The sequence below is a fragment of the Hypanus sabinus genome, chromosome 8 (assembly GCF_030144855.1).
Source record: "Hypanus sabinus isolate sHypSab1 chromosome 8, sHypSab1.hap1, whole genome shotgun sequence".
Classification (NCBI taxonomy): domain Eukaryota; kingdom Metazoa; phylum Chordata; class Chondrichthyes; order Myliobatiformes; family Dasyatidae; genus Hypanus; species Hypanus sabinus.
This window is the reverse complement of record NC_082713.1, coordinates 19,983,782-20,272,139: the sequence shown is the minus strand read 5'-3', so window position 1 is coordinate 20,272,139 and position 288,358 is coordinate 19,983,782. Positions and strand designations below refer to the sequence as shown.

Sequence of the window (288,358 nt, the reverse complement as noted above, 5' to 3'; positions counted from 1 at the left end):
AGTTTGAATTTTTACTTTGAATGTTTGAATGTTTAAGGGGATGTGGGTGGTTTTCCAATTCCTTTCAATTCAGTTCAGAGCTGGCAAAGTAAGATTCATCTGCAGAGTACTGGAACAGATTTTTCTTTTAGAGAAAACTTGCCCCAAGACTGCACACAGTGACTTCACTAGAGTGAAGTTCACTACATGTTGTAGCCTTTCTTACAGACCTTGGAGGAGCTGTACTCAGTAACTCAGGCTCCAAGTTTCCAGCCTTTTCCTCAATTACATCAGACCCTTGGGGACCTACTCACAGCTGCAGGCTGGATTACGGCCCATCAGTGCAACATCTTGCAATGTTTAACCCTCCAGCAGCAACTCTCTGCGGGACAGAGTTGCTGTTCTCTCCAGCAGAGTAGGGGAAAAGTGATAAAAGCAGCTAATCCCTGATTCATAACAATTTCATTACACCAACAATGTCACCAACTGCACCACACCCGTAATTTATCTGCAAGCTTCGAAAGCGCCAGTGTAGCAGGTTCAATTCTCGCCAGTCTGTAAGGAGTTTGCACACTCTCCCTATGACCATGTGTGCTTCCTGCAGGTGCTCCGGACTTCTCGCACATTTCAAAGACGTACAGGTTTGCATCTTAATTGGTCACAAGGGGGGGAAAGGCAGCGTGGACGCAATGGGCTGGAATGGCTCTCTCTCAATAAAATAAACTTGAAGTAAACTAATATACACAAAATTCTGGAGGAAAGGAATAAAGAGTTAACATTTCAGGCCAGGATTTCCAACATCAGCAGAACCTCTCCTGTTCTGGTTTAAGATGTCACTGGTGAAGCACAGAGACAACTTGCTGGATGCAAACAAAACTATTAATTACTTCATTAATCACACTTCCACTGCAATCAATTGGCTGCAACTTCCCTTTTAGAGTCAAGCCTTTGAACCGCCTGTGTGAACTAGCATTTTCACGGTGTGAACTGAAGTCTCGAAGGTACAGTACGGCTGCAGTGTGGATGTGTATGAGCCGAATTGAGGCAGCAGGGCCCGAGCCCCAAGAGTGAGGAAAAATCCGAGGTTTGACCGATTTAAGCGCCAGGCTGAATTGGAAAGGTTGAATACACAATTATGGGTTGAATCGGTTGAATTGGGTCCCAGGCCCAAGAGCGAGGAACAATCCACTGTTTGGCTGATTTAAGCAATGAACCAGATTGAAAAGGTCAGGGTGTCAAGGCCAGGGGTGAGGGACTGGACAATATTCAGCCGTTGCTTACGAGATCTACTGATCCCTGCGTTGAATTGAGGCTGCAGCCTGCAGCTAATGGGCTCCTGGATCGGCTACCAGGACGACTGGCTTCGTAGCCGCAGACTCACTTTTGTGAACTTCAGTTCTGAATGTTACCTGCTTACTTTTATTGTTTGCACAATTTGTCTTCTCAATGCTCATCGGGTGCTTGACGGACTCCTTTTTAAAATGGGTTCTGTTGGATTGCTGTGTTCTGTGGCTGCCTGTAAGGAGACAAATCTCAGGGCTCTATATAGCATACATACCTTTATAATAAGTGTACACTGAACTTTGTTAAAATAAGTAAACAATCTGATTCAATTATAATCCCACCATCATCAAAAAGGAGAATCCGATTTACTATCATTGACTTGGATGATGCGGAACTTGACGTTTTGCTGTATGACTACAGTGAAAATACACTAAAATTGTTATTTCAAAAGTAAATGAAAGAAATAGAAATAAAGAGGTGGTGCCCAGCAGGTGATGGAGCAAACACAAAGTGCACTGCAGATGCTGTGGTCAAATCAAGACGTACAAACAAGCTAGATGAACTCAGCAGGTTGAGCAGCATTCGTTGAAAGAAGCCGTCAACGCTGTGGGTCAGAAGTCTCGTGGAGGAGGAGGCCACTGCTGAATTGTTGAGTGTGGGTCCCCTACTTCATCCCCAATGGGAGTAAGAAGAGGGCGCGTCCCAGAGGAGGGTCGTTAATGATGGACGCTTCCTTCTTGAGGCACTGCCTCTTACTGACGGTGCAAAGGTGACAGACTGTGCGAGGTACGGTGGGCAGGCGAGAGCGGGTGGGCGCGAGGAAGGGCTGGCGCAAGGGAAGGAGGAAGGGAGGGTGCGAGCGGCTGGGGGCGAGGGAGGGCATGCGCGGGACATATTTTTGTCCTCTCTTTGGCAAACAAGTCAGAAGCCTAATTAAGGTTCAGATTCATTTATTTATCACATGTACATCAAAACACAGAGCGAAACCTTAAGGTGACTGACAGGAAGTATAGAGGGCATGCCAGAGGCAAGTTTATGTTGACACATAGAGGGGTGGCTGCATAGAACATGGTACAGTAATAGAGGCAGACACATTAGCGGCATTTAAGAAACCTTCAGACAGCCACATGGATAATTGACAAAATGGAGGGCTAGGTGGGAAAGAAGGATAAATTGAACTTAGAGCAGGTTCAAAGGTCAGCACAACACTGTGGACCAAAGGGCCTGTCCTGTACTGTAGTGTTCTATGTTCTGTGAACTCAATGTATCATTTGCATTAATAACCAACACAATCTCAGGATGCAGCCTGCAAGAATCCCAATTACTCAACACAAGACTAGGAGAAATTCCCTGGGCACGTTGCACTCCAAGGACATCAGCGAAAAGCATGCATGCATGCACACCAAAAATCCAACTCTTCTTACAAAGCATCACTGAGCCGGAATATTAACTCTGTATCCTTTCCCACACGTGCTGTCCCACCTGCTGTGCATATCCACCAGTTTCCAATTCAGTTGCAAAAACAAAAAGCAGAGGGTCAAGGTAGGAAGTGCAAGACGGTGATGATGAATCCCATTAGCTCAAGGGACGGTTGATATCCCTACAAACAGCATAGAAAAATTACCGAACTGTGCAAAAGTCCTCCAGAAGAAGATGGCAGAACCGAACAACGCAACCAATAGTAATGTCTTTCAGACAGTTGTCGAAAGTTACTCCTTCTCTTTCAAATGCGGTTCTGCTATTGCTGGACACTGAGATCTACATTTTGGTGGTGCGTTTTCGAAGTGATTGAACTACTTGGTGCTTTGCTGTCTCCAACTGTTCTCTATGAAGTTTCAAGCCAAGTGCGGGGCCTCAAAGCCGAGAAACCTGGAGATGGGGTGCGAGCCCATGATCGACTCCTTTTCTCGTCGAGGAGGACTGAAGTCATTGAGGCAAGTTCAGAAGACGAGCGGGTGGTCAGCACTGCCCACCAGCCTCGCGCTCACTGCTGCCGGAGGGAGGTGTCTGCACGTAATGGTCTTTTTCTCCCCCACGATACCCGAGGTTCTGGGTCTTGGGCGAGGCTGAATCGATGCAGTTTGTGGATTGGGCTCTGTAGTTCATGTGATGATGTATTTCTGCTTTTCAGTCCCTCCTTTTTTTCTGTTGCAGTTTTGGGCGATTTTGAAACAGGGCAGCCTGCAGACAACGAACACTGAACTGAATGTCCCTGGACTTTTCATTTTTGTGCATCATATTCTGTGTTTTCACTTGTTATTTTTGCTACCGTTTATGTAACTTGTTTTGCTTTTGGTTCACGAGGGTGGGGTTAATGTTTTTCTTTGAATGGGTTCATGGTTTTCTTTGTTTCGTGACTGTCTGTGAGGAATATGAATCTCAGGATTGTATACTTCCATAATAAATCCACTCTGAATCTTTGAAAAGTCTTAGCCACACGTACCCTGTATAGAACTAGGGTGCCGAAGACACTTGAGCTGTTCTACATTTGTCAATGTGGAGTGGAGAGCGAGTTTGTAAACCTAGCACGAGTAAAGGATGCCGGGAACGGCGAGGGTGAGGCACCATGTGAGGGGTGCCATGGGGCGCCAGGGGCAGGGGTGTGCGCAGATACAGACACACCCAGCCTGGAGACCAGGCAAGGGCATTCAATTCCAAATCATTCATTTATTGATCATTACAGAATGTCTCTCTGGTGCTTCCCACTCCCTCCCCTCTCCCTTCCCCTTTTCCCAACTATGATTCCACATGCAAGATTTCTGCAGTACTGTACAACTGAACTTGGCTTATTCGTTTGAGATCAGAAGTGAAACTTGGTGACTGTGCATACCACAAACACTAGCACTGCACAGTGCAACTAAGGCCAGTGCTTTCTTTTAAACCCAGAGGAGAGGGCTACTTAAACCAAAGGTTCACTGTATTGTCAAAGTATGCATGTACAATACAACTCTGACATTTGTCTTCTCCAGAGAGCCATGAAGTGCAGAAAAAGCATGGGAGTTCTTGAAAAGAAAAGCCATCACTCCCCCCCCCCCCCAACACAGAAAAAAAGAAACAAAACTGGCAAACTCCAAAACCCCCACCCCCTCCCTCGCAAAAAAAAACAGAGACAATTACATCAAATCCCAACCCCCCCCTCCCTTGCAGAAAAGAGCAGCAACAATAGCTTTAAAACTTCTTAATCCTCTCACACTCACAAAAGCTAAGATTCACCCACACAGAAAAACAACAGAAACGTCAAGCCACAGATCCCAAATCCCCAACTTCTCCTCACATGAAGTAACTTACCACCCACTAACCAATAAGAAAAAAAAACACCAAAAACTGAAAGAGACAAATAGAAAGCACAGTCCAGTAATCACATAAATCTCAGAATACCAATGGTATTCTTCCGTCAGCTTGATTTGGGAACCAAATTGGGTTATTTTCTTACCTCCCTGTAACAGTTCCACTGAAAATTAATAATCATGTTGCAGTGAGTAATTCAATAGGCATCCAAACCTATGAGGATAGACTACTTAAACAGCACAAATAACCAGCAAATGAGTTGCATGGTCAGATTGGGGAAGATATTTATTTTGTATTCAGAGCCATAATCACAGTAACAGGCCCTTCTGGCCAAATGTATTTCACCCATGTGACCAATTAACAACACAAAGTGCTGGAGGAGCCCAGTAAGTCTGCATCTACAGAGGGGACTAACCTATTAACCCCTACGACTCTGGAATGCAGGAGGAATCCAGGGCAGCCGGAGGAAACTCGCACGGTCATGGGGCGACAGCAGCGGAGGGCGCCGTGACAGCGTTACGCTAACTGCTACATTACCATGCCCACTTATAGTAATATCACCGTGCCAACACCAATAAACAGCGGCCTGGAACAGCTTCCTTGAAATAAAATAGCCTTGCCCATATACACAAGAGATTCCGCACGTGCTGGAAATCCAGAGCAATAGACAAAATGCGGGAGAAACTCAGCAGGCCAGGAGCACCCATGAAGGAGAATAAACAGTCGATGATTTGGGCCGAGACGCCTTTGAAACGTTGACTGCTTATTCCCCTGCTTAGACGTTGCCTGACCTGCTGAGCTCATTCAGCATTTTATTTGTTGCTCAATCTTCCGGCAAGACTAAAACATACACTCAATGGCCACGTTACTGGGTACAGCCATACACCTGCTCGATAATGCAAATATCTGATCAGCCAATCACGTGGCAGCAACTCGATGCATAAAAGAAGCATACCGACTTGGTCAAGAGGTTCCGTTGTTGTTCAGACCAAACAAAAGAATGGGGAAGCAATGTGATCCAAGAATTTAAATAAGACCTAATTATTTGACCATGCATGATTGTTCAGGCCAGATTGTGTATTTTCAGCATCTCAGAAACTGCTGATCTCCTGGGATTTTCACACACAACAATCTCCAGAATTTACAGAGAACAACAAAAGAAAAAAAATCAGTGAGTGGCAATTTTGTCACAAAAACACCTTGTTAATGAGAGAGATGAGGGGAAACTAGCCAGACTGGCTCAAACTATCCATAAGGTGGCAGCAACTCAAATGACCACATATTACAACAGTGGTGTGCAGAAGAGCACTCAAAGCTTGAAATGGATTGATTACAGCAACAGAAGACCATGAACATAATGGTCACTTAGGAGGTCCCTGAACATAGAACATAGAACATTGAACAGTACAGCATATTACAGGCCCTTTGGCCCACAATGTTGTGCCGACCCTTAAACCCTGCCTCCCATATAACCCCCCACCTTAAATTTCTCCATATACCTGTCTAGTAGTCTCTTAAACTTCACTAGTGTATCTGCCTCCACCACTGACTCAGGCAATGCATTCCACACATCAACCACTCTCTGAGTGAAAAACCTTCCTCTAATATCCCCCTTGAACTTCCCTCCCCTTACCTTAAAGCCATGTCCTCTTGTACTGAGCAGTGGTGCCCTGGGGAAGAGATGCTGGCTATCCACTCTATCTATTCATCTTAATATCTTGTACACCTCTATCATGTCTCCTCTCATCCTCCTTCTCTCCAGAGAGTAAAGCCCTAGCTCCCTTAATCTCTGATCATAATCCATACTCTCTAAACCAGGCAGCATCCTGGTAAATCTCCTCTGCACCCTTTCCAATGCTTCCACATCCTTCCTATAGTGAGGCAACCAGAACTGGACACAGTACTCCAAGTGTGGCCTAACTAGAGTTCTAAACAGCTGCATTATTACCCCACGACTCTTAAACTCTATCCCTCGACTTATGAAAGCTAACACCCCATAAGCTTTCTTAACTACCCTATCTACCTGTGAGGCAACTTTCAGAGATCTGTGGACATGTACCCCCAGATCCCTCTGCTCCTCCACACTTCCAACTATCCTGCCATTTACCTTGTACTCTGCCTTGGAGTTTGTCCTTCCAAAGTGTACTATCTCACACTTCTCCGGGTTGAACTCCATCTGCCACTTCTCAGCCCACTTCTGCATCCTATCAATGTCTCTCTGCAATCTTCGACAATCCACTACACTATCTACAATACCACCAACCTTTGTGTCATCTGCAACTTGCCAACCAACCCTTCTACCCCCACATCCAAGTTATTAATAAAAATCACAAAAAGTAGAGGTCCCAGAACAGATCCTTGTGGGACACCACTAGTCACAGCCCTCCAATCTGAATGTACTCCCTCCACCGTGACCCTCTGCCTTCTGCAGGCAAGCCAATTCTGAATCCACCTGGCCAAACTTCCCTGGATCACATGCCTTCTGACATTCTGAATAAGCCTACCATGTGGAACCTTGTCAAATGCCTTACTAAAATCCATGTAGATCACATCCACTGCACTACCCTCATCTATATGTCTGGTCACCTCCTCAAAGAACTCTATCAGGCTTGTTAGGCACGATCTACCCTTCGCAAAGCCATGCTGACTGTCCCTGATCAGACCATGATTCCCTAAATGCCCATAGATCCTATGGGCACTTGACCACATTTAGAGAACTGGGTACAAACAGGTTAAGGCCTGCATCAGTATATCTACTGTGATTTTACTGCGATAACTACAAGCCTCCTATTACTTTGGCACCTCCTTTCTCCTCCAAATGGCCTGTGATTTAATTGATCAAGTCCAGCATCAAGGTAAAGTTAGTGCAGAGGCCAAGCACTCATGAACAGCTATCGGGAAAGGTACTCCTAAATTTGCTGATGAAAATTGGCCCTTTATCTAACAAAGGATGTGTTGCCATTGGAAAAGGTTAGGGTTAGGAGGCAAACCAGGGAAGAGGTTGGATGTAGCTGTGGGGGTGTTTCCTATAGTGGGGGAATATAGAACCAGAGGGTACAACCTCAGCATACAAGGACAGATATGAGGATTTCTTTAGCGAGAGGGTGGTGAACCTGATATTCAGTGCCACAGATGGCTATGGAGGCCAAGTCATTAGTATAATTAAAACAGGGGCAGATAGGTTCTTGATTAGTCAGGGTGTCAAAGTTTACAGGGAGAAGGCAGGAAAATGGGGTTGAGAGAGGGATAATAAATCAGCCATCATGGAATGGCAGAGCAGACTCAATGGGCTGAATGGCCTATTGTGCTCTCAAGACTTATGCCTTGAAATGATGTGGCAGGACACATGCGACTGGTCACAGCTCTTGAGCAGCTACATCCTGTCCTCATTAGCACCTCATGCTACATTAGCAGATAGGCAAGTGCAGCTTCCATGAAGGACCCAGTGGTGGGGGGGGGGGGGGGGGTCATCAATTCAACATTATGTCCAACTGAGAGGACATAGCCCTAACAGCTTCTCTCTCTCCTCTTCGACAGGCCCTTGTACATTTCTGTAATGAAACAGAACTTTAAGAAGAGATGCTGGCTGTGGAGCTACAGTTCTGGATGAGCATCGCAGAAATGTTAGCATCAACAAGAGTGTTCATATTGAACTGCAACACTGGTGGCTGTGGTTGACAGCACATTCGACAGCAACTTGGGCACAACACCAACATATTATACAGCAGAACCTGGAACAGCCTCCTTGAAATAAAACTATCCTTCCCAGTGATTTGGCTCTGATGCCTCCCCGTATTCAAATAACTTACTCATTAGGAATGTGTAATTGGAGAAAGTCAGACAGAGCAGAGATGGGGGGGGGGGGGGGGAAGAACAGCCCAAGGGGAATCTTTACCCTTACCGACGGGACGTATGGGGAAGAAGGGTGGTCAAGTTCAGTCTATTTGGTGGCCCTGCAGCTGAAACAGAACCGGACTACAGCAAACTGCTGTGACACGACTGATTACAGCCAAAGGTCTTGGTGGGGTCTGCTGTCTACAAAGTATGTCCCACACCAGAGTCGTCTTAGAGAACTGCAATGCTATGTTTAACTGCAAAGGGACAAACAAAGCAAGACTCTTTTTGAACACTCCCAGTGAAAGTGTTGGCTGGGAACAGAGCAAGGACTTAATTCAGGGGCCAGTATCCCCTTGCTTTCAGAGAGCAGCCACTCCCAGACTCCGTAGGTTGAAGGGAAAGGCTGGGTGGGGTGCGTACAGCCAGCTCACTGCCTCAATGACTGTGGTAGACTTGGGGATTCAATGGAGAGTGCTGCAACTCATCAAAGCAAGTGGATTTGTAGGGTGCCAAACATTCCAGTATTCTGAGAAAGCAGCACAATCTGAAGAGATCAAAAAGCCATTTTTATTTAAATCTGACTCAGTCCATCTAGAGTCTTGAACAGCAGCCAGAAGACTTTCATTTCAGAAACACAGCAGCTAGACAACAGACAACACCAACAACCAGCGATGGCCTGCGGCATCCAACTTCATCGAGGTCAGGATACAACTCAATGGATTGTTGTCAGTCCTTGCCTGTATGGCACCATACAGATAATCACTCAACTTATCCATCACAGTCCATTTCAATGCCAAAAACTCCCAATTTGTGTGTGGGGTAGTTCCGCCCAGAGGATGACAGACTCCTGCTGACAAAAACAACAGCTTTCAACCCAGTGCCCTGATCCTGATATAGAATGCACCCCAAGCCCTCTCGGCTGGTGTCTGTATGCAATACATATGGCAATTGGGGGGTTGCAAAAGGCAATACGGGCACTTTCATCAGCAGCTCCCTCAGCAACTGAAAGGCCTCTTCACATTTTGCACCCCTTCTTGCTCCAAAAGACTCCAAAGGGCTCAGATAAACTTTATCATCTTCTCCTTTCGTCCTCCTGCCTTTCATCCCCAAGGAAGGGTAACCACGCAGGAGCTGATTCAAAGGGTGGCTTACCTTGGAACAGTCCTTCACAAGACTCCGGTAGTACCCACAGAATCCAAGGAATGAGCATAGGACACTCACGTTCTTGGGCCTTGGTCGCGTGGTCACCATCTCTATCTTGGACAAATTCGTAGCTACTCCTCCATGAGACAACGTGCACAACATAGTTGGCGTGACAGTTTTAACACTTCAGCTTTCAGACAATCTAACACCTTCAGTAGCCTCATCTCATGCTCTTCCTCACCACTGCTATGGGTGACACATAGGGGATCTGTGATAATCCCAAATCCCTTCAGATTCAGCAGATACCGATGAACCTCCTCAACCTCTGCTACTGCTGATCATTGAGACCTTTCTCTGAAAGGGGTGTCCTCTGTCACTCAGATAGTGTGGCGTGTACCCTTGGAGCTACCCACATCAAACTCGTCGGTAGATAGGACATCTTTGAACGTTAACATCTTCCCTGCAAGTCTCCTTTTCCAACTCTTGGGTGCTAAGTGAATGACTTGACCGTCAACCTTCCTGATCCAGGAGATTGGTTCTTTCCTGGTTTTCTCACAGGAAAGCTAGACATTACGGTCGCTGGGAAAAGATGTGCCACTGGCATTCCCCACCCCCCCGCCCCCCCAAGGGTGACCCTTCTCTCTGAGGTGTTCCTGACAATCACTGTCACCCTGTATACAGCTGAGGGCTTCTGCAGTTCAGGCCTCACCAGTACCCCAGCAGGTCTTTGTGATCTTACAGAGCATTCATCAGGAAGGTCTTGGCATCAGGCATTCCCGGAAATCTGTAGTTTCCCATCACTCCAACTACCTCCCCAGGCTGTAACACAACGGGTTTGGACGGGTGTAGCACACAGTTCCTCACTAGTGCTCGTCACTTGGTTTAGAATGGGCTTGCACTTTCTCAGAAACAGTTCTGAACACCAGGTAAACGCACAAGGCTTTCAGAAAGCCCTCTCCAATTCTCTCCTTGCAGGCTCACACTAGCCTCCTCACAACAGGAGTTACTCCCAACATCTGCTTCCAAAAACCCCAGCTTCAATGACAAGTAACCGTCATATGAGTAGTCATCTGTTCAAACGCCCCAAAGCTCGAGGGCGCCGAGTGACCACAATGGTAAATGCATCAAATACCAGTTGTAAAAGGATCTGCACAGCTGATTAACCCGAGAACCTGTGTCAAGTACGGCTCTAGCACAAATACCCTCAATCCTGGAATTTAGTGGAATTTACTGGAATACCCTGGAATTTTTTGAGGTAATCTCAAATAAAATTGACAAGGGAGAGGCTGTGGATGTTGTGTATATGGATTTCCAAAAGGCCTTTGATAAGGTGCTGCATAAGAGGCTGCTCAATAAGATGAGGGGAATGGAACTACAGGAAGGATATTGGAATGGGTGGAGCATTGGCTGATAGGCAGAAAGCAAAGAGTGGGAATACAGGGATCCTATTCTGGTTGGTTGCTGGTTACTAGTCGGTGTTGGGGCCTCTTCTTTTTACACTGTATATCAATGATTTAGATTATGGATTAAATGGTTTTATGGCCAAGTTTGCAGATGACACCAAGATAGGTGGAGGAGCAGGAAGTGTTGAGGAAATGGAAAGGTTGCAGAGAGACTTGGTCAGTTTAGCAGAGTGGGCAAAGAAATGGTAGATGAGATACAATGCTGAGAAATGTACAGTTGTACATTTTGGAAGAAGAAACAATCGGGCAGATTATTATTTAGATGGGGAGAAAATTCAAAAATCGGAAATGCAAAGGGACTTGGGGGTCCTCGTGCAGGATACCCTAAAGGTTAACCACCAGGTTGGATCGGCAGTAAGGAAAGCGAATGCTATGTTGGCATTCATTTCAAGAGGAATAGTGTACAAGAGTAAGGAGGTGTTGATGAGGCTCTATGGAGCACTGGTGAGACCTCACTTGGAATACTGTGTGCAGTTTTGGGCCCCCTATCTTGGAAAGGATGTGCTGATGTTTGAGAGAGTTCAGAGAAGATTCACGAGGATGATTCCTGGAATGCAGGGACTATCATATGAGGAGCATTTGTTGGCTCTTGGACTGTATTCGTTAGAGTATAGAAGAATGAGAGGGGATCTCATGGAAACATTTCGAATGTTGAAAGGGTTGGACAGAGTAGATGTGGAAAGATTGTTTCCCTTGGTGGGTGAGTCCAGGACAAGAGGTCACAGTCTTAGAATTAGAGGGTACCCATTTAAAACAGAGATGAGGGGAAATTTTTTTAGCCAAAGGGTCGTGGATTTATGGAATTCGTTGCCACATACAGCTGTGGAGGCCCAATCATTGAGGGTTTTTAAGGAGGAGATTGACAGGTATCTAATTAGTCAGGGTATCAAAGGATATGGGGAAAAAGCCTGAAATTGGAACTAGGTGGGAGAATAGTTTAGCTCATGATGGAGTGGCGGAGCAGACTCGATGGGCTGAATGGTCCACTTCTGCTCCTTTGTCTTGTGATCCAAAAGGATACAGTGGAGCTTGGCCCCATTAAGGTTTCAGGAATAGGGTTTCACACTGTGGAGTGTTCCTTGATACTTTGATTGGAATGTGTTCCCCCGAGACGCCAGGCCGTTCCCTTACTGGGTCTCTCCGAGGCTTCCCAACTTCCTCTTCTGTTTAACCAACCATTGGTTCACTTTCTGAAGGTCTTTCTGTCCTTCACACTCTCGTTCCCCTTTTCACAGGACCCAGTTCAGTAGCAGCCCTCTGCTTAGTATGTCCCATCAGTGGGTCCAATCTTGTCAGGCTTGGTGGCGGCAGCAGCAGTCAATATGAACTGAGATATCTCAGCTTTCAATTCTTTCCCAAAATCCCGCAAAACTCCTGCTTCAGCAGCAGGGGCTACTACTGAGGACTGTGCCCTGCTGATAGAGGCCTCCTGCTCCTCCACTGCATTTTCCTCCTCTTACTTCTCTGATCAGCTCAACAAATGAGGGTGGGGGGGGGGTCATTCTAGACATTCAGAGGCTTAAAGCAATCACGTCACGCCCTTCACCACCTGGTCCATCCTTAATTGATTCATATCAGCCTATGGAATGGCCCCTCTACGCCACAAACAAAGCAGCTGTCTCTCTAGCCAAAAAATAGCTGGAAGTTTCTCCCCTTTCTCCTGAAACATGCGCCTGAACCTCATTATAACCTCATTGGGCTTCCCATCGCGCTAACAATATTTTCTAACGCTTGCATGTAGCCTGCAGAAGAGGCAAATGGGCTCTCTGCCTTTGCGGACCTCAACACCTCAACAGCAGGACCTTTTAGACTCTCTACCAGTCGCTGTCCTTTCACATCATCAGAGCACTGCCACTCATCCAGCAACTGAGATGGCTGAAGTCTCATATTCCTCCTCTCCCCATCAGGGGTGGGCTTCACTCCCGGCTCTACGCTGGTGCACCTTGGCATTTATCCACCAGGGAGGTAATTGCCAAAACCAGCTCAGAATTTTCACCCCTCACTGAAGGACTCATTAGATCCTCCACGTCAGGCAACTCCATCGCCTCACTCTGCGGTAACAAGCGCAACTTCTCTTTAAAGTCTCCGTCCTCAGCTACAGGAGACTTGTCTTACAATTCAGCACCCTCGCCTAAACTCCCCTCTTCTCTGAAAGTATGGACGGCCCATGGCCCCGCCCTTCCAGGTACCCCAAGCGTTACGGGCAGATCCACTCCCGTCACTGATCTGAACTAAAACCACATCTTTGCCTGACGTTTGGTCAAATTGCCGTTCCATGATCAGAACTTTCCCAACTACTGGAACTGAACTTAAAACTCTAATCAGCAATTTTTCTGAGCTGCAGATAGCTACCCCACTCAGAACACAAGCTTTAGTTACAAGTAATCTCTTTGAATCACACCAACACTTAATCCCTGCAGTGTCCATAATCACATATCTTAATCATTTTCCTGGACACTAGTTTACTACAGGCTTAAACACACAAACTACTTAATCAATTCTTAGAGCAATTACACAGCACTCAGACAAGCCCCCACAATGAAACCCCCACTTACCAGGTATCTCTAGAAACACAGCTAGTTAGCCCCTTACTAACAAGTCATTGGACCTTTCTCAAACTCTGTATGTCTAGGGTGGATATGACCAGGAGTGCTGGGATGTTTTGACCCCAATCTGAGTGAATATTGTATAATTGCTGCCAATTACCCACCAGCAAGAAATAACAGATCAGACGCTGCATACATTAAGAAAGGTGCATTTATGAATATGAACCTAATCAAATAGTTGTTAAAGAAAGAAAAAAAAACAGAAAAAAAAAATAAATAAAACCCATCATAATTAAAACTGCCAAATCTGCACAAAGTTGCAGCTCAAATCTTACAAAAGCTGGAGTTGTCCTTGTTTGCACAGCACCAGCATCTATTCTCTGATCATCAATTTGAGCTTTCCATCTTGGACTCCATCGAATCACTGGTTGATTAGGTCAAATCCTACCACCGGTTCTCTCAATCTTCTTCTCTCTCCATCTCCCACCGAGAAAGGACCTCAACCCATTTAGTGTCCATCACAAAACCTCTCCACCCAGCTTCCTCTAGAACCTTCTCCCAATTCCACCAACCATGACTGGCTGATCTGATATTCCCAAGCTGAACATCACAATCTCTCACCTCAGATGGTAACCCAAACAATACCAGCAGAACAAACCGCTTCCACAGAAAACTGTCAAATGAAACGTTAGCAGTAAAAACTTAACTAGGGTATTATACATTATATCTAATGGCTCTGGGCCTGTACTCAATGAAAAATGTACTAAGAATGGCAGGGAGAGGGGGAGAATTTCACTGAAAGGCCTAGATAGAATGGACATGGAAAGGTTACCTGTGGTGGAATAGTCTAGGACCAGAGGGCAGAGGCCTAATTCTGCTCCTCTGTCTTATGGTCTCAGCTTGGTGCTCTTACCTGTATCATTGTTTGAAGCTACTAAAACACAAGGAAAAGCAAAAAAAAATGTTATAGTTAAAGTGTAGTGCAGAGACAGGAAGGTGCAAGGGACACTGACAAGGGAGATGGCAAAGTCAGCAGTTCTTCTTTAATGTACAAGGGATCCATTCAATTTCTTGAGAAGACAGTACCACAATTCATATGGTTTCCATGGTATTCTCTGCAAAGGGAGGCACAACTTCAGCAGACAAAAATATGCTTACATCAGCAAGGTCAGTACAGTTACCCTGGTTAGTATTTCAAGCTTTTCCTGTTTTAGTTCCCACTGAGATAGGGTGAGACTGGAAGTAGAGGTCATGGATTAAAGGTGCAAGGTGAAACATGGGGGTGGGGGAAGCTTCTTCGTTCAGAGGGTGGTGAGAGTGTGGAGCGAGCTGCCACATTTAAGAGAAATTTGGACTGGTACAAGGATGGGAGAATTGTGGAGAGCTATGGTCTAGGTACAGGTCGATGGGACGACAGATTAACAGTTTGATACAGACTAGTTAGGCTGAAAAGCTCGTTTCTGTGTCGCGTGCTCTATGACTATTTCAGACTTACAGGAAATACACTCTGTTTCTATGAACCCTAGCAAACATTTGTTGGCCATGGTTTCACAAATGCTGGTGAGTCAGAACGCTTTCGGCTCAAAACCTCAAGTACCGAGAACAAATCTCCAGGTCAGAACTGCAGTGGAGCGTAACCTTATTTGAGGTATTAAATCAAAGTACAATCCGCCCCACGCCACCACTCCCCTTCTCACCCAAGGCCCACCTTGGCTGAGGAAAAGCAGATTTGTGCGTCAATTAACGTTTTTAAAAGCAAAAGTGATTATTTTCACTCTGAATTTTGTGGGATCTTGCTCTGCACAAATTAGCTACCATATTGCTGTACTCAAAATGTAACCACACTTTCGTGTTTTTTTTTGGAAAAGGTGGGGGCGGGGGTCAGTCATTTTGAAACAAATTAGGATTGTTTCTATTTCAAAATTGTTTAAGCATCGTGAAAACGAAAGCCCTTTCTAAAATCATAATTTATACCCAGTGGCTGCTCTATAAGGTGCATTTGTACACCTGCTCGTTAATGCAAATATATAATCAGCCAATCATGTGGCAGTAACTCATACACACAAGGTCAATTGGTTCAGACTAAGTATCAATATGGGAAAGTAACGTGATCTGAGTGACTTTGACTGTGGAATGATCGTTGGTGCCAGACAGGGTGGTTTGAGTATCTCAGAAATTGCTGATCTCCTGGGATTTTCACACACAACACTCTCTGGAGTTTAAAGAGAATGATGCGGAAAAACCCAAAAAGATCCAGTAAGCGGAGTTCTGTGGGTGAAAATGCCTTTTTAATGAGAGAGTCGGAGGAGAATGGCTCAAACCGACAGTCAGTCAAATGTTTCAAGGTTGGTGTGCAGAAGAGCATCACTGAACACACAAAACATCAAACCTTGAATTGGATGGGCTACAGTTGCAGACGACCACAAACATTCACTCAGTGGCCATTTTATTGGGTACAGAAGTTACCGAATAAAGTGACCACTGAGTACTGTATGTCTTAATTTATTCTCAGTCAAACGCCTTTAAAGATTAGATTTACTTGTCACATGTACATCAAACACACGCAGTGAAAGTCCTCTCAATTCCATCAAATCAAAGTAGCGAGGATTGTGGTGGGGGCAGCCCAACGTAGCATGCTCATAACTAACTCTAACTGCATGCCCGTGGGAGGAAACCGGAGCACCCAAAGGAAACCCACCCAGCCATGGGGAGAACATACAAGCTCCTTACAGACGATGGCAGGAACCGAACCCCGACCTTGCAGCTGGTCAGCCAGGTATTAAAAAGAAACCTCTTCTCCTTCTATCAGGATAACAATCCTTGAACAACCTCCCTGTGGATTATTACATGATCCACCACCCACTCCTAGCAAAATACAAATACTCGGACATTCCCAAGGAGGAACTCACACAGAGGGTGATGCACATAAGGAACAAGCTGCTAGAAGTGGTAAAGGTGCAAATTTTAAAAAGACATTCGGACAGATAAACGGATAGGAAAGGTTTGGGATGTGGTTCAAATACAGGCATGGCATAAGCTCAGGGAGGCAACCTAGATGAGTCGAGTTGAATGGTCATTCCTGATGGTAACCATGACTAGGTGTTCACTTGTAATTTTATCAATATGAATCTTCAGGAAACAACCAAGGATATTGCATTCTAGTTGTCCACATAATACACAAGCCAGGGCAGTACGATATGGAGAGCAAGCTGTTGCCCATGTAGCAGGCTTCCCCTATCCATGCTGCTGATAAATCCAAAGGAAAATCAGAGACCAAAACAGTTTGGACCCAGTGGCATCACAGAAGTTGCAAGTCAGCGTTGAACTCAACTTAGGGACTCCAGCTCTGGATTTTTTCTCAGGGTTTACTCCCAAAGTCTTCCCCACGAGTGGGTGTGGCTGCAAGACAGTAGAGGTTTGAGATCAGAGTTTTCCTTCTCCTTGATGAGCTGCCAACCACAGCCGACGAGTCCCATCTGCCCGAAGTGACTAGCTTTAAACGTGCCAGTAACCCACCCTTGCTCCTTCTCCTGTTAGCTTAACAGCTGAAATTAGCTGTCAGAGGCTATTCGAGGCGCACGGCATTGGGAGCTTTTAATTGGTAGTGGTAGCTCATCCCTTTTACTTCCCCCCGGCTATAAAAACCTTAAGGAACCTGAATGAAAGTAGAAGTATTGAAATCTCACGAGCTTTTTGTCCTTAGACTGGGGACAACAACCAGGATGAAGTCTGGCTTTCTCTGTAACAACTGCTTCCTGCAGTGCTTTTCTCAGTTCCCCATTTCCTTCCTCCCTAGGGGCTCATGAGAATTACCTAACACATTGTACAGCACAGCTGTGGATCGGCGTTAAAAACCAAAAATGGAATAGGCTTTGTTGGGTCCATTTGTAATTTCCCTGTGTAGGCAGACCCCCCCAAATCCCTGTTGGACTATATCAAGTTTATGTTCAAGTGCGTATCAAGTTTTAGGTATATAAAACTTTTTTTTAAAATTTCTCTCACCTCCTTGTGGGTGGTGTGTGTGTATTTTTCCTTCAATTTTAGGTCCTCTACCTGGGTGTTTGAGGATTTGGCGCAGTATCCTTGCTGTTCCTAGTAGTACACTCTTCTGGACCAAGATCTCAGATATTGTTCCGGGGATTTGTTGGATCCACTCTCCCAGACCAGGTGTCACAGCTCCAAGTGCTCCTATCAAACTGGGATTACTCTGGCTTTAACCTTCCACATCCTTTCTATCTGCTCTTTCAAGCCCTGGTGTTTATCCATCTTCTCGTATTCTCTCTTCCCGATTTTACCGTCATTCAGGGCTGCATGTTTATCACTATTGCTTTCTTCCGTTCCTTGTCCAGTATTACTCTGCCTGGTTGTTTGGCCAGTACCTGCTTACCAGTCTGTATTTGGAAGTCCCACAGGATCTTAGCTCGGTCATTCCCACTACCGTCTCGGGTGTTTCCCATTTGGACTGGGGAGTGTCCAATCCATACTCAGCACAGATGTTCCTGGACACTATTCCTGCAACTTGGTTGTGCCATTCAGTGTACGCTGTCCCTGCCTGCATCTCGCACCCTGTTCCTGTGTGCTGGATGGTTTCTGTGGATTCCCTGCACAGTCTGCATCTTGGGTCTTGTCTGGTGTGAGAGATTCCTGCTTCTATTGCTCCTGTGCTCAGCCACTGTTCTCGTGCAGCCATGAGCAGTGCCTCCATGCTGTCCCTCAGCCCCGCCATACACATACAGACACACACACACGCACATGTGTGTGTATCTAGAGTCACTCAGACTTTTGCACAGCACTCTAATGATTTCATGTATTGCACTATACTGCTGCCACAACAACAAAAATATGACAGTTGTGCATGATAAACCTGATTCTGATATGGGTCTCTATTGTGGACTGAGATTGGGAGAGGGGAATCATGGTTGGGAAAAGGGGAAGGGACAGGGGTGGGAGCAGGAAACACTGGAGAAACATTCCATAATGATCAATAAACCAATGGTTTGGAATCAAATTACCTACCTTGCACTCTTCCTCCACCAGCTGTCCCACACCCCTCCTACGGCATTCCACCCTCACCATTCCTAACATTATTTCCTCCCGCCAGATTTACAAACTCGCTCTCTGCTCCATGTTGGCAACATGGTACTGTGCAAAAGTCTTAGGCACCCTGGCTATCTACATGTGCCCAAGACTTTTGCACAGTACCTTATATCAAAGTGTATAACCTTCTGCACGTTGATTGCTAGTCTGTGTAGATCTTCATTGCTTCTATATATACACACACACACACACACACACACACACTCACACGCGCAGATAATAAATTTACTTTGAACTTTTATTACTTGTGGTTAAGTAACCATCTTCCAATATATCAAATTTAACCAATGATATTTGGTGATCAACACTCTGAAATTGCCCATGTTTTAAATATGAAGAACAAGTGTTGCACAGGGGATGTGGCGGGTGGGGGGTGGTGGACTCATGCCTGTTGTGTTCCATATTGTCTGATTACCTGCCCCACTGGGAGCATTAGGGTGGAGAGCAAATAATGTGGAAAACACATACTCCTTATCCCCTCGAGAATTCTCAAATTAAATTCTTCGCACGAATGAAGCCTCTGACTTCACAGGATTGGACCATATGGCAGAAAGTGATACCCTTATTATGACTGTCCTCTGCTATAATATAGAAAGAAACCACACTATTTAACGAGAATGTGGGCTGTTACAAGCACATCAGCTGAGAGACCATTGAAAAGGGAATGACTTCCATGCCAAAAGAGATATGTGATCTGCAAAAAGGCCTAGGTTAGTACTGCTTAAAACTGGCTTGGTTAAGTACTTGGTTAAAAGTACTTACTTTTCTACCTTCTTTTGGTAAATGTCTCAATACATTACAACAGCCGCTGACAAACAGCCTTTGGCCTAAGGCCTACTTGAACATGGTTTCACAGTTAAACCATGATTGAACTGTGATTTCAAGATAGTTTTTCAAAAGAAAACTAAAAACATTCCACGTGACAAACGGCATGACAAAGATACAATAAACATCTAGGTAATGAAACTCATTAATTATGGGCCCAATATTCAATAATTAACAGCTGCAAACCAGTGTGCAATTCTGAAATCAAGCCCTGTCAACTTCATTGCCACACCACCCAAGAGTGCAACGCCCTTTTGGTACGGTAGCATAAGTGCACAAAGAACCAACTACCTCTTTCCAATTGCCATTAAATTTGCATCAAGGAAACTGCATATTATCTGAAGCAATAAATCAAAGAACAAAATAACAGAAGGGCTTTAAGTGCAAAATGTTTTCCATCTAGTTGAAACGAGTTGCAATTTGCACAACTGGAACCAAGACGACCCATGCAGTAACAAGCTCATGCATGCAATATGAAGATTTAAGGCTTGTAAAGGCTTGAAAGATAAAGATTTAAAGATTGGCTTTAATTGTCACACTTCCATCAAAACACTGAGTAAAATGCATCATTTGCATCAAATCAAATCACTGAAAATCATGCTGTGCAGCCTACAAGTGTCACCATAGCATGCCCACAACTCCGTAGGGTGTTGGAATGTGGGAAGTAACTGGAGCACCTAGAGGAAGCCCCCTATGTAAATTATACAGGTTCTGTTTGGTAGGAAATTCAAACCCCATGTAAGCACTCGAAAATGATACAGGAGTTTTACTGGACAGCAATGAACACACTCCAGATCCACCTCCAAGGTTTAATGATTCAACAGGTTTCTTCCGCAGCGTTCTTCCCTTTAGATCACAACTTATGTCAGCAGATCATAAACATTCAAACAAAATATGGATACTTGCACATTAGGCACACTTGCTCATTAATCAGCAGAGAAACTCAGTGTATAAGAGCATGCAGGTATGGGCATGAGGTTCAGTTGTTGTTCAAACCAAACACAGAATGGAGAAGAAATGTGATCTAAGTGACTTTGACCTTTGGTGCCAGATGGGTCATCTCAGAAACTGCCGATCTGCTGGGGTTTTCATGCACTACCGTCTACAGAGAGTTTACAGAGAACGGTGCAAACAACAAATCATTCAGTGAGCAGCAGGTGAAAATGCCTTGTCAATGAGAGAGGTCAGAGGAGAATGGGCAGACTTATTCAAACAGACAGGAAGGAACAGTAACTCAAATAGCCACGCATTACCACAGTGGTGTGCGGACGAGCATCTCTGAACGTACAACCTTGAAGTGGATGGGCTACAGCAGCCGGCCACAAACATACATTTAGTGGCCACTTTACTTGGAACAGGAGGTAACAAAAGAAATGGGCAGTGAGTGCATTTTAAACACCACTTCAACAAACCTAACCAATGCATAGAGCTTTTGCATTTAATCGCATCCAAGATGAATGTTCTTCACAGGAGGTGTTGAGTAACTTAATCCCCGAGTAGAAATTACATTAGTACTTTCGATCAGGTGAACAATGTCACACCCATAAGGACTTCAATTAATTTTAATTGTTATTCTATTAACCTGATCTGTTCTAATTAGGTTTTACACCGACAGCAATTTAGCATTAAAATGTAAAACTTGAACACAAGTATCCTCTGTTTATATTGCTTATGATAGGGTATAAAAATAAATCTCTAACAGGTTAAGGCATGAACAACAATAGTCTCAGGGAATCCATCTTGTGGTCCTTCAGACCATGATGTGCCTAACTTTTAACCTACTCCAAAATCAATCTAACCCTTCCCTCCTACATAAACCTCTATTTGTCTATTGTCCATATACCCTTAATGTCCTTGTTGTATCTGCCTCTATCACCATCCCTGGTTAGGTGTTCCTGGAAGGCAGATAACAATGAGATGGTCATGGATTCACTTTCTGCTCAAATCTGGAGGAAATCCAAGTTTCAAACCTCTACTCTCCCAGCTAGTAATTTTTACATTCACCACAGCCACAATCTTACAAATTTACATCCCTCAAATTTGCCAGTAATTGAGTGTGGGCCACAGCTAATCTGCACTGAAAATGCAGCTATAATCACACTCTCCCTGTCCAATCGGAATCAGGCTTATTATCACTGACGCATGTCGTGAAATTTGTTGCAGCAGTACAATGTAAGACAAAAGAAATTACTAAAAGCTGCAATGAAAATAAATTGTACAAAAGGGAAATAGCGAGATAGCGGCTGCTTCCTTTTGACAAATGTGTCGTGCTTTTGCAGCCAATACTTTAACACATTATATACCAAGATGAAAAAAATAAAAAGAATACCTTGGACACCTCAGGGTTTTTATTGAAAATATACTCAGGAAAACAATTCAAAGACAAAGAAAGTTGGGGCACATTCAGGGCAGGTGACATTGCACCAGGCTACATGATAAGAGGCATAGATCGAGTGGAGAGCCAGTGCCCCTTTCCCATGGAACAGAAAAATAGAGGGCTATGTGGCAGGGAAATTCTAGGCAGTTTCTAGAGTAGGTTACATAGTCCGCACAACATTGTGGGCTGAAGGGCCTGTAATGTGCTGTAAATTTCTATGTTCAATGGGTGATACCAGGCATACCTTTAAGGTGATGGGAAGGGGAATGTTAAAGGTAGGTATTTTACACAGAGAGTGGCAAGTATATGATCTACACTGCTGGGGTGGTGGCGTGTCAGAGATATTAGGGACATTTAAGAAACTGACTGGCAAATGGGTGAAAGAAAAATGGAGGCCCATGTGGGAGGGAAGGGTTGGAGTTGGTTAAAAGGTCAGCACAAGATCATGGGCTGAAGGGCCTGTACAGGACTTTGCAAAAGTCTGAGGCACAAAGATGCAGCTAGGACGCCCAATACATTTGCACAGTACTGTATTAACTTAATGTATCGCTCTGTACTGATGCCACAAAGAAAAACTTTCAGTACGTACGTGAGTGATGATATACCCAATTCTGATACAGCTCTCTATTGTGGACTGAGAGTGGGAAGGGGGCAGGGGGAGGGGAATCATGGTTGGGAAGATGAGAGGGAGTGGGAAGCACCAGATAGATATTCTGTAATGACCAATAAACCAGTTGTTGGGAATCAAATGACCTTGCCTGCTATCTCAGTGCCGGGTGCGTCTGCACCCAATTCACCCCTGCCCCGGCACCTGTCTCACATCCCCTCCGCGGCACCCCACCTCCACCATTCCCAACATCCTTTGCTCTCGCCAGATTTACAAACTCACTCTCTACTCCACATTGACAAATACAGTACTGTGTAAAAAAAACTTGGGCATCCCAGCTATGTATATGTGCCAAAGACTATTGCACAGGACTGTAAAGTGTTGTCGCATTCTATGCTCCAGGCTGATATCTGAACTACATCACAGTTCTACTCAGGTTCAACTTGGGTTATCATGAGAAGCTGACAAAACGGGAGAAAGATATCAGCTGAAAATTAAAACATGACCATCGCTGACAGTTTACACTTGGTACTCCTGTCTCTGGTTTGCCCTCAAGGATTATCTTCTGCTTCTGGTTAGGAGCTTGAAATCTTAAACTGAATCTTTTCCAGATGGGTCGAGGATGCTGGAGCGGAGACTTACAAAACACTAAATGTAGCAATGAAAATCAACAAGGTCATGGAAAAAAAACAGCAAGCAAAGCACTGAGACTGAGCTCTACAAAGGATGACATTGATGGCAACAGCAGGAAGCTGATAAATGGTGGGTAGGAGCAAAACCAGGATGAAACTTGGCTTGAAAGGCAAGGACAGGAAATACTTAATCTTAGTGACATTTCACACTTGAATGGCTGCAGATGCGGTGGCTGATGATTTAATATCTGATTTTCTATTTTTAAAACTATATTTTTGAGCATATGACCCTTAGGACAGAGGAGCATAATAGGTCATTCAGCCCATCGAGTCTGCTCTGCTATTCCATCATGGCTGATTTATTATCCCTCTCAACCTCAATCTCCTGCTTCCTTTTACTCTTACTCATAACATTGCTCATCGTGCTGACTAAGAAAGCACACTGTGCCACCATACACCAGTCCACCGAAAATTGGAGATTTGGGCAGAACAGATTAAAAGCACAGGGAAAAGACAAGGTTTGAGACGTATAATAAATCAGCCACAATGGAATGGCAGAGCAGATTCAACAGGCCAGACAGTCTAATTCTGCTCCTATGTCTTATGGTCTTCCACTCAATTTATCTCCCTATTGAATAATCTTAACTTTATTATCACAACCCAATCTGTCAACAATCCTTATATTTTCAATGACCTCCCTATTTTGGCATGTCACTCTGAAAACTTACTACAGGAGCAGTTTGTATCTTGCATAAATAACTAAACCTCTGTCAAAACATATCCTGCCACTAGGCCTCTGGCCTAAAATTGAATGCAACAGAGCATTCTTTCTTACAAGAGTCGGTTAGTCAAACAAGAAAATGGGCATGAGATGATTTGTATTTTTAAATGCCTTTATTCATAGAATTTAGATGACCCTAGCAATGTATGTTTTAATGTCCACACCTAATCGCCCTGATCTGAGGAGGCGGAAGAGATCCAACCACATTGGTAGGTCCGTAGTCACATGTGAACCAGATCCAATTAGCCTTTCCTGAAGGACAACTTTGTCATCTAAAAGGAGGCTCAATCTAAAATTCACCATCAAGGGTAGCTTGAAACTCAAATCTCAAACATACTGTACTTAACTGCTTCATTTTAACAGTTGCCAGCCAACATGGTGGGATTTGAATTTGTTCCTGGATTAATGACCTAGGCTTCTGGGTTTGAAGCTTAACCACTATATAACAGTGCCCCCCCCCCCCAACATCCTTACAGCTACCTCTGCCATCAATTACCTTTATCACGTTGAAAATACTGGCCTTGCCCAGACTAAAACCACTCAATTTATGGACATCCCCAATTTGTGAAAGGAATGAAAGGGTTAATGTGTGAAGAGTTTTTGATGGCTCTGGGCCTGTACTCGCTGGAGGTTAGAAGAATGATGGAAGGGGGGATAATAGGGAAACCTATTGAATATTGAAAGGCATAAATAGAGTGGATGTGGAGAGGATGTTTCCCATCATGGGTGAGTCTAAGACCAGAGGGCACACCCTCAGAACTGAAGGACATCCCTCTAGAACAGGGTGGGGAGGAGTTTATTTAGCCAGTATGGTGAATCTGTGTAACTTGTTGTTACAGACAGCTGTAGAGGCCAAGTCATTGGGTATATTTAAAGTGGAGGTTGAAGGGTTGTTGATTAGTAAAGATGTCAAGGGTTACAAGGAGAAGGCAAGAGATTGGGGTTTGGGAGGGAACAAGTCTGCCATGACCAAACAGCAAAGCAGACTTGATGGGCCAAATGGTCTAATACACAGAACGGGCCTTTCCAGCCCTGCCACCCAGAAACTCCCTATTTAACCCTAGCCAAAGCATGGAACAAATTACAATGACCAATTAACTTACCAACCAGTAGGTCTTTGGGCTGTGGAACGAAACTGGAAAACCTGGAAGAAACCCTTGCGGTCACAGGGAGAATGTACAAGTCCCTTGCAGACAGTGGTAGGAATTGAGTCCATCCCACTGGTTCTGTAAAACACTGTGCTAGTCACTATGCTACCCTGTCACCTCAAATCCTGCTCCCATGACTTGTGGTCTCACAGGAGATCGAGAGGGGATCTGATTGAAACGTTTAAGATAATTAAAGGATTTGATAGGATTGAGGCAGGAAATATGTTCCAGATGTTGGGAGAGTCCAGTACCAGAGGGCATGGATTGAGAATAAGAGGTCAGTTATTTAAAACAGAGTTGAGGAAGAGCTTCTTCTCCCAGAGAGTTGTGGAGGTGTGGAATGCACTGCCTCGGAAGACGGTGGAGGCCAATTCTCCGGATGCTTTCAAGAAGGAGCTGGATAGATATCTGATGGATAGGGGAATCAAGGGATATGGGGACAAGGCAGGGACTGGGTATTGATAGTGAATGATCAGCCATGATCTCAGAACGGTGGTGCAGACTCGAGGGGCCGAATGGTCTACTTCTGCACCTATTGTCTATTGTCTATTGTCTATGAACAAGCTAGTATTATTAAATTTCGAAGTCGAATGTACATACAATGTTTTTTCCTTCCTACAAATAGATTCGACCCAGTTCTCTCACATCCATTTTAGTGATTGTATCCCATCAGTTTCATCTGCTTTTGACGTCACCTGTCACAACAACGAGGAGGTACAGGCACCATTTTGAATGATTTATGTGCATTTTTCAAGTAGAAATAGAGCTGAGTTATGGGTTGTGTGTTTTTTTCCTTTAGACACCTATCTTTTAACCAGCCTTGGCCTATAAATCCCATGCATTTATTTTAAAATTAAGGTTAAATGCCTTATTTGCTATGTCCATGCTGATTATCTTAAGATAGTCATCCAGTCCCTCTGACATCAGATTTGTTAACAGACAATGAACCCAACATTACCTCAATAATTTTGCTCTCTTTTTGCATAACTTATTGAATTTTTCTATGCATTTCTTAATTCACAGTATATTTTATGCTACAACGTGTAGTTATTTTGCATGCCTTGCTCTGTACTGCTGCCGCAAGACAACAAATTTCACCACGTACATCAGTGATGATAAACCTGATTCAGTTCTTGTTGAGTGTCAAAGCCCAAAACTTCCTTTCACCACATTGCCAGGTTTTATTTCCTGCTCCACAGTGATGAACAACCACCCTGCTAGATTTGGCATATCGTGCTTCAAATTACATCATTCAGGCAACAACTCAGCCGTGTAATAGTGAAACAACCACAATCTTGTGACTCTAACGAACGTGTGCTGTCTCTTGTCACCAAGGTTCTGTATCACTGAGAACAGCTTTATTTCCATCAGGTTAAAGTCAGGTGATAAAAGCTCTGCCAGAGGTTAAAGGTTAGCTCCCAGCTTCTCTCGCTCAGTCACTTCCCACACGTCCTTCCCCCAACAGATTGCAAACTGTCAAGATTAGCATAAGGATTGGAAGAACTCTAGTGCTCAGAGCAAATGCATGCACAATCCATTATTTAGATGGAAATGAGAAACAAAAAGAATTTGAAGAGGAATTTTAATTGTGTGAAAAGATGGGGAACTGGGTTCTGCACAGAGGTGAAGTAAAGAGCTGGGAAGTTGATTTGAGAAAGAGATACAGGGCTGGAGAAGGGGGTATCTGACACGAGAGGACAAAAGGCCACGGAAGAACGGGGGGAGGAGCAGCAGAGATGGGCCAGCAAGGAGATAAGTTGAGAGAGGGGGAAAGGGGATGGGGGATGGTAAAAAGGGGCGGGGGGGCATTACCAGAACTGGGGTGGTACCATTCACCTGCCACCCCACCAGCTTCCACGTCCAGCACACAATTCTCCGCAACCACTATCTCCAATAGGATTTCACCACCGAGCACACCTTTCCCTTCCCACCACTACCCAACCCCACTTTCTGCTCTCCACAGGGATCGCTCCCTACGCGACCCCCTTGTCCATTTGTCACTCCCCACTGATCTCCCTCCTGGCGCTTATCCTTGCGAGCGGAACAAATGCCACACCTGCCCCTACACTTTCTCCCTCACTACCATTCAGGGCCCCAAACAGTCCTTCCAGGCGAGGCGACACTTCACCTGTTGGGAGTCATCTACTGTCCGGAGTGCTCTCAGCGTAGCCTGCTGTATATCGGTGAGACCCGACGTAGATTGGGAGACTGCTTCACCGAGCACCTACACATAATCCACCAGAAAAAAGTGGGATCTCCCAGTGGCCACCCATTTTAAATCCCCTTCCCATTCCGATATGTCAATCTGTGCGTGACCTCCTCTACTGTCGCGATGAAGCCACACTCAGATTGGAAGAATAATACTTTGTATTCCATCTGGGTAGCCTCCAACCTGATGGCATGAACATCAATTTCTTGAACTTCAATGCCCCTCCCTCCCTCCCTCACCATCCCCTTTTGTCTCTCTCACTTCATCTCCTTGTCTTCCCATTTGTGGTGCTCCTCTCCACTTTTCTTTCTTCCAGGGCCTTCTGTCCTCTCCTATTAGACTTCCCCTTCTCTAGCCTTCTGTCTCTTTCACCAATCAACTTCTCGGCTCTTTACCTCCCCTCTCCCCCTCCCGGTTTCACGTATCATCTTCAGTTTCTCCCTCCCTCCCCCACCTTTTATTTCTACTCATTTTTTTCCTCCTCCAGTCCTGCCAAGGGGTCTCGGCTTGAAACATTGACTGTACTCTTTTCCTTAGATGCTGCCTGGCCTGCTGAGTTCCTCCAGCATTTTGTGTGTGTTGCTATGAGTTACAGTCTTTTTTAGGATTGGTTAATTACTAAAACAAGTTCCTGCCAAACCTGTCTACAGAAACTCCACCCTTGAACTCATTACTACAGATCAGGAAGAAATGGCAATGGACAAAGCAGTGTGAGGTAGCTTTCCAAAGGGAAAAGGAAATGGTGACATCAGACACTCACACATTACGATCCACATCATCTAATAAAGCTTACTTTGCACTGTTTGTATGTCAACTCAGAACTGCGCAGAAGTCTTGGGCACATATACGCAAGACTTTTGGACAAGTACCGTATTTGCCAATGTGGAAGGGAGAGCGAGTTTTTAATTAACAAGAGCAGGAGATGTAGGGAATGGCAAGGGTGGAGTGCTGCGGGAGGGGTATGAGACACACCCAGACACCAGATGATGTTTGGAATCAAATGACAATTGGTTTTTTGATCATCACTCTCTGGTGCTTCCTTTTCCCAACCATGATACCCCTCTCCCTGTCCCCTTCCCACTCTCAGTCCACAAAAAAAAAGACCCACATCAGAATCAGGTTTATCACCACTCACATGTCATGAAATTTGTTTCTTGCTCTAGCAGTACAGTACAATACATAAAATTACTACAGTACTGTGCAAGAGTCTTAGGCACCCTGGTTATACAGTACTGTACATTCAAAGCTGTAAGAACCACTTCCTGCAGTCCCACAGTCAACTCCCACAACCACCAGAGGAAGCCCCAGAACCCAAGGTTGTTTCACAGCCACAAATCTACCTGCAAGCAGAATCAAGAAAAGTGTTACCCCACAAGTGTTACCCCCTTATCAAGAAAAGTGTTACCCCACAAGAGTAAAAGATCCTCCACAGATTAAACCTTTAGGACTGGACGGGACAATTTAAATTTTACTACGCTATGCCTGTATATAGTAGCTGTCTACTATGTCTACTGTTCAGATGCTTTCTATATTGAGTTGGAGTTTATAGCTAAGCAGGGAGGAATGTTGTGTATACAATATTTCAGTAATATTGTAAATATGGTGTCTGAGGAGGCAATTTTCATTTAAATAATTCATTATGGCCAATGTGTAAAAATACATGAATTGCATTCACCACGACACCACCACGTGATATGCGCCTGCTTTGCTGAGAGTAAAACTTAACAAGCACCAGTTATCCCTGGCCATGTGTATTCATTTCAATTATTTCAATGTTTCCGAGCTGCAAAATATAACAGATTGGGCACAGGGCTAGCAAACCCAAACCATTAAAGCACAGAGCCACGGCAAAATGCCAACAGAAGCTCCAGAGACCTTATGCCTGGGGGAAGAAAAATCAGCTGTCTGCATAAGGACAAGGATGAGTACATAAAGGTGTATTTCTTAATCTCAAACGTTGGCAGCCATTTATAGTTTTGTTAGAGTACATGATTTTCTTTTCCTTCCCCTGATAATCTGACTGACAGCATAAGAATATATTTCATAATTTCACTCTTGCATAGGATTACATTAAACAGACAGATGAGGAGATTGCTTCAAACAACAATGTAACCTCTGCAGCAGCCGAGATAGGGCCATGGCTTGCAGAGGCACCACACTTTGTACATCTGCGAATGGCAGGTAACTGTGCACAACAAAGAGATACAGCTAGATCCTATCCACACACGGACATCATATTAAAACCACTGGATCATCATCGAGCAATTATAGCTAGTGGCATATGAGATTTATAAAGTACACTCAAATCACTGTGAGTTCATCAGTCTGATGGCCTGGTGGAAGCAGCTGTCCCGGAGCCTGTTGGTCCTGGCTTTTATGCTTCGGTACCGCTTCCCCGATGATAGCAGCTGGAATAGATTGTGGTTGGGGTGGCTCGGGTCCCCAGTGATCCTATGAGCCCTTTTTACATACCTGTCCTTGTAAATGTCCTGAATCATGGGAAGTTCACAACTACAGATACGCTGGCCTGTCCACATCGCTCTCTGAAGAGTCCTGTACCAGGCAGAGATGCAGCCAGTCAGGATGCTCTCAATTGTGCCCTTGTGGGGGCCCATAGCAAACTTCCTCAACCGTCTGAGGTGAAAGAGGCGCTGTTGTGCCTTTTTCACCACACAGCTGGTGTGTACAGACCACGTGAGATCCTCGGTGATGTGGATGCTGAGGAACTTAAAGCTGTTCACCCTCTCAACCCCAGATCCATTGATGTCAATAGAGGTTAGACCATCTCCATTCCTCCTGTAGTCCACAACCAGCTCCTTTGCTTTTGCAACATTGAGGAAAAGGTTGTTAGCTTGACACCACGGTGTCAGAGAGATGACTTCTTCCCTGTAGGCCACCTCATTATTTTTTGAGATTAGGCCAATCAATGTAGTGATGTCGGCAAATTTAATTAGCAGATTAGGGCTGTCGGTGGCGACAGTCATGGGTATACAGGAAGTAAAGGAGGGGACTTAGTACACAGCCCTGAGGGGCTCCTGCATTGAGAGTTTAAGGTTGGAGGTGAGGGAGCCCACTCTTACAATCTGCTGGTGGTCTGACAAGAAGTCCAGGATCCAGCTGCACAAGGCAGAGGTCTCTGAGCCTCTTGTCAAGCCTGGATGGAACTATGGCGTTGAATGTGGAACTGTAGTCCAAACAGCATTCTCACATAAGAGCAAACACGAGGAAATCTGCAGATGCTGGAAATTCAAACAACACACACAAAATGCTGGTGGGACACAGCAGGCTAGGCAGCATCTATAGGAAGAAGCGCTGTCGACGTTTCGGGCCAAGACCTTTCGTCCTGACGAATGTTATTCTCACATAAGCATCCTTCTTCTCCAGATGTGTAAGGACGGTGTGTAGAGCTGTGGCTATTGCGTCATCTGTCGGTAGGCGAATTGTAGAGAGTTCAGTTTGGGTGGTAGCAAGCTGCAGATATAATCCTTGACCAGCCTCTCAAAGCATTTGCTTATTATTAAGGTGAGTGCAACAGGACACCAGTCATTCAGGCATGTTACCGTGGTCTTTTTTGGTACAGGGACAATAGTGGATGTTTTGAAGCAGGCAGGAGCTCTACACTGAGAGAAGGATTAAAAATGTCAGTAAACACACCTGCCAGTTGTGCTGTGCACATCCTGAGTACTCATCCTGGGATACTGTCCGGTCCCGCAGCCTTGCGACTGTCCACTCGTTGGAAACATCTGCGTACCTCAGCCTCAGAGATGACCAGGTTGCAGATTGTAGTGGTGGCTTTCCTTGGAGTCTCAAAGTTAGCAATATCAAACCGAGCGTAAAAGCGATTGAGCTCATCTGGAAGAGAGGCCGCGATGCTGGTGGCATCACAACGTTTGGCTTTGAAGTCTGCGATGGTATGCTGTCCTTGCCACAAGTCACGTGTGCTAATGTATATTAAAGCAAATTAACATCAGATACTCAAAAATCTGAGGTAAAATCAAACGTCAGTCATTATTGACAAGTTTATTTCTTGCCCGATAGGCAAGTTTCAGACTGTAAATATTTTAATAAGTTTGGAATATTGGCTTGAGAGTTGAGATATAGATTTGCCTATCCTCTGCATGAAAGAAGATATTGTCTGGAAATTTGAACACCACTGGATCAGCAAAATTAACAGGATGTTTGACTTAAAGTAACTAATGTTTTTCTAAAAGTACAATGAATCTTGTTAACTTACTCCATGAACTCCCACGGAAATCGCAGGGTAATACAAAGTGCTGACATCCTTTCCAATTCCCTGGAAGGATTCCATCTCTTCAATTCTGGCTGTGGCAACTTTCTCACTTGCTCAGTTTTCAGACTATTTACTGTAAACACTAGCCCATGGCAGACTATATCTAAACCTGAGAGGGAACTTCTTCACTCAGGAGAGTGGTGCGAGTGTGGAATGAGCTGCCAGCAGAGGTGGTAGATGTGGAACTGATTGCAACACTGAAGCGAAGAATGGGAAGGGTATTGAGGGCTGTGGTCTGCGGGCAGATTGACAGGACGAGGCAGAATAATAAATTGGAATTGACTAAATGAGCTGAAGGATCTGCTTCTGTGTTCTAGTGCCTTATGACTAGGTGAAAGCTACAATACTCTACACAAATCCACTGGCACCGAAAACACCGCCCATTGTGAATACAAGCAAATGTCAAATCATTATCAAGTTAATAATCCAATTTAGTTTGAGCCAGAAGCAGCAAGAGGGCACCCCAGCACCTGAAAGGAGGAATGAGAAAAGTTGCTGTTTCTGACCCACAGGGATTTGATAACTTAAGCTCAGCCACCAATGATTGAATGAGGCCGTGTGGTAATGCTAACCAATAATGCTAATCAATAAGCTCCTTGGGCACCTCAATCCTCGATTTCCTCACTTGCAGACCTCAGTCAATTCTCATTGGCAACAACATCTCCTGCACCACCACCGTCAGCACGGTTGCATCACAAGGCCGCCCCCGCTCTACTGGCTTTCCACTTATGACGATGAGGCAACTCCAATGCCACATTCAAGTTTGCTGATGAAATCAAAGCTGCTGATAGCTTTAGGAGCTGTCAGCGTATAGGAGAGCTTTAGGAGCTGTCAGCATATAGGAGAGCTTTAGGATCAGTATATAGGAGAGCTTTAGGATCAGTATATAGGAGAGCTTTAGGATCAGCATATAGGAGAGCTTTAGGATCAGCATATAGGAGAGCTTTAGGATCAGCATATGGGAGAGCTTTAGGAGCTGTCAGCGTATAGGAGAGCTTTAGGAGCTGTCAGCATATAGGAGAGCTTTAGGATCAGCATATAGGAGAGCTTTAGGAGCTGTCAGCGTATAGGAGAGCTTTAGGATCAGTATATAGGAGAGCTTTAGGATCAGTATATAGGAGAGCTTTAGGATCAGTATATAGGAGAGCTTTAGGATCAGCATATAGGAGGGAAATTGAAAATCTGGTTGAGTGGTGCCTCAGCGACACCCTCTCCCTCAAGGTCTGTTGTTCCTCTCGCCAATGCTGCCGCCTGATGCACATTGCCTTTTGCGTTTGTCTGTTTTTCTTAAACAAGGTTCAACATGCTCGATGCCCAACCCAGCCAGCACAGATGGAAAGCATGCAAGGAGCCGGCCGGATTCCAACCCAGGACCACTCACTTCCGGCCGGCTTCGTTCAAAGTCAGCAAAACCAAAAACCTGATTATTGACTACAGGAGGAAGAAATTGGAGATTGATGAGCCAGTTCTGGTCAGGAGATCAGAGGTACAGAAGGTCAGTAACCTTACATTCCTTGGCATTAACTTTCCAATGAATCTGTCCTGGGACTAGCATGCAAGTAGCATTACAAAGAAGGTACGGCAGCACCTCTACTTTCTGAGAAGCTGGCGCAGTTTTGGCATGTCATCTAAAACTTTGACAAACTTGAACTGAATTGACTTTATTTCTTACATGCTTTACATGTTACATGCAACAAGAGCATCTTGGACCTCCAGGTGGTCCACAGCAAGGGTGATTGATAAGTTTGTGGCCTAAGGTAGAAGGAGATGAGTTATACAGCTCTCATTACATGCACTTGCAGTTCAACCCTTTCAGTGAAAATACAGAAAGTTTGAAGTTAATAACTCATCTCCTTCTACCTTAGGCCATGAACTTATCAATCACCCCTGTTGTGGACTCTTTCTGGAGGTCCAAGATGCCGACTTCTACAAAGAAGGGATCCGTATGCTCCACAACCGCTGGACTAAGTGTGTAAATGTAGGAAAAATAAATGTGCGAGGTTTTCTAAAATTGACTCCTTCTACATTAGGCCACAAACTTATCAATCACCCCTCGTACTTGGATAATAGATTTACTTTGAACTTTTGAATGAGGGATTTTCAAACAAAAGTGAGAACATTGGGCAGCACATCTACAAGGAGCATAGCCACAATAGATAGAGCATAGACTGGAAAATTGGATGAAGCACAAGATACAGAGACTTTAGCCTGGGACAAGAACACCTGCATCAGAATGTGATACAGAAAGAGTTAGTAGTTAACTCAGAAACAGATCACCATTCACCTAGATAGGCAGGAGGATGTTAAAGGAACCTCTACAACCTTGTTGTAGGGTTTGGAGGCTTGCATGCCTCAATGACCAGGAGAGCTATGTTGGCTGGAGTCAGGGCTTTATGCTTTGGCTCTTGGTAAGGTCACACATGACAAACAGGTCAAAGGATAGAAGACAGACTGAGAGTGGTCCACCTGTCCTCCAGGTTCAGGAGTTCTGCTCAGATTCTGTAACAGAAACTGCAATCAGGAATCCTCCTCCATCTGAGTATGATGGGATTCCTGAATCCCCACCTGACTGCAAGACTGACAGTACTGAAAACCGAGCGACTGACACGAAGGAACCCTAAACACCAGTGGAGATGGAGGACCTTCATTGCTGCCATAAATGCCAAAGGCAAAACGGGCAGTAGAGAGCGATGGTAAAGGAAAACAATTCAGGAACAAGGGCATTTAAGTTACTTGCTCACTTAAAGAGTTAAGCAACCTATTTCTGTACTGCAACTTCCACATCCATCATTGATCTATTCGTACCATTAACACACTGATCCGGCATGGAAACTTGGACTGAACTGAGCTTTATTCAAATATTAATGAAGTTACATAATTAAAGTGCACTTTTTAAGTGAGAGGACAGATTCTCCAAAGAGTCACAGCCTCTGGCAGTTTTTCTTGTTCAACCCCAGAACTTAATAAAAGGTCCCAGCAAAGTTCCTCTTTACCAACCTGAGATAACTCAATGTTTTGTTGGGAAGAAAACTTGCCTCCACACTAAATCAATTTATACTTCAGTCCACATGACTGCTGATATAATGGACTGTCTGATACAGTAGTTGCCATGGGCTTCTGAAACGAGTGCTAAGAATGTGGAAGTCTGTGTGCCTTTATCTCAGCCCACCCCCATCTCATCTAGGTTCATTGTGCTTCTAATCATCGCTGGTACAGAACATCTTTGTAGAGCACTTATGTGGGAGGTTTCAGGCATGCTCCCAGGTCACCAGCCCGTCAATGTCTATTAAAGGGGCATTGTCTTTGTGGAAAAGTATTTAGTCAAATACTTCATATGAAGAGAAAGAAGGGCCAGAGGATTAGATGGCATTCTGATTATGTGACAAGTATCCACTGACTGTGACACCAACTACATTTTGTGTTCAGTTTCTTTACCCTGCTTTCAGAAAGTAACAATGGATCAGAGCCAGGGGTGGGAGCCATGACTTACCAGCTTCGCTCTCTAACCCCAGACATGCTAATGTCAACAGCAACATCCTGCCTCTTGTACAGCTGATGCCTGCGATTATTGGAAAGATATTGTTCCGACCAAATAGCTCAACTGGATCAACGACACACATCATACAGCAAAGAAATGCCCTCTGGACATCTCAAGCCTTCAATATCTGAGAGACACGCTTCAGGAATGGCTTGGAACATTCCCCACTTGTTAGAGTGCAGATCCAACGACCCTTGAAGCTTTACCTCAGAATCAGCTTATTATCACTGACATACATCATGAAATTTGTTGTCCAGGGGGAGCCCTTTCCTGTAAGATGTATGTTGTTGATCCAGTTGAACTATTTGGTCAGTACAATATTTTTCCAATAATCACAGGCGTCAGCTGTACAAGTGGCAGGATGTTGCTGTTGCTGCTGCTACAAAACATTAAAAGAGTACTGTAGAACTAAAACTAGAGTGCGTAGGATTAAGGTGCGATGCGTAGGATTAAGGTGCGATGTGGATGATTTAAAAGAGACTTGAAAAGCAACATGCTGCCACTTCCTCTGTGACATTGGCTACCTCAGTAAATAAATATAAGACAAGGTTGGATAGATTTTTGCATAGTAGGGGAATTAAGGGTTATGGGGAAAAGGCAGGCAGGTAGAGATAAGCCCATGCCCGGATCAGCAATGATCTTATTGAATGATGGAACAGACTTGATGGGCCAGGTGGCCTACTCCTGCTCCTATTTCTTATGTTCTTATGTAATTGTACTGACCAAGTAACTCAACTGATCAACCAGATTGTCACTCTGTCCTTGTCCCACAGAAAATTCTTCCTATATTAATTCAATTCTCTCTCCCTTGTACCCATTTCTTCCCCACTTGCCCTACATCTATTTACACCTCCAACAGCCTCACTATCTTGTTTTCTGATTCAAAACTGGCTTACTTTCATGATGGACATCCAGTCCCTGTACACCTCCAGCCACACCAGGATGGACTGAAGGCACTCCTTCCTTGAATACGGGAAGAGAGGCCAAGCAAGCCTCCCTCCCTCATCCACTGCACTTCCCTATTTCACTCCTACATTGAACACTCACCCTCCATCACCCTGTCAATCAATCTCTCCAGCCAATCACATTCCTCTGTGCTGTCCATCCTTGAAACTTTTCTTCAACCTCAAAACATGTTCAACTACAGATCAGGGACATGTCGGAAAGATCATTAACCTGAAATCTTCTCAGCTTCTCTCCTTCTACTGAAACTGATCTGCTGATAATTCTCTGTACTTATCTTTGTAAATAATGCAATTAGTCATAAGATAATCTTATAACATTGATTACATACTTGAGTTATTCCCTCAGTAAAACACCAAAAGAGATATACCAAAATAACAAAAAAAGAAAAATTCTTTCCTAAAGTTTTTTTAAATCAGCATCAGGTTTGTTGTTACTGACATACGTGTTAAACTCTGCTGCTTTGTAGCACAGTACAAAACATAAAAATACAAGCTACAGTAAAAAATAAAATAACACAGAAGAGGAATAATGAAGCAGTGTTCACGGGCCATTCTGAAAGCTGATGGCAGCAGGGAAGAAGCTGTTCCAAAAATACAGTGTGGGTCTTCACTCCTGTACCTCCTCCATGATGGTAGTAATGGAAGATGGCATGTCCAAGGTGCAGAAGCTTGTGTGCATGTGGAAGCTGACTGAATCGACAATTCACTGCAGCCTTGTTTGATCCTGGCAGTGTTGCAACCATTCAGAATGCTCTTCACCGCACATCTGAGAAACTTGCTAGAGTCCTTGGTGGCATGCAAGATAGCCTCAAACTCCCATGAAATATAACCACTGGCATGCTTTCTTTGTGATTGCATCAATATATTGAACCCAGGATAGATCCTCTGAGATGCTTGCTTCCTAGTACAGCACAAAATGGGCTCAAGGACGTAGCTGACTTCTACTTGTATCCACTTTCTGTCTGATGCAAGGGAACTTCCCTTGTTGCTGGGTAGGAAATTGCATTTTTGAGACTCAGTGAAAACAAGAGCAAGGCAACTTATTTCTGGTCAGGATAGCGTACAACTTCTAGCTCTTGTCAAGTTGATATTCTCACGTACCCACGTCTCTTCTGCCTCCTTGAAAAAAAGATGAGTTCAGCAATTTTACTGTGTAACGTCAGTGAGTCTTGTAAATGGAACACAGACTGAAACCACGGCACACCAATACAGAGGAAGTGAAAATTCAGGTGGTTAGCAAGCAGGCTTTAACTAAGATGAGACATTTCTTCAACTACTCCGTGGAGAACCTTCTGACTGGTTGCATCACTGTCCGGAATAGACCAATGCACAAGATCAAAAGAGGCTGCAGAGGGTTGTCAACACCATCACAGACACTAGCTTCCCCACCATTGAGGACATCTTTAAAAGGCAATGCCTGAAGAAGGTAGCATTTGTCATTAATGACCCTCACCATCCAGGGCATGCCCTTTTCCCATTATTACCATCAGGAGGTGATAAAGAGGCTAAAGACCCAAACTCAAAGCTTTTGGAACAGCTTCTGCCATCCAATTTCTGAAGTGTTCATGAACTCCTAACACAACCTCACTACTCTTCTTTTGGACCATTTATTTATTTTAATTTTTCATAGAATAATACAGGTGGAGCTGTACCAGAGTTGTGTTCTGTCCACACTCTTGTACAGGTCAGAATATTGGCAAATTGATGGCAGCGACCTTGCCAAACTGTTATCATTCCACACTATGAACCTCCAGAAGATCCTGTGCATTTTCTGGTCAAGAAAGATCTCCAACCTCGCCCTATTTCTTTCAATGCCATCAAGAGGACAAGGCTATAATCATCATGAGGAAATGCTGGAGATGCATTGGGCATGTGATGAGAAGAGAGGCCAACTCCGTCATCACCGATCCCCTGAAGGGCAGAGGAAACCCTGGAGACCAAAGACAACGTGGTGCTGTAACGTAGAGGCAGAAATGAGGACCCTGAACCAGCACCTGGGGCACAGTAGGGAAGATGGACAAAGAAAGACAGGTGGAGGACCCTCATTGCTGCCCTAAGCACCAGCAGTGTAACGGGCAGATGGATAGAGAATACAGCAGAAGAACAGGCTCTTCAAGCCAGCTTGTCCATGCCAACCATGGTACAGGTCTCAATCTAGTCCCATTTGCCCATGTTTGGCCCAAATCCCTTCAAGTCCCCTTCTATCCACATACTTGCCCAAATATCTTCTAAATGTTTTTAGTGTACCTGCCTCAACCACCTTCTCTGTCAGCTCATGCATCACTCTCTGCATGAGGAAGTCACCCCCTCAGGTCCCTTTCAAATCATTCACATCTCACCTTAAATCTATGCCCTCTAGTTTTTAGTTCTACAGTTTTTTTTTAAATGTATTGCTCTGTACTGCTGATCCAGAACTACAAATTTCACAACATATTTCAGTGATAATAAACTTCATTCTGACAGAAAGCTTCAAGGATCATTTGATCTGCATTCAAGCAGACAAGTAGAGAATGTTCCATGCCATTCCTGAAGCATGTGTCGCAACTGGCTGAAGGGTGGAGATGTCCAGATGGGAGCCACTTGCTGCAAGATGTCTGTATGGCTCATCCAGTTGAGTTATTTGGTCAGAAAAAGCTGCAGAGGATTGTAAACTCAGCCAGCTCCATCATTGGTATTATCCTCCCTACTATCGAGCACATCTTCAAAGGGCAATGCCTCAAGGACACAGCATCCATCATCAAGGACCTTCGCCACCCAGGACGTGCAAAGTACAGTTATTATCAGAGTCCATGTACTGTATGTTGCCATACACTACAGTGAGGTTCATTTTCTTCACAGTATAAATAACCACAACTGAATCAATGAAAAACTGCAAAGACACAGAAATAACCAGTGTGCAAAAGACAACAAATTGTGCAAGTACAAAAAGTAAAAACAGAATTATAATGATAATAAATATTGAGAACGCGAGTTGTGGAGTCCTTGAAAATGAGTCCATAGTTTGTAGAATCAGTTCGGTGCTGGGATGGGTGAAGTTAGCCAATCTGGCTCAGGAGACTAATGGTTAAGGGATAATAATCGTTTCTGAACCTGATGATATACAGATACAAGGCTCCCGTTCTCCTGCCTGATCGCAGCAATGAGAAGAAAGCATGGCCTGAATGGAGAGGGCACTTGATGATGGAGATTGCTTTTCTGCGACAGTGCTTGTTGCTACCTTCAGGGAGGAGGTACAGTAACTTGAAGATGCACAATCAATATTTAAGAAACAGCTTCTTCCCTTCACCATCAGAATTCTATCTCATTATTTTGATCTCTTTTTGCACTATTTATTTTTATATTTTATTTCTTAGTGATTTTTAATGTATTGCACTGTACTGCTACCACATAACACATTTCATGACATGTGTTAATGATAATAAACCTGATTCAATGGTATCTCCAAGGGTATTAATGACCAAAAAAAAGGAAGAATTGTGGTGGAAACACAATGATATTGGTGGCATTGAAAAGATAAGCAGCTAGACACTCTTCATTAGGAGGTGGTCATTCTTTGGCACTCATGTTAATAGACATTTATCAGTTGTTAAGCATTTCACTTTCTGAGCAGTTGTAAGCAGAACTTAACAATCATCAATCACCTCCACTTTTAATTCTTACAATGCAAGCAAGGCCACTAGAAGCAATAATTAAAGATAGCCAACCTACACTAGTGCCCCTAGAAACTGTTGCCTGGGGGCTTGAGCCAAATTACTTTTAACAATCACAACCATCTTCCTTTTTGCAAGATATAATGCCAACCGGTGGAGAGGTTTCCCTTCAATTCCTGCTGGCACCAATTTCACCAAGGATCCTTGATGCCAAACATTGTCAACTATTGCCCCAATGTCAAATACATTCATTGTTAATTACAGAACTATAGTGAGTCCTAGAGCAAGTAGCTCCCAGCACTGCCAAGTGGCCAGAACTTAATTTGAACAAGTAGATAACTGGTGACTAAGAGCTGCTTCACAGCACTGCCAGAGCCACCTTCCATTATTTTGAATACATCAGAACAGTTATTAACTGCTTTGGATTTGTCCTTTTGGCAGATAATGTCCCACATTGTTAGATTATTGGTACTGGTTCTCTACTTCTGAAGCTAATTCAGTTTGACAGCTGGTATTGGAAAGGTAAACAGATTGATCACAATCATAGTCAATGATCAAACAAATTCAACAGGTCATTTAGCCGATTCCTATTCCTTCTTTATCAAAATCAAAACATAACCAATGTCAAAAAACAATTTCTATTTATTTTCATAGGTCAGCTGATTGCAACCCCAACTTTTGAATCACCAGCTTCCAACTGAGACTCGAGCACTAAGATTTACCCCAACACACTGGCATAGTACTGATGGGCTGCTTCTCTGTAGGGTTGCCAACTTTCAGATGAGATTCCTCAAAACTACTCTTGGATGAATACAAAGATCCCATAGAACTATTTTTAAAAGAAAGAGAAGGAAGACCCACCAACCCCACCCAACTTTCTAATACTTAACCCTTTGTCAACATTGCTAAAAACTGATTTTCCCATTATTTCCACACCATCGTCTGTACAAACTGGTTGCAACATCAACCCCATTTTGTAGCACTGCCACAAGAAAGCAGCATTCATCATTGAGGACCTCCACTATCCAGGACATGGTCTCTTCTCACTGCTACCATCAGGAAGGAGGTACAGAAGCCTTAGGTCCCACATCACTAGGTTCAGGAACAATTATTACCCTTTAACCATCAAGCATGGTTAAGTGGCAATAAGGGGTAATCCTGAACCAGTATGGATAACTTCACTCACCTCAGGGACCTTACCACCCATGTTCTCAGTATTTATTTATTTGCAAAATGTGTCTTCTTTTGCATTTTGGTGGTCTGTCAATCTTTGTAGATTTTCACTGATTCTTTGTTCAACAGTGAATGCCTGCAAGGAAGTGTGTGTGTGTGTGGCGCGTGCACTATATTTTTTCTTGCCCCTTACGGGTGGTTGGGGACAGGTCACTATACAAATGCAAGCCTTTAAGCCTTTCATTCTCAAGTTAACTCTGTTCACACACATCATTTGCAACACCTGATATTCTTCCTCCTCAGGAGAGAAGCAGTTACAACAAAATGTCTAATTTGAAGAACTTTTGCCTTGCTGCATTGGAAACCAACAGTTCTGGAGTCATAAAGCATCATCTGCAAATCAGGAAGCAACTGGTTATTGTCTACAATGTTAGCTTGGAGATTAGTTTAGAGATAATCTTACAAGAATCTTATGAGTGTTGGAACAATTCAATCATTTCAAAGTACTTCAGAACGAGTAAACAAACTATTCTGATTTAATGTGCAAAACCTCAATCTTTTTCAACAGGATAAAAGCCATTTCAACTCAATGAGAAATAACTGGTCCAGAGATGATCAAAGGAGATCCACTGGCTAAAGCAGAATGAGAAGCAATGTATGGAATTCTGAAATAACAAGGGGAAAGATTGTTTTAAAAATTCCCTTTCTTATATTCACATGTTGAGAATAAGTTTAGCAGATGCTGGAGCACAAACCTAAACCAGCAAAAAGGTCGCATCACAAAGAACATTTAGATAGACAGGCAGCTTCATCATGGGCACTTAGCCTCCCTAGCATTGAAGACATCTTCAAAAGGCGACACCTCAAGAAAGGAACATCATTAAGTACCCCTTTTACCAGGGCCAGTTACCCTGTTACCTCTTCTCATTAATACCATCAGGCAATAGGTAAAGGATTCTGAAAACACACACTCAAAAGTTTTAGGAACTTTATTACTTGGATAATTTGTGGGTTTTTTTTTTCCTTTTGCTGTCCATTGGGTGTTGGTCTTTCTTTTTCTTTAAATTCAGTTATTTCAGGTTTCTTGCTTTGTGACTGCTTGCAAGCAAACAAATCTCAAGACTGTATATTTTATACATTTGTTGAATATAAATGTACTTTGAATCTTCCCTCTGCCTTCAGATTTCTGAATGGTCCGTGAACCTATTACAACTACCTCACTATTTTTGCTCTTAGTACACCACTTATATATTTCTTGTAATTTAAAGTATATTTTATGCCTTGCACTGTAATGCTGCCATAAAACTACACCGATGCTGCCATGTTATCATGACATATGTCACTGATAATAAACCTAATTCTGATATTTCCAGAGTAGAGATTAAGCTACCACGAGGAAATTTGCAGATGCTGGAAATTCAAACAACACACACAAAATGCTGGTGGAACACAGCAGGCCAGGCAGCATCTATAGGGAGAAGCACTGTCGACGTTTCGGGCCGAGACCCTTTGTAACTTTCTGTTAGTCCTGACAAAGGGTCTCGGCCCGAAATATTGACAGTGCTTCTCCCTATAGATGCTGCCTGGCCTGCTGTATTCCACCAGCATTTTGTGTGTGTTGTTAGAGATTAAGCTAGGCTCTTTGCCCTCACTGGAAACAGGAGTGAACATTTACTTATCACAAAAAATCTGTCATTTGTGGATGGATGGAATGAGAGACAAACAGAAACAAGTTATACTGGGTTTTAAGATACTAGCTGGAGATACCAGAAATCTGAAGGATAAGGTAAATACTGAGCAGATCAAGCTGTATTTGTAAAAAGAGACACACTTAATGCTCTAGATTGTTACGCTTTCAAAAGAACAGGCCCATTTTGAAATAGGTCAGCTGAGAATGTCACTGAACTCAATGAAATCTTGGAGGTTAGAAATATGGATCTGAATGAACAAGGTGCAAGGCAAACTTTTCATGGTATTGTACGTGACAATAACAATACACCAACATAAATGTGATATGACACTGTTCACTCCTGAGTCAATACCTGAGTCAGACTGCAAAGTGTTCGGTTTCTTCACTATGGAGCAGACTAAAAACTAAACTCTTATCATCTGATCTAGCAAATGAAAGGATGACAGACAGATCAACTATTACTTTCTTTGCACATGCCATCAGATTTAATATCACTGACGTGTCGTGAAATATTTGTTTTGCAGCAGTTCATTGCAATACGTAAACTTAGAAATATATATACACATATACAAATTAAACGAGTAGTGCAAATAGAGAGCAAAGCGGTGAGATAGCATTCATTATTCAGTCAGAAATCTGATGGCAGAGAGGAAAAAGCTGTTCTTAAAACATTGAGTGAGAGTTTTCAGGCTCCTATACCTCCTCCCTGCTGGTAGCAATGAAAAGAGGGCATGTCGTGGCGATGAAGGTCCTTAGTGCCATTTGATTTTACTCAAGGACCGGCAATACAATGAAGAGGAGTGCACAGCAAAAAGGATTAAAGACTTCCACCATCTATAACTGCAGCAACCAATGAACTTTGACCAGCACCGACAGGCTGCACAAACTCCTTTCGAGCAGTGGGCAACATGATGCAACTTAAAAAAAGCTGCAAGCCAATTTTCACATCCTGTGGATGACTAGCAACTTCTGGTAACCCCACCAACAAGCAGCAAAAAAAAACCCCAAGGTAACAATAGATTCAAGATGTAAACAAAAGAGGGGCAGAGAGGAAATCAATAACGAAAGCAGAATTGTGCAGAGTACCTTCCAAATGAGAATCATAGAACACTGCAGCACTGTGCAGGCCATTCGGCCCACACTGTTGTACTGACCTTTTAATCTACTCCAAGAATCATCTACAACTTGAATATTTTTGCTTAAAGAAAATACTGCAGGGCAAACAAGGAAATTTATCTCCCAGAGGGCTGGGGATTCCAAGTCATTAAAAATAATTTATTTTAGTTTTGAAAAGTGGGTGTGCAAATTAGGCAGGAAAAGAAATAAGTGCAGATACCACAAATCAGAGAAAGAGACATTTGCAACTTCCAATAGGTCTGACAGCAAAATGCAAAATGCAGGGTAACAAATATCCACAAGTCAAAAATGTGCCTCCATTATTGATGTTTGAAGCACATCTATAACAAGGATTGCTTTATGCTAAAGCATGTGTCAACATTTCTAGTAAAGTTGGATGTGTGGTTTATGATTTCAGGATGCATATTTACAAATGAAGAGTACCATATACAGGGTATCCAGTATAATTCATCCTCCTACCTCCTGATACCTTTTTTTTGTTTGAAAGTCTATGATTCCTAACTGGGATGTCAAAATACAATTGAAAATCTTGTTTCCATAATTAACTCAGATTCTACAGATACTGGAAGCTTCCCTTTCCCTACTGGACGTCCTTTCCTAACTGGGTAAGTTTGCCATACGGAAAAAAAAACTGTTCTACAAACGCGCCGTTACTGACGAAAAGCAAAAAGGTTGTCGAATAGGTGCAAAACTGGCCGCAAAACCTAGCAAACGAATCACAAGCCCATTCACTCAGCGATGTGACGAGAATTCAGTGAACAATTCCCACGGCACCAGCTCCATCCCAGTTGCTGCTGGCACCTATGAGTGGCATCTAGCGCCAGAGACACGATCGGGCACAGACAACCTTCACAGGGTTAGTGTCACTTGGACAAGACAATCCTGCCCACTCAGACACAAAACGAGATTCAAATAAGCTTGGAGCGGCAGATGCATTTGCAGTATTGAATCTGGCCGAATAGATTTCAACCTACTTACTAGCCTCGCATTATTTTTTGCTCTCTTTTTGCACTCTTCATTTAATTCTTAATATACATTTCTTAATGGTAATTTATAACATTTTATGACAGTATTATTATGCATTGCAATGCACTGCTGCCGCAAAACAACAAACTTCACGGCATGTCATTGATATTAAACCTGATTCTGATTCTATAGGACTTCTTTAACATAATTGCAAGAAAGAAATCCAATTTCACACTATCGCTGCTTGGTCCAGAAAGGTTTACCCCCCCCCCCACCCCCCCAGTCACGGAAAATAAAATTAGTTCCAAGGCTGCCCACCCTGCCTTAAAGGCGGTCTGTCGTAAAGTACTCACTTCGGATGGCATTGATTAGCGAGTTCCCGTCTTTGATCACTTCCTTAATGAATTTATTCGTCCTCTCCAGCTCCTGCTCGTAAGACTTGAGGCGCTCCCTGAAATCCGGGCTGTCCAGGGAGCAGTCGCTGAATTCCAGCGGCGGGTGCCCCATGATGAATCGGCGGTGCAAACCACGGCTTCTCCCCCGCCTCCGACCCGTCGGTGCTCGCAGCCTCCGGCGCCGTGTGCCTTGCCCGCTCCGCTCAGGTCGCTGCGCCTCTGTCACCCGGGAATCCGGCTGCTGTGAACAATGGTTTTGTCACAAAACGTTGCCAGCTGTGTCTTCTCCCCCTTGCCCCGGGATGCAGCCGGCTTGTCGCTGCCTTCCTCTTAGCGCCACCTCTCCGGCAGCTCGTTGTCTCGAGTGCCGGGGAGCTGATCAGTCGCTGTCTCCCGTGGACGGTGCAGCCACGGTACTGCCCTCCCGTCCCCGCTCCGCCTGCGTTCGCGATCGCTGGGCACCGTCACAGCCAGAGGGAGGGGCAGAGAGAGGAAAGGGAGGGCGCTGGCGCAGGCTGTTCAACGCCATCAGATGCTCCTTTTCGCATCGGTGCCTTCTGGCAGACTGTCTGAATTTGTAAAACCGTTTTAATACAACTCCCAACAACCCTGGGGAAAATACAACCCATCCTTCTCAATTCCCGAATATGGAGCCAAAAGATTCGCAGTGACTTCCTCAACTGGCGTTGCAGATCCAATTAACAAACCGGGCGCCCTGTCAGAATGAATTGAGTCAAACAGTATTTTAAAGGAACAGGCCTCCTTGAGTGAATACCGTTGCGGGTTCAGATCAAAGGATTTCGAGCTGTGTCATTCCATTTTTCTCAACTGACAGATATTGGTGTTGTCAGAATGTGTCTTTGAGGAATAATGGACACTCACCAATATGCTTACCAACAGAGGAGCTCCAGGACAGGTGCCACAGCCTCTGTCATGCTCCTGGCCCTGACACACCTAGAAAACAAGGACACATGTCAGAATGCTGTTTCTGGAATTCATTTCGGCATTCAACACTATTGTCCCACAGACCTTGTGAAGAAACGCCTTACTCCTCGCTCTAAGTGTAGCACAGGGCAACTGGGTATTAGACTTCCTAAACAACAGACCTCAGATAGTGAGGATGCACAACAGATCCTCCCTCCCCATCACTCTCAACACGGGTGCTCCCCAGGGCTGTGTGCTAAGCCCACTGCCGTACGCTCTGCTGACGGCCCAACGTTTGAGTAGTCACGTTGTCAAGTTCATCGATGACGTGACAGCGGTGGGGCTCATCACCAACACTGATCAGACGGCCTGCAGAGAGGAGATGGAAGAGCTCGAGGCCTGGTGCCAGGCAAGTTACCTCTTCCTCAACGCCAACAAGACAAAGATGGTAATCAACTTGAGGGGAACTCACAGCACTCACGCCCCTTCTTGCATCGACGGCACAACCGCGGAAACCGTAAGCAGTTTCCAATCTGGGAAGGCACGTCTCTCACAAACTCTCATGGTCCTGGAACACAATGAGGAAAGCTCGCCAATATCTGAGGAGGCTGAAGAGAGAATATCCATGCTCACATCTTTCTGCAGGTGTGCAGTGGAGAGCATCCTAACATGCTGCACCGCTGCATGGTACGGAAACTGCATTTGGCAGACAGGAAGGCTCGATAGCAGATCCTCAAAACTGCCCAACGTGTCACTGAAACCAGATTGCCACATAAAGGACGTATATAGAGAAAGGTGCCGGAAAAGGGCCGATAACATCATAAAGGGTCCCACCCACCCACCTCATGGATGGTTGTCCCACTCCCATGAAGGAGGAGGCTTCCTGTCAGATCGCCGGCAGGTGGTAAGAGTGGGCTCCCTCACCTCCACCCCTCTGACTCTCAATACAAGTGTCCCACAGGGCTGTGTACTGAGTCCCCTCCTTTACTCCCTGTATACCCATGACTGTGTCGCCACCCACAGCTCCAATCTGCTAATTAAATTTGCCAATGACACTACATTGATTGGCCTTATCTCAAACAATAATGAGGTGGCCTACAGGGAAGAAGTCATCTCTCTGACACAGCGGTGTCAAGAAAACAACCTCTCCCTCACTGTCACAAAAATAAAGGAGCTGGTTGTGGACTACAGGAGGAATGGAGATGGGTAACCCCCATTGACATCAATGGATCTGGGGTTGAGAGGGTAAACAGCTTTATATTCCTCAGCATCCACATCATCAAGGATCTCACGTGGTCTGTACACACCAGCTGTGTGGTGAAAAAGACACAACAGCGCCTCTTTCTCCTCAGACGGTTGAGGAAGTTTGTGATGGGCCCCCAAACCCTAAGACCTTTCTACAGCAGCACAATTGAGAGCATCCTGACTAGATTGATCCTGAACACATCACTGCCTGGTATGGGAACTGTACCTTCCTTAATCACAGGATTCTGCAGAGAGTGGTGTGGACAGCCCAGCTCATCTGTAGTTGTGAGCTTCCTGTGATTCAGGACACTTACAAGGACAGGTGTGTAAAAAGGGCCCATAGGATCATTGGGGACCCGAGTCACCCCAACCACAATCTATTCCACCTGCTACCATCCAGGAAGCAGTACCACAGCGTAAAAGCCAGGACTAACAGGCTCCAGGACAGCTTCTTCCACCAGACTGATGCACTCACACTGATTTTGAGTGTACTCTATATTACACTGACTGTTCTATTTATTATAAATTACTATGATTGCACATTGCACATTTTGATGCAAATGTAATGTAAAGATTTTTACTCCTCACATATGTGAAGAAAGAAAGTCAATTCAATGCAATACATAGCATCAACTCCAGGATCACCAGACTCTCCCAAGCAGTAAGACTGATCAACACCTCCACCCACTAACCTGTCCCTCCACCACTACTTTATCATTTCCTGTCAGAGCCACACGACGTACAGAACCTCCCGTGCCAATTGTCACTTTATTGACATACAATATGTATATAAGTTATGTATTTATATTTACTATGTTTTTTATTATTGTGTTCTTTTTGTGCCTCATTGGGTCAGGAGTAACAATTATTTCATTCTACTTTACACTTGTATACTGTTATTGTTGCAAATTTTAAAATCATACAATCATCGATCAGCATTGAGGTCATCATCAAAAGGCGTTGCTTCAGAAAATGTCATCCATCAGTAAGGACCCCCATCCGCAGGACATGCTCTCTTACTGCCATCAGAGAGGAGCACCTGAAGCTTGATGACACACACACAATGTTTCAGGAACAGCTTCTTCCTCTGCCATTAGAATTCTAAACAAACCATGAACACTACCTCAATAGTTTTGCTCTCTTTTTGCACTACTTAATTAATTTGTTGATACTGCTAAATAAGGGGTGGTCAACCTTTTACATTCCATGCGCCAATTTTTTCACGCACGAGTTCAGACAACTCTTGTACTCCCATGCAATTCTTGTAAAAATATGTTAATACAGACATATTTAGCATTTTTACATATTGATTTAATATAAAAACAAGATAAACATTACTTACCTTAATGAGACTTTTAACAAATATATTTTGTCTTCTTTTGATTTCTTCATTTGTCTTAATCACATATTCTTTCCGTAACTCAGACCCAAGCACTAGCTTCAGTTTTCCTTCCATTTCACTCTGATGTTGTGTTTTATAGTGTCTATTAAGAATATGTCTTCTGTTATGTGAGAAAGTGTTTTCACAAACAATGCATAACGGTTTTCCTGACAGACCTGCTATAAATAAGAACTCATTTTCCCACTGTTCATTGAATTCAGTTCCTGATTTTCTTTTGCACTGTGATGGGTAACTGAATGTAAAAACAAGGCTTGATTTCTGAAAAAGTACAAAACTGCAAATGTTCACAAAGGACGAACAAAGCACAACTCCGAAGCGCACGAGTGTCAATTGTAAACTGACTGGCAAAAATCCTGTGACACACCGCTGGTGCAGACGCCTGGCACCTCAGGATCAAACAAGTACCAAACGTGTATTGAACAGTTATGGAACTACTGCAGAACAAAAGTCCTTCTTTCCTAGTTTGACTCATTGAACATTTTTTTAAAATTGAAAACAGATTAATGTGAAAGAAGATAATATTTGCCAAAAGATGTGCACGAAATTATAAAATGGTAAAAAATAATTGCCAAGTTTTAGATTTATTCTTGGTAAAACCCATTTCTAGCTCTAAGCTACTTGAATTCCTGTTTTGTTTTTTTTCTACAAATTGGTTTTTGGTTAATACTTTTTACATGAATAAGCATACTTTTTTATTATTATCACTGGGGTGCAACGCGGCACTTCTGGCGCATGCACCATAGGTTGGCCATCCCTGTGCTAAATAAACAAAGTCAGCGCAGACACCTAGTACAATGCTTTCAACAATTGCATCCTCCAAATCTTCATTGTCGTTGTAGCATTCAAGATGATCGTTGATACCTTCAAATTTTTCATAGATCTTAACTTAGAGTCATAGAGAAATACAACACAGAATCAGGCCTTTTGGTCCAGCTGGACAATGCCAAAACCATTTAAACTGCACCAGGACTATAGACTTCCATTGCCCTACTATCCATATACCTATCCAAACTTCTCTTAAAATTAATCTCACATGCACCACTTGTGCCAGCAGCTCATTCCACACTCTCACAATCCTCTGAATACAAGGTACAGTGATTCACAGCAGTATGTTGTGCTGAAAATTGAGATGAGTCACACACTAGTTTTATTCAGTTCAGGATATCTTATTTCTGAAACTTGTTTCCAGAACTCAATTGTAGATTGGGATTTATGAATCATCTTTAGACCCAGGTCCTCCTGTAATTCCATTAGTTCCATTTCCACAGCAGATAATTCTGCAACCAGAGGTTCGAGAATTGGACAACCATCATTGACCACATCAACCATGAATGGATTTACATGAAAGGCGAAGCAGGGCTTCAACTTCTGCAAGTCATCAAGCCTGGCTAGGAAATTATCAAGCAGTCCTTGTAATTTATCTTTGTATTCTTCCAGTTTGTGATCTTTCATTTCAATATCAGGGAATGCATTTACTCTCCTACTGAGATTGGGAAAGTGTATGAAGTTTCTTGACAATATGTCTCTTCGAAAAATTCTTATTTTATTCTGAAAGCTGAAAATGGTCAGAGTAAGATCAGAAACAGTCTTATCCTTCCCTGGTGTGCCAAGTTGAGAGTTTTTAGAAGAATCATTATATCAGTAAGGAACATCAGATCTTGCATCCATTCATCATTTTCCAGTTGAGGATAGGATCTTTTCTTTAAGTAATAATAGGCTCCAACAGATCCACAAACCAACTCAAGACATTGCTGGTTGACAGCCACCTCACAATGCAGTAGAAGGAGACATCACTGGGTTTATCTTCAAGCTCCAGTTCTTCAATAAAATTTTTGAACTGGCGGTGGGTCGTCCCATTTAAACGTATGAAATTGACAATTTCAAGGACAGATTTCAAAACGTCTTCATACTTGTATCTGACTGCCAGGTGTTCACGATGAATAATGCAATGAACAGGGAGAAACTCTGGAAAGATGGGATCACTTACCATAAGTGCAATTAATCCTGCATTTTTCCCCACCATTGCAGGTGCTCCATCTGTTGCAACACTGACGAGTTTATTCAGTAGAACATCAGCATTTGTTAAGGCTCTGTCAAGCGCATTTTTAATGTCAACACCATGAGTTGTTTCTTTTAATGCCACCAAGTCCAACATCTCTTCTTTCACAGTTATATCAGAGGAAACATAACAAATAAATACCGCCAGTTGTGGGTTGTCTTGTATGTCTGTAGATTCATCAAGAGCTAAGCTGAATGCAAGGGAATCCTTTACATCGTTTTGCATTTTGCCTGCAACATCAGCACTGATCTGGGAGACACGCCTCTCTGCAGTGTGGCATGAAACTGGTGGTTGTGATATTAGTCACTCAAGTTTTGTGTTATTTGGATCTAACACTGCAACAACTTCAGCTTTCTTCTTCTTATGAAATTCTCCATCAGAATATGGGCATTTAGCGTGAGCAATATTCCATAACGTAACAAAACTAGTTCCGGTTGTTTTATTGGCTTCCTTACTGAACATTGTCAACAGTGTCTGCTGGCTATTCAGAGATGGTTTTAACACAGTTAATTTGTTTTTCTGTAATTCAGATTTATGTGGATAATCAGCCAAAAAGTTTTTGTGATTTGTTTCATAGTGGCGTTTCAAATTACTGGCTTTGTAATGACTGAGTGACACATTGCAGATAAGACACAAAGGTTTACTTCCTTTAACAGTGAATGCAAAATCTTCCTCCCACTGTGGCTTAAAATGTCTGTTTTCATCTTCACATTTTCGTTTCTTACAATTTGATGACACCATCTTCCTTTACAAAATTTTCTCAGACACTTGTAAACAAAACTTGTATCCACAGTGTACCAACTAGGTCTGCACGATTCAGCGTCCTGTGTTACACTGCGTTAATGTACATGACGCGAGTGAGGTTGGGCCTAGACTAACTAACACATTGAGCGCCAAACGACGTAGACCTACGTCTGCGCTACTTTTGCCTTCAGCACCCAACAACGTAGATCTACGCCGTGTATTTTGAAACTCGCGCCTCTGTCTTCAAGCTGCCTTCAGCACCACGTAGTGATTCTTGAGCAAAGGAATTAAGTCTCAAGGGATTTCCCATGGTTCTATTTATCGCCAAAATGCTTTCCCATTCATTTCTATGCAATGGCAGCATGTGGTAAAAAGGAGGTCAACCAACATATTTCCATGAGCCGCACATTGAATGCCAAAGAGCTGCATGTGGCTATTGAGCTGCTGTTTGGCCACCCCTGGTGTATTTGGTAGGGCACAGAAAATCTCCTCGCTGACACTGCTGTGAGTGTTCAAGGACATCTTCATCAATCATTGTTAAAGTTGGAGGTTGCTGTTAGAGCAATTTTTGGGTTTAGCACAAGTAGCAAATGACTTCTGCCACCAACCTTCAAATCTGAATATAGATTGTAGATTAAATTTAACACGTAACTCTGAAGGTTCCTAAAAGCCTTGAATCACAGACCAGGTAAAACTCTTTTAGATGCTTGTGGTGTGGGTGCACATCGGGAGATGTGAAGTTTGTGTGCAGATTCAAAGAAAGCATTGTGGATGCAATGTAAATATAGAACTGTCCTTTGATGTTTAGCACATAAAACGTTGGGTAGCATTGGGCCAGCCAGACCTTTTTCCAGCTGAAAGGGTTCCATATAATGCCTGGTGTATCTTGTTTTGTCGAATAAGAGGCTGCTTCATATCTACCAGTACTTTTCTCCAGTGACTTCATCCGTACAACAATTCCCAGCTGCTTCAAAAAGGTGAAAATGCTCAAGGAAAGCAGGGTGAGAAGGTGAGCTGCCTTAACAACTATCATGCCGTTGCACTCATAACTACTGCCATGAAGTACTTTGAGAGGTTGGTCATGGCTAGTTTCAATTCTACCTAACAAGAACCTGGAATCACTGTAATTTGCCCATTCCACAACTGGTCTATAGTGGCCCTCCGCTCGCTTTGCAACGCATTGGGCTATTGTTTATTGACTACACCTCAGCATTCAACACAATCATAACCTCAGTACTAATCAGTAAGCTCCAAAACTTGGGCTTCTGTACCTTCCTCTGCAACTGGATCCTTGTCTCCCTCATTGGGAGACCACTGTCAGTGCGTATCAGGAAAAAAAATCTCCTCCTCACTGACGATCAACTCTGGCACACCTCAAGAAGCCCACTGCTCTGCTCTCTCTACATCCATGACCACGTGGCTACGCAAAGCTCCTGGGAGTCAGCAACTCTGAAGATCCATCCTGGGCTCAACATATTGATGCAAATACAAAGGCTCAACAGCAGATCAATTTCGTTAAGAATTTGAGGTGACTTGGTAGGTCACCAAAAACTCTCACAAATTACTCCAGATGCACTGCGAACATTCTAAAGGTTGCATCTCTGTCTGGTATGAAGGGGCCATGGAGCAGAATCAGAAAAGGCTGCAGAAAGTTCATTGGTCACACGGGTGTAGTCGGACAGTGCAGCTGGGATATAGGTATATTTCTAAATAAAATTAAATACGGAGAGGAGAGAGGTGGTTGTCTAGAGAGAGATGGTAGAGGGATAAAGAAATGTGCTGAAGGGGAAAAGGTGAATTTAGGGAAGAGGTGACGAGGATGACAGAGAGACATAGCTGGTTATCTTTAGACCCTGATGCTATTCTTTGGAAAAGGACACAGAGGTGCAGCAATCTAATACTCAAGTTCTCCCAAGGAGGCTCCAATGCACAGTTCCAGCAGAAGGCCTTATGTCAGATTTGAGATATTAGCCAGCTGTCCTAGGTTTGGTCTAAAAGCAAAAGGAAAATGAGCCTTGTAGGTCTGAAAAATGAAATAGAAAGGCTACACAGCATTTTGTGTGATTGGAGGCACTTCCAGGAATTATTCTGGTGACCTAATATTTCCTGGAGTTCCTTTATGCAGCTCTCAGTTACCCAGTTATTTTACTCGGAAATGTATCTATATCTCACGGGTTTAGTTTTTTACATTCTTTCTCCTGTATGTTAATTAATTATTTTCACACACTAGTTATTAATTTAATGTGACTCCAGTCTCTTTCACCATTTAGTTAATTTAAAATTTTGTCTCCTACCAGGTAACCTGAGAAAGGGTTGATGTACGAGCAGTGTTTGATGGCTCTGGGCCTCTATTTGCTGAAGTTTAGAAAAATAAGGGGAGATCTCATTGCAACCCCTCGAAAGAACTAGATAGAGTGGACATGGAGAGGATGTTTCCAGTGGTGAGAGAATCTGGTATCAGAGGGCACAGCCTCAGAATAGAAGAACGTCCCTTCATAACAGAGATTATGAAACATTTCTTTAGCCAAATGGAGGTGAAACTGTGGAATGCATTGCCATAGACAGCAGTGGAGAGCAAGTCATTTAAAGTGAAGGTGGATAAATTCTTAATTAGTAAGGGTGTCAAGGGTTATGGGGAAAGTTAGGAGTAAGGGGTTGAGAGGGAAAATAAATCAGCCATTGAATGGAGGAACAGACTCAATGGGCCAAATGGCCTAATTCTGCTCCTATGTCTTAAGGTCTTCAACTACTGTACTCTGATTATTTATCTGAATACTGCTGCTCTATAGTTTATTTAACACCTCTTCCCCCTTGCACTGCATACCTATACTTACTAAATTGTTCTTAACACTTTGTTTAGTTAGCTTCCATAAAACTCTCTTTGTGTCTTCAACAACTTTTGCCTTCATAACTCTTTAATCAAACAGCCTTGAGATTTCAGAGAAGTAACTTCTGTCAGATAACTAGGAATGCAGAAATAGTTCCATTTCAGAGCTGACTAGCATAAACTGAATAAAATGATTGTCTTTCAAAATAGGCCCACATTTGATATTTCCGGTTAATATATTCAACTAGCTTTGTTTTACAACGTCACCATGATGGAAGAAAAAAAGGACACGCATTCCTATAGAGCCTTGACAGTTTCAAGCAGTCTCAAAAGATTTTTCAGACAATAAAGTACTTTTGCTGGTGTAGTTACTGTTGCAATACTTGAACCATGGCAAACACTGTGTGCACAGTAAGTTCCAACAGAGATAACGATGTGTGATGTGTTACGGTGATATTGAGGACTAAGTATTGACCAAGAGGCTACGAAGAACATTTCTGAAACTGTACCATGGACCTTTGCATCCATCTGATATCAAAGAGAGTGTTTCGGTTTAACTTCTTATCTAAAACACAGTTCCATGATAGTGCGGCATTTCCTCATGTTGCCTACTGACTGGAGGAGGTTTTATTTATTTTATTCAGAGATACAGCACAAAACAGGCCCTTCCAGACAAAAGAGCCACACAGCAACCCACCTATTTAACACTTGCTTAATCACAAGACAATTTACAAAGACCAATTAGCCCACTAACTGGTACAGTTTTGGACTGTTGGAAGAAACTGGAGCCGTTGGAGAGAACCCACGCGGTCACAGGGAGAACATACAAACTCCTTAGATGGTTCCAAACTCTGGCACCCTGAGCCATAATAGTATTGTGCTAACTGCTATGGTACCATGGTGCCCTAAACTCACGTGGTCATGGGGAGAATGTACAAACTTTATACAGGCAATCGTAAGTCAAGGAGAAGTGTTGAAGCTTCAACATATAATCCAGGATGATACTCAGATTTATTATTGATGAGGTGTATGGGGTGTCCAGGGAAGGGCAGCACCTCTGGTGAGGGGGCTTGCTGTCTCCATTCTGGGGCAGCTCACTCAATTTTGGTCCCCACTGGACACTCAGCTCTCGAGTGTGACTCCAAGTAGCTGTTAGCACATGAGAGCGGCCACGTCCCTGTAGATCACTTCAACATATGGGCTAAGCCGGTTGAGGGCAGCCAACGGGTCTCACCCAGTGAGATAAGGGCAAGTGAAATCCGCTCTGGCAGATCAAGAGTGAGATCCAATGGTCAGGAAGTCCGTTCTGCAGTGCTTTGTGGAGGGCAAAGAACATGACGAGACACAGAAGTCATGGTCAGTCACTGCAACCAAGGAAGACCCCAGTTTGTACCACTGGATCCAGATTTCCAAGATCAAGGGTTTACTATTTTAAAAACTCTCCCACACAGGTTTACCATCATCATCAGATATGATAGACAACCACCATACTATTGTATTGTCCAGGGTGTCATTAAAAATATGAAGTTCAACCTTATCTGGTGACTCAGAACAGTGTAAAATACCCAGGGTACAATTGTAAGTATACATAGAAATAATGTGTTCCCAAAGAAATCATCAACTTTGTCGCACAGAAGTGAAGAAAGGGCAGATTGCAGCATGGAACCATCGGCAATGTCCAGCATGGAACCAACGGCAATGTCCAGCATGGAACCAACGGCAATGTCCAGCATGGAACCATCGGCAATGTCCAGCATGGAACCATCGGCAATGTCCAGCATGGAACCAACGGCAACATCCAGCAATGTCCAGCATGGAACCATCGGCAATGTCCAGCATGGAACCATCGGCAACGTCCAGCAATGTCCAGCGTGGAACCATCGGCAATGTCCAGCATGGAACCATCGGCAACGTCCAGCAATGTCCAGCATGGAACCATCGGCAATGTCCAGCAATGTCCAGCATGGAACCATCGGCAATGTCCAGCAATGTCCAGCATGGAACCATCGGCAACGTCCAGCAATGTCCAGCATGGAACCATCGGCAATGTCCAGCAATGTCCAGCATGGAACCATCGGCAATGTCCAGCAATGTCCAGCGTGGAACCATCGGCAATGTCCAGCATGGAACCATCGGCAACGTCCAGCAATGTCCAGCATGGAACCATCGGCAACGTCCAGCAATGTCCAGCATGGAACCATCGGCAACGTCCAGCAATGTCCAGCATGGAACCATCGGCAACGTCCAGCAATGTCCAGCATGGAACCATCGGCAACGTCCAGCAATGTCCAGCATGGAACCATTGGCAATGTCCAGCAATGTCCAGCATGGAACCATCGGCAACGTCCAGCAATGTCCAGCATGGAACCATCGGCAATGTCCAGCAATGTCCAGCATGGAACCATCGGCAATGTCCAGCAATGTCCAGCGTGGAACCGTCGGCAATGTCCAGCATGGAACCATCGGCAATGTCCAGCAATGTCCAGCATGGAACCATCGGCAATGTCCAGCAATGTCCAGCATGGAACCATCGGCAACGTCCAGCAATGTCCAGCATGGAACCATCGGCAATGTCCAGCAATGTCCAGCATGGAACCATCGGCAATGTCCAGCAATGTCCAGCATGGAACCATCGGCAATGTCCAGCAATGTCCAGCGTGGAACCATCGGCAATGTCCAGCATGGAACCATCGGCAACGTCCAGCAATGTCCAGCATGGAACCATCGGCAACGTCCAGCAATGTCCAGCATGGAACCATCGGCAATGTCCAGCATGGAACCAACGGCAATGTCCAGCATGGAACCATCGGCAATGTCCAGCATGGAACCAACGGCAATGTCCAGCATGGAACCATCAGCAATGTCCAGCATGGAACCAACGGCAATGTCCAGCATGGAACCATCAGCAATGTCCAGCATGGAACCAACGGCAACGTCTAGCAATATCCAGCATGGAACCATCGGCAATGTCCAGCCAGATATTGCTTGTGGGAATTTACTGTGTACTCGTTAGTTATCAAATTTCCACCAATAAGACTTTGAACTCAGGGCACAAGAAAATATTCTCTTGACTGTTAAACCTCTTGGAGTTGTACAAGGTGTAATAGAAAGCAAAAGACACAATCTCCCAGTGACTGCCGATTTTTATTCAACTTCACATTCCCTTTCTAACATGTCTGTTCATCGCCTCTACTGCCACGTGAGGTCAAACTCTGACTGCAGGAGCAACATCTCATATTCCATAGCCTCCAGCCTGATGGCATGAATATAAATTTCTATAACTTGTGGGAACTCCTCCCCGAACCCACTGCCTTCTCTTTTTTTCTCCAGTCCGCATTTTTTCTACCTCTTCTCTTTTCACTTTCCCATCACCCCCCCCCCCCCAGTAGCAGTCTCCTTCCCTTTCTTCAATGTCCACTACCCTCTCACATTGGATTTCTTCTTTTCTGGCCCTTTGTCTCTTCCAACTGTCCCTTCCCAGCTTCTTACTTCAAGCCCTCCATTTCCCACCTACCCATCTTGCCCCTTACCTAGTGCCACTTATCACCTACCAACGTACTCCTTCCCCTCCCCCTTCTTATTTTGCCTTCTGTACTCTTTCTTTCCAGCCCTGATGAAGACTCCTGGTTCAAAACATCGACTGTTTATTCCCTACCATAGATGCTGCCTGACTTGTTGAATTTCACCAGAATTTTGTGTGTGTTGTGTAATATAAAGTTCCTTCTTTTACCTGTGTACAAGTTCCCAAAAATTAGACCAGATATTTTCACTTCTTCACTGCAAATACTGTATGCTTCAACTTTCTACTATTGTGATGAATGAAAGTAGTTTTGAAAGCATTCATAGACAATTACATAATTACTCTATTGCTTGAAGTTTTTGAAAGCTACTTATGAAGCTCATAATGGCATATATTGCATATCATTTTGCGCATCAACTCCCTTGCTAGCTCTGAAGCTGTGTTGAAAGAAATAATTAGCCTCCTAGACTGCACCTTGAAATGAATTCATGTGTAATCAGATTATAACATCATGTATAATCATAACCCCAAGTGGTTTCTCTCTTTCGCATTTTATTATTAGGAGTTTTGTGCAGCTTAGCAACAAATGCTTAGAGCAATATACAATTGGGAGGTATCTAATAAAATGGCCACTGAGTGTATGTTCATGGTCTTCTGCTGCTGTAAGCTATCCACTTCAAGGTTTGACATGTTGTGCATTCAGAGATGCTCTTCTGCACACCACTGTTGTACCAAGTGGTTAATTGAGTTACTATCACATTCCAGCCAGCTTGGAAAAATCTATGACTGCTCTCATTCACAAGGTAGGGGAGTGGGGTGGGAGAGTCGGTAGAGGCAAAGGGCCTGAAAAAAGGAAATTCAATATGAGAGGGTAGTGGACCATGGAAGAAAGGCAAGGTGAGGACTAGCAGAGGGAGTTGATGGGCAGGTACAAAGAGAAGGGGGTAACAAAAATGGGGAAAGGAAAAGAGAGAAGGCAGAAGGGGAAGAGAAGTTACTAGAAGTTATAGAAATTGATGTTCATGCCATCAGAGTGGGGGCTACCCAAATAGAATATGAGATGTTGCTCCTTGAGCCTGAGTTTGTCCTCACCGAGTCATTAACAAATTGTTTTCACCCAGAGAACCGCCGCTCACTGGATTTTTTTTTCTTGTTTTGCACCATTCTCTGTAAACTCTAGAGACTGTTGTGCATGGAAATATCCAGAGTTAAGCAGCTTTTGTGATACTCAAGCCACCCCATCTGACACCAACAATCAATCCACAATCAAAGTCACTTAGATCACATTCCTTCCCCATTCTGATGTTTGATCTGAACAGCAACTGAACTTCGTGAAACTTGTAACCATGTCTGCATGCTTTCCTGCATTGAGTTGTTGCCAGGTGATTGGCTGGTTAGATATTTGCATTAATGAGCAGGTGTACCTAATGAAGTGTCCACTCGGTGTATATCCTTCGATGAAACAAGTGATTGTGGCTGGTACTATCTTTTTGTTTAAGCTATTGCTATTTGTTTCTTAGTGGCAAAAATTATATATTTATTAACTAGGGTATCCAATGAGAGAAATTTGTATTAATTTACAATGCCTCATGGTGGATCAAGTTCAGATCCGTTTGTTTGATAAATGGAGGTGGAATGCTTGTTGTGCTTGTCCCCCCATTTTACATGCCCTTATAATCTATTCCTGGAAAACCAGTCCATTTTAAATCATGGACTTATTCAATGAAGCAATGCAAAATTTGAGGTGGGAAGTGGGTGATAGCACTTCAATGGAACATCAAGGATTTAACTGGTTTTATTTGCCACATGTACATCAAAACATCAAAACACACAGTGAAACACATCGTTTGTGTCAACGACCAGCACAGTCTGAGGGTGTGCTGGTGGCAGCCCACAAGTGTCGCCATGCTTCCAAAGCCAACATAGAACGGCCATAATTCACTAACCCTTTGGAATGTGGGAGGAAACTGGAGCTCCCAGAGGAAACGTGTACACAGGGAGCATTTACAAATTGTGTAATAGGCTTCAGGAATTCAGTAACACCGCAGTTAATGCAATGTTGTTACAGCAGCCCAGGTTCAATTATCTAAAAGGAGTTTATACCGTATGTTCTCTCTGTGACTGTGTGGGTTTCATCCCACATTCTAAAGTCATACAGGTTAATAAGTTAATTGGTCACATGGGTGTAATCATGGTCTCATTGGCCTAGAAGGACCTGTGCACATGCTGTATCTTGAAATAAAATAACTAAAGCTCAATTCTCTTTACTACTTATCATCATTGTGAACCCGCCTCTTCCCTGTGAGATGACTTTACTGCATGTAATTGCTTCTCACATTTCTAGTTGTCCCTCCACAATGTATCTGAAAATAATTCAGCGGGAGCTGTTCAATAGGGAATTTTTTTTATTGTTTAATTTGCAATTGGGAAACCAGCAACCTCAATTTGATTCAATTTAAATTGAAAATTGGCTCCAACATTGACCTGGAATTCCCCACACTTCCCTACACATTTTCACAAGCCTCCAACATAGGGAGAGAGGCAGAAGAAAGAAAACTATAGGCCTGTGGGAAGATGTTACAGTCGATATTTAAGAAAGGAGTCTCAGGATACTTGGAGGCAAATGATAAAATAGGCCGGAGTTGGTGGGGTTTCCTTCAGAGAAAATCTTGCCTGACGAATCTATTGGAATTCTTTGAAGAAATAACAAGCAGGATAGACAAAGGAGAATCGGCAGATGTTGTGTACTTAGATTTTCAGAGGACATTGGCAAGGTGCCTCACATGAGGCTGCTTAACAAGGTAAGAGCCATCGTATCACAGGAGAGATATGAGCATGGATGTAGCATTAGCTGATTAGCAGGAGGCAGAGGATGGGAATAAAGGCAGCGTTTTCAGTAAAGGCTGCCGGTGACCAGTGGTGTTGGGACTGCTTCTTTTCACGTTATATGGCAGTGATTTGGATGACGGAATTGATGGCTTTATGAAGATTAGTGGAGGGGCAGGTAGTCCTGAGGAAGCATTGAGACTACAAAAGAACTTGGACTGATTAGGAGAATGGGCAAAGAAGTGGCAGATAGTATGCAGAGTCAGGAAGTGTATGGTCATGCATTTTGGCAGAAGAAATAATAATGTAGACTATTCAAAATTCAAAAATCTGAGGTACAACGGGACTTGGGGGTCCTTGCGCGGGATTCCCTAAAAGTTAATTTGCAGGTTGAGTCAATGATGAGGAAGGCAAATACGATGTTAGCACTCATTTTGAGAGGACAAGAATAGAAACTCGAGGATGTAATGTTGCAGCTTTATAAGGCACTGCTGAGGCCTCGCTTGGAGTATTGAGAGCAGTTTTAGGCCCTTTAGAAAGGATGAGCTGACACTGGAGAGGGTTCAAAGGAGGTTCATGAAAATGATTCTAGGATTGAAAGGCTTGTCATTGAAGAGTTTGATGGCTCTGGGCCTGTACTGACTGGAATTCAGAAGAATGAGGAGCGCCATTGAAACCTAACAAATGCTGAAAGGCCTTGATAGAGTGGATGTGGAGAGGATGGTTCCTATGGTGGGGGAGTCTAAGACCAGAGGACTCAGCCTCAAACTAAAGGGACATCCATTCTGAACGGAGATGAGAAGGAATTTCTTTAGCTGCAGAGTGGTGAATCTGTGGAATTTGTTGCCACAGGTGGCTGGGATACCAAACACAAAATACTCTGCAGATGCTGGGGTCAAAGTGACACACGCAACACACTGGGGGAACTCAGCAGGTTGGGCAGCATCCATGGAAACGAAGTCAATATTTCGGGCCGAGACCTTTCATTAGGACCGTCGAACGTTGAATGTATCAGTATTATAGCTGAGTAAAGGAAATTACAGAGGCATGAGAGAGGAGTTGGCCAGAATTGATTGCAAAAGAACACTGGCAGGGATGACAGCAGAGCAGCTATAGCTGAAATATCTGGAAGCAATTCAGAAGGCACTGGATATATACATCCCAAAGAGGAAGAAGGAAAGATGACACAACCGTGGTTAATAAGAGAAATCAAAACCACCATAAAAGCCAAAGAGAGGGTATATAATAGAGCAAAAATCAGTGGGAAGTTGGAGGTTTGGGAAGCTTTTAAAAACCAACTGAAAGCAAAGAACCAAGGCATTAAGAAGGTAAAGATGGAATACGAAAGTAAGCTAACCAATAATATTAAAGAGGATATCAAAATTTTCTTCAGACACATAAAGTGTAAAAGAGAGGTGAAAGTAGATACCGGACCACTGGAAAATGATGCTGGAGAGGTAGTAATGGGAACAATGAAATAGTGGACAAACTGAGTAAGTGTTTTGCATCAGTCATCACTGTGGAAGGCGCAAGGAGTGTGGTGGAAGTTCCAGGTATCGGGGGGCATGAAATGATTGAAGTTACCATAACTAGAGAGAAGGTTCTTAGGAAACTGAAAGGTCTGAAGTTGGACCAGGTGGTGTACACCCCAGGGTTCTGAAGGTGGTAGCTGTAGAAATTGTGGAGGCATTGGTAATGATCTTTCCAGAATCACTAGCTTCTGGAATGGTTCCAGAAGACTGGAAAATTGCAAATGTCACTCCACCTTTCAAGAAGGGAGAGAAGCAGAAGAAAGTAAACTATAGTCTTTCTTCAGTGGTTGGGAAGATGTTAGAGTCGATTATTAACATAAGAAATAGGAACAGGCGTGGGCCATCTGGTCCATCGATTCTACCCCGCCATTCAATAAGATCATGGCTGATCTGTCCATAAACTCAGCTCCATCTACCTGTCTTTTCCCCATAATCCTTATTTCCCCTACGATGTAAAAATCTATCTAACTGTATCTTAAATATATTTAGTGAAGAAACCTCAAATGCTTCCCTGGGCAGAGAATTCCACCACTCTCTGGGAAAAACAGTTTCTCCTCCTCTCCATCCTAAATCTTCTCCCCTGTTGGAATTCTTTGAAGAAATAATAAGCTGGATAGACAAAGGGGAATCAACTGATGTTGTGTACTTGGATTTTCAGGAGGCCTTTGACAAGATGCCACTCATCAAGCTGCTTAACAAGCTATGAGCCAATGGTATTCCAGTAAAGACTCTAGCATGGATAAAGCAGTGGCTGATTGGCAAGAGGTAAAGAGTGGGAATAAAGAGAGCCTTTTTCTGGCTGGCTACCAGTGACTAGTGTTGTTCCACAGGGGTCTGTATTGGGACCAACTCTTTTTACATTATATGTCAATGATTTGGATGATGGAATTGATGGCTTTCTTGCAAAGTTTGCAGGCGATATGAAGATAGGTGGAGGGACAGGTAGTTTAGAGGAAGTAGAGAGGCTAAAGAAGGACCTAAACAGATTAGAAGAATGGGAAAAGAAATGGCAGATGGAATACAGTGTCAGGAAGTGTATGGTCGCACTTTGGTAGAAGAAATGAAAGGGTTGACTATTTTCTAAATGGAAAGAAAGTACAAAAATCTGAGATACAAAGGGACTTGGAGGGCCTTGTGCAGGATTCCCTAAAGGTTAATTTGCAGGTTGAGTCTGTGGTGAGGAAGACAAATGTAACGTTAGCATTCATTTCAAGAGAACTAGAACAGAATATAAGAGCAAGGATGTAACGTTGAAACTTTATAAAGCACTGGTGAGGCCTCACTTGGAGTATTGTGAACAGTTTTGGCCCCTTATCTTAGAAAGGATGTGCTGAAACTGGAGAGGGTTCAAAGGAGGTTTATGAAAATGATTCCAGGATTGAAAGCCTTGTCAATGAAGAGCATCTGATGGCTCTAGGCCTGTATTCACTGGAATTCAGAAGATTGAGAGGTGACCTCATTGAAATCTGCTGATTGGTGAAAGGCCTTGATAAAGTGAATGTGGAGAGGATGTTTCCTATGGTGGGAGAGTCTAAGACCAGAGGACACAGCCTTGGAATAGAGTGGTGTTCTTTTAGAAATGAGATGAGGAGGCATTTCTTTAGCCAGAGAATAGTGAATCTATGGAATTCTTTGCCAGGTGGCTGCGGAGGACAAGTCAGTACATATATTTAAGGTAGAGGTTGATAGGTTCTTGACTGGTCAGGGCATGAAGGGATACGGGGCAAAGTCATGAGATTGGGGCTGAGAGGAAAATTGGATCAACCATGATGAAATGGTGAAGCAGACTTGATGGGCCAAATGGCCTAATTCTGCTCCTATACTTACAGTCTTATGGTCTTAAAACAAAACAATAAGAAAAAGACACCATTATAACAAAGGAACACATTAAATATAAATACATAAGATAGTTCATACACATAGATTGATTTTATGTCCATAAAGTGACACTAGGATAAATTAGTGGTGATGGGGTGTGGTGGGTTAGTGGATGGTGGTGTTGATCAGCTTTATTGCTTAGGGAAAGTAACTGTTTTTGAGCTTGGTGGTCCTGTGTGGTTGCTATGGACCCTCCTGTCTGATGGGAGCTGGACAAACAGCCCAAGAGTAGGGTGGCTGGGATCCTTCATGATATTGCCTGTAGCTGTATATTATTTAGCTTATCCATCTCCCATGGTCGTCAACATGCCACTGAAACTTTGATCAATGAGCTTCCCTTTCAGGCGCCCAACACTGTCTTTTCCAAGTTCTGTTAGTATTGGCAATGAAACGTCTAAATAACAACCTGATGTTTGACAACTTGGAATGTGGAATTTCCTCCTATTCAGAACTAACCTTTGTTATACCTGTACTAAACAAAATACTCACTTTCAAATTGGCACAGAACATAGAGCATACACACAGCAGCCACTTTATTAGGTACCTTCATGGTCTTCTGCTGCTGTAGCCCATCCACTTCAAGGTTCAACATGTTCTTTTGCTTACTACTGCTGGGTTATCTGAGTTTCTGTCACCTTCTGGTCAGCTTGAACCAGTCTGGCCATTCTCCTCTGATCACTCTCATTAAAAAAGCATTTTTGCACTCAGCACTGCCACTCTCTAGGAGTCTTCTTGCTTCTCCAACCATTCTCTGTAAACACCAGAGACAGTTGTGCGTGAAATTCCCAGGAGATCAGCAGCTTCGGAGAAACTCAAACCACCCTGCCTGGCACCAACAATCATTTCACAGTCAAAGTGACATTTATTCCCCACTCTGATGTTTGGCCTGAACTTCTTGATGCTCTGCATTGAGTTGCCATCACATGATTAGCCGATTAGATATTTGCATTAACAAGGAAGTCTGCGGGTATACCTATTAAAGTGATCATTGAGTGTAGAACATAGAATATTACAGTGCAGTACAGGCCCTGCAGCCCACAATGCCATGGTGACCCTTAACCTACTCCAAGCTCATTCTCATGCTTCCCTCCAACACAGCACTCCACTTTCTGATCATCCTTGTACCTATTTAAGAGTTCCCTTGGTGTCCCCAATGTGTCTGCCTCTACCACCACCCTGGCAAAATGTTGCATGTACCCACCACTCTCTGTGTAAAATAATTACCTTTGACATTCCCTCTGTACTTTCATCCAATCACCTTAAAATTATGCCCCTCATATTGGCAATTTCACCCTGAGAAAATGTCCATAGGACGATGACATACTGTAGGAGCACATATAGGCCATTTGGCCCATTGAGTCTGCTACTATATTCCATCATGGCTGAGTTATTATCCCTCTCAATCCTATTCTCTGGCCTTCAGAGAAACTTTGACACCCTGACTAATCAAGACACTATCAACCTCAGTGGCTTGGCCTCTACAGCCATTGGTGGTAATGACTTCTCCACAGATTCACCACCTTCTGGCTGAAGAAATTCCTCCTTAACTCCACTCCAAATGGACATCCCACTATTCAGATTCTGTGCCTTCTAGTCCTAGACTCACCCATTATAGGAAACATGCTTTCCACACCTACTCTATCTCGGCCTTTCAATGTTCAATAGGTTTCAAAGAGGATCTCCCTCTCATTCTTCTAACCACCAGCGAGTACAGGCCTTGAGCTCGAAAGAGTGCCTCATATGTTAACCCTTTCATTACCAGGATCATTCTCATGAGCCTCCTCTGGACCGTCTCCAATGCCAGCATTTATTTTCTTAGATAAGGGTCCAACATGGCTCAAAATACTCCAAGTGCACTGCCAACGCCTTATAAAGCCTCACCATTACATCCTTGCCCTTATATTCTGATTCTCTCGAAATGAATGTTCGCATTGCATTTGACTTATTCACCATCAACTTAACCTTTAGGGAATCTGGCACAAGGACTCCCAAATCTCCTTGCACCGCAGATTTTAAAAATGTTTTCTCTGTTTAAAAAATATTCTACACATTTATCCTTTGCACCGAAGTGCAGGACCACACGCTTCCCTACACTGTATCCATCTGCCACTTCTTTGCCCATTCTCCCAATCTGTCCCAGTCCTTCTGCAGACTTCCTGCATCCTCAACACTGCCTACCCCGCCACCTATCTTTGTTTTGTCTGCAAACTTGGCCAAAAAGGCATCAATTCCATTAGCCAAATCATTGACATGTAACGTAAAAAGAATCAGTCCCAATACTGGCCCCTGTAGAACATTACTAATCACCAGCAGCCAAACAGAAAGGGCTGCCTTTATTCCCATGCTTTGCCTCCTAGGGCCGCCACTACAGTGTAATGATTAGTGCAACGCTTTTCAGTACAGACGATCTGGGGGTCAATTCCTGCTGTTGTTTGTAAGCAGTTTGTATGTTTTCCCCATGTCTTTGCAGGTTTCCTCCTTGTGCTCTGGTTTACTCCCACATTCCAAAGACCTACTGATTGGTAGATTAACTGGTCATTATAAATTATCCCACCATTAAACTCTGGAGTGTCAAAGCCAAAGTTAAGTTCATTATCACGTGCACAAACACATGCATGCACGGGTGCGGTGAAAAACTTATTTGCAACAGGTACATAAAATCATTTAAGCACCATTCACAAGAAAAACATAAATTAAACATAAATTATACACAACTTTTACAAGAAAGAATTAAAACAAAATAACTCTGTTTTAGACATCTGTAAGAATATGAGAGCAACAAGGCTGTCCTCTTAGTCCATTATTATTTGATATTGCTTTAGAATCCTTGGCAACTGCTATCAGAGAATCACAGAACATTTTTGACATTACTCGTGGGACGGATATCCATAAGCTATCATTATATGCAGATGATTTATTATTATTTATTTCTGATCCTGAGAAATCCATTCCTGCAATTATATCATTGTTGGCTCAATTTAGTAATTTTTCCAGGTATAAATTAAATCTTAATAAGAGTGAATTGTTTCCTTTAAATAGACAGGTTCCAATTTATGGAAATTTACCTTTTAAATTAGTTAATGACTCTTATTTATTTAGGGATTAAAATCACAAAAAATTATAAGGACATTTAAGGTTAATTTTTTTACCCCTAATTGATCAGATTAAATGTTTGTTTACTAAATGGTCCCCAGTATCTTTATCTCTGATAGGTCGGATTAATGCTATTAAGATGGTTATTTTACCCAAGTTTTTATATATATTTCAAGCGGTACAAGTTTTTATTCCGAAATCCTTTTTTTGCTAATGTTGATTCAAAAATTTCCTCATATATTTGGCAGAATAAAAATCCTAGATTAGGTAAATATATTTACAGAAGGCAAGGAAGGAAGGTGGATTGGCATTGCCTAATTTTAGATTTTATTATTGGGCAGTTAATATCCAATATTTGATATGTTGGTTAAAGGATTGGGATGGATCTTTTAGCCCTCATTGGGTGAACCTGGAAATTAAATCTGTACATGGATTTTCATTGGGTTCTACTTTAGGGTCTTCTCTTCCCTTTGCTCTTTCCAAATTGCAGAAACGAATTAACAATCCGATAGTTAAACATATTTTACGTATATGGTTTCAATTTCAGAAATTTTTTGGGTTGACTCAGTTTGTTTTAAACATTCCTGTTGCATCCAATTGCTTTTTTATCCTTCTATTATAGACCAAGCTTATTCAGCTTGGAAGACTAAAGGATTACTACGATTTTCCAATTTATTTTTGGATAATTGTTTTATGTCTTTTGAACATTTATTTAATAAATATAATTTGCCTAGATTTCATTTTTTTAGATATTTACAGATTAGGAATTTCTTAAATACTGTACTTCCTACCTTTCCAAATCTTGTGTCTTCAGGTATTTTGGAGAATTTGTTTGAACTAAATCCTTCTCAGAAAGGGCTAATATCAAAACTCTACGATATAATTATGAAGCTACGTTCAGAGCCCTTCTATAAGATTAAAAATGATTGGGAAAGAGAATTTAACCTTACTATCCCTATTGAGAATTGGGATAAAATTCTTCAATTAGTTAATTCATCATCTATATGTGCTAAACATTCATTAATACAGTTTAAAGTTGTGCTCATATGTCCAAGGATAAATTGGCTCATTTTTATTCCTATATAAATCCTATTTGTGACAGATGTCATTCTGAGATAGCATCTTTAACTCATATGTTTTGGTCTTGTCCGCTTTTGAAAAAATATTGGAAAGACATTTTTGATATTATTTCCACGGTATTGAACATTGATTTACAACCTCATCCTATTACTGCAATTTTTGGTTTACCAATGATGGACTCACTCCATTTATCCTCTTCTGCTTGTCGAATGATTGCATTTCTTACATTAATGGCTAGAAGATCTATTTTGTTGAATTGGAAAGAAATTAATCCTCCTACCGTATTTCATTGGTTTTCTCAAACTATGTTATGTCTAAATTTAGAAAAAAATTAGAAGTGTTGTATTTGATACTTCGATTAAATTTGAAAAGATATTGTGGTGAACTATGTGCCTGTCTGGACACGCCCCCTGCTGACTGCTCCTGTGGCTCCTCCCACAGGCCCCTGTATAAAGGCGATCTGAGGCCTGACGCTCGGCCTCAGTCTCCAGGACATAGTATGATAGACACTCACTCCTGGTTCCTTCTTCCAGTCAATAAAAGCCGATATCTCGCCTTACGTCTCAGTGTGAGTTATTGATGGTGCATCAGATATGGAGACCATTTATTCAATATTTTCATATGATATAATGTGACCCTGTTCCAAGCCTATTTGTTTTTCCAGTTTTGATTTTACATATGTTGAGAGGATCAGAGTTGATGACACTGATGATTTTGTATTTTTGTTAGATATTATAAACAGCCTTTTTTTAATTTTTTCCCTTTTTTTCTTTTTTCGTTTTTTTCCTTATTAGTTATTAGATTGTTAGATTTCTTGCATAATTTTTTTTTCTTTTTCTCTTTTTTTTAATATATATTATGATATACCTAGGTTTGCTTTGTTTATATGTTACTTGTATCATCCATGATTTGGGAAGACTCATTTATATTGTAACTATTGCTTATGTATTCTTTCATATTCAGTTGAAATGTGTATGTTTGTAATCCCATTATCTATGTATTAATCTTATTATGTTGATATTAATAATAATAATAATAAAAAGATTGAAAAAGAAAGAATATGAGAGCATAGGAATGGTTGACAGCCAGAATCTTCGTCCCTCAGAAGAAATATCAAATACTGGAAGGCGTAGCTTTAAGGTGAGAGAGGAAAAACTTAAGAGAGTGTGCAGATTATTTTTTTATGCAGAGTGGTAGGAGCCTGGAACGAGTTGCCGGGGTGGGAGCAGAAGCAGATAGATTATTCTGCCTGAAACTTGCTGGTGTGCAGACCAATGAGATTGAGATATCTGTAGAGGAACGCTGCTGATGGCCCAGTCCAGGTGGGTTATGTCTTAAGGTATGCACTGAAGCTTGGTACAGGCACCGTAAGGGCTCAGTGGGGAAGGACTACAGTGCAGGGTTGTTCTGCTACTGGAGAGTATGGAGCCAGATTGGGTGAGGAAGTCCCTCAATTATTGTACCACCTCCGGGGCCACATGAGTGGCAACAGTACTATTGGTTTTAAGGAATGCAATAGAACATAGCTTAACGCATTTACTATGAATGTAAGAATGGAAGAGCATTGCACTGTTTATTTTTGTAAATATTTTTTATTATGTATAAAGTTTAATTTGACATAAAAGAGCAGATTTGATGGTCGTGTTTAAGAGGCTTTTAGAAAGGAAAATGGACATGCTGTTATGGTACACACCTGACCCATCAGCCTTCCGGGTTTAGACGTTTCTACTCTCTCGAGTATGAATAACTGGTGCGGTCCCTTTAACAATTCAGGCCTGCTCCGCAAATTGGTAGTGATGTTTTACTGCCAAAATTTGGATATTTAAAGAGCACCTGAACCTAAGTTTGGTGCTCAAGACATTCCACTTTGCAAATCAGAAGCTAAAGGGTTGGTGGGGCTAAAAATTAGGGGGTTATGGCAAGTCTTGTGGGTTAATGGGCATAAGGGGAAACACCTTTACAGATTACACAAATCTGTTGGTTTGATGGGAGAAGGGAGTAAGACAAGAGGGGAAGGAATTACTGTATATTGACTTGACTTAGAATTGGGCATACAATGCTTAATTATTCCTTATATCTTGTTGGAAAACATCTGCCTGGGGTGTGTAGGTTTTGTCATCATTATGAAACAGTTGAACACATTATTTTACAATGTGAAGAAAAAAGAGCGACCAGACTATGTAACAGTTTCTCCCCCCAAGCCATCAGACTCCTCAATACCCAGAGTCTGGACTGACACCAATTTACTGCCCTCTACTGTGCCTATTTTCTTGTTTTGTTCACTGTTTTGTGCACTTTGTGCAGTCCTGGGTAGGTCTGTAGTCTCGTGTAGTTTTTGTGTTGTTTTACGTAGTTTTTGTATTGTTTCATGTAGAACCATGGTCCTGAAAAACATCTCGTTTTTACTGTGTACCGTACCAGCAGTTACGGTCGAAATGACAATAAAAAGTGACTTGACTTGAAGATTGAAGAAAGCAAATGCAAGTGGCACTATTAGCTTTGGGGGTTGATAGTTCTAATATAAAAACTTTACTAAATTATGGAAGTGATTTTAATTTAATTCACAATATTGTCATTCATTATTTACAATCTATAGGGCGCCTTGGGGTAATTTGATTTTCATTTGATGAAGAACTAGTAGGGTTTTATTTCCCAACTCTCTACACCACACTCCACTCCAGTTGGTGGCAGTAATGCAACCTTAAGATTGACTGCCAACCGCCATTTAAAGTCAGAAGAAGAAGAGGGTTTGGTCACCAACTCAACTTTGGCTCAGTCTGTGATTGTGTTTAAGATTTCTATCTCGTTTGGATTCTCGTCTAGTCTTGTCAGGTTCTTGTCTAGTCACTCATCTCAGTCTCAAAATCGTGTCTCATTTCTAGTTTAGGATACTCCAACACGTGGGTCCTTACCATCCTTGCTTAGGCCTCACATCTCACGCAGAGGGATAGGGATCATGTGCAGGTGATGCACCATCAATAACTCTAGGAGACTGGAAGTGAACGATAGGCTTTTATTAACAGCGAAAAGGGAACACGATATATTGGAGACTGAGGGAGGAGCAGTGCCCCAATCGCCTTTATACAGGGGTCTGTGGGAGGAGCCACAGGAGCAGTCAGCAGAGGGGTGTGTCCAGACGGGTATATGTAGTTTACCACAGCAGGCCAAAGGGATTAGTTAAATTTGGCATCATGCTCGGCACAGATGTTGCGGGCCAAATGAAGGGACGTGTACCAAATCAATAAAAAAGAAAAGTTCTGCAGATGCTGGAAATCCAGAGCAACACACACAAAATGCTGGAGGAACTCAGCAAGCCAGGCAGTGTCCATGGAAGGGAACAGTCTACCTTTCGGGCCAAGACCCTTCTTCAAGCAAGCCAAGTACCTTCTTTACCACTCTGTGTTTCATTGCCACTCTCAAGGAGGAATGGCCTCTGTACATCAATGCCATTATGAATCCTGACATTAACTGTATACTTCCCCATCACACTTGACCTGCCAAAAGTACAATGCCTCACACTTTCTCAGGCTGAACTTCATCATTTCTCTGCCCATAACGTTAAACTTGATCCATTGTCCTGCAGCATTCTCTGATGACCTTCACCACTTTCTGCAACCCCACCAATTTCCTCCATGGCATTGCTCCACACTAACCATATAACTGAAACAACAACAACACACACAAAATGCTGGTGGAACACAGCTGGCCAGGCAGCATCTATAGGGGAAGCACAGGACAAAGGGTCTCAGCCGGAAACATCGACAGTGCTTCTCCTATAGATGCTGCCTGGCCTGCTGTGTTCCACCGGCATTTTGTGTGTGTTGTTGTTTGAATGTCCAGCATCTGCAGATTTCCTGGTGTTAACCATATAACTGAATCCAGTTCCTTAGCACTATTCTGAAATTGCTGCACCATTATTCTGAGATCAACACGCACAAAACGCTGCAGGGACTAAGCAGGTCAGGCTGCGTTTATGGAGGGAATGACCAGCAGAGGTTTTGGCAGAGACCCTTCATCTGGACTGCATCACCTTCTCCAGGAAGGGTCTCAGCCCAAAACATCGACTGTTTATTTCCTTCCATAAATACCGCCCGACCTGCTGAGTTTCTCCAGATTTTATGTGCGTTGATCCAGATTCCAGCAGTCTCTCTGGTGTCTACATTATTCTGTGAGGCACAACCGCCCTCTGTCCCGTTTGTGTGGTGCAAGGGCTTTCAGTCAATGCACAGTGTGCTTGATGGCTGAGGTGCCGATTTTCTTATAAACGTCAATGAAACAAACCCTTAAGGGGTTATATTGCCATCTTGTGGCTCAAATTAAAAACATTTCTTTACGCTTAATTAAATTAACATGCACCGACCGAGTGGAGGGATGCAGATTTCTTCTTTCACATGACTAATATGCAACCTGCGTCTCCGTGGTAACAGTGTTCTTGTTTATAGGAAACAGTGCAGTTACAGGCTGGGTGTAACGTTCACTCGGGACGGAATTTATCCCTTGCGCTGTGTTGCCAGAGGGGGGAAAAACATAAAACTACGTGGAAATAAGAGTGAGATTTGCTGCTGGAAGTCATACTGACGTCTCATGCACACTCATTGGCTTTAAAAATATTCACGTAAAACTTTTGCCAGCTCAGCAGCAGATCTGTGTAAACAAAGATTACAGTTAGGCTTATAAAGTTATCCTTCAACCCAACTCATCCGTGCTGAGAAAGATGCCTAACTGAGCTAACTGTGACAATACCAGTTGCTTGTGTTTGAGCTGGGACCCTCCAAAGTTCTTCTAAGTTAATGGAATCTGGGGCAGGTTCTTGACTATGCTGAAAATAGTAATTACTTTCTCCTTGTAGAATAAATACTGGTTATAGTCACAGAGTCATAGAACAATAATACATCTCAAAAACCTGCCCTTCAGCCCATCTAGTCCATGCCAAAAACTAGTCCCATCTGGACCCTCCATACCTGTCCAATCCATCTACCTCTCCAAACTTCTCTTAGGTGTTGAAATTGATCTTGCATCTACCACTTGTTCTGCCAGCTCATTTCACCCTCAAGTTCCCCTTAAATATTTCACCTTTCACCCTTAACTTGTCTTATGGTCTTAACTTATGACCTCCAGGTTCTAGTTTCACCCAACCTCAGTTGAAAGAGGCTGCATTAACCCTCTCTCTACCCTTCATAAGTTTGTTGACAGCTATCAAATCTCCCCTCGTTCTCCTACACTCCAGGAGAATAAAGTCCCAACCTATTCAACCTTTTCCCATACTAAAGTTCTGGCAATATCCTTGTAAATTTCCTCTGTACTCTTTCAGTCCTATTGATATCTTGCCTGTAGGTAGGTGACCAGAAATGCACGCAATGTGCCATATTAGACCTCACCAACATGTTATACAATTTCAACATAACATTGCAACTCCTGTACTCAGTACAATGATTTATGAAAACCAATGTGCCAAAAGCTATCTTTATGACTCCATCCATCTGTGCACCATGTTCAAAGAATTATGGACCTCCATTCCCAGATCCCTCTGTTCTACTTGACTATTAGCTCTGTAAGTCCTACCCTAGTTTGTCTTCCCAAAGTTCAACACCTCACACTTGTCTGTATTAAGTTCCATCTGCCATTTTTCAGCCCATTTTTCCAGTGTCAGGCTCTTCAGCCCAACTTCCCCACGCTGAGAAAGTTGCCTAACTGAACCAGTCCCATTTGCTTCCATTTGGCCACAGGATCTGGAAAAGTTGCAGAAAGTTGCGAACTCAGGCAGCTCCATCGTGGGGATTAGCCTCCCCAGCAACAAGGCCATCACCAAAAGGTGATGCCTCAAAAAAGCAGCATCCAGCGTTAAGGACCCCATCACCCAGGACATGCTCTCTTCATATTGCTGCCATCAAGTAGGAGGTACAGAAGCCTGAAAACACACCCTCAATAATTTAGGAACAGTTTCTTCTCCTCTGCCATCAGATTCCTGAATGGACAATCAGACAAATGAACATTACCTCTATATATTTTTTTCTCTTTTGCTCTACTTATTTAATTTAATTTTAATATATTTCTTGGAATTGAAGTAGGGAAAATGAAGGAGAATCCCAAGGGTTTCTATCAATATATTAAGAACAAAGGACAGCAAGGTACAAAATTTCCCCTCAGAAAATCCGAGTGGTCGTCTATGAAAGGAGCCGAAAGCGATGGGGGAAAGCAATCTCTTCCTCTCCCCCATCAGATTTCTGAATGGATAATGAACCCATGAACACAAGCTCACTATCTTTTTCCCCGTTTTGCCACTATTTATTTAATTTAATTTTTTATATATACTTGTTGTAATTCACAGTAGACTTTTTATTATGTTTTACAATGTACAGCAGCCACAAAACAACTAATTTCACAACGAATGCCAGTGATAATAAACCTGATTCTGGTTCTGTATTCCACCAAACCTTTCCTAAATTTAGGGAGTCTTGGGCAGATGCATCACTACACCAAATTAGTTTCTATTTTTAGAATAAATATTGAAGTTGTCCAACTGAGTTACAAAACCAGCCGGCACTGTTTAAGAAACAATCTCAAACATTCCACATCTTTGAGCTGTGAAAAAGGAACTTGGATTCCCAAAACCTTCTTGTTGCTCAGAGGCCCATGGCAGAGTCAGAGTTGAGTCACCAACTGCCCTCATCCTGGTCAATCACAGTTCAGTCAGGGAGGTGCTGCTTCCAAGTCAACCCAGGCTGAGTTTGTTATTATGTGCACGGCTATAGTGAGGTACACTGAGAAATTTCCACACAGAAGTATCACAGACATGTAGGTTCAGTCGACACACAGACCATAAATTACACAATACAGTGACTGTGCAAGACAGAGTATTGGGTATGTAGGATACTGCAAGTCCAGTCACTGTCCCGTTGGCAAGACAGACAGCAGGGAACAGCATGGGCTCAGATGTAGCATGGACCGGGCTCTCATGCCTACTGTCGCTGCCCAAGGGAGGAGATGCTGGAGGTGTAGTCACAGAGTGCTGCTCCGTGCTAAGTCGGGTGCTGCTCTCCAGGGTTCGCTCGGTGCAAAGCAAGCTGGATTACGTTCATCTGCGCCTGCACAAGTATGCGATGATCGGACTGCTGACAACATCCCATACATTATCAATCTACATCAGGGACTTGGGCTATTTATTTATATATGTGTGACTGAATGCTTACTGCTATTGTAATTATATGTGCTATATGTGCCTTGTGCTGTGTATGACTGTTGGTACTGTGTTTTGCATCTTGGCCCAGGAGAAAAGCTGTTTCATTTGGCTGAAATGTGTTTGAATGACAACAAAACTTGAACTTGATGGTTGCAAAAAAAAATTTGCTTTATTTCACATGTACTGTTATGTGCAAAGACCTTAGGTACACACACACACACACACACACACACACACACACACACACACACACACACCCTAGTGCCCTTCCCTAGCACCGGTGTCGTCGCAGAGCAATGTGTGGTTAAGTGCTTTGCTCAAGGACGCACAGGCAGCCTCAGCCAAGGCTCGAACTAGCGACCTTCAGATCACTAGATGAATGCCTTAACCACTTGGCCACGCGCCAACACGCTTCTTGAAAAACTATACATAAACACTGACAAACAACCAATGTGCAAAAGAAGACAAACTGTGCGAGTAAAAAGTAAATAAATAATACTAAAAGCATGAGTTGTCGACTCCTTGACAGTGAGTCTGTAAGTTGTGGAATCAGTACAAAATGGAGGTGAGTGAAGTTATCCACACTAGTTCTGAGCTTGATCTTCTGAGTAATAACTGTTCCTGAACCTGGTGGTGTGGGGCCTAAGGTTTCTGCACCTCCTGCTTGATGACAGTAGCGAGAAGAGAGCTTAGCCTCGATGCTGTAGGTGTCTGTGATGTTGAATGCTGCTTTATTTTGGCAGCATTTCTTGTAGATGTGCTCAATGGTGGGAAGGCCTTTGGCTGTGATGTACTGGGATATATCCACCACTTTCTGTAGACTATTCTGTTCCTGGGCATTGGTGTTTCCATACCGGACCACGATGCAGGTCTCCAGATAGCTTGGGCAGGCCCTCAGATTACTTGACTGATTAATTAGTCACTGAACTCATGTTCTAGGTTACAAGTAAATCCAGTCACAAGTAATCCTGCCACACTCTTAGTTTAAAAACTATAAATGTCTATGGTTCAAAGGAACAAGTCAGTTAATCCTATTACAGCCACACTTTACCAGAATCTCTTTCCATTTTGGATAAAGATCTAACTTGCCACCCGAAGTTACAAGTAAAACTGCTTCCAACACCTTTTCACAATGCTAGCTCCACATAACACTTACTGCCTAAAAATAACATTGCTATTTACTCCCCTGCTTGCTGCTGGTATTCAAATATTGATTTAATCTTAATGTGTGAAGTGTTCTTAGCATAAGTGGAAGGGTCCTGGCCCGAAACGTCGACAGCGCTTCTCCCTATAGATGCTGCCTCGCCTGCTGTGTTCCACCAGCATTTTGTGTGAGTTATTGTTCCCTTCTAATTTAAGTAGTTGAAGTTCAGCAATTAGCAGGAAACTGTTCAAAATGACTTCCTGTTGAAGGTAGCTCTTATAATCTATTACAAATATAATTTGAAATTATCTCCTGCTATTTATATAACAAGATGCTTTAATGAGGCCAGATCTGGATCATTCTATCAGAAGTTACACAAAAAAGAAGAGATGAATTCATGACAGAGATTATTTATAATGATAATGAATTGTGACTCAAAAATCAGTGGGGGGGGGATAATGTTCAGTAGAGATGATTCTTGGAAGCAAAGTTCTCAATTAACCTTCATTTAAGGTGAAGAAACCATTTTGGAGAATAATGAACTAGTTGAATCCAGAAACAATGAAAGCACAAATAAGACATTCAGCTGCAGGTAGACAGGTTGGCATTATTTGTCACACATACGTTGAAACATACAGAGAAATGTGTAATTTACACCAAATCAATTACAAGTTCCTGGGTGTCAAGATCTCTGAGGATCCAACCTGGTCCCAACATATCCATGCAGTTATAAAGGAGGCAAGACAGGAGCTATATCTCTTTTCTCTCTGAGGAGATTTGCTTTGTCACCTAAGAGACTCGAATACTTCTACAGGTGAACTGTGGAGAGTATTCTGGTAGGGTGCATCACTGTCTGGTATTGGAGTGGGGGGCACGGAAGTGAATGGGCCTACTGCATAGGATCAAAAGAAACTACAGAAAGTTGTAAAATTAGTTAGCTCCATTTTGGATAGCAGGTAAAATATCTTCAAGGAGCAGTGCCTCAGTAAGGCAGTGTCCATCATTAAGACCATAAAACATAGCAGACACCCCACCCTGCAAAAACTCACTTCAGGAAGGTAGCACCACCACTTCCGCCCCCACAATCCCATATCCACCCCCACTCCATCGACCTCCAAGGGTATATGTATACATGACATTTGGTAATTTGATTATAAAAGAACACTTTATTTGATCACATATTGAAACTATATACACCCACACACACACATTCCTTGTTGAGTATTTTGTTGGCAGTCTCAATGTTAATAGCTAAATGCTAATGCAAATAGCTTTTCTATTTCTTTTGTAAACTTTCCTTGTACCGTGATGTGGCTTGCTTGGCAGATTTGAGCATTTTGCCGGAAGTCTCAACCTCATAGCAGTCTGTGTCAATGAATTTGTTAATTTTGCAATAGAAAAGTCACTGGTGCAAACAGTGCAGTGAGAAACACTGAACACTGTCATTATTTTTGACCCCTATTAGGCAGGGGTACACTTTAGTGTAGTCTGGGGTGAAGTACGTTATATAATTTCTTTTTTTGGAACACTCTGCCATGGCGCTGCAGGACACTAAACTGAACTGATGGACAATGAAAGAGAGAGAGAGAGAGAGAACGACTGTAAAGCCCGCCCACAGAGAAAACTGATAGGTCTACTTAGCACGAAGAGCAACCAATCAGGATTCATTCTCATTCTCTCTCTCTCGCTCTCATTCCCTCTCACTCTCTATGATCCTGGAATCATTCTTGTGAACCTCTGGACCCTCTCCAATGTCAGCAGGTCTTTTCTAAGATGAGGGGCCAAAACAGTTCACAATACTCAAGGTGAGGTCTCTCCAGTGCCTTATAAAGCCTCAGCATCACATCCCTGCTCTTGTATTCTAGACTTGAAATTAATACTAACATTGCATTTGCCTTCCTCACCACAGACTCAACCTGCAGGTGAACCTTCAGAGTCTTCTGCACAAAGACTACCAAGTACCTCGGCATCTCAGATTCCTCGATTTTCTCCCCATTTAGAGATTAGTCTGCACATTTATTTCTGCTACCAAAGTGTATGACCATGCATTTTCCAACATTGCATTCCATTTGCCACTTTCTTGCCCATTCTCCTTCAAGTCCTTCTGCATCCTACCTGTTTCCTCAACACTAACTGCTCCTCCACCAATCTGCAAACTTGGCAACAAAGCCATCTATTCCATCATCTAAATCATTGATATACAGCATAAAAAGAAGTGGTCCCAACACTGACCCCTGCGGAACTAGTCACTGACAGCCAACCAGAATAGGATCCTTTTATTCCCATTTGCTACCTCCTACCAATTGGCCGATGCTCTAATCATGTTAGTAAATTTCCTCTAATACCATTGGGCTCTTAACTTGGTAAGCAAAGGCCTTCTGAAAGTCCAAATATACAACATCTGTTACAACCGCTTTATCTATTCTACCTGTAATCTCCCCGAAGAATTCCAACAGGTTCATCGGAGAAGATTTTCCCTGAAGGAAACCATTTGACTTTGTACTATATTGCCCTGTGTCACCAAGTACTCCATCACCTCACCCTTAACAATTGACTCTAACATCTTCCGAACCACTGAGGTCAGACTAACTGGTCTATAACTTCCTTTCTGCTGCCTTCCTCCTTTCTTAAAGAGTGGAGTAATGTTTGCAATTTTCCAGTCCTCTGGGACCATCCCAGAGTCCAATGATTTTTGAAATATCATTTCTAATGCCACCACAATCCCTAACGCTACCTCTTTTAGAACCCTAGAGTGCAGTTCCTCTGGTCCGGGTGATTTATGTACCTTTTGGTCTTTCAGCTTTTTGAGCACCTTCTCTCTTGTAATAGTAACTGCATCCACTTCTCTTCCTTCACACACTACAACATCAGGCAGACTGCTAGTGTCTTCCACAGTGAAGGCTGACAGAAAATACTCATTTAGTTCATCAGCCATCTCCTTGTCCCCTGTTAATATTTCTCCTGCCCCTCATTTTCTAGTCGTCCCATATCCACTCTCACTTCTCTTTTATTTTTAACATAATTGAAAAAACGTTTACTAACCACTTTGATACTATTTGCTAGCTTGAAGGAACTCCATCACCCAGGACATGCCCTCTTCTCATTGCTACCATCAGGAAGGAGGAACAGTCCCTGATCAAGGCCAGGCGCACCTCAAGAATGTGCACTTAGCCCATTGCTCTACTTTTTCTGCACCCAATGACTGTATGGCTAGGCACAGCTTGAATGCCATCTGTAAATTCACTGATGGCACAACTGTTGTTGGCAGAATCTCATTCGGTGATGAGGAAGCATGCAGGAGTGAGTAGATCGGCTGGTTGAGTGGTGTTACAACAACAGCCTTGCACTCAGCATCAGTAAGACTAAGGAATTGATTGTGATGTCAGAAAAGGGAATTAGGGAGATCTCACACCCATCTTCATCAAAGGATCAGCAGAGGAAAGTGTGAGCTGCTTCAGGTTCCTGGGTGTCAGCATCTCTGATGATCTATCCTGGGCCCAACATAATGCTGCAATTACGAAGAAAGCACACCAGCAGCTAGACTTTATTAGGTGATTAAGGAGATCTGGTGTATCACCAAAGACTCCAGCAAATTTCTGCAGAAGTACCATGGAGAGCATCCCAACTGATTGCATCACCATTTGGTATAGAGGCATCAATGCACAGGATCGGAAAAAGCCGCAGAGGGTTGTAAACTCACACAGCTCCATCATGGCCACTAGCCTCCCCACCAACAAGCACATATTCAAACGGCAATGTCTCAGTAAGATGGTATCCATCATTAAAGACCTTCACTATTCAGGACATGCCCTCTTCTCATTACTACCATCAGGGAAGAGGTACAGGAGCCTGAGAACACACATTCAATGTTTTAGGAACAGTTTCTTCCCCTCTGCCATCAAATATCTAAATTTCCAGTGAACCCATGAACACTACCTCACTATTTCACTGAAATTTTGCACTACCTTTTTATTTTTTATATTTCTTAAGTTCTTATTGTAACTTTTTGGGTATTGCACTGTACTGCTGACACAAAACAACAATTTCATGACATACGATAATAAACCTGATTCTTATTGGTTGGATGCTAAGATTGTGTAGGATTGCTTCAGTCTCAAACCCTGGCTATAGACAGCTTTGGAATTAATGGGAAGATGGAAGTAAAACCAGGGAAACAAGAGCAGTCATACTGCTCTTTAGCTGGAGACAGTAGCAAACAGTGGTTAGGTTGCAAACGAGCTGCCAGTGTACCAACCCAAAGATATGAAGTGAATACTGTCTTCTCACCTCCGAAGTGATGGAGTGTTGTAAAAACTCATCTGATTTGTTCATGTCCTTCGTGGAATGAAAATCTACCATCCTTACCCCACTGGGCCTACTTGTGACTCCAGAACCATTAACGTGCCTGATTCTTAAGTGTCTCCTCAGTCAGGACCATTTGGGGACAGACAATAACTAATTGTTTTATCAACAAACATTCATATCCTGTGAACAAATTGAAAAAAGAACATGAGCTGGATGTCACCAGAAGCAGTTTTATACTACAATAGTGATGTGGAGACTACAGTGGAACTAGAGTGAGAGAGAGGCAGAGATAGAGAGAAATAGAAAGAGATAGAGATAAAGATAGAGATGGATAGAGAGAGAGAAAAGAAGAAATGGTAGAGTAGTTAACATAACCAGGGGTCAACATACACCAGGGGTCCGGGGTCAGGGTCCAATTCCCACCAATCTCTGTAAGGAGATTCTACACCCTCACCATGTCCACAAGCGTTTTCTCTGGGTGCTCCATTTTCCTAAAGGTTTACAGGTCAGGGTTAGTACGTTGCGGGCGTGCTATGCTGGCACTGAAAGCATGGCAACACTTGAGGGCAGTCTCCAGCACAATCCTCAGACTGTGTTGGTCATAGACATAAAAGACACATTCACTGAATGTTTCCACGTACATTTGACAAACCAAGCTTATCTTTAATCTCTTTAACACCACATATAAAGGAAAAAATAAAACCAGGGAAGTACAGAGCTGTGGGAAAAGTTCCGGAGGTCAGGACATGCCAGTGGAGGAAAAGTGAGCCACTGTTATAAACGGATTCCTTACAGCAGAAGGAGCGAGATCTTCTTCTGGTTAGTAGCTCGATTGGGCAGGGCATGAAGGGATACAGGGAGAAGGCAAGAGATTGAGGTTGAGAAGGATAATGGATCAGCCATGACAAAATTGCAGAGCAGACTCAATAGGCTAATTGGCCTAATTTTGCTCCTATATCTTATGGTCTTATCTTGTACAGACAGAAGATGTGAATTACCCAAAAAGGATCTGTTGAAACTGATTCAAAGGAGGTTCATGAAAATGATTCTAGGTTTGAATGACTCGTCATATGAAGAGTGTTTGATGGCTCTGGGCCTGTATTCACTGGAATTCAGAAGAATGAGGGGTGACCTCATTGAATGGTGAAAAACCTTGATTGAGTGGATGTGGAGAGGATATTTCCAATGGTGGGAGTGTCACAGCCTCAGAATAGAGGGGCATTCTTTTAGAATGGAGGAGAAGGGGAATTTCTTGAGCCAGAAAGTGGTGAATCGGTGGAATTCTTTGCCACACGCAGCTGTGAAGGCCAAGTCTGTATCTGTATTTAAGGCAGAGGTTGATTGATTCTAGATTGGTCAGGGCACAAAGGGATACGGGGAAGAGGCAGGAGATAGGGGCTGAGAGGAAAAGCGGATCAGCTATGATGAAATGGTGGAGTAGATTTGATGGGCCTAATGGCCTAATTCTGCTCCTGTGTCTTATTGTCTTACGAAATGATTGAATTCATTATTAAGTCCAGAATGCTGCAACAAGCCAAAGAAGATGAGCTGCTTTTCTTCAGAGTTTATGTTGAGGCTTGCTATTACCACAGACAGATAGGTCAGAGTGGGAGCGGGATGGGAAATTAAAGTCTGAGGCAGCTTTTTCGGTCCTGTGCCTGCCGTGGTTTCTCGTGCCCCACAAAGGACCAGGAGACGCAGAAGATTCTTCAAGAAGTATTAAACTTTAATTTGCAAATCAAAGCTGAGACAGTCATTGAGCTAGTCGCTGATTGCCCACCAATCCTTGTACATAGCATTTTTTATAACAATCTCCTGGTTTAGTTGTATTAGCATATCCAATCGGTCTACAGTTGCGTATCACAAGTACATCCGCCACTATTGTTTCTACCCATTGACTTAATCATGTTCTAATCTACATCTCTTAGCTACCTCTCACTAACACACCATTATAATCTACAACTTTTAGCCACCTCTCATTAACACACCATTATCTTCTACATTCTTAAGATTTCATTCTCCTACTAAATTGGATACATGCCTAGCAAATAGCAAGCTCAAAGCTGACTAAATAGTTTTGGTTACACAGCAAACAATGCAACTTTTATACTCCAATATGCCCCACCCCTCGTACCAGTGATGCAGCCTGTCAGAATGCCCACTGACTCAAATATGATGTCTATATTTGACCACAGCATATTCTATGGCAAACTTAAAACATTTAATAAAAAACACAAAATGCTGGCAGAACTCAGCAGGCCAGACAGCATCTATGGGAGGAGGTATTAACGACATTTCGGGCCGAAATCCTTCATCAAGAGGGTTGAAGGGTACCTGAAGAAGGGTTTCGGCCCGAAATGTCGTTATTACCGCCTCCCACAGATGCTGTCTGGCCTGCTGAGTTCTGCCAGCATTTTGTGTTTTTTATTTATTTCCAGCATCTGCAGATTCACTTGTGTTGCCTTTAAAGCATTTAATGTGTTTTATCTATCTACCTATCTATTTACCTCAACTTTTGAAACATTTTCAAGAAATAAAAGTTAGTTTGTTAGAGATACAACATCGAATAGATCCTTCCAGCCCAACGAGCCAAACCACCCTGCAATCTGCGATTTACCCCCAAACTAACGGGACAATCTATAATGACCAATTGCCCTCCAAACCAGTGTGTCTTTGGACTGGGAGGATACCAGAGAAAATCCATGCATTACGTGGGAGGGATGTATAGATCCCTTACAGGTGGTGACGGAATTGAACCAAACCCGAGCAATACCATGGTGCCCAAAAATAGATAATCATTGGGGAGGAAAAACTTCTTTTCCAAATATCAGAAATTTCATTAAATTTGTTGCCAAAGTCTAACCTATCCTCATTTTTACTTGACCATCTTTCTTTCACTTTTTTTGGATTTCTGTGCCTCTGCGGCAGGGGAAAGGCTGGTGATAAACCTCCCTATAAGTCCACAGACTCCAAATGTGAGGACTCCCATCTATTCTCTCATTTCCCCTTCTCTGACATGTCTGTGATGTTTTCCTTCTCACTGAGCCATAACTTCCCCTCTATTGTATTCGACCAACCCTTTCTGTCCCCATTCTTATCTATCTCCTTTACTTCTGTTCTCACCTACACTCCTCCTGGACGGAGGAAGTTGAAGTCACCCTACCATCCTTCAATATTGTCATTGTCAACAAGATTTCATTGTCAATCCCTTCTTTCCTCTGTTCCCTTCACAATTTCCATCTCTACTCTTCCATCTTGATCAGCTCTTCTCACAGAACATTTCTGAACAACCATAGGGTTTACACTACCAGTCCTTTCATTTCTTTTCCATGATCCATGTCCCAGGAGCAGAATTAGGCCAGTTGGCCCATCGAATCTGCTCGGCCATTTTATCATGGCTGATCCATTTTTCCTCTCAGACCTAGTCTCCTGCCTTCTCCCCATATCCCTTCGTGCCCTGACCCGAATCAACCTCTGCCTTAAATATAGATACAGACTTGGCCTCCACAGCTGCCTGTAGCAAAGAATTCCGCAGATTCACCACTCTGTCAGCACTCAACTTCATTAAGATGAAAGAGCTGATTGTGGACTTCAGGAGGGGTAAGACGAAAGAACACATACCAATCCTCATAGAGGGATCAGAAGTGGAGAGAGTGAGCAGTTTCAGGTTCCTGGGTGTCAAGATCTCTGAGGATCTGGTCCCAACATATCGATGTAGTTATAAAGAAGGCAAGACAGTGGCTATACTTTATTAGGAGTTTGAAGAGATTTGGCATGTCAACAAATACACTCAAAAACTTCTATAGTTGTACCGTGGAGAGCATTCTGACAGGCTGCATCACTGGTATGGAGGGGCTACTGCACAGGACCAAAAGAAGCTGCAGAAAGTTGTAAACCTGGTCAGCTCCATCTTGGGCACTAGCTTACAAAGCACCCAGGACATCTTTAGGGAGTGGTGTCTCAGAAACGCAGCATCCATTATTAAGGACTTCCAACACCCAGGGCGTGCCCTTTTCTCACTGTTACCACCAGGCAGGAGGCACAGAAGACTGAAGGCACTCACTCAGCGATTCAGGAACAGCTTCTTCTCTTCTGCCATCCGATTCCTTTGAACCCTTGAACACTACCTCACTTTTTTAATACGGTATTCAGTATTTCTGTATTTACACGATTTTAATACATTCAATGTACGTATTCTGTAATCGTTTTACTTATTTATTATTTCTTTCATATTATGTATTGCATTGAACTGCTGCTGCTGCTAAGTTAACAAATGTCACGGCGCATGCCGATAATAATATTACCTGATTCTGATTCTGATTCTGATTTATTACAGAATTTAGACAATTTAAAAGGCCGCTGCAATTAGATACCATGGCGACGAAGCGTGTGGGGAGGCTCGCCCTGTACTGCGAATACATCATGTGCGCCCGCTTGTAATAGACGACCGTCGTTCGATCATGCTTGTTGAGGGCCTCACATCGATTACTTGATTGGACAATGGGTAATGTCTACCAACCAATGACAAGAGTGTGCGGAGTTTATAAACTGAAACGCTCTATTTGTATGCAGAAACAGCTTTAATAAATGGTGAGTTAGTTCATATGTGGGAAAGAGGTTGTAAGTTTCAGTTCGCAGTTTGTTTAGTCTACGCCATTCATGCTAAATTTTCCCAGCAGTTTCTGTTTTAATTTAAGTCAGTAAATGCAGTTTGAAATTGCTAGCTGGCTCTCGCTGGAATAATTTCTTCGTCACAGTAAGGGAACAGGGTGAATTACTGTGACTGGGGTAATTGAGTTGGAGTCGCGGTTATTCAATCAACTGGTTTTAAAGCAAATCGAGAGTAGACAATAGGAAGTACACTCAATTTGTCTTCCCATTGGATTTGAGCATAACCAATCGCGGCGCACTATTCGCGCGTTGATTTGACGGATAATGCAGGCGTGAAGTAAATTGACCAATGGGGAGTGATAGTGTATTATTTGAATGTTCTGTTTCTTAAATTCCTCACGTAAGAGATATTCGTACGCTTTTAATTCAGTTTACCGTACAAGTCAGTTTTATCAATTTGCATTGAGCCGATGTTTCCTCGCCACCACGAAGATCAGTGGACGAGCGTCGAAATGCACTGTATTGTAAATTTGCACTTTAAAAGATTCCGGCTTTGACTTGTGGAGAAACAGTACAGGACAGGAACAGACACGTGTACTGTATTAAGAAGGCAGAAGTTGTTCGGCTCATTTCCTTATTAAGTGAGTTAAAGCATATACTTTTTGGAAATCAAAGTTGTGTTTATGACTCTGAGTCTTTTGGTTTAAAATGTCTTTGTCGGCAGAGTTACAGTATTATTACTGTTAATCTTCCGTTCTTTTTCTGTTTGAAAAAGGGTGGTGATAAATCTTGGTGGTAGAGTTGGAGAGATGGTTGATAGCTAATAGTTCCCTGTCCGTAACCGTTGAAGAACAAATCTTTTTGTATATAGGCAAGAGCTCTGTGGATTTTAAGGAATGGAGTCTACAGTTGATGTGGTTTATATATATAAAAAAAGTTTTTTTTCCTGCTGCCTGGAGGAATGTATTTGTTTAATCAGTTCCTTTTAAAGCTTGGGTTTCTTTCTGGCATGTTACATTAGTATAAGAATGAACTAAACATCTGGCTAGATGGGGAGGGTGGGGGGTTGTGTAGCAGGGTTGTTATAATAATTTAACCACCATGATTGCATTTTTAAAAAATCTAATAATTTAAAATGACAATCTGATGTTGATGGCGTAATTTGGGTTTTAAAGGGGTCTCTTCTTTGCAAAGCCCCAAAATCCTAGTGATGCACCACCACCACAGTTTTGCCACTTGTACCCTGCAGGCTTTTGTGGGTGACGAGGACTGATAAATGGGGGAAATAGTAAAGTTAGCACAAAAAAAACTTTGTTAGAAGCCTGAATGATGTGGAGAGGCCTCTTAGTTGATTTGCTTAATATTTTAATGAGTCTCGATCAGTTCATGGCTTTTAGAGAGATTGCAGTAAATCATTGCTAATTTAATTACATAGTAATAATTTAATTAGAAACATGAGATGCAGGAAATCCAGACGGAATGCAGGAAGAACTCAGCAGGTCAGGCAGCATCTATGGAGAGGAATAAGCAGTTGACATTTTGGACTGAGGCGTCCTGATGAAGGGTCTTGGCCTGAAAAATCAACAGTTTGTATTTTGGTGTGTGTGCATCACTCCACATTCGAATCTCCAGTTTGAAGAAGCATTGTTGAGCAAGGCTTTCAAATATGATAGGCAGGGCAGACTTAAATAGACAGTTTGTTACGTGTAACGACCTCGCATACAGTAAGAAGCCTTGTTGCTTATTTTCAGGTTTGGCACCCCCTTCACTGCCACCCCCCCCCCCCCCAATCCACTAAAATGTCATGGAATTAATTCCTTATTGCCGTTTGTTTTCCCCCTGAGCACCTTCAAATTTTGGCCATTTCCCATTATCAGTAACGGGGTATGTTTGGTTATACATGTTCTTGTTGTGATTTGTTTCCACCTTATTTTTACTAACTCCATTCCTAATTAGATCTTTCCCATTTTAAACTGAAGACATCTCCTAACCTTTGCCTTCAATAAATGAATTCCTCTCCCTCTACTCCTCCCGTGCCCAAATCCAGTAACTTTTTAGACTTGGTTGAATGTTGTATTGTCACTGGTTTAAGTCTGTTAAATGTTTGATACAACAACTGCATTGTCATAGATCAATTGGCTTTTCATAGTCATCATTCTACAGGATGGTAACAAGCCCTTGAGTGAAACTTCTTTCTACTGTTTTGCCTGGCAAGCTGCCCACTGCTCTCCTGGCATATCTTATCCATCTATTTATATGGCTTTTATTATTTTATTTAGAGATCCAATACTGTAACCAGATCATCCGGCCAACCAAGCTTGCATCATTCAATTACGCCCATGTGACCAATTAACCCACTGACCCCTACTTCTTCAGAAGGTGGGAGGAAGTCCACGTGGTCACAGAAAGAATAGACGGTGGTGGGAATTGAACCTTCGCCACCAACACTGTAGTGGCATGATGCTGTTATGTGACCATGATACCCCTCATCTATTTCTCATTCTGCTTCACCTCTGGCAGTGTTACATTCACTGTGGTAGGACTTGAACCTATGACCTTCTGCACAGAGGTAGATTAGCAATTAACGTGTCAAGCTCAACCACCGTTTCCTGCAGTTCATTCCACATGTGCACTATCACTTCCATATAATATAGAACACTTAACCCTTCAACATGGTATAGGCCTTTGGCTGAAAATGTTTATGCCTACCCTTTAACCCAGTCTAGCCCTTCCTTCATACATAGAATTAGAATCGGGTTTATTATCACTGGCATGTGTTGTGAAGTTTGTTAACTCAGCAGCAGTTCAATGCAATACATAATATAAAAGATAGTAATGAATAAATAAGCAAATCAATTGCAGTATACATATTGAATAGATTAAAAATCATGCAAAAAAAGAAAATAATATATATTTTAAAAAAGTGAGGTAGAGTTTAATGTCCATTTAGGAATCAGATGGCAAATGGGAAGAAGCTGTTTCTGAATCGCTGAGTGCCTCCTACCTGATGGTAACAGTGAGAAAAGGGCATGCCCTGGGTGCTGGAGGTCCTTAATAATGGACGCTGCCTTTCTGAGACACCGCTCCTTGAAAGTGTCCTGGGTACTTTGTAGGCTAGTACCCAAGATGGAGCTGACTAAATTTACTGTCCTCTGCAGCTTCTTTCGGTCCTATGCAGTAGCCCCCTGCCCCCATACTAGACAGTGAAGCAGCCTGTCAGAATGCTCTCAATGGTGCATCTATAGAAGTTTATAGCACCTATAGTCCTCCATTTTTCTATGATCCATGTGTCGATCTAAAAGTTTCTTAAATGTCCCTAATATTTGAAGAAGTTGACCTGCTGTCCCTTTAAATCTTTTTCCCTCTGATTCACAACTAGGCTTTTTTTAAAAGCACCCATCCCTGAAAAAGTTTTTTTTTCCCACTGACCTTGCCCCTCATGAGCTTGTACACCTCTGAAGGTTACCCCCTCAATCTAGGGATAAAGTCCTAGCCTATGCGAGTAATTCAGGTCCCCCAAGCTCAAACAATATTTTCCTGTTTTAAATGCTAGTGTATGGCTTACTGTGCCTTGTAAAAGTATTCAGATCCTGACCCCTTGCTCACATAAATGAGTACTTCCAATCAGGGATTTTGATCAATTTAACTGAGAATTTTTATTTGTGAATCACATACTCCTTTCTCCCCCCCCCCCCCCCACACCCCTCACTTCCCCAACAGTAGAGCCTAAAAAAACTAAAGCATGAAAAACTAATTATGAACAAATGTTAGAAGTTCAAAAATGTGCATCCACTTTTGCTCAGTACCCAGTTGAACCACTTCTTGCAGCTATTACAACCAGTAGTCTTTTGGGATAAGTCTCTATTAGCTTTACGCAATGTGATGGAGCAAGATTTGCCTATTCCTGCGCCTCAAGCTGTGCCAGGTTAGTTGGGGAATGGCAGTGGACAGCAATCTTGTGGTCTTGCCAGAGCAAGTTCAATCAGGTTAAGGTCAGACTCTGAGTGGGCCTTTCAAGCACATCAGTTATCTTCATCTGAAGCCACTCCGTGGTTGCTCTGGCAGTGTGCTGTGGATCATTCTTTCTGCTGAAAGATGAACTTTCTCCCCGGTTTCTGGTTTCTGGCAGAAGCTTGTAATTAAAAAAAAAAGTTTAGGATCTCTCTGTATTTAGAAGTGTTCATCTTCTCATGAACCCTGACCAGATTTGCAGTCCCTGCTGCTGAAAAGCATCCCCATAGCATGATGCTACCTCCACCATGCATTACAGTGGGGATGGTGTAACCTGGCTGATGCACTGTATTAGATTTATGCTTCACATTTAGAGTTGAGAACAAAACGTTCCACTTTAGTCTCATCTGACCACAAGGTTGTCTTCTACCACCGGATCTTTTCCATTTCATGCACATCTGCTCTCAGCCCATCCTCCCACCACCCTACCAGGAATAGGGTTCCTCTTGTCCTCACCAATCACCTCACCAGCGCACAATTCTCCGCAACTTCTGCCATCTCCAAAGGGATCCCACTACGGAGCACAATGCACATCTTTCCCTCACCCAATTTTAATTCTACTTCCCATTTCAACATGTCTATCCATATCCTCCTCCACTGTCGTGATGAGGCCATGCTTGGGTTGGAGGAACAACACCATATCTCGTCTGGATGGCCTCCAACCTGATGGCATGAACATTGATTTCTCTAACCTCTGGTAATGACCTCCCCCAACCCCATTCACCATTTCCCATCCCCTTTTTCTTCTCTCTCCTTGTCTCCTTGCCTGCCCATCGCCCCCCTTTTGTGCTCCTCCCCCTTTTCTTTCTTCCATGGCCTTCTGTCCTCCAATCAGACCTCTCCTCTCTGTCTGCAGCCTTGTACGTCTTTCACCAGTCAACTTTCCAGCTCTTTATTTCATCTGTGTTTCTCTCTCCCCTCCCCCCGCCTTTTAAACCTACTCCTCAGCTTTTCCTCCAGTCTTCAGCTTCACAATTTTGGTTTATAATTATCTGGTAAAAGGACAGGCCTTGGAATTTTCCTTTTGATAATAAGTTGCACAATGTTTTATAGATTAGCTCACAAAATCCTACTTCAATATATTTTAACTTTGGAAAATGAGAAGGTAACGTAAAAATTGTTGGGGATAAAGTTTTTCAAGGCACTGTATATAAAAATGCTGTTCCTATCAGTTAATGTTCTATTTTCCTTTTTTAACCCCAAACTCCACAAATGATCATCCTTACCAGATTGACCTCAATGAAGTCCTCACTACCTGCACCAAGACGCAGTGCTTCAACTAGCGATGTTTCCAGGACTCTGACTGCTGCTAAAGAGAATTTTAAGAAGGGAGCACAAGCTAGGCTTCCACTGCAGAGCAGAAAAAATGTAATTCCTAACTGGCCAGAGAAACCTCTGAATAGACTGCGTAAAAGCACAATTGATACCAGTAACTTGAAGCCTTTGGAGAATCAGTTGCCCGGGTCAAGTGTTTCAAAGGTCAAAAGCAGAAGGTTCACCACTGGCTCCTTCACTCCGAATTCAATCCGGAAGTTGGATAGGAAGATGGAACCCAAGTTCAAAAAGGCCGCACAAACAGAAGGAAGTCCACTCAATTCAACGTTTTGTCTCCCGTGTCCTGATGGCAAACCGGCAAAGACCAAGAGTTCAGATGTGGTTATGGTGCAGAACCGCTTGCCCGGCGCTGATGCCACTTGCAGTGTACCTGAATCCAAGTTGGTGCCCTCGGCCAACTTACCACTTACACCAGTAGAACCTGGTGACTTTACAAGTTTATTAACCACCCCTATCATGCAAGAGTGTTTAGAGATAGCTGCCCAGTTAAGCGATGAAGACAAAACTTGTCCTGTTAACACACTAAGTCAGTGGCCCATGAGCAATGTTTCTGTAATAACTGAAGAGCCCATGCCACTTGACTGCTCATCTTCCTTCTTCTCAGACATCTCCCTAGTAAAATCTCCACGTGTTGGCTGTACTCTGGAATTGCCCAGAAACAGTTTAATGGACACCAGTTGTCAACAAATCTACACAGAAATAAATTGTATTGAGCTGCCCTCAAGTGACACGTTAGAAAATGGATACTCTGACTGTGATTCTGAGACTCTGTCATTTTCAGGAAACTTGATTCAGTTTGATACTGAGGTGCCGAGTGACCCCAAGGATCTTGTGGGCATTGCTCCTTATGTGCCAGAGGCAAAAGGTCATTCCAAAAATGTGAACCGGTCACCCGCCGTAACCAACTGCCGTCCTTCGGAGGGTGTAGAAGATTTAATGACATTAGATGGCACCATGGCGCACGCTGATACTTCAGATATGCCATCAAAGAATGAATTCCCTGATAAAAGAGCCATACAAACAAAGCCCTCATCAGCCTCAAAGTTGCCTCTGTCTCAGGCAGACTTGCTGTTGTGTGAAGGGCCCACGGTAAGTGATGAAATTCTGGTCGTGCCTCAACAGAATGTGTGCTTTGGGAATGAGGTTGAGAAGCCAGCTACACTGACTAATTTTCCGCAAAGTCTCACTCCAGGGAACTTGATCCAATTGAACGAAACAATGACATTGAAAGGTAATAGAACATTTGATGCGTCAAAGCCTGAATGCAGCTTTAGGAATGATTCCAACAGGCTTCCATCGACAGGAAATAAAGTGCAATTGAATGATACCATGACAGTGGACCATAAAAATACAACCTTTGAAGCATCGAAGCATGAATGCATTTTGGGAAGTGACCCCAAGGTCACTGGCATGTTACTTCCAGTTATAGATGATAAAGTGCAGTTAAATGATACCATGACAATGGACCATAAAAATGCAACCTTTGAAGCATCGAAGCATGAATGCAATTTGGGAAGTGACTCCAATGCGGCTGCTGGCATCTTACCTCCAAGTATAGACAATCAAATGCAATTAATTAATACCATGAATGTAGACCAAAGAAATGCAACCTTTGAAGCATTGAAACATGAAGAGTGCTTTGGAGGTGATGTTAGCAAAGTGACTACCTTGTCACTCTGCAAGTTCACAAGTGAGGCAGTGCAGCTAAATGGAACTATGCCGGACCTCAAAGATGCAAGGTTTGAGCCAACGGAAGTTGGCAACAGCTTGGAAATGGTAGAAGATGGCAGAAGTAAAGAGCTGCCCAGTTGTGAGCCACATCTGTCTTCAGAAGGTTTAAATGATCTTGAACAACTCAATTCTGAAAGCCTTACGCTTGTGAGAAAACGGGATGGCAGTGCGTTAATTTCTGTCTCAGAACAGCAGGGAATAAAGCAAAATGGTGAGAGTAGCCACTCAAAAGATTCAAATGCCACCCCAAATTTTAGAAAAGATGATTCCAAATCTTCTGCCAGAAGTGAACTACATCAAGACAATGATGGCAACATCAGTTCTGCAGAACTTGAGAAAGATCCTCCTGACTTAATAAAAAGTATACATTTAAGAGATTCTATGCAAAACGAAGAACTTAATGTTTGTGAAAGTGCTGATTTAGTCCACGATGCAGTGAGTTCAGAATGGGCTCCGCACTTCATGTCTACTCCAAATGTTGCTATGAGAATGAGTTTTCTGGAATATATGCCATTTGATCATTCCTTCCAGAGCTCTTCCTCCACCCTTCAGGATGATGCTGATTCTCTTGATAAACAAGTTCCCAAAGCTGACTTGAGCTATGGATCTACCAAAAGTGACACCAAGCGCGCCAGTGGAAGGGTCGTAAATGCACCAAGAATTGAGCAGAAAGCCAAAGTGTTTATGACAAGCTCCTTGAAACCCACTTCCTCCCTTCTTGCAACCAGAAGGAAAACTCTCAATCTGGCAGCTGGGTCTCAGGAAGATAAATGCAGTGCAGAAAAGAAGTCTATACCTTTGTCTAGAAGAACCACTAGGCTGAGTTCTTCTTCAACGGGAAGAGGGGGAAAGCCTCCAATACAACCATCCACTCTTTCCAAGATGTGCCCTCCAAAACCTCGCCTAATCCTAGGGAAGCCAAGCAGTGTTGGAACTGGGCAGAGTGAGGCCAGTAATCAGCTTTCGTCTGGCCGGACTGGGGCTAGTACCAAAGTAAGTGGATTTTTTTGCTGTTTGCACACTATCCTGTATTTCTAGAGCATAAAAAACCAAACTGATGGAGGAACTTTGCAGGTTGGGCAGACGGATGAGTCTCAACCTGAAACAACCTCTCCTGAGTTCCTCCAGATCCCAGCATCTGCAGTCTCCTGTGTCTGAGTTAGTCACCTCATACAGCAGCACCTTATGGAGGCAGTAACTATAATGCCCAAATAAAATCTGTTTACTAGTCTGAGCAAGGGTTTTGATTTATTAAAAACTTTAATTGGAAGAGGGGCTTGGAAGGGTGGATAGATGGGGAAAGAAGTTCTCCAACTAAACTTGACTAGAGTTAGATGCATTTGTTTAAAACTTGCGTTTAAAATTGGCCATTAAATGAGAAATATGTTTATTAATATTGAACAGACCAAGTAGCACCTGAAGAAAATGTTTATATTTAGCTTAACAGATGAACAACTGTCACATGTGCTGCCTGATGTTTTCCAACTTTGGGTCTGCAGTATTACCTTGTGCAGGGTATCTACATGGTGGAGGTGGTTAGCACAAAGCTAAACAGTACCAGCGACGACCCCCCCCCCCCCACCTGTAAGGAGACTGTATGTTCCTCCCGTTACTGAGGGGGTTTCTTCCTTCCGCAGTCCGAAGACCTACCAGTTGGTAGGTTCATTGATCATTGTGAATTGCCCTGTGATTGGTGATAGCTGGTTCTTCAATTGCGAAGATCAAGAAGGAAGAAGTCCTTGAGCGATGGTGCGATTGTTGGTGACTTCTGAGCCACCTACGTGCAGAGTTGAGACTGTGACTTTCAGTGTCATCTAAAACTTGTCATTTCACCCCTTCTCCATTGCTATAGGACTTTTCTTCCGGCCTGCACTGCATAGGTTTATAGTGAGGGTCGGCTCCACTGTTTAGGCTGAGGGGATGTTCCACAATGGCACGGCAAGCTGCAGGGCTGTAGGTTGAGTACCAGAGCTTTCCTTCTCCAAGACAGACTGCCTGGCAAGGCTAACGAGTCCCATCTACCTGGGTTTGGAATCAGAGTTTTCCTTCTCCTAGGCTGGCTGCAAACCAAGGCTGATAAACCCAGCCCACCCTCCCAATTATACGGCTGGACACTCAGTCGTGCCATGACAGGGCAAGCTCAGTAGATAGTGGAGGTGTTGCTATGGACACAGTAGTGTAGGAGAGGCCTTCTGTGAGGCAAGCCAAATAGTTGTCCTGTGGCGATCACTACACCTGGAAAGGAGAGGCTATGGGAGACTCTTCACCTTCCTTAAGTGAAGAGTCCAGCCCAGGACTCGGCTATTCTCTCCTCCCCACCCTGCTGTGATTAGGCTATGATTAATCTGGGGTTTTGCTGGGCGGTGCGGCTCAAAGCGCCAGAAGGCCCTGTTCTGTACTGTATCTCAATAATAAGTAAATATTTGCTCTAAATCAAGTATGTTTAAAATGGCAGAATCAAACTTAAGGCCACATATCCAAGAATAATATACTGGAGTGACACTTGATTAGTACAGTTTCACAGCAACATTTATAACAGAGAAACCTTTGTGGTTGTAAATGCCATTCTCTTTCAGATGCTCGCTAAAGCAGAATCTCAAGTTACTTCAAGGATACCTGGGATAAAACGAAGATCTCCACAGGTAGCCTCAAAGGATCCTGCCCAGGAGCTGGAAAGACCAGGCTCCAAACCAGTTCAGCTCTTCACTATGGGTAAGTACTGGGTGCTATAAATAGGCATTTGTGCACTGAAGAATTAACAATCTATAAAAACGTCCTTGGTAATTTTAAATAAACATTATTGTAGAGTTAAGTGCTGATCTGAGAACGTTCTTTGTTCTGGGATGTTTCCCAGCGATACTAATTTAGATAGCATGGAGTAGAATGTAGTTCTGGGCAAGAACAATGTGCTTTAATTTAGAATTGAATTGCAACTTTTTTTGTTTAAATTATATTGAAATCTTGTCCAACTAAATGGGCGAAGTAATTATATCTTGATCAAGCAAGGTAATTTTCAAAGTCAAGTAAATTTATTATTGAAGTAATTGTGTAGATATGTGTGTATATATATTATATACATACTATGTACATACACTGGTGTGGGATCTAAGGCTTGTAATTGGCAAGGTGCCAATGGTTCATTATTGGTATTAATCATTATGAAAATAATTGACTCTTTTGGCAAATCCAAAAGGATTGTGTTCATGCCAAATGTTTCAAAGAAAATTCTCTCCTATTTAATTGATCATCATCTCCAAGTTCACAGCTGAAGCATTTGAATAGGGTTGTGAACTTGTAGCTTGAATCCAGTTTAAGTTAATCTTACACCTTTTTATGCAGAGGATATTAAATGTCTCTTTGGGACTTGGCTTCACTTGCCATCAAGCCTGATTTAGTGTTGCTAAGGGGGGGTGTGGGTGAGGTAAAACTTGCCTCAGTCTGTTTCTGAAGTGCTTTCAGTGTTTGAATGTGCTCTTTGTTTCTTTAACAAGAATAAAAAAACATGGTTTGGCAGATTTCTCTTCTGGCTTGTACTCTATTGTAATTTTTGAAGCTGGTTGCCATGCGGTGATAACTACCTTCTAAGATTAAGTTTTGCAGGAAACTAGTATTGTCTTGCTAATCTGGCCAGTTTATAATTTGAAATGTAATAAATAAAACAATTGTTAGAATACTTCTGCGTATGTATCCTTGAGCTCTTCTGTGGAGAATGATTCGCAAGCATTTTAATAGCAAATTATAGAGCAGCTTAACATGTGCCCTTCAACCCATGATGCTGTACCAATCTGTATAAATCTACTCTGATCAGTCTAACCCCCTTCCTCCTACATAGCCTATAACATTTCATTTTCCTTTTATCCATCCTCTGAATATCTTAAAATGTTCCTAAATCCTCGACCACCAAGCCCTTGCCATTCCGTGTATCAAATAAAACTTCCCTCCACACACTTCAAGGACATCATCTGGAAGTAAACATTGATGTCCTATTGAATAAACTATTTCTGCTCTGGGGAAAAAGTCTGTCCTGTACACCTCTATAAAGTTGCCTCTCATCCTCCTGTGTTCCAAAGAGAAATGCCCTAGTTCACTTATCCTTTCCACATAAAACATTGCTTTCTAGTCATTCCAGCACCCTGGTAGATCTCCTCTGCACCCCCTCTGTTCCAATATCCCAAGTGTCTAGCCAGGGTTTTATAGAGCTGCAACATTACCTCACAACTCATGAACTCAGTCCTCAGTCCTCAGGCCAATACACCCTATTGACTTGTGCAGCAACTTCAAGGGATTAATGAACTTGAATCCCATGATCCCTCTGTTCCTCCACACTGTAACTTCCGGTTTGACATTTCAAAGTGTATCACTTCTCACTTTTCTGGATTGAATTCCATTTTATATTGTCTTGTGGTCTTTTGTTTACGGAGAAACTGGGCAAGGTTTTGTTGCTGAGGACCATTTGTCAACTTTACTGTGTACGTTGGTAGTTGTGCACAGCTCTCCCTAGTCTGGCGTGGTTATTGTACAGAAGAGTTGTGCAGGCAGATGGAATTTCAATGGTGCCACATACACAATTTACTTTGACATTGAGATGGTGGACAAGCCTGTGGGAAGTTGAGATGTGAGTTACCGTCTGCAAGATTCTCAGCCTTTCCAACTCCTGTAGCCACGGTATTTGTGCTGGTGCCCCAATTTGGCTGTGGGCGGTAGTGAACACCAAGATGATGACTGTGTCTCACACCCTTTTTAAAGGCATTATCAGTTTACTTCATTGTTAGAGAGGCATTGCATGGCTCAGTGAGGCAGAATAGCTGCTTGCTACCTCCCCATCTCTCTTTTGTGTCGTCCATCTTGGTGCGTACATGCATGGATTGTTTCATTGCCCGAGGAGTTGTGAATGGAATTGAATATCATGTGGTCAACAAGCAACTAGACGTCTGAGCTTGGAAAGAGTGCACTTGAAGAGTTGGTCTCATTTTGACAGAAGGGATTCCTGCACCAGTGGCCTAGAATTGAAGTGACTGGCAATGGATTTTTCCTAAGTCATGAATCCATCATTGGGGTCATCTCTCCTCCCACCCCCACCACTCCTGTTGCCCATTTTTAGCTGGGGTCTCTGATGTTTCACTTGGTTAAATGTAGATTTGATGTCCAGAGTAATCACTCCCTACATGTAGAATTCACTTTCTTTAGGGATGATTAGTTGGAGTTTAAACGAATGGGACGAGGAATCTTTGAAACTTATTGAATATAGAGTGGACGTGGAGAGGATGCTCCCTATAGTGGGGGAGCCTGAGATCAGAGAGCGCAGCCTCAGATTAGGAAGACGTCACTTCAGAAAAGAGATGAGGAATTTCTTTAGCCAGAGGGTGGTGAATCTGTGAAACTCATTGTCCCAGATAGCATTGAAGGCCAAGTCATTGGGTATATTTAATGTGGAGGCTGATAACTTGATTAGTAAAAGTCGGACAATCCACGCCTGGGGTGTGTGAAAAGAGCTACTCTTTGATCAGGGCGGCAGTCAAGCCTTCAATCAGTTTCAAAGGCAGAGTTCTGCGGCAGATTCTGAGTGAGGGGTGACCAATCGGTAAGAGGGATTCAATAGAAAAGGCCAATAAAAAGCGCAGGTTCAAGTGGAGCAGCGATTGCCTTTGAGTTGCACTCCTGTCCTTAATTTGTTTGTTCCTGGTCTATTGGTGCATAGCTCCAGGCTGAGATTAGCTCCAGGGACAGTGGTTTGTAAAGTGTGTGGGCTGTGGGAAGTCTGAGAAAATGCCAGTCTCCCGGATAAACACATCCACACCAGGTGCAGCTCCTGGGAGAGCGTATCAAGGAACTGGAGCTGCAGTTTGACCTTCGACTCGTATGGGAGAATGAGGGGGAGATGGATAAGAGCTACAGGGCAGTAGTCACCCCAAGGTTGCAGAGACAGATAACTGGGTGACTGTCGGGAGGAGGAGGGGGGAATGCTCAGCCAGTGCGGAGTACACCTGTGGCTGTTCCCCTCCAAGTATACAACTTTAGATACTGAGGAGGGGAAGGGGGCTGGTGGAAGATCCAGTGACCAGTCTCTAGCATTGAGTCAGGTGCTGTGGCCCAAGAGCCGAGAGGTGAAAGAGCACTGCAGTCTTGGCAAGTCAGAGGAGCAGGCGAGGTTCGATGGGTGTGTCAGATACCCGGATGATATGCTGCCAGGGTCAGGGATGTCTTGGATTGTGCCCGTGGCTTTCAAGGGCGAGGGTGAGCAGCTGGAAGTCTTGGTACATTTTGGCACCAATGACATGGGTAGACAAGGTGAGGAGGACGTGAAGAGAGACTTTGGGGAGCTAGATGGAAAGCTGAGAACAGGACCTCTGGGCTATAATCTCAAGATTGACACCTGTGCCACGTGCCAGTGAGGGCAAGAATAGGATGACTTGGTGTGTGAATGTGTGGCTGAGGAACAGCCAGCTACATAATGGTCGACGCTCAGCTGGAGGGCCGAACAAGCACTATAAGCGTCAGATGAAGAATGCATTAAGGAAGTGCAAGATCAGACCTGAGGACCTGGAGGATGTTGCTGCTGACCGTAACACTTGGCGACAGCTGTGTAGGGACGGGGTTCGTATTCTGGAGATGGAAAGAACAACCAGAAGACAGCAGAAGAGCCAAGAGAAATGCAGCCATGGCTGCCATCACTACCACATATACATGTCCCACCGGCAATAGAGCTTGTGGGTCCAGGATAGGACTGTATAGTCGTCAAAGATCTCACCGTTAAAGGAGTGGGCTTCGTCATCGGATTTCGATGGACAACCGAAGAAGAGGAGGAACTGGTGCAGGGCACGGGTCAGATTTGTAACCCGAACTCGTGGGGGGGGGGGGTGCCAATAACCTTGCGGTCAGGTTAGTTACAGTTGTTCTGATGGGGGGGGGGGGTTGTAGTTTAAACTAATTTAGCAGATTGATGGTGCTGAGGATGAGGTAATTGGTTTACAAACAGATAAGGAGGATAAATTTGTAGCACAGTTGCAGGTTGGCAGGTATGATGTGGGCATCACTGAATCATGGCTGAAAGATTATATCTGGGAGCTTAATGTCCAAGGATACACATTGTATCAAAAGGATTCCAGGAGGGGGAGTTTCTAGAGTGCCCAAGAGATGGCTTGTTAGAGCAGCTCGTGGTTGAGCCCACTCGGGGATCAGCTATTCTGCAATGGGTGTTGTGCAATGAACCGGAACTGATTAGAGAGATTAAGGTAAAAGAACCCTGAGGGGGAAAGTGATCATTATGATTGATTTCACCCTGAAATTTGAGAGGCTGATGTATCAGAGTTGCAGTGAAGCAAAGGGAATTACAGCGGCATGAGAGGAGCCGGCTGGAACTGGTCGGAAAAGAACTCTGGTTGGGATGACGCAGTGCAGCAGTGGCCGGGATTTCTGTAAACAGTTCGGAAGGTACAGGAGGCTTTTAAATACCACCCTGAATGCAACTAAGGTCATTAAGAAAGTAAAGATGGAATGTGAAAGTAAGCTATCCAATAATATCTAAAACTTTTGGTATCCTCTTTAATATGTAAAGTATAAAAGAGAGTGTGGATATCGGACTGCAGGGAAATGACGCTGGAGATGTAATGGGGGGCAAGGAAATGGCGAACTGAATTACCCGCTTGTCAAATTGTATCTTCCTGATTAACTGTTGTCCTGACAGAATTTTTGCTTGAGAGAAACCTTCATTTATAAAGGAAGCAAAGCTATTGCAATTGGCCTGTTTAGGCCCTACTGATTGCCACATCTCAGCTGCTTGTCTTCAATTTTGCACACTCATTGACTTCCCTACTGAGTTTGAGTTCAAGGTTATTGTCATTCAACCATACACATGTATGCAACCAAATGGAATCTTGTTCCTTTGGGGCCAATGTGCAAAAACACAATGGATAGTCTCTTACAACATAGTTATGATCCAGCATATACAGTCACAACATAATTGAGTGGCATAGCCTAAAGGTAGACAAGCTGACAACGTTCAAGCTGCATAAGACAGTAATATTGCTGGCACTAATATCTTAAAACGAGCAGTAGTATGTGTGGAAACAGCAGCAATAAAGGATGAAAAGTGACCTGTGCAGGATGGAAGTGTCCAAGTTCGGGAGTGGAGGGAGGAGGCAGGGCATTCAGACCTGTGCACTGGGTGACAGGGTGTCATGTCTGCAATTGTCACATTTTATGCTGGCTGAATTTTTTTACTTTAAGAATGTGCTTTAAATTGCAAGTAATTTGCATTGTTTCATTTAATTCAGCACATTTGTAATGCTCTAAATGCTTGTAAATGCAGTGATAATTTCTGCTTTAAAGGAGGAAATGGATTAAGGACTGTCATCCAGGTTATACATACACAATGCTGGAAGAACTCAGCAGGTCAGGCAGCATCCATGAGAAAAGAGTAGCCAATGTTTCTGGCCGAGACCCTTCATCAGGAATGGGGGAGGAAGAGAGGACCAAAGCCCAGTAATAGAGATAGGGGAGGGGGTTAGGGCCTAGAGGCGCCAGGTGGAGAACCAATCAGAGGAAAGATAAAGGGGGGAGGGGGAGGGGATAAGCATGAACAAACTGTAGAGATAAAGAAGCAGAAAGTTGAAAGGGGAGAGAGGCGGAGAGGGACCTCGGATAGGGGAAGGGGGGGGGGGGGGAGGGAATTACCAGAAATTGGAGAATTCAATGTTCATACCACCAGGCTGGAGACTACCCAGACGGTAGATGAGGTGTTGCTCCTCCAACCTGAGTTTGGCCTCATCATGGCAGTAGAGGAGGCCATGTATGGACATATCTGGATGGGAATGAGAGGCAGAGTTGAAGTGGGTGGCAACCGGGAGGTCCTGTCTATTGTGACGGACGGAGCGTAGGTGCTCGACGAAGCGATCCCCCAATCTGCGTCGGGTCTCGCCGATGCAGAGGAGGCCGCACCAGGAGCACCGGATGCAATAGATGACTCCAGCAGACTCGCAGGTGAAGTGTTGCCTCACCTGGAAGGACTGTCTGGGGCCCGGAATGGTGGTAAGGGGGAAGGGGTGGGGACAGGTGTAGCATTTGTGCTTGCAGGGGATAAGTGCTAGTTGGGAGTTCTGTGGGGGAGGGACGTGTGGACCGGGTAGTCGTGGAGGGAACGATCCCTGCGAAAAACTGAGAGGGCAGGGAGGGAAAGATGTGCTTGGTGGTGGGGTCCTGTTGAAGGTGGTGGAAGTTGTGGAGGATAATGTGTTGGATCCGGAGGCTGGTGGGGTGGTAGGTGAGGACAAGGGGAACCCTGTCCCTGTTGTGGTGACAGGAGGATGGGTTGAGGGCTGAAGTGTGGGAAGTGGAGGAGATGTGGGTGAGGACATCTTTGATGATGCCAAAAGGGAAACCACAATCCTGAAAGAAAGAGGACATTTGAGAAGTCCTGGAATGGAAAGCTTCATCCTGGGAGCAGATTCGGCAGAGACGGAGGAACTGGGAATAGGGAATGGCATTTTTGCATTGGGCAGGGTGGGAAGAGGTACAGTCAAGGTAGTTAAGGGAGTTGGTGGGTTTGTCGAAGATGTCAGTGGATGGTCTGTCTCCAGAGATGGAGACAGAGATCAAGGGGAGAGAAGTGTCCGAGATGGACCCAAGTGAATTTAAGGGCTGGGTGAAAGTTAGAGGCAAAGTTGATGAAATTGACGAGCTCAGCATTGGTGCAGGAAACAGCACCAATGTAGTCGTCAGTGTAGCGGAGGAGAAGTTGGGGAGTGGTGCCAGTATAGATTTGGAGCATAACCCACAAAGAGGCAGGCATAGCTGGGGGCCCATGCGAGTGCCCATGGTTATGCCCTTGATCTGGAGAAAGTGGGAAGAACCAAAGGAGAAGTTATTGAGAGTTAGAACAAGCTCTGCCAACCGGAGGAGTGTGGTGGTGCTGGGGAACTGGTGGGGTCTGTTATCCAAAAAGTAGCGGAGGGCTTTGAGGCCTCCTTGATGTGGGATGGAGGTGTATAAGGATTGAACACCCATGGTAAAAATGAAACGGTCGGGGCTGGGGAATTGGAAGTTATTGAAGAGGTGAAGGGCATGGGATGTATCCTGGGTGTAGGTGGGGAGAGACTGAACTATGGGGGATAAAATGGAGTCCAGGTAGGCAGACACGAGTTCGGTGGGGCAGGAGCAGGCTGAAACTATGGGTCTGCCGGGACAGTCAGGCTTGTGGATCTTGGGGAGGAGGTAAAACCAAGCTGTGCGGGGTGTGGGAATTGAGTTTTTTGGCTGAGGGAGGAAGGTGTCCGGAGTTGATGAGGGTGGAGATGGTGTAGGAGACAGTGGCTGGATGTTTTTTGCTGGGGTCCTGTTGCAGGGGTAAATACGAGGAGGTGTCGGAGAGCTGCCGTTTGGCCTCAGTGAGGTAGAGGTCCGTCTGCCAGACTACTACGGCACACCCCTGTCTGCAGGTTTGATGGTGAGGTTGCTGCCTGACCTGCTGAGTTCTTCCAGCGTTATGTACGAATTCTTTGATCCACAGCATCTGCAGTTGTATCTTTGTGTTTTGTCATCCAAGTTATTAGTCACACCTCCTCTCTGCTTTCTGTAGGTGTTGCTCCCACTTCCTTTTTCCATTTGTCCTTCTTCACTAATCTCCATCCCTGCACTTTTCCCTTCAAGTGGCCCAAATACTGTACCTGCACGTTCACCTCCGCCCTTGTCTCCATTCAGAGCTTCAAACAGTCCTGCCAGGTGAGGCAACACTTCACCTGCGAATCTGCGGGGATCAACTGTTATGTCCGGTGCTCCTGATGTGACCTCCTCTACGTTGGTGAGACCCGTCATTAACTGGATGACCACTTCATCGAGCGCCTCCGCTCCATCCGCCAAAAGCGGAACTTTCGGTGGCCAGGCAGTTCTCCAGCCATTTACCTTTCCTACTCAACTGGCTTCACCTCTTCATCTATTGCCTTCTAGCAATCTTTCCCCTACTCTCCTCCTCCATCTCCCTGTCATCCACCTTTTTATTCTGGTATTTCACCCCTTCCTTTCCAGTCCTAAAGAAGTGTATTGGTCTGAAACTTCAATGGTTTATTCATTTCCATGAACGCTTCCTGCCTGACCTACTGAGTTCCTTGGGCATTTTGAGCGTGCATATGTGTTGCTCTGGATTTGCAGCATCTGCAGAATTTCTCCCTGTCGTTATTAGTCAATACCTTCCTGTCTCATTTTAAATACTCCTTTGATCAACTGTGCTGCCCTCAAATGTTTTGATGTTCATCCTGTGCTTCAACTCTGTTTTGTTATTTGGCTCCAGGAACATTATGACCATCCTTTCCAAACAAATTCTTCGCAAGTGATGAATTTGATATTTTTTTTTCTGTTCTTGCTGTGCTGATTTGTCTATAATATACAAAACTATAAGACACCAAAAAGCAGAATACAGCCCATTGCGTCAGTTCCACTATTTCATCATGGCTGATTTATTAACCCTCTTAACCCCATTTTCCTGTCTTCTGCCCATAACCTTTGACACCTTTGCGAATCAAGAATCTATCAACCTCTGTAAATATGCCCAATGTCTTGGCCTCCACAGCCATCTGTGGCAATGAATTCCACAGATTCACCACTCTCTGGTTGAAGAAAGCCCTCATCATCTCTGTTCTAAAGAAATGTGCCCTCTGAGGGTATTGGCCATGTCCTCAGTCCAAGATTTGCCCACTATTAGAAACCTCCTCTCCACATCCATTCTATCTCGACCAAGAACCAGGAGGACAGCCTCGCTATACGAGGGGAGGGATGATATATCGGCCAACATCGACTGGTGGAGCAGACAAGATGGACTGAAATATTTAATTCTGCTCCTATATAATGGTCTTGTACAATAAGCAGAGCAAGAGCAGAACAGATTAAGTCAAATATTTGAAGTATTTCTGACTAATATTGTACTAGGAGCCTATTTGTTCTCAGTGAGGTTAACGTGTTTCATTGTATGCTTACTCTTAAGCAGATGACATGCACCATCTGGTGTTGGGTTTTGAAATTACATCTAGATTAAAGTCCAAATGACCTGGAGATTTGCTTTGGTTTCACTTATTCCGTTTAATGGTTGTAGAAGTGTGAGAATGTGCCATGTAATAATGCAAAATGTACACGATTTGTATTCAGAGGAGCAAACATGAATCAGAGATCCAGATGTTCAGCCAACATTTCACATGCTTGATGGTTCTGGAGCAGAATGTCTGGGAATACTGGTGTTCTTTGAACAATTTTAAGGATTTAATTAACTTTGCATGGTTACACAGAAAATTTGATCAAGAGATAATCATATCTGAAGATTGCATTGATATCTCAGTCAACATGGTTGAGTTGGGCCGAAGGGCCTGTGTCTGTGCTGCATGGTTATGGCTTAATATGGCCTTCTCAAGAGGGTAATAGTTTGCAACCATTGACTGTCACCTTTCTCAAAGAATTAGTTATATACCTTCCGAGTTGATTTGTATTCAATTTTCTATCCTTCCACCATTTTTTTTTCATCTGTTACTGATTTTGGTAGCTTGCTGGGAAGATGGAACTATTTTTAATTCATTGAAGGCTAAGAACTAACTACTTACTCAAAGATGACAAGGTAGGGGATTAGTCATGGCTGTGGTCAGAGCTACTGCATCTCAGTCCCAGGATCAAGTCAGTCCTGACCTGGAACTGTCCACATCAGGGATTCACAAACTTTTTTTGTGGCATGTACCAATATCATTAAGCAGGTGGTACCTGGACCCCAGGCTGGGAACACCAGTCTGTGTGTTTTTTGTGATCATGTGGGTTTTCCCCTAGAATGCTTTAGCGTTTATCCACATCTAAAGGGTATGCTGATCTGTTAAATGGCTCTTGTAAATATTCCCCTTGTGTGAATGGTCAGAGAATGGGCTATCAGAAGTTGAATGGAATTATTCGGAGCTACCATGGATTCAAAGGGCTGAGTAGTCTCATGTTATCTTGATAAATGACAGCAGGCTTAAGCAGCCTTGTAATCTCTTCTGTCTGCTTTGATGTTTTTGATTATTTTACACAGGTGTGTCTGATCCTCCACGGAGTAACAGAAGTGCCCACAAACCTTCTGTTTTGCCATCCAAAAGTATTGTAACAGGCATGAAGCGTCCGGGCAGTGCAGTGGGGCCGAAAAGGCAGTGCCATCCCCAAAGAGACCCAAGGCAGTTGGTATGTTATAAATAACTTTTTAATGCTTATGGTTACCAGCTTCATCTTTTCTAGGTTCACAACAAAAGAATATCTGATAAAGGCATTTGTTATGAGAAGGCGAGAATATAAGGGCAAGGATGTGATGCTGAGGCATTGATCAGCCCACATGGAGTATTGTGAGCAGTTTTAGGCCCTTATCTAAGAAAAGATTTGCTGGAATTAGAGGGTCCAGAGGAGGTTCATGAAATTGATTCTGGGATTGCAAGAGTTTGTGTGGAACATTTAATGGCTCAGAGCCTGTACCTGGATCAGTGGTTTGAACTGCATGTGGTGGAATTGATGCTCAAATATACATGTGATGATTTTAGTTTCGTATTGGTTCTTAGAATGGGGTTAGATCTCTTCCCTCCCAAGCATACACTTTTCACAGCTGTTTTAAATCCATCTTGTTCCTTATTTTTGCAGTTTTATCTCAAAGGCAGAAGTACAGAGTTTAATATTTCCCATTCTGATTCATTTATCACACGTTCATCGAAATGCTGAGTAAAATGTGTTGTTTGTGTTATCAACCGGCACAACCTGGGGATGTCAAGTTTTGCTGCACATTCTGGTACCAACGCAGCCTGCCAGCAATACTTGGCAGAACTACACCAAGAACAAAACAAAACACCAAGCAGCAAAATGAGTCTCTATCTCTCCCCCCCTCCCTCTCCCCCCCTCCCTCTCCCCCCCTCCCTCTCCCCCCCTCCCTCTCCCCCCTCCCTCTCCCCCCTCCCTCTCCCCCCTCCCTCTCCCCCCTCCCTCTCCCCCCTCCCTCTCCCCCCTCCCTCTCCCCCCTCCCTCTCCCCCCTCCCTCTCCCCCCTCCCTCTCCCCCCCTCCCTCTCCCCCCCTCCCTCTCCCCCCTCCCTCTCCCCCCTCCCTCTCCCCCCCTCCCTCTCCCCCCCTCCCTCTCCCCCCTCCCTCTCCCCCCTCCCTCTCCCCCCTCCCTCTCCCCCCCTCCCTCTCCCCCCCTCCCTCTCCCCCCCTCCCTCTCCCCCCCTCCCTCTCCCCCCCTCCCTCTCCCCCCCTCCCTCTCCCCCCTCCCTCTCCCCCCCTCCCTCTCCCCCCCTCCCTCTCCCCCCCTCCCTCTCCCCCCCTCCCTCTCCCCCCTCCCTCTCCCCCCCTCCCTCTCCCCCCTCCCTCTCCCCCCTCCCTCTCCCCCCCTCCCTCTCCCCCCCTCCCTCTCCCCCCTTCCCTCTCCCCCCTTCCCTCTCCCCCCTTCCCTCTCCCCCCTTCCCTCTCCCCCCTTCCCTCTCCCCCTTCCCTCTCCCCCTTCCCTCTCCCCCCTTCCCTCTCCCCCCTTCCCTCTCCCCCCTTCCCTCTCCCCCTTCCCTCTCCCCCTTCCCTCTCCCCCCTTCCCTCTCCCCCCTTCCCTCTCCCCCTTCCCTCTCCCCCCTTCCCTCTCCCCCTTCCCTCTCCCCCTCCCCCCCCCGTACACTTGCAAAGACTTCAGCGACTGAAATATTCTACTTGCTGTTTAACTCGATGTGCGATTTGTTAAGATCTTCTATTTTATTTTTCAAGGAGAGGTGACTGCCAAGGTGTCTAAGAAAGGTGCAACAAAATTATTATTGCTGACAGAATCAAAACAGAAGGGAGTGGAGAAACCAGTCTCTGAATCAAAGGTCAATATGGTATGAACTTTCACTCTTCTCCACCCGAAAACCCCTCGAATGCACAAAATTTTAGCTGGTAGTTCTATTCAGAACAGTTTCTTTCCAAGTTGTATTTTTACTCATTGTAACACAGGACAGGAATGAGTTTGAGATCATAGGGCAGTGCATCACCGTGGTTCTACTGTCTTCTGAGGGGGGGCCTGGGGCCTGAAACTTCTCATCTGGCTCCTCAATGTTACAATGTCTGCAATTGGCATACATCACCTGACTTCCTCTGAGTGAAATATGCAGATAAAGATAACCGCTGAAAGGCTAAATCACTTACTTTTGTTTTACCCAATTTTAATTCAGAAATCTCTAAGTAATTTTGGAATTTCCCAAGTTATCCAAGGCACTATTCAAGACCTTGCACAGCAGCAAGCCTTCAAAAGTCCCCAGGCAACAGGTGCAGCCCAGCTTTGCAAACGTGGTTCCCTTGGGTCTGGAAAAACGTGGCCACAGGATAAAGCACGGTTGGTACACAATGCAGGCTGGGTCGGCGTGATGTTGGCCCATGGCAGTCACAGGGTGACTTGAGATTGGCACTGCTGCTTCTGCAGGTTTTAACACTAATCTACCCAAAAAATGCCCTCATTGCATTTGATCCTGCTGAGTCTGGTCAATCATACTCGGAACTAGTTGCTGAAACTTGTCAATGTATTGTCTCCAATCTCTTGTTCAGCACCCAGTTAACATGCCACTTAATGATACACTTTGGTGCAGGTTAACACAAACAATCACATTTGTATATTTCTGTTCATCGATTTAGTTTTATAATACTTCATAAACTATTTCAATTTCATTGAGTGTTGCAGTTAATTTGTATGTGGCATGTTGCAAAGTTATCAAATGGGGAGAGAAATCTAATTTTACTTGAAGTTGTATTTAATTTCACATTATTTACCACTTTTTTTTCCTGAGCATATAAATCTAATGTCAGCAATATCTAGGCTTGGCATGGCACTTCAAATACTAAACCTAATTGGGGCTGCTTTTCCAAGGGGCATCTGCCAATATTTTCTGTAACACCAGTGATATTGTATATTTTATTGAGATACAGCACAGTAGGCTCTTCAAGACCAGCATCTGGATGAAATCCACCTGGTCATGGGGAGAACATACAAACTCCTTACAGACAGTGGCAGGAATTGAACCTGAGTCACTGATACTATAAAAGCATAGTGCTAACCACTACATTATCGTGCCGCCCCAGTGATGCCCTTTTGACATACTTAAAATCTGAAATGCTGTTGATCAGAATATTCTATCTTTGTAGAATAAAAGTTCCAGTGTGGAGTCTGAATCCAGCCAGCAACAAGGCATGGGTAAGATTTTCTTATCACTTTTCCCAAATGTTTTTATCGAGCAAAAAACAACCCAATCTGCAATATTTCTTAAAGTTGTACATTAAAATTCTGATGAAACCATATTGGTCAACGCGAGTAGAGGTTTCAGTACAGTTTCACTTTGACATGATTAATATCAATTTGTGACTGGCTGAAAAAGTTTTCAATCAGTTTAACAACTGTTTTGGGTAAATCTTTTTTTGCTATTTAACCTCGAATTAAAAATGTACTACAGAAACTGTTCTAATTAGCTACCCCTTAAAAATTACAGGACTACTTTATTCATCTGTTATGTGAATTAAAGCTGTAAAAGAAGCCTCAAAGGGCCTATAGACAAATAAGTGCTTTGTAGAAAAATTTATCATATGGCTGTTGAAAAACAGTACCCGGTTTTGACCACATGCATCTGTTGTCGCTGATTAACTGGAGTCACTCACTAATTCCTCAATTGAACTTTACTTTGTGCACAAGGAGAACAGCATAGGCTCTGTCACCACATTGTTATAGTCATAGGAAAGTACAACTCACAAACAGGCCTTTTGGCCCATCTGTTCTGTGCCAAACCATTAATCTGCCTAGTCCCACTAACCTGTATCTGTCCAGTAGCCCTCTGTACCCCTACCATCCATGTACCCATCAAACTTCTCTTAAGCATTGAAATCGAACTCCCATGCACCATTTGTGCTGGTAGCTTGTTCCACACTCTTGTGACCCTCTGAAGTAGGTTTTCCCCTTAGTTTTCACCTTTAACCCATGACCTCTAGTTGTTGTCCCAAGTTCCTTTATCTTATCTATAGCCCTCATAATTTTGTAAAGCTCCATCAAATCTCCCTCAATCTTCTACATTCCAAGGAATAAACAAGCTGTAAACATAAGCCAGGAAATCAGCCCAGTGGGTCTGACATCGGTTGTGGGAAAGTTTATTGGAAGATATTCTAAGGGATTGGAGAGATATACATATAGATAGACCTGGACTGATTAAGGATGGTCAGTATGGCTTTGTGCATGGTAGGCCATGTTTAACAAATCTTAGTTAAGGAAAGTAGATGAAGGCAAGGCAGTAGATGTCGTCTACATGGACTTCAGCATGGCATTTGACAAGGTCCCACATGGGAGGTTGGTCATAAAGGGTCAGTTGCTCGGCATTCAGGATATGGTTGTAAATTGGACAATTTGGAAGAAGCTAGATTGTGGTGGTAGATGGTTGCCTCTCTGACTGGAGGCCTGTGACTAGTGGAGTGCCACAGGGATCGGAGTGGGGCCCTTCGTTGTTATCAATGATCTGGATGATAATGTGGTCAACTGGGTCAGCAAACTTGAAGATGACACCAAGTGGACAGTGAGGAAGACTGTGATGGCTTGTAGAGGAATCTGCATCAGCTGGCAAAATGGGCTGAAAAATGGCTGATGGAATTTAATGCAGACGTGTGAGGTTTTGGACTTCAGTAAGACTAACCTGGGTAGGTCTTGCGTTAGTGAATGGTAGGACACTGCGGAGTGTAGTGGGTCAAAGGTCCATAATTTGTTGAAAATGGCTTCATGGGTAGATAGGGTCTTAAAGTTTTTGGCATATTGGCCTTCATAGATTGAGTACAAGAGATGGGATGTTATGTTGAACTTGACAGGATATTGAGGCCTAATTTGGAGTATTGTGTGCGGTGGGGGGGGGGGGAGGGGGGAGGGAGAGGAAGAGTTGAAAGAGTACAGAAAAGATTTACAAGGATGTTGCTGGGTCCCAAATTAGTGCGTATCTATTGAAATGTTCATGTATCCAATACCTTGTCCTCTACTGATGTCAGGTTCACTGGCCTAAAATTTCGTGGATTAGTTGTAGAGCCTTAAACAGTGGAAAATATAGCTATCCTCCAGTACCTCACCAGTCACTAAGGATAATTTAAATATCTCTGCTAGGGCCCCAGCAACTGCTGCATTTGCCTCCCACAGGATCTGAGGGAACACCTTCTCAGGCCCTAGGGACTTATCCACCCTAATTTACCTCCAGACAGAAAATACAAACACCTCCATAACCTATTTTGGACCTTGTTGCCAATTTGACTCACATCTATAGACTTTGTCCACGTCCTAAGTACAGCAAAAAATCCATTAAGATCTCCCCCATCTCTTGGTTCTACACATGGATTACCATTCTTTTCTTCCAGTGGACTAATTTTGTCCCTTGCAATCATTTTACTCTTTTGCTCTCTACATATCTGTAGAATCCCTTGTGATTCTCCTTCACCTTGTCTGCTAGAGCAACCTCAGCCTCCCTTTGACTCTCCTGGTTTCTTAAGTGTTCTCTAATCCAAAAGTATGTCCTTTTGTAACCTGGGTCTCAATATCTTGAAAACCAAGGTTCCCTAAACCTGTACTTTTTTTATTCAGGCAGGCACATAAATGTGCCTTTGAACCTTAATGTCACATCTATACAATATACATCCTGAAATGCTTTTTCTCAACCATCCACCAAAACAGGAGTGCCCAAAAAAAAGAACAACAATTAAATGTTAGAACCCCAAAGTTGCCCCCAGCTCCCCTCTCTCCTGTGTGTAAGCAAGCAACATTCCACCTTTCTTCCCCCACCACCCCCAGCAAATAAAACATCGGCACCCGCCACCAAGCACTCACTCAAGTGTGAGCAAGGCAAAAACACAGACACAGACTTGCAATACTCCAAAGACTGCATTGTTCACCCAGTATTCGACATGCCACAGGCTCGCTCTCTCCCTAATAAGGGAGAAAAGTGTCTCCATTACAGAGGGGAGACATAACAAACAACTTGCTGGTTTAAGGTGTTGGAGGTTTGTTGCGTCGCTATTTCTGAGCTCTGTGCCCAAAGATCTCGAGTCTCTGGGCACACAGTCGTGGATCTTCCGACTCCCCCGACAACATGCCGATCTCCAGCCATGATACCGATCATCAATTTGCCTGTCTCCGGAGCCACGAGATCTCGACCATCCAAAGGCCGAGCCCTTGGCGTGCCGAATAACGGCCAGTCGTGAAACCCCAAGAGCAGGCCCCATTCCTGCAAAGAACCATAGTCAGCGCGTAACTCCAGGTCAGGGTCTTCAAAAGAACCCTGAAATGGAAAATAGAGATATTAAGGATGGAAATCGCAGTTAGATTTGTACCCAATTTCACTTTTGAAGGACTCCCACTTAACAAGTACACTTTTGCCAGAAAATAGCCTGTCCTCCAATCCAGACTTGCCAGATCCTTTCTGATGCCATCAAAATTGGTCTTTCTCCAATTTAGAATCTCATATCATGGACTCGTATAATTTTCCTAGTTCTGGCCTCAGTAGCATGGGTAGTAATCTGGAGGTCCTAACACCCTGAGCTCACTTTGCAGAACCTCATCAACCGTCCTACCCATGTCATTGGTACCTATATCAACCACTACCTCTGGCTGTTCACCCTCCCACTTAAGAATGCTGAGGACTCGATCAAAGATATCCGGGACCCTGGCACTGGGGGGGGGTGGGGGCAACGTACCATTTGGGAATCTCATTCTTGCCCGCCAAAACACCTGTCCATTTTCCTAACTAACAAATCCCCTATTGCCTCCCCTTCTGAGTCGGAGGTAGATTCAGTGCCAGAGACTCGACCACTGACTTTCCCCTGGTCATCCCCCTCAACAACAGGTATATCACTTCAGATTCTGTCGGGATGGGAAATAACACAGGGGTATTTTGCACTGGCTCCCTAACTCTTTCCCCTTCCTGACCGTTGCCCAGTTTCCCGTGTCCTGCATCTTAATTGTAACTACCTCTGTCTTTTGTGTCAACTCCTCAGCCTCCTGAATGATCAGGAGTTCATGCACTTCCAGCTCCAACTCCTTAAGGATGATTGTTAGACGCTGCAGCTAGATGCGCTTGCAGTTGTAATCGTCGGAGACACTGGAGGTCTCCCTTTCTTCCCACATCCTGCAAGAGCATTCCACTACCCAGTCTGGCATCGCCAAATATAAAGAAATATATATAAAGAAACAAATATAAAGAAGGAAAACAATAAATTGGGGGGAGGGGTAAAGTCTTGCTGGTTCAAATCCCTCATTTGCATGATCAATCACCATACACAATACAGGTGCTAAATTAAATGGAAACATCAAACTAATGATGCTGTCAAGTTAGCAAAGTAATGGCCCCTTTGTGTGCTTTGCACCCTTCCACGATATCCTTGTCTCTGTATACTAACTGGCTCAGTCATGTGCTGTGCAAAGGGAAGCTATACTCCAACTTTTATCCTCACTTGTCTGACGGGACTATACCCTGTCTGCAGCTTTCCTGACGAAGGGTCTCGGCCCGAAACGTTGACTGTTCATTTCAACAGATGCTGCCCAACCTGCTGAGTTCATCCCGCTTGTTTGTATGTCTGCAGCTTTCCTTGCCTGGACGTTCTCTTTAACCCTTGCCTTGCTGCAGCTTCAACACTCCTATGTCAGCTCTGTTGAATTGCATGGTATACTGTAAATTTGTGCTCCTCTCAAAAGTGTACCTTTCTGCGAGGGGTCACTTCTGACACCTGCAGTGCCCTGAGACTAGGTGACAAACTTGTCTAGTGAGCTGATGAATAGAAGATGAGAAGCAAGTCATCTTGCCTGTCAGAGCTGCCAGGGTTTGGGAGGGAAACCTGCTCGGTTTTTTGACCGTAGTCAATAGGGGTGTGGAAACAAAACTATGTAACTTGTTCTAAATATTCAGTCCTTTCATTCCAGCAAAACTGCAGAGGAAAATCCAGGAGCTAGAGGAGAAAATTATTGCACTGGAATTGGAAAATGCTGCACTTCGTCAGAAGAAGGGTCACGAAGGGCCTTGAAGAACATTGTAATGTTTAGTACCACAATGCTGCTTCTATATCCACAAGACCTTCCCCATATTTATGTATCATTACATGACACGTTGGAGTATTTGTTTGATGTTTGAACTGTTGCCAGTGTGAGCCAGTTTGTAGTGTTGCTTAATGACTGCAGGTATTTTTGAGTGCAAATCTGTTCAGTCACAAATTCTGAATCACAGTTAAAGACTGCAATTTTGATTACAGTTGAAACCTTTTTCCCAAAGAATCGTGGAGCAAGACACTAAATTTTAATATAATGCTTGATTTAAGTATATAGATTAGGGCTTTTAAAACCTGATATAAAGAAAACAAGACATTAGTCAATGTCTTAATTTAGCTTTAACTGTAATGTGCCCTGTGGTTGTCAGAATTATTAACCAGCTGCTGCTTGCCAATGAACTTTGACTCCAAGTGACTGGTTCTCCAATCTTGCACTGTTGGCTAGTATTAAAAGCAAATGAATTGCCTTAATATGATGTCTGTCTTTGTGGTAATTGTTTGTGATTGTTCATCTGTGAGCTGTGATTGTGTCAGATTGTTACAATTTTCAAATGCTTCTATTTAACCTCGAAGTTTCTTAAGTCTGACTTAAGTGTACATGTACGTGCCTCTGATAGTTTTATAAAAGTGCTAAATAAATAATAAAAGTATATGAAGGAGACTTGCCTCACTTGGTATGCTTTGTCAGCCCCTTACCCTAGAATAGCTGGTGGAATGAGTTAAACTTTAGTATTTTCTCCCATGTCGTTTTGATCAGTACTGATCTGCTCCAACCAAATTTACAGCTATTACAACAATTATTTTGTTTAATCTTCTATGACAATCTGACTAATCAGCAAGAAGCTTGATAATTCAGTTCTCAGCATAATCCCTTGTTCTCTTTTGGCATCTCAACCCATTAATGATGGAATCTAGGTCAGCTTGAACCAAATCTAGATTCAAAAGCATTTGGAGTTGGGGTGGTGGGGGGGGATGGAAATAAGCAGGTAGGTTTTTAAAATCACATGTATAATATGTAGATGAATTCAATGTTCGATCTGGTATTGGATTCTGGGTGAGGAGTCCTGGAAGTTGGTCTGTATTTCTAGTAATTATCCCGTGAACCTTTTGATTTTTCTGTCGCATCCAGCGGTAACAGGAGACCTGTGTGGCAGAGTTTTTAAAATGGAAAAGCCATCACACTGGGACAATTTCCACTCCCTCAACCTCAAATCCGGGTCCAGTAGTATGAGTAGTCGTCACAAGCTGGAGTCTTCCTTGGATGGAAAAGGTGACCATGACTACCACTGCGCCTCGTCGTGCCTTTCACTCTTCATGAAGTGTTGCAGAACAGCCTCTCTGCTCTCCGGTTCTCATCCACCAGAGCTGCCTTAACAGGCTAGGACAGGGTATCCGTATCTCACCGTGGTCTGAGGCTCAATTGTCGAAGCGGTGAATCAAATTCACCTTGTTTCTTGCATCTTCAAATACATGAGTAAAAATCTTTCTTGCATCTGTCTAAATGTGCAATTTATAGTGATGTATAATAAATATGTGCAACAGGACAGTCAATATAACAAATATAATTGTATCAGCGTGAATTAATCAGTCTGATGGCCTGGTGGAAGAAGCTGTCCTGGAGCCTGTTGGTCCTGGCTTTTATGCTGTGGTACCATTTCCCAGATGGTAGCAGCTGGAACAGTTTGAGGTTGGAGTTACTTAGGTCTCCAATGATCTTTTTACACGCCTGTTTTTGTAGATGTCCTGAGCATCTACAGACGCACCGGACTGTTCACACCACTCTCTGCAGAGTCCTGCAATTGAGAGAAGGACAGTTCTCATACCAGGCAGTGATGCAGCCAGTCAGGATGCTCCCAATTGTACTGCTATAGAAAGTTCTTAGGATTTTTGGGGGCCCATACAAAATTTCTTCAACCATCTGAGGTGAAATGGGCACTGTTGTGCCTTTTTCACCGCAGCCAGTATGTACAGACTGCATGAGATCCTCAGTGATGTGTATACCGAAGAACTTGAAGTAGTTCACCCTCTTGACCCCATTGATGTCTATAGGGTAACTAGCCTGTCTCCATTCCTCCTGTAGTCCACAACCAGCTCCTTTGTTTTTGTGACATCGCGGGAGAGGCTGTTTTCTTGACACCACTGTGTCAGATGAATTCTCTGTAGGCTGCCTTGTTATTTGAGATTGTGCTGATCCGTGTAGGTTGTCAGCAAATTTAATTAGCAGCTTGGAGCTGTGGGTAGTGACACAGTCATAGGTGTACAGAGAGTAAAGGAGCGGGCTTAGGACACAGCCCTGAGGGGCACCTGTGTCGAGGGGCAGAGGTGAGGGAGTCCACTCTTACCACCTGCCAGTGATCTAACAAAGTCCAGGATCCAGGCAAGGTGAAGGCAGAGGTCTCTGAGATTCTTGTTAAGCCTAGAGGGAATTATGGTGTTGAATGCTGAACTGTAGTCCAAGAACAGCGTTCTCACATAAGAAACCTCCAGATGTGTAAGGACAGTGTGTAGCACTGTGGCTGTTGCATCATCTGTCGATCACTTGTGTTGGTAGGCAAATTGTAGGGGGTCCAGTGTGGGTGGTAGCAAGCTGCAGATGTAGTCCTTGACTAGCCTCTCAAAGCACTTGCTTATTATTGAGGTGAATGTGACAGGACGCCAGTCTTTCAGACATGTTATCTTGGTTTTTTAGCTACTGGAACAATGATGGATGCTTTGAAGCAGGAGGGCACTCTACACTGGGAGAGGGAGAGATTAACAAGGTGAGAGCTGTGTGTCGGATGGGGACCAAAGGTGAGTGAACTGACCTGGATGGACATGAGCCCTTTCACCAGAGGTGCTACCCATCCATGGGCACCCCTTTTTTCAGATGATGCTGACTGATCTATTTGGGTTAGTTGTTCATTGAGAATTCCAGCCTGCAATGCATATTCCAATTAGGTCCATAGAGAAAGCTATTGTTTTAGGTTGACTTGTTGCAAATACTGCAGTAAATCATCAGCAGTAAATCATATTAACTGCTGGTAGCAATCACATTCCTGTGGGGCAAAATACAGCTGCTTTGAGACTCTAGGAATATGAAAACATCTGAAGAAATGAGTGAAAACACAAAATGCTGGCAGAACTCAGCAGGCCAGACAGCATCTATGGGAGGAGGCACTCCTGATGAGGGGTTTCGGCCCGAAACGTCGTCACTACCTCCTCCCATAGATGCTGTCTGGCCTGCTGAGTTCTGCCAGCATTTTGTGTTTTTATTTATTTCCAGCATCTGCAGATTCACTCGTGTTGCCTTTGTTCTACATGGTTGGTTGTCTTCATCCGTCAATCACAATGCAGAATTTCCTTCCATTTGTGGTATATTTTTAAAGATTACACTCTAGTATAGAAGAACTGGGGTGACGATAGTTAAAGTGTGTCACAAAATTAAAGTTCTGCATATCTAACAGTAACTGGGTATCTGCAAAAGATGTGGAGGCTGCCTTGAGGCCAGTTGGGAATCAGCAACGTGCTGGCTTATCTGCAGCATCCTCATGCCATATGTTTGTTTTGTGGGAACTGATTATTTCCAAGAGGATAACTTCACTCATCCCATCACCCCATGGACTCACTTTCAATGACTCTTCATCTCGCGTTCTCTAATTATTGCTTATTTATTCTCCTGTTTTTGTATTTGCGGTTTGTTTGTGATTGCATTGTCTGTCTGTATGTGTGTGGTTTTTCATTTTTCATTGATTCTGTTGTTTCTGAGTCTACTGTGAATGCAAGTGATTATGACCATCATCTCTTGGCAAAGACCTGCTTAACCCTCAAGACCATTCTATATCCAGTATCAGATTCCACATCGGCTGATGAACAGAAGTGCACATTAAAAATACTGTGGGTTGGTTCTTTATCAACTTTCTTGACTGGGATGTGGAATTAAATGAATATTATGAAGACCTTTGTGCAAATCAGCTCTGTAGCAGCTGCCATAGGGTTAGAGCTGGGGGAATGGATGCATTGGGTTGCTTTCTCATTTCTGTAGGTCATTGGGCTATGTGGTTACCCGATGCAAATACTAATAATCCAACAGCAATGTACATGATAAGAGGTATCGGTCGAGTGAACAGCCACTGGCTTTTTCCCAGGGCAGAAATGGCTGATAAGAGGGTCATAATTTTAAGGTATCCGGCTGGTGGTGTAGTGGCATCAGTGCTGGACTTTGGGGCGAGAGGTCCCGAGTTCGAATCTGGCCGGCTCCCTTGCACGCTCTCCATCTGTGCCTGGGTTGAGTGAGCTAGCAACTCGACCTAAAAAAAAAATGCCCAAGTTTAAGTGCTCGCATGATCTTGTCAGAGATAATGCCAGAGATAATTTCCCCCCTCTCTTCCCCCCCCCCCACTCCCCCGAGAGGCGGGTGTGTTGCATGCCCTGCCAGGGTGGTGGTAGAGATAGATTTTAAAAACTCTTGAAGGTAGATGGATGATTGGAAAAGGAAAGGGTTAGATTGATCTTGGAGAAGGTTAAAAGTCAGCGCTGAAGGGCCTGTACTGTGTTGTTGTGTTCATGTTCTCTTAAATGAGCAAGTGATGGAAATACTCAGGTTGGGAAACGTTCAAAGGCAGTGAAAGGGTTAATCTTGTCATGACCTTGAATACATGGCTTGTACTCAATAGTAGTATCTTCTGAACAGAATTAGGTGTTGTACACTGACCAGGAACCATACAGATGAGATATAGAATCCTTGACCACCAACTTCCAGAGGGACGAAAAATTATTGTGATCATTTAGTTAATTAGTAACAGATGTTAAATATGAAGTTGGGTTCTGTTGATGGGCACAAGCCTGTCAGATTCTGTGGCTGATGTACTTGACTAACCTTCACCTTCGGCCTATTGTTGTGCCAGAACGGTTAACAGTAAAGAAATTTATGTGAGCCTTTCTACGTGATTTAAGGGTGTGGTTTAGAACAGTGAGCTTTTACATCTGTGACCTGGGTTTGTAATAAGTCTAAGCTAATGAAACAAATCCAAGTTACTGTTCCATACTGTCATTCTCAACCAAATTGCTACTGGACCTGAGCATAAAGCTGTGCTCACTTTAGCTGCATGGTGTTTGACAAGTACTGCATTCTTCAATTGGCTTCAGCTGCCTGATGCACAATAGGTCTCACCAGCCCACCATCCACTGGTACCAAAATAAACCCAGAGGTCAACACACGAAATGTTGGAGGAACTCAGCAGGTCAGACAGCTTCTATGGAAATGAATAAACAGTTGACGTTTTGGGCCAAGATTCATCACTGCTGACCCTACTCTAAGATCAATCTAACCCTTCCCTCTGACATAGCCCTTCATTTTTCTATCATCCATGTGCCTATCTAAGTTTCTTAAATATCCCTAATGTACCTGCATTTACTACCGCCTCTGGCAGTGCAGTCCCACTTTATAAAAAAAAACTTGCCTCTAACATCCTCCCCTATACTTTCTAGTAATCGCCTTAAAAATGATGCTCCCTCTATTAAGTATTTCCAACCCTTTCCTCTTCGCAAAGCTACTTGCATTCTCCCTTATCCTTGCCTCATTAAGGTAGACAGGGAGAAAAATTCATCATTGGTTATCAGAGCTAAATGACAGTGGATTTGTTGTTTGAATCAAGAGTGTAACCAGTGGTCAATATTGTGACCTGTAATTAATGTCAGTAACTGAAGACAAATTGCTCTTGCTTTGTTCACTGACTCTCCATTTGCACCTGTTTACATCTTTAACTATTCACAGTCTGCCTCTCCAGCAGCCAGTCCCAGTTTGTGAAATAGGCAACATTTCAAGCACCTTTTCAGGAAATCAAGACATTTCAAAGCATTTTACAACCAAAACTACATTGTAACACGAGGAATTTTCACATACCAATTTCTCAAACCCAGGAACGTGCTAACGACTAAGTCAGGATATAAGAAAGGTAGGGAACCCCTGGACTAGATGAAGAATTTTGACACAGCAATTTCCTAAAACCAGGAATAGATTAATAGCTAGATGACCAGTGTTGAAATAGCCTGGTGTGAACACACTGGTTACCTTATACCTTGCAATTATTTCAATCAGTCTGCAATGTTTCACAGTGTATGATCACAATCTGCATTATGATCTTGCACTTTATCATTTACCTGCACAGTACTTTTTCAGTAGCCTTTAAATTTTCCTCTGCACTGTTACTGTTTCATTTGTACTGTTTTGCAACTACATTGACCAAATATTTGCCACTTCTTACCCCACATAACAGTACTGGGTCCGTAGGCTTATGTATATGCCGTGACATTTCAGGTGCTTGCCCAGATCCTTAAATGCTTTCTCCACCAGTTTGTCTTACATATTGCGTATACAGAATAAATCATGACACAGTTCATTGAACTAGAATAAGGTAAAGCAATAACAAAGCAAACTAAGTGTAAATGCTACTGAAAAAAAATGCAGTACAAGTAAATGATAAAGTGAAAGATCATAAACATAAGACATAGGAACAGAATTAGGCCATTGGGCACATAGAGTCTTCTTAGCCGTTTCATCATGGCTGATCCACTTTTCCTCTCAGCCCTCACCTCCTGCATTCTCCCCATATCCTTTCATGCCCTGACCAATCAGGAATCTATGAACCTCTGCCTTAAATGTACATAAAGACCTGGCCTCCACAGGAGCCTCTGGCAATGAATTCCACAGATTCACCACTCTCTGCCTAAAGAAATTCCTCCTCCTCTCTTCTAAAATGATACCCCTCTATTCTGAGGTTGTGCCCAAAACTGCTCACAATTCTCCAAGTGAGGCCTCACCCATGCTTTATAAAGTCTCAACATTATCCACTTATCTTCACATCATCTGCAAACTTTGCAACTAAGTCATCAATTCCGTTATCCTAATCATCAACATGTAATGTAAAAAGAATCGGCCCCAACACAGACCCCTATGGAATACCTCTAGTCACTGGCAGCCAACCAGAAAAGGCTCCCTTTAATCCCACTCTTTGCCTCCTGCCAATCAGCCACTGCTTTATCCATGTTAGAATCTTCCCTGTAATACCATGGGCTCATAGCTTGTTAAGCAGCCTCATGTGTGGCACCTTGCCGAAGGACTTCTGAAAATTCAAGTACTCAACATCAATTGATTCTCCTTTGAAGAAATAACTGCTTGTTATTTCTTCAAAGAATTCTAACAGATTTGTCAGGCAGGATTTTCTCTTGAGGAAACCATGCTGACTATGGCCTATTTGAACATGTGCCTCAAGTACACTGAAACCTCATCCTTGCCAATCAACTCCGACACCTTCCCAACCACTGAGGTCAGACTAATGGCCTATAATTTCCTTCCTTCTACCTCTCTCCCTTCTTGAAAAGTGGAGTGATATTTGCAATTTTCAAGTCTTCTAGAACCTTTCCAGAATCTAGTGTGGCTTGAAATGTCACTACTAATGCCTCCACAATCTCTTCAGCTACTTCTTTCAGAACCCTGGGGTATACACCATTTAGCACAGGTGACTTATCTACCTTCAGTCCTTTCGGTTTCCCATGAAGCTTCTCTCTAGTTATGCCAAATTCACACACCTCATGACCCCTGACACCTGGAACTTCCACCATAGTGTCCTCCACAGTGAAAATGGATGCAAACTACTTAATCAATTAGTGTACAATTTTGTTGTCCCTATTACTACCTCTGCAGCATTGTTTTCCTGCGGAACAATATCCAGTCTCGCCTCTCTTTTACACTTTATGTATGTGAAGAAACTCTTGGCATCCTCTTTAATGTTATCTTATTTTCATATTCCATTTTTACCCTATGAATGACTTTTTAGTTGCTTTCTTTTGGTATTTGAAAGCTTCCTAATCTTCTAGCTTCCCACTAATTTCTCACATACCATCCGGGAGTCTCTATCACACCCACAACACCTCGTCTCTATTCCTCTGACTAAAGAATCTCCTATCAACACTGCAGTCCTTCACTTCTCTGCTCTTCTGAGCCACAGCACCAGACTCAGTGCCAGAGACCCGGCCACGTTGGCTCCCCCCGGTGGTCATCCTCTTCAATAGTATCTAAAGTTGTACACTTATTGAGAGGAGTGGCCACAGGTGTACTCTGCACAGGCTGTGCCTTTCCCCTCCTTCTCCTGACCGTCACCTGTCTTCTGCAACCTACCTCCTTGTAACTCCTATCACTTCCTCATTCTCCCGTATGAGTTGAAGGTCATCGAGCTGCAGCTCCAGTTCCTTAACATGTTCTCAGGAGCTGCAACTCAGTGCACCTGGTGCAGATGTGTTTATCTGGAGGCAGACATCTCCCAGACTTCCCATATCCCACAAGAGTACAAAACACTGACTGGAGCCAGTCTCACTAATCTCCTATGCCCCAACAGATCAGGAATCAACAAATAAGGAGGGAGGGAGGGAGAGAGGGAGAGAGAGAGAACAATGTACCTCACCCAAACCTGATTAAAAGTAGCTCTTTCTATGCAGCCCTGACATGGATTGTCCATCTCAGAGAAAACTAGCTCAAAGCTCTGCTTTTAAATCTTGAACGTGGACCTGAAAGGTAGCTCTTTTTACGCACTGCTCTTTGCCAATTGGTCTCTCCTCCACTCAGAGAAATTGCCGTGAAACTCTGCCTTTGAAATCTCGATCGCCCTCCTGATTAAAAGGTAGCTCTCTTTATGCAGCCCTGGCGTAGACTGTCCAACTCTGGCGCAGTGTCCTTTTTATCACTCAAGGTCCATTCAACAGTCTGATAACAGCGGGGTAGAAGCTGTCCTTGATCCTGGTGTGTGCTTTCAGGCTTTTGTGTCTTCCACCCAATGGGAGAGAGGAGTAGAGAGAATGTCCAGGGTGGTGGGGTCTTTAATCATGCTGGATGCTTTATTACTGAGGCAGTGAGAAGTATAGGCAGAGACCGTAGAGGGAAAACTGGTTGCTGTGATCGTATCACCATTCATTACATAAACCACTAATTTAATGCTAAAGTTAGACTGGTACATGGGTAGGAAAGGTTTTAGAGTTGTTTGTCTTTAAAAGATTAGATTAGCTTTATTTGTCACAGGTACATCAAAACATACAATGAATTGTGTCATTAGTGTCACAGTGTGAGAATGTGCTGGGGGCACCATGCTTCCACCATCATAGCATGCTCACAACTTACTAACCATAACCCACGTCTTCGGAACATGGGAGGAATCCCACACAGCCGCAGGGAGAGAGTACAAACTCCGAAAGTCAGTGGGGGCTTAGAAGGTTATGGGTCAAAAATGATGAAATGGGATTAGATTTGGATGGACATCTTAAGCGGCACAGACCAGGTGGGCTGAAGCGCCATTTTCTGTGTTGTATGATTCTACGATAGTATTTTAATCAACTAAATTTCATTTCATACGATTCCTTATAAAAATGAGAGAAACACACATAAAATGCTGGAGGAACTCCACAGGTCAGGTTGTCTTTACGGAGAGGAATGAAGAGTCAACGTTTCAAGCTGAGACTTCATCAGGACCCAAAACATCAACTCTATTCCTCTCCATAGGCACTGCCTGACCTGCTGAGATCCTCTAGCATTTTGTATATGTTAATCTGGATTTCCAGTATCTACAAAATATATTTGTTATAATTTTTTTTAGACATGCATGGCAGAACAAATACCTTGCTGAACTTCAGTGTTACACAGCTCCAGTTAGGACACCATATGTGAGATAAATTAGCACAATGATTAAACTTTCCGCATGAGCAATTCTTAAAACACATTCATGCTAGTGATGCAAAGCTAATATTAAACAGGTGTCGAGTGTTTAATTTAGTGTAACTATCTCATGTGGTCTGTACTCTAGGGTCACAGTGGCACTTAAATTAAATAAAAGGAACGCTGCCACAGTGAAGCAGCATCTGTCATCAAGATGTGCCACCATCCAGACCGTGTTCTCTTTTCACTGCTGCCATCAGGATCTAATCATCGCCCCTATACAACCTACAACAACCCTCCACGCTATCCACAACTCCACCAACTTTCATGTCATCTGAAAACTTACTAACCCACCCTTCCACCTCTTCACCCAAGTCATCGATAAAGATCACCCAGAGTAAGGGTCAGAGAGCAGATTCCTGTGGAACACCACTGGACTGGACCCTGACTGGGCAAAATAAGCTCCATCTAATACCACCCTCTGCCTTCTATTGAATCCATACTGCCACATTTCCCTGGATCCACTGCCTCCTGACTTTCTGAATGAGTCAACTATAGGAAGCACTGTTAGATATCTTTCTAACATCCATGTACACCACATCCACTGCTCTAAATTTGTTTTGTCACTTCCTCGAAGAATTCAGTCAAATTCGAGGCATGGTCTGCCCTTACAAGGCTATGCTGACTATCTCTAGTCAAACTATGCTTTTCCAGATACTCATAAATTCTGTCTCTAAGAATCTTCTCCAATAATTTGCCCACCACTGAAGTAGGACTCACTTGAGAAACCTAACTGAGTTTGGTACATGGATAAATACGGTGTTGGTTGTGAAATGGCACTGAGGTTTGAAAAAGTGTTAGATAGACAAGGTTTCAGTTTACATTGAAGATGAGGTAATGGGATGATATAAAAATCCAGTCCAGATCACAAGAAGGATCTGTTCATTGAATTGATTCAGGTTCAGGAACAGTTATTACCCTACAACCATCAGGCTCCTGAACCAGCAAGGATAACTTCACTCTCCTCAATACTGAACTGATTCCACAAACTATGGACTCACTTTCAAAGGCTCTACAACTCATAAGACATAGGAGCAGAATTAGTCCATTTGACTCATCGAGTCTGCTCCACCATTTCAATATGGCTGATCTGTTCTTCCTCTCAGCCCCAGTCTCCCACCTTCTCCCTGTATCCCTTCATGCCCTGACCAATCAAGAATCTATCAACCTCTGCCTTAAATATTCATAAAGACTTGGCCTCCACAGCTGCCTGTAGCAATGAATTCCACAGATTCACCACTCCCTGGGTAAAGAAATTCCTCCTCATCTCCATTCTAAGCAGACACTACTCTGTGCTGAGGCTGTGTTCTCTGGTCTTTGATTCTTCCACCAAAGGAAACATCCTCAAGTCAAATCAAGCCACTTTTTATTGTCATTTCGACCATAACTGCTGGTACGGTAAACGAAATGTTTTTCAGGACCATAGTGCTACATGAACAATACAAAAACTACATTGAACCACGTAAACCAACACAAAAACTACCCTAGACTACAGACCTATCCAAGACTGCATAAAGTATACAGAACAGTGCAGGCATTACAATAAATAATAAACAAGACAATATGCACAGCAGAGGGTAGTAGGTTGGTAGTCCGATGGCTTGGGGAAAAAATCTGTTACACAAATAAACAGCTGAATGGCAGCATCTGGGATTCCATCCGTTTCTGTACTCCCGCTGAGTATTTCATTGCCACAGATGTAGTCTAATTAATTTAATGTCCATTGGAGAGCAGGATGGACAGGAGAGCTGGCCAGCTACGGCTTGCTTTTTTCCTGGCACGGACTCCTGCCCACTTGCCTCACTTCCGCTTCCTCGCACACCGCTTACGACGCTCCCAACTCCGGCCACCGACATTGGGTGACTCCGAGGAATGCAGGCCCGATTCCCTCAGCAAGCCGAGGTCGCGCAATCTAACCGGCAGATTTTCATGAAGGTTTGTTTTTGGGCGATCTCTGTATTGTAGCAGTATCTGGTGATGGTAGATAGTCGCTCTGTTATCCATTGCCCTAAACCCTAATTGTGCCTTAAAATTAAATTAACTAACTAAAGTAGCACCAGATCCAAAAGGCCGCTGCTGTCATGTGCTGCACTGCCTACATGAAGGACATCCTCTCCACATTCACCCTATCCAGGCCTTTCACCATATGATAGGTTTCAATGTCACCCCTCATGCTTCTGAATTCCAGTGAATACAGGCCCAGAGACATCTAACGGTCTTCATATGACAAGCTGTTCAAACCTAGAATCATCTTCATGAACTTGCTTTGAACTCTCTCCAGTTTCAGCACATCCTTTCTAAGTTAAGGTGCCCAAAACTGCTCACAATACTCCGAGTGCCTTATAAATACTCACCAGTGCCTTATAAAGTTTCAACATTACATCCTTGCTTTTATATTCTAGTCCTCTTGAAATGAATGCTAACATTGCATTTGCCTTTTTCACCTCAGTATCAACCTGCAAATTAACCTTTAGGCAATCCTGCACAAGGACTCCCAAGTCCCTTTGCACATCAGTATTTTTGTATTTTCTCTCCATTTAGAAAATAGTCAACACTTTCATTTCTTCTATCAAAGTGCATGACCATACACTTCCTGATACTGTATTCAATCTGTCACTTCTTTGCCCATTATCCTAATCTGTCTAAGTCCTTCTGTAGCATCTTTCTCAAAACTGCCTGTTCCTCCACCTATCTTCATATCACTTGCAAACTTTGCAACAAAGCCATCAGTTCCATCATCTAAATCATTAACATATAACATAAAAAGAATCGGTTTCAGCACAGACCCTTGTGAACACCACTATTCACCAGCAGCCAACCAGAAAAGGCTCCCGTTATTCCCATTATTTGCCTCCTGCCAGTCATCTGCTGCTTTATCCATACTAGAATCTTCTAGCCCATAGCTTGTTAAGCAACCTCATATGTGGCACCTTGTCAAAGGCCTGCTGAAAATCCTAATATACAAAACTCAACTGGCTATCCTTTGTCTATCCTGCTTGTTGTATTTTCAAAGAATTCCAACAGGTTTGTCAGGCAAGATTTTCCCTAGAGGAAACCATGCTGACTATGGCCTATTTGATCATGTGCCTCAAAGAACTCTGAAACTGCATCATTCCCGATCAATTCCAACATCTTCCCAACCACTGGCCTATAATTTCCTTTCTACTGCCTCTCTCCCTTCTTGAAGAGTGGAGTGACATTTACGATATTCCAGTCTTCAGGAACCCATTCCAAAAATCTAGTACTTCCTGAAAGATTACTAATGCCTCTGCAATCTCTTTAATTACCTCTTTCAGAACCCTGGGATATACACCATCTGGTCCAGGTGACTTATCTACCTTCAGACCTTTCAGTTACCCAAGAACCTTCTCCTTACTTATAATAACTTCACACACTTCATACCATCTGACACCTAGAACTTTCACCATACTGCTAATGTCTTCCACAGTGAAGACTGATGCAAAATACTTAATCAATTTGTCCACCATTTCTTTACCCCCCCCCCCACTCCATTTTTACCACTCTAGCATCTTCTGGTGGTCCGATATCCACTCTCACCTCTCTTTTTATAATTTATGTATCTGAAGAAAATTTGGTACATCTTTAATATTATTGGCTAGCTTATTTTTATATTCCTTCTTTAACTTCTTAATGACTTTATAGTCGCCTTCTGTTGGTACTTAAAAGCTTCCCAATTCTCTAACTTCCCACTCACTTTTGCTCTATTATATGCCCTCTCTTTGGCTTCAATGTTGGTTTTGACTTCTCTTGTTAGCCACAGTTGTGTCATCTTCCTCTTTGGGATGTATATATACTGCACCTTCCAAATTGCTTCTAGAAATTCCATTGCTGCTCTGCCAACAACCCTGCCAGTGTTCTTTTCCAATTAATTCTGGTCAACTCCTTTCTCATGCCCCTGTAATTTGCTTAACTCTACTGTAATACTGATACATCTGACTTCAGCTTCTTCTCAAAATTCAAAGTGAATTTGATCATATTATGATCACTTGCCCCTGAAAGTTTTTTTTTACCTTAAACTTTCTAATCAATTCCAGTTCATTACACAACATCCAATCCAGAATAGTTAATCCCTTAGTGGGCTCAACCATGAGCTGCTCTATAAAGCAATCTCATAGTCATTCTAGAAATTCCCCTCTTGGGATCCAGTAACAACCCAATTTTCCTAATCTACCTGCATATTAAAATCCCTAATATGACTAATGTAACATGGTCCTTTTGGCATGCATTTTCTATCTCCCTTTCTAATTTGTAGACCACAACCTTACTACTGTTTGTGGCTCTGTATCTAACTTCCATCAGGGTCTTTTTACCCTTGCAGCTCCTTAGCTCTATGCACAATAATTCAACACCTTATGTCACCTCTTCCTATTGATTTCCCGCAGCTTTGCACTTGGAAACATCTGCGTGTTTCAGCCTCAGATGACCAGGCTGCAGGTCATGTCAACAACTCTCCTCAGGGGTTCAGTGTTGGCAACATCGAATCGAGCGTAAAGAAGATCTTTGCTCATTGCACTTTTTGGTAGCTTTTACACTTTATTCTGCAGTTATTGTGTTAACTTTATTCTAGTTCAATGCACTGTGTAATGATTTGATCTGTATGAAGAGTATGCAAGACAACTTTTCACTGTACATGTGACAATAACATCAATACCAATAATAACAATAATGTTGATGGCTATGGTACAGTTTTTTTTAAAGCAGAAGTATTCTATGTTAACAGTTCTGCACTCATTATGCAATGCAGTGATCAGATTAAAACATGGCAACCAATCTTAAAACAATACTGTGATATGTTGTATTTGTCAAGTCATTAATTCTCCATTGAAATTAATGAGGGTAATTGAGAACTAATTTATCTCAGTACATTGCAGTTAGTAAGCCAACAGATCCTGACCAGGTAACCATCAAAGCAATTACACTTGGCATGTACATAGCATAGTCCTAATAACACACTTCCAAAAAAAAAATCTGTATCATTAAACCAAATTAAAAAGAGGTTAATTTAATGGAATAAATTATGTTCCCAGAGCCAAGAATCAATTAATCTTTCTTCAAGATTAATTAGAGAAAGATCAAAGTTTATAGATTAATTAATAGAGCTGAAAATTGTGCGGGATGTATTTTTATTCGGACCTCTTCTTATCCTGACGATGTGTTTTATTTGCACCTTTCTCCCCTTGTACAACTTTCTCCATACAGATATCCATAGTTTCTGGGATGCAAGGCTTCAAATTTCAAAAGTTCAAAGTAAATTTATTATCAAAGTACATGTATGTCACCATATACAACCATGAGATTTGTTTTTTTGTGGGCATACACAGTAAATCCAAGAAACACGATAGAATTAATGAAAGACCGCATCCAACAGGGCAAACAATGTGCAAAGGACAACAAACTGCAAATATGATTAATAATAATAAATTATCAAAATACATAAGAGACAACAAATTCAAGATGATAAATGTAGAAAATCCCAAGAACCAGAAACAATGCATCATATTACAGGATCATCTAGCAGTTTAACTCAACCTGATTACTTACACAAAAAAACATCATTCACCAAAATCTTGCCTTAAAGTACAAATTCATAAAAAAAATCATAACTGACTATAAATACAAACCTGATCTAGTTTTAGAGTCAGAATTCCCTATTTTATATTATGACTGATCCATTATTACAGTTAGGACAATCCATGATAACCATCTGGATATGATAATGCAGGATTCACAAGCAAAAACAATTTACTTAATAGATATAGCCATTCCAAACACACATAACATACGGAAATCAATAAGTGAAAAACACCAAAAATATGCTGAATTAAAAGAGGAAATTGAAATACTTTGGAACATGAACATTAACATTGTTTAGATAGTAATATCGACAACTGGTATCATCCCAAAGTCACCACACAATAGCATAAACAAGCAGGGCCAACAGCAATATCAATGTAAATCTCCAGAAAGCCACGATACTAAACACCACTAGAGTATTCCAAATGTTCCCAGCAATTGAGAAATGAGTGTGCTTGGCTATGCCCATACCTCAGATTTTACCAGCTTGAGCTGAGAAAAAATTAATAATAATAATAAATAAGCAATAAATATTCAGAACATGAGATAAAGAGTCCATGAAAGTGAGTCCAAAGATTGTGGGAACAGTTCAGTGATGGGGTGAGTAAAGTTGAATGAAGTTATCCCCACTGGTTCAAGAGGCCAATGGTTGAAGGGTAATAACTGTTCCTGATCCAGGTAGTGAGAGTCCTAAGGCTCCTGTACCTTCTTCCTGATGGGAGTTCTGAGAAGAGAGCATTGTCTGGATGAGGAATGTCCTTGATGATGGATCCTGCTTTCCTGCAACAGCGCTCCATTAGCTGTGCTCAGTAGGGGGAAGGGATTTAACCATGGTGGACTGGGCCGCATCCGCTACTTTTTGTAGGATTTTCCAGTCCAGGGCATTGGTGTTTACATACTAGACTGTAATGCAACCAGTCAATATCCTTTCCACCATACACATATATAGAGGTTTGTCACAGCTAGATGTCATGCTGAATCTTCAGAAACTTCTAAAAAGGCAGAGGCACTGCTATACTTCCTGTGTAATTGCACTGAGGAATTTAAAGATGCTGACTCTCTCCAGCTCTGATCCCCTGACGAGGACTGGCTCAGGAACCTGCAGTTTCCTCCTCCTGATGTCAATAATCAGCTCCTTGTTCTTACTATCATTGAGTAAGAGTTCGAAGTTGTGGCACACACTCAGCCAGATTTTCAATCTCCCTCCAATATACTGATCTGTCATTTCCTTTGGTTCAGTCAATGATAGTGGTGCCGTCAGTGAACTTAAATATGGCATTGAAGCTGGGTTTAGTGGAGTTGGGATTATTTTGCAGTGTGATGTGGTTTTCTGTCTCCATCCTCGTCAGGCAGTGAACTTCCAATCCCTTCCCAACATGAGTGAAAATGTTTCATTTCAAACATCCTCCAATCCAGGAGTTTGCAACCTTCTTTTATGCCATGGACCACTACCATTAACCAAGGGGTTTGTGGACTCCAGGTTGGGAACTTCTGCTCTAATCATATCTTTTCCACTATGGTTATTAAGACTAGAAGGCCATAACACATTGGGTGCAGAATTAGGCTATTCATCCCATCAAGGCTACTCCACCATTCCATCATGGCTGATTTATTATTCCTCTCAACCTCATTCTCCTGACTTCTCCTTGTAACTTTTGATGTCCTTATTAATTAGGAACCTATCAACTTCCACTTCAAATATACCCAAGGACTTGGCCTCCAAAGCTAAATGTGGCAATGTATAAATGTTCCCTATCCCTCTTTTAAACCACCCATCTCCTCTGTTGTTTGTCTCTTAGAAACATAGAAAACCTACAGCACAATACAGGCTCTTTGGCCCACAGAACTTTGCCAAACATGTCCCTACCTTGGAAATCACCTAGGGTTACCCATAGCCCTCTATTTTTCTGAGCTCCAGGTACCTATCCAGGAGTCTCTTAAAAAAGACCCTATCATATCCGCCTACATCACTGTCACCAGTAGTCCATTCCATGCACTCAACACTCTCTGCACAAAAAACTTACCCCTGACATCACCTCTGTTCCTACTTCCAAGCACCTTAAAACTGTTATTATCTTACATACCTCTCATTATCTTATACACCTCTATCAGGTCATCTCTCATCCTCTGTCGCTCCAAGGAAAAAAGGCCGAGTTCACTCAACCTATAAGGCATCCTCCCCAATCCAGGCAATATCCTTGTAAATCTCCTCTGCACCCTTTCTATGATTTCCACAACCTTCCTGTAGTGAGGCGACCAGAACTGAGCACAGTACTTCGTGGGGTCTGACCAAGGTTCTATAGAGCTGTAACATAACCTCTCAGCTCCTAAACTCAATCCCACAATTGATGAAAGCCAAGGCACCATATGCTTTCATAACCACAGAGTCAACCTGTGCAACTTTGAAGTCCTATAGACCCCCAAGATCCGTCTGAGCCTCCACACTGCCAAGAGTCTTACGATTAATACTATAATCTGTCATCATATTTGACCTACCAAAATGAACCACCTCACACTTCTCAAGGTTGAACTCCATCTGCCACTTCCCAGCCAGTTTTGCATCCTATCAATGTCCTTCTGTAACCTCTGACAGCCCTCCACACTATCCACAACATCTTCAACCTTTGTATCATCAGCAAATTTACTAACCCATCCCTCCACTTCTTCATCCAGGTCATTTATAAAAATCACGAAGAATAAGGGTCCCAGAACAGATCCCTGAGGCACACCACTGGTCACTGACCTCAATGCAAAATATAACCACTCTTTGCCTTCTGTGGGCAAGCCAGTTCTGGATGCACAAAGCAATGCCCCCTTGGATCCCATGCCTCATTACTTTCTCAATAAACCTTGCATGGGGTACCTTGTCAAATGCCTTGCTGAAATCCATATACACTACATCTAATGCTCTTCCTTCATCAACATATTTAGTCTCATCCTCCAAAAATTCAATCAGGCTCATAAGGCACAACCTGCCCTTGACAAAGCCATGCTGACTATTCCTAATCATATTATGCCTCTCCAAATGTTCATAAATCCTGCCTCTTAGGATCTTCTCTATAAACTTACCAACCACTGAAGTAAGACTCACTAGCCTATAACTTCCTGGGCCATCTCTACTCCCTTTTTTGAATAATGGAACAACATCCACAACCCTCCAATCCTCCGGAACCTCTCCCATCCCCATTGATGATGAAAAGATTATCGCCAGAGGATCAGCAATCTTCTATTGATAATCTTTTTGTCATCACCAAAAGCCATTGGGAGATTTGGGACCAAAGCTATTTTGAACAGAAATAATAGAGGTCACCACTCTCCATGACTTCAGGGGAGACAGGAATGGCCACTGCAAGGGGAACACCCAATTTATGTGAGTGAAAGGTATCAAAGACCAGTACATCAGGGTTGAGAACTTCCTTGAGGTGGGTCTGAGTGAAGTCTCCTGAAGCGTTTGTGGTGCTGCAGTTATTGTGATCATCAAAGGAAGGAAATGGGGGGAAAAAGTATTTGAACTTACCTTCACACCACAGGAGAACCTTTACAAAGCATTTAATGCTTGTTTGATCCCACTAATACTATCATTGCCCTGAGAACATCAAATAATTAAATTCTGGTTAATGTCCTGGGAAATTTTTACACAAAGGTATAACAACAGGGATTTTAGTTGCTATGATATGTGCTAAAGGTGGTTAATGGTCTAATTTTCTAAATGCAGGATTTTCAGATTCTTAATTTATTTATAAATTGGTAGATGTGGTAGACCAGAAATTCAGGCTGCAGCTAATTCGCTTGCAAGAGATCCTAGGAATATATAGTTTGTCAGAATCTATACCTTCTAGCTTGCTCATGGTTTTCAGAGTTAAAATATCTATACCAAAGTCTTTCTCTATTTTTTTTGGAATGAATTCAAACTCATCTTACGAAAATGCTGAAGCCTTTAGAGAACTGAAGAAAGAAAGTTGGGTTAAGGTTCAAACATTCATTTTATTATCAAAGTATGTATGCAGAATACAACTCTGAGATTCGTTTTTTCCAGATAGCCATGATAGAGAAAAACTATGAAAGTCATTGAAATAAGATATCAATCCCCCCGCATGAAAAGACAACAAAACTCGCAGACCCCAACCCCCCCCATGCACAAAAACAGATTGCACACATGGACATGGCAGCTAAACCTCAAACCTCTAACTCCTAAGCCCCAGCCATGCAAAAATAAAAAGCAACAATAACATCAAACCTATTTTTTAACATCTATTTTTTTTTGCTTCATGCACGATTCTCTGTAAACTCTCCAGACAATTGTATGTAAAAATCTCAGATCAGCATTTTCTGAGATACTCAAACCAATCTGTCTGACCTCAACAATAATTCCACTAAGTCACTTAGATCATATTTCTGATGTTTGAAGAACAACTGAACCTTTTGACCATGCTTCCATGCATTGAATTGCTGGCCTGTGATTGGCTAATTAGATATTTGCATTAGCAAGGTGTACAGGCCTTCTGTAAATTGTGCTCATGGATCTTAGTGTTAAAATATCTGTACCCAGATCCTTCTCTGTCTTATTGAATAAATTCAACCTCATCTTGGGAAACCTTTAGAGAAAGTGAATGGGGAAAAGTAGGGTCAAAGGTGAGTGGGAGAGTATCTGAGAGTGAATGCTGCCTTGATAGGAAGAGACATGACCTTTACAATTCCATCCATTTGCTGGATAGACAATGGATTCAGGGATAAAAACAAATAAATTTGTAATTAGTTTATCATTAACATTTGTACCGAGATAGTGGAAAAACATTGTTTTGCATGTTTTAGAACAGAGCAGTGCAGCACAGACACAGTCGTCTGCCCATAAAGGTGTGCTGAACCAAATTAGTAACCAAATGGCCAATTAAATTTATCCCCTCTACATACACGTCATATCATTCCTTTTTTTTCCTCATTCATGTGCCAATCCAAACATCTCTTAAAACTCACTAATGTATCTGTCTCTACCACCACCCCAGGAAGTGCATTCCATGCACCCAGCACTCTTGTGGAAAAAAAAACAACCTGCCCCGTCATCTCTTTTGAAATTAGCCCCTCTCAACTTAAATGCATGCCGTCTAGTTCTAAACATTTCAACCTTGGGGAAAAAGATACTGTCTAATCTTCTCTATCTATGCCTCTCAATCTTATAAACTTCTATCAGATCTTCCTCAGCCTCTGCCACTCCAGAGAAAACAACCCAAGTTTGTCCAACCTCTCATTATAGCTCATGCCCTATCTAGGAAGCATCATCTTAAACCTCTTCTGCACCCTCTCCAAAGCCTCACCATCCTTCCTATAATGGAGCAACCAGAACACTTGAGATGCAGCCTAAGAGTTTTATAAAGCTGCAACATAACTTCCTGACTTTTGAACTCAATGCTTGGGCTAGTAAGGGCAAGCATACATCATATTCCTTTATCAACCTGTGTAGCCACTTTCAGGGAGTTATGAACTTGGATCCCAAGATCCCTTTGCTCCTCAACACTGTTAGGGGTCTTGCATTTTTTTTACATTTTTACATTTGACATTTCACATTTGGTCCGATTAACCTCTATCTGCCATTCTCCATCCATATCTGCAACTGATCTATATCTTGTTGCGCTATTTGCCAGTCTTCTATGCTATCCCAAATACATCCCACCCCCAAACTTCATATCATGTGCAAAACTTACTAATTCTACATTCTCACCACAAACAGCAGAGGTCCCAGTACAGACCCCTGCAGAAGAGATCTCCATCAAGTCCCTTCAGTCACCACCCTTTGACTTCTATGGAAAAGCATGTTCTGAATCAAAATGGCCAAATCAGAGTTGATTCCATGCATCTTAATCTCCTGGATGAGCTTCAAAACGCCTTACCAAAATCCATGTAGACAACATCCATAGTTCTACTTTTGTCAATCACTCGCATCACCTTGTCAGAAAACCTCAGGCCTCACCTCCAACCAAGTTAGTAAGACAACATGCCCCACACAAAATCATGCTGGCTCTCCCTAATTAGGCCATGGTTTTCCAATTGCTCATAAATCCTATCCCTAAGAATTTTCTTCTGTAGTAGGGTGAAGAGATGTATCTACCAAAGGCACTCTGTCCCTCTAGTAGCTTGCGTGTCACCCTTGGCCAAGGTGTAGCACCTGCTTAGCACACCCCTGATCAGGGTCACATGAAACCATGAGAGCAGTGGTAGATGGTCTTATGATCAGCTAGTGCATATCTCAAGTCTTGGTTATGTGACCACTGGCACTAGGCAGACAATCTCTGAAGAGTACGAATAATGACTAGGGTCACCTGTCTTGTAAAGACACTGCCCCGAAGGTGGCAATGAGGCAATAGCAAACCACTTCTGTAGAAAAGTTTGGCAAGAACAATCATGGTCATGGATAGGCTATAATCACCCACATCATACAACACAGCACATGATGCTGCTGCTGACGTCGAAATATTCTCTCCAGTAACTTCCCAGAAGGTTTCCTGGATTATCCATGGTTCCCTTCTTGAACAATGGAACAACATTAGCTACTCATCAGTCCTCTGGGACTGCTTTCCATACACAAGTACTCAAGGTAGTACAAAGGAAAGGCAATGGCAGAATGCAGAGTATAGAGTTACCATTACAGAGAAAGTACAATGCAAGCTCCATGATGAGGTAAATTGGGAGATCAAGAGTTCATCTTTATTCTACAAGAGGTTCATTCAAGAATGTTGTAGTAGCATGATGGAAGCTGTCCTTGAGCTTGATGGTGCCCACTTTCATCAAGCACTTGTGTTTTCTTCCTACAAGAAGTGGAGAAGGAAGAGAAAATCACCAGGGTGACAGTCTATGATATGTTAGCTTCTTCCCCAAGGCAGTAGGAAGCTAGACAGTCGATTGGGGGGTGGGGGGAAAGAAGAGATACAAGAGATTGCAAATGCTGGAAATGGGAGTGACACACAAAAAGCTGAAGGAATTCAGCAAGTGAAACAGTATATACAAGGAGAAATGGACATTGGACATTGTGTATTGAGATATTTCATGGACCTATTTTTCACGATGGACTAGGCTCCATTCACCACTCTCTTCAATTTCTTGAAAACATAGAGCAAATCCGTTAGCATCAGTGGAAAGAGTAACTGAGTTAAGGTCTAAAACTATTCATCAAATTCAGCTAGAATAGGTGAACTAGTATTTAATAAAAGGCATCTTTTATTAAATAAGAGGCCCAGAACTTCTCCCAATACTTTGTGCAGTCTGACAACACCTTATAAAGCCCCAGTATTACATCCTTGCCCTTACATTTTAGTCTACTCAAAATGAATCTTAACACCGCATTTGCCTTCCTTCTCAAACTGCATGAGGACATCTAAATCCCTTTGCATCTCTGATTTTTCTTAATTTTCTCTCCGTTTAGAAAAGTCAATGCTTTTATTCCTTCAACCAAAGTGTATGATCATACACTTCCTACACTATATTCCATCTGCCACTTCTTTGCCCATTCTCCCAATTTGTCTAAGTTCTTCGGCAAACTGCCTGATTCCTCAACACTACCAGCCCTTCCACGTTATCTTCATATCATGCACAAGCTTGGCCACAAAGCCATCAAATCAGTCATCAAAATCATTGACATATAGCATGAAAAGTTGCCACTGCAGGACACCACTAGTCAAAGGTAGCCAGCTAGAAAAGGCTACCTTTATCCTCACTCTTTGTCAGCCAATCTTCTATCCATGCTAGTGTCTTTCCTGTAATACCAAAGGCTCTTATCTTGTTAAGCAGTCTTCCGTGCAGCCCCTTGTCAATGGCCTTCTGAACTCTTCTCAAGCCAACATCCCACTGGCACTTCAACCCTAGTTATTCTCAATCCTCTTCATTGCAGTGGGCAGGTCAATCACATGAGCAGCAACAGATTCCCAAGGCCACTGCGAGTTGAAAATACTGCAACTGAAAATTTCCAGGTAGTCAGCACAAACCATTCAAAGGTATGCTTAATACTTCCTTGAATAAGTGTCACAGCCCCATGGGGGCATCTAATCGATGAATATTCAAAGTACAGAAGGAACACTCTGGATGATATAGTACTTGGTCTGAATGCAAAACAGGCAAGAAATCTTGCATCTCACCTTACATCATACATCAAAGATTCAGACGACAAATCAATTGCAACCACTCTCAACTATCTTTTGAAATCTCACTATATAGTGACAGAAGTTGCTGCAAAAAAAAATCAAACAACATTTTGTTTAACATTTCAAAAACAAAGTTCCTAAAATGGATTAAAAGGATGTATATTGCATTTTGAGGCAGCTTACTTTTAAATTAAATCAGATATGTAATAAAACTGTCATAGAAAAAGCATCACTTAGAGTGAGTGCTACTGAGCTGGGATATTGTCCAGTTAACTTTTACCCCCAAGCTTTGCTTGTTTGTTTTGGTGAACCAACAATTTCAGTTCACAAACAAGAGAAAATCTACAGATGCCAGAAATCCAAACACCACACAGAAAATGCTGGAGGAACTCAGCAGGCCAGGCAACATCTATAGAAAGTACAGTCGAAGTTTTGGGCCAAAACCCTTCGGCAGGACTGAATAGGTTAACGTAGACAAAAGCTTTTTGTCACATGTACATTGAAACATTAAGTGGAAAGCATTGTTTGCATTAACGTCCAACACACTCCAAAATATGCTGGAGGCAGCCCACAAATGTTCCCCACATAGCATACCCACAACCTACTAACCCTAACACATACAGTACTATCTTCAAAATGTGACAGGAAGCCAGAGCCCCCAACAGAAACCTCATGGAGAGAAAGTACAAATTCCTTAAAACAGCAGTGGAAATTGAACCCCACCGAATCTTAGAGCTGTAAAGTGTTATGATAACCGCTGCGCTACTGTGCCAACAGTAGAGGAAATTAAGACTGTACAAGGAAACATTTATATAATTTCCATGAATTTACCTTGAGACACAGGAGGCAACCATTTGGTGCCAGGATTTCAAGCCAAAACATTGACAATTCCTTCCCCCTTGAATGCTGCCTGACCCACTGAACTCATTCCAGAAGATTATTTCTATGATCAGACATGGACGGCAAATTTTCTTCACCGAAAGGGGATGTGTACACAAAGATTAACATAGAACAATGCAGCACAATACAGGCCCTTTGGCCTATGATATTGTGCTGATTTTTTAACCTACTCCAAAATCAACCAACCATTCCCTTCTCCATTTGTTTACTATCCACATACTTATCTAAAGGTTTCTTAAATAACCTTAATGTATCTGCCTCTACCCACCACCCCTTACAGTGCAACCCACTCTGTGTAAAGAACTTACCTTTGACATTCCCCTGTAATTTCCACCAATCTTAAATTTATGCCTTTTGTATTAGCCATGGGGAAAAAAGCACTGGGTGTCCACCCTACCTATGCTTGTCATTTTGTACACCTCTATCAGGTTAGCTCTCATCCTCCATTGGTCCCAAGAGAAAAGCCTAGCTCATTCAACCTACCTTCATTAGAAAAGCCCTCTAATCCATGCAGCACCCAACGATATAGAAATCGGAAACCCCACCCCCGAACCAATTCTCAGCCACGCATTCATCAACCAAATCATGCTGTTCTTACCCTCACAGGCACCCTCCAGAGATTACTCCTCTTCAACTCCTACCTAGCTTCCTAAACAAGGTTATGTTATAATTTAGGTTATTTTCTCACTTATTTCTAGAGTTGTTAATGAAAAGCATTAGTTGGTTTTTATTTTACATAGATTTCTCTACAAACATCAATTATGACAACAAAAAAAATCCAGTTTAGAGTCACAGAGCACTATTTGAGTGAATAACTGTAAAATATCTTTAACATTCTACTTGAGAATAAAAAAATAGTACTTCCTTTAAACACATGAACTGAACATGATCCCATCAGCTTTCAGGTGTGAACTTCAAGGCTTGGCAGATTGTTAGAACACAAGCATCACATACAACTCTAGTGATTACATGTGCCTTCTACAGGGTGACATGTAATCACTAGTGTTGAGCGTGATGCTTGTGTTCTAATAGTGCCTCCTCCTCCAGCCAGAGATTTAAAGCTCTTCACAAATCTGATTAGAAAGTAGACATAACCACTTCTTTTTATGTCTGGCTGTGTAACGCTCATTCTAAAAACACCTTAAAAGCATTGAGAAAACAAGACAGTTCTAAAGCAAAGGGGTGTGAGAAAACAGGGCCAAATTAACAGGTGAAGAAAATGAATAAAAATATCAAATATGAATGTCTTTTTATACAAGTGTATTCCTAAATAATAGATCTTACAGTAGGAATGTACAAATATGTGCAACATAATCCCTTCCTCATACACAAACTTTACATTCTCCCCACCTATTCATAGTCTCTGTATTTTACATGGAAGAAAGTACATTTAATGCTGCTCAGTTGTACTCTATGTCTTGTGTCAGGAGTCCACTTTCTTGAATTCACTGTTCACTTGAACTGATTGTCAATCAAGGTTCCTTTCATCTTGGCTTTCTTAGCCTCTAGTTCCGCCTGTGAAAAAATAAATACATTTATTACACAGGAAACCTGAACCTGGCCTACAATGAAAACACCAATAGATTAATTTGGAAGTACCAAGTTCATGTTTCTTAATTCATTATTTTTACAGATCCACAATGATTTTTTTTTGTTGATTTGCATCAAAGTAACTGCGCATTAACTTCAAGACGACCTACACAGAAACATGCAGCAAGCTCAGGACTGTGGTTTATCCTTTTCCCAGTACCAGATTGATGCAATGTCTCATGTCCTGGAAATGGTGATGGCATCAAGCTGGCTGTAAACCCAATCACATTATTTAATCATTTCTGTTGCAAAATGTACAACATTTTACAAAAAACAGAACATGTTTACACAAACATTTGGGACAGAAGCTGCAAATATATAAAGAGCTTAGCATTTCTAAAATGCTATTTATTCTGAATATCTGATAGTTCACATTTAAATTAAGTATGAAATTCACTCAACAGTATCTTAGTGACATCCAATTAAAACTCAATTACACCTCATTCTACACAGCATAATATTTTCAATGGCTTTTCAAAGTACTATACAGCATTGAAATATTGCATAATACCTCAAAACTCAAAGTTAATTGTATTTTTATTCACACACTCTGTGGAGAATGAGGGCAGCTGGTTTAGTTCAGTAAAGATGTTGAACTTTGACAGATTCTTCATTACAACTGCACATTCAAGACTATTAATTTTTCAGCCATTAAAAAAAACACAAGTTGTAGGGACTTGGCTTCATTTATTTAATATGCTGAGTTTATTTTGTTGTTGGGAATGAGAAATTAATAATTTACAAAGTTCTTCTGAACGAGATCCAGGAATAAAATCCTGTATTGTCACCTTGTGACCACATTAAACTCAACTCCCAACACCTGAACTTTCTTCATTTCACTCAGGGCTGGAATGAACTTTTTTTTTAAAAAATGCACTTGCAACCAAGTCTGAGTCACAAGTCAGATTAATAAATCAATGGCGCCTGGGCAAAAAACTGCCTGTGCAACAAGAAAATTCCGGCTGGATTAAAACTTCTTTTACAAATTAATTCTGTATTCCATATTTTCTGCAACTTCTAATTGCAGAGACAGCATGCCCTGAAATTTGGAGTATAGATCTTTCACACAATGATAATGATATAATAATGCTTCACACACCAGCTCCTGCAGTCTCTTCTTGCTCATGCCTTTCCGTTCCAGTTGCTTCTCAATAACTTTGGCATTTTGGGCGTAGGAATCAGCAATCTCCCTCTGTCCAATACACAAAATACAAACAGGCAAAAATCAGGGATGATCTCTAGTCACGTCATTCACAGTGATGACTCACTGCCAGTTCACCTGCCCAAATCCACAACAAATTTACAATACATGGAATGAAACAAAAAAAAGTACTTGAAGTTCACCCTGTTACTGGATAAGTTGTACGTTAATGCATTCTCTGGATTACTGGAGGCAAGAACAATTCTCATGCAGTGTTCTCATCTCATGCCTTGACATGTATATCACCCTTGACAGAGGTCTGGATGCAGCTATATCACAGATTAGTATTGATGAATGGTACAGGGGAACCCAAGGACACAAGTTAAGCAAAATATAGTTGTATTCTCAAACATGTATACATTTACAAGAATAAAACTACTTTAGACAATAAAGACACCCCAAAGGCGGCTAAAATTGAGTTACCCAACTTTGTTGCTTTGTACACTCATTGGGTGTTTGTTCAACTTAAATGGATTGAGTTTTGCCTCCATTAACTTGTCAAGTAGTGAACTCCAGACTGCTTCTACTTGTTAGATGAAGAAAGCTTTTTCCACAAAGCTCCTCTAATCATTCCAACCATTACCATCATCCATACAACCTTTTCTGCTACAAAACGTCATCCTGTTTCAGGAAAGATATATTATCACTGGAGGCAGCTCAGAGTTTTGCTAGGATGACAAGTATGGAGGATTATCTCATATTTAATGAGGAAAGGTTGATCTTGTTGGGAGTTTGGTAGAATGTGAGACCCATTTGAAAGATATTCTTGACACGGTGAAGTCCGGAGGATATTTCCCCTTGTGAAACAGTCTTTACACCAAAAGGCAGAACTTCAGAAGGGGGGTGGAGAGAGTTGCATGCATTCAAGATACAGATGAAAAATAATTTCTTCTCTTAGAGATAATTAGACTTTGGAACTCCTTGACCCAGAAAGCTGAGACCACCAATCATTGCACATATTAAAGATTAGATAGATTTTTAATTAGCAAGCGAGTAGCAGACAGGAAAGAGGAGGAAACAAACACTCAGTGACCACTTTGTTAGATGCCTCCTGTCCCTAAGCCAATGAGTATATGTTTCTGTTCTTTTGCTGCTGTAGCCCATCCACTTCAAGGCTTGACATGTTGTGCCTTCAGAGGTGCACTTCTGCACATAACTATTGTAATGTAGTTATTTGAGTTATTATCAACTTGCTGTCAGCTTGAACTAATCTGGCCATTCTTCTCTGACCTCCCCACCAAGCTGCTTGCTTTTTTTTGTTTTACGCATCATTCTCAAAACTCTAGAGACCATTATGCCTGAAAATCCCCTCAGGAGATCATCAGTTTCTGCCATAGTCAAACCACCCCGCCTGGCACCAACAACATTCCAGGGGGTCAAAGTCACTTAGATCACATTTCTTCCCCATAGTGATGTTTTGTTTGAACAATAACTGAACCTCTTGATCACATTTGCATGCTTTTATACGTTGAGTTGCAGTCACGATAGGCTGATTAGATATTTGCATTAACAAGCTGGTGTACAGGTGTACCTAAGTGACCACTGAGTGTATAGCAGCCAGGACCTCACTGAATTGTGGCATAGACTTAAGATAAATGGCCACATCAGCTGTTCTGTTTTGTGAAGGACTTGACCAAACTTCTTATAAATAGACAGATAATTCTCCTGTCATCCTCCACTCTACCAAAGAAAACTCTAGCATAGTCAGATATTCCACATGATTAAAATTCTCTGGCCTGACAGTAAATCCTCAGCATCCCCTCTATAATGCCACGGACAGAAAAGTAAAGGGTCTACCTCTTGGTAGGGGACTGGAGCAATTTTCAAGACAACTCTGTTACAAACTTCTCAGGTCAGAGATGTGGCAAGGGTAAACAGAGGAATTCAGGATTCATAATATGATTATTTTATCCAGCCAAAGAATTGTTTATAATTAGTGAAAGTTTTAAGCTTCACAGAATGTTATTCTATTAGACTGAAGTGTTTAAGTGTTAGGTCTGTAATTTCCTGGGTTATATTTGCATTTTACCAAATCAGTAAGGTCATTTCTGATGTTATTTACAGATGGTGCACAAGGACACTCTCAAGAAAATTGGAAACAAATTGAATGGAGATGCTTTAAAATGATACAAGTTAACATCATACTTTAACTATTCATATTGCAATCCAGGAGGCATTTTAATGAACATGTTATTATAGTTTAATATATTTAAACCCTCATGGGATGTGGCTATCACTTACAATGTCAACATTGGCATTCATCCCTAACCACCCCTTGCAACTAAATACTACCTTCATGATGTCCAACTATGCAGTACTAAAATAAACATCGCTAGATCTTACCGCTTCAATCTCCTCCTCCTCTTCATCAATGGTTGAGACAGTGACAGAGCTAAATTTGCCCATATCTTTGGTCCTCTTCGTCATCATCACCTACAGGAGCAAAAACACATAAATAAATAGTAAAGGCATATTTCTGCTTGACCATTTAAAGGAACTAAACAAAGTAAAATTCTATTTCATGAAACCATATTACTATTTTTCAAGTATATAAGACTGATCATATTTACTTGAGATTTATCTTCTAACAAAACTATACTTTTTTCTTTCTATACCATGCAATCTGTCCCAAATCTATCAAAGCTGTTATTCCACAAATAACCACCAGTATGCAAGAACAGAACTAAAACAAGACTGCCCTCAGATTTGTCCTGATGAAGGGTCTCAGCCCGAAACGTCGACAGTGCTTCTCCTTATAGATGCTGCCTGGCCTACTGAATTCCACCAGCATTTTGTGTGTGTTGCCCTCAGATTTAAATTTATTTGTGTTCAGAAAATTCCTCAGTTTTCCCCAATGGCAGAATTGTATTCTGTAAACACAGATCCATGTTTTATCACTATTGTATTGACAGAGTGATTCATTCTGTAACTGAAATATAGCGTCACACATTAAGCAGCAGGAAAACAGGCTATTTAATCCTAGCAACACACACAAAATGCTGGCGGAACACAGCAGGCCAGGCAGCATCTATAGGAAGTACAGTAGACGTTTTGGGCTGAGACCTGAAACTTCGAATTGATCAGTGAGCATCCTTCTGTGTTAATTACATCTCCCAGCACTTTTCCAATGTTCTTCTGTGCCTAAACAACTTGAGTATTTATCTAGATCCTTCTTAAATGATGTCAACAACTCTCCCTGGCAGTATATTCCAGGTACTCACAACTCCCTGGGTGAAGGTGGTCCTCCTCATATCCCTTCTAAATCTCTTCCCCCGCCCCATCCTAAATCTATATCTTCCAGCCCTGATATGGAGAAACATTTCCTGCAGTCAACCCAGTCTAACTTTACACACCTTGGCCATAGTCATAGAATGTGACAGCAAAGAAATAGCCCCTTCACCTATCTAGTCAGTAATGAACTATTACCCTGCACACAGACCACAGCCCTCCATACTCCCGCCCCCATTCATGTACTTATTCAAAGTTCTCTTAAACGTTGAAATTGAATCTGCATCCACCACACAACTGGCAGCTCATTCCATGGTCTCATCACCTGAGTGAAAAAATTCCCTCTCATGTTCCCCTTAAATATTACAACTCTTTCGCCTTTCTCCCACACCCTTTAATTCCAGTCTCACGCAAAGTCAGTGGAAAAAGCCTATTCGCATTTACCCTATTTATACCCTTCATAATTTGGTATACCTCTATTAAATCTCCCCTCATTCTTTTACGGTCTATGAAATAAAGTCTCAACATATTCAACCTTTCTCAATAACTCAAGTCCACAAATCCTGGCAATATCCTCATAAATTTTCTCTGCATTCTTTCAATCTTATTGACATCTTTCCTGTTGACCGGTGACCAAAACTGCACACAATACTCCAAATTAGGCCTCACCAACAACTTCAGCATTACAATCTAACTCATATACTCAACACTTTGATTTATGAAGGCCAATGTGCCAAAAGCTTTCTTTGCAACCCCATCTACCCGACACCAATTTCAAGGAATTATGAATCTGTATTCCCAGATCCATCTGTTCTACTGCACTCAGTCCCCTACTGCTCACTGTGCAAGTCCTACCCTGTTTTGTCCTCCCAAAGTGCAACACCTCACATTTGTTTGCATAAAATTCAATCTGCCATTTTTCCAACTGGTTCAGATCCCACTGTAAGCTTTGATATTCTTCCTTGCTGACCACTACACACCCAGTCTTGGTGTCATCTGCAAATTTGCAGATCCAGTTTACCACATCATCATCCATATCACTGATGTCCATATACCTATCCAATTTTACCTTAAATGGTTATATGGTTATGGTTATACAAATGACTAATGGGCCCCCAATCCCTGAAGCACACCACTAGTCACAGGCCTCCAGTCAGAGAACCATTATCTATCACTCTCTGAAAAAGGTGCCCAATCCAATTTACTACCACATCTTGAATGCAAAGCAACTGAACCTTCCTGATCAATCACCCTTTTGTCAATTTATGTAAACAAATTGCTAAAATTTATGTAAACAAAACCCAATGCCTTGTCTTCAACTTCCCTGTTAACTTCCTTTAACAATGCTAAGTTTGGTCAGATTCGCATAAAGGCATGTTGACCATCCCTAATCAGTCCTTGCCTCTCCAAATATTTACATATTCAGTCCCTTGGAATATGTTTCAATAACTTACCCACTACTGATGTCAGGCTCACTGGCCTATAATTCCCTGGCCAAGGATGTTTTAAATACATCTGCTCGGGCCCCTACAATTACTGCACTAGCCTCCCACATGGACAAGGGAACACCTTGTTAAGCAGTGGAATTTATCCACACTAATTTGTCGCATGACAGCAAACACCTCCTCCTCTGTAATTTGCAATATGGGCTATGACCTCACAGCTGCTTTGCCTCACTTCCATTGTCCAGTTCCTGAGTAATACAGATGCAAAAAATCCATTTAATCAGAATCAGATTTAATATCACTGGCATGTCATGAAATTTGTTGCAGCAGCACAATAAAAAAACTACCCTGTGAACTATAATAAGTATATTTACAAAATACAGTAATTTAGTTGTGCAAAAGGGGGGAAATACTGAGGTAGTGTTCATGGATTCACTGTCCATTCAGAAATCTGATAGCAGAGGGAAAGAAACTGTTCCCCACCCCCAATCACTGTCGCTCCCTTCATAAATGACCATTCAGATCTTCCAGAGAAATTTTGTACCTTACTACACTCTCGTTCTAAACATATCGATAGAAGCACTTGGGACTTTCCCTCACGTGTCTACAAGAGCAACTTCATGCTTTCTTTTAGTCCATCTGATTTCCTTCTACTGTTCTTTTGTATTTCTTGTACACTGCAAATACTTCATTTGCTTCTTCCTGCTTATACCTGTCATGCAACTCTCTTTCATTCACCAGGGTTTCAATGTCTTTAAAAAAAAAAACAAGATTTTATAAACCCATTGTTCTTGGCTTTCATTCTGACAAACTCTACTCCCAATATTCGAAGGCCTCCCACTTACCAAACACACTTTTGCCAGAAAACAACCTGTCCCAATTCATACTTGCCAGATCCTTTCTGATGCCATCAAAATTGGCCTTTCTCCAATTCAGGATCTCAAACCAAGGACCAGACCTATCTTTTTCCATAATCTTCACCTACCTTGTTTCATTCCCTGGTAGATCTAGTATCACACTCTCTCTAGTTGGGATCTCTATGTACTGTAAGGAAACTTTCCTAAACACATTTGACAAACTCTATCCCATCCAGCCCTTTTATGGTATAGAGTTCCAGTCAATATGTGGAAAGTTAAAATCATCTACTATCACAACTTTGTTTCTTGCAACATGTTCTGTTGTAACCTACTCCACTCCAACCAAGACTCTGCTTCTTCAATCGCTCTTCATCTGCTCCATCCTGGTGAATCTTCTTTGAACTCTCCAGTGCTATCACATTCTTCCTATATCTTAGTTCAGAACTGCTTGCAGTATTCCAGCTGAGCTCTGACCAATGATTTAAGAAGATGGAGCATAATCTCCTTACATCTGTATTTAGTGCCCCAACTAATGAAGACTAGAGTGCAGTATGCCTTGTAGCCTACCTCCTTTGCACCTACAAGGACTTGAAGGTGCAAAAGAGATGGACCAGAAATCACTTTCTCAATACTCCTCAAGACCCTACCATTCATTGTGAAAATCCTAGACTCATTAATCCTTTGAAAATGCATAATCTCATGTCTGTCTGGATTAAATTCTATCTACCATTTTTCAGGTCACTCAAACACACCAATATCTCTCCACAGCCTAAGACTAACTTCCACATAACCAACAACTCCATTAATCTCCAACACAAGAAATTCTGCGGATGCTGGAAACCCAAAGCAAAATACACAAAATGCCAAAGGAACTCAGCAAGTTCTAACATCACTCTCTGCCTCCTATCGTCAAGCCTATTTGGTTCCGGTTTGACAACTTGCTCTGGATACCATGGGCCCTATTTTTTGAATCAGTCTCCTATAAAGGACTTTATCAAAAGCTTTACTGAAGTCCAGCTCAACACACATACAAAATGCTGGAAGAACTCAGGAAACCAGGCAGCATCTACGGAAAAGAGTAAGCAGTCAATGTTTCAGAATTTTGTGTGTGTGTTACCCATAAATTAGTTCATTTTACTGTTTTAACTCTCATCTTGCAATGAATATATTGTTTCCTAACTCTTCCAATAAAAGTGTAAATCAAAGATGCAAAACTATTTGTTGAGTGGTGCAAACAGTTATAGTCACTGAAAGGAATTGTACATTGTAGCCTGTCAGTGTGCAAGTAATTATCCATAAAGCACCGAGATACATCATACATTGATACACATCTGGAAGAGAACAGATATTTAATGCTTTAGAACAGGGGTCGGCAACCCGCGGCTCTTTCATCTCTGTGCTGCGGCTCCCTGCGGCTTTGGAAAATAAATGATGAGTATTTAATTAAAATGTATTTTATGTTAGTTTGTTAGTTTTTGAAATGTAATTCTAAATTTGAAGATAATGGTGACCTTGTACAATCTAAATAAAACGTTATGGCGACCCATTTCCTGGCACATCCGAACCGGCTCACAATTTGCCAGCGTTCCGGCTAAGGGTGATAGCCTACGGGGGTTTGTGAGTACGTGTCTTTTGGAACATCCGCGCCCACGGGGGGCAGGTTGAGAGAGGCTTAAAAGCAAGGCTGTGTAGTTCAAATAAAGTTATCTTTGACTGCAGTTTACCCATGCCGTGTCGTTATTTTAGCGCTGCGTGTAGCACACCGCTACTTGTTTTTATCGCTATTAATATACGTCACCACTGCCAATGCCTGACACCCGCCAGTGCGCGATTTCTTTTAATTTTTCGATCCAAGCTAGGCTAATGATGTAGTAACCTTCAACCCAACGTCTTTTTTTCGGAGTTCAAAATGTTTTTGTTGCATGCAGAAATGTAATTTCGTTTACTCTGCAGGAGTTCATCGATTTCATAAATGCAACACATTATAGTTTGTTTATACATAGCATAAAGGCAAAAAAAAAACATTGTATGCAGTGTTATTTCATTTTAAATGTCAAACGGGTTTTGTGGCTCCCAGTGTTTTCTGTGGGAAGCGGGTCCATATGGTTCTTTCAGTGGTAAAGGTTGCCGACCCCTACTTTAGAATGATTCGTCATCAGATAACTTGAAAGTCAAGATTACTTAATTGATGCCATGCAAACCTAACATTTTTTGAATGTACTGTATAAAATGCATGATCTAACTAGATGCACCATTAGGTCTGATGATTATTTTGTTCCTTTGTGTCAGTGCTGCTGAACTTTGACAGGATCAATGTCGTTCAGATATCTTTTAAGGCATGATTTCAGAATTAGTTTTTGAACAGTTGTTTTCAGCAGATGCCCAGAGGTCTCTTAAAGAATGAATTTACTTCAATTGACAAGAATGGGAAAACAGAAAGCCAATCAGCAAACTATGAGCTGCTTCCACCCTAACCAAATCCCCCACTGTTCTGGCCCCCAAGAACTTACGATTACTTCATTTGAAACTGCATTATAGCAGAAAACAGCGGTAACAATTTCTTTGAACACTGATTGAAGGAAAAGGAAGAAGGGAGACATAGGGGGCAAATAATAATCTGCTCTGTTTCCTATTTACTCCTTTAGAGTATTCTGTTACCAGCAGAGAAGAACGTCAGCTACAAATTAAACATCATCCAGAATCTCTGCCACAGATAAAGACATCTTGGAAGACAAGTTCAACTTGTCCCGGGATCAAATCCCCTAGGTGGGGTAGGTCAGCCAAAATGCCTTTAACTAATTTTCCCAGACAGCATTTTGACTGGGGTCACCAGAAAGTCTTCAAACTTAAGCCTTAGAAATCCCGTATCTTCTAGTATCTGAATATTCTCAAGAATGATTGAATACACTGCAGGCGGACACAAACTGCAGCCAAGAAACACCAGCTCTCCCAAAACTTTGTAGTATTTACACAATTAAATAAATATTGCTGGAGGGTGCGTGGGTAAAGGAGGGCACTGGATGTTAGAAGGAGACAAGGGCATAATGGAGAATCAGTAAAGAGACATGGATGAGGCAACAATAAATATTCTCCAGACTATTCACAAGTATGGCTGAAACTCTCAAGAGTTGTAAAAGTCTTTCCATCACGCTTGCTCCTCATCTGATTTGCTGATGGTAAGTTTGGAAAATACCAGTGATCAGTCTTCCCATACACTGTAATCATCTAGATCACCCACTCACTCAATCTGTGCAAGATAACATTTTAATCAAAAACTGCTTCAATATACAAATGTCACCCTGTTCTTTATGGAAATAAAAATCTGTCAGATGTAATTGCTAGTTTAAATAAATCACAGAAGCTGCACTCATAACTGCACTGTACTGCTCTTTTCTAGAATGGATTTATCCATTATCACCCCAGAACATACAGAACAGTTTGTAAAGTTATGATTGTCAAAAAAACTCTTTAAAATAAAAATAATTGAGATAACGATGCAGATTAAATACAAATTTAAAAATGTAAAAGGAAAAACAAAATCCTCCTAGATCGCAACAGTCCACAACTGTTGTTACATCCACTCCACGAATACATAATCAATGAACTTCAGCAATGAACCTCCCTCAAAAATGAATGAGAACAGAAGTCTTAAACTCACTTTTTTGGATCTACAAATACCGCACATTATGGTAACGTATAGAAAGAGAGAAAGATAGAAGGGCATAAGACTAAGGCAACAACAGTGCTAGAATTGAAAAAGAAATTAAGAAAAAGAGAGGGTCATGGAGGAAAGGGAGTAGGAGAGGAAAGAGAAGTGGATAAGGATGAGTGAGAAAGTGAAAATACAGACCAGACAAAACACAGCATTTGGCAGAAATTGGTATTATAATTTTTCCATTCTTTCTAATCACTGAAGTATTTTTAATAATGTTTGAATTACAGTGTAAAACATCCCAAGTTAATATTTTTTACATAAAAAAACAATTCTGAAATATTTGACCCAGTCTAGACTCTGCCTCAAAAGGAATAATTTCAAAATACAGATAAGAATTACATCCTATGAACTGACCTGCAAGTTGATTATGAGAAGCATTTATTTTTAAGAAAGTAATAACTAAATGACTAAATAGCATCTTATATGCAATAGGTCCATAAAGATGACAAGCCCTCAAAACTTTTGAAAGTTTAAGGTTTATTCTTGGATGGGGAACTCGATAGTGAACTTTCTTGTTGTGCTTTCCCCTCTGTTCCACAATAATTTCTAGATTGCTCCTAGTTCTCAAATTTCACAGAAATATTCCAACCTGTACACCCTGTCACTCTCACCAAACTGCTTCCAAACTAACATTATCCTCTACATGGTTCCAAACTAGACTAGCTGATCTTTGATATTCCATCCTATACATGTCATCACAAGAGCTCAAAATTTAACTGTCACTTTCCTATTTTGTATTCATCCCCAAGATATCATATCCCAATAAATGTAGGCAGGCCCACATTGTATGCATACAATCACTGCATCAGACCTGATCCATTGATGCTTTTTCACTTCCACCTCTACTCCCTTCACTTCTTCCTTTACATCAATCATAGTCCCTCCTCACATCATTAACCTCACTTTATTTCTCTACACTTGGTTCTGTTGCTCTCTGCACCAACTCTTCATTACCCAACAACAATATTCCCACGCCTACAGAATGCCCTCTCACATGAGCCTCCTTTTTCAGTCTTTCAAAACATCATTATGGCCAGCTTCACTCCACATTCTTACCTTTCACCGATCTCTCTGCCAGCTCATCTGCTTTGTCAAATCATGGAATTGGCCCCTCTAACCCACTGCTTTCCTAGCATTTGGTTAGCCACCACTGCCCATATCTGACTTCTTCCAGAATGCATACGTCTATTGCACATGAAAGATCGAGGCAATAGTCTGTTCTGAAACTCGGCATTAATCACCACTCACTCCCTTCAAATGTAGGGGCAAATATCTGTAATAGCCAATCAAATTATAAACAGTGCCTTTTCAGAAGGTTGGGGGAAACATCGCATTGGACTCATAAATTAGATGCAACCAGCTCCATCACAGACACAACCCTCTCAGTCACTGAGGAGATCTTCAGGAACTGGTGTATCTACAAGGTGGCATTCATCACTAAGGACCTTACATCTGTGGTATGCCCTCATCTCATGATCAGTATCATGGACCAAGTATAGGAGCTTGAAGACCCATGCTGAACAACTAAGAAATAGCTTCTTCTCCTCTGCCATTATATCTATGGCCAGTCCCCATGAACATGATCCTGTTAATCCTTTTTATTTACTCTATGTATTTTGTAATCTGTAGCAATCTTATGTTTTGCACTGTACTACTGTTGCAAAACAACAAATTTCATCTCATATGTCAGTGGTAATAAATGATTCTGAAACCAGAGGAGCTGGGAGAAACTCAGTCACAACATGCAGACTCTGGTGCTCAGCACCTGAGGTCAGGTTCGAGCCAGGGTTGCCAGACTTGTGAAGCAGCAATGCTATCTGCTATCACTGGCTTAGGTGAACTACACCAGCTAGAGTTAAGCAACATATTAATTCTAAAATGCCAACATCATTTTCAAATCCATGTATGACAATACCCCTCTCTCTCTGTGACCTCTTCCCGTAGGGTATCAGCTTACTTTGACTATTTTGGCAACCTAGGCTCTCCAAATTTAATTATTCCAACACCAACATTAACCCATTCAATTCCAAAGCTTTCAGCTCTGAGCTTTCTGAACTGCTATGCTCCATTACCTCTCTCCTCCTTGAAGTTAGTCCTCAAAATCCATCTCTAACAAGGTGTTAAATCCATCTCTTTCCCCTTTGACACTCACTGATAAATATTCTTGTACCACAGATGACATCCTATCGGGGTGCATCATGTCTTGCTGTGGCATTTACTCTGCTCATAACTGAAAACCGCAGAGAGTGGTGTACATCACAGAAACCAATCTCCACTCTACAGACTCTTGTCTACACTGTCTCAGACAAACACCCAGCATAATCAAAGACTTCACCTGCCCCAGACGTTCTCTCCTCTCCTTCCTACCATCAGGCAGAAGGACAGTTTCTATCCTAGAGACTACTGAATGGGTCTCTAGGACAATAAGATATACTCAACCTAACAATCTACCCTGTTCTGACCTTGTACCTTACTGTCCACCTATAATGCGCTCTCTCTGGAACTATAACATTATCTACACTCTTATTGTTTTACCTTGAACTACTGCAATGCATTGCTGTAATTAATTGACCTATATGAACAATTTACCAAGATCTTGATCATCTCCACTTATACCTTTATTTAATAAAATATAAAATAGTGCTTTAAAATGTTATTGTGAACACCATGCAAAGAATTGCTACATCACAGTTGCTTTAAAAAAATCTTGGCTTGGCAGCCGTCAGAAATCTAGAACTGCATCCAGAGAACTTAAGTATCTGGGGATTGTATTACAGAATAAACAAATGATTAAAGACATCCAAACTCTTCATATTTCTGAGTTAGACATTAATTTTTCTTCTTAATCAAAATAAGTCAAATTAGATAACAAATGAAGACAACACTCTTCATTTGTCATATCGCAACAGAAACTAATTGCTCCCTTGTGGTAGTGTCTGCCTTTGGAACATAAATTCTCACAACAGGACAAGAGGTTTTGCCTTCAGTAACTAACACGAGATATGTTCTGGACTATACAACATACATTGAATGGTAATATAGCTTGGCATTTGTTGTTCCCTTTCAGTTACTAGACTTAATTCTACTATATTCTAACCGCTTTCAGATTATTCCTAACTGGTCCAACTATTAAAACTCCCCTGCAGCCAACAATTAATGATATTCTTCTCAAAATACAGGTTTGCCCAAGATTTTAATTCACCCTTGTTTGTTTCTACAGCTAGTTTGTGACTACATCGTGCAAATGCCTTGAGTAATTTTTTGTCATGACTAATTAAATGCTAAAACCACTCTATGAGATGAAGAGATCTATAAGTAACAATGAGTGTGTAATTAACAAATCTCAGTCAAATCCCCAGAACATCCTGATCGTATTTTGACAGCTCTTAATCAGTTTTAAATGTTTATGATCAGAGACTTTTGTAATCAGTTCAAAAAAAGATTAAAATAAAAATTGGAATGAATAAATTTTATAACACACTTAAGTGTTAGAAAATTAATTAAATCCGAATCAGGTTTCCTATCACTGGCATATGTCATGACATTTGTTGTTTTGTGGCAGTAGTACATTACATCATAAAAGCTATAAATTACAACAAGAATACATAAAAGAAAATCATATTAAATTAGTATAAAAGGTGAGAAGATATATGGAGATAGTGTTCATGGGGTCATTGTCCATTCAGAAATTTGATGACAGAGGGGAATATGCTGTTCCTGAAACGCTGAGTGTTTCCCTTCAGGCTCCTGTATCACCTCCTTGATGGTAGCAATGGGAAGAGGACACATTCTGGCATACTCCACCTTTTCTGCCTTTGAAAGACTCAGTTGTCATAGCTTTGCAAAGAATCATGAAGCCATCGACCTGCAGCACTGGTTAGAAATGGCGGGATAGCCATTTTGCCATGAAGCAAAGTACACAGCAGTCCCTGATGTCCTTCCAGTACAGCAACCTTGCTCTGAAGTCTTCAATTACATTTTTCAGAGATGGTACATTCGCCAGCAGGATAGTCAGGAGAGGGAATCTAAAGCCACTACATTTCAATCATACTTCCAGACCGGCACACCATCCCTGCTTCTGTTATCTTAAAGCAGAACTGCACTTGTGACCCAATTCTGCCTTCCAAGGTTCATTGATTTTGAGTATCAATTGATTTTTTTTAATGTCTTAAAATAATGATGCTTAACTATGACTGTGGAGCACACAAACAGTCGCCCCCTTAATGGTGCCATTTAAACTCTGAAAAGTCATCATAAAATCTTAAAGATTTAAAAATTATTAAGATTACCAAAATAAAAACCGACTTTGCTGATTTCATTTTATCAAGCTCATGAAGCATATTTAAATGAAGTGCTCAACTCCAGTACGCTGTACTCTACCCTGGACTTACTGAAGAGTTCAACAACGTAGCCAGAGGACAGTCATCCAATCCACAGTTTGCTCCTGATTTTCACATTCTGGCATAGGTATAGAAGTCACGAAAAAGCTAACCCGGTCACCACTGTAGCTAGCCACCAATAAGCTGGAGGAAAAAATTGGCAAGATCTGGTCTTGTGACCTGAGATGCTAACTGTTTCATTCTTCAGATCCTATTCATTGTGCATAGTAAAACAAAAAAAAAACATTTTTATCTTAACCAAGTATGCAGGAAAAATCCTCCTCAAGTCCATAAAGAGCTACATTTCCAGTTATCCGTATGTGCAGCAGGGAAATTGTTAATTTGATTATTCCCTACTTCCATTCTTTCAAAAACATCCCCAACCTGAGTAGATTACAGGAAAAATTATGAGCAAGTTAGTGGCATGTTATATTTGATAAACATACTTTAGCAAGGTCAGTCACTTAAGACATACTACAGTAAACGAAATAAACAACTATCCATGATTATTTTCTGTATGTTTCAGTTTTTCATACCAGTTTCACCTCAAAAAGAATGTTCACTGCTTAATCTAATTGCCCTGTTCACACAAACAATGATCCTTTATGCGGCCTTCATTAAGTTGTCATGTAGTGCTCAAAATATTATGAGGTGGTCTTGAACTGCTTGATAAATAAATCTGAGCAAACTGCAGGATGTACATAAATATTCAATCTCACCTTCTTTGGAGGCTCCTGTTTCTGACTATATATACTTGTGGTACCAAACCCTTGGCCAAACTTCACCAAAGCACCATCCACGATGAAAGTAACTGGAGTGTTCTTCTGTTGGTGCTGATAAAATAGGAGTAAGCCACATCTACAAAAGGTACAAAGTCAATAGACATCTTTTCCTACAAAATATACACACATCTGGATATTTTGATAAGGACAGTGGATTGGGTTTGTTAAAACACACCTTACTCCCATATAAACTGGACATACTGTATTAAGATGAATGAACACCAAAACTCAAATATTCCAAAGACTATTTGAAAATTTACATTCAAATTCTACCAGTAGCCCCAGACTATGAATGCAATAAACATAGTTTAAAGAAATGAGGTTTGCAGTGCACAAGGAAATATAAATGGGACAAGAGAATGGAAGGCAAAATACTGATAAACAAATTCAAATGCCAAAATATTTTTGAAAGTTTTACTACAAATCTAATTAACTTTTATCATTTTAGTTAAATGAAAATACAAGTAAAATTCTGAAATGTTGCATTTTGTCAATTATACAACTAGTTCTAAAATTCAAATGAAACCAAAAGATTTTACAGATTTCATATCCATGCCGTCACTTTTGATACAAGGGATAAATCCCTTCTGCATCTCCTCTAAGTTAAATAACTGGATTACACGGCAATTTGTTTGAATTATACCAGGCATTACTTTGAACAGGATATTACTTGTAGTGACATACCAAAGCAATGGGCAACACGGTTTTGGGCAATTGCTGAAATTATAATAATAAGCGGTCAGAATGCATCATAATGTACTGTGGAGAGGAGATGCTGGAGGTAGTGTAATGCAGGGTTCATGCTCAGTTGGGGGCTGACATCTCCTATTAGCGCTACTTTCTGGTGTTCGACAGGTAGATTGACAAGTTGGATTGCGTGCATGCATTCAGCTGTGAACTGCCAAGAACAGTACCATCAATTTGCAAGACATGACACTCAGAGATTTGGAAAATATATTATTTATTTGTATAGCTGTATTTTTGCTTGCTATCTTGAACATGTTGTGTATATTTCACACCTTGGCCCCAGAGGAACACTTTTGTTTGACTGTATTCACGTATGGTTGAATGACAACTAAATTTGAACTCATGTAACTTCTATAATTTACATTTTACAAAGTGAATGCTTAATTATAAGAAATGATTCCAACACCCAATTTTAACCATTATCCAACATAGGGCTGCATAGTATAATCTCTCAGACAACATTGAATGCTTCGAAATGCAATTCTCCTCCAAAGCATCTTCAGTGAACTGACAGACATTTAAATGGTCATGTTGCTCAAACATAGCTTGAGCAACATATTTCATGCACTGTTTATAAAATCCCTTCTGAATCCATAGGTCATGCTACTAATCACCAGTCTTCTCATGTGATGTTCAATTGTGTTCTTACTTGTAAAAATTATGTTCAAGATAAAAATTATTTGTTTCTCTTGTGAATACCACCTATATGTTGCTCTCTAGGTGCTCGTGCTGCTGCAAGTTTTTCAGTGTAGCTATGCAGACATGTACTTGAACATATAAAAATAAATTGAAATTTGACATGACTGTGAATTACAGTTTAAAAATAAAAAGATAAGAGGATACAATATTGGCATAGCATTAGAGTAGAGGTACCCAACATTTTTTATGCATGGACCCCTACTATTATGTGAGGGACAATGGACCCCAGGTTGGGAAACCCTGCAAACCAACAGCATTCAAAAATGAATAAAAATTACATAAGCTAGAAATAAAGTGTTATTCACTGACCACTTTTTTTTTTAAAGTCTGCATTGTTCAATCTCTCACAGTCCCTTTTGTCTTTCTGCTCATCCACTCTTTCTCTTCGACCTAAAACTTGTTTGATTTCTAACTTTTCCTGGCTTTTATGGAAGATCAATCTGAAAAATGAACTACATTCCCCCTAGATGAATGGTTGAACTGCATGAACAGTTGAGTATTTTTACAAGTTCCTAGCTCTATCTACCATGCAACTGCAGGAACACCATCACAAATGAAGCAGTAGTTAATAACAAAAGATCACATTCATTACTCTCCTGCACTTTCAGCTCAGCTTAATCTACAATTACATTTAGTCTTGACAGTCTATATGTAAAACTCCAGGAGATAAATTAATGCAGTAAAGTTATAAATGCAAGTACTTACTTTCCACATTTTTTTCTAAATTGCTTCTCGATCCCTTGCGGCCTACAAATGGGGGGGGGGGGGGCGGGGAGAAAAAATATCGATGATCATTTTAAATAATTACCATCATTGAAATGAATTTCACATGCGAATTTTTAAATTTAATCCACTCTGCTCGATGAACATAATTGATGAGGTGAACATTATTCCTGCAACTGAATTACACATTGCTATTCTTCATGGTTTTCTCTTCCTCATTCATTGTTACCCAAGAATTTTTTCTTACCATCTCCTGCCCACAATCATGCAGTTTTCATCCTTAAAACCTCTAATACAGAGGTTTCCAACCTTTTTTATGCCATGGATCAATACTATTAAGCAAAGAGTCCGTGGACCCCCCGGTTGGGAACCCCTGCTCTAATATATCAGTTCAACTTCAAAATTGGTAAGTGAAACCATCACTTTGTATATGAACTGTAATTCTGTATTTTATGAGTTAGTGAATAGATTGACTAAAAGCTGAGGCAAACAATATCGTTTGAATGCTTCTATCTTACCTTCGCAGGTAAATGCTCTCATCTTCCTCAACATTACAGAATTTATGAGCATGTTTGGATGCATCGATAACACGGGCTCTATCCTGCGGTCTCATGGGCAGCTTCTCCAAGTGGCAATCTGAACAAGCAAATGGAAGAAAATTACACAGCACAGTCAGCATGTCCTGGACTGCTCAGTGAACTGTGCCAAATTAACCCATATAGGCAAGGAATTTCCACAGGATGATCTAACTGAAAATGCATTAGATCCAATTTACCTTCGTGCCAAGCAGGTTTGAAAACTAAATTGAGTTCCTATTTTGTCCACAACCAAAAAGCCTCCCAACGTTTATCATTAAGATTTGTATCTAAAACGTAACTCAAAGGTGGTATACAGGAAACGTGAGAAAACCTGCAGATGCTGGAAATCCAGGCAACACAGACAAAATGCTTTAAAAACAAATAGGAGTACTCATAGAATTCTCACAGGTGTGTTCAAACTTCACTCAGTGCAATCAAAATGTTGCCTCTGAAAATCTTTCCAATTCATCTCAATGGTTCATACAATTTCTTTGGGGAGTAGAAAGTTACAAATAACAGTTATTGCAATAATCAGTAGCATAGTAGAGAGCATACACTTTATAGTGCCAGTGACCCTGGGTCAATTCCCACCGCTGTCTGTAAGGAGCTTGTATGTTCTCCCCGTGACCACGTGAGTTCTCTCTGGGCACTCCAGTTCCCTCCCACAGTCCAAAGATGTACTGATTGTTAGGTTAATTGGTCATCATAAATTATCTCATGATTAGGTGAGGGTTGATAGGCAGTGAGTTTGAAGGGCCAGCAGGGACTATTCCACACTGTATCTCAATAGATAATTTATCACAGTTCATCTGAGGTAATATTTAAGTTAAAAACAGTAAACACATTAGGCAGAGGTACTAACTAAGATGCGAAATAATTCAAAGTATAAAAGCAAAATTAGCACCTTAGCAACACAAATCATATTGGTGGTGGAGGGAGAAAAATCTGAGGTAACAATAGCAACATCTTCAGTAAAATTGGAGAAGCTGCATTTTCATTCCCACCCATACTGCCAAACTTACAATCTAGGCTCCCCCACCAAATAAAACACCCACTCAAAACCTGTTTCAATAAGATACCCCTCACTCTTCCAGATTTTCCAATAAGGTGGCCTTTGAACTGCTTCTCTATTTAATCCCCTTCTCATACCACTAAGACTGGCACGTATATTTGTGGAATCATTTTCATTCTGCATGCCAATCCTCTTTCCCTTCATCTAACCATCGATAGTTAATACTTTGTCATAAATGAATAAAATCACCAAACTTAACAGATCTCGTTTTGTTTTAAGGTAATGAACAGATTGCATCTCAGCAAAAAAAAACTGTAGGTCAGACAGCATCTGCAGAGGAAAATATTTCAAGTTAGGACTGCTCACTGGGACTGACCACTTTTTTACAGCATTGGTTACCTCACTGTCCTTTACCCTCTAGTTGTTACATCTTATTCTGTACTTTGTTATGGTTTTGCCTTGTCCTACTCCAATGTGGTAATTTCATCTGTATGAACCGTATGCAAGACAGGTTTTTCACGCTACCTCGGTACATGTGATAATAACAAACCACTTCCAAATCCCACAACACCCCCACACACACAACCCTAAAGGTGAGTGCGTGGAATGGGCTGCCGGCAACGGTGGTGGAGGCGGATATGAAAGGGTCCTTTAAGAGTCTTCAGGACAGGTACATGGAGCTTAGTAAAATATAGGGTTTATAGGTGAGCCTAGTAATTTCTAAGGTGGGACATGTTTGGCACAACTTTGTGGGTCGAAGGGCCTGTATTGTGCTGTAGGTTTTCTATGTTTCTAAAGAAGCTGACTGACCCTCTGAGTCCCTCCAGCAAATTGTTCGCTGCCCCAGATTCCAGCATCCACAGTCTCGTGTCTTCACTTACACGACATTTAGCGTATCATATTAACAGCAAAAGCCTCAATCTTATGAACGGTATATTCTCCTGCCCGCCACGCTCAGCCGTCCCAACGCAATACTCGAGGCCGAGGCTTCGGGGCCTACACGGACTCCAGCACATACGTACCAAGGACCAGCACCATCTGTCCACACAGACAGTAGTAAACATGTAACGGCTTCTCGCCATCGTCGTACTCCTCGCGGTCCCGGGTGTCGGAGCACACCACGCTGCGTGACACCACCTTCGGCATCCTTCCCCTTTCGCCGTCGGCCCGTTACCTGAATAGAACCTATTCTCCAGCCGCCATGTTGGACCGCGAGCCGCAGAGCATTGTGGGATCTCAACCCGTTGCTTTCTGTGAACTCTGGTATCACAGAGCCATGGTTTCTAATATCGTGTCCACAAACCTTATCTAAAGAGCGAAATTTATTTAGCATCTTTCACAACACTCAAAAAGAGTTCACACGCATAGAATTATATTAGAAGACACTACAATGCTGAACACTTGTGGAATATTTTTTTAATTGCTGGGGGATCTCAGCAGATCGAGCAGCATCTGTGATTGTCAAAGTTTTGGGTCAGAAGCCTGTATCAATACTGCAGTTACAGTATTTCATGAAATGCTTCAAGGTACGACAACATACCAGCTATCTTATACTGCTATGCTCAGTTTTTAACAGGAACTATTTGAAATTAAACATAGTTCAAAGTCCAAAGTAAACTTCTTATCAAAGTACGGATATGTCACATATACTACCCTGAGATTAATTGTATTACAAGCAATCGCAGTAGAACAAATAAATACAATAGAATTAGAGAAAATCTACACACACAAAGACTGACAACCAATGTGCAAAAGACAAAGTATGCAAATATAATAAATAAATAAATTAATTAATCAATCAACAGAACTGAAAACATGAGTTGAAGAGTTCTTGAAACTCTGTGGTCAATAGATTGTGGAATCACTTCAGAGTTGAGGTGAGTGAAGTTATCCATGCTCTGACCTGACTCAGAAGGATTAAAAGATATTGGAATAATGGTCTGGATCTGAAACAGGAAACTAAAGATGTGGATTTAAAAACGCAAACATGAGGAAATCTGCAGATGCTCAATTTCAAGCAACACACACAAAATGCTGGTGGAACACAGCAGGCCAGGCAGCATCTATAGGGAGAAGCATAGTTGACGTTTTGGGCCGAGACCCTTCGTCATTTTCAGTGGACAACACCGATGTAATGCTAAGTGGGGGCTGTATTTTAATTGCTAATTGCAGATACAGCCTTTTGGACAGAGTGTTAGTGGTATAATTGATTTGTACTTAAAAGGTCTTTTGGCATTTTGAGGTAAATATGTGGAATGGCAACATGCAAATATTGGCAGAACTCAGCAGGCCAGACAGCATCTATGGGAGGAGGTAGTGACGACGTTTCAGGCCGAAACCCTCCATCAGGAGTGAAATAACATGGGATGGTCGAGGGGGAGTGAAATAGAGAGCTGGGAAGTGATAGGCTGAAGGGAAATGGGCTAGCTGGAAGGTGGAGAATTATGGGAAATAAAAGAGAAAGGAAGGTAGGGCTGGGGGGAGATTATAGTGAAGGGTGAAAAGAAAGAGAAAGAGAGCCAGACTAAAATTATAGATAGGGATGGGGTAAGGGGGGCAGGGGTATCAACGGAGATCTGTGAGTTGAATGTTCATGCCGGCAGGTAGGAGGCTACATAGGCGGGAGATAAGGTATTGCTCCATCGACCTGCGTGTGGCCTCATCTTGACAGTAGAGGAGGCCATGGACAGACATATTGGAGTGGGAGTGGGTCTGTGGAATTGAAGTGTGTGGCCACAGAGAGATCCTGCCACTGCTGGAGGGCTGAGCGCCGGTGTTCAGCGAAACGGTCTCCCAGTCTGCGCCATTCTGCAAACGGAAGAATTCTGCAAACAAGACTGTATCCGGTGCTCCCGATGTGGCCATTTATACATTGGGGAGACCCACCACAGACTGGGAGACCGTTTCGCCAAACACCAGTGCTCAGTCCTCCACCCCCCACCTTTTAAGTCTACTTCCCAGCTTTTTTCTCCAGTCCTGCTGTAGGGTTTCAGCCCAGAACGTCAACTGTACTCTTTTCCTTAGATGCTGTCTAGCCTGCTGAGCTCCTCCAGCATTGTGTATGTGTTGCTTGGATTTCAAAAGTTCAAAGGTCAAATTTAATGTCAGAGAAGCGTTTTCAGCATCTGTAGATTTTCTCTTGTTTGTGATTGGTTCACAATCCTTTGTAGGGTCTTGTGGTCAGAAGCCTTGCAATTCCCATACAAGATGAAAAGTATAAATTGTTTAATTCATATTACTACTAAATTGCCTATCATTCACTTGAGACCCCAAGATCTTAAGGGAATCTACGAACAGAGGGCACAGCCTCAGATTAGAGGGATGTCCATTTACAAAAGAGATGACTAGGAATTTCTCTAGCTAGGGAGTGGTGTATCTGCGGAATTCGGCTGTGGAGGCTATCTTTGGGTATATTTAAGGCAGAGGTTGATAGATTCTTGATTAGTCAGGGCATGAAAGGTTATGGAGAGAAGGCAGGAGATTGGACTGAGGGAGAAATGGATCAGCCATGATGAAATGGCAGAACAGACTTGATGGGCCAAATGGCCTACTTCTGCTCCAATATCTTATGGTTTAATTCAGCAAGCCAGGCAGGCAGTTTCTATGGGAGGAATAAATAGTAAACATTTTAAGCAGAGACCCATCTTCAGGACTGGAAAGGAAAGGGGAAGAAGCTAGAATAAGAAGATGCGGGGTGTGGGTGTGGAGGGGTAGGATTACAAACTGGTAGGTGAAACCAGATGAGGGGAAGGTGGGTGGTGGGGGAAGGGGAATAAAGTGAGAAGCAGGGAGGTGATAGGTGAAAGGACTGAAGGGCTGAAGAAGCAGAAATCTGACAGGAGAGGGAAGTGAATCATCGGAGAAAAGGAAGTAAGAGTGGCAGCAGAAGGAGGTGATGGGCAGATGAGGAGAAAGAGGAGGGGGCAGAAATTACTAGAAGTTTGAGAAATCATTTATCATGCCGTCAGGTTGGTGGCTGCCCGGACAGAATATGAAGTGTTGCTGCTCTAAACTGAGAGTGGCTTCATCATGGCAGTAGTGAAGGCCCTGGTCCAACATGTTGGAATGGGAATGGGAAGTGGAATTAAAAAGAGTGCCAGGAATGGAGGACAGCTCGATAATGCTCAACATAAGTATATATTACCACATACAGTACCATCTTGGGATTCATTTTCTTGCAGGCATATAGAGGAAAACATACATAGAATTTTACAAAAAAACTATACATAGACAGGCTGCAACTAATGTGCAAAAGGAGACAAGCTGTGAAATAAAAATACTGAGAATATGAGTTGTAAGAGCCCTTCAAAGTGAGTCTCTGGGTTATAAAATACCAGCATCCGTGATAGAGGCACTTGCCTCTGCTAGCCTGCAGGTCATCCTTGGGCAAGGTGACACACCTGTTCAACCCCTGATCAGGGTCACGTGACACCACGGGAGCAGGTGGTGGATGGTCTTATGAGCAGCAGGTACACATTAAAACTCTGAGTTATTAATGGCTCAGTGACCCGATTTGTAAAGAAACTGCCCTGAAGTAGGGAATGGCAAGCCACTTCTGTAGAAAATTATCAAGACCATGATGGCCCATGTCATCCAACACGGCACACAATGATGATGATGATGTTAGACAGGGTTTTCCACTAAGGTTTGGTGAGAGCAGAACTAGAGGTAATGGGTTAAGGGTGAAAGGCTTAAAGGGAATATGAGCAGGAACTTCTTCACTCAGGGTGGTGAAAGTGCGGAACGAGCTGCCAGCAGAAGTGGTGGATGCGGGTTGGATTTCAACATTTAAGAGAAGTTTGGATTGGTCCACAGAAGGGAGGGGTACGGAGATCTATGATTCTATGAGATCCCTCAACTTAGGACCCTAACCTGTGGATCTGTTTAAAAAGACTGGGACGGCTGCCAAAACAAATCACATATTGGTAAATGAATGATAAAAATGCAATACTACAGGAGAAGCACCTTCCAATATGATAACAGTAGTAACTTTGATTTCACAAACACAAAGAGAATCTGCAGGTGCTGGAAATCCAAAGCAACGCACACACAATTTTGATTTCCTCATTTCTAATATATGCTTCTGTGAGGAGTTTCATGGAATCCCCTGGTGTCCTGCAACAATGAAGTCAGCAAACTCACTGAGCAACCAGTCGCTTTGAATAATTCACAGACAACAAATGAGGAAGTAAAAAGCACATTGTTGTTTAATCAATTGAAGAGCATTGAGTTTGGAAAGCTATCAACTAGGCTATAACAATTGTCCATTTTAAATATTTGATTGATTCTATTTCTGTTAATCAAAAATAGGTTCTAGCTCAATGTAAGTTAGTAATCTACCCCAGGGAGCTTCTTAGCTTTATGGAGACCAGCGATTTTTGGACCAATCCAAGGATTCCCTTCATTGAACCCTTTTATCTTCTGGGCTGGATTTTGACACAAGTCTTGACTAAGGGATAGAAATCTCCTATCCCTGATGATTGTTTGGTCTTACCAAGAAACTAATTTCTGCAATTTCAACATAGTTTTCCTTTGGGAATGGCCTTCGAAGTAGAACAGCGTAACACACACAAAATGCTGTGAGCTATCCAGCAGATCAAGCAGCATCTATGTTGAATTTTTATTCCTCTCCATAGATGCTGCCTGACTCTGTGGTGTGTGTGTGTGTGTGTGTGTGTTTTACTCTGGATTTCCAGCATCTGCAGAATCTTTTTTGTTTACATTAGAGGTAAAACAGGGATGAGTTGTGTGGAGGAAAACCCAAATTAATATTTTGAGAGTGTACACTGGAGTTTGGATGAAGGTTTAATCATGAAATAAGAGCTATATTGATGAAAGACAATTCAGATCAGAACACTAAATAGACGCTAAATTATAGAAATAATAGAGAATGCATTCTGGTACATTAGCAGCCGCCTTCCCCTCCATCCCCCAAAACAAATCCTCCGAGTCCTGAGATGGAAATGATTTTAATTCATATCAGCAACACCATTTGATAAATGAAGAAAAGTAATTCAGCTCCTTGAATAAATATGGAAATGTCACAGTGATTTGGCAAAGTTTCATTTTGATAGAGAAAATAATAATAATCAGCCATAAATTAACTGTACTTGCATTTAAGTCTGCTTGTGACATTTGAAGTGCTCTGTACACACTAATTTGGATTTTGTGGTTTGTGGTGAAATAATGTCCTTGAAGAAAGCTGCCTACAAAGATCCATTGATTATAATGTCCTCATTTCCAACATCTGCTCTTTTGAAGAGTTCAGGGAAAACCCTGGTGTCCAGAAATATTGAAGTTGTCTGTTATTTATTCATGCATATTTTGACCCTTATGGGTTGCTGTCAAGCTTCCCTTGTGTGTTATGTACTGAACATATTGTGAGAGGACATTCTGGGTAGATGACTTATAAGTGAAATAAAAACAGCAGAACATTGGTTCCTCACCCCTTTGTCTCTCGTGTGTGTTACTCATGGCCATTCAGCTTCCAAGTACCACAAACTTGCTGAATCGTATAGAGGCATTCTCATGGAGAACAAATAAGGAAGTAAAAAGCACAATGTCTAACAAGTTCTTTAAAAGTTAGGACTTAGCACAAGATAAAGTATGGCAAAAACTCATCATTTTAGAGGCTGAAATTTCACAGCGAGCAATAAATAATTATTGTAATATCTGTTATATTTTGAAATTATATCTGAGGAAATTACAATCCACATATATAAAATTACTTTTTTAGGGCCAGAATTGCCAAGCAAAAGTGATGGATTACTATGTTATTAAAATTCAAATCCAGCCGGGTCCCAACCTGGGCAGCAGCAGTATGTGTGCGGAAGGAAGGTCTGGTAATCTACTTCTGTATCTTGCCATGAAAACCCTATGGACCCCATGGTCCATGAGGTCACGAAGAGTCGGACTTGGCTTAACAGTTGAACAACAATGTCTTATACAACTTCAACATAACATTCCTACTCCTGTACTCAATACTTTGATTTACGAAGGCCAAAGTGCCAAAATCTCTCTTTATGACCCTATCTACCTGTGACGCCACTTTCATGGAATTATGGATCTGTATTCCCAAATTCCTCTGTTTGAACATACTCCTCAGTGCCCTACCACTCACCGTGTAAATCCTACCTTGGTTTGTCATCCCAAAGTGCAACAAAGTGGTTGCCACAGTAGCATAGCAGATAGCATGATGCTACTATAGCTCAGGGCGTTCCGGAGTTAAGGGTTCAGAGTTCAATTCTGGCGCTGTTCTCTGAGGAGTCAGTACAACCTCTCTGTGTAATGCGTTGGTTTTCCCCCGAAGCTCCAGTTTCTTCCCACAGTCCAAAGATGTACCAGGTAGGTTAAATTGTCACTGTAAATTGAAGCATGATTAAGTGAGGGTTAATCAGAGTTGACTAAGGGAGGCTTGGCTCGAAGGGCAAGGAGGGCCTAGTCTGCAGTGTATCACTAAATAAATCACTTTTAGAAGGGTCCACTTTTATTGCAACCAAAGAGGGCAAATTCATTTAAGTGTTATTTTACAAGAAATATTCAGCTGCAGCCACCTACCGCATGGTAGTGTAGCAGTTAGCATAGCACTTTGCAGCGCCAGTGACCCGGGTTCTATTCCCGCTGCTGTCTGTAAGGAGTTTGTATGTTCCCCGCATGCTGGCATGAGTTTTCTCCGGATGCCCCTGTTTTCTCCCGCATTCCAGAGATGTACAAGTTAGCATTGAGTAAGCACAGGTGTGCTATGTTGGTGTCACAAGCAAGGCGACACTGGCGGGATGCCACCCTGGCACATCTTCCAACCGTGTTGGCCATTGACACTAACGACCAACGATGCTTTGATGCATGTGCAACAAATAAAGCTAATCTTTATTATCCTTATTTTGTTAACTCCACTTTCATGCTTTTCTCTCTTCTGCCAAGCTTTCCACATTATTTATTTGTTTATCTATCTATCGATCGATTGAGATACAGCCCTTTGAGCCATGCCGCCCAGCAACCCCAAATTTAACATTAATCGCAGGTCAATTTACGATGACCAATTAATCAGACAAACGGACTGTGGGAGGAAACCGGAGCACTCGGAGGAAACCCATGAAGTCACGGGAGAATGTTGTAATTTGCCTCTCATTCAAAATCATGTTGTCTGTATCCTCACTCTTGCAAAATGTTTGATCAAAGAATCTTCTTTCCCCAGTACAAGTTGGCAATATTTTGTCCCGCTAATGCTCTCAACTCAAGCTCACATTCCCTTTACTCAGTTATGAGGGGTATAGGTAGGTTAAATGTAAACAGGCATTTTCCACTGAGATAGGGCGAGACTAGAACTAAGTTAAGGGTAAAAGGTGAAATGTTTAAGTGAAACATGAGGGGGAACTTCTTCACTCAGAGGGTGGTGAGAGTGTGTGGAACGAGCTGCCAGCAGAATTGATGAACAAGGGGACAATTTCAACATTAAAGAGAAATTTGGATAGGTATGTGGATGGGAGGGGTATGGAGGGCTATAGGTAAGTCGATGGGACTAGGCATAATAGTTTAGCATGGACTAGATGGGCTGAAGGACCTGTTTCTGTGTTGTAATGCTCTATAACTTTACGACTAATTCCCCAAACCACCTTTTTTCCCTTTCTCTCAACCAATAATGTCTCTCTCCTTTTTATCCACTTGCCTAAACTCCCAGTTGAAAGTATTGCTCTTAATATGGGTGCCACGGTAGTGTAGCAGTTAGCGCGACACTATTACAGCTCAGGGCGTTCTGAAATCATTTCCAGCGCCATTCTGTAAGGAACCTCTGTACATCCTCCCCGTGGGATTTTTCACTAATACTCTTGTTTCCTCTCACAGTCTAAAGATGAACCAGGTAGTTTAATTGGTCATTGTAAATTGTCCTGTGATTAAGTTAGGGTTCATTGGGGTTGTGGGGTTTCTGGGGCAGCTTGGCTCAAAGGGCCTTCTCCGTGTTGCATTATTAATAGAAAAAAATAATTAATTAATATTTCCTCCATCTAGCTACACTCTCTCACCTTCTTGCAAAGTTCCATCAAGATCCCATCCCCCAGGCTCAGGTTCTTTAACAATGCAGAGTTTCAACCCAAAATGTCACAACTCCTTTCCTCCCATCGATATTACTGAGTTCTTCCAGCAGATTATTGGTTGCTCAAGTTTTTCAAACTTCCTTCCTCTCCTCATGATTACTTCCACCCTCGTGCTGCTATAGGAGGAGATTCTGAGCTGGTATATATTACAAACACAAGAGAGTCTACTCATCACATTTATAGCTTCTTCAGTTTTTTTGATTTTCCTCCTTTGCAGGATTCACAGATTTTCCTTCCTACCATTAACACTAAGCAGACTGCCCATGCTGCTCCGTCCCATGATTTCCCCAATCCCTTTCTCTGCTCTGGTTCATTCACAATCTTCATAACCAGTAGCTTATCCTCCCTTGTTAGCCTCCTACATACTGGGCTATAAAGTAGTCTTTAAAGGAATTCCATCTCTTATCTCCTTGCCCTGCTTCAGGCCAGTTAATTCCTGGCTGTTTGAAATCCTCCGTGATTATTCAGTTATTTTTTTCACTCATTTGCTTAACTCTTTTGCATTTTTCTTCCTTTATCTTCCTCATACCATTAATTGGTTCATGTGCTAGCCCTACCACTGTTACTGGTTCTTTAGTAACCTCTGGCCAACAAATCCTATTTTTTTCACACCAATGTTAACAACATCCCTTTTCTATGACAAATGAATATATACTTGGGGAAAAAATATTCCGGGGCGTGGGGTAGTGAGGCTAGTAGGATTTATTACATTATTCTTCACAGGCTGAAAGACCTCCTTTTTAGTGAAAGTTTTTTTGTAATCGGTAGAAATGTTCAAAGGTTGAAAAGTTCAAAGTAAAATTATTATCAAGGTATGTCACTATCTACAACCCTGGGATTCATTTTCGTGCAGACATTCAAAATAAAACAATGAAATACAGTAGAATCTGTGACAAGCTACACACTGATATTGACAAATAACAGATATGCAAGAGGCAAAGCTGTGCAAATGTGAAAATATAATAACAATGATTAATTAATCAATCAATAAGTAAATAAATACTGTGGAACATGAGTTGTAGAGTTGTTGAAAACGAGCCCATAGGTTGTGGAACCAGATCAGTGTCAAGGTGAGTGAAGTTATCCACATTAGTTCAGGAACCTGATGGTTGAAGGGTAATAACTGTCCTTGAACCTGGTGGTGTGGGAACTGAGACTCCTGTACCTCCTTCCTGATGGCAGCAGTGAGAAGAGTGAGTAGCCTGGATGATGGGGGGGGGGGGGGGTCCTTGATGATACATTAAGCTTTCTTGGGGCAGAGCTCTTTGTAGGCGTGCTCAGTGTCGAAGAGGGCTTTCCCCGTATTGGACTGGGCTATACCCAATACTTCTTGTAGGCTTTTCCGTTATTGAACATTGGTGCTTCCATACCAGGCTTTGATGCAACCAGTCAGGATACATACGCTCCAGTGTGCCTCAACAGAAGTTGTCAAAGTTTTTGATGACATGTTAAATCTGTGCGAACTTAGAAGAAAGTAGAGGTGCTGCCGTGCCTTCTTTGTAGTGACACTTACATGCTGGTGTCAGGACAGATCCTCTAAAATAATGTAGAAATGTGAGGAAAAGATAAAATGTACACTGCACATGAAAGCACCCAGGAGACGAGAGGACATACAATGTGATGACTGCACTGCCCATACAGCTTGGAAACTGTACACTCATGCTTACTCTCATAAAAATAGAAAATGCTAGAACAACTGAGCAAGTCAGGCAGCATCTGTGAAGAAATAAACTGTGTTTACAATTCTGCTATCTTTTGTCATTTTCTGTTTTATTTCTACTTCCTGCAACTGCAGTTCCTCATTTTTGACTCACTTTCTCCTTGCCAGCATTTACCAGTATAAATAAGCTAATTGTTACCAGCTGAGTTCCAGCTTGCTAATGTTAATGCCACTACTTTGCTATTGATCGGCTTCTAACCAAAGTAATTCTGAACTGGTACATATTACAGGTGAGGATTCACAACCGCATCAGAATTCTTATCCACAGTAGGCAGCATGTTGGATTGGGATGTATAATCGTTACTTTTCTTGTAGCTTAACTCTTCTATGCGTATCTACATGTAATTATAACCATATAACAATTACAGCACGGAAACAGGCCATCTCGGCCCTTCTAGTCCGTGCCGATGCTTACACTCACCTAGTCCCACTGGCCCGCACTCAGCCCATAACCCTCCATTCCTTTCCTGTCCATATACCTATCCGATTTTACTTTAAGTGACAATACCAAACCTGCCTCTACCACTTCTACTGGAAGCTCATTCCATACAGCTACCACTCCCTGAGTGGTAATTCATTACAGACAGACAGACATACTTTATTGATCCTGAGGGAAATTGGGTTTCGTTACAGCCGCACCAACTAGAATAGTGAAGAAATATAGCAATATAAAACCATTAATAATTAAATAATAATAAGTTAATCATGCCAAGTGGAAATAAGTCCAGGACCAGCCTATTGGCTCAGGGTGGAGGGAGGAGTTGTAAAGTTTGATGGCCACAGGCAGGAATGACTTCCTATGCTGCTCAGTGTTACATCTCGGTGGAATGAGTCTCTGGCTGAACGTACTCCTGTGCCTAACCAGTACATTATGGAGTGGATGGGAGTCATTGTCCAAGATGGCATGCAACTTGGACAGCATCCTCTTTTCAGACACCACCGTCAGAGAGTCCAGTTCCACCCCCACAACATCACTGGCCTTACGAATGAGTTTGTTGATTCTGTTGGTGTCTGCTACCCTCAGCCTGCTGCCCCAGCACACAACAGCAAACATGATAGCACTGGCCACCACAGACTCGTAGAACATCCTCAGCATCGTCCGGCAGATGTTAAAGGACCTCAGTCTCCTCAGGAAATAGAGACGGCTCTGACCCTTCTTGTAGACAGCCTCAGTGTTCTTTGACCAGTCCAGTTTATTGTCAATTCGTGTCCCCAGGTATTTGTAATCCTCCACTATGTCCACACTGACCCCATGGATGGAAACAGGGGTCACCGGTGCCTTAGCCCTCTTCATGTCCGCCACCAGCTCCTTAGTCTTTTTCACATTAAGCTGCAGATGATTCTGCTTGCACCATGTGACAAAGTTTCCCACCGTAGCCCTGTACTCAGTCTCATCTCCCTTGCTGATGCATCCAACTATAGCAGAGTCGTCATAAAACTTCTGAAAATGGCAATTATGCAATGAATTAAAGTATAGTTGCTTCTGCATTTTTCTAGGTGTTTCTCAGTAGCAGATGTTCAGAATCTGGCTATTTTATAGGCTAATTATTATCAGTGGAGTTTTTGTTATATCTAGTCTGAGACGACCATGACTGTTTCCCCTTTTCTTTGTTCTCTCAGCTCCTCTTCCCTTTCTTCATTCTTTGTCATTGTAACACTCAATAAAATTTCTTAGGAACAAATTTTATGCCTCATTCTTGACTTCCAAAGAACTTTGGATCGCAAAAGCATCAGATTCAACAAGCTGCAAGAGTTACTTCCAATAGCAAATAACCTAAATAATTGCGGGCCACCAATCCACACCAATCTTTATGAATGGAAGCAATTTCTAAAACACAGACAGACAGACATACTCTATTGATCCCGAGGGAAATTGGGTTTCGTTACAGTTGCACCAACCAAAAATAGTGTAGAAATATAGCAAAATAAAACCATAAATAATTAAATAATAATGAATTAATTATGCCGTGGAAATAAGTCCAGGACCAGCCTATTGGCTCAGGGTGTCTGACACTCTGAGGGAGGAGTTGTAAAATTTGATGGCCATAGGCAGGAATGACTTCCTGCATTTGATATGCTTTCCATAGTACTTGAATTATTTTATATAACTGAGAGACTTTAGCAGAGCGGTCTAGCAGACCGCAGTAGTCTAGCAGAGCGGTCACTGTGGGAGCAGTCATTATTGGAGTAGCCCAAGTAAGAGTAGAAAGGTTCTGGCTCAACAAGGCTTCAGCAAGAACAGACAGAGGCAAGGTTAGTTGGTAAGTTCATTCCTTATTTCTTATTTAACTCCTTAGAGACTGAGTTAGGGAACTGGAGCTGCTGCTCGATGACTTTCAGCTTGTTAGAGAAAGTAAGGTAGTGATAGACAGGAGTTACAGGGAGGTAGTCACCCCAAGGCTACAGGAGACAGATAAATGTGTGAGTCAGAAGAGGGAAGGGAGAACATCAGATAGTAAAGTGCACCCCTGTTCCATCCTTCTCCACAGTAAGTACTCCATTTTGAGTACTGTTGGGGGTGGTACATGGCTGGGGGAAGCAACAGTGGCCGTGCCTCTGGTCCTGTGGCTCAGAAGGGTAGGGAATGGAAAAGGATGGCAGAAGTAATTGGGGTCTCTATAGTCGGGGGGACAGATAGGCGATTCTGTGGACACAAAAAGAAAACACGGATGGTAGTTTGCCTACCAGGTGCCAGGGTCCACAATGTTTCTGAATGCATCCACAATATTCTGAAAAGGGAGGGTGACAAGCCAGAAATCGTCGTACATATTGGTACCAACAACATAGATAGAAAAAGGGAGAAGGTCCTGAAAAAGGAATACGGGAGTTAGGAAGGAAGCTGAGGAGCAGTGCCTCAAAGGCAGTAATCTCGGGATTTCTGCCCGTGCCATGCAACAGTGAGGATAAGAATAGAATGAGGTGAAGAATAATTGCCTGGATGAAGAATTGCAGCAGGGGGCAGGGATTCAGATTTCTGGATAATTGGGACCTCTACTTGGGCAGGTGTGACCTGTTCAAAAGGGATGGGTTGCACTTGAATCCAAGGGGAACCAATATTCTTGTGGGCAAGTTTGCTAGAGCATTTGGGAATGGTTTAAACTAATATGGCAGAAAGATGGGAAACAGGATGATAGAACTGAAGATGAAACAGCAGATTTACAAATAGATGATGGATGTAACAGGGATGTAGGGAAGGACAAGCCAATGACTGGGTACAAATGTGAAACGTTAAATTGTATCATAGAGGCAAAATTCAAAAATGTGAAGAATGCAGGACTAAAGGTGCTATATTTAAATGCACATGGTATTCAGAATAAGGCGGATGATCACATGGCACAATTAGAGATTGGTCGGTATGACGTTGTGGGCATTACTGAGTAAAGGCTGAAAGAAGGCCATAGTTAGGAGTTTTCTGTGGCTCTGTTGGTTAGAGATGGAATTTCATCTTTGAAAAGAGGTGACATAGGGTCAGAGAATGTCGGATCTTTGTGGATGGAGTTAAGAAACTGTAAGGGTAAAAAAAAAGGAATCATACAGTATATAGGCTTCCAAATAGTAGGCAAGTTGTGGTTTTGAGATTGCAAAAGGAGGTGGAAAAGGTATGTAATAAGGGTAATAACTCAATTATAATGGGGGACTTCAATATTCAAGGGGATTGAGAAAACCAGGTTGGTGTCAGATGACAAGAGAGGGAGTTTGTTGAATGTCTACTAGATGGCTTTTTTGAGCAGCTTTGCTTGCGCCTACTCAGGGAAAGGTTATCCTACATTAGGTGTAGTGTAATAACGGTATTAGGAGCTTAACGTTAAGTAACCCTTTTGAGGGAGTTATTATAATATGATTAAATTCATACTGCCACTTGAGAGGGAGAAGCATAAGTCACATGTTTCAGTATCACAATGGAATAAAGGGAATTACAGAGGCATGAGAGAGGAGCTTGTTCAGGTGGATTGGAGGATACTGGCAGGGATGATAACCAAGCAGAGATGGCTGAAGTTTCTGGGAGTAGTTCACAAGGCACAGATTGATACGTCCCACAGAAGAAGTTCTCAAATGGCAAGGGTAGGCAGCCATGGTTGACAAGAGAAGTTAAGAACTACATAAAAGCCAAGTAAAGGACATAAAAGGCAAGAAAAGTGAGTAGGAAGTTAGATTGCGAAGCTTTTAAAATCCAACAAAAGGCAACTAAAAAAGCTACTAAGAAGGGAAAAGATGAAATATGAGGGCAGACAAGCCAATAATATAAAGCAGGATACTAAAAGTTTTTCAGTTACATAAAGAGTAAATGGGAGGTGAGAGTTGATATTGGATCACTGGAAAATGAAGCTGGTGAGGTATTAATGGGAGACAAAGAAATGGCGGATGAACTTAATGGGTATTTTGCATCTGTATTCACTGTGGAAGACACTAGCAGTGTGCCAGAGGTCTGTGAGTGTCTGGGAGCAGGAGTGAGTGCCATTGCTATTACAATGGAGAAAGTGCCAGGCAAACTCAAAGGTCTTAAGGTGGATAAGTCACCTGGGCCAGATGGACTATCTCCCAGAGACCTGAGAGAGGTCGCTGAAGAGACAATGGATGACTTGGTCATGATTTTTCAAGAATCACTTGATTCTGGCATGGTCCCTGAGGACTGGAAGATTGCAAATGTCACTCCACTCTTTAAGAAGGGAGGAATGCAAAAGAAAGGAAACTATAGGCCAGTTACCCTAACCTCAGTGCTTGGGAAAGTGTTGGGTCTATTATTAAGGATGAGGTTTTGGGATAATTGGAGACCAGTGATAAAATAAGTCAAAGTCAGCATGGTTTCTGTATAGGGAAATCTTGCCTGACAGATCTGTTACAGTTCTTCGAGGAAGTAATAAGCAGAGTGCACAAAGGAGAGGCAGTGGATGTCATTTACTTGGATATTCAGAAGGTTGTTGATAAGGTGCCACACATGAAGCTGCTTAACAAGATAAAATCCTATGGCATTCCAGGAAATATATTGACATGGATAGTGGAATGGTTGACAGGCAGGAGGCAGTGAGTGGGAATAAAGGGGGCCTTTTCTAGTTGGCTACCAGTGACTAGTGGTGTTCCTCAGGGGTCAGTATTGGGACTGCTACTTTTCATACTGTTTGTCAGTAATTTGGATAATGGAATTGCTGGCTTTGTGGCAAAGTTTGTTGATGATACGAAGACTGGTGGAGGAGTTGGTAGTGCTGAGGAAGTGATGCGATTGCAGCAGGAGTTAGACAAATTAGAAGAATGGGCAAAATGTAGCAGATGGAATACAGTGTTGGGAAATGTATGATGATGTATTTTGGTAAAAGGAACAAAAGTGCAGACTATTATCTAAATGGGAAGGAAGTTCAAACATTTGAGTCCTCATGCAAAACTCCCAGAAGATTAATTTATAGGTTGAGTCTGTGGAATAGAATATAAAAGCAAAGAGATAATGCTGAGGCTTTATAAGACACTAGTCCTGGTGCACTTGGAGTATTGTCAACAGTTTTGAGCCCCATATCTCAGAAAGGATGTGTTGTCACTGGAGAGAGTCCAGAGGAGGTTCATGAGGATAATTCTGGGAATGAAATGGTTAACATATGAGGAGCATTTGAGCTGGTACTGGATATCTCATTGAAACCTACCAAACGTTGAAAGAAATAGATAAGGTGGACATGGAGAGGATGTTCCTATGGCGGGGGTATCCAGAACTAGAGGGTGCAGCCTCAGAAATGAGGGGCAACTTTTAGAATAGAGTTAAGGAGGAATTTTTTTAGCCAGAGAGTAGCGAATCTTTGGAATGCTGTGTCACAGACTGCGGTGGAGGCCAAGTACAGGGGTGTAGTTTTTCATATTTATTTTTCTGTTTTTGCATGATTTTTAATCTATTCAATATACATACTATAATTGATTTACTCATTTATTTATTTTTACTTCTTTTCTCCTATATTAAGTACTGCATTGAACTGCTGCTGCTAAGTTAACAAATTTCATGACACATGCCGGTGATAATAAAACTGATTCTGAATCTGATTCTGATATTAAAGGTGGAAGTTGATAGTTTCCTGATCGGTCGGGGCATCAAAGGATATGGCGAGAAGGCAGGTGTATGGGGCTGAGTGGGATCTGGGATCAGCCATGATGGAATGGTGGAGCAGACTCAATGGGCTGAATGGCCTCATCCTGGTCTTACGGTCTTTATAGTTAGAAACTATAGCCATAAATAAAGGTCTCTAGTTAATGATAAGGAATGACAAATTTTCTCCATTCTCCCAGTCTAGGGACACCAAGAAAAACATCATTGCTTCATCTGGCAATTGACCTCCAAATAACTTAGCATGAATCAGTATTTGCAAATATAAAAACATGTAGTCACTTGAGAAACTCAACCAATTAAGAAAATGATGACTTCTTTAATTCTGGCCTCATTTTCATTTTGCTTGATCCCTATAACTCCTAGCTCCTCTGTGCTCCAAAAATCCCACTGGTCAAAGGGTTGTTCCTCCACAGTGAGCTAGGAGCAAGTTATCATATCTTTATGAAAGTTTTATAACTATAAATATAATTCCAAAGTGACAGCCAAGCATTCTTCACTCTACTTCTACTGTAATGATGGAAAAATTTATTAATTAATATATTAATAATTAAATTAATGCATTAACATATTAATGATTAAATACACCATCCACAATGTATCTGGTCAGACAGTGAGAAAGGGTCACAAACATAATGATTGATTCAGGCAAGGGTTTTGGAATTCGTACTAACTGACAGATAGAGTAGTATGGTTATTCTTAGTGACCCTAGATTGGAAGGATGAAGGAAGGTTGCAATTCCTTATCGTTAATTAGAGATATGTATTTTGGACCTGGTTTATGGATAATGGATAAAGTTAGACCTGTTTTTGCTCTCACATATAAACAATGCCTGAAGTTCTGTAAAATGCTTGCCAGCTGTCTGTGATTTGGAATTATTTTCATTTTTTGATGTTTAGAAATTTTACATTTCATTATTTTTGAAAGCATCTTCACATTACATAAAGTTTTTTCATGTGCCTCAGACATTTGCACAATAGTGTATGTGGGATTTAGAACATAGAACATCAGAGCACTGTAAAGCCCCTTGGCCCACAATGTTGCATTTAACCTAGCCTTCCCTCCTGTATAGCCCTCCATTTTTCAATTATCCATGTGCCTATCTAAGTTTCTTAAATGCCCCTCATATATTTGCCTCTACCACCACCCCTGGCCGGCATTCCATACACCCACCACTCTCTGTGTAAAAATACTAACTCTGACAATCCCCATTCCACTGCCCCCCATCCTGTTTTAGGCAGACTTTGGCTGGTCTCACTTGCTTCTGTTGCACCTGGTAACCCCGGACAGCCTCGATGATGCTGAGGTCAGGGTTCTGTGCAAGACATACAATCTGAAACCATATAAAAATCTAGAGTGCCTGAGACTTTTGGACAATACTGTACATTTTCCCTTGTTTGATAAATCATACATTGAAGTGCTCTCACAACTCTTGTGCCGGAAGTGACAGGAAGAGGAGGAGGCTGAGTACCAACTGAACGGTAGAGGTCACTGCCCATATAGTAGATCGATGGAGACGTGGAACAATGACGGTGGTGGACCAGAGGATATTTGGCCTCTCCCCCTTTCTTTCTGCTCTGAATTCTGATTGGATAAATCCTGAAAAATCTCTTGAGGTCTATATTGGCTCCCTCAACACAAATTTACACGACCAGGTCAGATGAAAAGCCACTGACGTGAAACCTTAACTGAGTGTTTTTCTAATATATTTGAGATTCCCAGCACCAGCGATGTTTTATTTCTGTTGGATTCTGTTTTCAGAAGTCAGTACGGAGGCACAAAACTTGTTGCTTCATGCCTGTTTTATTAATGTCACAATCCGGTCCATGGACTCCTCACTCCAGTTATTTCCTTTCCCCGTGTTCCATTGGGTGCCTTGATTAAGGCACCTGATTCTCATCATAAGGCACCTGCAGTATAATTGCTCTGATTTACAGCTACTCAGTGCTGGACTGTCACCTGAGCAAGAGCAGTTGTGCCCAATTCGGGTCCCCAATCAGTCGTTTTCATGTCCAGCTGTGTGCTGCCGCTCCGAGCCAAAGGTACGAATTCCGTGGCCAGCTGAGATTTGTTGGCTGATTGCCGCTTCTCTGAGCCACTACTCGAATGGACTGTCATTTTGTCATCTCTTATCCAGTTCAGTAGGCAGGCCGTTTGCTGCTACTTGAATGGACTGTTGTTGTTTTGTCGTTCAGTGTCCAAGGCCAAGTCCAAGTCCTGTCCAAGTTCCCAGTCAAGGCCATGTCCTAGCCTGTCTGCATCTCAAGTCCCCGTGCCCATGTCCTGCACTTGGGTTTGCCCCTCAGCCATTCCTGTTCTATTAATTAAGTGTTAATAGAACAAAGAAAATTGAAAATGAAACAGTAACGGGAGCAGAGGATAGTGGTGGAAGGGAGAGTAAAAGCAAAGATGGCAGGACCATGTGATCAGCTCTTTTTGTAGCCCATAGATAAGAAATAGTCCTTACAAATTCGTAGATAAGAGTCAACCCATCAGATAGCACCTATTGAAATAATGCAAGGCCAGAGACGCTTCCAGAACTTTCTAAAATCATACAACTGTAACCACAATTGGAACCACTGAACAACTGCATAAGCTCTATATACTGTGACCATCAGGAAACGACCGGACTGGTATATCAGTGGTTGTAGAAAATACAAGCGAGCAATTAATTGTTAAACTGCAAAGGAAGTAACAATTCACCAGTCTAACCCAACAACACACATTGATCGGGTCTCTGTGCCCTTCTCATCCCGGATGTTCCCAGGTATATTTGTACTCGGTCCATCGCGCTGTCATGTGAATCCGCTTGGGTCTGAGCAGTGGTAATGAAGGAACTACGCGGATGCCCACGGAGAGCGCTCGTCAAGTAAGCGCTGTTTCTTCCTCCACAGACGCCGTCTGGTCTGATTTCTTGCATGTGGTGTAGTCGTTTTAAATCTCCAAAAGCGACAGTACTTTAATCTGGTGCGAAACCTCAACTGGACGCAACTCTCCGGATTCCAGGTTTAATCGGCACTCGAATTCTTTACTCAGACCCTGCAGAGTCAGGTTTAATAGCGCCGGCACACGTAGTGAAATCTGGCTGTTTTACGCAGCAGACAGCGGTTGTCCATTGTGCCCATCGGAAACCTGTGTGGGAGAGCTTTTAAAGTGGAAAAGCTGTCACGCTGGGGCAGTTCCGCTCTCGCAACCCCAGAAATCCGGGTTCAGTGGCACGAACGAGCGTTACAAACTGGGGTCTGCCTTGGTCGCAGTGGATGACCAGGAAGTCTTCTGCGCCTTCACGAAGTGTAGCAGAACCACCTTCCTGGCCCTTGGATCTCACGGGCCCAGTACGCCGGAGGCATGTTCCTATCTCTGTCGGCTACCCTCACCTGGTTCAACCCTCTTGTCGGAGCGGTTTACTGGGGTTGGAGGTGAGAGCTGAGTGTCCGGTGGGGACCAAAGGCGAGCGAGCTGTCCTGGAATGGGCATAAACCTTTAACTGGAGTTGCTACACTTCCTTGGACAACACATACATGCGATACAAAAAAAACTATAAGTTACAACAAAAATGTATGTACAGTATATATTAAAAATAAATTAAATACATGGTGCAAAAAGGGAGTCAACATATATGGTAGCGAGGTAATGTTAACGGGTTGGTTCATTGTCCGTTCGGGAATCTGATAGAAGAGGGGAAGAAGCTATTCCTAAAAAGTTGAGTGTGTGTCTTCAGTCTCCTGTACCTCCTCTCTGACGACAGTAATGAGGTGCAATACAAATCTTGCCCCCTGCACTGAAGAACAGAATCGGGTAACCCTCGGGACCGAGGCGTAATTTTCTGTTTCGCTTTCGATTTTCTATCAGAAATGTTAAATGTCCGATTTCTGAGATAAACGTGTATATAAACTGATATGGTACGGAATTTCATATTGAAATCGGTGGGCTTGAAGTAGAGCGCCGTATAGATGTTGCAAACCCTGAACTCCGGAGGGTAAGAACGGAGTCAGATGGTGTGGCTCTCGGGGAACATTTGCTGCGTTGTAATAGTGAGGTCGGGCTGGGAATGGGTTGGTCGAGATGGGTCACTCCTGGAAGCGGGGCGGAGACTGGTCACCAGAGAATCCGATATGCACCCACACGCAAGGTAAACTCCAGACAGCACAATTGTTGGAGAGGGAATCTCCGCATTAAGAATGACATTTCTTCTTATCTCATTCATCCTTCTCATCACCATTGCCGGTGAGTCTCCCTCTATATTGTTTTCAAGCTTTAAATAAGGAAGTTTAAACATGAAAATCTGATATTTAAGTTTTATCTCGAGGGAAAGCAATCTCTTTGTTACTGGATTTAGTGTATGTGTGCTTAGTTACTGGGTTAACTAAGCATATATTTTCATATATGAATATGAAAATTATCCTCTTTTCTTTTGAAGTAAGTTCCCCCAGAACGTAAACTCAACTTACTTAAAACGAATACAAGATATTTTATCCCCCTTTCTTCCTCGCCTTCCTTTCCAGTCCTGATAAAAGATCTCAGCCGATAACGTCGACTGTTTATTCATTTCTATAGATGCTGCCTGGCACGCTGAGTTCCTCCAGTATTTAGATAATTTTATGTAGTGAATAATAATTCCAAATGCATATGTCTGGTCTGTCAGAAAGAAAGAAAAGGTGAACCTTTTTTGCAACTGCCATTGCACTAAACGTTTAACAGTTCTAGCCTTGCATTAAGATTTAAAGCCACTGATATATGAGGATTGCAAAATTGAACTTAATTTTCGTAAAACAGATAAAACCAGAGGAAGGCAAAATAATCCCTGGAGAATGACATTTCCTCTCAGTCTTAAATGCAGTTCTATATCCTGAAATTGCACCCTGTAGTTCTAAATCCTTCAAATAAAAGAAAGCTCCTTGTAATATCTAAGATGCAGGACAATGGACAGTCAATGTTTTGGGTCAAAACCCTTCATTTAGACTTGAAAAAGGCTCTTATCCGAAGATGTCATCTGTCGGTTTCCCTGCGCAGATCTTTCCTCACCCAGAGCTCTTCCAGCATCTTGTGTCGCTCCAGATTCCAACCTCAACAGTCTCTTGTGTCTTCTTGCAATAGCTATTCTGTCAAATGATCTCAGAGTTATATATGTTCAACGAGATAGTCTCTCATAACTCTAGAAAATCTAGGTCCGTTTTTAAGGACCTACCTCACCCTGTTGTCATTGTTACCGTCAGGAAGGACGTATAGAGCCTGAAGACACACACTCAGAGATTCAGAAACAGCTTTTTTCCCTTCTGCCATCTGATTCCTAAATGGACATTGACCCCATGAACACTACCTCATTTTTTTAATATTTCTGTTTTTGCAGTATTTTAAATTTAACTATTTAATAAATAAATAAATAAATAAATAAATAAATAAATAAATAAATAGATAGATAGATAGATAGATAGATATACTGCCATTGATTTATTTTTTCTATATTGTCATGTATTGCATTGTTCTGCTGCCACTAAGTTTACAAATTTCCCGACACAGGCTGGTGTTGTTAAACCTGATTCTGATTCTGATTCTTTCTTTGGTGGAAACATTCTTAACTCAGGAATTAATCTAATGATCCTTTGCCAGTTTACGTTCAAAGTAATTAAGTGAATATTCTTGACAAATTTATCTATGGAATTGGTTTGCCATTGCCTTCTTCTGGGCAGTGTCTTTACAAGATGGGTGACCCCAGCCATTACCAATACTCTTCAGAGATTGTCTGCCTGGAGTCAGTGGTCACAGAACCAGTCCTTGAGATATGACAAACACGAGGAAATCTGCAGATGCTGGAAATTCAAGCAACACACACAAAATACTGGTAGAACACAGCAGGCCTGGCAGCATCTATAGGGAGAAACACCGTCGACGTCTCGGCCTGGAATGTCGACAGTGCTTCTTACTTGAGATATGGACTGGTTGTTCATAGGGCCATCCACCACCTGCTCCCATGGTTTCACATGACCCCGATCAGGGGGCTAAGCAGCTACTGCACTTTGCCCAAGGGTGACCTGCAGGCTAGTGGAGGGAAGAAACACCTTAAACCTTCTTTGGTAGAGATACATCTTCACCCCGACACCCTAAGGTCATTAGAGGTCATTCTTAAATAATGTGGCCAAAACTGTACACACGTCTTCAGGAACAGCTTCTTCCGCTCTGCCATCTGATTTCTGAATGGATATTGAACCCATGAACACTACCTCACTACTTTTCTATTTCTACTTTTGCACTACTTATTTAACTAGACTTACTGTAATTCACTTTTTAAAATTATTATGTATTGCATTGTACTGGTGCTACAAAGATGACAAATTTCATGACATATGCTGGTGATTAAATCTGATTCTGCTGTATTCATCCTAATGGCCTGTACAGTTACAGAAATATCTCCTTACTCTTATACTTTCTTCACTCTGAAATAACAGCTAATGTTGCCTTTGGCTAATTAATCACTTGCCATGTCTGTACAATAACCTTTGCATTAAGTGCAAAGTTACATAATCCAATATTTATGACATTACAGTTTATTATTATCAATCTAAAGTTTCTTCCTATTCCACAGAGAAATACACATAAACTTACTGCTATGGAAACTTAACCTGGGACCTAGGTTGACCCAGCTTTGTATTAAGTCTATGGCTGATCCAGTATCTTTATAAAATGGCTCAATCTTTATAAAATGTTATTATCCTTTGTTATTTCTTATTAAATATTCATTCTACATGGATTTTCTTTGTAATGCACACAAATTGCTGGAAGACCTCTGTAGGTCAGACAGCATTTGCGGAAATGAATAAACAGTCAATATTTCGGGCTGAGACCCTTCTCGAGGACTGGAAAGGAAGGGGGAAGTCACCAGAATAAAAAGGTGGGGTGGAGGGGAAGGAGGGTAGCTAGAAGGTGATAGATGAAGGCAGGTGGGCTTATAATTATAAAGGAAAGGGCTCCAATTATAAAAGAAAGCTCCTTGCAATATCTAAGATGCTGGAGAAACTCAACAGGCCAGGCAGCACCTGTGGAGGGCAAAAGACAGTCAATGTTTCTTTGTGTTCACTTTGTAATCTATGCGTTAAAAGATTTTAATGGTTTCACTCATCCTGGACTGCTCAAAATGCCCAATGTCCTTGGGTGCAAGTTTTTCACTAATTGGGAAGTTCCTCGGATGGAAAGAACTGAAGCACACTGAATATATGCAGCCTCAACTGGAGCCTTGGAAACACAGATACAGTGGCGTCATTAATGGGATAATCAACTTTAAAAGATCTTAATGGTCCCACTTATTCTGGACAGAGTAACGAATCACTTTTCAACCTTATCATGTGATAAACAGTAGCAAAATGGTACAAAGTAGGCTTTGAATCATCTTCCAGACCTCTCAGTAAACTGTGTCCAGTGAGGAATGAGAACGTATACATAAAAAACATAGGATGTAGAAACTGGAGTACTCCTTTCTTGTTCCTCTACTACCATGTAATAAGATTGTAACTGACTTTATGCTAATTTTCCTGCACTAAATCTATATCCTTTAATTTTCAATGTTCAAAGTAAATTATAATATCAAACTATGTATACAGTATGTCACTATGTACAACACTATGATTCATTTTCTTGTGGGCATACTCAGCAGATCTATGAGTTAATATCTATAACAGGATCAACCAGTGTGCAGAAGGCAACAAACTGTGCAAATGCAAATATAAATAAATAGCAACAAATAACCAGAATGTGAGATAAAGTGTTCTTGAAAGTGAGATCATTGGATGTGGGAACATTTCAATGATAGGGCAAGTGTTGTTGAGTGTAGTTATATTAGTTCCCTCATATACAAACACTTTTTCTTTGTACTTAATTTACTCATGCCTGAACTCATCAACCTTCTTATTTCTTATTTATTCTAGTTATTTAGAGAAACAGAGTGGATAAGCCCTTCTAGCACTTTGAGCCAGGACACCCAGCAACCCTCCGATTTAACCCTAGCCTAATCACAGTACAATTTCCAATGGCCAATTAACCTGCTAGCTTCTACGTCTCTGTACTGTGGGAGGAATCCGGAGAACCTGGAGGAAACCCGCACGTACACTGTGAAGGAATGTACAAACTTGTGTCACCCTCGGGCTCTGCCAGCTCATGTTTGTCGAGGGGAAAACAACTTCTGACCCAGCCGAACTGACAAATCTCGTTTGCGTGGATGCTGTGTGATGTGTTGCCCAGTTACAAATCCGAACCGCAAAGTATCAGGCAGTACACCATATGCAATTAAATGATTGAACTTTGTAAATCTTAATTTAGATAGAGGGTTAGTAAAGAAAGTAAAAAGTAAAAGGAAAAAGTCTATTGCGCATTGTTGGAGCTCACTGATATGGCTATTCAACAACCATTGACCTCCTTCGAGTGTCGATGACTGTTGGACCCTTGCTCCTCAGTCCACTTCTGGCTCTCTCCATTCACATCTTCTCTCTCCATCACTTCCCAATTAAAGACCACAAAAAACCCAGCTCCCAGACACATGAGAAAGAACAACATTTCTCCCATTGGATATCATACATTTCAAAGTCCCGTTTCCCTAGCTATAACCCAAACATGGCTTCTACAGAAAAACCATCACCTTAACTGTGGAACATTACATAGAAGGCATTACATTAGCCTTTGCCTTACAGCTTGTTACACTTGCTTGCACACGATGCTGGAATTGGACGCCGAACTCCGACGCCCTGAGCTGCAATAGCGTTACGCTAACTGCTATGTTACCATGGCACCCCACGAAGGAAACCGGAATACTCATTTCTTGTTCCTTCTCTATTATGTAATAAGTTTGTAACTGACCTGATGCTCATTTTCCTGCGCTAAATCCACCCTTCACATACAAACATTTTCCTGTCTGTCCAGAATTTACTCATTAGCCTTCTTGGCTTTCGAAAGGATTTCAAAATTCACCACCCTCCACGTGAAGAAATGTTCTTTTCGTCCTTAAAATGCACAGGTGCAGCACTGGATGGCACCGTGTCGTCATGGGCAATGCCACATTTAACAGCAACCAGCTGTAAAATCAGTCGGGTTTGGATTCCCGCCGCTGTCTGTAGGAGTTTGTACATTCTCCCCATAGCCCTGTGGGTTTCCTCCCACCTTCCAAAGATGCACGGTTAGGGTTGGTTAGTTGTGGGCGCGCTACACTGGCATTGAAAACATGGCAACACTTATGGTCTGCTCAATACAAATCTCACTGATTTGGCACAAATGACGGATTTCGCTGTATGTTTTGATATACTGTACACATGACGTATAAAGCTACTCTTGTCTAATCTCTAAGTTATATAGCGTTTGAAATCCGTAACCCCTATAACTATTCTGCCAGGGACCGAATGTATCTTGCAGTGATCTCCCTTCCCACTCTTCTAAACCCAAGAGAATATTGGCCCAGCCTGCTTCATCTCTCCTTATTGAAGCAATCACTTCACTCCCACAATCAATTTGATGAACCTTTGTTGCATTGTCTGTTACAGGGAAACACTTCCATAGCTAAGAAGACCAAACCTGGACACAATATTCTAGATCCAAACTCACCGGAGTCTTGTACACACTTCACTTTTATACTCAAATCCTTCTGCAATACATGACAGCCTAGTATTTTCCTTTTGAATAAAATTTGCAATTTAACAATGTGATTCATGTACCAGGACACCCAGGTACCCAGAAGTGGCACACTTCTCCATGTCTCATCACTTAAGAAAAATACTCTGCTTTACTGACCGACACAACGGTAAGATGAAGAATTAATTGTCATATGCGCAGGTACACTAAGGTAGAGCATTATATGCGCGGGTGCAGTGAGTTAGAATGTTCCGTGCACAAGTACAGTGAGATAGTGTCTTACGTACAGATATAGTGAAGTCAAAATCAGAAACAGATTTAACTTCACTGGCATAAGTCATGAAATACGTTGTTTTGCAGCAGCAGTGCATTGCAATATACAATAAAAACTATAAATTACAATAAGAAAATTGCATAATGTACTGTGCAAAAGTCTTAGGTACATATATATAGCACAGGTGTCAAAACATTTGCACTGTACTTCATATGAAGTCTTTCACATTACCAAATAACACTTAATACAAAGCTAAGATCTCTTAACTCTGTTTTCCAAATACCATCCTATTTTACCAAATGTACAGTACTGTGCAAAACTAAATTAAGTAAGCAGTGTAACAAAAGATTAAACAAAGGGTAGAGTACATGGGTTCATTGTCCATTCCAAAATCTGATGGCAGAGAGGAAGAAGCTGTTCCTGTAATGCTGAATGGGCGTCTTCAGGTTCCTGCACCACCTCCTCGATATTAGCAATGAGAAAAGTGCTGGTCTTGGACGATGGGTGTCCTTAGTGATGGATGGTGCCTTCTTGAGGCATTGCCTTTGAAAGTGCCCTTGATGCAGGGGTGGCTCATGCCGGTGATGGAGCTGGGTGAGTTTGCAACTTTCTGCAACTTTTCCCAGAGCCGTGCAGTGGCCCTTCCATACCAGACTGTGATGCAATCAGTTAGAATGCTCTTGGTGTACCTGGAGAAATTTTCAACAGTCTTTGGTGACATGCCAAGTCTTTTTTTCATTTGCACAGATAAAGTAAGCTAGAAGGTCATATGTGCAGGTATGGTGAAATTAATGTCATTTAATGGCGATATTGGTCAGCTCCACAAACCAGCAACCTGGGTTTGTCCCTGCCTTTGGGTGCTGTTTGTGTGGAGTTTACACATTCACTCCATAACTGTGGGTCTCCACTGGATGTTCGGCTATTCTTTCATATCCTCTACATGTACTGGTGAATCAAGGCGACTGCAAATTACACCTTGGTGTAAGAAAAGAGCAAAACAAAAAAAAAAACAAGGTGGAGATTGAGGACATCTGAGGGAGAATAAGCTGCAGATCTGCACGGAAATAGAATATGGGGAATGAGATTAACGGGATTGCTCTGCTGCTAGCCTGATGGCCTGAATGGCCTCCTTCTGTCCCAGAGTAAGTACAAAAAGTAGACTTTGTTTTTCTCATTGTCTACGTCCTCTCTATATGTTTCTACATTATACACTCAGTGTATAACATTATTAGGTACACTCCTGTACCTAAGAAAGTGGCTGCAGCAGTAGAACTTGACGTGGTCTGCTGCTGCTGTAGCCCATCTATTTAAAGGTTCGAAGTACACCACTGTTGTAACACGTGGCCATTTGAGTTACTGTCGCCTTCCTGCCAGTTTGAACCAGTCTGGCATTCTCCTCTAACCTCTCTCATTAACAAGGTGATTTATCCACAGAAGTACAACTCATGTTTTTTGGTGTTTTGCACCATTTCCTGTAAACTCTAGAGACTGTTGTAAAAATCCCAGGAGATTGGCAGTTTCTCAAATCACCCCATCTGGCACCATGGTCAAAGTCACTTAAGTCACATTTCTTTCCTATTCTGATGTTTGGTCTGAACAACAACTGAACCTCTTGACCATGCCTGTATGCTTTTATGCATTGAATTGTTGCCACATGATCGGCTGATTAGATATTTGTATTAATGAACAGGTGTATGGATGTACCTAATAAAGTAGCCAAATATGTTTATTCCATCTGTCCTGTCTTCACCCAGAAACTAAGCCACATCTATCCATTTGAAGCCTCGCTGCCTCCTCCTCAACTTGCCACCACCCATCATTGCATAGCGAAAGAGTTTCTCATAATATATTGGATGGAGAGCAAGTTTTGAAAACTGAGAAGTAATAGTTATCTACATTTGTATGTGACCAAGTCAGAATGTGCACTTTTATTCAAGGTGTAGGTCTCTTCTACAATTCAGGCTTTCCATCTGGGTACAAAATGGAGATTTTTCATTTGTAAAAGGTACATTGGATTTTTTGATTCAGCCTGATTGAATTAAATTGACTTTATTTCTTACATCCTTCACATACACGAGGAGCAAAAATCTTTATGTTATGTCTCAGTCTAAATGTGCAATGTGCAATCATAGTAATTTATAATAATTTTTAATAAATAGAACAGTCAATGTAACATAGAATACACTCAAATCAGCGTGAGTTCATCAGTCTGATGGCCTGGTGGAAGAAGCTGTCCCGGAGCCTGTTGGTCCTGGCTTTTATGCTGCGGTACTGTTTCCCAGATGGTAGCAGCTGGAATAGATTATGGTAGGGGTGACCTGAGTCCCCAATTATCCTTCAGGCCCTTTTTACACACCTGTCCTTGTAAATGTCCTGAATCATGGGTAGTTCACAACTACAGATGCACTGGGCTGTCTGCACCACTCTCTGCAGAGTCCTGCAATTGAGGGAAGTACAGTTCCCATATCAGGCAGTGATGCAGCCAGTCAGGATGCTCTCAATTGTGCCCCTGTAAAAAGTTCTTAGGATTTGGGGGCCCATACCAAACTTCTTCAGATGTCTGAGGTGAAAGAGGCACTGTTGTGCCTTTTTCACCACACTGCTGGTGTGTACAGACCACGTGAGGTCCTCAGTGATGTGGATGCCGAGGAACTTGAAGCTGTTTACCCTCTCAACCCCAGATCCATTGATGTCAACAGGGGTTAGCCCATCTCCATTCCTCCTTTGTTTTTGTGACATTGAGGGAGAGGTTGTTTTCTTGACACCGCCATGTCAGAGAGATGACTTCTTCCCTGTAGGACACCTCATTATTGTTTGAGATAAGGCCAATCAATGTCGTGTTGTCGGCAAATTTAATGAGCGATCGAAACTGTGGGTGACAACACAGTCATGGGTATACAGGGAGTAAAGGAGGGGACTTAGTACACAGCCCTGAGGGGCTCCTGTTTTGAGAGCCAGAGGGGTGGAGGTGAGAGAGCCCACTCTTACCACCTGACAGGAAGCCCAGGATCCAGCTGCAAAAGGCAGGGTCAAGGCCGAGGTCTCTGAGTTTCCTGTTGACCCTGGATGGAATTATGGTGTTGAATGCTGAACTGTAGTCCAAGAACAGCATTCTCACATAAGGATCCTTCTTCTCCAGATGTGTAAGGATGGTATGTAAAGCTGTGGCTATTGCATCGTCTGCCACTTTAGGATTCTGAGTTAAGCTTAAAGGATCTATCTTAACTTAACAAGCCAACCCACTTCCAGAGCAACACATAAACTGCTGATGGAGCTCAGCAGGTCAGGTGGCATCTATGGAGGAAAATAAACAGTTGACATTTTGGGCTGACCGTTTATTCCCCTCCATAGATGCTGCCTGACCTCCTGAGTCCCTCCAGCATTTTGTGCGTTGCTCTGGATTTCCAGCATCTGCAGAATCTCTTGTGTTCATGATTTGCCAACCCACTTCCAGCTTTTTCAAACTTTCCCTCCTCTACTTTTAGCTCACTAACAGACCCCTGATATACACTTTTACAAAGGGAAGATGAGGATTTTGCAATGTTCTTATTACAGATTTCTTGTATTGAACTATTTAGCCTCCGTCCTGCATTAAATCCTCTGCCTTCTATCAGATTCACAGCAATGTTTGTTGTCTTCCTTTACCTCAAGGAGAACAAAATTCTTTCTATGGGCATCTGTGGTTATGATAGGAAATTCTGTACTTGCTGTCTTGACATCTCCATGAGTGGTACAGCTGTCAAACAGTGACCTGATTGAAAAACATAGCTATATTTGTGCATTCATGATGCTTCAGAATAACCAGATAACCATTAACTGTGTTACTGTATAACTTGGACCAAACATTAAAGAAAGAAACCCATTGAAGCAGGGAGAAGCAGCATATGCTTGCCTATCACTTTTACCTTGTTCAGAGAACAGTGGTTAGATGGTCTGCCAGAGGTCTTTTGACATTCATGTACTATGTAAAATAAGTCCAATTTTTAATTCAATTAGAATTCAGTAACTAACATCGGTGAACTATATAAACACAAGTGATTCTGTAGGTCCTGGAAATCTTGTGTATTCCCTTGTCCATTCATCCATCCAGGCACTTATTCCTGCAAGTGGCCAAAGTGCTACACCTGCCTATTCACCTCTTCCCTCACCTCCATTCAGGGCCCCAAACACTCCTTCCAGGTGAGGCAACACTTCACCTGTGAATCTTCTGGGGATTTCTCTTGTATCCAGTGCTCCCAATATGGCCTCCTCTACACTGGTGATTCCTGTTGTAAATTGGGGAACCATTTTGTCAAGCACCTCTGCTCTGTCGGTCAAAAGCAGAGCTTCCTGGTGACCAGACATTTTATTTCTGATTCCCATACCTGTTCCAACATGTTGGTCCATGGCCTCCTCTTCTGCCATGATAAGGTCACTCGCTGGGTGGAGAAGCAACACTTTATTTCATGTGGGTAGCCTCCAAACTGATGGCATGAATATCAAGTTCTCCTGATGGTAAAATAAAAATTCCCTCCGTCTCCCCTCTTCTCCAATTCCCCACTCTGGCCTCTTACCTCTTCCCACCGGCCTATCACCTCCCTGTCTCCTATGGTCCACTCTCCTATCCTATCAGATCTCTTCCTCTCCAGCCTTTTACCTTTCCCACCCACCTGGCTTCGCCTATCTCATTCTAGCTATCATCCTTCACCCTGACAGCACCTTTTACTCTGGCGTCTTTCCCTTTCCTTTCCAGTCCTGAAGAAGGGTCTGGGCCTGAAGCCTCAATTGTTTATTCACTTCCATAGATGCTGCCTGATCTGCTGAGTTCCTCCAGCATTGTGCATGTGTTGCTTTGGATTCCCAGCATCTGCAGAAGGTCTTGTACTCATGATTCTTTGCTCTCTTGGCTCCTCTTTCTTCGTTCATTCTTTGCTCTGGTACCACACTAAAAATTTCTCAGCAATAAATTTTATGCCTAATTCTTGACTTCCGAAGAACTTTCGGATTGCAAAAGCATCGGATTCAACAAACAGCAACTAAATTAAATAATTGTGAACCACCAATCCGCACATATCTTCATGAATGAAAGCTACTTCTAAAATACTAATATTTGACACGCTTTCTATAGTACTTCAATTGTTTAAAATATATCAGAACCTTTATAGTTAGAAACTATTGCCCTAAATAAAGCTCTCTAGTTAATGATAAGGAATGACAAATTTTCTCCATTCTTCCAGTCTACAGACACCAAGAAAAACATCATTGCTTCATCTGGTGACTGACGTCCAAATAACTTAGCATGAATCAACTTTTGCAGAAATAAAAACATGTCGTCATTTGAGAAACTCAGCCAATTAAGAAGATGATGACTTCTTTAATTCTGGCCTCAGTTTCATTTTGCTTGACCCCTCCCTATAGCTCCTAGCTTCTCTGTGCTCCAAAAATCCCACTGGTCAAAGGGTCGTTCCTTCACAGTGAGCTCGGAGCAATTTATCATACCTTTTTGAAAGTTTTGTAACCATAAGTATAATTCCAAAGTGACAGCTCAACGTTCTTTAATCTGTTTCTAATGTGAGGAAGGAAGAATTTATTAATGAGAGCTCCGTAAGAGAGGTCAGGGTTCAAATGGCATCTGTACTCGTCAGAGGATAACTCTTCCTTCAAAACAGATTAACCATCAGCTGGCTGCTTCTGATCAAGAGCTATGTTTTCTAAACGGAGAGACTGTTCAATACTCATATGATAGTGGGATAGAAGTTGTCTCTGAGCCTGTACCTAGTCTCCACGTTTTAAAGGTTTTTTCTCAAATTCACATTGTATCTTAAGCTCAAAGGTTACAGTTTACAATCACCAGTCCGTGAGTTGTATAATGGGGGCATCTTTCATCAACTTACTCTGTTCATTCCAAATATGAGAGAACATAATTCATGAATAATTCACCCCCCCATTCATTGAAACCTCTTAAATATTCATAATGGACAGAATGGAATTGGAGAGGATATTTCCTATAGTGGGTAAGTCCATGTCTAAAGGGCACTGCCTCAGAATACAGGGGCATCCATTTAGAACCAAGTTGAGGAGGGATTTACTTAGCCAGATGGTGGGAATCTTTGGAATTGATTGCCTTAGACAGCTGTGGAGGCCAAGCCATTGGTTATTTTTAAAGCAGGGGTAGACAGGTTTATGATTAGTCAGGTCGTCAAAAGTTGTGAGGAGAAGGCAGGAGAATGGAGTTGAGAGGGATAATAAATTAGCCATGATGGAATGGCAGAGCTGACTCAAATGTGCCAAATAGCCTAATTCTGTCTTATGGTCTTATGATCTTTACAATGCAGTCAAATCTCTTTTCCTCTAAGAATTACTCCAGTTACTCTTTTGAAATGCAAGCTCATAACATTTTCAAATGAGAGCAGTGGGACAGCTGTGAACCTTGTGTCAACTGTCCAGTTTCTGTGCTGTACTTGAATGCTGGTCTGTAGATAAGTGTTGTGGGCAAGCTAAATGGATCGTGTTATTCACTTATTTTCTCTTTGAGTCAGCAAAAGCATGTAACAGACTGTTTCTTTTGTTTGATAGTCACAGAACAAAGAAAGCATGTCAGGCTTCTAAATTTCCACATAGAAGCCAAGAAGATGCAGTCTGATAGCGCGCAATTAGAACAAAAGTCTGGAACCGGTCTCTTCATACCATAAGCAACAGAAAAACTTTCACTTCCAAACATGGTGACCCTGTGTCAATGAAGCAACTAAATGAATTGTTGCTGGTACCAAAAATATGGATCAGTATTTTCTATCCTGGTCTCATATTGATTCGAATATTTGTTTAATACAAATTTAGATTACTTTGCATTTCCTACATAAATAAGGGTCTAAATGGTGTAAAAGCCCATTGGGTTCTAAGAGTGCAAATGCATCACTGAAACTTTAACATCAGGATTTCCATGCCATTGGAAGATAACAATAATTCAAAGCCCATTTGAAAGCGATTGAATTGAAAAACGAATCCTTGTCAAGTTTAAGCTGAAGCCTAGTTAGACATACAAAATGCTGGAGGAACTCAGCAAGTCAGGCAGCATCTACGGAGAGGAATAAGCGGTTGACATTTTGAGCCGGAACCCTTCACAAGTCCTGATGAAGGGTCTCTGCACAAAATATTAACAGCTTATTCTTCTCCTTAGATGCTGCCTAACCTGCTGAGTTCCTTCAGAATTGTTTGTATGTTGCTCTGGATTTCCAGCATCTGCAGAATCTCTTGTGTTTTTGAGTACTTGCTAGGCCACATTGTATTTCAGCTCCTCATTTTGCAAACGGGATGTGGAGACCCTAGAGAAAGTGTAGTATAAATAGTCAGCCAGGGTGTTACTGTGACTGAGGGCTTGTAAAGAATTAGAAAAAGAATGAATAGTCAAACTTTAAAATTATGAAGGTGTTTGTAAAATTATGAAGAGGTTTGATAGGAAACTAGAAAAATTTGAATCCTGGACAAGAGGCCATGATCATCAGATTGTTACAAATAAACCAACAGAAATTCAGGAGAATCTTTCTTATTCATCAAGTGATCACAATGTCAAAACCTGTTACCCCTGGAAGTAGTTTTTTTTAAATGATCAAAACATACTCTATTCACAATAAAATTATTTACAAAAATCATTCAATAACTCTAAATTCTTGACAGACATTACCATTACATTCTGTGCAGTTTAAAGATTTCAGCCGCTCAGGTGGCGCTCTGCTGGTTTATATTGTACCACCATGGTTGAGGGGTACACTTCCTGCCACCCAACCCCTCCCACTCCCATGGGAGAAGAACCCTAAACCATGGTCCTTCCCCACCGGGCCCTTGCGCTGGCTGCACCAAGTTTGAGTGCGTCCCTCAGCACGTACTCCTGCAGCTGGGAATGTGCCAGTCGGCAGCCTTCTCCCACGGACATCTCCGTGTGCTGATAGACCATCAAGTTTCTGGTCGGCCGAAGAGCATCTTTCACTAGGTTGATAATCTGCCAGCAGCACCAGATGTTTGTCTCCGTGTGCGTCCCCGGGAACAGCCCGTAGATCAGAGAGTTCTCTGTTATGCAGCTGCCGGGGATGAAGTGTGACACCAGCCCTTTCATCCTCCTCCACACCTTCTCCGCGAACCCACAGTGTGAAAAGAGGTGGGTTACTGATTCCGCCCCACCGCAGTCCTCCCGTGGGCAGCGGGATGTGGAGTCGGCGTTCCAGGAGTACAGGAGGGACCTGACTGGGAGGGTCCCTCTCACCACCAGCCAGACTAGGCCTTGGTGCCAGTTGGTGAGGTCTGGCAATGAGACATTTTACCTTACCCCAGGCAGTAGGTGAGATGAATATATTGAGATGAATGTATTGGTTTCCGGTAGCTGAATAGTTATGTACTGGACTAGGGTAATATCTGTTTGGATCACACCACAGCAATCAGGAAAGAGGCACAAAACTCACAGCCGTTTTATTAAACATTGATAGAACAAAGAAAATTGAAAATGGACACTAACAGGAGTAGAGGCTAGCAGCAGGAGGAGAAGAAGCAAAGATGGTAGTTTTTAATACCCATTCAAATTCACAGATAAGAGTCAACCAATCAGATAGCCCTATTGAAATAATGCAACACTAGAGACACTTCCAGGACTTGCAAAGAATTATAACCACTAGGGGACACACTGAATAACTGCATAAACATACTGTGGCCACTAGGAAACATACTGAACAGTTACATGTATATAAGTAGAAAAAATACAGCGGGCATAAATTGCTAAACTGCAAAAGAAATAACAATTAAACATTCTATATTTAAACAGATATATATTTTTTAAAAACTAGTTTGAGTAATGATATTCATACTGGTAGGTTATTGAAAAAAGCCAACAGCTTCATAATGTCAGGCAAGAATTCTGGCCAAGATGTGATTCCAGATTAACAGCAATTAACAACCCATGGAAAATATCAAGTCACACGACAAGAAACATTTGAACATAAATGCTAGCTTGCCAACAACACTGACATCTAGTCAGTGAGCTTACAAAAGATGAATAACAGATATGCCTTTTAAGGGCAATTTGGACGTGTGCATACTGGAGAACGGAATAGTAGATTTTGCTGATCAAGGAGTAAAGCTAATCAACACCTGCATCCACTGTCAATCTATCTATATAAAGTGTCTTACGTAGTTATATTTATCATGATTTTATTATTGTGTTCTTTATCTTACTGTGTTTATTGTGCACCTCATTGGATCCAGAGTAACAATTATTTTGTTCTCCTTTACACTTGTGTACTGGAAAGGACATTAAACAATATTGAATTTTGCATCTTGAATTACTCATTTATCGAGATATAGTGCAGAACAGGCCCTTCTGCCGTTCGAGCTGTGCTGCCCAGCAATCCCCCCAATTTAATGTTAGCCTAATCACAGGAGAATTTACAGTGACCAATTAACCTACCAACTGGTCTTTGGACTGTGGGAGGAAACCTACATAGCTATGGGGAGAATGTATAAACTCCTTACAGGCAGAGGTGGGAATTATACAACTTACAGAAGATAGCAGGGCTCAATGGGCTGTTTGTCGACCATGTGTTTTAAGTTGCATCAGTTCCATAGCAAGAAAATAGGCCATTATTTTTCTAGCCAATGTTATTGTGCACTGTTTTGAAGAGATTATTCTGCTAAAGCACCTCATTAATCACAAGATGATATTACACACAGCAAATTTCAGATTCAGATGAAAACAATGAATCTAATATGAGAAATATTTTAGAAAATGTTGATGAGATAGAAGTTGAAATCTACTGAAGATCCTGAGCCTTTTACTCAAATCGCATAGGATTGTGGCTCCACGTGTTTCTCACTGCGATAAATATTGTGGAGCTGTGTCTCTGCCATGGTACAATTGACCATGAATCAACGGCTGGTTAACAGTTCTCCAGGTTTGTGCTCCAGTGTTGTATAGGGTGCTGCCTTGAAGCCAGGTCCCAGGCTTCAGACGAGATGTTAAACCAAGGCTCAGATCTCTTGGGTGGCATTTAAAAGATTCCACGGCACTAACGAAAGAAGAGTATCCAACACCAGCCCTGATTCCTTCTCCAGGCCAGAGCTGCTAATCTTTAATTATATCTATCTACTGTGCAGACTAGGCCTTTCCAGTCCTTTGAGCCACACCACCCTGCAATCCCCTGATTTAATCCTAGTCCAATCACAGGACAGTTTACAATGACCTTCTTATTTCTAATGACCTTACAATTTACAATCCTACCAACTGACATGTCTTTGGACTGTGGGAGGAAACTGGAACACATAGAACATAGAATAGTACAGCACAGTACATGCCCTTTGGCCCAAAATGTTGTGCTGACCCTTAAACCCTGCCTCCCATACAACCCCCCTCCTTAAATTCCTCCATATACCTGTCTAGTAGTCTCTTAAATTTCACTAGTGTATCTGCCTTCACCACAGACTCAGGCAGTGCATTCCACGTACCAACCACTCTCTAAGTAAAAAACCTTCCTCTAATATCCCCCTTGAACTTCCCTCCCCTTACCTTAAAGCCATGTCCTCTTGTACTGAGCAGTGGTGCCCTGGGGAAGAGGTGCTGGCTGTCCACTCTGTCTATTCCTCTTAATATCTTGTATACCTCTATCATGTCTCCTCTCATCCTCCTTCTCTCCAAAGAGTAAAGCCCTAGCTCCCTTAATCTCTGATCATAATGCATACTCTCTAAACCAGGCAGTATCCTGGTAATTCTCTTCTGTACCCTTTCCAATGCTTCCACATCCTTCCTATAGTGAGGTGATCAGAACTGGACACAGTACTCCAAGTGTGGCCTAACCAGAGTTTTACAGAGCTGCATCATTACCCCACGACTCTTAAACTCTATCCCTCGACTTATGAAAGCTAACACCCCATAAGCTTTCTTAACTACCCTATGTACCTGTGAGGCAACTTTCAGGGATCTGTGGACTTGTACCCCCAGATCCCTCTGCTCCTCCACACTACCAAGTATCCTGCCATTTACCTTGTACTCTGCCTTGGAGTTTGTCCTTCCAAAGTGTACCACCTCACACTTCTCTGGGTTGAACTCCATCTGCCATTTCTCAGCCCACTTCTGCATCCTATCAATGTCTTTCTACAATCTTCGACAATCCTCTACACTATCCACACCACCACCAGCTTTTGTGTTGTCTGCAAACTTGCCAACCCACATCCATCCCCACATCTAGGTTGTTGATAAACTGGGAGACCGTTTCACTGAACACCTACGCTCCGTCCGCCAGAGAAAGCAGGATCTCCCAGTGGCCACACATTTTAATTCCACGTCCCATTCCCATTCTGATATGTCTATCCATGGCCTCTTCTACTGTCGAGATGAAGCCACAATCAGTTGGAGGAACAACACCTTATATTCCGTCTGGGTAGCCTCCAACCTGATGGCATGAACACTGATTTCTCTAACTTCCGTTAATGCCCCTCCTCCCCTTCTTACCCCATCCCTAATTTTTAATTTTCCATTAATTTTTTTTCTCTCTTTTCCTCTCACTATCACTCTTTGCCTGTTCTCCATCTTCCTCTGGTGCTGCCCTCGCCCTTTCTTTCTTCCAAGACCTTCCATCCTATGATACTCCCCCTTCTCCAGCCTTGTATCCCGTTTGCCAATCAACTTCCCAGCTCTTAGCTTCATCCCTCCCCCTCCTGTCTAATCCTATCATTTCAGATCTCCACCTCCCCCCTCACTTTCAAATCTCTTACTGTCTCTTTTTTCCACTGGTCCTGACGAAGGGTCTCGGCCCGAAACATCGACTGTGCTTCTTCCTATAGATGCTGCCTGGCCTGCTGTGTTCCACCAGCATTTTGTGTGTGTTGCTTGAATTTCCAGCATCTGCAGATTTCCTCGAGTTTGAGGACTGTTCCATGCTATATGTCGAAATAAGCAAATAAAAATCAATCACAGAGCCTTCGGTAATTTAACAGAATGAATGAAAGGACGGTAGTTCAAATACAGAATCTTCATATTACAGAAGTGTTAATATTTAACTACAGCCATTCAGCGTTAATAAATTGGCCCTTATACAGACAAGTTTCAGTAGTGCTGATGAGGACTTTCAACTTGAGTTATTAACTCTATTCCTCTTTTTTCACAGAGGCCTCCTGGGCTGAGTAATTCCTGCTTTTATTTCAATAGTAATTCTGCTTTATTTTCTTTATAAATAAGTTTGATTTTTTTAAAAATCTGCCCAGTGAGTTTTAAACCATGGATTTGTATAAATGAGACTGAGTTATTACTGACGGGTGGCAGAGTTCAAAGTAAATTTATTATCAAGGTATGAACATATCGCCATATAGTACAGTGGATTCCGGACCATTGTTTAGTTAGGATGGTTCTTAAAGAACATAAACTAATTGAGATAATAGCAGGGATTCCTTCATTCATGTGGGACATTGTGCACTTAATTGCAACAGGAGATTTTTGTCAGACAGTTTCTAACTAGCATCAATTGTGTGCACTAGTGGGGTCATTAGACACCATATAATACTTAGAACAAACAGTCTTCTAATAGCCACAGTGTATGTGCTTGTATTCAAGGTACAGTGATTATTGTCACTGATAGTTGGCAATAAATAGGCGGTAAGCCAATTCAGAACTGTTTTGGTCACCATGGTATCAAGCATTTAGGCTGGGAGATGCTGGAAACAGCCATGAGTGAAAATGAAACTTTTGCTACCTCAACAGGGGAAGAATTACAAAGAGTTTGAAGGTATCAACAATCATCTTGAATGTTATGTAAAGGGGGTTTCTTCTTTTTTCTTTATTACTGTGTATGTAATCAAAAGGGCTTCTTTGTTTTGTTAACTAGCAGGAATGCTAATTTACTGATAATGAGAATTGTATTCCTTTGTAAACCAAATGGGGATTAATGTTCTTTCTTCTGAGTCTGTAAGCTTTTGTTGACGGGCTTTTGGGCAGATCGGCGCGAGAGGGTTGAGAGAGAGGACACAATGCTGTAAGCTGGGCGAGGAACGAACCCCAAGCGGGGGTCTGAGGCCAGGAGGTTCTCCGAGGAGGGGGGATGAAGCTAGATGTGCTTGGTTGACCACTCGGAGGGTCCTGAGCTGCGAGTCGAGGAGTTCGGAGGGGATCGAATGGTGGTCAGAAGACTTCAGTAATTGAGCTCCAACAGTTGTGCACGAAGTGGTTTGGACTTTGATAAGTTTGGCGCCTTTTCTTTATTGTTTCTCTTCATATATACTGTATTGTCATTAATCACTTAGTTATAGTAACCTTTATAAATTGTACTCATTTAATCGCTTATGGTGTACTGTCTGTTTTTGGGCGAGGCGGGGACATCCACACCAGCTGATTACCCAGTTTGGCGGGGCCGAAGGCTGCTCCCCCTAGACGAGAACGAGCTGAGCGAGCCTGAGGTGACCCAGGGGGTTACAGTTACAATGAAAATGACAATTTGGAGGCTGTTGTCATTGAAAGCATTGTATGCAGGCATTACATTATCTGCACTAGATGTCTGGGCTAATTTTGTTCATTTACAATCAAAAGAACACACATTATACACTGGATGAATTCCTCTGTTGATAATTATTAGGAACTAATACACAGTTTTGTAGTACTATGAGAATGTGAGTTGTAGAGGCCTTAAAAGTAACTCCTTAAGTTGTGAAATAATTATCGAAGTGAGTAAAGATAACCACTGATTCAGGAGCCTGATGGTTGAAGGGTAATAACTGTTCTCAGTGGTGTGGCACCTAAAACTCCTGTACCTCCTTCCTGAGGGCAACAGCAAGAAGAGAGCAGAGCTTGGATATTGGGGGTGGGGTGGGGAGGGTGGTCCTGGATGATAGATGCTGCTTTCTTGTAGCTGCTTGTAGATGTTCTCATCGGTGGGCAGGGCTTTTGCTGGGGTGGACTGGGCTGGATCTACGACCTTTTGTAGGCTCTTCCATTCATGGGCATTGGTATTTCCATACCAGGCTGTGAAGCAAACAGTCAGGATACTGCCCACTGTGCATCTGTAAAAGTTTGTCAAAGCTTTAGATGACCTGCTGAATCTGTGCTCACTATAAATAGGCATAGTGTAGAATAAAAGACATCCGTGAGCTGTCAGTGCTGTAGAGTGTGATATAAAGTTAGCTTCATGCCAATTCACTCTGACTTGAGTTTTTAGTGTGCTGTTGGAGGTTAAGAATTAATCACTTTACTCAAGTTCCAAAAGATAAGGCAAAGGCTAATTTATGGGAAACATTATTAATTATGTCAAATACTAGAGAACATGCATTTAATGTGAGAGGAGCAAGATTTAAAGGAAATGAACAGGGTAAGATTTATTACACAGGGTATGTGTCTGAAATGGAATGCCGGGGTAGTGGGAGAAGCAGATGTGATAGTGGCAATTCTCGAGGCTTTTCAATGGACACATGAATGTGCAGGGAAAAGGCATTTAATTCAAAATTGGCTCCATGTTCAGCACAGAAATCATGGGGCAAAGGGCTTGTTCCTGTGCAATGCCTACTGTGTTCTATTTCACAGACTGGAAAAAAATACTTGTGGATTTTCGTTGTGGAAATAAACGCAGTCATTCATTCTCCTTACTTTATCTGGCATCTTGTGGTGTCAACTCTATATCAGGAGTTCTGGCTCGAAGTCTCACTCCAGTGATCGGAGACAACAAATCTAGGCTGTATTCAACAATACACTGAGGTCCTCCGGGTGACCCATTAAAATAAGACTCTTCAGTTGAGATGGTTGACCACAGTTCTTGTCAGAATGTCTTAGTGCATTGTGAGTGTAGAGAATTACTTTGTGCTCCAAATGCAATAGGCCCTGTTCATTAGTGTCCCTGTAACAGTCACTGTCTTGGACTTTCCTGTGCTTTTTGAAGATTATACCAAACCACAACAAAGTTCAAGCTGAATTTATTGTCAATGTACGTATATGTTGTCACCATATACAACCTTGAGATTCATTTTCTTGCAGGCGTTCACAATGAGTGGACACTTGGACTGGAGAGGAAGGGGGAAGAAGCCGGAATAAGATGTGGGGGGGTGTTGGGGTGATAGGTGAAATCAAGTAAGGGAGAAGATGGGTGGGATAAAGCAAGAAGCTGGGAGGTGATAGGTGGAAAAGGAAAAGTGCTGAAGAAGAAGGAATCTGATAGGAGAGGAGATTGGACCATTGGAGAAAGGGAAAGAGGAGCGGTACCAGAAAGAGGTGATGGGCAGATGAGGAGAAAAGAAGGGATAGAAACAGAGTTAACAATACCACATTGCTTTCAGAATTAGCCACAACTATTTGCAAAAACCCAAGCAACTGGTAGGGCGAAGTATTTACACAGATCATGTTGATCATGCAAACACTAAGGTGTTCTTCTCGCTACAAAACCAATCGCTCGGAGTTTGGAGTTCAATTCCAGCATTCTCTGTAAGCAAGCTTGTACATTCCTTCTCACGTGCATGTGAATTTCTTCCAGGTACTTTGGTTTACTCCCACAGTCCAAAGACATACGTGTTACTAGGTTAATCGGCCATTGTAAAATTGTCCCATGATTAGGCTAGGATTAAATCGATGGGTTGCTGGGCCAGAAGGGCCTTATCCATACTAGAGCTCTAAATAAATATATAAATTGAATGAAAATTTCATTTTGTGCACGGTGGTGAAATCATTGTAACTGATTCCACATCTGGGAGATGAAACATTTCAGTGGATTAACCAGCCACTTCCATTGGTTCTGTCTTCAGACCTTCACTGTCCACAGGTATTGTCACATGGTTGCACAGTGTCCTGTATTTAGAAAGCTGATTGGATAGATCAGAAAAAAAAACAAAAGCAAGGCAAAACAACACATGCAAAATGCTAGAGGAACTCAGCAGGCCAAGCAGTATCTAGGAAAAGAGTACAGTCGATGTTTCGACCCAAAATGTCAACTGTATACTCTTTTCCTAGATGCTGCTTGACCTGCTGAGTTCCTCCAGCATTCTCTGTATGTTGATCAGATCTCCAGCATCTGCAGATTTTCTCTTGTTTGTGACAGCAAGCCAATATTAATCCTGCTTATTACTGCATAGTCAATCTCTGTTGAATCAGCTATAAATGGAACATGTTGTTGACAGCTCTACCAACTGGCATTCACTCATCAATAACGTGTTCAACAATACCTAACCACTCCAGAACTGATCACTTACATGGTACAACCAAACAGGTGAATTCTAGATGAGAGAAGGTCTATAGATGCTGAAAGTCCAAGCAACACACACAAAATGCTGGAGGACCTCAGCAGGCCAGGCAGCATCTATAGAAAAAAGTACAGTCGACATTTTGGGCCAAAACTCTTCAGCAGGTGAACTCTAGAGGTAGGGCAAGAGTGCTTATATTTGGCATCAAGGGTATATTTGACTGAGTATCAAGGAGGTCTAACACAAGTGAAAGCAATGGCTACATAAGTGAAATTATGAAGAAAGCACGGCAGCCTCTATACTTCCTTGGAGCTTGTGAAGATTTGGCAACTTCTGCCACTCTGTGTAAGGAGTTTGTATGTTCTCCCCATGACAGAGTGGGTTTCCTCTGGGTGCTCCAGTTTCCTCCCACATTGCAAATGTGTACCGGGGTTAGTAGGTTAATTGGTCACATGGGTGTAATTGGGCTTGTTGGGCTGGAGGAGCCTGTTACTCTGCTATACCTCCAATTACAAAAATATAAATATTTTATAAAAGCTCCCATTATCCTGTATTCTGAGAGTAACCACACCAGAAGGATGGCAGTGGTTCAGGAATGTGTCTTCCTAGAACCCTCCTAAGAACAAAAAGGGATGGGCATTAAATGGTCTCCTTGTCTGCGGCATCCACTTCCTGAAAAATAAACAATGAAAGAGCAGGCCTGGATGCGTTTAAAGGACTGAACTTTTCATTATCTCCATTCATAGTACTAGTTAAATTTATTATCAAATTACTCCAAGTGTCATCATGTACTACTCTGAGATTCGTTGAACTAGTCAAAGTCAACCTTTTGCTCCTCTGCTCTGTGTAGCCCCATGCTTTTAACAGAGTATTTAATACAGCAATGTCACGTGTTAGTACAAATTCTCAGACATTGTTGGGTCCTCAGCCGATGAGTTTTCACATCAGGATGGTGTGTGACTGGGAGATGAAACTAGCAATGGTGGTGTTCCCATAGGCTGCAGCGTCTGTTCATAATGGTAGGAAGGGTCAAGGGTTTGGAATTATTTTGGAGTAACCTGAGTGCACTTAGTAGATGATCATAGTTGGTCAACTAACATAGCAATTCGACTGCTGATTTAGTTAATAAGCCTTTAAATCTTTGATCTTTGTTGAGATTGGCAAGTTGTGTAATGCTTTTTATCTATCATGGATTTTAATCTCAGCTCTCATCTGTAAGTATTCTTAATAGAATTATAGAACACCAGAGCACATAAGCAGACCCCTTAGCCTATCTAGTCTACGCTGAACTGCTATTCTGCCTAGTTCTATCGACCCACAACTGAACCATTGCCCCCCCCCCATATGCCTTGCATCCATGTACTTATCCAAATTACTCTTAAATGTTGAAATCAAACCCACATCCACCACTTCTGCTGGCACAACCCTCTGAGTAAAGAAACTCTCTCTCAGGTTCCACTTAAATATTTAACCTTTCACCCTTAACCCATGACCTCTAGTTCTAGTCTCATCCAATTAATGAATTCACTTGAGTGAACAATTCTTTTGTTTTCCTTTTCGCGTTAAGTCAGAGTTCATCACCGTTCTTGCTTGGACAAGAACTTCAGGTCTGCAGAACTTCATTATGTTCTGTTCGTTGTGAGAACAAGGAGCTCTATCATTGTTTAGTATACGGTACACAGAATATGTTACAGGTTCACTGGAAAAGCATCTCAGCTTTAGCTATGCCCCATCATGTTTCTGAGGGGATTTTCCACACACTCCTCATTGAAACAGAGTCCATAAGACATAGAAGCAGAAATAGGCCATTCAGCCCATCGAGTCTGCTCTGACATTTGATTATGGCTGACTTATTTTCCCTCTCTAACGCATCAGGGTTAACATGAGGGGGCATAGTTTTAAGGTGCTTGGAAGTAGGTACAAGGGGGATGTCAGGGGTAAGTTTTTCCACACAAAGAGTGGTGGGTGCACTGACATTTGCTGTCAGTGAATGTGGTGGAAACAGATACAATAGGGTCTTTTAAGAGACCCTTAGATAGGTACGTGGAGCTGAGAAAAAAAAGAGGGCTGTGAGGTAGGGAAATTCTAGGCAAATCCTCGAGTAAGTTAGAAGGTCAGCACAACATTGTGGGCCAAAGGGCCTGTAATGTGCTGTAGATTTTCTATGTTCTCTGTTCAACCTTATTCTCCTGCCTTCCTCCCCGTAACCTTTGATGCCCCTACCTATCAACCTCCACTTTAAATGTACCCAAAGACTTGGCCTCCGCAGCTGTACAATTGACTATCTTCTAGTTAAAGAAACTCTTCCTATTCTCTGTTCTAAAGCAACGTCTTTGTATTCTGGGCCTATGTCCTCTGATCCTAGACCCCTCCACTATCAGAAACAATCTCTCAATATTCACTCTATCTAAGCCTTTCAATATTCAGTAGGTTTCAGTGAGATCCCCCCCCCCCCCCACCACCCTTTAGTTTTCTAAACTGCAGCAAGTAAGGCCCAGAGCTTTCAAATGCTCCTCATATGTTAACCCTTTCATTCCCAGGATCTTTCTTGTGCACCTCCTCTGACCTCCCTCCAATGCCAGTACATCCTTTCTGACCGGACGACAGTGGCAAATTGACAGATATGTTGGGTCATTACATTACAGATTGAGTGCTGCTTCTGATGTCCTACACACTGATGCCAGGCAGACAATCTCTGAAGAGTATTGATAATGGCTGGGCTCACCGGTCCTGTAAAGACACTGCCCAAAAGAAGGCAATGGCAAACCACTTCTGTAGAAAAGTTTTCCAAGAACAATCACAGCCATAAGGACCATGATCGCCCACATTATCTGACATAGTGATGTCCTATATCACTATTGGAGTGCAGCTTTGACCATTTCTTAAACTATCCAATATAGCATGTTCATAGAACAATACATGCCTTGATGTAAATAAAGAAGTTTGTCTTCACAGGGACAGTGCACTTCCTTACATGTTTGGAACAGTATAACCTTGTCGTGGTTTGGAGGCTTGCATGCCTCAGTGACTTGGCTGGAGTCAGTGCTTTATGCTCTAACTTTTGGTAGGGTCACCTGTGCCAAACTGGTCAAAGGGTAGAGGGCAGACTAAGAGTGGTCCACCAGTCCTCCAGGTTAGAGGGTTCAGTTCAGGCCTAACAACCCTGACTGGTAAAATAAAATTGTTACAGAAACAGCAATGAAGAATCCTTTTACATCTGACGGTATTCCTCATCCTCCACCTGGGACTTGCATGACTGACAGTAGTGAAAACCAAGAGGAGGCTACTGACGCAATGAATGAAGCCCTGAACACCGCCAGAGATGGAGGACCTTCATTACTGCCCTAAGTGCCAACGGTGTAACAGGCAGTCAGTATGGTGTCTCAGACAGGTAGATCAGTGAGGGCAGAGTCATGTGGATTCTCCCATCACACTTATTCTGTCACCAGCTGCCCTACCCATTCCGGCAGATCTATTCTTTGAGCTGTTTAGTCAGTATTAGTCTTCTGAGCCAGTCAAGTCACAGAGTAAAGTAGCATGGCCCCAAGCCCTCAGGCCCAGCAAGTCCATGCTTTTCAAGTGCCCCCCGCCGCTAGTCCCAAATCCCTGCATTTGACCCATATGGTGGTGTGAGTGTGGAACGAGCTGCCAATGGAAGTGGTGGATGCAGGTATGATTTCAACACCGAAGAGAAGTTTGAATAGGTACATGGATGAGAGGAGTACAGATGTCTATGATCCAGGTGCAGGTCGATGGGACTAGACAGAAAAGTAGTTCTGTGCTATAATGTTCTATGACTCTAGACTTATCTAAGCCTTTAGGTATTGATCCTGAAAAGGCTCCTCACACTTTATGCAAAGGAAAGTTTTTTTTTGATCCTGACGAAGGGTCTCGGCCTGAAACGTCGACAGCGCTTCTCCTTATAGATGCTGCCTGGCCTACTGAGTTCCACCAGCATTTTGTGTGTGTGGTTTTTTTTGATATTTTATATTGCGAATTATGCATTACTGATTTTATACATGTGTTACAGATTGTGACAGAATACAGTTCTGTTGTTCCTATGACTTGAAATTCATTTGGAGCTGGAAGTTTTTCTGAATCTATTTAATTTCGCAATACAGTATTACCACAACGTCGTTAATGTGCTGCAAATTGTGTAATTAATGCCCAGTAAAACCGCAGATCCAATCCCTTAACTGTTTAAAATCTCAAAACTTCAATCTCTTGTAATGTTTCTATCTCACATTATTTGTTTCCAACTTCACCAGATACATTTCCTTTTCCAATCTCTTATCATTTCAGCTTTCCAACCTGTTATTTAATAATGGTTTATTCTCAGTCAATTGACACAATTATCCGTCCATCTGCTTATGACTGCTTTTATTTATATTGTCTTTAATTTTTCTCCTTAATTTTGGAGTGCTCAACTCAAGGGGTGGCATGGTAGAGTAAAGGTTAGGACAGTGCTTTACAGTACCAGTGATCAGGGTTAAAATTCCTGCCAGTGCCCTTAGGAGCTCATACGTTCTCTCCGTGACTGCATGCGTTTCCACTGGATTTCTGGTTTCCTCCCGTAGTACAAAGGCGTACAGTTAGTTAGTGAGTTGTGGGCATGCTATATTGGTGTTGGAAATGTGGTGACCCTTGCAGACTGTTCAGCACAATTCTCACTGATTTGACATTTAAAGCAACACATTTCACTGTATGTTTTGATATTTCAATGTGACAAATAAAACTAGCCTCCCTTTATCTCTTTAATCTCAAGTTATTTTCCTGTCTAGTGGATCACAATGACCAATTGCACTGATATGATTTGGGATAATATTACTTTTGGGGTGGCGAGGCGGTGATCGGTTTCTCCCAAAGGAGGTGTAAGGCACCTGTTCCCTTCGCTCACCCGCAGGTCACCCTAGGGCGGGGGTCGGCAACCCGCGGCTCCGGAGCCACATGTTGCTGACCCCTGTCCTAGGGCAAGGTGTGTAGTGCCTGCTCAGCACCCCACCGCCCCAATCAGGGTCACGTGAAGCTAGAGCAGGTTGTGTCTGGATCTCAGGATATATGATAATAAATCTACTTTGAACTTTAAGTAAGCAAGTTATAACAGAATTATATTCGATAGAAATTTACAGGTTTTCTGATCAATCTTTAGGTTTATTTATGAGCACATTCCAGAGTGTTTTATTAGCATTAAAAGAACGGCTCGAATTGAAAATGCCATAAACACAGGAGATTGTGTAGACATTGAAAATCCAGAGTAACACACAGAAAATGCTGTTGATATACAGGGCATTTTGTTTGTGTTACTCTAGAAAAAAACCATATTTTGAATACCCCCCTCATCTTTATGACCATTTGAGTCCTGGTTCTGGTTAATCTGTTTTCGCTTTCTTACAACGACAAAGCGGTTTGCACCAATGCTTATGCCTTGCTTTTAGAATTGCCAAGTATGCTTTATTTTTAGCACATAACTAAACCAGTAATTTGGTTGCACCAGGTCACGTTCACCAATCATTGTGTATGGTTGGCTTTCCCAATTGTTCCCGTTTGGGTAAGTCACATCAAAGGAATATGGTATGAAATGATTAGTCTGGTAGAGTGCTTGTATTTCACACACATGAAGGAATCACAGTGCTTTTTACTTTAAGAGAATTTCACTGTTGGGATCCTTCAGGTCTTGATTAATCTGAAGTTCCTGGAAATTCTCTTGGAAGTTGATGTTCGATGAAGTCTGGGACTGTGCATTGCATTTTTTGTTACTTACAGGGGGAGGCTCGAATTAACTCTTCTAGGTCAAGCTTAAACATGTTAAGTTCCATAAATTTCAAGAAAAAATAAATTTGAATAACATTGTTCCTAATGCTTTTTAAACAGACATAAACTCTTCCATTTATCCAGTCTGATACTTTGAATGATGAAACATGCATCCTTCACAAATTTTGCACTTACTATGAACACCTTACAATGATCAGTCTCCTGAACCGGCTGTGGATAAGTTCACTCTGAGACTGATTCTACAACCTACAGACTCACTGTCAAGGGCTCCTTACAACTCATTTTCTCAGTATTATTTTTTATTTGCACAGTTTGTCTTCTTTGGCATGTTGGTTGTTTGTCAGTCTTCGTTTATGTGTAGTGACACACACACAATGCTGGAGGAACTCAGCAGGTCAGGCAGCATCTGTGGACAGGAACAAAGAGTCAATGTTTCAGGCTGAGACCCTTCATCGGAAGATAGACAGTAGTGTTCGTGGGTTGATGAACCATTCAGAAATCTGATGGGAGAGGATTTGGTTTTGGAAGGACATATATTAGTTGGTCAAATGTACTGGAAAATATTTAATCTTTAAACAAAGCTTCCAGAACCCATAACTAGTCAATCAGCTCAATGCTGCTTGAGAGTAACTGCTGCTCAAAACGTAGTCACTAAACTAGACCACGTAACTTCAACTGTTTCCCCAAAGGGTCTCCATGTACACAATGTGCATGCCACTCTTTTGAAAGGAGTGAGGAGTTTTCATGTTATTCTTTTCAGGAAGGAACATGTTGTGAATGTACTGCTCTCTCCCATTGGCACCATCTCTGTTATCAGAAGCTGTCATTGTATTTCACATTGTACTGTACATTGTGTGAAGGAAATGCAGGAGTTTGGTCTATTCAACCAGAAAGAATTTCTGCTTTCAACTTAAAGTTACCTCCCCTGTTCTAGCTGGACATTGTGTATTGCTGTTTCTATGGCTGCAGTAGGAACTCAAGAAGATTTGAACAGGAGCAAGTTGTTTATTCTACCTTTCACTGAGATGGTAGCTGATCAGTGACCTAACTATCTGTGATGAACTACATATAACTGTCTGGACACGCCCCCTGCTGACTGCTCCTGTGTCTCTTCCCACAGACCCCTGTATAAAGGCAATTGAGGTCTGAGCCCGGCCTCTCAGTCTCCAAGATGTAGTGTGGTGGTCACTCACTGCTGGTTCCTTCTTCCAGTCAATAAAAGCCGATACCTCGCCTTTACGTCTCAGAGTGAGTTATTGATGGTGCATCACTACCTACACAACACACACAAAATGCTGCAGGGACTCAACAGGCCAGGCAGCATCTATGGAAAGGAGTAAACAGTCGACGTTTTGGGCTGAGACCCTAGGAAGGAAGGGGAGAGGTCAGAGCAAGAAGCTTGGGGAGGGGAGGGGAGGTTGAAATACAAGGTAGTAGGTGATGGGTGAAAACAGGAGAGCAGGAAAGCATGAAGTAAAGAGCTGGGAAGTTGATTGGTGAAAGAGATAAAGGACTGGAGAAATGGGAATCAGATAGAAAAGGACAGAAGACCACAGAAGAAAGGGCAGGGGGAGAAGCAACAGAGTGAGGTGATAAGGTGAGAGAGGGAAATAGGAATGGGACATGGTACAGGAGATGGGGGGGCGGGGATTACTGGAAGTTCGAGAAATCAATGTTCATGCCATCAGGTTGGAGGCTTCCAAGATGGAATATGAGGTGTTGCTCCTCCAACCTGAGAGTGGCTTCATTGTGACAGTCGGGAAGGCCATCAGAGTGCAGGCAGCGTTGCAATGGGTGGATACTGGCAGTCCCTGCTTTTTGTAGCAGAGCAAAGGTGCCTGATGAAGCAGCCTCCCAATATACAGGCAGCCACACCTATTTACCTAATGACCTATCATGTTGCCGTTTCTGACCCACATTGCTCGATTTCTTTGATTTACAAAAATTGTCCCAGTATCTAGTATTGCTTTGGAAAGAGGAAAGAACTCCAAATTTATACTACCTCTTCCGGGTAACCATCTAACTTCAGTCCTCACAGGTTGTGGACTACTGCCAATTCTAGGTTTTACGATAAGTAGTTTTTTGCTCTACTTCATCACTTCCTCTTTAATATCTTGAAAACCTCATTTAGTCTTCAACTTACACAGAAAAAAAATAAACTTTATAGCCGTAAGACCATAGGGCCTAATTCTGGTCCTATGCCTTGTGGTGTTCTGGCTGTAGAAATCATATTTAATCCCTGGACGTCAAGCATCAGCTCTTTAGGATTCAGTAATTTGCAGAAGAAGATGAAAAGGAATTGCTTTCCTTTAAGGATTGCAAAGCTTTGTAACTTTCTACCTTGGAGAACTGTGTACGTTGAGTCTATCTAGGGCAGAGATAGATTCTTGGACAATATGGAAATAAAAGGCTATTATTCTTACATTATTCAAATAGTGCCCTGCTTTTCTGTTCCCCTGCCCAATGTAGATAACCACATTATCCCATACTCTATTCCCACTGGTATATCTCTCATTCTCTTAACCTGTCCAGATCACTTCACAAAATCCTTACCTTCTCAAAATGAATTTCCCCAATGACATTTACATTGTTAGCAAACTTAAGTGTTTGAGACATTAATACACAAGTGTGAATGGAGTCATACAGTCATAGACAAGCACAGAACAGAAACAGGCCCCTTGGCCCATCTAGTTTGTGCCAAACCATTTAAACTACCTACTCCCATTGACCTTCACAGGGACCATAACCCTCCCATCCATGTACCTATCCAAACTATACCCCTCATCATTGTGTATGCCTCTATCAAATCTCCCCTTAATCTTCTAAGTTCAAAGGAATAAAGTCCTAACCTAATTAGTCTTTCCTTGTAACTCAAGTCCTCTAGTCCTGGCAACATCCTTGTAAAATTTCTCTCTACGCTTTCATCTTTCCTGTAGGTAGGTGACCAAAGATGCACACCGTACTCCAAGTTAAGCCTCACCAATGTCTTATACAACCTGAATATAACATTCCATCTCCTGTACTCAGTACTTTGATTTATAAAGGCCAGTAGGCCAAAAGCTTCTGGTCAAGATGATGCCTGTATACAATGCTCCTTTCATCAACATCTTCTGGATAGATCATGAAACCACCTTTTTCACTTCTTTTACGTCCTTTTTATAATTTGTTTTTTGTCTTGAGTGTGATTCTGGAACTGTTGGAGCCTGTTTTTTGCTGTTTGGAGATTGTTGGGGTACTTTATCTCTCTGCTGTCTCTGAGAGGATTCCGGGAGGCAGAGGCGGTGTGAACCTTGTGGTGAGAAGCCTGCGGGATGGTGCGTGAGCCAACGTTTGACTTTATTTTGCCGGTTATGGCTTCCGTTGTTTGATTAAAGTGACGAGGGCGACTGAAACGTCAAGGCGAATGCAGAAATTTGGAGATCATTTGGGTGTTCCAGCACTCCGCAGCCTCTGAGAGGACAGGCAGCGTGCGCTCAACCTCGTAGTGAGCACGCTGCTGGACGACCCGTTTGGATCCAATTATAGCATCCATTGTTCGCCGATTAAAGCGACAAAGGTGACTGAAGCATGGAAGTGAATGCAGAGCGAGCACAGCGGCTGCTTGCCTTTTCGATCAGTTCCTCGGTACCAGAGACGGGAGAGCGTCGCTGCTGCACCCAGAGAGTGTTGCAAAGACTTTTTCTGCATTTTGGATGTGGACTTGGACTTTTCAGTCTTGTAGTTTTTATATTTGATGTTTTTTCACCTGATCTTTTTTGGTTTCTTTTTTTTTTGTGGGGAGGGTTATTTGGGGGTCAATGTGCCTGATCCATTTTATTTGTTTTTTTTTTGTGCAGGAAGGGAAATTTGGGGGTCGATGTGTCTGTTCCGGTTTTGTTGTATTTTTTTGGAAGGTAGAATTTGAGGGTTGATGATCGGGCTGCCTTTCTTTTCTTTCTTGGCTTCATGGCTGCCCGGAGAATTAAACCATTTCAGAGTTGTATACTTTGATAATAAATGAACCCTTGAAGCTCTCTTTACAACCCTATCTACTTGTGATGCCACTTTGAATGAATTATGGACCTTTATTCTCAGGGAGAGAATAGTGAGGGCAGAGCGCAAATCACTGAGAGACCACCCCACATGCAAGTTTCGTAACTGAAAATGGCCATTTACTTCTGGTCTCTCTTTTTTGAACGTTCATAAGTTTCCCTCAATCCCATACTCTGTGCAATAACCTTTTATGTGGCATCTTACGGTGATCCAGATGCATGACATCTTATGGGTTTCTAAATGTATACTGCTGGTTCCACTCTCACAGAACTCCAACAGATTTCTTAAACTTGAGTTTCCTTTCTTAAAATGTGGATGCTGCCTTTTTGACATATTCCTTTATTAAACCCATCACTTCCCTAACAAATGAATTTCATCTTTCCTGACAATTTATGACAGAACAGTGTTTCAGTGAAGGGGGTAATAAATCAAATTTGGAATAGTTTGATCCAGATGGTTTGAGTTCAAGCATATTAAAATAAGTTGGAGCTGATCTAACAGAGCATTATCACATATGTTATGTCAGGAATAGTGCTGGATAACTGATGTGAATCTACATAAGAAAAGGAAACAGAACAAGACCAAGGAATCATAGATTATTTAACAAACATAGGAGATTCTGAGGATGCTGGAGATCTAGAGTAACAAACTCAATATGCCGGAGCAACTCTACAAGTCAGGCAGCATCTATGGAGAGGAATGAACAGTTGATGTTTTGGGCTGAGACCCTTCATTGGGATGGAAAGGAAGGGGGAAGAAGCCAGAATAAGGAGGAATACAAGCTGGCAGGTGACAGGTGAAGCCAGGTGAGGGGGAAGGTGGGTGGGCTGAAGTGAGAAGCTGGGAAATGAGAGGCACCGAAGGGAGGTGAAGGGAAGGAGAGGAAAAGAGAAGGGATAAGACATGGAACAGAATGGGGAATGTCAAAAGAGAAAAGGGGGAAGAGATTGAAATTGATGTTCATGCCATCAGTTTGGAAGCTACCCGGATGGAATATGAGGTGTTGCTCCTCCAACCGGAGAGTGTCCTCATTTTGGCAGCAGAGGATTCCATGGATTGACATGTAAATGGGAATGGGAAGTAGAATTGAATTGGATGGCCACTTGGAAAACCTGGATGGATCGTTGTAGAGGAGGCCCTATTGAATGGAACATTTCATGTCATTGTAGTAAAGGCCCACCCTAAACTTCTGTCAGCAATTGCTTTCCACACGTAGAGTTATTTTATCAGATCCATGATTCGGATCCCAATTGGAGACTCGTCTGTTGTGCCTGTTCTGCGAGCAGGAGTCAGCCTTGAGTAGTGACCAGGCCTCAGACAGCAGATCCTGATGTTGTGCTCCCAGAATTCCCCAAATGGGTTTTGACTACTCACTATCTGTTTGAACTACTTTTAAAACTTTCTGATGATCAGAGACATTTAAAAGTAATTCATATTGATAGAAAATGTACATTTTTAAAAACTTACAGTACTAGGAAAGTATAATATTGGTGAGTATAATAGTTAGAATAGTGTGGCCAGTTATTGAAGATGGGGCCATTTGATTATGGAGGCACGCCACAGAGGTACTTTTGCTTTTCAAAATACGGTCATTCGTTTTGTGGAAGATTATGCCCCCCAGGTTCTGAAGATGTGTGCTGAGTTTAAAGGTGTGATGAAGGTGCTTTTTGATCGTGGATTCAGACCTTCTCTTTGAAATCCAGCCGATCTTCGAATTATGCTTACTACTGGAGAATATAAGTGGTTTAAATCAGTGAAGGAGGCTGAGTTGTTTGTTGGAAATCTTCCAGCCATCTTGTCTTCTTCGGAACCGGTCTGACCTTCTAAAATGGCTGATAAGTACTTTTCGAAGTAAAGTTCTTTTTTCTGAACTCAGACTTTACTTGAATAATTCAGACATTAACTATTGAGATTCTAAGGGCTCTAGTTAATCTCTCCCTGGACTCAGTGTGTTTTTCCTAAGTAGATGATTTAAGTTTAATGTTACCCTGCGAACTTTTAGATTTTACCCATGTAATCTATTTTACTTCTGTATAACTTTATCTATAGAGAACTACAATTGATCTTAATTTGTTTTGGAGGCCTCCCTGTTGGTTGATTTATAGTGTACGATTTGCTTTTTTTCTGTAAATGGCTGATAAGTACTCTCTTTAAATTTATAATTTCCTGCTTTCCCCCCCTTTTTTAAAAAAAAAAATTTTCTTTCAATCTTTCATAGTTTCCCGTGGGTAAGTTAGTTTTAGTTTTCTTTTCTGATTTTTTTTGTATTAAGTTTTATACCCTTTCTGTTGAAGTTGTTCCTATTTGTAATAGTGCATAAATTAGCTATTATTTGCTATATTATATAAACGGAACTTTTGTTAACGATACGGAACTGGAAGTAATTTTTGGGTTAATTTTTTTTGTAGAGCTGGCTGCTTTTTTGGGTAGCCGTCTAGTTTTGGGTTGCAAGCGTGGGGTGGGTTCTCCAGTTCCAACACTACTCACTGTTTCTTTTGTTTTTCCTTGTTATTCAGGACATGTCTCTGTTTTGATTCTACTGATTTATGTTTACATTTTTGCTCCCAGACTGTTGTTGTACTGTTTGATTTTTTATATGCCTGCTACCTTCTATGCACTAACAATTGATAATGGTTAATACACTTAAATTTGTGAGCTGGAATGTAAAGGGATTGAATCACCCTGTTAAAAGAAGGAAGGTCTTCTCTCATATTAAACAACTCAAAGCTGACATTGCTTTCCTTCAAGAAACTCATATTCGTAGTTTTGATAATTCTCGGCTTTTTTCATTCATCCTTTGCTGCCAAAGCTAGGGGGGTTTCCATCCTTATTAATTCAAATATTCCTTTTGAACTCCATAATAAGATATCTGATACAAATGGCCATTTTATTATTGTTTCTGGTAAATTATATAATACTAAAGTTGTACTAGCAAACCTGTATGCTCCCAATTTTGATGATGTTAATTTTTTTGAACGTTTTTTCTCCTCGCTACCAGATTTAAATTCATATTCTCTTATACTGGGTGGCGATTTTAATTGTTGGTTAGATCCCAATTTGGATCGATCGTCCTCTGTTACTAGATCACCTACTAAATCTGCTTTAGCTATTCACTCTTTACTTTCTAATTATGGTATCTCAGATATATGGCGTTTCCTTCACCCTACTGAGAGAAATTATTCTTTTTTTTCACATGTTCACCATACCTTTACTAGAATTGACTATTTTTTACTTGATAATCAACTTATTCCATTTGTCTATTCTTGTGATTATCAGAGTATACTGATTTCTGATCATGCCCCAATTACTTTGTCTTTAAACTTTCCTGGTCTCCCTCAGAGGAATAAACACTAGCATTTTAACTCGATTTTATTATCGGATGATGATTTTCTAAAATTTATTGAGGATCAGATAACTTTTTATTTTAACACCAATACATCATCTGAAATGTCATCCCAGGTTGGCTGGGATGCCATGAAAGCATATTTGAGGGGTCAAATAATCTCCTATACAGCAAATCTTAATAGAAAGTCCCGTATAGATCGATTAGACCTAATTAATCAGATTAAAGAATTAGATCAATTGTATGCTCAAACTATGAATCCTGAATTATACAAGAAGCGTGTAGAACTTCAAACTAAATTTAATCTTCTGTCTACTCAACCTGTTGAACGCCAGCTTCTTGAAAGTAAGAGTCGCTTTTATATTCGTGGTGACAAATCTGGTAAATTTCTAGTTAATCAGCTGAGGTGTTCTAAAGCCAAACAACATATTACAAAGATCCGGAAGGAAAATGGGGATTTTACATCGGATCACTTAGAAATCAATGAGGTATTTAAAAATTTTTACTCTCGGCTTTATTCCTCTGAATCTCTGAATGAGAATATTTCTGTTGATCTTTTCTTAAATAATCTGAATATTCCTTCGCTTTCATCTGATTTTAAAGCCAAACTTAATGAGCCTATATCATCAGAAGAAATATCTTTTGCAATTTCTGCATTGTCTTCAGGGAAATCTCCTGGACCTGATGGGTTCCCCGTAGAATTTTATAAATCATTCTCTTCACTTCTTTCTCCTCAGTTACTCTCGGTACAATCTGACTCGTTTAATTATGGTAAATTGCCACCCTCTTTTAATGAGGCATCTATTATTCTTTTATTAAAAAAGGGTAAAGACCCAACAGAGTGTTCCTCGTACAGGCCGATTTCTTTGCTTAATGTTGATGTTAAAATCTTGGCCAAAGTTTTGGCTCATAGATTAGAAACTGTTATTCCCTCTATTATTTCTGATGATCAAACTGGTTTTATTAAAAACCATCTTCCATTTTTTAACATTCAGTGTTTATTTAACATTTTATATTCACCTTCAACTGGGATTCCTGAATGCGTTATTTCTCTTGATGTGGAGAAAGCATTTGATCATATAGAGTGGAACTACCTCTTTGCAGTTTTAGAAAAATTTGGCTTAGGTCAAAGTTTTATCTCTTGGATCAAATTGCTGTATCTGTGTCCTACTGCCTCTGTTTTGACTAATTTTCAGCAATCCCAGTTATTTAACCTCAAACGTGGCACCCATCAGGGATGCCCTTTAAGTCCCTTTCTTTTTGATTTGGCTATAGAACCTCTGGCGATAGCATTCCGAAGCTGTCCTGAACTGACCGGGATCTGGAGGCGGGGTGTCGAGCATAAAGTTTCTCTTTATGCTGATGACTTATTACTTTTTCTTTCAAATCCGTCCACATCCTTACCAATGTTTTCACTTCTTGATCAGTTTAGCCAGTTTTCTGGCTATAAACTTAATTTACATAAGAGTGAACTTTTCCCTATTAATAAAAAAGCACAAGAATTAGCATTTCGTGACCTCCCTTTTAAAGTAGTTCATAATCAATTTACTTATCTTGGGATTACAGTCACAAGGAAGTTTAAAGATCTTTTTCGTGAAAATTTTGCCAATCTCTTATATACTACAAAACAGAGTCTGTCACAATGGTCACCTCTATCTATGTCTTTGGTAGGTTGTATTAATGTTGTTAAAATGTATGTTCTCCCTAAATTTTTATATTTATTTCAATCTATCCCAATTTTTATTCCTAAAACCTTTTTTGATTCCTTAGACTCTATTATTTTGTCATATCTGTGGAAGAATAAGTGTTCTAGAATTAATGAAGTTTATCTTCAAAAATCTAAAAAAGAGGGTGGCATGGCCTTACCTAACTTTCGTTTATATTATTGGGTAGCTAACATACATTGTACTACCTTTTGGTCTTTTTTTCATAGCCAACCCGAGTGCCCTAATTGGGTGGCAATGGAGTTGAGTTCCACTAAAGATTTATCTATTTCTGCACTTCTTGGCTCTGCACTCCCTAGTAGTCTGCCCAGATCAATAGCTAATCCTCTTGTTAGACACACTTTGCGTATATGGGCTCAGATCAGGAAATTTTATGGTTTTTATGGTTTTTCCCTTTCTAGTCCTATCTCACATAATCACCTTTTTGTACCTACTATATATGATTCAACATTTTATGATTGGTATAGGAAGGGAATTAGACATTTCGAAGATCTTTTTATTGATCTTTTTATTGATAATTGCTTTTCATCTTAGCTCTCTGCTAAGTTCAGTCTGCCTAATGCCCATTTTTTTAGATATCTCCAAATTAGACACTTTATTAATCCTTTAATTCCTAACTTCCCTGAAATGCCCAAGAAAAATGTTATGGATTTCTTTCTTTCTATTAATCCACTGGGTAAAGGTTTAATATCATTTATTCATGATAAATTAGCATTCTTATGGCGTGCCCCTGTGGATAAAATTAGAATGGCTTGGGAGCATGATTTAAATATCTCTTTATCTGATGAGATTTGGGACTCGATTCTCAAATCGGTTAATTCAACCTCTCTTTGTGCTTACCATTGCCTTTTACAGTTTTAGATTGTTCATATAGCCCATATGTCTAAATCTAAATTATCTCAATTTTACTCTAATATTAATCCTCTTTGTGATAAATGCAAAAGGGGCGAGGCTTCTCTTATTCATATGTACTGGTCCTGTCCTAGCTTGGAGAAATTTTGGAAAGATGTTTTTATAACTTTATCCTGTATTCTGAATCACCACTTAGAACCTAATCCTTTAATTGCTCTGTTTGGTTTTTTGGGTGAGACAGGTATACGTTTGAGTTCGACTAAGTGTCGAATATTATCTTTTGCCTCTCTCCTGGCTAGACGTTTAATCCTCCTTAGATGGAGAGATGTTGCCCCGCCCACGCATGCTCAATGGCTTAATGATATTATGTCCTGCTTAGACCTTGAAAAAATTCATTATTCAGTTCTTAATTCGGATATAAAGTTTCATAAGGTCTGGGGACCTTTTATTGAGTACTTTCATAACCTTCCTCTTAACTAAGGTTTTTTTTTCAGTCCCTTACTTTCAGCTCTTTTTTTTGGTAGTAGGCATTATTATCTTCTGTTTTCAAGTGTATTTACAGTTTTGGGGGTTTGAATGTCCTGATTTATATTCTCTATATTGTGTTGTGGTTGGTCTGGAGTTTTTTTTTGTTGTGGGGCTTGGGGAGAATACTAACTTTACATGACTTCAATTTGGGTGCTTTCTCAATTATATTTTTTGTATTATATTATTATTGTATGTTTATTTTTGCACTGTATTAATTTTTTTATTTTGGTTTGGGGTTTTTTCTTACCTGTAGTGTTGTAGAAAATGCATTAAAAAAACCAATTAAAAAAAAGATGGGGCATATTATGATAAAGCTCAGAAACATTTGCACAGTCACTAATGAATCTAATTCTGGAATTCAGCAGAAATTGGAGAATTTCCTTTTCAATTGTCAAATGTTATTTTTGTTGAAGGTTGCAATGTAATTCACACAGAAGATCAAACCACATTCTGTCCTGCTGGATACTTTCCATGTGGCAATTTCAGTGTGTGTCTGCCGCAAACTCTTCAGTGCAATGGGATCAAAGAGTGTGGAAATGGAGCAGACGAAGACCACTGTGGTAAGAGTAGTGCGGGGCAAGGCTGATTCTGGGGATTGCATGACTCGTACCTATAGCCATTTGTCAGAAACCATGTAATCAAGCTAGTGAATTTGAGATTTAAGATTAGCTTTATTTATCACATTTACATCGAAACATCAAAACATACAGTGAAATGCATGACTTGAGTTAGGGAAATGCTGCAGCAGTTTGCAAGTGTAACCACCTTTCAGGTGCTAACATAATGTGCCCACAACTTCCTAATCCTAAACATATGTCTTTGAAATGTGGGATTAAACTGGAACACCCAGAGGAAACCTATGCGGTCATGGAGAGAAGATACAAGCTCTTTAATCTGTGGCAGGAATTGAACTCCATTCTTACATCTGTAAAGCATTGCACTCACCATTATGCCACTATGCTGCCCCCACAATGATATTCTGCCACCCATAATTCCAGGACCAATTCGATTGACCTCCATCAATCGTGGGATTGAGTTTAGGAGTTGAGAGGTATATAGGTCTCTAGTCAGACCCCACTTGGAGTACTGTGCTCAGTTCTGGTCACCTCACTACAGGAAGGATGTGGAGAGGAGATTTACAAGGATGTGGCCTGGACTGGGGAGCATGCCTTATGAGAAAATGTGGAGTGAACTCGGCCTTTTCTCCTTGGAGCGATGGGGGATGAGAGGTGATCTGATAGAGCTGTATAAGATGATGAGAGGCATTGATCGTGTGGATAGTCAGAGGCTTTTTCCCAGGGCTGAAATAGCTAGCATGAGAGGGCACAGTTTTAAGGTGCTTGGAAGTAGGTACAGAGGAGACGTCAGCGTTAAGTTTTTTAGACAGGGAGTGGTGAGTGTGTGGAATGGGCTGCCGGCGACGGTGGTGGAGGCAGATACGATAGAGTCCTTTAAGAGACTCCTGGATGGATACATGGAGCTTAGAAAAATAGAGGGCAATGGGTAAGCGTAGGTAGTTCTAAGGTAAGGACATCTTCAGCACAGCTTTGTGGGCTGAAGGGCCTGTATGGTGCTGTAGGTTTTCTATGTTTCTGTGTTTCTATGATAAATGTCTATTCTGAAAAATCCACAGTGAAATGAAACTACTGCCCTCAATATATCAGCAACTATTGAGGCTAAATTTATGAGATTTCCTTGCCACCCCCTTCACCTTGAACAAGTGTACAATGACTAACATAGAGAGTCTGCAGGTGCTGGAAGTCCAAAGCAACACACACACACAATGCTGGAGGAGCTCAGCAGGTCAGGCAGCATGCATGGAAAAGAGTTTGGACTGAGACACTTCTTCAGGACTGAGGGGGAAGGGGGGGAGATGCCTGAATTAGATGATAGGGGGAGGGTAGAGAGGCTAACTGGAAGGTGGTAGGTGAAGCCAGGTGGGTGGGAAAGGTCAAGGGCTGGAGAAGAATGAATCTGTTAGGAGGGCAGAGTGGACCCATAGGGGGGCCAGAGAGGAGTATTAGGCAGGTGAGAAGAAGTAAATAGTGAGAATGGAGAATTGAGGGTGGGGGATTTGTTTACTGGAAGGAGAAATCAATATTCATGCCATAAGGTTGTACAGAACATAAGGTGTTGCTCCTATATCCTGAGGGTATTTATTCTTTTCCATAGATGCTGCCTGATCTGCTGTGTTCCTCCAGTGTTTGTGTGTGTTACATACAAGTATATTCAATTTTGGATATGTCCATATTGACAGTGATTCTTGAGTTCATCGTCAGTCTGAAGCCTTGAGATCATCTCCCCCATTTCTCATTTACTTATTTTTTTCCCATGCAGAAGACTTGAACGGCTGGCCCCACATTATGGACTGGTACATGACGCAAATTATTATTGATGTCAATAATCTGATCAATTGCTGTGAGTAAGCACTTTATATGGAGAGTAACAATCAATAATCTAGAAATTCAGGAGCACCTACATTTTGAAATACATGTGTATTTAAAATTCGGGCTTAATGATTCACAGACTCATAGAACACTACAGCAGAGTCACAGGCCCTTCAGACCAGCTAGTCTATGCCAAACTATTATTCTGCCTAGTCCCATTGACCTGCATCCAGACTCTTTTATAGCCCCCAAACCCCTCTCATCCATAAACCTATTTAAATTTCTCTTCAATGTTGAATTTGAAACCACACTCATCACTTCTATTGTTGGCTCATTCCACACTCTCGCCACCCTCTGTGAAGAAGTTCACCCTTATATTCCCCTAAACACTTCACCCTTAACCCATGACCTCTAGTTCCAGTCTCACCCAACATCAGTGGAAAAAGCCTGCTTGCATTTACCCTATTGATACCACCTCATGGTTTTGAATACCTCTGTCAAATCTCCCCTCAATCAAAAAATGTGTTTCATTTCTACCAATGTATCTTGCTTTATGTATTAATTCTCCTCAATTCTCCTCGTTATTTCCATTCCTTTGCATATAATTGGTTCAATTACTATCTTATCCTTCCTTGCAGCACTTGAGATGTATCCGGAAGGGTGCATATGTAAAGGCTGGGCAGTCAGTTGTGAAGTTGCAGGCCTTCTCACTGTTCCATGGGTCTCGTCCAATGTGCTTGTACTGTAAGTAACTCCATAGCAGTCAAAAAACATGTTGGATGGCAGAGCTACCTGTAAATTTATTTTTCACTTTATCTTTACTTTTCATAGTCCAACACTTGGGAAGGGCTGCCCCTCCCCCTTCTCTCTTTTTCCTTCCCCCATTCTGGTTCCCCCATACCACTTTCCTTCTCCTCACTTGCCCATCACCTCCTCCTTCTGTTTCTCCCATTGTCCACTCTCCTCTCCTATCAAATTACTTCTTCTTCAGCCCATTACCTTTTCCACCTATTAACACCCAGCTTCTTACTTCATCCACCTCCCCCACCCACTCATCTTCCCCCTCATCTGGTTTTACCTATCACCTGCCAGCCTTTACTCCTTGTCCTACCTCTAACTTCTTTTTCTGGCTTCTTCCTCCTTCCTTTCCAAGTCCAGATGAAGGGTCTTTGCCTGAAAATGTGACTATTTATTTCCCTCCATATCATAAATGCAGGATGACTTGCTGAGTTCCTCCATTATTTTGTATGTGTTGCCCATGATGCACCATCAATAGCTCTTGGAGACATGAGGCGAGATATAGGCTTTTATTGGCTGGAAGAAAGAACAAGCAGCAATTGACCACCACACTACATCCTGGAGACTGAGGCCGGGCTCAGGCCCCAATCGCCTTTATACTGGAGTCCGTGGGAGGAGCCACAGGAGCAGTCAGTGGGGGGGGCGTGTCCAGACAGGTATATGTAGTTCACCACATTCACCACCCCCCCTTTGTTTTAAAAGAGAGTCCCCATGGGGCGAAGTTTCTTACAAGTATATTTACAGGTTAAGTCTATCAGGTGGTTGAATCTGTTGCTGCGATCTACGTAGCACCGACTGTGATTGCACAGGTGCCTGTAGTGATTGCACCGGAGACGGTGGTTGTGCTGGTTCCGGCCTGACTGGAGGTGTCAGCCCACTAGGCATCAGTGATCCCTCATGCGTGTGCGAGGTGCCTGGTATATGCGTGTGCGAGGCGCCCGGTATGGGAGTGTCGTGAGGAGTCTGTGTAGGGCTTGGTGTGCATGGTCACCTCGGGTACAGGGTTCATAGTTACTGTGGAGTGTTTGGGGTAGTGGTCTACTGCTCCTGCTGGCGCCAGGTTGCAGACGGAGACCGCGTCCTCCCGCCCATCAGGTAAGACCACGTAGGCATACTGGGGGTTCGCATGTAGAAGGTGAACCCTCTCGACCAGCGGGAAGTATTTATTGATCCTCACATGTTTCCGGAGCAGTACTGGCCCTGGGGATGTCAGCCAAGCCGGTAGGGTGGTCCCAGTGGCAGACTTCCTGGGAAAAGAGAATAGGCGCTCATGAGGGGTGGCATTGGTAGACGTACATAACAGGGAGCGGATAGAGTGGAGTGCCTCGGGGAGGACCTCCTGCCAGCGAGAGACCGGCAACTGTTTTGACTTAAGGGCTAAAAGTGTGGCCTTCCACACTGTGGCATTCTCCCTCTCCACCTGTCCATTTCCCCGGGGATTATAGCTCATGGTCCTACTAGTAGCGATGCTCCTAGCCAGCAGGTACTGGCGCAGCTTGTCACTCATAAACGAGGACCCTCTATCACTGTGGATATAGCAGGGATATCCGAACAGAGTGAAGAGCTGGCACAGGGCTTTTATGATGGACGTGGCAGTGGTGTTGGGGCAGGGGATGGCAAAGGGGAACCGCGAGTACTCATCAATAATGTTGAGAATGTAGACATTGCGGTCGGTTTCGGGGAGTTCGTGGACTCGCGACTGGCAGTGGCAGGTGGCGGGGTCTGCAATGTCCACGGAACCGGCGGGGGATCGCGCGGCTGGACAGCATCAGCGTTGTGCAGAGCAGCCTCCAGCGTGCTGGCCGTCTCGATCGCTGAGCCTAAGGTAAGGGAGAATACTTTCAGACTTACTCTAGATAGTAGTATTTTGTACATTGTGGCAGGTTCAGTCACTGGAATCTGTTCCAAGTATGATTGGAAGCATGCAAGCCAGAGTTCAAGGGCAAGAGCTGCTTCTGAGTCTTAAGGATCAATGTCTAATTTTTCCGGACGTTAAGTGCTTTCCATGTTTTAAACTTCCAGCCAATAAAATTTATGCACCATCAATAACTCTCTGAGACGTGAGGCGAGATATAGGCTTTTATTGGCTGGAAGAAAGAACAAGCAGCAATTGACCACCACACTGCATCCTGGAGACCAGGGCGGAGTCCCCAATCACCTTTATACCGGGGTCCGTGGGAGGAGCCACAGGAGCAGTCAGCGGGGGGGGGGGGGGCGTGTCCAGACAGGTATATGTAGTTCACCACAGCCCACGATTTCCAGCACAGAATCTTTTGTGTTTAAACTAACTCATTGTGGTTTGAGCATCAAAGTACATAATTCAAGGTACACTGATTGGAAGAGTTAACATTAAAATAGAATTTGGTAAGGGGAGGAGCATTCAAAATACCAAGGTTAACTTTGCAATGCATCTGTGTAAATGCATAATATGGAGCTTATAAGGTTGGTAATGCAAAAAACAAGATAGAAATTTAGAGCCACATTGCACTACACCACAGAAACAAGCCCATTGGTCCATTTAGTGCCAAAACAAACTATTATTCTGCCTCGTCCCATCACCTCACTTGCACCATACCCCTTATACCCCTTCCATCCACGTACTTATCCAAACCTCTTCAATGTTGAAATCGATCTCATGTCAACCACTTCCTCGGGCAGCTCATTCCACACATGCACCACGCTCAGAGTGAAGTTTCCCCCTCAGGTCCCTCTTAAATATTTCACCTTTCTCTTTTAGTCTATGGCCCACAGACCTAGCTTTACCCAGCCTTAATGGAAAAAAACCTGCTTGCATTAACCCAATCTATACCTCTCAGTAGTACCCCTGGCATAGTAGTGAATTGGTTTTCATAACACGGGTTTACCTCCCACTGCTGCCTGTAAGGAGTTTATATGTTCTCCCCATAACCACATGGGTTTCTTTCGGGTGCTCCTGTTTTCGCCCACAATCCAAAGGCATACAGGTTGGTTGATTAAAATTGCTCTTTGTAAATTGTCCCAAGATTTGGCTTGGATTGAATCGGCAGGGTTGCTGAGTGGAACAGCTCAAAGGTCCAGGAGGGCCTATTCTGTGCTGAATCTCAATAAATAAATAAAGTTTGTATACAGTAGGGATAAATAACAGAGGCATGACATATATTAGTAACAGATTTTGCTCCAAGAAAAAGATTATGCTTATTCTTCCTGGCTGCTAGATATTTTTCAAATGTATATAGCAAAATAGAGGTGGCATTTGAATCTGGAAGATATTAGTGTTGAAGAGTGCCCTCAACATTGGATGATGTTGAATAATGGTAAAGGTGCGATCACGTTACTGTGGACACCACCAAATATTGGTGAGGAAATAGAGGAGCAAGTGGGGGCAAAGTTGTTACTGAGAAATGCAAGAACCCGAGGGAAGTGATAATGCAAGATTTTAGCTACTCCAAATTCAAATGGGCCAGTAATCGAGGGCATAAAAAGGAGGAGTTTCCAAATTCCGATCAGAAGAATTTACTTAATGTTTCCCGACTCAACCAGGTTGAGATGGTCTTAAGCAAAGACGTCTCTTAGGTGTTGAAATTTATAGCAAGAGAGTATCTAATAGAAGAAGTTCAGCTTATAACCATATAACAATTACAGCACGGAAACAGGCCATCTTGGCCCTTCTAGTCCATGCCGAACGCTTACTCTCACCTAGTCCCACCTACCTGCACTCAGCCCATAACCCTCCATACCTTTCCTATCCATATACCTATACAATTTTTTTTTAAATGACAAAATCGAACCTGCCTCTACCACTTCTACTGGAAGCTCGTTCCACACAGCTACCACTCCCTGAGTAAAGAAGTTCCCCCTCGTGTTAACCCTAAACTTTTGCCCCATAACTCTCAACTCATGTCCTCTTGTTTGAATCTCTCCTACTCTTAATGGAAAAAGCCTATCCACATCAACTCTATCTATCCCCCACATAATTTTAAATACCTCTATCAAGTTCCCCCTCAACCTTCTACGCTCCAAAGAATAAAGACCTAACTTGTTCAACCTTTCTCTGTAACTTAGGTAGGTGCTGAAACCCAGGTCACATCTCCTCTGTACTCTCTTTAATTTGTTGACATTTTTCCTATAATTCAGTGGCCAGAACTGTACACGATACTCCAAATTTGGCCTCACCAATGTCTTGTACAGTTTTAACATTACATCCCAACTCCTATATTCGATGTTCTGATTTATAAAGCCCAGCATACCAAAAGCTTTCTTCACCACCCTATCCACATGAGATTCCACCTTCAGGGAACTATATACCATTATTCCTAGATCACTCTGTTCTACTGCATTCCCCAATGCCCTACCATTTACCATGTATGTCCTATTTTGATTAGTGCTACCAAAATGTAGCACCTCACACTTATCAGCATTAAACTCCATCTGCCATCTTTTAGCCCACTCTTCTAACTGGCCTAAATCTCTCTGCAAGCTTTGAAAACCTACCTCATTATCCACAATGCCATCTATCTTAGTATCATCTGCATACTTACTAATCCAATTTACCACCCCATCATCCAGATCATTAATGTATATGACAAACAACACTGGACCCAGTACAGATCACCAGCCTCCAATCTGACAAACAGTTATCCACCACTACTCTCTGGCATCTCCCATCCAGCCATTGTTGAATCCATGGTGAGCTTTGGAGAGTGAAAGAAAAGCCTAGAACAAACACACCTAAATGGAGTAGTGCCAGTGGTGCCAATGTCTGCAATGTATGAACTGGATTGGGGTGTTGAAGTGAAGAACTGCCATAATGGAGGAATTGAAATGTAGGATAGGGAGGGGGAATCCTTATAAAGGAGGTGGTTCAGAAATACTTTAGCACATTCCTACAAGAGAACAATCAAAGCTGGAACATTCTGAATCTGAAGTTAGTTCAAAAAGTGGTAATGATGTCCATTAGACCATAAAACATGGCAGAATTAGCCTACTTGCCAATCCAGTCCTCACCATTCCATCATGGCTGATTTATTATCTTCCTCAATCCCACTCTGCTGTCTTCTCCGCATAATCTTTGACACACTTACTAATCAAGAACCTATCAACCTCCTCTTTAAGTATGCCCAGTCACTTGGCCTCCACAGCCATCTGTGGCAATGAATTCCACAGATTCAACACTGTCTAGCTAAAGAAATTCCACCTCATCTCTGTTCTATATATTTCTATTCTGAGATTGTGGCCTCTGGTCCTGGACTCTCCTATCATAGGAAACACCCTCTTCGCGCCTACTCAATCTAGGCCTTTCAATATTCGATAGGTTTCAATGAGATCTTCCCTCATTCTTCAAAATTCCAGTGAGTACCAGGCCAGAGCTATTAAAAACAAAACAGTCCTCATATATTAATCCCGGGATCATTCTAGTGAACATACTCTGGACTCTCCCCATTGTCCACCATGTTCTATTGAATGGTGGAGAAGGCAAGATGGTCCAAATGCACCCCCTCCTGCTTCTGTTTCTGATGTTTTTATACCTTTAAGTCTTAGTCCAGGTGTTCCCTCATCACAGTCTCAGTTCACTCCATTGCGGACATTTATAGTAGCAGGTGCAGAAAGAAGGCTGGGCAAATCATCAGGACACCAGTCACCCCGGCCACAAACCATTTCAGCTGCTTTTGTTGGGCAAACGGTGCTGCAGCGTTAAAGCCAGGACCAACAGGCTACGGGGTGGATTCTTTCTACAAGACATTAGACTTTTAAATGCACATCTGTACGTTGCAACAGAGTGACAATGCAAAGATTTTTACTCCCTGACCTTGTTGGATGTATGTAAGATTTAAATACATTTTAATGTGTAGAAAAAAAGCTTAAATGCAGAAGTGAGATGAGAGGAACTGTTCTTTGCAACACTATTGCACTTAATTATGACATCAAGCAGTGCTAACCAAATTGAAGTCGCAGAAATTCAGAATCAGAATCAGGTTTATTATCACTGGCATGCGATGTGAAATTTGTTAACTTAGCAGTAGCAGTTCAATGCAACACATAATCTAGCAGAGAGAGAAAAAATAATAATAAATAAAATAAAACATAATAAATAAACAAGCAAATCAATTATGTATATTGAATAGATTTTTTTTTAAATGGGCAAAAACAGAAATACCGTATATTTTTAAAAAATCAGGTAGTGTCCAAAGCTTCAAAGTCCATTTAGGAATTGGATGGCAGAGTGGAAGAAGCTGTTTCTGAATCGCTGAGTGTGTGTCTTCAGGCTTCTGTACCTCCTACCTGATGGTAACAGTGAGAAAAGGGCATGCCCTGGGTGCTGGAGGTCCTTAATAATGGACGCTGCCTTTCTGAGACACTGCTCCCTTAAGATGTCCTGGGTACTTTGTAGACTAGTGCCCAAGATGGAGCCGACTAGATTTACAACCTTCTGCAGCTTCTTTTGGTCCTGTGCAGTCGCCCCTCCATACCAGTGATGCAGCCTGTCAGAATGCTCTCCACTGTACAACTACAGAAGTTTTTGAGTGTATTTGTTCATACGCCAAATCTCTTCAAACTCCTAATAAAGTATAGCCACTGTCTTGCCTTAGAGGGAGCTGTCCAGTGGTTGGGGTGGGGGGCAGTCTTTACACAAGAACAACAGTGTTTGATTGTCAGAAGCCAATCATTCCAACCCTCATTTGTCATTGCAACATATCTTCAGGCCATTAAAGAACATACCATCAATTAGTATTTAAAAATAGTAAGGAATATGAATAAGGGGGAGGAAATGTGACATTGCTGAAACAATCTCTGCATTCAATTTAATGATATCTAAAAGCCAATGAACAACAGAGGAAATTGTTGTTATATGAAAAGTCAACTGATTGCTGTGACAGAAAGAATGAAAAGTCTCAACAGACACAAGGAAAGATTGAGAGAATTGGACTACAGCATGTGGAAAGCCAGCAACAGTTGATATCAAAACCTATTTATATAACCTTGCTTTAACTAACATTATATATATACCGGCTAGGTAGCCTCCAACCTGATGGCATGAACATTGACTTCTCTAACTTCTGATAATGCCCCTCCTCCCCTTACCCCACCCCTGACATATTTAGTTGTTTGCCTGTTCTCCATCTCCCTCTGGTGCTCCCCTCCCCACTCCTTTCTTTCTCCTGAGGCCTCCCGTCCCATGATCCTTTCCCTTCTCCAGCTCTGTATCACTTTCACCAATCACCTTTCCAGCTCTTAGCTTCATCCCACCCCCTCCGGTCTTCTTCTATCATTTTGCATTTCCCCCTCCCCCCACTACTTTCAAATCTCTTACTTTCTTTCCTTTCGGTTAGTCCTGACGAAGAGTCTCGGCCCGAAACGTCGACAGCGCTTCTCCCTATAGATGCTGCCTGGCCTGCTGTGTTCCACCAGCATTTTGTGTGTGTTATTATTTTGTCTTTTCATGTTTCCACTTTGAACTACATAATTTGTATTAAAGTGCTCTACAAAAAAGCTATTATTATTATTATCATGAGCCAGTTGTTTCTTCTTCTGTTGAAACGTTTATACTGATGCAGATGCTCAATCCAGTAAAACAGGAATAATTTGGAACATTTGCATTAGATAAGAGCTCGCTGTTGTTCTAAATGTTGTGGCAAATACAATGGAAAATGTGTTCAGAATGCATTTTTATGTCCCTTTCTTCATCTAGAGATCTAAATTATAACAACTTCACAACTCTCACAGATGAAATGTTCATCAGATATCAAGAACTGGATGTACTGTGAGTATTTCAAGAACAAAGAATACATTAATTAGCCATTGGAATAAAAAAGATAATCAGCAAAGATTATTATCAAGATTCACAAGTTGAAAATTGATGCACCATCAATAACTCTAGGAGACTTGAAGTGAACAATAGGCTTTTATTAACAGTGAAAAGGGAGCACGACCATGTTGAAGACTGAGGGAGGAGTAGTGCCCCAATCACCTTTATACAGGGGTCTGTGGGAGGAGCCGTCAGCAGAGGGGTGTGTCCAGAGAGGTATACATACTTTACCACAAAAATATAAGTGGGAAATATAAGTCAGTTGTCTCATTTTAAAGCAGTACAGGTCTCTCTGATTTGCAGAAATCCAACTTTACAGAAATTCTTCATTATATTTTAAAGCACTTTTCAAGGTACAATAATAATAAGTTTTGTGATTCATTGGAGACCTTCACCATCCAAGATAATGCCCTCATCTCATTACTCCCACCAGGGAGATGGTACAGAAGAGGGTAGACATGCCCTTAACATTTTAGGAACAGCTTCTTCCCCTCCATCATCAGATTTCTGAATGGTCCATGAACACTATCTCACTATTTTAATCTCTTTTTTCACTTTTTTTTTACAGTACTATGCAAAAGACTTAGGTATATATATAGTGATTTTATGTATTGCACTGTATTGCTGAAATGGGTTTCTATTATAGACTGAGTGGAAAAGGGGAAGGAAGATGGGAATTCACAGCTATGAAAAGGGGAAGGGAGAGGGGAAGGAGCAGGAAGCACCAGAGAGACATTCTGTAATGACCAATAAACCAATTGTTTGGAATCAAATGATCTTACCTGGTCTCATCCATCCTCACCATTTCCAACATTCTTTGCTCCCACCAGATTTACAAACTTGCTCTCTGCTCCATGTTGACAATACAGTACCATGCAAAAGCCTTAAGCACCCTAGCTATATACTGTATATGTATCTAAGACTTGGGCACAGCACTGTATTTCTTATTGTAACTTATAGTAATATTTTTATTTTTTGAGCTGTACTGTTACTGTAAAGTAACAAATTTCATGATGTATGTCCATGATAATTAGATTCAGGTTTAATATCACCAGCATATGTAGTAAATTTCTTGTTATGCAGCAGCAGTACATTACAATACATAATGATAAGCAGTAAATTACAGTAAAGTGTATATCGAAGCAAAGAAACATAGAAAACCTACAGCACAAACAGGCCCTTCAACCCACAAAGTTGTGCCGAACATGTCCCTACCTTAGAAATTACTAGGCTTACCCATAGTCTTCTATTTTTCTCAGCTCCATGTACCTATTCAAAAGTCTCTGATAAGACCCTATCATATCCGCCTCCACCACCATTGCCGGCAGCCCATTCCGCACAGTCACCACTCTCTGAGTAAAGAACTTACCCCTGACATCTCCTCAGTACCTAGTCCCCAGCACCTTAAACCCATGTCCTCTTGTGTCAACCATTTCAGCCCTGGGTAAAAGCCTCTAAATTAAATAACTTGTGCAAAAAGAGGAGAAAAGTAGTGAGGAGGTGTTCATGGGTTTGATGTTCATTCAGAAAATCTGATGGCAGAGGGGGAGAAGCTTTTCCAGACCTCCTCCCTGATGGTAGCAATGAGAAGAGGGCTGATAGGGGTCCTTAATGATGGATGCTGTCTTTCTGAGGCATCGCTCCTTGTAGATGTGCGATGTTGTTGTCCATGAGGGAGCTGACTGAGTTCACAACTTCCTGTAGCTAATTTCAATCCTGTGTAGTGCTCCCCCCCATACTAGATGGTGATTGAACAAATTAGAATGCTCTCCATGGTACTTCTGTAGAAATTTGTGAATGTCTTTAGTGACATACCAAATCTCTCCTCAATCTCCCAATGAAATGTAGCTGCTGCCGTGTCATCAATATGCCAGCCTAGGATAAATCCTCAGAGAGGTTGACAACCAGGAACCTGAAATTGCTCACTCTTTCCACTACTGATCCCTTGATGAGGATTGGTGTTGTGTACCCTTGTCTTACCCGTACAATAATCAATTGGTAAAGTCCACAATCAATTCTTTGGTCTCACTGAAGTTGAGTACATGGTTGTTGCTGTGACACAACTCAACCAGCTGATCTATCTCACCTCTGTACACCTCCTCATTAACATCTGAAATTCTGCCAACAATAGTTGTGTCATCAGCATCTTTACGGATGGCCTTTGAGCTGTGCCTGGTCATGGGTGTAGTGAGAGAAATAGCAGTGAGCTTAGTACACATCCTTGAGGTGTGCCAGTGTTGATATTAGTGAGGTGGAGCTGTTATTTCTCATCTGCACAGACTGTGGTCTTCCGGTGAGGAAGTTGAGGATCCAGTTGCAGAGGGAGGTACAAAAGCCCAGGTTTGGATCTTTTTGATCAGAACTGTAGTAATGATCGTGTTAAATCATTGAGCTGTAGTCAATGGACAACATTCTGATGTAAGTATTAGTATTATCCAGGTGATCGGAGGCTGTGTGAAAAGCCAATGAGATCGTATCCGCTGTAGACCAATAGGCAAATTGCAGTGGGTATAGGTGCTTGCTTAGACAGGGGTTGATTCTTGCCATAACCAACCTCTCAAAGCACTTTATCTCCATAATCAAGTCAAGTCATTTCGACCATAACTGCTGGTACAGTACACAGTAAAAATGAGACAGCATTTTTCAGGACCATGGTGCTACATGAAACAATACAAGAAACTACACTGAACTACGTAAAGCAACACAAAAAGCTACGGTAGACTACAGGCCTACCCAGGACTGCATAAAGTGCACAAAACAGTGCAGGCATTACAATAAATAATAAACAGGACAATAGGCACAGTAGAGGGCAGTAAGTTGATATCAGTCCAGACTCTGGGTATTGAGGAGTCTGATGGCTTGGGGGAAGAAACTGTTACAAAGTCTGGTCGTGAGAGCCCAAATGCTTCGGTGCCTTTTGCCAGATGGCAGGAGGGAGAAGAGTTTGTATGAGGGGTGCGTGGGGTCCTTCCTAATGCTGTTTGCTTTGCAGATGCAGCATTATGAAGATGTGAGTGCTACTGGATGATATTTGCTAAGGCAGCTCATCCTGCTCTTCTTGGGCATTGGTATGGTTGTTGCCTTTTTAAAGCAGGTGGGGACTTCTGACTGTAGCAGTGAGAGATTAAAAATTTCTTTGAACACTCCTGCCAGTTGGTTGACATAGGTTTCATAGTCCTACCAGATACATCATCAAGGCCTGTCAGCTTGCAAGGGTTCACCCTCTTGAAAGACGTTCTGACATCAGCCTTCGAGACCAAGATCAAAGGGTCACCAGATGCTGCAGGGATCCTCATAGCTATAGTTTTATTCTCCCCTTCGAAAACTGCATAAATGATGTTGGAGTGAAGGATTCATAATGTTAGGCTTCATTTTGAAAACCCTGCCAGAGCTGATGTGTATCTGATTCATCTTCTGACCACAATCGGAATTGTTCTTTTGCTCTTGAGATTGCCCTCTATAAGTTGTACCTGGCTGTTTCTAATTCTGATATTTATTAATGACTGAGCACAGTATCTATTCCATTAGTTCAAGTATGGATGGTGTTAAGGTAAAGATTTAAAGAAGTGAAATTAGATAATTATAGCAAGTACACGCAATAGTTGTAGTGTGATCAACAAAAATGAGTGTGATCTTCTCCTAAGGGGTTGTCTATTGGTGGGTCCTCTAGTGGCTGTAGACGGTGATCCAGGATGTACATATTCTGGTGCAATTGGGCAAAATACAATAGGGTTAGCTTATAATTAAAATTTCACCTTTATTTAATTGATTTAAAATACAATCCAGGTCTGTCTCCCACCCCAATCCGTATCATCCATATCTTTAAAACAAACCTCCAGTTTTTTAACATCAGTGAAGCCTTTTCTGCCTCCCATTGGAAAATGCTGCATTTTTGGTGGTTCTGCAGAAGAGTTATCAAGGTCCTTTTGCCAGCACTAATTCCACCAAAGTACAGACCACAATGGTAGCACCATCCAGAACAATGGCCAGACCAATGCTGACCATGCCATGTGCTGCTGGCTCTCAGAGTTTCAGGAATCTGATATATAAAGTATATTACAAGGAGTGCATGCATTTTTTTGTCTGTTGAAATGTGTAAATCAAACAGTGCCATAACAATGCGAAGCTGATTGTTGTCATGCAGATTCAGCCAAATAAATTGACCATAAAATTAGACCTTCCTTGAGAGGATTTAAAGGCATGTCTAACACCTATGCAATTGTCAGAGGGTATACTCCATTTGTTGCTCTGACATTGCAGACTGCAATTGGGGTACTAACTTGAAATCCTTACTGGAATAAAAAGATCAATACAATAATGTAAGAATGAATACTGGCCATTTCCAAAAGTTTGCGCTGTTTCCAGGAAAACTGCTTTTATTCAGTTAATCTACTTTAACAAATACCTTGGAAGTATTTGAAGTGTGATTATTTATTCATTTATTTAGAGATTCAGTGAAGAATATGCCCTTCCAGCCCTTTCAGTTGTGCTGCCCCGGCAACCCCCAACCACACTGATTTAGCCCTAACCTAATCAGGGGGCAATTTACAATGACCATTTAACCTATCTGGTAGATCTTTGGACTGTGGGAGGAAACCAGAGCTTCTTGGGAAAACTCACCCTTTCGACAGAGACTCCTTAAAGAGGAAGCCAGAACTGAATTTTGAAGTCTGGAAGGTTGTCAGACGTGACAGCAGGACATCGATAGTATGCAGAACTGGGCTGAGAAGTGGCCAGATAAGTGTAAAGTCTGTCATTCTGGTAGGTCAAATCTGAAGTCAGAATATAATATTAATGGGAAGACTCTTAGCAGTGTCAAGGATCAGCAAGATCTTGGGGTTCATGTCCACAGGACTCTCAAAGCTGCTGCGCAGGTTGACAGTGTTGTTAAGAAGGCGTATGGTGTGTTGGCCGTCATCAACTGTTCAAGAGCTGTGAGTTCTGGTCACCTCATTACAGGAAGGATGTGGATGCTATAGAGAGAGTGCAGAGGAAATTTACAAGGATGTTGCCTGGATTGGCAAGTGTGCCTTATGAGAATAGGTTGAGTGAACTTGGCCTTTTCTCCTTGGAGCAACGGAGGATGTGAGGTAACCTGATAGTGATGAGAGGCATTGATCGCGTGGATAGCCAGAGGCTTTTTCCCAGGGTTGAAATGGCTAACACACGGGGAGAAGGCATAGTTTTAAGGTGCTCAGAAGTAGGTACAAGGGGGATGTTAAAGGTAAGTTTTTCACACAGAGAGTGGGGGGGGGGGTGCATGGAATGGTGTCAGTCTTTTTTGACTTATTTTTGAAGTAGATTTCTGTCTTTTATTCCACAGGATGTTGCAATTTAATTCAATTAGTTCCATATCCAGCAAAGCCTTTTCAGGACTTTCCAAACTGAGAAAACTGTGAGTATTTAAAGGGTTGAGAGCTTACTTAGTGATTTCACTCCATCCTATACTATTTAGTGAAAATCATCATTATGACTGGTATATAATAACTGGACATTATGCTTTTACTTACACAAGAGATTCTGCAGATGCTGGAAATCCAGAGTAACACTGACAAAATGCTGGAGGAATTCAACAAGGTCAGGCAGCATCTATGGAGATGAATAAAGAGACAATGTTTCAAGCCGAGACCCTTCATCAGAACTAATGAAGGGTCTTGGCCCAAAACATTTTCTCTTTATTCCTCTCCAGAGATGCTGCCTGACATGCTGAATTTCTTCAGCATTTTGCTTGAGATTTTATCAGAGTATATATTATTCCACAAGATTCAATTCTCCAGAAATTTATTTCTAACTGGCTCAGATGAGACGGATAAGGAAATTCCTTGATCAGAACAGCCTATGAGATGCTTTGATTTATGAAGTCATACAGCATGCAGACAAAGAAACTACAAAATTTAGGATGGTAAGGTAACCCGATCGTTAGCACATTATTATAATGCCAGTGATTCAGGTTCAATTCTTGCCACTATCTGTGTGGAATTTGCACATTCTCCTTGTCACTGTGTGGCGCTCAGCTTTCTTCCCATGTTTCAAAGATGTACAGGTTAGTGTCCCTGTATCGCTGTATCTCTGTACTGCTATACTAAAAATTACTAAAAATCCACTGAACATTTACAAACAGGTGATTATACACACACATACGCAAGCTTAAAGAAAATAAAACTTTAAGGAAAACGACAATTCAGATCCTAATCCAATCCCAGTAAGCAAACAGTTACACTGACCAGTATCGCAAGCTGTGATGTTTCTTTTCAAACTTTGATTTAATGGGATGAAGTCCCTTATCTATCCAAGCATTCCATGAGGAATGGGCTTTGAGGCCAACTCAACCCAGAATTCCTGATGCCTGCAAATTCCTGCCACAAAGCCATCAGTTCCAGGAAGGCCCTTTGACTGAGGGGGTGATAGACAATTGAGTTTGCTCATTTCCAAATGAGACACTCCACAATTCCCATACTTCAAGATAAGCACAAAGTTCTCCTGGGATCCCAGACAACCATTGGCTCCTAATAAGTAAACATCTGCAAAACAGCTTGCTATTGGTGAGATAAGGCTAAATGTGAATAGACTACAGCATTTCACTTTTTAACTACATTAATTATACTTTGGAAGAATTTTGTGTGAAGCCTCTTTCAGTCTTTGCTATATAAGTATCAACCATTATTCCTTCTTCTGCAGATTTCTGAGTTTCAATCGCATTACTGACCTGGAGCCTGGAGTATTCCAAGACCTCTATCGACTTGAGTGGCTGTAAGTCGAAACAGTCCTTTCATGTTCCATCAATTCCTTTTCCTAATATATTTCTACTATCTTATCTCTCACTGCAGATCTTCCAGCATTAAACTGCAGTAGACCTGACTATAGAGGAACATGTAAATATGAAATGGTAACTTGCTCATACAAGCAGATGCTTTCAAAGTGAGAAATATTCACAAAATGTGAATCCACTAAATGCACGGGGGAATGAAATGTGAAATAAATTTTCATTTAGGTCATTTGTCCTCCAATGCATGATAGATATTTCCTGTCTTCCCAGTATTTCTAAATGTTCTCATCACTCATTCTTGCTATTCAGGCAAGCAAATGTCCAATTTGAGATTTCTGAACAATTTCTCTGGGGAGCCTATATTAAAAAAGAGCAGAGACTTGCAGGAGACACAGTCATGTTCTGCATTTTCATTTTGTCAAAAGGAAAAACAATAAAGGAAATTAAAGACATGAACCAGTACATGAACAGAGCTGCCTGATGGCAGAGGAGAAAAGAGAAAATGTCTGGGATGGGTAGTGACTTTGATTATGCTGGCTAACAATCATGATGCTCCAGATATTTCTTTCCAACCAGTCTGACATATACATATTGATTGAATATATTAACCAGGACTGTAATTTTCCGATTCCAGGCAAGTATAATTCATCCTGTAGATTTGCTCTGATCCCCAACACGATTATACCTAGCTTCAGGTGAAAGGTACGTGTCTTCCACTTAGGATATACCAGAAACACAGATGCACAGCCAGTCGCTTAGTTACCAAGATTTGAATGCAGTATCCTTCCAGCAGTCTATGTAACATAAGTCTTCAAACTAAGATGTTACAAAACAAAATTCCAAAAAGCATAGATTAATTCAAAAGTAATAGTAATACTAAATATGCATTATATTTATTTTTTAACTTCTGAACCACCAATTTTTTTCCTCTTACAGCCACTTCATTTTGGAAATGTTTTTAGTTACTTAGAGATACAACGTGGAATAGACCCTTTTGGCCCTTTGAGCCAAACTGTCCAACAGCCCCTGACAAGCCCCCCTTGATTAACCCTAACATAATCAAGGGATAATTTACGATAACAAATTAACCTACTAACCGGTATCTCTTTGGACTGAGGGGGGAAACTGGAGCAACTGGAAAAAGCCCAGTTCTATCGGGAGGCCTTACAGATTATGTCAGAATTGAACTCCGAACTCCAACGTTCTAACTACTACGCCATCGTGGCGGCCAATTTCCAATTACAGTTTTGTGCATAGTGTGCGCCAGAATGGTCCATTTGTAAAGATCGAGGGATGTTTCTAGAGTTCCAAGTGTCATCCAGATTCTCTGTCTGTTACAGGGTCTTGGACAATAACATGTTGCGAAGTGTCACTGTGAAGTCTTTTGTCGGCCTGACATCTCTCGTTTTCCTGTACGTAACTGAAGGGTGATCCTTTTCTTATTGAAATGTTTTACTAGTGAGAAATCAATATAGCATCGTGTAACGCATTCAATAACAAGAGAATTGTTGCTGCTCCATTCTCCAGAATAAAGAGGATCTTTGTAAATTACGTAGCTTTCAATTTTTTATTGTACATGGATTTATTTATTAATCTCAGGCAATAATAATTTTGCCGAAATGAGTTCTGGAAACAGCAGTCTTCATTGGAAAAACATTGGTGGCAGCACGGTAATGTAGTGGCTAGCACAACACCACTGACTCTGGTTCAATTCCCACCGCTGCCTGTAAGGAGTTTGTACATTCTCCTTGTGACCATGTGTGTTTCCTCTGGGTTCTCTGGTTTCCGCCTATAGTCGAAAGGCATACGGGTTAATAGGTTCTTTCCAGTCCAAAGGTGGTGCTAGAAAAGCAGGTTCCTTTGCCCGCCCCTCCAATTAGCTGCCACATTAAAGGGAAAGGAAGTATGAGAGTTGCAGCTCATTCAGGTAAGTGACAAGCTTCCTAGGACCAGGTTGGTCACATTGGCATGTGGTTATCAACTCGCACTTCCACAATGTCATGGTACAAGACTTTTTAAACCAAAAGCACGCAGAAGCAAGTTTAATCATAAACACAAGATGTTCCACAGATGCTGCAGATCTAGAGTGACACACACAAAGTGCTGGAGGAACTCAGCTGGTCTGGCAGCATCAATGGAGAGAAATAAACAGATGACATTTCGGGCTGAGACCCTTCATCAGGACAAGGAAGCAAGGGAGAAGAAACCACCACTGGAAGGTGGGGGGAGGGCAAGGAGTACAAGCTGGCAGGTGATTGGTGAGATCATGTGAGGGGGGTGGGACGAATGAGAAGCCGGGAGGTGATGGTTGGAAGACGTAAAAGGGCTAAAGAAGAAGGAATTTGATAGGAGAGGAGAGTGGACTACGGGAGAAAGGAAAGTCGGAGGGTCACAAGAAGGAGGTGATGGGTAGGTGAGGAGAAGTGAATGAGCAAAAGGAAAACCAGAATGGAAAAAGAGAGAAGAAGGGGGAGAGAAAAATTACTGGCAATTAGAAAAATGGATGGTCAAATCATATTTAATCAATTATATTCACCACTAGACTGCCCACTCCATCAAGAACTGGAATTAGATTTCAGTTCTGCAGAGTACATAACTCTAAGAAAAAAATCTTTTTTTCTTTCTTTTCAGACATATGTTAAATAATTCATTGGATCGTATTCCCAAAATTTGTGCAGTGCTCCCAAGCCTGAATTGGTTGTAAGTATGAAACAGCATGGCTGTGTGCAGTGAAACACTGGCAGAAAGCAAACCAAGGTAGAGGACGGGGTGGATCGTGTACTCTGGATGGGGAGCGTCAGTGTACATCGTCATGCACGATAGCAACCCCATTGACTCAACTGAACAAGTGATAGAGTAACACAGCACAGACTTGGGCCCTTAGGTCTAACCAGTCCATACCATTCACCATGCCCACCCAACAAACCCCAATTTCCTGCGATCTGTCTACCCCTCTGAACCCGACCCTCCATGTACCTACCCAAGTGCTTCTTAAAGATTGTGCTATACTCGCCTCAACCACTTCCTTCGGCAGTTCATTCCATATACTCACCATCTGCTGGAAGGAAAAGTTATCCCTCAGGTCCCTTTTAAAATTTCTTCTCCTCAGACTAAACCTATGCCCCTTAGTTTTGGATTCCCCTGCCCTTTTTCTATGCCTCTCTGAATTTTAAGCACTTCAATAAGGTCACCTCTCATTCTCCTAAGTTGGAAGGAATGAAGTCCAAGCCTGGCCAACCTCTCCCTGTAACTCAGGGCCCTCTATTCCTGCCAAATCCTTTCTGCACTCTCTCCAGTTTAAACATGCCTTTCTTCCAACAGTGTGAACAAATCAGAACACAGTACTTCAAGTGCACCCTCACCAATGACTTATACAATTGTAACATACTGGCCCAGCAAAGCCCTGACTGAGAAAGGCTGAAGTGCCATATGCCTTTTTCTCCAGCCTGTCAACCTGTGACACTTCTTCCAATGAACTATACACTTGTACTCCCGAGTCCATCTGTTGCATTATACTCCCTTGTGCCTATCGTTCACAGTTCAAGTTCTAGGCTGATTTGACTTACCAAATTCATTACCTCACACTTTATCTGCATCAAAATTCATTTGCACTCCTTGGCCCACCTCCCGATCTGTCAAGGTCCTCTTGTATGCTACAGTAAACTTCTTCACTATCAACAACACTTACTAATTTCATCTGCAAATTTACTGACCAAGCCTTGTGTATGCATTTGCATTCAAACTATTTACATAAATAACCAGCTTTTATTGACATGCGATAGACAGCATACTGACACACGGAATGACAGTGTTGGTACTCCAGCTGCAGCAAAACAGATCACGAAGCACTCCAACGGGTGATTAGGATGGCTCAGCACATTATTGGGACCCAATTACAGAACCTGGAGACAATCTACAACTCTAGATGCCCACAACAAAGTTGTAACATCATTAAAGACCCATCCCATCCCGAACACTGTCTGTTCAATCTCCTGCCATCTGGAAGGAGATACAGAAACTCCGTAGCCAAGACAGTAGGACTGAAAAACAACTTCTTCCAGAGGGCTGTTGTGCAGCTGAATAATGCTACACCCCGGGTTGTTAGTGGTCTTTGAGTGTTGTGGACGATTGAAGTCACTTGTTGCATGTAAATATATGATTTTCTTTAAGTTAAGCCGTACCACATGTATTGTTTTCCATGGACTGGAGTTGCACACAATCTCGTTGTCTTGAGCAAAAACGGTAAAGATCTATCCTATTCTAACCATAACTTGGGTCCAAACACTGATCCCTGCATTACACCACTGGTCCCCATTTTCAGAAACAACCTTCATCCGTAAGACCATAAGATATAGGAGCAAAATTAGGCCATTTGACCCATTGAGTCAGCTCCATCATTTCATCCTGGCTGATCCAATTCTCTTCTCAGCCCCAATTTCCTGCCTTACATAAGAACATAAGAACATACAAGATAGGCCCCTCAAGCCTGCTCCGCCATTCAACAAGATCATGGCTGATCCAATCTTAACTCTAGTTTTCACCAAATCCCACAAGGCAACAGTGCCAACCAACAGGGCACCATGCCGCCCATTTTATTTTATTATTCATCCTGCCCAAACCCAAGTGATCACCCGGGGGAAAAGAAAACCGATTTGCCAATTGAGGAGAAAAAATCTGGAAAATTCCTCTCCGAGCCATCCAGGCTATCAAAAACTGGTCCAGGAGATCACATGGCTGATCTAAACCTATCCTCATGTCCACTTACCTGCTCGTTCACCGTATCCCCTAATGGCATTTTTATCCAGGAAAATGTCTATCTCCGTTTTGAATTTATCGAGTGTAGTAGCTTCCACAGCTCTCTGGGGCAGTAAATTCCACAGCCCCACTACCCTCTGAGTGAAGAAATTTCTCCTCATCTCAGTCCTGGAACGGCATCCCCTTATTTTAAGATTATGCCCCCTAGTCCTAGTTTCACCCATCATTGGGAACATTCTCCCCGCATCCACCCGATCAAGCCCCTTCACAATCTTATATGTTTCAATAAGATCGCCTCTCATTCTTCGGAACTCCAATGAGTAGAGTCCCAATCTACTCAACCTCTCATCATACATCAACCCACCCATCCCCGTATAGCCTTCTCCTGTTAGCCTTTCATGCCCTGACCAATCAAGAACCTATCAACCTCTGCCTTAAGTAATGGCCTCCACAGCAGCCTGTGACAAAGATTTCCACAGATTTACCACTCTTGAGCTAAAGAAATTCCTCCTCATTTCCATTCTAACTGGATGCCCTCTTTTCCAAAACTGTGTCCTCTGGTCTTAGACTCTCCCACCATAGGAAACATCCTTTCCACATCCACTCTATCAAGGCCTTTCACCACTGAAAAGGTTTCAATTAGGTCACCCCTCATTCTTCTGAATTCCAGTGAATACAGGCTCATAGCCATCAAACATTCTTCATATGACAAGCTGTTCAATCCTGGAATAATTTTTGTGAACCTCCTTTGAACCCTCTCCAGTTTCAGCACATCCTTTCTAAAATATGGGGCCCAAAACTGCTCACAATACTCCCAAGTGAGGCCTCACCAGTGCCTTATAAGGTCTTAACATTATAGCCTTGCTTTTATATTCTAGTACACTTGAGATGAATGCTAACATCACATTTGCCTTCCTCATTTCAGACTCAATCTGCAAATTAACCTTCAAGGAATCCTGCACAAGGACTCCCAAGCACCTCTGCAACTCAGCTTTTTCTATTTTCACTCCATTTAGAAAATAGTCAACACTTTCATTTCTTCTACCAAAATGCATGACCATACACTTCCTGACATTGTATTCTGTCTGCCATTTCTTCGCCCATTCTCCAAATCTAAGTCCTTCTGCATAATCTCTACTTCCTCAAAATTACTTGCCCCCCCCACCTATCTTCATGTCATCTGCAAACTTTGCAACAAAGCCATCAATTCCATCATCAAAATCATTGACGTATATCATAAAAGGAATTGGTCTCAATACAGACCTTTGTAGAACACCACTAGTCATCAGCCGCCAGCCAGAAAAGGCTCCCTTTATTCCCACTCTTTGCTCCCTGCCAATCAGCCACTGCTTTATCCATGCTAGAATCTTTCCTGTACTACCACGGACTTGTACCTTGTTAAGCAAACTTGTGTGTGGCGCCTTGTCAAAGGCTTTCTGAAAATCCAAGTACACATCATCAAGCGATTCTCCTTTGTCTATCCTGCTTGTTATTTCTTCAAAGAATTCCAACAGATTTGTCAGACAAGATTTTCCCTTAAGAAAACCATGCTGACTACAGCCTATTTTATCATGTACCTCCAAGTACTCTGAGACCTCATCCAGAACCATTCTAGAATCCAGTGATTCTTGAAAGATCATTACTAATGCCTCCACAATCTCTTCAGCCACCTCTTTCAGAACCCTGGGGTGTACACCATCTGGTCCAGGTGACTTATCTACCCTCAGACCTTTCAGTTTCCCAACAACCTTCTCTCTAGTTATGGAATTTCATACACTTCATGCCCCCTGACATCTGGAACTTCCATCACTAGGGACTTCTGCAGTGATGACTGATGCAAAATACTATTCAGTTCGTCCGCAGTGTCCTTGTCCCCCATTACTACCTCTCCAGCATTAGTTTCCAGTGGTCCAATATCCACTCTCACTTCTTTTACACTTTATGTATCCGAAGAAACTTCTGCTATTCTCTTTAATGCTATTGGCTGGCTAACCTTCATATCCTATCTTTTCCTTCTTAATAACTTTTTGTTGCCTTCTGTTGGTTTTTAAATGCTTCCCAATGCTTGAACTGACCACTAATTTTTCTCTATTATATGCCCCCCTTTGGCTTTTATGTTGGCTTTGATTTCTCTTGTTAACCACAGTTGTGTCATCTTCCTCTTCGTGATGTACATATCCTGCACCTTCTGAATTGCTTCCAGAAGTTCCAGCCATTGCTGCTCTGCTGTCATCCCTGCCAGTGTTTTTTTTTCCTATCAATTCTGGGCATCTCCTCTCTCATGCCTCTGTAATTCCCTTTACCCCACTGTAATACTGATACATCTGACTTTAGCTTCTCCTCAAATTGCAGGGTAAATTCAATCATATTAGGATCACTTTCCCTAAGGGCTCTTTTACTTTAAGTTCTCTAATCAATTTTGGTTCATTGCACAACATCCAATCCAGAAAAGCTGATCCCCGAGTGGGCTTAACCACAAGCTGCTCCAAAAAGCCATCTTGTAGGCATTCTGGAAATTCCCACTCCTGGAATTCAGCATCAAACTAATTTCCCCCAATCTACCTGCATACTGAAGTCCCCCATAACTATTGTAACATTGCTCTATCCACAATGTATCAACACCTTCCGACCGAATGTCACCTTTTTTTAATGATTTGATTTCATTTTTTACCAACAGAGCAACACCGCCCCTCTGCTTTCCTTCCTGTCTTTTTGATACAATGTGTATCCTTAGACATCACGCTCCCAGCTGTAATCTTCTTTCACTCATGATTCAGTGATGCCTACAACATCAAATCTGCCAATCTGCAACTGTGCTGCAAGTTCATCTACCTTATTCCGTATACTGCACACATTCAAATATAACAACTTCAGTTCTGTATTCACCCTTTTCGATTTTGCCCACCTTCTACATTCCAACTCATCCTGTTGACTGCAATTTTACCCTATCAACAGTCTCTCCTCACGACACGTCACCTCTGTTTGTAAACTGGCTACCTCACCTTCACCACTGTTCTTTCCTATGATACTTCTTGAATTGAAATATGGGCAGCTCAGGACACTACTTGCACTATGTTCAACCTTTTGATTCCTAACTCTGTCTGAGCTCTTAGCAAACATCTGCCTCCACAACCTCTCCACTAACTGTTCTGGCACTCTGGTTCCCATTCCCCTGCAACTCGAGTTTAAACACCACCGTGCAGCATTAACAAACCTTCCCGCTAGGATATTAGATCCCCCTCCAGTTCAGGTGCAAACCTTCCATTCTGTACAGGTCCCACCTTCCCTGGAAGTCTAAAAATCTTATGCCCTCCCTCCTACACCAACTCCTTAGCCGTGTATTAAACTGTATAATCTTCCTAGTTCTGGCTTCACTAGCACGTGGTATGGGTAGCAAACCTGAGATCAGAATCCTGGAGGTCCACCACCCTGTACTTCCGACCTCCAGGGAAATCTTGAATCCACCTAAACATCTCTCCTTTGATTCCAGGGGACCTAACCTTCCAGACCAGCCTGTCATATAGAACCTTGTTGAAAACTTTGCTAAAGTCCAAATAGACAACATTCACATCCCTACCCTCATTTAATCTCTTGTTTCACTATTCCAAAAACTCTAAAGATTAGTTTTAGCATAAATTGCCATGCACAAAGCCATGCTGACTCCTCCAAATCAGTCTACGTTTACCCAAGTGCTGGTAGATCCTGTCCCTCAGAATCCACTCCAGCCTGACTAACCACTCTGGTTTGTCCCACTCCTCTTTTTAAACAAACCAACTTTAGCCACCTTCCAGTCTTCAGGCATTTTACCAACAGCTAGTAATGAAGCAAATATCTCTGCAAGAGCCTCCACAATTTCTTCTTAAGCCTCCCACAAAATCTGAGGATGCAGTCTGTCAGGCCCTGAGGACTTATCCACCTTAACATGCTGTAAGACTGAAAATATCTCCTCTCTAGTAATACAAATATCTTCTAAAACATCTCCACTTGTTTCCCTTATCTCTTGAACAATCAGCATTTTCTCCTCAGTCTAGGAGCTAATGGCTACCATTGGCCTGTAGCCAGTGCTGAGAGGATTATAAGGGAGAGACTGAAATCCTTATCTTCACCATTTATGGATGCTAAGGATATATCTGCCCATGAAAGTCTTTGTAAGAGTGACCACCTTACCACTTCAGTGAGGGTGAAGTTCTGCCTTCACAGAGAAATCAAGAAATGGCTGAGGACAATAAATTCAGTAAAGGCTTATTGGATCAGGAAACATCCCGTTGTAACAAACAGAGAAATGTCTAGAACTAGCTCCACCTCGAGCCAGATTTATCCAGCGCAGCCATATCGTTATCTGATATGGAAAATTGCCCAGAATTGTCCAATCCAAAAAAAATAGGACAAATCCAACCCCACTAACTAAACCCATTAGTCTATTGACAATGGTCAGAAAAGTAGATCTTTTCTAGATGGATATCAAGGAGCAATCATTTACCAACTTCCTTAGGCTACATGAAGGTTTGTCTACCTTTAAGCGTACCGTGTATAAATTTTGATTTATTGCTGAACCAGATATCAATGTAATTTGGGAGTTGACAGCCTGCAGAAAAATAAGTTTCTCTGGTAGCTCCAGCTCTTTTATTTGGCAAGCAAGCAGCAACAAGCCTTCACACCAATTTATCGACAATTGTTTGGATGTCATTTAGAGAATTCATCACAACATGTCATCATAGTCCTGATCCAAACCTCGATCTGAAGCTGAACTCCTTTGGTAAGGGTGACTGCCCACGATGACAAGGAAATTTGACCTACAAATGAGCCTAAGTAAAATTAACGTTCGTGAGTGGCGAGGGGAATAACTATACTGCTATCAGTGGAAAGATAGGTAGCTGAGGTCATTAGGGGTTAATATCCTTAGCCCCAAGCTATCACAGCAAGAGTTCCTTAGGGCAGTATTTTAGTCCCAACCATCTTTTTGCTCTCTTCTTGCATTACTTGATTTTTAAAAATACAACTCTCATTGTAATTTATTGTACTTTATATATTGCACTGTACTGCTCCCGCAAAATGATGAATATTATGACATATACTCGGGCTCACTTTATTAGGTGCAGGCTGTACCTAGTAACGTGGCCACTGAGTGTTTTTCTGCATGTTCATGGTCTTCTGCTGCTGCTTCCCATCCTCTTTAAGGTTGAATGTGCTGTGCACTCAGAGATGCTCTTCTGCGCACCACCATAGTAATGCATGATTACTTGAGTTACTATCACCTTCCTATCAGCTTGAACCTGTCTGGCCATTCTCCTCTGGCCTCTCTCATTAACAAGGCATTTTCACCCACAGAACTGCCGCTCACTGGATAATCTTTGTTTATCGCACCAATTTCTGTAAACTCTAAAAATCCCAGGAGATCAGAAGTTTGTGAGATGCTCAAATGTCACAATGCTTCCCATATCTTGCCCATAACTTAATAACCCTAAACCATACATCTTCTAGAATGTGGAAGGGAACTGGAGTACCTGAAGGAAACTCACGTGTTTGCAGGAAGAATGTACAAACTCCTTACGGACACCGGTGGGAATTGAACCCTGATCAATAATCCCTGGTTCTGTAAAGTGTTACACTAACTGCTACACCTTCATGTTGACCTTGAGAAGCTGGCACTGTCCCCTTACTCAATCTTTTGAGATAAAACACATGCCCAATGCAGGAAAAATATGATTGTAGTCCGATTATGTATTAAATGTTATCATATGACCACATTTTATTTCCTCTTTCAATGCAATATAGTTGTAAACCATGATAACAAATTAAAATGTTTATGTATTTCTGAGAACTGCCCTTCCTCACATCCATAACAGCCCACTTCCAGGCTTGCAAGAATGCATGAAAAATAATTACTCTACACCTTAGTACAACATATTCAAAGTATCCAGGTTCACAGGCCTTCAATAGACAGAATGTCCTCATGCTTTTACGAGATGAAGGAAGGCAAATCAAAAAATGACAAGGGGGAATGAAGTAGGATAAAAGTAGTTTGGTTGGCAGGCATTTTTTTGTACTATATACCTACTAACCTTCATACTTTGCTTCATTCAAAACAGGGATCTGGAAGGAAATTACATTACCTCGATTGACAAAGCAACACTTCAAAAATGCCTCAACGTAACAGTTCTGTGAGTATGTCTGTGTTCATAGACCCATGTTCAACCATGGGGAGTGGGGGGGGGGGCGCGATTTATTTCCTGTTTTCAGGTTGGAATGCGTCTTGGGCTCCTTATGTAGCCTTTAGTTCTCCATCCCTATCATTGCCCCATCTCTGAACCAGGAAATGAGCAAAATGTGCTTGAACTAGAAGCAAGAAGAAACTACTTTAAGAGGCATTCCAAATAGTGCCTAAAATCATCGAGGCAGATCATAATCCTGAGTTATGTAAAGGAATTTACCTCAATTTTGATGCTCTGCTGGAGACAGTTTACACCTTCCACTTCACCTTGGAGCTGAAAATTGGCTCTTAAAGGGACCTCTCCAAAAAAAGAGGCAAAAAGACCATAGCTGGTTCTTCCACGCCCTTTCCTCTCATCCCTTTCCTTGCAACTCTGTTGCGTAGCCCTAAAGAAATTCTTGATATTCCACCAGACCAGCTGGTAAATTGGTTTATTACTGTCACATGTTCCCAGGTATTGTATGCCATCCATTCAGATCTTTTCATCATCTCATTGCAATGAGATAGTGTTTGAATCTTCTCTTTGATGGGAGCTCAATGAGACCGTCTCTCTGCTCTGCCTCTTCAACCATGTACTCACCCAGACTTGCTACCACAGCCATGAATTCTTCCCGGGAACTTGAATCTTTTTTCATCTCTCCCCCCCCCCCCCCCCAACCCCCCTTCCCCTTCTCCTATGATCCATTTTCCCCTTCTATCAGATACCTTCCTCTCCAGCCCTTTACCTTTCCTACCCACCTGGCTTCACCTACCACCTTCTTGCTATCCTCCTTCCCCTCCCCCACCTTTTAATTCTGATGCATCCCTCTTCCTTTCCAATCCTGAAGAAGAGTCTTGGCCTGAAAGGTCAACTGTCTGTTCCTTTTCATGTATGCTGTCTGACCTGCTGAAATCCTCCAGCTTTTAGTGTATGGTGTTAAAGAATAAATTGTTACAGAGAAAATGCAGTGCAATAAGACAATGAGGTGGAGTCATAACAAGGTAGGTTGTTTGGTCAAGAGACAGCTTATCGTACTAGAGGAATATTCATTAGTCTTAATACAGCAGCATTGAAGCTGCCCTTGATGATGGTGGTACATGCTTACGTGGTTTCAGGCTTTTTTTACTGTCCTATGGCAGAGAAGAGAGAATGTCTGGGGTGTGTGGGGTCTCTGATTATGTTAGCTGCTTTACAGATACAGCATGAAGTATAGACAGGGTCTGCGGAGAGGAACTTTGTTTCTGTTGTGTGCTGATTTTTGCGGTCATGGGTGGAGTAGTTTCCATACTCAGCTGAGATGCATCCAGATAGGTGCTTTCAATTGTGCGCACCTAGGAATTTGAGGCTTTCAACTTTCTGAACTTCAACGCCATTGAGGTGAACTCTGCTCACCTTCCTGCAGTCATTGTCCAGCACTTCTGTTTTGCTGATATTGAGAGAAAGATGGTTGTCATGAGACCATGCCATGAGGCTCTCCATTTCCTTCCTGTATTCCAACTGATGGTTCTTTTCAATTCAGCGCTCTGTGCTGGTGTCAACTACAAACTTGTGGATGGAGTTAGAACAGAATCCGGCTGGACAGTCATGAGTTGAATAGGGGCACACAGCCTTGTGGGGCACCAGAGTTGGGGATCATTGTGGTGGAAGTGTTACTGCCGATCTTTAACAACTAAAATCTGATCCTTACTGTTAGCGGTCTGTTGGTGAGGAAGCCCATTTGCAAAGAGTGCTGTTGAGTCCCAGTGTAGGCAATAGAAATCCTAGGCATATATTTTAATTTAAAATGACAGCTTAAGTGAGTGTCTGTATGAACCTTTTTGTTCTAAAGGATTCTCCACAACAATGAAATCAGACATGTGAATGAAGATCTGTTTACAGAATCTACAAGAATGAAAAATCTGTAAGAACCTTTTTCTTCGAACATGTTTAGTATAGTTTCTCAAGCTTTTTCTTCCATTTTAATAATTTACATGTACTCAAATAAAATTAAATAATTGTTTTGATGGAGCCCTGATGAAGTGTTTCGGCCTGAAATGTCGACTGCTTATTCGTCTCCATAGATGCTGCCTGATCTGTGGAGTTCCTCTAGTATTTTGCGTGTGCGTTACTCTGGATTCCTAGCATCTGCAGAATCTCTTGTGGTTGGGTTGAGTGATCCTCCAACCTTGGCAATCCATTTTCAAATGTTTCATAACCATATAAGGAGACATCAACAGTGCACTATTCACTTGTGGTTTGTCCTCCAGATGCTTGGCTGTTATGCACTTATCAATCAGTTGATTGGTTGTGTAACCTCGCATGGTGACAAAACGTTTGCAAATGGATTGCCAAGTTTGAAAATCAACTCAGCCCAACCATCACCCAATCTCTTGTATTTGTAACAAATACCATTCCTTCATACCATTTCAAGTAGTGCTTAAACAAACGGAAATGCAGAATAAAAATAGATGTGAAGTTTAGACATGAATTTGGTTTCTAAACTTTGGTTGTTTTGTAAAGTTAGTTTCCTGGTGTCAATATCTCTGAAGATCTATCCTGGGTCCAACGTATTGATGCAATTGCAAAGAAAGCATGGCAGCATTGGGAATTTGAGGGGACTTGGTATGTTACCAAAGATTCTTGCAAATTTCTACAGATGTAACGTGGAGAACATTTTAACTGGAGGGGCCACTGCACAGGATCAAGAAAAGCTGCAGAAAACTGCAGCCAGCTTCATCATGGGCATTAGCCTCCCCAGCATTGAGAACACCTTCAATAGGCGATGCCTCAAATAGGGTCCTTCCATCTTTAAGGACTCAGGATATGCCCTCTTCACACCGCTACCATCGAGGAGGAGATCCATGAGTCTATAGACACACACCCAACGTTTCAGGGACAGCTTCTTCCCTTCCGCCATCAGGTTTCTGAATGGACATGAACATTATTTCTTTTTTTTTTTGCTCTCTTTTTGCTCTACTTTCTTAATTTAATTTTTTATTATATATCTCTTATAATAATATATAGTTTTTATTATTACGTATCACAATGTACTGCTGGCACAAAACAATAAAGTTCATGACACAAGCCAGTGATATTAAACATGATTCTGAAGAAATGGTTGGTGTTCCAAATGATAGAAGCAATGGACAGCAGTCAAATACTTAATTTCTATTTTTTAAATTAGTACATAAAAGCAACAGTTCCAAAGTCTATACTTAGTCCTAGGTGCATAAGGAAGTGGGTATAAGAGCAACTGTTCTCCTGTAGACACAAGGGATTCTGCAGATGCTAGAAATAGTGAGTAACACACTCGGCTCAGCAGGTCAGCAACATCTGTGGAGGGAATATCTTTGACATTTTGGGCCGAGATCCTTAATCCAATCTTCTCACGGGAATTTTTTGAGATTTATGTCAATGCTATGCCAATGTAATAATTTCACTTCCCTCCACTGTTTAGTCTTCTTAGGTCCTGACTTCAGGTTATTGCCTGATAATTTCTCTGATACTTCAGTCTCCTAACTGTGTGTGTGTGTGTGTGTGTGTGTGTGTGTGTGTGTGTGTGTGTGTGTGTGTGTGTGTGTGTGTGTGTGTGTGTGTGTGTGTGTGTGTGTGTGTGTGTGTGTGTGTGTTTCCAAGCATTCGTCAACTCACGTTGCACCTTCTCAGATGTAGGTTGATTGATTGAGTGTTAAGTATGCTGGTCATAGAATTGCTTCAAAGTTCAAAGTAATTTCAAAGTTTAAAGTAAATTTATTATCAAAGTTTGTTGTTGAGGCGAGTGAAGTTAACCACGCTGGTTCAGGAGCCTGATGGTTGAAGGGTAATAATAGTTCCTGAACCTGGTGATGTGGGACGTAAGGCTCCTCTGCCTCTTTCCCACTGGCAGCAGCAAGAGAGCATGCTTCTTCAACCTGTTGCTATGGGTAACTCCTCTGAGGACCCCTTTGACTGGGTGTTCAAAGCAAGTGTCCCAGTGAGGGAGGGAACCAATACTTATGGTTTCCAGTTTTATGCTAACATTCTGCTTCACTGCAGAAGCAATCTCAAACATTTCAGTGTCTATGTATTTAGCACAAAACCTAATTATTTACAAGAATTGTCTTTTCTGTTTTCAAGTGACCTGTCTTCAAATCTGATTAAAGAGTTGCCGCGTTCAGCATTCAGAGGCCTTAAAAACCTGAAACAGATGTAAGCTACCAGATTTCTCAATTCCTTTTCTAAAATTTAGACAGATTTTGACCTTTTCCATTCTTAAAGAGGTGAGATAGCTTGAACCAAGGATAGGTCATTTGGCCTATCAATCCTCTTCATTCACGGGCCTGTTATTTCATTAAGTAATCTATATTTTTGGAGTTTTACCTTGATAGTGATGCCTACGTTATGAGACTTATTGAAAAGGTAAAATAAAATAGAAGTATAGTGAAAGGAAAGGGTAACAAGAGATTCTGAAGATGCAAGAGCAACACACACCAGATGCTGGAGGAACTCAGCAGATCAGGCAGTATCTATGGAGAGGAATAAACAGTCGATTTTTCAGGCAAGACCCTTCATTATCACTGGAAGGGAAGGGGGAAGAAGGCAGAATAAGAAGCTGTGGGGAGGGGAAGGAGTACAAACTGGCAGGTGACTGGTGAGGGGGAAGATGCATGGGTGGCAGGGGGGGAATGAAGGAGTGGGATGCTGGGAATTAATAGGTGGAAGAGGTAAAGGGATGAAGAAGAAGGAATCTGATGGGAGAAGCGAGTGGTCCATGAGGAAAATGGAAGGGGGATGAGCACCTGAGGGAGCTAATGGACAGGTGAGGAGAAGAAAAGGCATAAAAAGGGAGCTAGAATGGGGAATGGAAAAAGAGAAAAGGGGAGGGGGAGGAATTACCAGTTGTTAGAGATATTGATGTTCATGCCATCAGGTTGGAGGCTACCCAGACAGGATATGAGATGTTGCTCCTCCAACAATTCAGGACTCTGCAGCAAGGCCAGCATTTAATGCCCTGGTGGATTATTCATGTTGAAACCATTTGGTATGAAGCTGTTTGATCAAAGAGCACTGTTGGGATGAGCCCATGCAAACTTTCTTAACTGATTGGATGCTTGACAAGGAAAAGATGGGTCGCAGCTGTGAAAAAAACACACTAAATATCTTGTCACTAAAGGCAGCCTCCACCCTTAGAGCTATTTGCGAAAATGAAAGAAAATACTAGCAGAATGAAAAATAAGGATGAAATGAAATGTTTATAGAATGGAAACTTGCTGGAACTTTAAGGCTAAATACTTACAGAACAACTTTGGAAACTTTGTATACTTGATGCAAACTAGCAAATCTTTTCTGGTGTTTTCCAGGAACTTATCAAATAATCCTATAAACTATTTTCATGTGGATCAGTTTGATGACCTTATATCTCTCAGGTCACTGTAAGTATAGTTTTATTTTCCTTGTTGGTAAAATATGTGTGTTTTCTAGACTTTCAGTCTTCTTTTCATTGTAGTCAACCAAAACCAAACTCACCGCTGGCAGCTAAAATTACCTACTCATTAATGGTGCTGAACGAGGTCAGAACTTCAAGTTTATAAATAAGTATTGTTGGATTTTATCTCAGCCTTTTTCCACTTGTGAGTGGTCTGTAATTAGGTGCAATGAACTCTCTTTAACAAATCGCATGTTTCTCTCGTGGCAACTGTAATTAATTCTTCCCACTTCTTATGCAGTGGCTTAAAAAGGAATCAGAAGATGAAAATGGGTCATGTGATATGTTAGTCAGAGAAGATTAAGGAGAATCCAAAAAGATTTCACAACTACCTAAAATGACTTACCTGGGGTAATAGTGAAAGCAGGCAGTTTGGTGGATACACAATTGGCTTCATGGCAGAAAGCAAAGAATGATGGTGGAAGGTTGTCTTTCAGATTGAAGGCCTGTGATTACTGGTGTTCCCCAATGGCTGATGCTAGGATATTTGCTATTTGTCAGCTCTGTCAAGGATTTGGATGAGAATACACAAGGCAAGATTAGTAAATTCACAGAAGATACTAAAATAGGTGGTGTTGTAGACAGTGAGGATGATTGTCAGGAATTACAAAGGGATCTTAATTACTGGTTAAATTGGTCAAGGAATGACAAGTTGGGTACGTGTGAGTTGTTTCCGTTTTGGAGGACTTTCACAGTGAATGGTAGGACCCTGAGGAATGTTGTAGAATGAAAGGACCTAGTTTGCTGAGAGTGGCGATTCAGGTAGACAAAGTGATGAAAATGGCTTTTGACTGAGTATAGAAGTCAGAATATTATGTTGCCTTTGTACATAACTTTGTACACAACTCCTCAGTTTACATACAACACAGTGCAACTGGTACCGGACTTCCTAATGAACAGACCTCAGATAGTCAAGTTACACAACCGCTCCTCCTTCCCCATCACCCTCAATACAGGTGCTCCCCAGCCCATTGCTGTACACTCTGCACACACGTGACTGCACGGCCAAACACCTGAGTAATTACATTGCCAAGTTCACCGATGGCACAATAGTGGCAGGGCTCATCACCAACAATGATGAGATGGCCTATAGAGGAGGAGGAAGTGCTTGAGGCCCAATCCTTAATGTCAACAAAACAAAGGAGATGGTTATCGACTTCAGGAGAACTCGTACCACTCACACCCCTCTTTACATCAATGACCCAGCAGTGGAGACTGTGAGCAGTTCCAAACTCTTGGGAGTGCACATCTCCCACAAACTCTCATGGTCCCAGAACAGATCCTACACAATCCCCAATGTCTCTGCCTTCTGAGGAGGCTGAAGAGATGATCTCTGCACATCTATACTCACATCCTTTCACAGATGTGCGGTAAAGGGTATCCTAACTTCTGTATCACTGTATGGTATGGAAACTGCACTGAGACAGACAGGAGGGCTCTACAATTGGTAGTTAACACTGCCCAGTGCAACTACCCGCCATCAAGAACATATACACAGAAAGGTGCTGGAAAAAAGCCAGTAACATCTTGAAGGATCACACTCACCCTGTTCATGAACTGTTTGTCCCACTCCCTTCAGGGAGGAGGTTATGTAGTGTTCATGCCAGGACTATCAGACACAAAAACAGTTACTTTCGCCAAGCAGCAAGGCTGATCAACACCTCCACCCACTAACCCACCCCTCCACATCCCACACCACCACTATTTTATCATTTCCAGTCAGAGTCACCTTATGTACAGACACTCCTGTGCCCAGCATCATTTTATGGACATATAATCAATCTATGAATGTATATAAGCTACTTAAGTATTTATATTAATTGTATTTTTATTATTGTGTTCCTTATCTTGTTGTGGTTATTTCTGTGTTGCATTGGATCCAGAGTAACAATTATTTTGTGCTCCTTTACACTTATGCACAGGAAATGACATTAAACCATCTTGAATCTGGATGAGATTGCATTTGCAATATTGTGTTCAATTCTGGTCACCCTGTTATAGGAAGGCTGTCGCCAAGCTGAAAAGAGTGCAGAAGAGATTTATAAGAATGTTGCCAGGACTCAAGGGACTGAATTATGGAGAGAAACAGAGCGAGCTAGGACTTTTTTGATTGGGACACTGAGGAATGAGAGTGATCTTACAGAGGTGTACAAAATCATAAGGGAATAAGATAGGGTCAATGCACACAGCCTTTTCCTCAGGGTTGGAGAATCAAGAACTAGAGGGCATAGGCTTAAGGTGAGAATGCGAAGAATTAACAGAAACCTGAGCGGGAACTTTATCACCCAGTGTGAGCTGCCAGAGGAAGTGGATGAGGCAGGTATATGAACAACATTTAAAAGTCACTACAGCAGGTACTTAGATAGGAAAGGTGTAGATGGATTATGGGCCAAAGGTGGGCAAATAGGACTAGTTTAGATGGGAATTTTAGTTGGTATGGACCAGTTGGACCAAAGGGTCTATTTCTTTGTTGTATAACTCTATTTAGTTGATTTTCTCTATTATATTTATGTTCCATTTAATAGCCTTTTGTATGGAATCGGATCAAATGCCATCTGTCAGACCATATAAATAAAATGCATGGCATTTCCTCATCGCCTCTTTCTCCAAAAAAATCAAATGGACTTGTTAAAATTAAACATCATCTGAAAACTGAGAAGGAATTTTGGACCATCGAACCTCACTGCACAGGAGATTATTGGGGCTGATATACCTCTGTCTGAAAGAGTCAACAACAGCTCCCCTCCTACCTTCCCTTTTACCTTTTTAGCTATTTTTACCTCAACTTGTTCAAATGTTGGGAAATTTAGAGGAGATGATGCAAAGTCAGGACAGTGGAGATGATTTAGCAGTAAATGATACGAATAAAATGCAAAATAACAAGGGGGCACAAAATGAGAACAAGGCAAAGCAACAAGGGGGTAGAAGGGTGGATTGGCAAGTTTGCAGATGACACAAAGGTTGGTGGTGTTGTGGATAGTGTTGAGGATTGTTGAAGATTGCAGAGAGACATTGATAGGATGCAGAAGTGGGCTGAGAAATGGCAGATGGAGTTCAACCCGGAGAAGTGTGAGGTGATACACTTTGGAAGGACAAACTCCAAGGCAGAGTACAAAGTAAATGGCAGGATACGTGGTAGTGTGGAGGAGCAGAGGGATCTGGGGATACATGTCCACAGATCCCTGAAAGTTGCCTCACAGGTAGATAGGGTAGTTAAGAAAGCTTATGGAGTGTTAGCTTTCATAAGTCGAGGGATAGAGTTTATGCGTCGCGGGGTAATGATGCAGCTCTATAAAATTCTGGTTAGGCCACACTTGGAGTACTGTGTCCAGTTCTGGTCACCTCACTATAGGAAGGATGTAGAAGCACTGGAAAGGGTACAGAGGAGATTTACCAGGATTCTGCCTGGTTTAGAGAGTATACATTATGATTAGAGATTAATGGAGCTAGGGCTTTACTCTCTGGAGAGAAGGAGGATGAGAGGAGATATGATAGAGGAGTACAAGATATTAAGAGGAATAGACAGAGTGGACAGCCAGTGCCTCTTCCCCAGGGCAGCACTGCTCAGTACAAGAGGACATGGCTTTAAGGTAAGGGGGTGGGAAGTTCAAGGGGGATATTAGAGGAAGGTTTTTTACTCAGAGAGTGGTTGGTACGTGGAATGCACTGCCTGAGTCAGTGGTGGAGACAGATACACTAGTGAAATTTAAGAGACTACTAGACAGATATATGGAGGAATTTAAGGTGGTGGGTTATATGGGAGGCAGGGTTTAAGGGTCAGCACAACATTGTGGGCCAAAGGGCCTGTACTGTGCTGTTCTATGTAACTGAAGACGAGGAGAAACTGGTTGAGGCTGGTTTGTTTGCATGAGTGAACAAGGATTGAATGAGAGCTGGGTTTAAATAGGCTGCAGGTAATGATTTGGAAACTAGTGGCAAGTGACTCCTGTTAGCTGGGTGGAGACTGGGAGGTGCCTACCCCTGCATGCTTGACATCAAAATGAGTAATGAGTTCTAGTTCTGCATTGTAAGTTTCAAAAAATAATTCTAAATGAATAATTACAGTATATTATTTAGGGCAGCAGTACAGACATTAATTACTGACCACTAACTGGGAACCACTAGACTAACCACTGGGAATAGGTTTTGTCATCTTAGTTTATCAAATATTGAGCTGCTCTATTGACTTTCATGTTAACCTTTGTGTATATATTCTGGAATTCCAGCTTATTAAACCATTTCATTTCAAAGTTTTTAATGCACTTCACTCACTCCCATCCTCATGACTGTTTATTTTATTCAGTGATAAAATACGGTAACTGGCCCTTCCGGCTCTATGAGCCCACACTGCCAAATTACACTCATGTGACCAATTAACCTACCAACCCATACATCTTTGGAATGTGGGAGGAAGTCAGATCATCAGGAGGAAACCCACATGGTCACAGGGACAATGTACAAACTCCTTACACATTGCAGCAGAATTGAACCCTAGTTGCTGGTGCTGTAATGGTGTTATGCTAACCACTATGCTTCTGTTATCCACATTAAGTTATATCATGGAACAGAGCATCATCAAAGCTTTTGAAGATCTACGTCAGATTTTACGATCAACAGTTCCATGCTTTTTATTTTTCAGAATACTGGATGGTATCAACATTTTGAATATTGAGACCCGAATGTTTGTGAACTTGAAGGAGCTCTCATACATGTATGTAATGACCTTGCAATAGAAATAGTTCTGGAGAGATAACACAAATAAGGAACAGTATTTAGTAGCTCTGGTAAAACATGTCACAGATGCTACTGCTAATCAATCGGAGTTTATTAATCTATTTTGCACGTCTGATAACTTGTATAAATTCAATTTGTAAGTTTTGGTTCTGCCATGTAACGCTAAACTTGGTAAGTTCAAGATTCTTAAGAATGCATATTAGAATGAGAACTTTGAAACAAGCCTTTCAGCCTAAATGGTCCACAAAAGGTATTTGTACTCTTCATGTCCTTTCTTTCAAAATATTTTTTTCTAAATGGATAGATAAAATAGCATAGGCTGGTGAGTATATGGAACGAGCTGCCAGAGGAAGTGACTGAAGCAGGTACAATAGGATCTTTGAAGAAGCATCTGCATTGGTAAATGGAGCTCAGAGAGATATGGGCCAAATGCAGGAAATTAGTACTGGCTGGTCAGCATGGACTCATTGGACCTTAGGGCTTTTATCCGTGCTGTATTGCTTTAGGTCATTTTCCTTGACCCCCTAATCAAGGTCCCCTAGTTACTCCCTCAGAAATAATTGAATTAATTGGCATCTATTTCAGGGAATATTCTCATACAGAATAGTTTTCCTCAGTCATTTCTTTCCATGAAGTATTTAAGTACAAAAACTATCAACTCAGCAGATACCTTAATTTGGTTTAATAATCTTTAGACTATATGTTTCCTAAAGGTAATTGCGTACCTTAAGGAACTACCCAGTCACTTCCACAGAGATCCATAATATGGTATATCTAACTCTTTGAAAAAGATGTGCCTATTAGCTCCCAGATGGGGCATAGTCATAAATAAGCTGGTCTGTCTTGGGAATGTGTAATATTTATGGCTGAAGCAATCATCTGAACACACATGTCAGTGAGGTTTGCTTTCCTTTTGAACATTTTGGATTATTTAAATGAAAATATCGCTGTTGCAAATGTATAACATGCCCTGTTAGTCATTAACCCAGCTCATAAATCTAACCAGGGGACAATCCATCAGCGTTTAGCATTTGGCTTGTGTGAGTGTACATGTTATTATAGAGTAACTAAGCTAATGTTTGAACTGTATGTCTTTGCTGTTCACCTTGTCCAGCCTCTGATTCTAAAGCAAGCATAGCTTTCTCTGTGTTCTTTTATTGTTCTGCCACTGACATATTTTATTAATGTCTGTTCTGTAATCCAATTTTGGTTTTTAAAACTGATAAATGCACTCCCTTAAAGGCACAATAGATGAAACTAATTTCCTACTCCAAATCAGTAAAGCACTGAGACTGCTAAGATAGTGAATTAAAATTTAAAGGAATTAGATACTGTATACTCAGCGGATTAGGCATCATTTATGGACAGTAAAACTAAGTTAATATTTGAGCTTAGTGAACTTTCTTCTAAGCATTTCCAGCAGTTTCCATTTTATTGCAATTACAATGAAGTTTAAGACCATAAGGTACAGGAGTAGAAATGGGCTATTCTATGAATAGGACAAAATAGTCATTCATTATTTTTATTAACTTTATTTGTCACGTGTCTATCTGAACATTGAAACATACAGTAAAGTTCATCATTTGCATCAACAACCAACACAGTCCAAGGATGTACTGAGGTCAGCCCATGAGTGTCACTTCACTTCTAGTGCCAACATAGCATGCCCTCAACTTACTAACCCTAACCCGTGCGTCTTTGGAACGTGGGAGGAAACCAGAGCAGCCAGAGGAAGCGGTTGCAGTTTTGGGGTGAATGTACAAACTTCTTCAAAAAAGGTGTGGAATTGAACCTGGGTCCCTGGCGCTGTAATAGCATTATGCTAACTGCTAAGCTACCATGCTGCCCTTCCATTTCATTTCTAACTCACTATTGACCAGGCCAGTATGGGACCTCAAGAGAGTATTTGTAGGATGTCTAAGGGATGGCTTTTTAGAACAGCTTGTTGTTGAGGCCACTAGGGAATCGGCTGTGCTGGATCTGGTGTTGTGCAATGATCCAGCGGTGATAAGAGAGCTTAAGGTTAAGGAACTCTTAGGAACAGTGATCACAATCTGAGAAGGAGAAACTAAGATCCAATGTGTCAGTATTTCAGTGGAATAAAGGAAATTACAATGGCATGAGAGGGGAATTGGCCAAGGTTGACTGGAAAGGGACACTAGCAGGAAGGACAGCAAAGCAGCAATGGCTGGAGTTTATGTGAAAAATAAGGGAAGTGTAAGACAGATACATTCCAAATAAGAAGAAATTTTTGAATGGAAGAAGGACACTACCGTTGCTGACAAGTGAAGTCAGAGCCAAAGTAAAAGCAAAAGAGAGGGCATACAAGGAAGCCAAAGCTAGTGGGAAGATAGAGGACTGGGAAACTTTTAAAAACTTGCAGAAAGAAACTAAGAAGGTCATTAGGAAGGGAAACATGAATTATGAAAGGAAGCTAGTGACTAATATCAAAGAAGATACTGAAAGCTTGAAGTATCTAAAGGGTAAAAGAGAGTCTAGGGTAGATATAGGACCAATAGAAAATGACGCTGGAGATATTGAAATGGGAGACGCAGAGATGGCAGAGGAACTGAATGCATAGCTTGCATCAGGCTTCACAGTGGAAGGCATCTGCAGTATACTGGACATTCAAGAGTGTCAGAGAAATGAAGTATATGCAATGAAAATTATGGCTGAAAAGGTGCTCAGGAAGCTTAATGAGGGTGGATAAATCTCCTGGACCTGATGGAATGCATCCTCGAGTTCTGAAGGAAGTAGCTGGAGAGATTGCAGAGCCATTAACAATGATCTTTAAAGAATCAATAGATTTTGGCATTGTACCGGATGACTGGAAATTACAAATGTTACGCCACTATTTAAGAAGGGTGGGAGATAGCAGCAAGTAAACTATAGACCTGTTAGCCTGGCATCAGTGGATGGGAAGTTGTTGGAATCGATGTGCCTATGGGGGGGAACAAGTGGACAAGGGAGTCACGTAGGGAACGATCCCTGCGGAAAGCAGAAGTGGGGGGGAGGGAAAGATGTGCTGATTTCCAATGGGATCCCACTACCAAGCACATCCCTTCCCACCAATCTCCCTCCTGGCACCTATCCTTGTAAGCGAAACAAGTGCTACACCTGCCCTTTCACTTACTCCCTCACCACCATTCAGGCCCCAGACAGTCCTTCCAGGTGAGGCGACACTTCACCTGTGAGTCGGCTGGTGTGGTATACTGTGCCTGGTGCTCCTGGTGTGGCCCTTTATATATTGGTGAGACCCGACGCAGACTGAGAGACTGTTTCGCTGAACACCTATGCTCAGTCCGCCAGAGAAAGCAGGATCTCCCAGTGGCCACACATTTTAATTCCACATCCCATTCCCATTCTGATATGTCAATCCATGGCCTCCTCTACTGTCAAGATGAATCCACACTCAGGTTGGAGGAACAACACCTTATATACCGGCTAGGTAGCCTCCAACCTGATGGCATGAACATTGACTTCTCTAACTTCCGTTAATGCCTCTCCTCCCCTTCTTACCCCATCCCTGACATATTTAGTTGTTTGTCTTTTTTCTCTCTCTCCGCCCATCACTCTGCCTGTTCTCCATCTCCCTCTGGTGCTCCCCCCCTCCCCCTTTCTTTCTCCTGAGGCCGGTGATAGGCAGGTGATAGAGAAAGGATATGCTCAGACCGAAGGCTTGAGATGTGTCTATTTTAATGCAAGGAGTGTTGTGAACAAAGCGGATGAGCTTAGAGCGTGGATCAGTACTTGGAGATATGATGTGGTGGCCATATAGAGACTTGGATGGCTCAGGGACAGGAATGGTTACTTCGAGTGTCAGGCTTTAGATGTTTCAGAAAGAACAGAGAGGGAGGCAAAAGAGGTGGGGGCGTGGCACCGTTGATCAGAGATAGTTTCACAGCTGCAGAAAAGGTGGACGCCATGGAGGGATTGTCTATGGAGTCTCTGTGGGGGGAGGTTAGGAACAGGAAGGGGTCAATAACTTTACTGGGTGTGTTTTATAGGACGCCTAATAGTAACGGGATATCGAGGAGCAGATAGGGAAACAGATCCTGGAAAGGTATAATAATAACAGAGTTGTCGTGATGGGAGATTTTAATTTCCCAAATATTGATTGGCATCTCCCTAGAGCAGGGGGTTTAGATGGGGTAGAGTTTGTTAGGTGTGTTCAGGAAGGTTTCTTGACACAGTATGTAGATAAGACTACAAGAGGAGAGGCTGTTCTTGATCTGGTATTGGGAAATGAACCTGGTCAGGTGTCAGATCTCTCAGTGGGAGAGCATTTTGGAGATAATGATCATAATTCTATCTCCTTTACAATAGCATTGGAGAGAGATAGAAACAGACAAGTTAGAAAAGCGTTTGATTGGAGTAAGGGGAATTATGAGGCTGTCAGGCAGGAAATTGGAGGCTTAAATTGGAAACAGATGTTCTCAGGAAGCAATATGGCAAATACTCAGGGGATATTTGTGTGGAATTCTGCACAGGTACGTTCCAATGAGACAGGCAAGTTATGGTAGGGTACAGGAACCATGGTGTACAAAGGCTGTAATAAGTTTAGTCAAGAAAAGAAAAGCTTACAAAAGGTTTAGAGAGCTAGGAAATGTTAGAGATCTAGAGATTATAAGGCTACTAGGAAGAAGCTTAAGAAGGAAATTAGGAGAGCCAGAAGGGGCAATGTGAAGGCCTTGGCGGGCAGAATTAAGGAAAACTCCAAGGCATTCTACAAGTATGTGAAGAACAAGAGGATAAGACTTGAAAGAATTGGACCTATCAAATGTGACAGTGGGAAAGTGTGTATGGAACCGGAGGAAATAGCAGAGGTACTTAATGAATACTTTACTTCAGTATTCACTATGGAAAAGGATCTTAATGACTGTAGTGATGATTTGCAGCAGACTGAAAAGCTTGAGCATGTAGATATTAAGAAAGAAGATGAATGTGCTGGAGCTTTTGGAAAGCATCAAGTTGGATAGGTTGCCAGGACCGTACAAAATGTACCCCAAGCTACTGTGGGAGGCAAGGGAGGAGATTGCTGAGCCTCTGACAATGATCGTTGCATCATCAATGGGGACCGGAGAGGTTCCCGAGGATTAGAGGGTTGCGGATGTTGTTCTTTTCTTCAAGAAAGGGAGTAGAGATAGCCCAAGAAATTATTGACCAGTGAGTCTTACCTCAGTGATTGGGAAGTTGATGGAGAAGATCCTGAGAGGCAGGGACATTGATAGGATACAAAGCTAAGCTGAGAAGTGGCAGATGGAGTTCAATCCAGATAAGTGTGAAGTGGTTCATTTTGGTAGGTCAACTATGAAGGCAGAATATAGTAATAATGGTAAGAATCTTGGCAGTGTGGAGGATCAGAGGGATCTTGGGGTCCAGGTCTATAGGATACTTAAAGCAGCTGCGCAGGTTGATTCTATGGTTAAGAAGGCGTATGGTGTATTGGCCTTCATCAATCGTGGAATTGAATTTAGGAGCCGAGAGGTAATGTTGCAGCTATATCGGACCCTGGTCAGACCCCACTTGGAGTACTGTGCTCAGTTCTGGTCGCCTCACTACAGGAAGGATGTGGAAGCCATAGAAAGGGTACAGAGGAGATTTATAAGGATGTTGCCTGGATTGGGGAGCATGTCTTATGAGAACAGGTTGAGTGAACTCGGCCTTTTCTTCTTGGAGCGAAGGAGGATGAGAGGTGACCTGGTAGAGGTGTACAAGATGATGAGAGGCCTTGATCGTGTGGATAGTCAGAGGCTTTTTCCCAGGGCTGAAGTGGGTGCCACAAGAAGAGACAGGTTTACGGTACTGGGGAGTAGGTGCAGAGGAGATGGCAGGGGTAAGTTTTTTACTCAGAGAGTGGTGAGTGCGTGGAATGGGCTGCCGACAACGGTGGTGGAGGCGGATACGATAGGGTCTTTTAAGAGACTTTTGGATAGGTACATGGAGCTTAGAAAAATAGAGGGCTATGGGTAAGCCGAGTAATTTCTAAAGTACCCATGTGTTCGGCACAGCTTTGTGGGCCAAAGGATCTGTATTGTGCTGTAGGTTTTCTTTATGCAGTCTGTATCAGATCAAGAAGGTGGCTCATCCCTGCATTCAATATTAGAGATGGGGAATACGTGTTGCCAGACCACAAAATTAAGAGAAGTGCAGTCCCATGCAGTGCAGGGTTTGAGATATAATATGCTCAGAGCTGATAGCATCAGAACTAGTTAGATTAGTTACAATGTCATATAACAGAAGCAAAGATCAAATCAATGAAATATTAAATAAATTTCAAATAAAATGTTTTAAAAGAGAAAATTGTGTAAAATCCACAGAATAAAATAATACCTTACTTACAGTGTGCTAAATTGAAGAAATTGTCCTAACTGAGTTTTGCAACAGGTTGTCATTACAAATTTATTACATTATGATTGGGTTCCAGCATTTTAAGAATATTTCTTTTCTTCCATTCTTCTAACTTTTCGCACTTAAACAGTGCTAATGCTTTCGAGTAAATAACCCAAATCATCATTATATTTTTACAAGCAAGAAAAATGAGTCTTATCAGTCTTCTTGTCTGGAGTAGGCATCATCATGAGCTAATCTTGACCATAACCTTTTCTGAAGTTCAGTGTAAAATAATTTCTAACAAGTTCCACAGTCTGATTTGATAAAGTTATTGAATACATTATTCTTGGCCCAGATCTTATAGCACACCTCATTAATTATTTAGTTTTTGTACTGGCACCGTTTGCCTTCTTTTGCACATTAGTTTTCATTGTGTGGTTTTTCATTGATTCTTTTGTGTTTCTCAGTATCTACTGTAAATTGCCCACAAGAAAATGAGTCTTGGGATAGCATATGGTGACAAATACATATTTTGATAATAGATTTATTTTGAACTTTGAACTTTTTATGCAAAAGGAGAATATACAAAGTATTTGCATCATACCACAAACGTTCTAATTCTTTGTTTTAAATTTTGCTAGATACTTTAAGAAGTTTGAATATTGCAAATATTGTCCACACGTACGGAGCTGCAAACCAAACACAGATGGAATCTCATCCTTTGAAAACCTGTTAGCCAGCACCGTTCTACGAATCTTTGTGTGGTTTGTGGCATTCATGATTTGCCTTGGGAATCTCTTTGTTATCTGCATGAGGTCGTTCATTAAAACAGAAAACAGAGTACACGCCCTTTCTATTAAGTCACTCTGCTGTAAGTGCTGCCAATCAACATGTTTTATAAATGACAACAATAAACCATTTCAATGTGATTTAAATGGCACAACAAATGTAGCTGGAAACTGCCTGAATGTGTGATATAACTAATAAGTATAAGTAAATATATTCTAATATAAAGCCAATATAAAATTAGTAGTTTAATGCCACTAAGATAACACTAAGATGAGCCTTATTTGTCAGATGTACATCAAAATACCGAAACATAGAGTGAAATGCGTTGTTTGTGTCAACAACCATTGCAGTCCGAGGATGACTGGGGGCAGCCGCAAGTGTTGCCATTGCGTACTTACCCTAACACATACGTCTTTGGAATGTGGGAGGAAACTGGAGCACCCAGAGGAAACTCAGTCAGTCATTGGGAGAATGTGGACAGTGGCGAGAATTGAACCCGGTTTGCTAGTATTGTAAAGCATTACACTAACCGCTTACTCTATTGTGCTGCCACCAACTGTGCCGTAGCCGGTGCAAGAAGTCAGATAAGATACCGAATAAGGAAGAAGTGTAGTTAGAGGATCACACGGAATTGGAGGATTGGTGGCGGCATACATGATTTGGTGGGGGGGAGCGGGGTGCAAGGTTGGTGTCAGGGATGTTAATAGCTTCAGTTAAGCAGTTAGTACTGTCAGGAGTCTTGGAAATAGTAGCCTGCAATTTTTAGGGCTAGTTATGTGTTGGGGAGGAAGTGGGATTGATAAAGGTTATCTAGAACCTGGAGTCATTGATAAAACTACTTAAAAGAAGGCCTACTCAATGGAGTACTGAATGCTAAATTTTGAGTTTAGAGATGTTAAGATTCATGATTGGCCAGGGCATGAAGGGGTACGGGGAGAAGATAGGAGATTGGGACTGAGCTTACAAAATAGTTCAGCCATGATGAAATAGCAGAGCAGACTCGACAGATTAAATGGCCTAATTCTGCTCTAATCTCTTATGGTCTTTTTTTATTGTAATCCCCATTCCCATTCATTCAGGCATGTCTGTCCATCACCTCCTCTGCTGCCACCACGAAGAGACTCTCAGGGTGGAGGGGCAACACTTTGTATTCCATCTGGGTAGCCTCCGACCTGTTAGCTTGAACGTCTGATAGTTGTTAACCCTTTTCAGAGCCCCATTCTGCCCATTCTGTCCCCCCCCAATTTTCCTCTTCTCTTCTCACCTGCCTATCACCTCCCCCAGTGCCCCTTCTCCTACCCTTTCTCCCATGATCTACTCTCATATCCTATCAGATTCCTTCTTCTCCAGCCCTTCATCTTTTCCACCTATCACCTCCTAGCTTCTTACTCCATTCCCCTCCCCCTCCCACCTGGCTTCACCAATCATCTTCTAGCTTGTTATCCTTCCCCTCCCCCCACATTCTCATTCTCACTTCTTCCCCTCTACTTTTCAGACCTGATGAAGGGTCTCAACCCAAAATATCAACCATTTATTCCCCTCCATAGATGCTGCCTGGCCCACTGAGTTCCTCCAACATTTTTTATGTGTTGCTCTGGGTTTTCGACATATGCAGAATCTCTTGTGGTTATAATTCCACAACTTTATTCAAAGAAGAGTGGGGGAGGACTAGAGTAATGCTCATCTTTCAACCAAAACATAAAAAACTGCTTATTTTTTTAATTGTGGCAGCTTACTGAGCCATAGTAGCTACAAGTGATCTACAGCTCAACAGAGACAATATTTCATTGCCTTTCAATTTATAGCCTCTGGTCTTTAAGCAGATTGTCTGCTTTTGGTTGTGTTGGGCAGTCAGGAGTCTATGATTGAAGAGGCAAAGAGAGCTGGCTGGGAGGTGGCGGGAGTGGTGGGATGGAGTTAGATATCTGGGGGCATTAGAAGAGAAGTCAGGATCAACTGGTTGTTAAAGGTACAATGCTGAGATCAGAAAAGGAATTGTGCCAGTCACAGCCAGAGAGTGGGGCTGAAGGGTAGCAGGGGAGTTCTGTCTGGGGTTGGCTGCATGACTAAAGGGGCTGGTAGTATGGAAGTTGTCACTGTAGTTCAGATTGACAGGCGAAAAAGGACTTGAGAGCTGAAAAGAAGATAATGGTCAGGTTTCTGGGGAGGAATGGTTGGACAGGTCAGTAGATGGAAAAGACTTGACTGGGAGAGCAGATCAATGGTCCTCTACCAATGCCCCCTCCCCAGACAACTAACTCCCACCACCCTCCCAACTATCAATTCTACCCCCAACTTCCATCCATCTCTCCTCCCCTCTACAATTACAGACAGCATTTTATGTTGATTCATCTGATCTGTGGGGAAAGGGTTATGACTAGTCAGAAATCAGCAAGTTGCATAAGCTAAATGGATGATGTATCACCAGTCCATGTCAATGGGTGAGAGGGAATGACAGAGGGTAGGTTTGGGGCTTGAGGTGTGTTGATGCAATGCATCTGCTGGACCTCACCATTGTTGCCTCCATGGCATTAACACATGTGATGCATGGAGGTTCTACAAGAGATCAATATACAATCTTATTCAAATTTAATCAAATAAAGGACAAGAATGTGGAGTAACACGCAAAATGCTGGAGGGACTCAGCAAGTTAGGCTGCATTCTAAAGGAATAAAGAGTCAGCTAGCCAGTCCTGATGAAATGTTGACTCTCTATTCCTTGCCACAAATGCTACTTGACCTGCTGAGTTCTTCCAGCATTTTGTATGTGTTGCTCTGGATTTCCAGCATTGGCAGAATTTTTTGATAACAAAAATGTTCTATCCCATTTGAATGCAATCATCTTCATTGCAAAACTCATAGGACTTATTGAGATTATTTAAACATACATCATTTATGCAAGAGCATAATTTATTTCTGTGTTACTTTCTCAGGTGCTGATTGTCTGATGGGAGTCTACCTCTTCCTCATCGGTGCTTTTGACATTAAGTACCATGGGGAATATAACAGGCATGCCCAAAAATGGATGGAAAGCACAAATTGTCAGCTCATCGGCGCGCTGGCCTTGCTTTCCACCGAGGTCTCTGTCATGCTACTGACGTACATGACTCTGGAGAAATACATATGCATAGTCTTCCCATTCAACAATTACAGCCCAGGCAAGCGACAGACTTTATCCATGTTGATATTCATCTGGATTACGGGATTCATCCTGGCAGTAATACCCCTGTGGAACATATCCTTCTTTGGCAATTACTATGGAAAGAATGGAGTATGCTTCCCTCTTTATCCTGATCAATTTGAGAGTCTTGGAGCAAGAGGGTATTCTACTGGGATATTTCTGGGTAATGCAATTTTGTTTTCAATTGCTTTGATATAGATTTTTAGGAAGTGGATACTTTCCCTTGAGTGAGAAAACGTGTATCGTTCAAAACAAATATTATGTTCAACTTCTAATATGTTAAAGCATTAGCTGTGTCAAGAATTATTGTTCATCGTAATCTCCCACAAAAATATGCTCAGTGACCACTTTATTAGTTACCTTCTGTACCTAATAAAGTGTCTATTGAGTGTATGTTGTGGTCTTCTGTTCCTGTAGCCCATCAACTTCAAGGTTCAATGTGTTGTGCTCTTCTGCACATCACTGTTTGTAACTTGTGGTTATTTGAGTTATATATGGGGGCAGAATTTTAAGATGATTGAAGTAAAGTATTGGTGGGGGGGGGAATGTCAAAGGTAGGTCTTTTTTTTAACAGAGAGTGGTGGGTGCATAGAATGTGCTCCCAGGGTGGAAGAGGCAGATCTATTAGGGACATTCAGAGACTCTTAGATGTGCACATGCATTGAAGAAAAATGGAGCACCATGTAGGAGGGTAGGGTTTGATTGATCTTAGAATAAGTTAAAAGGTGGGCTGACGGGCTTGTACTGTGCTGTAGTGTTCTATGTTTTATGTTCTTTGAGGTTTGACAGGGGGAGTTGATTGTGAGGAGCCTGCAGATGTAATGTATTTGACAAGGTGCCAGGGAAGACTCTGGTGTAAAAAATTCAGGGTCCAAAGTATTAGAGTGGTGTTTTAGCATGGACTGAAAGCATAGAGTTGGAATAAACGGCTCTCTTCCCAGGCTTGAACAATTTAATTCGTGGACTACTCACATATCAGTTGGAGGCATTTCATTATTTACCTTTTACGTTAATGACTTGGGGGAAATGACATTTTATGTTCCCAGTTTTGTTGATGAGATGAAAACAGGTGGAAAGGCATGTTGTAATAAAGGTACTATGATTCTGAAGAGGTGGTTCCTAGGAAATAAGAAGTGGTCCATATTTTCTAGTGTCTTACCAAGAGTCTTTATTGTCAAAGGGAAGTTTAGCAAAGGACCTTAATCTTGCAAAAGTGTAACGCCCATCTCTCATATGCCTTTTTTCTATTGTAGGCTTGAACTTGCTTGCTTTCATCATCATAGTCTTCTCCTACACCAGCATGTTTTATTCAATCCATAAAACGGGAGCACAGTCAGCAGAGAGGAGCCCATTTTCCAGAGAGGTGGCGATTGCAAAACGCTTTTTCTTCATCGTGTTCACTAATTTCCTGTGCTGGATCCCCATATTTATATTGAAGCTACTATCTCTGCTCAGAGTTGAAATAGCAGGTAAGAAATCAAAATTGGGTCAATTTGTGCAGCTACCAGCAATTTGATTGTTGCTGCAACTGCCAGTCACTGGTGATCATATATTACCCTTGCCTGTGGCTTTAAAGGTTGCATTTCCTTCTCAAGGAACAACTTTATTTACCATATACATTTATATGTATTAGGAACTAATTGTGATCTGTTGGTGCGACATGAAACAAAAGAAAAGGATTCAAGAATTATAAGAATAAAGAATTATTTCCCAGGTTTGTAATGTCTAATACCAGAGGGCATGCATTTAAGGAGAGAGGGGGTAGTTTCAAAGGAGATGTGAAAGGCAAGTCTTTTACACAGAGAGTGGTGGGTGCCTGGAATGTGTTTCCTGGGCAGGGGGTAGAGGCAGACACATTAGAGACTTTTAAGAGACATTTAGATGGGCACATGAATGTGAGGGAAATGGGAGGATGTGGACATGGTGTAGGCAGAAGGGGTCAGTTTGGATGGCTATTTGATTACTAATTTAATTGGTTTAGAACAACATTGTGGATTAAAGGGCATGTTCATGCGCTGAACTGTTGTGTGTTCTATGTTCTATTTTGTATAAAACACTTAGAGGTTAATGTATGGGTATGGAATAAATACCAGCATGCATTTACAATGTAACCAGCATTGTAAAAAGTGGTTTAAAGTGTTTATAGTGCAGTGCAGTGACTTACATAATAGATAGAGGTGTGTGGGGAGCAACCAGAATGGTTGATCAGATGAACTGCCTAGGGGAAGAATTTTTTAAGATGGCATGAAATGTTCGTTTTAATAGCTCCATAGCACTTTCCAGAAGAGAGATTGCTGGTGGGTGGTTGCTGCAATGATTTTTCCCATCCACTTCTTTGTCTTGGATACATACAAACCCTGCAGAGATGGTGGACTGCAGCCAATGACCTTTCCTGCTGACCTGACAGTTCGCTGTAGTTTTCATATATTGTGAGAGGACGCTGAACCAAACCAGGTGGTAATAGCTGATGTGAGGATACTCTCTATTGTGGCAGTGTAGAATTGCAACAGCATGTTCTAGGGAAGATGGCATTTTATCAACTGCTGCAAGAAGTACATTCTCTGCTGAGCCTCTTGGTTAATGAAGGAGATATGGTTATCCCACATGAGGTTCTGCAAAGTAGTAATGCCAAGGAATCTGAATGTTATGTTTGGATGCATTGAAAATCTACTTAATATATAACTACAATCTAAGTATTGGCAGCATGGTAGCGTGGCATTATAAAGCATTATGCCAACTTCTAGGTGTTCAAATCCTGCCGCTGTTTGTAAAGAGTTCTCCCTGTGACTGCATGGGTTTCCTCAGGGCGCCACAGTTTCCTCCCGTATGTCAAAGATGTACGGGTTGGGGTAAGTAAGTTGTGGGCAAGCTATGTTGGCGCCATAAGCGTGGCGAAATTTGCGGGCTGCCCCCAGCACAATCTATGGACTGTGTTGATCATGGATGCAAACAACGTATTTCACTGTATGTTTTGCTGTTTCGACATACATGTGACAAATAAAGCTAACCTCTCCAACTACAGTCTAAGCATGCTCATGTCTTCTTTCTGAGTGAGGAGATATCACTGGTTTGCTGCTTCACCTCGCAGTGGACAGACATTCATTATGATTTGATTTACTGAATTCAAACAGAATAGATAATTTTATGGTGCAGTGTGGAGGAACAAACCTGATATACAGTATTTCCCTAATCAAATAAGCTCTGCATATAATAATCATCACATAATCACGATTGGAGGAGCTTCTTCTGACCAGTGAGCCAAAGAGACTCACCAGCCATCTGTTCCCATGATAGACTCAGTCAGCCATTGGATGGGCAGTTTGGAAAGGTATGGCATAGTACAGCGTTCTGACATTGGCACTTAGCTGGGACAGATGGGAGGGCCTTCGTCTGTCTGCCTGGGAGTCAAGTGTGCAAAACGAGAAGGTTAGAGCCACTAAATATTTTTCTAGTGATATTTATATTCACCTAAATGGTACACAGATGAAAGAAAAATGGAGGGATATGTGGGAGGGAAGGGTTAGGTTGATCTTAAGAGTAGGTTAAAGAGTCGGCACAACACTGAGAGCCAAAGGGCCTGTACTGTGCTGTATTGTTCGATGTTTATTTTATTTAGAAACACAGTATGGTAACAGGCCCTTCTGGCCAATGAGCCTGTGGCACCCAATTACACCCGTGTAACCAATTAACCCACTGACTAGCCCATATGTCTTAGGGATGTGAGAGGAAACTGAGGCCCCCAGAAGAAATTCACATGGTCACGGGGAGAATGTACAAACTGCTTACAGGGAGCGGCAGGAATTGAACTCTTGTTGCTGCCACTGTAATATTGTTACACTAACTGTTACGCTAGCATCCTGCCCCTTGCTGTTCTAAATGCTCTACTTTGCTGGAATAAAGTTAGATAGCAATTTTTCTTCTGGTTAAAAATCCATGAACAGTTTAATCAAAAGGCAGATAAATCAACTAGAACAAGTATGCAAAAATAGGCAAAAAAACTATAGTTTTTAAATAACTATATGGATGCTGCCATTCATTCACAGAGTGGCAATAGTTGTTACTGTCCACATGGATAGTTAATGTAAGATGGCAATTGCTTAGCTGCTCCGAACTTTTATTCCGTTATTTTCGCTATCTTTGCACTAAATGTCTCCATTTTTTAAAGCTTAGTTAGGAACTTTATTTGGTTTCTTTCACTTGCCTGTGAACACATCTACCTTACAATGTCTAACAAGAGATAATTAATGTGAGCCCAAGAACTGAATAAAATCACAGCATTAAATAAACGATATGATTCATTAAAAAGTAATTTTGTGGAAGGAGTATGTCAGTACAGATCGTCTGAACAATGGGTTTAAGCTATTGCAGAATAAGTGCGCCAATTAATGTCATGTTCTGAATAGATTCCTAGCTGCAAATCAACTCTAAATTCAAATTATCTGAAATCCTATGAGTGACTTACTTAAGCCCATCATCCCTACAGGAGCATAGACGGCCGATAGCAACTCGCCACAGTCTCTGTCCTGGGCGAGTCTTGTATTAGTCCTAAATGATACATGATTGATCGGCTCTATGGTGTCCACAGACTAGTGGGCTTCCACCACACAATTACATATGTCTTGTAGGTGAAGATCCTTCCCCTCCTTCTGTTGGAGTTTCAGTAGCATTGGGTTTTTATGGGATGAGATTTGCAGCGCTATGCATAATTCTCCTCTTTTCATAGCTGGCCTTGGGAGTTAAGAATCTATTGTGCTCTATGAATTTGTTCTTAAAAAGAAATGTACACTTATTCTTTATTAATACTTTTTTTTAAACAGGTAATGTAACATCCTGGATTGTAATCTTCATCCTGCCAATAAACAGTGCCCTGAATCCAATCCTCTACACAATTACAACTGCGTCCTTTCAGGAAAAGCTAAAGCAGTGTTTGCAGAGCCAGGATTTTCTTGGGCCAACAAAGAGCCTCACAAGCAGCACACAATCGAGCAACGTATAATTCTGACAGCGACACTCAAAGGAGAGCAACTACCTTACTTCCCTAGATGAGTGGTTCCTGACAAAGTCAACAGAGTCATAGAAGAGTACAGCACAAAAACAGGTCCTTCAGCCCATTTAGTCCATGCCGAACCTTTTAAATTGGCTACTTCCATCAATCTGCCCTCCATACCCTTATCTAAACTTCCCTTAAACATTGAAATCAAGCTTGCATGCACCACTTGCATTAGCAGCTCGTTCCATAATCTGAAGACCCTCTGAGTGAAGAAGTTTCCCCTCATGTTCCCCTTAAACTTTTTAGCTTTCACCCTTAAGCCATGACCTCCAGTTGTTGTCCCACCCAACCTCAGTAGAAAAAGCCTGCTTGTATTTACCCTATTTATATCCCTCATAATTTTGTATACTTCTATCAAATCTTCCCTCTATCTTCTATGTTCCAAGGAATAAAGTGCTTACCTATTTAATCTTTCCATATAACTCAGATCCTCCAGTCCTGACAGTATCCTTGTAAATTTTCTTTGTACTCTTTCAACCTTACTTACTTCTGTCCTGTAGGTAGATGACCAAAACTGCAGACAATGCTCCAAATTAGGCCTCACCAATGTCTTATAGAACCTTAACATAACATCTCATCTCGTGTACTCAATACTTTGGCTTCACTTACAAGTCCCGTGATGCCACTTTCAATGAGTTATGTACCTATGTTCCCAGATCCCTTTGCTCTGCAGCACTCCTCACTGTGTAAGACCGACCTGGTTGGTCCTACTGAAGCACAACATCTCAGATTTGTCTGCATTAATTTCCATCTGCCATTTTTCAACCTATTTTTCCATCTGGTCCAGTTCTCACCGCAAGCTCTGATAGTCTTCCTCACTGTCCACTACACCCACAATCTTGGTGTCATCTGCAAATCTGCTGATCCAGTTAGCCACACTATTATCCAGATCAGTGATATAGATGACAAGCAACACCAGACCCAGTACCGATCCCTGGGGCACTCCACTAGTCACAGGCCTTCAGTCAGAGAGGAAACCATCTATTACCACTCTCTGGCTTCTCCCACAAAGCCAATACCTAATCCAGTTTACTACCTTATCTTAAATGCCATGCGACTGAACCTTCTTGATAAACTTCCCATGTGGGACGTTGACAAATGTCCTGCTAAGGTTCACGTAGACAACATCTACTGCCTTATCTTCATCCATTTTCCTGGCAACTTCCATGAAAAACTGATGTTTAATTAAACATGACCTACCACGCATGAAGCCATGCTGACTATCCTTAATCAGTCCACGTCTATCCAAATACTCACATATCCCGTTCCTTAGAATACCTTCCAATAACGTTCCCACTACTGACATCAGGCTCACTGGCCTATAGTTTCCTGATTTAATTTTAGAGTCTTTCTTAAACAGTGAAACACCATTAGCTATCCTCCAATCCTTTGGTACCTTATCTGTTGCTAAGGATGATTTAAATATCTCTGCTAGGGCCTCCATAATTACAGCACTTGCCTCCCACAGGGTCAAAGGAACACCTTGTCAAGCCCTGGGGATTTATCCACTCTAATATGCCTTAAGACAGCAAACACCTCCTCCCTTGTAATCTGTATAGGGTCCATGAAGTCGACACCGCTTTGCTTCATTTCTATCGAATCTGTGTCCATCTCTTGAGTAAACAGAGATGCAAAACATATTTAAGATCTCCCCATCTCTTTTGGCTCCACACATGAATTACCATTCTGATCTTCCAGAGGACCGATTTTGTCCCTTGCGATCCTTTTGCATTTAACACATCTTAGGATTCCCTTCACCTTGTCTGCTCAGGCAGCATCATGCCTTCTTTTAGCTCTCCTGATTTCTGTCTACAAGCACCTCGTTTGTTCCAACCTGCCTATACCAGGACCTCAATATCTCTTAAAAACCGAGGTTCCCTAAACCTGTTATCTTTACCTTTTATTCTGACAGGAATATACAAGATTTGTACTCTCAATATTTCGCTTTTGAAAGCCTTCCACTTACCAAGTACACCTTTGTCAGAAAGCAGCCTGTCCCAATCCACATTGGCCAGGTCCTTTCTGATACCATCAGAATTGGCCTTTCTCCAGTTTAAAATCTCAAACCACAAACTCGACCTATCTTTTTGCATACTTACTATGAAACTAATGGTATTGTGATCACTGGATGCAAGGCGTTCCCCTACACAAACTTCTGTCACCTGCCCTGTCTCATTCCCTAAATGGAGATCAAATATCACAAACTCTCTCATTGGGGCTTCTACGTACTGATTAGGAAACTTTCCTGAACAGATTTGATAAAGTCAATCCCATCCAGTTCTTTTGCTGTATGGGAGTCCCAATCAATATGCGATAAATTAAAATCAACTAGTATAACAACTTTGTGTCTGTGATCTCTACAAATTTGTTCCTCTAAATCCCGCAAACTATTGGGTGGTCTGTAATATAGCCCCATTAACATGGTCATACCTTTCTTATTCCTCAGTTCCACTCATCTAGGAGTTCTTCAGTCTATCCTGACTGAGCATTTTCTCTAATAACACCACCCCTCCCTCTTTAATCCCTCCACACTGTCATGTCTAAAACAACGGAACCCCAGAATATTCAGCTGCCAGTCCTGCCCCTCCTGCTATAATATCATAATCCTATGTGTTGATTCCCATCTGCCTTTCCTACGACATTTCTTGCATTGAAGTATACGCAGCTCAGGACACGATAAACCTTTTGATTCCTGACGTTGTCTGAGGTCTTACCAACATCTGGCTCCACCATCTATCTGCTAACTGTTCTGGCACTCTGATTCCCATGCCCCTGCAACACTAGTTTAACCCCCACCCCCCATGCAGCAGTAGCAAACCTTCCTGCTAGGATATTAGTCCCCTTCCTGTTCAGGTGCAAACCATCTCTTCTGTACAGGCCCCACCTTCCCTGGAAGAAAGCACAATGATCCAAAAGTCTAATGCCCTCACTGCTACACCAACTACTTAGCCATGTAATAAAATGTAAAATCTTCCCATTTCCAGCCTCACCAGCATGTGGCACGGGTAAATCCACAACCCTGGAGGTCCTGCCCTTTAACTTAGCACCCAACTCCCTGAACTCACTTTGCAGAACCACATCACATGGACCACAACCTCTGGCTTAAGAATGCCTCCCACTTAAGAATGCTGAGGACTCCAGGCACTAAGGAGGAACATATCATCTGGGAATCTCGTTCTTGTCCACAGAACCTCCTTCCTGTTCCCCTAACTGATGAATTCCTATCACTACAGCTCACCTGTTCTCCCCATTTCCTTTCTGAGTCACAGAGCTAGACTCAGTGCCAGGGCCTGACCGCTGTGACTTTCCCCTGTTAGGTCAGTCCACCTCCCCCCACCAGTATCCAAAGTGATATACCTGTTGTTGATGGCCAAAGGTGTACTTTGCACTGGCTGTTGAACCCCTTTGCCCTTCCTGACTGTCACCCAGTTTCCTGTGTCTTGCGCCTCTCCATGTATCCACTCTATCACCCCCTCAGCCTCCTGAATGATCCGGAGTTCATCCAGTTCCAGCTCCAACCCCTTAATGTGGTTTGTTAGAAGCTGCAACTGGATGCACCTTTTGCACATGTAGTCATCAAGGACACTGGAGGTCTCCCTGACCTCCCACGTCCCACAAGAGGAGCATTCAACTATAACACTGTAATGTCATTATAAACTATAACACTGTAATGTCATTATAACATTGAATGAGTATTACTGTCACACCTCTCAACAGGAGCATCACTGTGTTATAGAGTCACATCTGACAACATTACTTGTGAGAGCATTAGCACCACATTCCTTCGCAAAATGTGGGATATACACTCAGTGTCCACTTTCTAAGGTACACCTGTACACCTGCTCATTAACGTAAATACCTAATCAGCCCATCATGTGGCAGCAACTTAATGAATAAAAGTATGGTCAAGAGACCCAGTTGTTGTTCAAACCAGACATCAGAATGAGGAAGAAATGTGATGCAAGTGACTTTGACTATGGAATGATTGTTGGTGCCAGACAGGATGGTTTGAGTATCTCAGAAACTGCTGATTTTCAAGCACAACAGTCTCCAGTGTTAACAGAGACCACAACCTAAAAACATCCAATGAACGGCAGTTGTGTGGGTGAAAATGCTTCGTTAATGAGAGAAGTCATAGGACAATGGCCAGACTGTTTCAAACTGACAGGAAGGCAACAGTGACTCAAATAACCACACGTTTCAACAGTACTGTGCAGAAGAGCATCTCTGAACACACAGCATGTCGATCCTTGAAGTGGATAGGCTACAGCAGCAGAAGACCACACTGGATTGCATTCCTGTACTTAGTAAAGTGACTGATGACAAACAATCATTGCGTTACACAGATATTTCTGTTAACTCTTCTCCTAATAATTGCACTCCTTGTAAGTTAGTGGACATCTGTTGAAGGAGATCTACTAGCATATTGCCTAACAAGTTATGATGTAAATAGCACCAATTTAAAGTGCATTGAGTGAATGAGGAACAACACTTTATATACCGGCTGGGTAGCCTCTAACCTGATGGCATGAACATTGACTTCTCTAACTTCCGTTAATGCCCCTCCTCCACTTCTTACCCCATCCCTGACATATTTAGTTGTTTGCCTGTTCTCCATCTTCCTCTGGTACTTCCCCCCTCCTTTCTTTCTCCTGAGGCCTCCCGTCCCATGATCCTTTCCCTTCTCCAGCTCCGTATCACTTTCGCCAATCACCTTTCCAGCTCTTAGCTTCATCCCACCCCCTCCGGTCTTCTCCTATCATTTTGCATTTCCCCCTCCCCCCACTACTTTCAAATCTCTTACTATCTTTCCTTTCAGTTAGTCCTGACGAAGGGCCTCGGCCCGAAACGTCGACAGTGCTTCTCCCTATCGATGCTGCCTGGCCTGCTGTGTTCCACCAGCATTTTGTGTGTGTTGTTATTTAATCTGTTGGTGTATCCACAAAGGAGGAGAGCCACCCTCTATTTATTAATTGGCGGCCCTTCTCCACCAATGCAATGGCATTGCTTGGTGTCCCTCAACAATCATCATACACAACTGTGCCACTGTTTTGCACCCCAAATCGATCCATGTTGACACAGAGACTAAGAAATCTCTGCTTTTGTAAGTGAAACCAACCGTAAAATAATCTTGAATGTTAACAATAGAGTGAAAACATTTTTGATGTGATAATTTCCAAACATAGCAATTTCACATAGTAATAAGTAATATGTCACACACACACTTGCATTGTCTACCCAGTGCCATCGTGGACGTTCCTTGTATATATGCTTAATATTTTGGAAGAAGTGAATGACTTTTTTTGTAACAGATGTGGGTTTGCATGCATTTGTTAAAATGTGCATTTCTCTGAAGATATACAAATACAACTTCAAAAATAGCAGTTTGTCCTGCAAATTCCTGTGCTGTTAACATTTCAGCTCAGCCATGTGTGGAAGAGATATTGATGAAATGGCGGTGAGATATAGATGACTTGTAGAGCATCCTGTGATAGAGGACATTCCTTTGTAAATGGTGAATATGACAGGTTCTCACATTGAGAAACTTTCAAACACAAGTGAATTTCCCCCTTACAATTGTGTGGTGTAATATTGAGTCACACTTGAATTATACGCTACTAGATAAAAATAGACTTTTTTACTTGATGTGTGTTGTGTAGGTAGAACCTTTGACACTTATACTAGTTGGGAGTGAATTGTTCCTTTTAATTTATGATCCTACTTTTGCACTTGTACCAGATAGTTTAATTAACCAATCATTTATAATTATTCTCTGTGATATCATATTAATAGGTATAAGATGTACATGCACTATACTCGATGGGCTGAATGGCCTAATTCTGCTCCTATGTCTTATGGTTTTTAAAAATCACTGTAAAATGTGACAATGACTAAGTTGTATTTGATGATTTTGAGTTATATTCCAGGAAATGGCGGGGTTGTACATACTGTTGTTGCTTACTCATTGTATTTGTGCTGCCAAGTGCAGGATTCATGTGGTGCCAACAACAAGATGTTCTTTTCATCCAGTACATACAGTATGTGAACAGTGATTTGATATATGCATGATGTAGCACCAGACAGGAGGATACAGTTTGAACTGGAACTTTGTGTATTTACAAGGGCTGACACTGAAAGAAGCGCAATCAGTTTTCATCACACCTAATTGAAATTTGAACAATTAAGAATAAAATTCATCACTGTGATTGGAATAGAATCTGTGAATCACAAGAGTTAATTACACAGATAAAACAAAATTGTGCTTCATTTTGTTCAACAATGTATTAATATTCAGATTCTAAAAGGTCAGCACAACATTGCTTATTATAGTCAGCAGTTAGTCCCACTTACTTAACTTTGTGATGCTTTTCTACTTGCAACTGACCGTGAACGTGTCTATGTGACTGTTCTTCCGGTCCAGTGATCACAATAGAAAAGCCACCTATGTTGTTGGGAGGAATGGAATGCAAATGGCAAAGTTCACTTAATTTGTAAGCAATGGAATTCTCCTTTTCTAATTCAAGCTGATTGTGGTACCATGATTGTTGCTGACAGCAAGATCCCAAATCAAACCTGGCTGGCTCCTGATCTGCACATGTTAACATCTTATCAGACAACGCATTTGTCAACTGAGCTACAGGAAGATATTTAACCTGGTTACCAGATGCTGAAAAGAGCCAACTCTACATTTCACAACACAATACAGTATTATCTAAACGTAGGGAGTGTCTGCATTGTTCTTCATCTGCTTACATGATTGCCTCATGATTTAATACAGCTAATAAGTCTCCCTTCAAAGTCAAATCTATTATTAAAGTACATATACACTCAGTGGCTGCTTTATTAGATACAGGAATGGTTGCTAATAAAGTGTACACTGTGGACACAAGAGGTGTTGCAGAAGCTGGAAATCTAGAGCAATTCACACAATGTGCTAGAGGTGCTCAGCAGATCAGGCAGCATCTATGGATGGGAATGAACAGTTGACGTTTTGGGCTGAGACCCTTAATTAGGGCCTGTTCATTAAAGCAAATATCTAATCGGGCAATCATATGGCAGCAATTCAACGCATAAAAGCATACAGACACGGTCACACCCACGTATTCGGCAGCGCAGTAGATACGGCAATTGCGCTTGTGAATTTGTACGTGTCAGGTAATTATTATTTAATTGTGATAGTATTTAACTCCATACTTGTTGAGACTTGGACAGAGCATAGCAATGCTTCGCTGCTGTTTCATATTCGGCCTTCCCTGAGATACTGGACTTTCAAATCGACTGGCTCTGAAGACTAGTGGTATTCGTTTAATATTTTGATGTTCTTTTCATCCGCAGTGTAGGCTTTGTTTTCCTTTGAGAGTTTTAGTTAACAGCCCTGTTTGGCCTAGCGTTTATTGTTCTATTTTCCCTTTAACACTATTTGTATTAAAGTCTGTGAACTATCGACCTGCTTCAGTGTCTCTCACTTAGGCCATATCTGAACTGTCATGACAGACAAGGTCAAGAAGTTCAGTTGTTGTTCAGACCAAATATCAGAATGGGGGAGAAATGTGTTCTTTTAACTGTGGAATGACTGTTGGTGCCAGTGGTTTGAGTATCTCAGAAACTGCTGATCTGGGATTTTCATCCACAAACGTCTCTAGAATTTACAGAGAATGGAAACAAATAAAAACATCCAATGAGTCGCAGTTACATAGGTGAAAAAGCTTTGTTAATGAGAATAGTCAGAGGATAATAACCAGACTGGTTCAAGCTGACAGGAAGGTGACAATAACTCAAACAACAGTGGTGCATAGAAGAGCATCTCTGAACATTGAACCATGAAGTGGATGAGCTTCAGCAGCAAAGACCACACCAAGTTCCACTCCTGTACCTAATAAAGTGGCCACTGAGTGTATGCTACCATATAATACCTAGACATTCATTTTTTGAAGACATTTACAGGAAAATAAAGAAAAACAATAGAATTTACTTTAAAACTATAAACAAGATTGGCAAGCAAGATGTTTGCAAAAGAATACAAATAAAAAAATAATACTGACAAGATGAGTTGTAAAGAGTTGTAACAGGTTTTGAAGAGAACAACACGAGTCCACCCAAACTATGTTTCATTTATTCACTCAAGAGATGTGGGCTTTGCAGACTGAGCCAGCATTTATTTGCCTGTCTATCATTACCCATACAAAGGTGGTGCTGAGCTGTGTTCTTGAACCACACGAATGAACTGGGTTTTTAACAACGATGTAATAACTTCATGGCCACAGTTAGTGAGATTACCTTTATAATCTATATTTATTTATTTACTTGATTTACTCAAAAGAACACTTCCCCAGCCCTTGCAACATGGTCACGAATTTCCCCTGAATTCTCTTCCTTATCAAATCCTGATGCAATGCTCGGCTGTGGTCGGGTTAGAATTCTATACATTATCAGTATGATTTTCATGTTCTTAAATTTTGTGCTTGGCCAGTAAAGTAAAATGACCTGTCTGTTTTTATAGAGTTGTATCTGCCTAGCAACCTTCAGGAAGTGGTGAAAATACACTCCAAGCTCCGTCTGTTACTTTGCATGTCTCAGTCCTCTTCCATTTATTGTGTGCCTTGTTATGCTTGTTCTTCCCAATGCATTACTTTACACTTCTCCAGACTGAATTCTTTTTGATGATTGCCTCCTATCTGACTATCTCATTGCTATTGTCTTCTTCACTAGTTATCTTGCTTCTCACTTCAAGACAGCAGCTTTAACCAAGACCATAAGACATGGGAGCAGATTTGGACTATTGGCCTATTGAGTCCGCTCCACCATTCCATCATGACTGATTTATTATCCCTCTCAATCCCATTCTCTGGCCTTCACCCTGCAACATTTGACACACTGACTAGTCAAAAGCCTATCATCCTCCACTTTAAATATAGTCAGTGACTTGGTCTACACAGCTGTCCATGGCAATGAATTCCACAAATTCCCTACCCTCTGGTTTAAGAAGTTCCTCACGTCCATTCTAAATGGATGTTCCTCCATTCTGTGGCTGAGTCATCTGGTCTTAGAATCAGCCACTATAGGAAACATCCTCCCCAATCCACTCTATCCAAACCTTTCAATATTCCATAGGTTTAAGTGAGATCCCCCCTCACTCTTTTAAACTCCAGTGAGTACAGGACCACAGCCATCAAATGCTCCTTGTGTTAACCCTTTTGTTTCCAGAATCGTTTTCATGAACTTCCTCTGAACACTCTTTGATGCCAGCACAGCTTTTTGTATATAAGAGGCCCAAAACTGCTCACAATACTCCATGCGGACTGACCAATGCCTTCTAAAACCTCAGCATTACATCCTTGCTCTTATATTCTAGTCCTCTTGAAATGAATGCTAACATTGCATTTATCTTCCTTACCCCCAATTCAACCTGCAAATTAACCTTTAGGGAACTCTGCATAAGGACTCCCAAGTCCCATTGCACCTCTGGTTTTTGAAATTTCTCCCAATTTAAAAAATAGTCTATGCCTTTACTCCTTCTACCAAAGTGCATGACCGTACATTTCCATACACTGTATTCCATCTATCACTTATTTGCCTGTTATCCCTATCTGCCTTTCTGCAGACTCCCCGTCCCTTCACCTATCTTTGTATCATCTGCAAACTTGGCCAGGAAGCCATCAATTCTACCACCCAAATCATTAATATATAATGTGAAAGGACAGCACTCTCATGTTTAATCAGTGACTTTAAACAAAGTTATGAAGAAGAAGTAAGAAACAAGTGAGCATTGTAAAATTGTTCCAGCAAACTGACATCATCCATAAAATGCAAACACGAGGAAATCTGCAGATGCTGGAAATTCAAACAACACACAGAAATTCAAACAACACAGTCCTGACGAAGGGTCTCAGCCCGAAACATCAACAGTGCTTTGCCTTATAGATGCTGCCTGGCCTGCTGTGTTCCACCAGCATTTTGTGTGTGTTGTTTGATCATCCATAAAATGCAAGCAATTCACAGAATTCTTCTTTTCCTTTTGTCAATGACGTCCTACTTACTTTTACAGCATATCTTTTTTATGCAAACCATTTTGGCCAAAATTACTAAACATTTATTTTTCTGTCAAGTAATGGCAAATGCGGTATACATACATTTTGTAATTCTTCACTATAGAATTTCTTGGCTTTATTGTTTGTGTGCAAATACTAATCTAATTTTTTCATATTTTGTACCAGCTGTATTATATGCTGCAATAAAGAAACTATTTAATAGCTTAACTGAACTTTGGAGTTCTTGCATTTGCATTTTTACTTCCAGTTGTCTCTTTAATCTTCTACGTCCACGTGTAACCGATAGCCAAAACTCTCAAACAGGCAAACTTTTCTGCGCGTCTTGAAGACACACAATTGCACTGTGACAAAATGTTGAGTTTTTCTAACTCCAATTGCAAACCTTTCCTTGGATTTTTTGTATCGAATGCTGATTTGCAAAATCACTGCAATCTATTTAAGGTATGGACTTATGTATGGGTTTAAAATAGTAGCACAGGCATAGCAGCTTTGATGTAAAACATGCCAGGGAATTGGACTAACACCAAAAGTGAAGAATTTTAGTATTAGCTAATAGAGCAGGTGTTTAACTCAATCTTTGGTTAAGTCACATAAAGGACTTTGGAAAAATCAATTGGTATGAATGTTCAGCACATTTTCCTTTAACCTTGAGTCCAAAATTCAAAGCCCCAATGAGAGGAGAGAGGAAAATTCATTTAGTTGAAACACACATCCATTGCAAAGCATGCCCACTTTCCTTTCTGTTCAAATTAACAGAAAGACAAATGTATAGACATGTTTTGTAACTTCAAAACATTAAACTAATTAAAAGAAAGAAATGGGAGTCTGAAATGTGGATCTAACTTTGAGTGTACTTTATGCAAGGCGCACAAGTATCACATGGTAGCATGGTGATGTATGCAAATCCACACATTTATACATATATCCTGTAATGAATAAGTTAGTTATTTATTTGTTTATTGAGGTACAGCATAGAGTTGGCCCTTCCAGATCTTTGAGCCACTGTGGTGAACTACATATACCTGTCTGGACACGCCCCCTGCTGATTGCTCCTGTGCCTTCTCCCACAGACCCCTGTATAAAGACGATCAAGGCCTGAGCCCGGCCTCTCAGTCTCCAGGATGTAGTATGGTGGTCATTCACTGTTTGTTCCTTCTTCCAGTCAATAAAAGCCGATATCTCGCCTTACGTCTCAGAGTGAGTTATTGATGGTGCATCATCCACTTCACCCGACAGTCCTCCAATTTAACCCCAGCCTAATCATGGGACAATTTACAATGACCACTTAACCTACCAATTGGTAGGTCCTTGGACTGTGGGAGGAAACTGGAGCACCTGGAGGAAACCCACATAGTCACTGGGAAAATGTACAAACTCCTTACAGGCAGCAGTGGAAATTAAATTAACAAGATGTCATAAGGGGGGCATTGAGACTGGACCCAAGTGCAGGACACAGACACTGAAGTACCAGGGACAAGTCGGGGCAAAGCTAAAGGACGGGACAGGTCGCATTTCGTGGAGTTCGTGGGGACCCTGGAGTTCTTTAGGCTTGGCTAGAGGCTTGGGGTCTTGAGGCTAGCCTCCTGGGCAGGCCATGGGACTCCTGGGCAGGTCGCGGGGCACAACCCGACAGAGGCAGGGAAACAGAAAGGACAGAACCAACCACAGGGCAACGGCAACCAGCCTGGCTTACCCGACAGAGGCAAGGGACAGGAAGGGAGCTCAGTCTGGGGTGTCTTCAAGACTCGAAGCAGCCAGTAACCATCGGCGGGCTACGGAACAGCCAAATCCATTACTCACTGAAAGACCTCACCTTCCACAAATGGGTTACTCCAAGCGGAGACTGACAGGACAACCCCCCAACTACACTCAATCCCCGAGCCACTTATATTCCCAGCCAACCCGATGAGCGTCAGGTGCAAATGCTTGAGTCCAAGCCGAAAGAAGGGACGGTCGGAGGACCCGGAGTCCGGAGTCGCGGACCAGACCGTGAACCGGGATGGAGACTTCAGACCAGACCATGACACAAGAATGCTTAATCAAATAATATACATACAAGATTACTCAAATATTACTTAAAGATTAAATACACAATATTAGCTTAGCTTAGCTATAAACTCCAACTAAATAGAGGATGCACCTCAACTAGTATATTATAAAATACAATTACTATATACAGATATCCACAGTAGAGTAAATTTTAAATTGTCCCATTCAGACCTAAAGATTTAATTGCTGTGGAGAATTTCTCACTTTTGTGGGATAATGTATTTTCTGACGAAGAAGGTCACCTTACTTGGTAGTTGAGACTTGTGGTTGTGAAAATGGTGGTTGTAGGAGTTGACTCTGAGTCTGCTGGAAGTGGTTCTGACAGCTCTGGCCACCTTTCTTCTCCTTCCTTTTTCTTCTAGTTGGTACATCTTGATCTTGGGAAAAAAGTGTTTAGCTCACTGGAGTATTCTTTTATTAATCCTTTTATAGCTCGCCTTACAATCTGATCTTGGTTTTCTCATCCACAACATCATGTGACGAGTTCTCTGTTTCCATACCTCCATTGACTCCTTTCTTTTCATTGTACTTATCCTTTAGTTACGAGCCATATTTGAATGCTTTCTTGTAAGATTCCACAAATTAAACAATCTCTTAGTGTATCATTAAGCCCATTACCAAGCTGATAATGCTCAATTTCTTCAATTCAGCCACGTTCACTGAATGGACTCCCTTTCTTTTTTTATCGGCTCTCGCCTCCAATCTGGGGCAGCATTTAAATTGCCTAAAAGGCAGATTGTACCTTGCATTAGGACCCAGAAACCGCTGCTGTGAATGGCTCAGTGCCATGCTGTCCAATGACTCGGTCTGGGCTCAGGTTTCACTGCCCAGCCCGAGGCCGTTCTCAAGCTTGTCAAATCGGCTTGGTGCCCAGAGCAATCCAGCCTCGGACCCAGGCCAGTTGCTGAAGTATTGGAACTCTTCTGCCCTGACTTCTTCTCTGCAAATGGCTCTCTCCATCTGCATTGATGTTCCAACACACCGGCTCGTCCCCCGAACTCGCTCTGCCATCACTCGCCTCTTCATTATTTGCAGTGATAACTTCAGAAAAGATGTTATTAGTACTGTTTTTAGTCGAACATCTTGTCTTTTTTACACTTGTGAGCTATTTCACACAGTCAGTTGCGCCATCTTAACCAGTTTTCTGCAATCAGCAATGGCTTCGGTTCTAAATGTTGCTGCATTACTCTTACAATATCAGCAAAGCTCATTTCAGATGGTTTGGTTGGAGCAGTTCAACCTAGTAACAAACTGCATGCCTTTAAACCCAATACACACAACAAGATTGGGACTCATTTCTCATGGGCTATCTCATTTGCTTTACAATATTGCTTAGTTAGCTCAGTATACATGAGACAGTTACCCGTTGAGCAACCAAATGTGTCAGTCTTTCTGATATAGCCAGCCATTTCTAATTTTTTTAATATAATTATTATCACGTGGTACTCACTCTTTATGAACCCGTGAATTCTGTTTTCTTATTTTTTTAAAACTCAATCGTGTCTTCCCTTACAAAGAACATGCACTGCGCTGCATTTTTTTTTGACAGTATCTGCACGTGTTGGGCCTTTTTCAGAATCAGAATCAGAATCAGACTTTAATCGCCAAGTACCTGTGCACATACAAGGAATTTACTTCCGGCAAAAAAAATCTGACCGTTCTTCACTGGTTTTTTTAGTTTGAATGTCTTGCTACACTTCAACAGGTGGGTAGCTGTCTTGGGTTCATTTTTTAAAAACCTTGTCACTAATGTTATGTTTTGTAACTTCAAAACATTAAACTAATTCAAAGGATGACCCGAGAGTCCAGGAATGCGGGTCTATCTTTGAGTTTACTTTAAGTGAGGTGCATGCAAATCACGTGGTAGTGGATGATATATGCAATCATTTATTTATACATATAACTGGATTACTCAAGTATTATTTAAATATTACACAACAACTTCTACACTTCCTACTCAAATTTTAATTTTTTCTTTCACCCACATGATAAATCAGGCTCAGACAATGAATACAAATTAACTTTATGAATCCTCAGAAAGAAGTAGCTTTGCACAATTTGAATTGAAAACAAGATCATTTATCAACAAATTGATCATTATTTAAAGTTTAATGACTTGCCATTGTGGAAAATGTACACTCAGTGGCCACTTTATTAGGTACACCGGTACACCTGCTCACTAATGCTAATATCTAATCTGCCAATCATGAGGCAGCATCTCAATGCATAAAAGCAGGCACGCAGACATGGTCAAGAGGTTCAGTTGTTGTTCAGACCAAACATCAGAACGGGGAAGAAATGTGATCTAAATGACTTTGACTGTGGAATATCTTAGAAACTGTTGATCCCCTGGGATTTTCAAGCACAACTGTCACCAAAGAATGGTGCAAAAATGAAGAAAAAATCTGAACTGCTGACTGCTCCTGTGGCTCCTCCCACAGACCCCTGTATAAAGGCATTCAAGGCCTGAGCCCGGCCTCTCAGTCTCCAGGATGTAGTGTGGTGGTCACTCACTGCTTGTTCCTTCTTCCAGTCAATAAAAGCCGATATCTCGCCTTACGTCTCAGAGTGAGTTATTGATGGTGCATCAGAGAGTTCACTGATTGGTTGTATCAAGGCCTGGTATGGAAACAGCAATGTCCTAGAATGGAAAACCACACAGAAAGTAGTGGCTACAGCCTTACCAATCGCAGGTAAAGCCCTCCCCAGCATTAAGCACATCTACAAGGAATGGTGAATCTTCATGAACTATCACGTTCCATGAATGAATTTTATGAAACTTCCATGATCAAACAGATGTTAGAAATGATGTGTCACCAGTGTTTTATGCATTGCAATTTATCAAGCAATCTGTTTGTGCGGTTATTTTGTGCAATGTGAGGTATGTAGCTGCCACCTAGTGACATACATCAGTTACTGTGTTCCAATATTTAGAACACATACCTGATTTCCAGGATTGAAAGACAGTGATTCCTAAATGGGTTCCCTCTGGACTTTCCACTGAATTGATTTGAGATCAAAACTTAGGCTAATATTTCATTATAGTAGCAAAAGGCATCTGTGCTTTTGAAGATGGAACATTAACCCAGTCCTTCTATGCTTCTTAAGATGTGTTAAACATCATATGACATTACATTGAATTACAAAGGACTGACAAATACTTATCTCTCAATGAATAATATTTCAAAGCAAATTCTATCATTGCTCTTTATAGTAACTGACACTCCTTCTTATATTTGAATACGTTCCATATTGAAAGTACTTGATTAGAAACATAGAAAACCTACAACACAGTACAGGCCCTTTGGCCCACAAAGTTGTGCCGAACAAGTCTCTACCTCAGAAATTACTAGGGTTACCCATAGCCCTCTATTTTTCTAAGCTCCATGTACCTAACCAAAAGTCTCCTAAAAGACCCTATCGTATCTGCCTCCACCACTGTTGCTGGCAGTCCCATTCCAAGCACTCACCACTCTCTGCGTAAAAAACTGAAAACCTGTGCCCTACTAATTAGTACCAGTTGTACTAATATCCCCTATGATTAAGTGCATTGGGAGGTTGGTCATGGCCAGAATCAACTCCTGCCGAAGCAAAGATCTGAACCTGCTGCCATTTGCCTCCCACCACAATAGGTCTACAGTGGATGCTTTCTCGCTGGCTCTCCAGTTGGTCTTGGACCATCTGGACAAAAGCAATTCCTGTGTCAGGCTGCTGTTTATCGATCACAGCTCAGTGTTCAACACCATCGTACACTCAGTACTAATCAACAGCCTCCAAAATTGGGGCCTCTGCACATGGATCCTTCACTTCCTCATCGGAGACCTTGGTCAGTGCAGATCAGAAACAACATCTTCTCCTCACTGATAATCAATGCTAGGCACAGCTTAAAAGCCATATGTAAGTTTGCTGTTGAAACAAATGCTGTTGGCAGAATCTCAGGTGGTGAGGAGGAAGAGGAGGTGTATTGGAGTGAGATTGATTAACTCATTGAGTGGTGTCGCAGCAACAACCTTGCACTCACTGTCAGTAAGACCAAG

The 288,358-nt window shown here is 42.1% G+C and overlaps 4 protein-coding genes across 13 annotated transcripts in view; 2 read left to right on the top strand and 2 right to left on the bottom strand.

Annotated features, from left to right (window-relative positions):
- Nucleotides 1–45,482, bottom strand: part of ophn1 (oligophrenin 1) — a 231,309-nt gene extending 185,827 nt beyond the window's left edge. Inside the window, exon 1 of the mRNA XM_059976800.1 lies at nt 44,980–45,482. Within this exon, the coding sequence (XP_059832783.1) occupies nt 44,980–45,133 (154 nt within the window). The 5' untranslated portion in view covers nt 45,134–45,482. The remainder of the gene's footprint in view (nt 1–44,979) is intronic.
- A 40,324-nt stretch (nt 45,483–85,806) lies between these two features.
- LOC132397959 (uncharacterized) lies at nt 85,807–107,303 on the top strand. 2 transcript variants are annotated; one of them, XM_059976799.1, is made up of 5 exons: nt 85,807–86,032; nt 90,632–93,461; nt 95,045–95,180; nt 105,502–105,647; nt 107,197–107,303. In XM_059976799.1, the coding sequence occupies exons 2-5, from the start codon at nt 90,642–90,644 to the stop codon at nt 107,200–107,202; spliced, it is 3,108 nt and encodes a 1,035-aa protein (XP_059832782.1). In that variant the 5' UTR covers nt 85,807–86,032; nt 90,632–90,641; the 3' UTR covers nt 107,203–107,303. The 2 variants fall into 2 exon arrangements, with proteins under 2 accessions (XP_059832782.1, XP_059832781.1); XM_059976798.1 differs by having other exon boundaries at nt 107,194–107,303.
- A 31,797-nt stretch (nt 107,304–139,100) lies between these two features.
- On the bottom strand, nt 139,101–160,060 carry steep1 (STING1 ER exit protein 1). The gene is made up of 7 exons (XM_059976797.1): nt 159,847–160,060; nt 157,753–157,870; nt 157,217–157,258; nt 155,003–155,141; nt 143,003–143,092; nt 140,558–140,650; nt 139,101–139,383 (listed from the first exon to the last, which is right to left on the bottom strand). Exons 1-7 carry the CDS (start codon nt 159,968–159,970, stop codon nt 139,321–139,323), a joined length of 669 nt encoding a protein of 222 aa, XP_059832780.1. The 5' UTR covers nt 159,971–160,060; the 3' UTR covers nt 139,101–139,320.
- On the top strand, nt 158,720–276,914 carry rxfp2l (relaxin family peptide receptor 2, like). 9 transcript variants are annotated; one of them, XM_059976794.1, is made up of 20 exons: nt 178,323–179,943; nt 208,656–208,783; nt 218,428–218,574; nt 220,352–220,432; nt 221,040–221,145; nt 228,866–228,937; nt 234,306–234,377; nt 235,661–235,732; nt 237,089–237,160; nt 238,380–238,448; nt 246,593–246,664; nt 248,523–248,594; nt 250,790–250,861; nt 252,013–252,084; nt 256,777–256,848; nt 263,846–264,075; nt 266,926–267,336; nt 268,427–268,642; nt 268,807–268,887; nt 271,991–276,914. In XM_059976794.1, the coding sequence occupies exons 4-20, from the start codon at nt 220,378–220,380 to the stop codon at nt 272,167–272,169; spliced, it is 1,995 nt and encodes a 664-aa protein (XP_059832777.1). In that variant the 5' UTR covers nt 178,323–179,943; nt 208,656–208,783; nt 218,428–218,574; nt 220,352–220,377; the 3' UTR covers nt 272,170–276,914. The 9 variants fall into 9 exon arrangements, with proteins under 9 accessions (XP_059832778.1, XP_059832777.1, XP_059832771.1 ...); XM_059976795.1 differs by lacking the exons at nt 178,323–179,943; nt 208,656–208,783 and adding an exon at nt 158,720–159,494; XM_059976788.1 differs by lacking the exon at nt 208,656–208,783.
- The last annotated feature ends 11,444 nt before the right edge of the window (nt 276,915–288,358 follow it).

Bases quoted from the DNA above. Each gene is read 5' to 3' on its own strand.
- LOC132397959 (XM_059976798.1), top strand. From the start codon at position 90,642: ATGAAGTCCTCACTACCTGCACCAAGACGCAGTGCTTCAACTAGCGAT. The intron at 93,462-95,044 runs GTAAGTGGATTT...ATTCTCTTTCAG, and splicing joins GGACTGGGGCTAGTACCAAA to ATGCTCGCTAAAGCAGAATC. The intron at 95,181-105,501 runs GTAAGTACTGGG...TATTTTACACAG, and splicing joins AGTTCAGCTCTTCACTATGG to GTGTGTCTGATCCTCCACGG.
- steep1 (XM_059976797.1), bottom strand. From the start codon at position 159,970: ATGCCGAAGGTGGTGTCACGCAGCGTGGTGTGCTCCGACACCCGGGAC. The intron at 157,871-159,846 runs GTACGTATGTGC...TTGCTTGTTCAG, and splicing joins ACAGATGGTGCTGGTCCTTG to ATTGCCACTTGGAGAAGCTG. The intron at 157,259-157,752 runs GTAAGATAGAAG...CCCCATTTGTAG, and splicing joins GAGAGCATTTACCTGCGAAG to GCCGCAAGGGATCGAGAAGC.
- rxfp2l (XM_059976788.1), top strand. From the start codon at position 179,898: ATGACATTTCTTCTTATCTCATTCATCCTTCTCATCACCATTGCCG. The intron at 235,733-237,088 runs GTAAGTCGAAAC...TGTCTGTTACAG, and splicing joins CTCTATCGACTTGAGTGGCT to GGTCTTGGACAATAACATGT. The intron at 256,849-263,845 runs GTATGTAATGAC...AAATTTTGCTAG, and splicing joins TTGAAGGAGCTCTCATACAT to ATACTTTAAGAAGTTTGAAT.